Source organism: Cervus elaphus, chromosome 14, assembly GCF_910594005.1.
Source record: "Cervus elaphus chromosome 14, mCerEla1.1, whole genome shotgun sequence".
Taxonomy (NCBI): domain Eukaryota; kingdom Metazoa; phylum Chordata; class Mammalia; order Artiodactyla; family Cervidae; genus Cervus; species Cervus elaphus.
In genome coordinates this window covers 31,436,203-31,720,610 of record NC_057828.1, presented here as the reverse complement: position 1 = coordinate 31,720,610, position 284,408 = coordinate 31,436,203, and the positions used below count along the sequence as shown (strand labels likewise).

The window sequence follows — 284,408 nt, the reverse complement described above, 5'->3', positions numbered from 1 at the left end:
CCAAAATATGACAGAGATGCTTTAAGAAAAGAAGATTACAGATCAATATCCCTCATGAATATGGATACATAAATCTTTAACAAAATGTTAGCAAATTGAATCCAACAATGTATAAAAATAACAATACATCAAGTCAATGAGATTTATCCCATGAGTGCAATGTTGGTTTCATATTGGAAATCAATCAACACAAATCATTGTATCAACAGAATAAAGAAGAAAAACCATATGACCATCTAAGTAGATGTATAGAAAAAACATTTGAAAAAATGCAACACATTCATAATAAAAATCTCAGAAAGCTAGAAACACAAGGGAATGTCTTCATTCTAATAAAAGTCACCTATGAAAAACCTATAGCTAATATACATAATGATGTAATATTGATGAAATATTGAATGTTTTCTCCTAAGATGGAAAAAGGCAAGAATGTTCTCACTTTTATTCAACATTGTACCAGAGCCATAATGATTGCAACCATGCAAAGAAAAATAAAAGGCATAAAGATTGGGAAGGGAGAAGAAAAACTGTCTTTACAGCTGTGAAATAACCACTGGAACTAATAAGTGAGTTTAGTAGGGTCACAGACTACTAGGTCAATATACAAAAGTTAAATGTATTTCTATATATTCACAGCAAGCAATTAAAAATGGAAATTTTAAAATCTCTTTTTAATAGCATCCAAAAACAAAACAAAAAAATTAGGAAAAAAAAGTTCTCAAAATGCATGCAGAACTCTACCATGAAAACCACCTGGCAATCATGAAGAAATTTAAGAAAACCGATGGAGAAAGACATCATGTTTACATACTGGAAGATGTCAGTTCTCTCCAAATGTATCTATAAATTCACTGTTGTGCCAATTAAAGTCTCAAAGTCTTTTGGTAGAAAATGATAAGTTGATTAATAATTTTTAATGGAAATGAAAAGAACCTATAATAGCTTAAACAATCTTGAAATGGAACAGCTGGAGGATCCACAAAATCTGATTTCAATATTACAATGGTAATCAAGACAGAGTGGTATCAGCACAAAGGCAAATAGATCAGTGGAAGAGAATAGAGAGTCCACACATAGAAAATCAATTGATTTTTCACAAAGTTACCAACGTAATTCAATTAGAAAAAGAAAGTCTTTCCAACAAATGGTGCTGTAACTATTAGATAAATGTATAGAAAAAAATGAACCTTGTCCCCTATCATAGACCTAAATATAAATGCCAACACTATAAAACTTCCAGAAAAAATTTAGGTGATTATTTTCATGACTTCGGGATTGGGGATATTTCCTCAGAGCAGACACACAAAAATTGATAAATTAGACGTTTTGGAAATTGAAATTTTCTTCTTACTAACAGACACCATTAGTAAAACCAAAAGACAAGTCAGATTGTTGAAAAATTTTTGCAATACATATATTTGACAAAACACTTACATCAAGAATATATAAAGAACTGGAATAAATAAATGGCAAAAAGACAGACTACCCAATTAAAAATGAGCAAAAGTCTTGAACAGATACCTGACAAAAGAAGATAAACATGGTTTTAAAAGGAGTGAAAAGATGTTCAACATTATTAGTCACCAGGGAAATGCAAATTTAAACTCCAGTGACAGTTTAAACTCCCTGACAGTTTCTCCCTGACAATGCCAAATGTGGTGAGAACCAGTAAGCACCTGGCACTCTCACACCGTGGAAGTGTTAAATAATCCAGTCATCATGGAAAACTGTTACACATCCATCTACACTATGACCCAACTGTTCCATGCCTTTCCTAAGTGTTTATCCAAGAGAAATAAAACATAATGTCCAGAAAAAGCCTTGAATGAGAATATCCATAGCAGCTTTATTCATGTGTCAAAAACTGATGACAGCTCTAATATCAACGGAATAGATAAACAAATCATTGCATGTGTACACAACATGTAATATTCAGCAATATAAATATTCAGCAATAAAATATAATGCAAAAATGCAATATTGCAATAATACAATAGTGATAACATGCAACAACATGAATAAATCACAAAAAATATTATAGTAAAAGAAGCCAGCCATACACTAGTACATATGGTATGATTGCATTTGTAAAAAATTTAAGAATGGCCAAATTAATCTATAGGCTGGAAATCAGAACAGTGGTTTCCTGTAGCGGGTGAAGATTAACTGGGAGGTGGTATTAGGAACTTTCTGGGTGACAGAATTGTTCACCCAGATTTGTCCGAGTGGTGGTTATATGAGTATTTACACATATATCCAAACTCAATGAATTGTATATCTAATATAAATATAAAATTTATTGTATGTAAATTTCAATATATGCATTGTATAAAATGTATTTACTATATATTTATATTTGTTATGGGCATTCTAATATCTGAAAAATAAGTGCTACTTAAGGTGATGGTCAAAGGCAAAATAACATATATTTAACTGGGTTTTCCCCCTACTCTTTTCTTGTCTATTGTAAACATGTAATATTGTAAAATAAATAGCAAAGATTGAAAACATTTTTATTGTCTTCTAAAATACTTTCTTTTACCCAAAGCTTAAAGAGTCTTTGCTTAGATAGAAATTTGAAAACATTTTTCTTTTCTTTTCTTTTCTCTTTTTTCTGTAATTCTCTTTAATCTGCCTAGAATTTGGAGGGGAGAATGCCGGATTCCAGCGGTAGAGAGGAAAGGGCTTTCTTTTCACCTCTTAAGTTCATTTCCTGGACCTCTTTGCCTCCAGGTCCTGCTTCTTCTGGCCAAAGACAAGAGACGGTAGAAAAGCAGGAGGCAGATATTCAGCTGAGAGCCGAGGGTCACCCTCTCCTAGAAGGGGTCCTCGAAGGGTCCTTTTCCTGCACATGACTATCTTTGTCTAAACGGCCTCATTTTCTGATTAATACAGCTCAAAATTAGCCCATTTCCTTGAAATTAAAACAAAAGTACAGTCCCAGAAACGCTCAAAAGAGGACAAAACCTAAATAGTTATTTGAAAATTAGGAAGATGCTCTAAATGGAATATTATAACCATCCTGTGATACTCATAGAGTGTTGTACATCTGACAAATATGGACCTTTGGGGAAATGACGGTTCGATGACTGGCTCTGGTCTTTGGGCATCACACCTGGGGAGCTGGGGGCAGTTGGGAGTACATGAGGTAAGAGGTGCCTGAGTCTGACTTACAGAGTTATCCCAGTACCAGCCTTAGTGGCATCTACACTTTATTCTCAAAGAGCAGCTGGTCTTGGTACAAGTTGAAAAGAACATTGATCTCAGAGCCTTTTTCAAAGCTAGTCTACATGACAATCACTGTCAGCAACAGCAACATCTGCAGATACAAGAAGCAGCAGGAAATTAGTGTTGATCTTCCAGAGATATTCATAGAACTTTTTTGAGGGTGTTTAAAGCTGTGAGGGGCTTCCCAAGTGGCTCAGTGGTAGAGAATCAGCCTGCCAAGCAGGAGACGGGTTTCAGTCCCTGGGTTGGGAAGATCCCTTGGAGGAGGATATGGCAACTCGATCCAGTATTCTTGCCTAGAAAATTCCATGGACTGAGGAGCCTGGCAGGCTACAGTCCATGGGGTCGCCAAAGAGTTGGACACGACTTAACTATGGAACAGCAGAAGCAGCAGCAGCAGCAAAATCATGACACAAGAATTATCCGGGAATTGTGAATGCTGCAAAACATGATGATAGGATAAAGTTGTGTGTCTCCAGCTTACTTCGATAAGTAACTTTTATCCTCCCTAATCACTGTGGGAAGCACTGCACAGGTGCCTGGCTTAGAACATGCTTTAGATTTCTTCTGTTCAGACTGATGTAAGAATCAGCATATGATCCACAAGGGGGAAATCAGCTTGCTGTTCTTAATTCACATCAATTGGTTGTGAATAACCTGTGGCTGTTTCCAAAAGTTCAATCTGCCCCAGAAAGGACAAAGATTTACCAACAAAGTATTAAAGGAAATGTCTGGTCCAGTCTTTAGAAATGTTTACCATCGGAGTTCCCGATGGACACTGGGTGGTTGGTAGCATTCCCCACAGAGACGGCTCTGAAGGGTCTTCTCTCATTGATGACTTCAGTCCTGTTGGCTTGTCACCACCCTTCTCCTGCATGCCTTATTCCTTAAAGCCTGGACCTACCCAGCACTTACAAACCTCCCTTCTGCGCAAAGTGAAAAGCAAATGTTAACCCTGTTTCTAATATTTCTGCGTGTTTTTCCTCCTAATTTTCATCTCTCCTGCTCTCACTTGATGGTTTGGAGGATGAGCAGTGATGAAAGGTATCTCATGTGTCAGAATTCAATCCTTTTTAAGATAATGATATTCCATAGTAAGGATGCACCACATTGTATTTATCCATTCATTCATCAAAGGACACTTGAGTTGCTCCCATCTCTTGAGTATTATGAACAATGCTGCTATGAAATGTGTGGACAAATATCTCTTCGAGACACTGATTTCCATTCTTTTGGTATATACCCAGAAGTGGAATTGCTGGATCCATAAAATGGTAATTTTATGTTTTTTTTTTTTTTTTTGAGGAACCACCAAATTGTTTTCCACAATGTCTGCACCACTTTACATTCCCGTTAACATTGCACAAGAGTTCCATCCTCAGCAACACATTTTAATTTCTCTCTTTCTTTTGGTCTTTCTGTCTCTTTTTTAAAAATTTTCATAGTAGCTGTCCTAATGGCTGTGCGGTGGTATGCGCTTTTACTTTTTAAGCTTTTACAAAAAGCTTGGTGTCTTTTAGTCACAATCTGATTTCCTTCAAATCCAAAGTAGGCACTTTAGAACCTTCTTTGTATTGACATATAGTCAGTTGTTCATCTGTGCATTTTCTTTCTCAGAATGTATAGGAAGGAGTACCTTCTCTGATTCAAGTGTACCTGAGCTGATATCTTTAGACGAGAGGATAATTTAGCCAGCAGAGACACCTGCCCCCATGGAGAGTACCTGGAATGATTCAGCCAGGTTTCCTGGTCTGGATGCGTCCCCTTCCTCTTATGCCATCCCCTGGAGACCTCTCCTAAATCTCTGACCTCCCCGCGAGAGAATAGCCTTCCCAAAGACAGAGCTCTCTCTCTGGCAGTCTGAGGTGCTTGGATATATTTACAGATTATATGTTGTGTGTGGATTTAGTAGTAGTAGTCTGCTTTCCCGATGGCTCAGAGGGTAAAGAATCCACCTGCGATGCGGGAGATGCGGCTTCGATCCCTGGGTCGGGAAGATCCCCTGGAGGAGGGCATAGCAACCCACTCCAGTATTCTTGCCTGGGAAATCCCATGGACAGAAGAGCCTGGCGGGCTACAGTCCATGGGATCTCGAAGAGTTGGACATGATGGAATAACTAAGCACGGAGCCTTAACCTCCCTAAGAAATAATGACAAGAGCCTAAAATCCAGTGATAATGGAAGGCACTCATGAAAACAGTAGGCCTTATAGCAGTGCATTCTAAAATCACATGGCAGCAGGAAAACCCAGGGAGCACAACTTTTCCTCTTTCTACCCATAGTCAAGAATCTTCGGGAGGTGGTGTTTCCAGGGCCGCGTCACCCCTTTGGTTACTACCTGGCGGGCATCCAACCCTGTCGGTGCGTCTGCACCTCAACCGGGGCTGTGAAGCAGCTTGTTGCCACTAGAGGGCGCCAGGCTCCTTCGTTCAGCTCATTCTGTGTCAATCCAGGGAGGCCTCCAGCTCCTTTCTGTCTGACTGCACCTCCTGCCTCTATTTTTAAGTCCTCTGTGTTGGCCTTGGGTATTCAGGCCTGGAGACCCCACTGAGTCAGGAAACAGCATATTCTCTCAGAGACCTTGGCCGAGATCCCCTCTAGAAATCAAGTTCCTGCTTGATTCCAGAAAATGGGTTGTGAGGGTGGGGTAAGGCAGGTCACCTTTCACAGAGCACTCAAGGCCCGTGGAGGTTGCGGAGGAAGGTGGGGAAGCCATGCCTTTGTCTCTTCGCATTTTATGTTCTCAAAACCAAAGTAAAATTTTAAAACAAGAGAAAAGTTGCAGGATCCAAAGGAAGATGCATGTATCTACTTTGCCTTCCTCTGTGGTACTTCCTAATAAGTTGAGAAGCCATCCCCTCTGCTTCCCCACTGGGTTGTGTGACCTCCTGGTAGCATTTGGACCATGCTGGTTTTAAGAGTCACCAGATAAAAGAGCAGACACCCAAGCCCCACCCTGGGAGGTTCCAGCTCAGTAGACCCAGGGTGTGGCCCAATAATCTGCCTTTTTGGCAAACACCTTATTTTATTCTCAGGCAGTGTGCATTAGTCGCTCAGTCGTGTCTGACTCTTTGCAACCCCATGGACTCTTTGCAACCCCAGGCAAGCCCAGCAGGCTCCTCTGTTCATGGGATTCTCCAGGCAAGAACACTGAAGTGGGTTGCCATTTCCTTCTCCAGGGGATCTTCCCGACCCAGGGATTGAACCTGGGTCTCCCACATTGCAGGCAGACTCTACCATCTGAACCACCAAGGAAGCCCTGATTTCAAACTTATTCTCAGGCAGAGGATCCTCAAACCACACTTTGAGAAACTTTCCACTGGCCTGTGTCCTATTGTGCCATTCACCTCATGTGAGAGTTCTAAGATAAGTTTTATCTTCCATGCAGAAACGATCCATGCAGGAATTCCATGCATTTTACTGTTTCAGTTAGAGAGCACTTCTTTGAGCCGCCTGGGCAACCCCCATCTTAGAGTCTGAAGTATGGTGTCTCCCAGCAGCCCCCACCCCAGTTCTTTTTTTAATTTATTTTTGACCGCCTCGGGTCTTAGTTGCGGCATACCAGATCTTTCATTGTGACATGCAGGCTTAGTTGCCCCGCGGCATGTGGGATCTCAGTTCGCCGACCGGGCCTAAAACCTGTATCCCCTGCATAAGAAGGCAGATTCTTAACCACTGGACCAGCAGGGTCGTCCGCCCCCCACCCCAGTTCTAACCCCTGATGCCCATTCTGTCCTCAGCCTCCTGCTGCTGACGCTCTGTGACTCCCCTGGGCCAGGCGGCCTTCTAAAGCGCTTCCATTTATTTCACAGCTCTTGGGAGAAACCTCCTGGGGTAGAAGCACCCAAATGAGGGTCTGGCTGTGCCTTTCCCTCCCTGATGTAGGGGCTTCTGTCAACACCACCTCCAAACACACACACAACACACGGTATAGACCTAACAATTGCTACTGTTCTCTAAGGACAGCCCAGCAGCCAGACTGTAGCTAATTTTCAGCCTTTGTATGGTGTCCCCAGCTCTGATGGTGCTTGGAAAGAGTTGACGTCAACACGTTTGAGGATCAATCATTACCCTCCCCATGTCTGGGAGAGCCAGGATTAAGACTGTTAAAAAAGAAATCCACTTTGGAGAACCTGAAGCCCAAGCAACAGCTGGGAAGGGGGCTCCCGGCACCTCTTAGTCTGACACAAACGGTGTCTTTAAGACATAGAAGCACAAACTGCTGCATCTTTGAAACATGAGAATGAACACACACCCACAGAGGTTGCCTAATTTCCCATTCCCTGCCATTCCAGGCTCCCACCTTTCAGCACTTTCTTGCCTGATTCTCATACTAATTCCTAAGCCTCCGGGTAGCAGCTCTTGGCTATTTGCCCTGTGTCTGGTATTGAGATCTGAGGCTAAATCTGTCACCAGTTTGTAATTACCGGGTACTGAGCCCCCGCATGACTGCAACATCAGAGAAAGCCTCTTAGAAGACCGCTCCGGGCCTGTCTTCTGAAAGGCCGCCGTACCTGCTCTGATCCAGCACACACTCGTAGGCGCAGATGGCCGCCAACGACAGCAGCTGCCTGGCCCCCCACCCCGAGAGGTCCAGAGTTCCAGGGAAGGGGACTCACAAGTTAGGCTGGCCCTAAAGAAAGGGGGTCACAGCTCAGTGGTGCTAGGACCTAAGGAGGTTCACAAGAGACCAATGCCATCACTTACAATGAGAAATAAGATGCTCCAACTCAACAGACATGGGTGGGGAAGGGGCGGGGGAGGCTTTCTTTTGTGGCTGTTGTTCAGAGCAAGTATGGTAAGAAGTACAATTCCAGCGTAAAGGGTAGGGGTCTCTACTTGCATTCAGAGTGGATATTCAGCAGAATATATACTCCATGGCACCATAAAAGTTTTTTTTTTTTCTTAATTTATTTTCTGTCTGTGTTGGTTCTTAGCAGTAGCACTCAGGATCTTGCATTGCAGCACATGGGCTCAATAGTTGTGGTCTGTGGGAGTTGCATATGGGATCTTAGTTCCCTGACCAGGGATGGAACCCACATCCTCTGCATTGGAAGGTGGATTCTTAATCACTGGACAGCCAGGAAGTTCCTCCCAATGACTCCAAAAGTTATTAATGGCTGGATCTTGTCCTGACTGGTCAGCACCTCTGCCATATCGCTTAAATAGTTTGAACATCACCCTTAACAATAGGTGAGTGTAACGCCTGCTAAGAGAGTCAGAGTTTCTGGAAGCCTGACAGTTTTCTCTCCCCTGGACTACCTATAAACCCCGCATTAGACTTCACTAGGTTCTACTCCTTGGTTAATTTAGTATCTAGCACATAGTAGGTGCTCAATGGCACATCATGGGTGCTTATGATGTTGAGCTCAAGCAACCCATGGTGCCCGGCTGCTCTCTGCCACGTTTGCCCTGGGCTTCCCTTTTCTAGGCTTCCGTGGTTGACCACTCCCCCAGCTGTGACATGGTTTCTTCACATACACCAGGCTGTCCTGGAAGGCCCCTGTCTTTCAGGGGCCCTTGCTGTCTCAGCAACCAACACTTGACTGAGCACCTACTGCATGCCAGGTTTGGAGGATATGGCAGTGAATAAATAGTCATGGCTCCTGCCCTCCTAGAGTCAAGTCTGAAGAATGAATCGGGCATTGGACACGTAAGATGTGTGGTGTGGACAGAGAAGGGCCGAAGTTATGGGAGCACAAGGCAGAGGATTGGGTCCGCTCCTTGGAGGAAGTAATGTTACAGCTGAAATTTGGTAAGTTCATTGGGTGAAGGGAAAGAGCAGAGACATGTGGCTCAGTCAGTAAAGAATCCACCTGCCATGCGGGAGACCTGGGTTCAATCCCTGGGTCGGAAAGATCCCCTGGAGAAGGGACTGGCTACGCACTCTAGTGTTCTTGCCTGGAGAATCCCATGGACAGAGGAGTCTGGTGGGCTGCAGTCGTGGGGGTCTGAAAGAGTCGGACACGACTAAGTGACTAACACTACTTTTAGGCCAGAACTACATTTCCCAGGATGCTTTGTAGCTAGAACACAAACATGTGACCCAGTTTCCATCAATCAGGTGCACCTTTGTGAGAAAGCGCAAAGGAATTCTTAGGTGCTGAGGGGAGCACTCATTTGGATCTCAGGGCAGCAGGACAGCAGGGGCAGAGGTGGTGGTATCCTCTCTATCTCCGTATCTAAAGTGCCAGTCATAGTGGGAAGATGATTTGCATATTGTTCCAGGCTGTAGAGCATTCCATAAGCCATACAATATCCTTCAGTAAATCAGTTTGCTAGTTAACCTTGCAATGTGGATTTTGTTGTTGTTTTTTGCAGTTAAGGGCTCTGAATGATATACTACTTCACGGCATGATGGCAAGTAGTTGGTCAATTTTAGCAGCTGGAAGGTGAAGCCTTTTGTTTTTCTAGTGAGGCAGAATTGTGCTGGAGGATCAGGAGTGAATACCACAGGGCACATCAGTTCCCAATTACAGCCGCAGAGCCTCAGGGCGACTGCAGAACAGCTGGTCCCCTTTAAGCCCTGAGCAGCCGCGGAGAGAGACCTCGGTCCACATGAGTAAGGAAAGCTTCAAATGGGTTTTTGGTGGCTGCAGAAGGGCCAATCTGGAAGAGGCGAGGGATTATTCACATGGTTTCCTCAGGCACAGGAGAGGGAGCTGAGGGAAAACATCCTTCAGAGTCAGTTTCTCGCAGGGCTGGGTGGCCAGTCCCCATTTCCGGTTTGGGGAGACGTGCCTGAGGTGTTCCTGACCTTTCTGGGGCTGGGAGCTCTTGGGGAGGAGGCAGCCCGTTGTAAGCAGAGCGGTGACACGCATCCCGCTCCCAGGAGCCCGCGCTCAGCCTGGAACAGTGTCAGGGAGATGACAGATGCGCCTTCTTCGTTGGGCTGGCGTCAGATGCAGTCATCCTTTCCCTCTGGACTCTGTCAGGGTTAGTGCTTGGTCTTTCTGAGTCACTTGACAGTTTGTAAGCACGTGGGGAACCAGAGGTACTGTGCGTCTCTCTGTCTCTGTGCCTTTACTTCTAAGGGTGTCCTGGAAACCCTGCACCAAGAACGCTGACCCCTGAATTAAATGTCGTAGGGAGACTTGAGAATTTTAGAAGCGTAAAAGAAGGCAAAACCAAGTGTGATGGACATTCAGAAAGGCATAGGAATTTTAGCTACTATGAAATCACACCCACGTCTCTAGATGATCCACAACCCTCAGGGGATGCTGTTCGTATTTTCTGGGGTCTTACAAGGGGCAGGTAAGATCGAGTGGTGTGTTTTTTTTTTCCTCCTATTTTTTAAAGTCTTTATTGAATTTGTTATAGTATTGCTTTTGTTTCACGTTTTAGTTTTTTGGCCCCTAGGCATGTGGGTTCTTAGTTTCCTGACCAGGGATTGAACCCACACCCCCTGCATTGGAAGGCGAACTCTTAACCACTGGACCACCATGGAACTGCCCAGAGTGGTTTTATATATGGCTTCACTAGAAGAATGCTAATCCTAGGAAGATTTTTTTTCCTTACACGATATCGTTGAGGAGAGGTTTTCTGATCTCTCCATTGTATAATCTACCCTTAGACATTTTTATTCCTATGATTTAAGGAAGCTGTTGCTGCTAAGTCGCTTCACTCATGTTCGACTCTTTGCAACCCCACGAACTATAGCCCAACAGACTCCTCTGTCCATGGAATTCTCTAGTCAAGAATACTGCAGTGGGTTGCCATGCCCTCCTGCAGGGGATCTTCCTGACCCAGGGATCAAATCCATGTCTCCTGCAGTTCCTGCATAGCAGGCGGATTCTTTACCACTGAGCCACCAGGGAAGCCCCGATTTAAGGTTAAAACATCCTAATCCAAAGTCTCTAGAGGGGGAAATGTGAAGACCCTCCCGTTTCTTTGGTTTCTTTAATTTTGTCTGTGATGGATCTTTGTTGCTGCACACAGACTTTCTCTAGTTGCAGTGAGTAGGGGCTTCTCTCTAGTTGTGGTCTGCAGGCTTCTCATTGCGATGGCTTCTGTTGTTGCCCAGCATGGGCTCTAGGCCTGGCAGGCTCAGTAGTTGTGGCACATGGGCTTAGTTGCTCCACAGCATGTGGAATCTTTGTTCCCTGACCAGGGATTGAACCCATGTCCCCTGTATTGGCAGGTGGATTCCTAACCCCTGGATAACCAGAGAAGTCCTGATACAGGCTTTCTTGAGTAGCCTTTGTAACGCATAAGAAAATCTAAACATCCTCCCCTCTTCTGCTCATCCAAGACAGTCTGTTTCTCCAGGGCTGGATCTCGGCGCTGGGCAGTCCCCGGTGGTGTCACCATGTGTCCAGGGGGGATGTGTTTGGCAGATGAAACTCACTTAACACTCACATATACCGACCACACCCCCACATCCTCCAAGACAGCCCTTCCTGACCCTCAGAACCCAGCTTGACCCTCAGAACCCAAATAACGTGTAAGCTTTGCAGGATCTTGACTCATGAAGTTAGGAAGTCCCTATAGGTTCACCACTCAGCTTTTCCTAGAGCAGGTACCAGTTTAATTCTGAGATGGTGTAACACATTTTGTTGTTTGTTTCTGCTCTGAGGTGACCCCAGCTCTTCCCGCACCCCAGGAAGCAGGATGTAGTCACTCTTCAATAATCTATAAAATACCAAAAATCACCTACTCAACATTCTGAAAATGATAGCAAATGTTTTTAAGTATTACAGCAGGAGGACATGGTAACGTGTATCCTGCTTTGTAACTAACAAAACATCCCCTTGAAGCCCGTTGCTTCCTTTCCCTCCCCGAAGGAATTTGCTATTGTTTGTAAATATAATATACCCCGAACACCGGCTTTGTTTAACCACTTTTTCAAACTTAGTCTTTCTGATTATTCTTAGTAAGTCAGTTTTGATTTTTTTTTGAACCAACCCTATTGAGGTATCATTTACATGCAATCAAATGCACCTGTTCTAAGTGTGCAGCTGAATGAGTTATGACAAACTCATTGTGTACCCACCACAAATACTCAAGATAGAGAATATTTTCCATCACCCCCAGAAGTTTCCTCATGCCCTTTTGCTGTCAACCCCCGCCCCACCCCCCTGTTCCAGGCAACTCACTAGTGATCTGCTTTCTGTCTCTACAGGTTAGTTTTAAAGGCCTTTGATTTTAATGAGAATATACTATGGTCAATAACGTGGCATTCTACTTGATTCTGCTGGAAATCCTGCAAGGGGGCAACTTGAGACAATATTAACATTGAAAGTGAAAGTTGCTCAGTTGTGTCCCACTCTTTGAGACTCCATGGACTATACAGTCCATGGAATTCTCCAGGCCAGAATACTAAAGCGGGTAGCCGTTCCCTTCTCCAGGGGATCTTCCCAACCTAGGGATCAAACCCAGGTCTTCCACATTGCAGGCTGATTCTTTACCAGCTGAGCCACCAGGGGAGACCATTGACGTTGAATAAAATTGCAATGTGTGTGTTCTTTGAGCCATACAAAATCTATCCCTTTGTGGACTTCCTTTCTTTCTTTAGTGTGGCAAATTGTTTTCAGAGATGGCGCCAACAATTCCATCCTCCCTGTGAGGTCGTGCCGCTCCTCCCAACACAGTGCAAGTCCTCTCTCCTCCCCTTAAACAGAGATCATCGTTGGCAAAAGAATGTGGAGGAAGGGATGCTCGGTCAGTTCCAAGCTCAAGGACTTATAAGACCTGATAGGGTCTGCATTGGGCCTCTTGGGATTTGGCCACCATGGATAAGGTTAGGCCAGAGAACTGAAGGATGACAGTCTGCCTGGGGACGGAAAGACCCAGTCAGCTGCCTGCTCTTCCAGCCCCAGCTGAGGAGCCAGACATATGAGTGAAACCATCCTGGACGTTCCAGCTCCAGACAAGCTCTCAACTAAATGCGGCCACAAAAGTGACAGCTCACTGAATGCAGAGCAGAACTAAGTGCCCGGCCAACCAACAGGATCACAAAAAATAGTAAATTATTACTGTTTTAAGCCACTAAGTTTGGGGATAGTTTGTTGTCCTGAAGCAGATAGCTAATGCAGTCAGACACCTTGATGGAGGGCAACACCCTCATAGAAACACTTGAAACAACACTGGAGAAGGGAAAGACCCTCCCTACGGAAGGGAAAGGAGCCTCCATAATGCCCTAAAACAATCTGCTCCTCTGCAAATTCCCACATGTTCATAGAACTCACTCCTACCAGAGGAACCAGAACCCAGGGTGCAGTCCTGGACCAAGAGAGGCGTCATCAGAGAACACAGTTGAGGGTTGGTTCAAGGAAGAAAGGGGCCCCAGACCCTCTTACTTCCCTTTCTCCCTGTGACTTTTCAAATGGAAGGTCTCACACAGCAGAAAGGACTCAGCTGAAGAATTTGAGTCTCTAAGGAGACCTAAGACCCTGTAGGAGGTTAGGAGCTTCTGAGAGCTGAGTTTCCTCAGGAAGATCCAGATGAGAAACAATGCAAAAATTTCCACATTTGAGGTCTGGCATGGTCCATAGCATGCAACAGTTACTCACAGAAGTATTTGTTCAATCAGTCAGTTTCCATCTGAGTCACCTGAATAGTTCACAGGCCCATTAGGTTCAAGAAATCCAAGACCAGTGCTAAGGTATCCACCAGGCATGGACAAGCCACTGGAACAATTCCTGGGGCATCACATACCTTCTCCAGACCAGAAAGAGCCATAAGACATTTAATTTGGAGATGAACTATTGGCCTGTTGTAGACTTTACCTTCACCTACCATTGAACCACGTAGTGGAGTGAGCTTGGGACATCAACATAAGCCCATCACTTGCCTTTCTTTGCTTAAGATCCCCTCATCTTCAAGCAAATCTCCAGGTCATGGAAAAACGATCTCCTCTAGCAGTTACTCATTTGAATTGGGGAGAACTTCTAATGGAATGTATGTAAATTGTTGCTCTCAATGTTTGAATAAGCAGGTGGTAAAAGCAAGGGGACCAGCATTTCCTGATAAATATAGGCGGTCAGCTGCCAGTTGAGGTTGTTTTGAACTGGATACAGTGAGCAGTGAGAACAAAAAGACTTTGCTTCTATTTCACCTGAAGTATCCACTGGTCAGGAAGATCTCCTGGAGAAGGAAATGGTAACCCACTCCAGTATTCTTGCCTGGGAAATCCCATGGACAGAGGAGCCTGGCAGACCCCTGCGTCCACGGGGTCGCAAAGAGTCAGACATGACTGAGCATGCACGCACACATCCCCTGGTTGACAAGCCCCTGAGAAGGACAGGGGACAAAAGGAGTTTCCTATATTGGGACTCAAAGATGCTTCTCACCCCCGTGTTAACCTGTCAGTCTTTAGAATGGCCCCAGCACATTTTCTGGGTCTTCGTATTACCTGTGCATGCATTTTAGGTGGGTTTCCACAGAGTCACCTCCCAGAAAGCAGAGAAAGGGGAAAGAGGTAGAAATGCGGCCACCCCAGGAGTCTTTCTACAAGAAGGACCAGGAGCGAGTTGCAAAGACTCGGGAGGCCCGGGCACAGCCAGCAGTAAACCTAGAGCATCACGAAGGGGGCGTCAAATGCTCAAGAGTTTTCTCTTTCTAAATTGGCTTGTACCTTTTTGAGCAAAAGGCCGTGTCCCTCTGCTTAGGCGAGATCTCTCTGCGTGTTCAAGCTTTCTGAAATGCTTTGTGTTGCACGACCCACAGGTGGAGTGATTGCTGTTATTAGCTCTGCCTGTAACTGGGAGGCGGCCCCACCTACTGGCACCGACCGAGTAGGAAAAAGGCCTCAGGGTGTCCTGCAGTGGGGACACCAGGTGACCTTACAGAGTCCATGCCAGCCAGGAGATCCCAGTAGGGGCAGGGCTGATGGGAAATGCGCAAGCTTGGACGGTTTTCCTGTAGATGGAGCGTCCAGCTGAGTCACTCTTCCCTCTGCCCGGGGGAGTGAAGTCACAGGTTTTTGCTCTGTCTTGCCAGCCCTTCTCGTACCTCTCCTTGGCACCCTTCCCTTCTCTAGGACAGCAAACCAAACACAACTAGAAACACACACTAACTTTATAACACTTTCCCTCATGTACTTAATATCTAAGAAAATGTGTCACATGTCATCTCCCCAAATGAGAGCCAATTAATCAGTAAAAACCACGGTAATATTAAGGATTTTTCAAAGAAAACAAGGGATGAAGTACCATGTAGGGTCAAGGGCAAGTCCAGAGCAATCTCTACTCTTAATGCCTTTATAGGCTGAAAAATGAGATTGATACTCTTATATGATGACCTCAAGACAGAGATTCTTAGACATATTCAAAAACAATATTTTTGTATGCTATTCCATATCTTTTTTGGAATGAAACAAGGCAATAATATATTTTCATGGCTTTTTGCAAGTACTTCCACATACTTTATTTTCTTTGGTTTTTGGTCTTGCAACGGCCTATTGAACTGATAGAGTCACTTCCACATATTTTATTTTCTCTCGTTTTTGGTCTTAGAATGGCCTATTGCACTGATGGGGCCTTGAATGGGTCAGACAGCCTGGCTTTCAAGCTTTGTCTGAATCTGTAGCATAGTGTTGGGGTACCTACCACCATCAAGGTAGTGGCAGGGTGGGTATGTGTGGCTGGACATGAATGTCCTGAAGGCTTTCCTGTCCTTTGCTGACCCTGTTGGCAGGTAACTTTCTGACACCATGTTGGGGACAGCATTTTAATCTCCGTGACATGTAGAAATACAGCCTCACTGGCTGGGGATGTTCCTCAGGCCATTATAAAGGTGAAGTTTACCTTTGGATTCCTTTAGTCACAAGTTACAGAAATCTGTTTAAATTGACCCAAGTAAAAAGGGCACATTTGTAGCAGGATATACTGGTGTCTCAAGGAACCCAAGGGCAAGAAGGGCAAGTAGTCTCACGAGGGCCTGGAACCAGAATAAACATACGTTCCAAACAGACATCTCCTTTCTGAGTCTGCCAGCGGAGAATGTCGTGGAATCTTCCAACACTCAGGAGGTCTAATCCACTCCTTGAAACAGCACAGTCCCAGTTCAAGAGGGGACACGGAGACAGACTTGGCAACCAGGAAAAGTACCGTATTATATATAAAATTTGAATGTGTGATAAAGAAAGCATAATAAATGGTGCCAATAGCATTTAGAAGTTCATTTTACTTGATACACCTAAATAAGTCACAAACTAATTAAAGGGCACATGCTCAGTTGTGTCTGATTCTTTGTGACCCCATGAACTGTAGCCCAACCTGCTCCTCTCTCCAGGGGATTTCCTAGGCAAGAATACTGGAGTAGGTTGCCATTTCCTTCTCCAGTGGATTTTCCCAACCCAGGGATGAAACCCACATATCCTGCATTGGCCGGCAGGTTCTTTACCACTGAGATACCTGGGGATCCCAATTAAAGGGTAAGCATTTTAAAAGTGTTTTTAGAAAGTATACCATAACAACTAAAATAAAATATCATTTAATATTAATTGGGACTTTAATGGAAAGAAGAGAATAGCTTCTAAGCCCAGAAACCAGAGAGGAAAGTTCATGAAGAAATGTTGACATCCACTAAGTGCTTATTACAGTCAACCTCAATTTTTAAGCATTTTGTCCACCTTCCCTAGTGTATCTTTCAACCTTATGAAAATGGTATCATTATTCTCATTTTTAAAAACGAGTGAACTGTGGCAGTGACGTTAAGTAACTTGCTCAAGATCACACAGTAGGCGGCACAGTCCAGTTTTACCCTGAAACTTTCTATCCTGAAGGCCAATGCACTAATCCTCCATGTCCTAAGGTCTCCTTCGTATACATTTAAATGAGTTTATGAGGGTCAATTTCATTCACTCAATCATTCAACATGTGTTTATTGAGCTCCCACTAAAGGACGGGGCTTCCCAGGTGGCACAGTGGTAAAGAACCCTCCTGCCAATGCAGGAGACAGACCTGGGTCAGGAAGATCCCTTGGAGGAGGAGATGGCAACCGACTCCAGTATTTTTGCCTGGAAACTTCCATGGACAGAGGAGCCTGGTGGGTTACAGTCCATGGGGTTGCAAAGAGCAACTGAGCCTGCATGCACACCAAGGAATAAACACTGCTCCAGGCACTGGGCCTTCAGTGATGAATCAGGCAAGCAAGGTGCCTGACCTCAGGGAGCTTATATTCTAGACTCTAGAGTCTAGAGAAGATACACACTATTTAAAAAATGAATAAGTGAACAAGAGAATTTCCGATGTGGCAAGTGCCATAAAGAATGAAACCTAGTGCTCTGTGATGAATAGTGACTAGGGTAGCTTGATTGGTTGGGGAGGGCTGGAGGAGGGAGCCTGGCTGGTGGATGAGACCTGAGGCATCAGGGAACAGGAGGAATCCAGAAAGACTCAGGATGTGGGCTAGGGTGGATTGTCATGCCATTTACTAAGACGGGGAAGAGCCGAGAAGGTACAGCAGGTTTAGGGAGGAAAATTGAGGGTCCCATTTCAAGATATGTTAAATTTGAGTGGCCTACTAGACATCCAAGCTTGTGTTACAACTTCTAATGCGTGCATAGCAAATATCACAAAGAATTAGTATTGGCTACATTGACAAGAAAAACACACTTAATTTCCAGCAGATGTGTGGGCAAAGCTGGAAATTCAGCATGTTTTTCTTGTCAATGTAGCCAATACTAATGCTTTGTGATATTTGTTATGCAGGCATTAGAAGTTGTAAGGCATACTTGGATGTCTAGAACAATTTAGAAAAGGGAAAACATAGTAAATAAACATGGGAAAATATTGGATCTCACCAGTAATCCAAGAAATGAAACTTGAAACATTAATGAAGTAGTCTCTTTTTAAGTACTAAGTTAGAAAAAAGTTAAAAAAAAAAAAATAACACCCAGTGGAGCTAGGGTGAAATTGGTACTCTTCTTCATACACTGATGGTGACATAATAAAGTGGCACAATATTTTGGAAAGTAAGTTGAAAAGAGTTATAAAAATTCTTATATTCTTTGATGGAGCTTTTTTCACTTTGGGGATTCTCTCTTTAGGAAAAGATACTGTGTGCCCATGGTATTTACCACGGAATTATTAAGGGTGAAAATTCAAAAACAAGAACAAAGCAGTAGGAAACTGGTTGGGGCTTCCCAAGTGGTGCTAGTGGTAAAGAACCCACCTGCCAATGCAGGAGATGTGAGAGATGCAGGTTTGATCCCTGGGTCAGGAAGATTCCCTGGAGAGGGAAATGACAACCCACTCCAGTATTCTTGCCTAGAGAACCCCATGGACAGAGGAGCCTGGTGGGCTACAGTCCACAGGGTCTCAAAGAGTCGGAACCAACTGAAGTGACTTAGCTTGCAGAGAACTGGCTACAAAAATGATGGTAAGTCTGCTCCACTAGAGCCCTGGGACTGCCGGTTTACCTCAAGTAACCAGCGGGGAAAGTTCATCCCAGAGGTCAAGTTAATCCAACAGAAACAGAGGAGGCTGGGAGGCCATAGCCGGCATCAGGTGTCCCGAAGGGCCCAGAGCTGGCTGGAGGGGTGCTTCAGTCATGGTCCCCACAGCCTGGGCACCTGGGAGGATGGAGCTGCTCTGGCTCCTGGGCCTGGCTGGAGCCTCTGAGATGCCCCAAGGCAAGGAGGGAGGAACCCATGTGCTCCAAGTCCTATGCTCCAGACCCCAGGTGGTGGAACTTCTGACAACACCCATGTGGCTGCAGTGACCTTTCCCTGAGATGGACATAGAGTCGCTTGACCCCTGCTGCTTGGGGGAGGGTCTCCCGCCCCAAAGTTTCCCTCTCTCTGGGCTGTTTCTCTTCCTACCCTCCGCTTTGTGTGGGCTTTGTCCTGAAACACCGGGACTCACAACTGAAGTGGCTCAAGGTCATTGCCCCGCAGCCCCACAGTAAGCCCTTCAAATGCGTGGCCGGGAGTCACACCATCCAGCTGCCGCCTGGCTGGTTCCTAGGCATCCTAGGCAATTTCCCCCGGAGATTGCTAAAGCTGGCGTGGAATGCATTCTCCAGTCTCAGGGGGAGCTCTCCTAGGAGTCAGATGACCTCCCGGTGTTTCCATGTGTGTGAGAAGGAGGGAGCCAGGCCCTGCCTCCTGGAGAGCCTTTGTTAGTTCTGCCCCTCCAAGCAGCTTAGGCCAAGGGCACTCCAAAAGTGACCTTTTGAAAATGTGGCCCAGGGAAGGGAGGAGGCTCAGAGGAACAGCCCTACCATAGCCCAGAGAATCAGGAATCTGGGACCACGTCATACTCCTTCCCAGATCCCCTGGAAAGACGCCTGTGTCCTTGTCAGATAGCTCCCGAATCGGACCCAGGTGCGTGTTGGGGGCAGCAGTATCCCTGCCAGACCACCAGCCTGCGAGGGTAGCTGTCTGGAGCGGCCACAGCACACAGCGCCGCGGAGAAGCCCCAGCTGAGGACACCACATGCTTGCCACATCCCTGGCTAACCTACTCTGTCTCCAGCATTTTCTGGAATCAGCTGTGCCCACCTGAGGTTTCACCTCCTAAGAAAGCAATAAGCCTCCTGGATGCACAACCCTGTGGTCACACACCTCGTCCTCACGCAAAGCCTGATGTAGACACCCAGGATACATGCATACTCAGTCGTGTCCAACTCTTTGCGACCCCATGGACTGTAGCCTGCCAGGCTCCTCTGTCCATGGAGCTTCTCCAGGCAAGAGTACTGGGGTGGGTTGCCATCTCCTCCTCCAGGGGATCTTCCCCACCCAGGGATCGAACCTGTGTCTCCTGCATTGGCAGGCAGATTCTTTACCACTGAGCCACCTGGGAATCCCAAGGACACCAGGATCTCACCTCAAATACCTGGTAACAATTTCCCTAGTGGGAACTTTGAATACTTGGGGTATTGCTCTCCTCAGTCCCCACCTCGCTCAAACAGCCAGCACGGGGCAGGCTGCAGAGAATTCTCCAGAGGTGCCTGTCACTGCTTGTCACCCACCTCCCTTCACTGCCATCCCTGCTGAATGGATCCAGCCACACTCGTGATTTAGCTCTGGGCCCTGTCCCTGGCTACAGCAGTTTGGTCCAACTGGGGCATCTGAATATCTGGCCAGTGAACTGTGTGGCTGCAGGTCCAGTCCAAGGGTGGGGGGGTGGGGGCTGATCAGATTTCTCTCTGGATTCATCTTGCATCAGGAAACTGAAGGCTCCAGGAGCTCTGGGAAGACAGAAGACTGATAAAGGAAGAGTGCCAAAAGGACAAAGTGCCTCCGTAAGCAGTCGAAGGAAGCACCTGGATCCCTACCAGCGGCAGTCAGCCGGCAGGGAGAGAGATCTTCCTTACGAGTCCTTTGGAGTGATGGCTGTCCTAAATCCTTACCACAACAAGCCTTGTTCGGAGGCTCCCAACAAGGGGGCTCTCCAAATAGAGACTCCCCCATCACCCAGACACATGCAACCGATCGGCGCAGGGCTCCCGGGGCACAGGTAGCAGCAGGAGCATCCCTAGTGGGTGGGTCTGACCCACTTCCTCAGACACCAGAAGGAGGAAGCTGGTGCTTCCTGTTGTCTCACTCTTGTTCTCACTCAGCACTGACTGCCCACTGGGCTTTCAAGGCTGAAGGCCCCACGACCATCCTGACACCCTCGCTGAAGCCACAGCTGTGTCCTCAGCCTCGCTTTGTATGAGCCCGCACGATCTGCATGGCTTGATGGTCTATTTTTACCCAGTTTCTCTGGATTCCATACTGCACCAGAATCATTAGAGGAGAAAGGTTGCTTAGGGATAATGTAGACTCCCAGGTCTCACCTCAGACTCAGTGAATCAGAATCTCTGGACCTGGAGTCCTGAATCTGTATTTTTAATGCTCCCAGAGGAGGCTGACACACAACTGAGGGTGGGAACGCCTGAGCCACGCCAACTCCGTCTACTCCAGATGTGGAAACAGGCCCCAGGAAGGGGTGTGCCTTGCCTAGGTCACTCAGCTTTTACTGGGGGTGGTGGCTTGGGGCTTCCCTCTCTAAACAAGGTGAATTCCCAAACAAGACCCCTTTTGTGTAGTCTTATGGGTCTGATTTCTTTGATGTTCATGGGAAGCACAGGGAGAGGAGAGAAAAATGGACAGGTTGACACTTATTTCACACTCAGGACCTGAAACCTGGACACACTTCATTCATTCACACCCCTATGGAGACATACATATATGTGTATTAATGAAAAGCTTCTTAGTCATGCTAAAGGAGGACAGAAAGGACACCACCTAGACAGACTTCCTATTTCTGGTCAATTGAGCTATTTCTCATCACTGGATGTGATTTCCCTGCTCATCTCCCTAAGGCTCATAACAATAGAAAGTCAACACATATAAGCCTTGGGCATTGACGGCACCCTCTGAAAGGGAGTACTAATTTCTCCTATTCCCCAAGCCTCCAAGGAACCAGAAAAAAAGACATCTTGGAGAAACCATGATAAAGCCCCAAGGGCAGAGCCAGACCTGTTTTGCTCATCACCGGTGTGTCTTCAGTCTTGAGCACACTCTCAGACATACTGTGATGTTTACTAAAGACTTGTCAATGGAGGATTAAATAAAGAAGATGTGGTACATATATTCAATAGAATATTACTCAGCCATTAAAAGGAATGAAATAATGCCATTGCAGAAACAGGGATGGACCCCAGAGATTGTCATACTGAATGAGGTAAGTCAGAGAAGACATTCCTCATATTGGAATCTAAAAAGAAATGATACAAATGAGCTTACAAAGCAGAAAGAGACTCACAGACTTGGAGAACAAACTTATGGTTTCTGGGGGGAAGGATGAGTGGAAGGGATAGTTAGGGAGTTGGGGATGGACATGGACACACTGCTATGTTTTAAATGGTTAACCAACAAGTTAAGTTGGTTATGAATTAAGTTGCCATACGATTCCTTTTTCCTCGTGTCACCTTCTAAGCTTAGAAGGATCAGTCATCCTTGTATCAGTTAGCACACCACTCCGGTCTCTCGCCACTGCGTTTCTGACTCCTCCCAGGGAAGACAGCATGCACTGCTGTCTGCGGGTCCATGCTTCAGGTTTTACAGAGGCTGACATCTGCAACAAGAACCTACTGTATATAGCACAGGGAACTCTGCTCATGTTATGTGGCAGCCTGGATGGGAGAGGGGTTTGGGGGAGAATGTGAAAGTCACTCAGTTGTGTCCAACTCTTTGGGACCCCATGGACTATACAGTCCATGGAATTCTCCAGGCCAGAATACTGGAGTGGGTAGCCTTTCCCTTCTCCTGTGGATCTTCCCAACCCAGGAATCAAACTGGGGTCTCCTGCATTGCAGGCAGATTCTTTACCAGCTGAGTTATCAGGGAGGCCCGGATACTGGGCTGAGTCCCTTCACTGTTCACCTGAAGCTATCACAGCATTGTTAATCAGCTATCAGTTCAGTTCAGTTGCTCAGTCGTGTCCTACTCTTTGCGACCCCATGAATCGCAGCACACCAGGCCTCCCTGTCCATCACCAACTCCCGGAGTTTACTCAAACTCATGTCCATCGAGTCGGTGATGCCATCCAGCCATCTCATCCTCTGTCGCCCCCTTCTGCTCCTGCCCCCAATCCCTCCCAGCATCAGGGTCTTTTCCAATGAGTCAACTCTTCGCATGAGGTGGCCAAAGTACTGGAGTTTCAGCTTCAGCATCAGTCCTTCCAATGAACACCCAGGACTCATCTCCTTCAGGATGGACTGGTTGGATCTCCTTGCAGTCCAAGGGACTCTCAAGAGTCTTCTCCAACACCACAGTTCAAAAGCATCAATTTTTCAGTGCTCAGCTTTCTTCACAGTCCAACTCTCACATCCATACATGACCACTGGAAAAACCATAGCCTTGACCAGACGGAACTTTGTTGGCAAAGTAATGTCTCTGCTTTTTAATATGCTATCTAGGTTGGTCATAACTTTCCTTCCAAGGAGTAAGCATCTTTTAATTTCATGGCTGCAGTCACCATCCACTATACCCCAATACAAAATTAAAAGTTTAAAAAAAAAACCCTGTCAATCAAACTTTGAGCTTTTTATTGCCCCCCCATCCCAGTTTTATTGATCTATAGCATCAGCTACCCCCTGGCCTCTGGAATGAAGGGGCCATCCTGTATGGCATGAGTGAAACCCACTTCTGACACTGCAGAGGAGCTTCCCCTTTGCCCAGCCATGACAGATCTCTCCTCCTCCACATTGCTGCCTTCCCCCTCCTGAAAGGCCCCTCCCTCTCCAGTCAGGCCGCACTCGGATGCTAATCTCACCCACAGTACCCAATGGGATCTACCTCTTCAGCAAATCTCTCTCATCTTTCGTCCCCTCTGTGTGGACCTCAGAGCTTCCCTGGTGACTCAGGGGTAAAGAGTCCACCTGCCAATGCAGGAGACACTAGTTTGATCCCTGGGTGGGAAGATCCCCTCGAAGAGGAAATGGCAACCCACTCCCTTATTCTTGCCTGGAAAATCCCATGGACAGAGGATCCTGGCAGGCTGCAGTCCACGGGCTCACAAAAAGAGTCGGACATAGCGACTGGACAACAACAACTGTGGGCCTCAAGTCATTGGCTTGGCTCCTCCCAAACCATGTTGATGTTTGGCAGAACAGTATCGAAACATGTATATTATCAAGTGTGAAACACATCGCCAGTCCAGGTTGGATGCATGAGACGAGTGCTCGGGACTGGTGCCCTGGGATGACCCAGACGGATGGGATGGGGAGGGAGGTGGGAGGGGGGTTCAGGATGGGGAACACATGTAGATCCATGGCTGATTCATGTCAATGTATGGCAAAAACCACTACAATATTGTAAAGTAATTAGCCTCCAACTAATAAAAATAAATGGAAAAAAAAAAAAAAGAAACCAATGCAGTATTGTAAAGCAATTATCTTTCAATTAAAAGTAAATAAATTTGATTGTGAAAGAAAAAAATAGAGCTTGGGATTTGGACCCCAAGCACCAACTTATACTAAATTTTGAGTCTTAGGGAGTACAATAAATGAGAAGCTTGTTCTCCTCATCCGACTTCTGGACTAATTTAGAGATTAAAAAAAGGAGGAACAAGGCATATAGATATCAAATTGTCATCTTTGCTGTAGATAAAGCTGATATTGGAGAATGTGGCTTATCCTGGAAGCAAGTAGGATTTCCTCCCCTACAGTCAGCTGTGGACCCCAGGCAGTCTTCCGACTGGGAGACTGGCAGATGTCAGCTTCTGTAAAACCTGAAGCATGGACCAGCAGACAGCAGTGCATACTCTCTCCCCTGGGAGGAGTCAGAAATGCAGTGGTGAGAGACCAGAGTAGTGTACTAACTGATACAAGGATGACTGATCCTTCTAAGCTTAGAAGGCGACACAAGGAAAAAAGAATTCATATGACAACTTAAGAAAAGTGGTCTTTCCTCTTTCTTTCTCATCTTCTGTTTCCTGGATGTTTCCCTAGGAGATCTGTAGATAGGCAGGGTTGGGCTGGGGTAGGATCAGATCTCCCTGCATTCTCTATAAGGTTTGTCTATATCCCTGAAGGCTTTCCTGATGGCTCAGAGGTAAAGAATCCACCTTCAATGCAGGAGATGCAGATTCAATCCCTGGGGTCAGAAAGATCCCCTGGAGAAGAAATGGCAACCCACTCCAGTCTTCTTGCCTGGGAAATCCTGTGGACACAGGAGCCTTGAGGGCTACAGTCCATGGCATGGCAAAGAGTTGGACAACCTTCCAATATTATGGCATTGAATGTTAGGTTTCAGCCGATGGATTTTAGAGGGGCAGAAACATTGAGGCCATAGCAGCTCCTTATTAGTGTCTCTAAGCCAGTTCCCCCTTGAAATCCACCTCCCACTTGCACACAGAGTAATGTTTCCAGAAACACAGATCTGACCGTGTGACTCTGTTCCTAAAACCCTCAGCAGGCTCCTCCCCAGTTACAAAATGAAATTCTGATTAGCATCACCCTGTTGGGTAAGAGCCCAGACCTACCAGTGGAGGGGTCAGTGTGAGGGTAGGTGTCTGGTTGTCAGGGTTGACATTTCCTCAATCTGGGTTGCCTGAAAATGTAGCTCAGAAATTTTGTGGTAAAGTTCATCTAAGTCCACATGAAGAGTCAATTTTAGATTTCTTAGTTCAGCATCAGCCCAGAAACCCAAAGATCCAATACTTCCCTATCTGTAGTTATTTGTATCTGACATGACATAAACAGGATGTTCAGACATTGATGGATTTTCCCATTTCTCCTTACCTTTGGGTCTATAGCAGCAAACTCAGCCTAGAGTCTCTCATCTGGTCCTTCTTAGATGCAGGAAAAGGTCAAAATCTGATAACAAATGATTATCAACTTAGGCCCTCTGCTCTCTTGGTTCACAGACTAGAACTCATGGACTTTAAGATGAAAAAAAAAAAAAAGAAATCTCAGAGTATTCTGTGCTAGCTTCCACCCGACATGCTCCCTCACCTCCATGCCACAGATGATGCTTGCATCAACAATGGCAGAACTTTAATCGTGTTTTGAGCCAACTGAGTGGGGAAGCAAGAAGCAACACAGGGAGAAGATGCCTGTCTTATAACAGCGCATGTCCCATCCGATGTTTCTCAGCCCAGCTCTCTCCTGAGCCACCTCAGGGCTGATCATTTGCTCCACTCCCCCACCTCCCAGCCCCTTGCTGTGGGGCATGCAGAGGTCACTGCTGTCCTCTGTCCAGCTTTCTCTGAATGTGGAAATCAGCCTGAGAGGTATAAAGTAAACTGTTTTCTGATGACAGATGGTGTTGGGCTGGAAAATAAAAGAAAAACAAGAATAATGATGCTAGTTATTCCAACTTTTTTTTTTTCCTTTTGGGAAAATGTCATACATAAAACAGAAGGAAGCAAGATTTTGCCATAAAATATGTCTTCCCGGAATACTCCAGCAGTGACTCCCTTGAGTGGTCAGGCCTGACCTGGCTGAAATAATTCCTTACACACTCAAGAATGAGAATGAGAACCCAGTCCAGACCCCTGGAGGCCCCCACGGCTTCTGAGGGATGTCCTGGAGTGGGACTGCACTTCCCAGACAGAGAACAGAGACTGGCAGCAGCTCCTGTCAGCAGGAAGTGCCAGCTAGAAGGGTGAAGCCCATAGTGCTCACCTTTGATGGTCGTGAGACGGTCACTCAGTGCTCATCCTGGCACCCCTCCCCATGGCCACCAAGGTCAAAGACCTGTCTTTGGACTTCTGAGAAGATGAGCAGCTGGGTTCCCTCTTGAGGCAGTTGAGAACCTCGATCTGACAGATGCTACAGTGCTGACATAGGTGAGAAGGGAAGGTGGCCAGACAGCCCCACTACTGTCAGCAGACGGATAGACCAGGTTCCAATATCCTGTACCAGCTTGACCCTTCCTCTCTAGGAGGAGGAAATCGGTGTCTACCTGGGTATGTTTTGAAAGGACAAATGGGATTAGATACAAAAAATGACCAGCAGAGCGCCTGGAACATGGTAGATAGTAATTAACTGAGCAAGTGGGTTCACTGCCCTCTGCACAGCAGAAAGACCAAATCCTGAGGCAGTGATATTTTGCAGAAATTAAAAAGCTTTATTGCAGGGCAGCCAAGTAAGGAGACAGGAGGTACTGCTCATATCTGTATCCCTATCAGCTGTTGAGGGGATGTGGAGAAGGGAGTAAGACTGGGAGAAAGCTTGGAAATGATTGGTGGAAGCAGTTTGTGTTTCAGGAGTTCTTTGTGCAGACTTGCCTCCTCTTCCTGCCTCTTCTTGAGCCCTACATCTCTGTGGCAAGCTGAAGCCTGAGGCCTTCGGGTGTCTCAGGCCCCCAGTTCCGGGAGGTGGAAGGGAACAACAGGCCCATGATGGGAGGCCAGGGCGTTTCAGAGCCCATCTTGGAGGAAGAGGCAGGACAAGAGAGGTAGGCTGGGGGCTGACTCTTTAAGGTGATTCCATGCGGCCCTGCTTCTTGCAGGACAAATTGGTTCTTAAGTCCAAAGGGGACTGAAGGCCTTCAAACCCAGCCATTGTCTGTCTTCAAAGGGAAAGCTTGGTTGCTTCAGGGCACACCTTCCTTCTCAGCCAGAAGATATCACTAACTCTTGTTTTGTCATTTTTTTATAAATAAGGTTGTACACTTCTCCAGGGGATCTTCCTGACCCAGGGATCAAACCTGAGTCTCCCCCACTGCAGATTTTTTTTTACCATCTGAGCCACCAGGGAAGCCCTATCATATACAGGGTTGGTTAAAAATTTGTTCAGGTTTTCTGTAAGATGTTATAGAAAAACCCAAATGAACTTTTTTGGCCAACCCCATAATATTTAGAGTCCTGCTGGCTTCAGACACCCAGCTGGATTCTATGCCTGGGCAGGTGTCCTGAGGACAGGGGCGATGCAGCTCTCTTCCCCCCTCACCCCACTCCCCACTGTCCAGGATCTGATCTGTCAGTCAGCCTTCCAGATGCTGCTAGAGTTGCTGACGGTAGGGATCGGCAGAGGTGCAGGGATTGTCCGGGAAACAGAAGGCTGGGCCTTTAGAAGTCTGCTGGGGGTTGAGCACTGTGCTCCCAGTGCTCACGGTGGGAGAGGGCAGCTCCTCTGAGACTCACCTGAGAAGGGCCAACTTTTCCTTAGCTTCCACTTGGGCTTGCCACCCCTCTGCTGCATCACTCACTTTGTCTGGAGGAAGAAGGGGCTGGTTCCTTCAGCTCCACCCGGAGATGGGGGTACCAGTACCCCACACCTCACTGCCCAGGCAGAGGGTAGAAATCCAAGGCCCTCCTATCTCACCCTTGGCTTTGGCTCCCTGTGGCTTTCTCTACCTTATTTTCTCCTCCCAGATAATCACTATTTCTCACTGTAACCAATAGCTTTGTTCACGCCTCTGTCCCACATGTCCTAAAGAAGTCCTATTCTTATTGCCCTTTGGAGAAAACCAGAAACGAGTAAATACTGTAGCAATGAAATTAAAAGATGCTTGCTTCTTGGAAGAAATGCTATAACAAACCTAGACAGCATATTAAAAAGCAGAGACATTATTTTGACAACAAAGGTCCATCTGGTCAAAGCTATGGTTTTTCTAGTAGTCATGTATGGATGTGAGAGTTGGACTATAAAAAAGCTGAGCACCGAAGAATTGATGCTTTTGAACTGTGGTGTTGGAGAAGACTCTTGAGAGTCCCTTGGACTGCAAGGAGATCAAACCAGTCAATCCTAAAGGAAATCAATCTTGAATATTCATTGGGAGGACTGATGCTGAATCTGAAGCTTCAATACTTTGGCCACCTGATGCAAAGAGCTGACTCACTGGAAAGACCCTGATGCTAGGAAAAATTGAAGGCAAAAGGAGAAGGGGGCAGCAGAAGCTGAGATGTTTAGGTAGCATCACTGATTCAATGGACATGAGTTTGAGCAAACTCTGGGAGATCGTGAAGGACAGGGAAGACTGGCATGCTGCAGTCCATGGAGCCTCAAAGAGTTGGACATGACTTAATAACTGAACAATGAGAACTGGTTAGGAATGTGGGCTCCAATTTGGGGTTTCCTCAGCGTATCCATCCCCTGGGGCCACATGCCCCCAAGAGCAGGAAGCAACCTGTGACTACCCACGCTAATGGGGAAAAGCCAAAGGACAAAGGCCATTAACAACAACAAACTTGCTTTTGAGAATCAAAACTATTCAGATTCCACAATGCTTCAGCCAATGGAAATGCTTTAGGACTACTTCTTTACATACCTTACCTTTTCCAATTTTATCCATCATGGATAGAAATCCTTTTCAAATGCTTTATTCACTTTCTTGTCTTCCCAGAAGAGTAAGTTGAAATTTATTTGACCTACTTTTCATGACTCAGTTATCACTTTGAATATTGATAATGGTCTGTGATACTTGGAATCCCCTCATGAACTATTTAGAAAAAAACAAACAAACCGTTTTCACAATTGGCTGCCAGTCTACTGTGCTTTGTGAAGACTACATTTCTTAATCTTTCTTTATTATATATATATTCACATGGATAGAGTAAAAACATATTTCTTTTCTTCCAGTTTTTAGTCTGCAGCCGATATAGAACAAGATGATGACATCTGATGGACTGATTTGTAAATTAACTGTCAACATGGCTTGAGTGAGAGTCTAAGAGACTCCCCTATGAGTGGAGTTGAGGATTTATAGTAGAAATTTTGCAGCATTTAAATCGCCTGAGATCCTTTTCTCACATATTCAGTCACTCAACAAATAGCTTGTGAACACCCAGCAGCTGCCTGGCCTTTTCTGGGCGCCGTGCTACCGTAGCAAAGAGGAGAGCACGCTCTCGGCCCTCCCACACCCAGCTTGCTCACTAGCAGTTGGCTGTGGTCTGAAAGGTGAAATTGCTGAGTAACTAAGTTCCAGGTAGAAAGAATGTGGCTGCGTGTGTTGTTTTGTGTGTGGTTCAGAGACATACATTTAGTTCAGAAATGTGTTAGGACATGCAAGTAACTCTCAGACACCGCGCTCCCAAATCCCTCTCAATTCAGCTGAATCTCCTTCTGCCCCTGGTGCCAAAGGCTCAGCTGGGAGTAGACACACTTGACCATTGACAGAAAGTAGAATCCTGACTTGAATTGCCATCTGTAGACAGAAGGGCAAATAATTATGAGACACATTTCAGAAAGAAAACGTCATAATTCTCAGAGTGTCCTGTCTCCTTTCCTTCCTTCCTTTGCTTCTTCCTCCCTTCCTTTTATTCATTTAAGAACATTTATCGAGCACCTACTACATGCCAGGCCCTGAGTTAAGTACTGAGGATATGAAGTTAAAGAAGACTTACCTCTTATCCCTGAGGACCTGACAATGTAGTGAGAAGTGAGCTGATTGTCGTCATCTGCGATGATAAATACCAGGATGGAGATGTGGTGCTATACAAGGAGAGCTGGGGATGCATGGTGGGGGGCAGATTTAATCCAGAGTGGAAAGAGCAGGGGGAGGAGATTGAGCACCAAGGACGGCTTCCTGGAGGAAGAGGCAGTGAAACTTAGTTAGTTTTGAAAGATAAGTGAGAATGGGTCTACCTCATGCCTTTGACATCTAACCACTGAGTCAGATCCCATAGGTTGTAAATCCCACCTAGGCAAAGTGGGCAATAATAGAGTCATCTCAGGATATGGGGGGGGTGGGTGGGTAATGGGGGTTGTTAGAACCCTTTGGACTCCCAGTGTTCATGTCCGTCCTCACTAGCATCATTCTGAGCCAAGCCTTTTCAGGACTGGTAACCTTTGAGAAGGACTGTTGGGCCAGCAGACATTGACTTTGTCTATTTCTGATCTCAATGCCCCAGCAACCTGGTGGAGACTGGTGGGTCATCAGGTGACACTTTTGTTCTGCATTTACTATGTGCCAAGTCCAGTCCTAGGCAGTGGGATCCACCTGTGAGCAAACAAACCCTCAGCCCTCAGAGGCTGACAGCTTATTATGTGTAATTTAATGACCTCAAGCAAAACAAAGTCCCCCAAACATGCCCTCACTCACTTGAACCCACTCAAGTTTTCTTTTATTTTAACAAAAAGGCAGCTATTGACTTACCCTTTTTCTTCTTTTGCAAACATTTCTCCTCAAGAACTGAAATAAGTGTTTTGGCTTCCTTGCTTAAGTATGCAGTGTTTTAATGAACTGTTTTCTTCCTGAGCTGCTTTTGTTAAGGAAAATGAGAAGAGCACCCCTTTCCTTTCTCCTAATGACGCAGTAGAGAACATTTTCAACTCGATATGCCTGCCCCCCACCGGTTTCCTCTCCCCACCCCTTCCCAGACCAGTTTGGCATTTTTCCACTTTCCACCTTCAGGTTCAAAGTGAGTCGGTATGCTGGGAGAACCAGATCATGGCTGGAACTCACCTCTACCCTGAGTGTTTTGCTTTTTTCAGCAGTAATACCTGGGATTGGTGGGAAAAAAGGAATCAAGCAGATCTGAGCTCAAATCCCATCTCCTGCACTTACCATTGACACGAACTTGGGTGGGCACTCAATATCTCCGATCCTGTATCCTCTTCTGTAAAGTTGAGCTGAACCAGCAAGCCCAACTGTTGACTCTTCTGGGTTGGAAGGGACAGTGACAAATGTGGGGACAGGAGAGAGAGGATCAGCAAGAAAGTATACAGGGAATAGAGTCTCGAGAATTTGGCCCAGCATCCTGACAATTGGACTGCCAGTGGAATCACTTGTCAAACTGCCCATTGGCAGTCCTGGTTCCCCTGAAACTCAGTTAATGCTCCTTCTTGTCTTGTCCAGCTTCCCCAGAGAGGCCAAAGTCAGGGATGATCCAGATGACTTTGGTCTATCCCATGTGTTCTGAGACTGTCAGGACAGCCCTGATTTCCTGTCAAATGGTCTCTGCAGAAATCCTCATATAACATGAAAATTGTTGAGAAATCCAATGTATCTAATGGATACAGAGTATCTAATGACTCTTAGACTATCTCTCCTGTGAGAAGCTAGCCCAAGTGGGTCCTGTTCAAGCATAAGTCCCGTGATTTGTTTCCAAAATACTGTTCATATAGCTGTGAGGTCTCTACGGGGACAGACCAGGAGAATGAGGTTGGGTTCATGCAGCCTGTTTCAGTGAGCAGAGCTCACACCCTGGCTTCCATGTGGCCTCCTGAATTTTTCCGGCTCTACAGTCTAGTACTGTGTTCAGTTCCTTGGCAAAAACAGCCCCCCCCACGCCCCCACCGTCTGATCACCTGCTGTGCACGTGGGTCACTTGGAGGCTATTTTCTATGTATGATTTTGATCAATTTTCATAAGAATCCTTCAAAATAAGTCTTTATTTCTGCTTTTTTCAAATTGTAAGGGATATTTGTTTTTGTTGTTGTTGTCACTAAGTCGTGTCAGACTCTTTTGCGACCCCATGGACTGTAGCCCACCAGGCTCCTCTGTCCGTGGGATTTCCCAGGCAAGAATACTGAAGTAGGTTGCCATTTCCTTCTCCCTTTCTGACCCAGGGGCTGAACCGGAGTCTCCTGCCGAGCCATCAGGAAAGCCTTCAGGGAATACAGACAAATGTTATTTGCCCCTGGGCAGGGAGCGCTATTGGAAAGACAGATTGGAGGTAAAGAAACTCTGGGTGTCAAGACATCAGAGCCTCAAGGAGACCAGAGAGATTGTTCTGGATCTCACAGCAGTAGGTGCGGCCTCAGAAGAAGGCCCACCTGAGTGTCTGCCCAAGAGTGACTCAGCTTATCTGGATCTCTGTTGTATCTGCAGCTGCTTCTCTTGCCCCTACCCTCTCCACCTCTCTTCAAGCACCTTCTTTCTGCCTCAAGGTTTCTGCTGACTCATGGGTTTCCTCACTGTCCTTCCTGGCTGACACTCAGCCCCCCGAGTCTCCTCTGCGTGTCTCTCCACAGCCACCCTCCACTACAGCAGGTAGGGTCTTTCTGCAGGGCCCCGGGGCCTCTGTGCTCCCACAGGCTGCCTTAGAGGTTCCCAGATCCAATCAGCAGTGGGGTCACACATGCAGAACAGGGTTACCTGTGCTCATGAAACTGCCAAAGACTGCTGGCCTTAGTGAAGAGCCACAGCTGAGCAGCTGCTCAGCTTCACAGCCTGGTTGGGGATTAGCCCTTTCTTAGATGAGGAAATGGACCCCGAGGAAGATTCAATATTAGTGGGAGGCAGAGCAAGGACCAAACTCAGCTCTGGCATTTCCAAACCCGTCACAACCCTCTGCTTCCTGTTTCTGGCCACCCACGCAGGATCGGAGGGAAGAGGGGCTTCTCCTGGCTGCTACCTGCTTTCAGCCACTCTCCTGATATGACCTGAGTGTCCCTCATCCAAAGACCCACGAACCTCAAACACTCACCTTGCCTCTCAACAGCTGGCCAAGACTTGAAAGTCCCCCTACCAGAGTCCCTAATGAATCAGACAGGAGGGCCCTGGTCTCCCCGAGGCCCCTGTGAACCTGCCAGTGGCGTGATGGCCAGATGAGACCTGGGATGGTGGGCTGGAAGGCCCAGGCTTATGGCATTGAAGCTGTGCTAAGGAATTGGAGCACCATGATGAGAGGTGGTGCGGGAAGACTGGACCTCCAGTGGGTGAGGACGGACATGTCAGGAAGGCCTCTGCTTTCACTTCCATCTAGGAACCCCCCCAATCCATGGCCAGCCAGGTTTTTGGGTCCCAAACTGGAACACATGGTTCAACATATCATGGTTTAGACGGTGAGACGTGAGATTCAAAACTGGGACTTCCCTGGAAAATCCAGTCCGTCCTGTGGTGTTCAGGTGGGTGTGCGGTTGGGTTCAACTTCATGCGCGAGCTCCACTCAACCACAGGCGGCTGGGGCCCAGGAAGGAGGCGCCTCTTGAGAAGAGATAAGGACCGCCCTTGAGAGAGGCACTCTCCTCAGAGCAGGCAGCCTCAACTGCTTCTCAGTTCCTGTGGTAAAGGCTTGAGAAGATCAAGGGAGAAGGAGCCCGCCACCTCCTCCCATCTCCGTCCTGTGTCCCCTCAGCCCTGACGCGTCCTCTCTTTCCCACTCATTCATGCCTGAAGTGCGCAGTCAGTCATCCCACTTTGCAGAGGAGGTCTTCAGGACCTAAAGACACTTTCTAAGGTCAGAGAGCAGATCTGAGGCCAAACACAGGTTGGCCTGAAGGTTTGTATCGTTTAAGACACTGATCTCTCCCTGAGAAGGCCTTGCACGCGTGCCCAGTGCTGAGTTGGACCATGGGCATTAAAATACAAAAGATTAAAATTCCTACTCGAGAGGTATGTGGTCTACATGTGGAAGTAAAGCCAGAAAACAGAGTAGGGACTGAAATTCAGCCTGAGCTCTGCTCTCCAAGTTGTGTGCCCTGGTAGGGGATGAAAGAGCCCCCTTTTTAAAACTTGCACCTAGGACTTCCCTGGAGGTCCGGTGGTTAAAACTCTGTGCTTCTAATACAGAGGATGTGGGTTTGATTCCTGTTCAGGAAACTAAGATCTCACATTTGCACAACATGGCCCAAAAATAAAAAGTAAAACTTGAATCAGAAGTACCATCTGGGCCAGTGAGGACCTTGGGAGGTGAGATTCCTCAAGACTGGGCAAGCTAGACAGAGAGAGGTATTTAATGTCGAGACAGTAGGAGGTAATAGGGAGCCACTGTGTGTCCTGGAGTCACTGAGGACCGAGACAGGCTGGGGGAGCCAGCAGTGAGAGGGGCTGCCAGAAGGACTGGAGAGGGAGAGCGCAGGAGGAGGGGTGTCAGAGCCCACAGCCTTCGCAGTGATGATGGGAAGTCCTGAGCTGGAGGTGATGATGACAAGGTTACCTTCTCTCCCCGGCCTGAGCCATCACCCACCTTCACTGGGCCACATACAGCCCCTCCCCCACAGCACTTAGCCCACCGTGGTAACTTGACACCCACGAGTGGTTATTTGATGATGGTCTGTGGACCTCCCCTTCCCCCACCCCTGGACTGATGCTCATGGGGGCATCAGTACATTTTTCTTTTTTTTGGAGTACAATTGATTTGCAATGTTGTGTGAGTCTCGGGTATACAGCAAAGTGAATCTATTATACATACACGTATATCCACTCTTTTTTAGATTCTTTTCACGTGTTGGTCATAACAGAGTATTGAGTAGAATTCCCTGTGCTATACAGTAGATCCTTATTAGTTATCTATTTTATATATAGCAGTGTGTATATGTCAGTCCCTGTCTCCCAATTTATCCCTCCCCTATTTTTCTGTCTTGTATCTCCAGCACTTAGTAGCCACTCCACTAATGACCATTGAATGAATGAAAGAATGAATAAATGAAGGGAAAAGTGATCAGTGACCATAGGGGTAGATTTGATAAAGGAGTTTTAATATTTGCTTCCAGTTTTCCAATTTCCACTTTCTTGGTGGGTGAAATGATATGCTTTTCTCTTTCTCTCTGATCCCAAAGGTAGAGTGATTGCAACACTTTTAAAAAAAAGCTTGGTATTCCTCTGGGATCTGTTTTTTTTTTTTTTTCCAGCTTCTGACCATGAAAATAAATCATGGTCATTACAGGAATTTTTTAAGTAGAAAAAAGCATAAAGAAGCTGGAAAAAAATTACTCATGACCCCATCATGAAGACGCTTCGATCTGTTGACCTATTTCCTTCAGGACGGTGACGTCTCTTAGGGGCAGAATGAGATCTCAAAGGCCTTGGCCTCAGAGCTTGTTCTCAGGCCTCTTTCCCAGCTGCCTCACTCACAGTCATTTCTTCATTTCACCCAGGAACCATTCCCCACCCTTCTCCTCTTCTCTTCTTTTGGGGCTTTCCAAGGCCCTTGACCCTGATGCTGGGAAAGATTGAAGGCAGGAAAAGAAGGGGATGGCAGAGGATGAGGTGGTTGGCTGCATCACCGACTCAATGGGCATGAGTTTGAGCAAGCTCTGGGAGTTGGTGATGGACAGGGAAGCCTGCTGTGCTGCAGTCCATGGGGTTGCAAAGAGTTGGATATTACTGACGGACTGAATTAAACTGATGAGCTTGGGAGGGTTGCCGTCTACTTGATGATGGAAATGAAGATGCACCTTTGGTCTTGAGCTTTTCCCCTGCAGCTGGCAGCCAAGCTGTCCTGATGTCGGGTGTCTGGCATTATGTTAATCTCTTGCACCATAATTCCTTTCCAACTTTTCTGAGTTCCCTTCCAGACTAGCTGACATTTCAAACAGTTGACTCAGCCATCAGCATGTCACGGAAATGAGTCGTGAGGTTTCTCCCAAATTAGTTGCCTAAAATTTTTATAATTTCTGGGTTTTCAGGACGATGCTGGTTCCTTCTGAATCTCTGTTGGGAACAATGTTGGTACCTTTGAAGCTACAAAAGAAGTGCAGGCAGAGATGGAATGCGATTTCATCTGCAGGCTCAATCTGTATAGTTGGTAATTACAGATGCAGGAGCTCTGAGGAGGACTCTGAGGTTACATCCAAGTTCCTTGGGAAAAAGTAATGTGGTTGATTAGTCATGTCTGCTGTGGGAATGGACTGGGAATGGGAAATGGAGCTCTTTTGCCAACGAGATTATAAGAGGGTTAGGCCTTCAAGGAGTTTAATGATTCTGTGGGGAAAGCAAGTTAAATTCAAAGTCAAATAATATGTGCTAAAATGAGTGATATTATTGGAGCTCCCATGAGGGAGAAATTGAAGCAAGCTGGGAGGTCCTGAACGGAAGCCAGACAATGGCTGGGCAGGGAGGAAATGAGAAAACCCTCCAGACTAAGGGAAGAACTTGAAGAAAGTACCACTGTGACATGTTTCAAGGGGATGTGAAGAGACCAGCCTCCTCAAAGTCAACATAAAACTTTAGAATATGTGTAGCCAGAATTTATCGGATAAGTTAAAGCATACCTTGATCTTGTTCAGTCGCTCAGTCATGTCCTACTCTTTGCAATCCCATGGACTGCAGTATGCCAGGCTTCCCTGTCCTTCACCATCTCCTGGAGCTTGCTCAAATTCACGTCCATTGAGTTGGTGATGCCATCTAACCTAGTACAGAGCAAAAATGCATTTAAACTTTTTAAAGTGATGAATACCATTTTAAAACTTGTGAAATGTTTAAAAACACAGGGTCTGGGGAAAGAATGATATAATAAAATCTTATTCTTAATTGTTTATATATTGTCATATTTGTCCCATCTCTTTTTATTTATTTTTTAAAGAAGTTATTTTGTTGTATTTTTTGGCCATGTAGCACGTGGGATCTTAGTTCCTTGACCAGGGATCAAACCTGTGCCCCCTGCATTGGAAGGGCAGAGTCTTAACCATTGGACCACGAGGAAAGTCCCTCCTTTTCTTTTTAAAGAATACTGCACACAAAACTTTAATCCTTTTGACTGTTATACCATCCAGTTCCTCAGGAGCAACCACAGTCACCATTTGAAGTCTGTCTTTCTATACCACTTTTAAGTATTTTTATAGACTAACCTACATACATATGGAGAGTTTAGACTCTTTTTCTTCCCTTTAGTTTCAAGAACGAATAATAATTCTCTACTTCAAATGAGCTCAAACACAACCTCTCCTTGCCAACCACTCATTCGTAGCCATTTTCCTTAGACCCTCTTAGGACCTTCTGGGCACTCCCATCTCCTCGCCTCATATTGTTCAGTGGCCTCCAATTATTCATAGTACCATGCAGGCACTAATTCTAACTAGTTCCAAACTATTTCCAACACTCCCAAGCAATATCCCACACCCAGTTTCTCATCTCCCTTCTCCCTGCCCCCAGTCCCTGGCAACCACCAATCTGTGTCATGTGTCTATGGATTTATCTCTTCTGAATATTTTATGTAAAAGGATCAAATAATATGTGACCTTTTGTGTCTGGCTTCTTTCACTTAGCATAATGTTTCCAGATTCATCCACAGTGTAGCAAGTATTAGTTCTCCCTCGTTACGGATAAAAAATATCGCGTCCTATGTATATAACAGAATTTGCTTATTCATTCATCTGTTGATGGACCTTTACTTTTGGCAAGGTTCCTGTAAAAGGAAATATTTGCAGATCTGGAAATTTACAAACAGGGTCTCATAGGGAGGGCACAGAGGTTCACTTGGGATCACCACGTGAGCCCATATTACCCTCAGTTTGGGAGCGTCTAGTGCACTCAAGTGCCACTAGGGACTCAGAAAACCTCATATAATTCCACTCCACATTTGCTTCCATAACTTTCCACCCATGTGAGACAATCAGGACAGAAAAGCTTTTTCCCGTTTTATAGACGAAAAACTTGAATTCCAGAGACTAGAAGTCAGATGACCTGACTGGGAAATGTTCATTGTCAGGGCACACGCAGCCCTTGTGATCAAATCTATCTCTCATGTCCTTTAAACAGTTACCATTGACAATAATCACAGTGAAAGACAAAGACCTAGGTGGGAAGGAGATTTGCGTGTCAGGAATAAATCTGCTGGAGAATAAATGGAAGTGAATAATTGCAAGTCTGTAAGCTCAATTGTTACAGACAAATAACAGTTGGAACCACACTGCCACTGAGGCTGGAAAATGCCTTTTTCCATTCAACACCCCATCCTCGCTGTGCTCCATCTGCTGCCCACACATCAAAGCATTTGGGCTGGAATTTCCACTTCATCTCTGTGGATCCTGCTTCCTGAAGATCTCGGAAGATGGCATCCTGGACGTGGTGGGTGTGGGGTGGGCAGAGAATGTTCAAAATGGTGATAGGCAGCATTCTGTCTTCTTACACATAGAGGCACTTAGGCAAAGTTTGTGGGCAGATGAACGAATGGACAGATGAATATGGTTCAAGGCACTTTTGAAACTTTTGAAACTTTTTCTTCTAGGCAGCTTGTTCTTTTTGCATCAGAAACAAACAAAAATCTCTACATAATGGTGGCCTTCAACCATCCAGAGCCTGTACATCTCCCCTGCCTCTAGGAGAGGAATAAGAGCAGAGCTTTCTTCTGTGCATTCTAGATACTAGAGCAGAGACCCTAAGATGTCAACAGCTTAAAGAATAAATATCTGTAGAGAAAAAGGAAACCTCCTATACGGCTGGTGGGAATGTAAATCGGTGTAGCCACTGTGGAAAACGGCATAGGGTTTCTCAAAAAACTAAAAATAGAACCACCCTATGACCCAGCAATTCCACTCCTGTGAATGTATCTGAAAAACAGAAATACCAGTTTGAAAAGATACATGTACTCCAGTGTTCATAGCAGCATTACTTAAAATAGCTAAGATATGGAAGCAACCTAAGTGTATATCAACAGATGAATGGATTAAGAAGATGTGGTATGTATATACAATGGAATATTACTCGGCCAAAAAAAAGAACAAAATTTTGCCATTTGCAGCAATAAGAATGGATTTGGAAGCATTATGCTGACTGAAATAAGTCAGACAGAGAAAGAGAAACACTATGATATCACACATATGTGGAATCTAAAAAAAATACAACAAACTAGTGATTATAACAAGAAAAAAAAGGAGAGTCACAGATATAGAAAACAAATTTGTAGTTACCAGTGAAGCGGGGAGAGGCAGAATATGGGTGAGGGAGTAGAAGGTAAAACAAGAAATTTTCTAAAAAATTTTAAAAAATAAATACATTTAAATTTTTCTTCTGTATAGTTTCAGGTGGGCATTCTAGGCTGAAGGGCAGCTTTCTTCTGCCTGGTCATTCAAAGAAAAATGGTACAAATGAACTTATTTACAAAACAGAAGTAGAGACGCAGATGTAGAAAACAAGCTTATGGTTACCAAGAGGGGAAAGCAAAAGGGAGGGATAAATTGGGAAACTGAGACTGGTACATACACAGTACTGTGTGAAAAAAAGATAACAAATAAGAACCTACTGTGTAACACAGGGAACTCAATACTCTGCAATGACCTATGTGGGAAAAGAATCTAAAAAAGAGTGGCTCCATATATACGTACGGGGCTTCCCTGATGGCCCAGGGGATAAAGAATCCACCTGCAATGCGGGAGCTGCAGGAGACATGGGTTCAATCCTTGCATGAGGAAGATACCCTGGAGTTGGTAATGCAACCCGCTCCAGTATTGTTGCCTGAAAAAAATCCCATGGACAGAGGAGCCTGGTAGGCTACAGTCCAAAGTGTCGAAAAGGGCTGGACATGACTGAGCCACTGAACATGCACACATATGTACCTGTATAACTGATTCACTTTGCTTTTCAGCGGAAACTAACACCACATTGTAGAGCAACTGTACTCCAATAAAAATTAATTAAAAAAAAAAATAACCAGTCTCCTTCCTAGTCATTGCTGTGTCGTCACTGATACATTGCTGTAATCTGCATGTCAAAGCTTAGTTGCTAAAAGTTCTAACTATCCAGCTGGTGGAAAGAGTGAAAAAGCATGTAGAAGGTAAGCCTATTGTCTTAATGCCTGGCAGGAGTCACATACATTACTTCTGCTCAAATTCGACAAGAACTTCATCTCATGAGGATACTAACTGCAAGGGAAGCAGGAAATATATAGTTTAACTTTGTACCTTGGAAGAAAGCAAAAATGGATTTTGTATCTTCACCACCCCTATATACTTGCAGTTTGTTTCTAGAAGGTAGCATAGAAGGCTCACTTAAACTCTCAGACAGAAGGGCCTCTGTTCTTGGCTAGAATCTTATTCCTGACCTTTCCACTCTGACATAGAAGGGAGTCAACACTGAAGGATTCTGATGAGCAAGCACAACCTTGTCTTTGGGAGGAAGGAGCTCGCAACCTGGAAAGGTGAAGGCAGAGGGGAAAACCACTGAGAGTAAGGACGTCACACAAAACCCAGATACGATAAACATTTCATTCAAACAGGGTAGTTTCCTCTGACACCTGAAAAAAGTAAGTTTAAGACCAGATGCTCAGCTTCACACAGTGGACAACAAATGCTTGGAGTTTTCAGAAAAGTTTTTGACAACACAGGGACTCATATGAACTTTCAACTTGACTTCAAGGAGGATTCCGTGACCCCCAACACATACACACACAAACATACACACACAGTCTGACAATCACAACTCACATACATGCTCCCTAGCCTCGTGACCCCGCTCCAGACCGCCATGTTCCACTGGCCATCTACCTTGTGCATCTACCTTCTTCATCTGATTTTGCAGGTGAAGAAACTAAGGCTCAGAGAAGTTAAATGACTGTTCTGGGACACATGTAACTAAGCAGGACACTTTGGGGCCTTCCCAAGACAGGACTTCCCTCATCTTTTCTGCTTTAGCTCCTCTCTGAAATACCTAGATAACAGGGTTTGATGCACATTTCCTGAGTTGTTTTGCAGACATGAAGCCCCCCGCCCTCAACAAATGGAAGAATTACTTGATGACTATGAGCACAGAGCCCTGGGCCTCCTGGAGTCCAAGGACTAACACTGTTAACCACTGTAACACCATCCTGGTGCCTCACCATCTGTCAATCAGAGAATTGTGCCTACGCTGATCACATACCCTGTGACCCGCACCGCCCCCCACTTGCCCTTTAAAAATGCTTTGCCGAAATCCTTCAGGGAACTCGAGCTTTTCAGGGCATGAGACACCTCTCCTCCTTGCAAGCCTTGCAATAATCCTTTCTCTGCTCCAAACTCTGACATTTCAGTTTGTCTGGCCTCACACTGTGTTGGGCAGACAAACTTGCATGAGCCAATAGGTAAGGAGCCAAGAGTTGAACTCAAAGGTGTCTAACCACACGAGTCTCCCATTACCACCCTGCCTCTCTTGATGTAAGCAACATCTTAACTGGACAAATTATGAGGCTCCAAAGAAGCCTCAGGAAGAAGTTGTCACTGTGTCCACACGAGCAACAGTGCTGACAATACAAGGACAGATGTAGGACACATGTGCCTGAGAAATGGAACATTTCCTGCCATATCAGTAAACAAAGAATGTCACAGCCATCAGTGATTGCAGCCACCACAGATGTGAGCTGGTGAGCCCTGAGGAAGCTCAAGCTGTGAAAATACAGGATACTGGCCCCCAGATAGCTGAGGTGCATATCAAAGGAATGATTTCACTGAGCCCAGACTCTTGCATCTTCCCATATACTTCTTTATAACCTGGCTCCTCCCCTTGCCTCCTTGGAACAGTTCTCTCAGGGCTACTTGAGATGCTGTCTCTCTGGCCTGAAGTCCTGAAACCTCCCTCCGAATAAAACGTAACCCTCAATTTTTAGGTTGCATGTAGTTTTTCAGTCTACATGCACATCTCCTGCCTTTGCTTGAGGGAGGCTGTGGTCCCCTCATTCACAGCCCCCTCCTGTTCCAGGACAATGGGAAGGTTGTAAATCCCTAGGAAAAATCATCTTTCAAAGACCAAATAAGGGGCTGGACCTTCAAAACAGCAATAAACCCCAGAAAGTTTTGTGACTATCAGCAGTGTAATCCAGGGCGGGGAGGGGTTCCAGGGCCACAGGGAAAGCCTGTAGGACTCCCAAAGGAAAAGAAAGGCTGAGCCCAGCTGTCCACCTCTGTTTATTAGATACGTTGTTCCTCCAGCCCAAACTGCATCTCCATAATAGGGAAGAGGAGAGTGGCCCTTTCAGGGAGGTTTGACTCTTAGGGCTGGAAAGGAGTGAAAAATTCTTCTTTGGTCTGCAGAATGTCAGCCTCAGACTTTCAATTTCCCTCTCCTCTCCAAACCCCACCCCACCCCCCAGCCCTGGGGATTTTGGCCTTTTGCTCACACAAAAATTTATTTCACATCTTGACACTGTTGAGATAATCCATAGCACCTTCTTAGGGATGAGATGAATGGGAAGCTGCAGGAAATGTAATCAGAATTTCCACTGGCTGGACAGCTGAGGTTTTGGGCAATAAGATGGAGAAATCTAAATTTCGTCTTGGGATCACAAGGGGTCCGAGGGGCTCTGCCATCCAGGGCGGTCCTCAGAGACACTGGAGTCCTTATTACAGCTGGGTGTGAGGAGGCTGTCCTGGCTATTGAGCTTGGGGAAGGAGCCTGCTCCGTGGTATCTCTGCCAGAGGCAGGGAGGCAGGAGCTGGTTTTGTGCCCTGAGAAGCTTCAGACTATGAAGATGGCCTTCGCTGGGTCTCACTGCACTTGCCAGTCTTTTTTTCCCCCTAAGCTTCCTGGTGTTGCTATAAGTACCTAGGAAGGAGATCTTGTTTTTAAGAAACTGAGAGATTCTTGACCCCACTGGTTCCGACTTAGGGGTAAAGACAGCTGGGTGTTTTTTGCAGGCACTGTGGCGTGGATGGATGCCACTGATGAAGACCAGGGTTTCTCAGGCCAGCTTGCCCCTAAGCTGTCGGTGCTTGTTTAAGGCCCCTCACAGGCACCTAGACACAGGCTGGGTCAGCCTCCTCTTCATCTAATTTATTAATAGACTCCCTGCCCCCAGGAATGTGATGGATGGTGTGAGTGTGTGTGTGTGTTTGTGAGATAAAGTGTGCATGTATTAATGTGGATGTGAGTATACAGTAGGAGGCCTCCTGGTTTCACATTTAACTTGGCAAGTTCACCACAGGCCAGGTTCCATCATTCAGGCTGAGGGATCTAATGTCACTCTCAATGAGGGTGGCCATTTTTTCAAGGGCCATTTAACCCTAACCTGGCTCACAAGGACTGATGTATAGACCCAAGTGGCCTTGATTCAAAGTGAGGAATACAGTCACTGCGAGAACCAATCAGAGCATTCCCAGTTGATGAGTGAGTGATGTGGGAAGTGAAAATGTCACTTGGACTTTGCTTGGTAAACATGGCTGAGGACCAAGGGGAACTGATTATATCCATTAAACTAAATGGTGTATTTTCTGCTTACTCTTGTTCCCCACACCACAGTCACACCAAACACCTTGCATTTCCATAGATGTGCCATGTTCCCTATTGTGTATACATCCAGTATGCTTTCCCCTTCAAACAATGCTCAAAATTTTATCCAGGCATCAGCCACACACATCCCATGGGCTTTGGGAAGACTAACTCCATCCGAAGCTCCCAATCCAGACTGAACATGATTGGCCTCCCAAAACCCATTAAAAATTCCATACCCTAAATAAAGCATCAGTCAGAGCAGAAAAATGACTTCATCTGATCCATTCAGGGTGTATCTCAGGAACCTTGCAGGAAAGACGGGGGCAGAATGTTCTCACTTCTTCTGGCCTCTGTAGTAAGTGTATATGTTCCTGAAACATCCACAAGCAGCAAACTTGCTTCCAAAAGGAAGGCAAATTGATGATTAAGCTGGCACACAGAGAAAGGCAGAGCTGAGAAAATAGAGGAAAACGCTTCCAGAGTCCTGATCAAGTCGTACCTGGACCTCACATCCTCCAAACAAATAATTCTTAAATTTGTGGGGTAAGTGGATAGTACTACCCTTTTGGGCATTTTGGAAACGTATAAAATCCTTTCAGTTGTCTTAGAGGTTAAGGATTTTAGGTGTCACTGGCATTTAGTTTGTAGGTGCCAGTAATAGTAGATATCTGCAATGTATAGACTATTCCACACAGCAGAGAACAGTCTATAGTTTTGTAAGACTTGTGGATGTCTTATCTGACTTCAGTGTTGGTAAAAATCCTGTTCTTTGAATTGCCCCCAAAGCAGATCTTGAAGTGTAAGTTTATGTGTGGTTTATTTAGGAGGTGATTTAAGCAGAGAGAGTGTGATGATTAATTTTATGTGTCAAATTGGCTGGGCCATGAAGTTTCCAAATAGTTGGTTAAAAATTATTCTAAGTATGTCTGTGAGGGTGCTTCTGGATTAGATTAACATTTGAATTAACTGACTGAGTAAAACACACTGCCTTCCCTAACGTGGGTGGGCCTCATCTAAGCTGTTGATGGCTTGAAGGGAAGGCTGAGTTGTTTGAGTGCAGCTCTCTCCTTGCCTATCTTTGAGCTGGGACGTTGGTCTTCCATTCCTTTTGGAGTTGAATTCTAGCTGAAAAACACCTCCTGGCTCTAAGGCTTCAGAGTTGGATGAAACTATATCATTGACTTTCCTGGGTCTCCAGCTTCCTGACTGCAGACCTTGGAACTTCTCAGTGGCCATAAATTCCTTATAATAAATAATATATCTCTCTCTCATCTCTCTTTCTTTATCTCTGTCTCTCTCTATGCACATATTCAATATATGTTCTACTATATAATAATATTATATAATATAAATAATATATATTCTAGTATATATTATATAATTACATTATATATATATATATATATATGTATGTATATACAGTCTTCCATTGATTCTGTTTCTTTAGAGCAGTGGTCCCTGAACTTTTTGGCACCAGGGACTGGTTTTGTGGAAGACAAATTTTTCCACAGATGGGGGTTTGGGGGATGGTTTGGGGATAAGCACATTACATTTATTGTATATTTTATTCCTATTAATATTACATCAGCTCAACCTCAGATTATCAGGCATTAGATCCCAGATGTTGGGGACCCCTGCTCTAGAAGCTCTGACTAATACAGAGAGTGAAGCAAGGAAGGAGGAAAAACCAATAATAACCAGGGCTCAGTCCCAGGTGAAGAATGAGAGCTATCTCTTATGTTTCCTTGTTGGCCAGAAGTATCCCAAAGGCTACGGTCCCCTCCACTTCTTAGTCCTGCAGGTGCAGGTAAGTGCACCCCCCAGATACCCAGGGTGGGAGAAGCCTGGGGCAGGAGGCCAACACGCTTGGGGTGCACTTGAGGCAAGCCTCTCTCTCCCGGGGGTGGAAGTCTGCACGAGACCGCACACTGCAGCAAGAGCTGGAGTCAAGGTCTGGCAGGCAGAGTACTAACCCCCAGCTATGTCCATGTCCTAATCCCCAGAGCCTGTGAATGTTACCTCGCATCAAAAGGGAGTTTGCAGATGTGATTCAGTTAAGAATCTCAAGGCGGAAAGATTACCCTGGATTATCCAGTTGGGAGTGTAATCACAACACTGATTATAAGATGGACACGGGAGAAGTCAGAGGAAAAGGCCACGTGATGATGAAACAGAGGTTGGAGTGATGTGCTCTGAAGGTGGAGGAAGGGGCTGAAACAGGTGGCCAGAAGAAACTGGAAAAGGTAAAGATGTGGATTTTCTTTTCAGAGCTTAGAAGGAACCAGCCTTGGTAACATCTTGGCTTTATCACAGAAATTGGCTTTAGACTTCTGGCTTCTAGACTTGTAAGGAAATAAATTTGTGTTGTTTCAAAACACTAAGTTTGTAGCTTGTTATAGCAGCCATCCAAAACTAATACACAAAGTTGTGTCAGAGGGAACACGAGGCAGCCGAAACACCTGACTATAATTAATTGGGCCTAGAACCTAAGTCTGTTTTATGTGCAAGCCCAGAGTGATTTTTTTTCCCACGATTTTACCTTTTTATGATTTTTAATTATTTATTTACTTGGTTGCGTCAGGCAGCATGTGGGATCTAATTTCCTGACTAGAAACTGAACCCATGCCCCCTGCATTGTGAACACAGAGTCTTAACCACTGAACTACCAGGGAAGTACCCCTTTGCACAGTTTTAAAATATATCAGATTTTCCAGGGAAGACTGGGGGTTTACTAGTCAGAATTTCACCGAGAGTCATTCCTCACCTTAGGCAAAACTACCTGTGATGTGTGGCTCACCAAAATCAACAAGACCAGTATCAGCCTGTGTTCATCACAGTCACATTTATGGAGATTCTAAGTTCGGATGCCAATATCTCACTATGTCTTCCAGAGTAGCTGTGCCCCAAAGTTCACATATTGAAATGCATATTATTTTGTTATAAATATGTTCCTTTTTTCCTTCCTCAATGTGACCTCCATGACCTAGTTTGGGCCTGATAGTTTTTTTTTAAAAAAACAGATGTATGCATGTAGGTTATATTATGCATTAATTCCCTTCCAGGAGATATAAACTATTTGTTGGGGGAAAAGGGGGGCTTTGCAGGACTTCCCTGGTGGTCCAGTGGCTAAGACGCTAAGCTCCCAACTCTGGGGGCCTGGATTAGATCCCTGGTCTAGATCCCACAAGTCACACCTAAAAGATTCTGCAAGCCACCACAAAGATGGAAGGTCCCTTGTGCCACAACTAAGACCTGGTGCAGCCAAATAAACAAATGTTAAAGAAAGAAAAGAAGACTTCAGATTACATAGAGCTGATAATGACAACTCTCAAATTCTGCTGTTGTTGTTATGTACCTCCACTGTCTAAGAAATCTGAATCCTATGGTACCCACTCCCTCACCCGTAGGAAGCATATTACTCCAACACAGCATTCTTTTCCACTGAGAGTGATTCTGGCTAAAAATTCCACTCCATTCAGTGCGCTAAACAGTGCTTTGGCTGAAGTCAGTGGCTGTCCTTTCATCCAGACCCGGAATGCGCCTTGACCTGAAACGCCTTTTCCCTTCCTAAAGGCCACTGCAGGCCTTAGACAACCCCTTCTCAAGAGAATCCCACCCCACCCCACCCCCGGGCAGAACAGGAGTCTGCCTTTGGCTTTCCCACCGCTGCTGTCCTCTCCTCAGTCATCACACCCATCCCCCAGCTTGCAAAAGTTGATAATTTAGTCACTCAGTCGTGTCCAACTCTTTGCGACCCCATGGACTGTAGCCTACCAGGCTCCTCTATCCATGGGATTTTCCAGGCAAGAGTACTGGGGTAGGTTGCCGTTTCCTTCTCCACCAGCTTGCAAAGTGCCAGATTATTTCTCTCTCCCTGTCTAAATGCAAGCTCCTTGAGAACAGGAGCTATGACACATGCCTTATGCTTAACAGAGTGCCTGGTAGGCAGCAAGTGCTCAATAAATCTCTTTCAAAATCAGACACACCAATCAACACCACCCGCACTTGCCTTCCAATTTTCTATTTCATACTCTTGTGAGACTTACCAATTTCCTTCTGACTGATGATTTTTAATTTAGAGGTGCTAATAGATTCAATCAGTTTGCAGTAAAGCTGGGGGCCTGTGAGGAACACATGTCATTTTGGTCACCCACCTACCAAATAGCCCTCGGTTGGGAGAATTCCAGCCCTGGTGGGAGGGGAGGGCAGGCACGAGGCCTAGATGGGATCAGGTAGGTGCTCTTATGTAGCATTTAGACTCTTGATGGAGATGGAAGGACACTAAGACAGAGTCAGTCAGAGCCATCAGCACAGCTGTGGTGGACCCTACAGCCCAGAGCAGGGGTGGGGGGTCCCAGAGCAGGGTAAGGGGATGATTCCAGAGCTGCAGCATCTGCTGGGATGCTGGTGAGTGTCTAGGGTTTAGAGGAATAATAACACATGTACATGGTGATGAGGAAGCTTCCCTGGTGGCTCAGCAGTAAAGAATCCTCCCGCAACGCAGGAGACTCAGGAGATGTGGGTTCAATCCCTGGGTCAGGAAAATCCCCTGGAGAAGGAAACGGCAACCCACTCCAGTATTCTTGTCTGGGAAATCCCACGGTCAGAGGAGCCTAGTGGGCTACAGTCCTTGGGGTTGCAAGAGTCGGACACGACTGAACAACTGAGCCGGTGCACGATGGTGAGGAGGGCAGTGGTGGTCTAAACAGATGGCTCCTGGGAGGTCTTGACTAAGCCCTGTCTTATTTGGACCTGTCTGAGCCTGGTTCTCCAGCTCCCTGTCAATTATGTGAGTTCCCAGAGACCCTCTATTCTCACCCTTGTCCCAGATTCCTGCTCCTTTCCCCACAGCTTCTTTCTTCCTGTGTCTCCCACCAAATCTTCAACCCCACCCTCCAGCCTGCCCCACCCCTGGGTGGAATCCATCTGGCTCCCTGGGTGCTTCCCCATCCTGCCCCTAACACCTCAGATCTTGACCGCCTGTCCCTCCAAGCTCTGTGGCTGCACAGGGATGCCGCCCTCTCTCTCTAGGAGAGGACTGAGGCCAGAGGTCCGGCCCCAGGTGAGCAAGGATGTGGTGCTCCAGTTGGAATTTCTCAATTGGAATTCCCACATGTGAGAGGGGGAGCCAAAGTCTACAAAAGCTCCTTGATGGAAACTCATGTTCACTTTTTCATATGTTCGTATGGTTCATTCTCATTGTCTAACACCATATTTAAGACAAACTGTTTTCTTAGTTCAGAAGGTGCCCGACCAGCCCTCCTCATCAATGAAACTGCGTCACAAGGAGGAGGAACTTCGGTTTCTTCTTGCTCTACCCAGGGGCCTACCTGGGTCATAAATGAGCAACATTAATCTCTAATGACGCCTCACTTTGTTACCCTGGGAAAGGCTCCAAGTTCAATGAAATTTTTTTTGATGGAGGGGTGTGGAGGGATTAGTCAAATCCTCCTGTCACAATAAGAATGAAGACTGTGAAAGTGTCCTGATCAAGTATTCTGCTTGGCACAGCCCTCAACACGTGGCAGAAAGCATGTCACTCAGTGTGACAGCAATTCCACGCTTGTGGTGGGCACAAGCACTCGCACTCTGTCAGTTAGGAAATGAAAGCACAGAGGGACTGTGGCAGGCACGGAGGACCCCTTCCAGCCTCCTTGGGTAGGCTCCTGCCTAACTCTCAGAAATGAATTGTCTGCGAGACACACACGCCGACAAAGCAAAAGACTTTATTGGGAAGGGGTGCCCGGGCAGAGAGCTGCAGGTGAGGGAAGCCAGGAGCACTGCTTCGCCACGTGCCTCACAGTCTCGGGTTGTATGGTGATGGGGTTAGTTTCTGGGTTGTCTCTGGCCGATCATCTTGCTTGGCGCATATTTGGTCTGACTCAGGTCCCTCGTGGTGGCAGGCGCATCTCTTAGCCAAGATGGACTCCAGTGCAAAGGATTCTGGGAGGTTGGTAGGATATCCTTTTGGCCCCTCTCAGATTCTCCTGGTTAGCTTTTGTCGGCAGCACCACGTTCTTTATTGGGACCTCTTATTGTGAGACAACTCAGGCAAACAGTTCTCATGCCTGACCAAGGCAGGCAACTTTGATCAACTCTTCTCTAACAGGGCTTTCCTAAGGTCATACAGCTGGTGACGGGCAGTCTTAGATGCTAAGCCCTGAAGGACAGAAGGGAAAAGTAGAATGAAGAAAGAATGAGGGAAATGTTATAGAGTAGCAGAACAACACTTCCTGGAAATCCTGATCTTCTAGAATAATCTTGGGCAAATAACAAACACAAAGGGTTGTGTACCAACCTTTTGGTACAAAAGGCAAATTTTATTTTTAAAAAAATATGCTGGAGGGTCTTCCCTGGTAGTCCAGGGGTTAAGAATCCACCTTGCAATGCAGGGGATGCACGTTCGATCCCTGGTCAGGGAACTAATATCCTACAGACTATGGAACAATGAAGCCTATGAGCCACAACAAAAGACCCCGAATGACACAACAAAGATCTCATGTGCTGCAGCTAAGACCTGGTACAGCCAAATACATAAATAAATAAATCTTAAAAAAAAAAAAGCCGGAGTTTTAAATACGATGATTGAGTGACTGAAGAGAACTCTCTGTTTTCTCTTCCCCGAAAGAATAAAGAAAATTCCTCTTATGAAAGCAAAAAAGGATGACAATTTAACATAAATACATTATTCTGGAGCAATTCACATGCAACATTCCACTATCCTGTTTCTGCTTTATTGACTATGTCAAAGCCTTTGACTGTGTGGATCACAACAAACTGTGGAAAATTCTTCAAGAGACAGGAATACCAGACCACCTGACCTGCTTCCTGAGAAATCTATATGCGGGTCAAGAAGCAACCGTTAGAAGTGGACATGGAACAACAGACTGGTTCCAAATCGGGAAAGGAGTATGTCAAGGCTGTATATTGTCACCCTGCTTATTTAACTTACATGCAGAATACATCATGAGAAATGCTGGACTGGATGAAGCACAAGTTGAAATCAAGATTGCCGGGAGAAATATCATTAACCTCAGATATGCAAATGATACCACCCTTATGGCAGAAAGTGAAGAAGAACTAAAGAGCTCTTGATGAAAGTGAAAGAAGAGAGTGAAAAAGTTGGCTTAAAACTCAACATTCAGAAACTAAGATCATGGCATCTGATCCCATCACTTCATGGCAAACAGATGAGGAAACAATGGAAACAGTGAGAGACTTTATTATTTTGGTCTCCAAAATCACTGCAGATGGTGACTGCAGCCAGGAAATTAAAAGATGCTTGCTCCTTGGAAGAAAAAATATCACCAACCTAGACAGCATATTAAAAAGCAGAGATATTAAAAAATAATAATAATTAAAAAAAATAAAAAGCAAAGATATTATTTTTCTGACAAAGGTCCGTCTAGTCAAAGCTATGGTTTTTCCAGCAGTCATGTATGGATGCGAGAGTTGGACTATAAAGAAAGCTGAGTGCCAAAGAATTGATGTTTTTGAACCGTGGTATTGGAGAAGACTCTTGAGAGTCCCTTGGACTGCAAGGAGATCCAACCAGTCTATACTAAAGGAAATCATTCCTGAGTGTTCATTGAAAGAACTGATGCTGAAGCTGAAACTTCAATACTTTGGCCACCTGATGGAAGAACTGACTCATTTGAAAAGACCCTGATGCTGGGAATGACTGAAGGTGGAAGGAGAAGAGGACGACAGAGGATGAGATGGTTGTATGGCATCACTGACTCTATGGACATGAGTTTGAGTAAGCTCCGGGAGTTGGTGATGGATGGGGAAGCCTGGCATGCTGCAGTCTATGGAGTCACAAAGAGTCGGACACAACTTAGAGACTGAACTGAACTAATCCTACTAGAACTTTGGTGCTTATAGAGTTGGATTGTGATTTTTAAAAAAAAAATGTGGCTGAAGAGCTACATCCTTGCCGCGTTTGTATTTGGATGCCTCCAGGGCAAAACTCACGTTGCCTCTATAATCCTTCTACAAGTGCTTTGTCCTGCCCCGGGTCTGGGCTTTCAACACTCTGCATATCACACAGGAGCACCAGAAATAAACGTGTCAAATCACATACAGATGGCTTTGTCACTGGGATCTGGTGCTCAATGTGAGTACAGCGAGGTAAGTAACCCTAAACTCCCACTCTATGAACTAACACCATCAGGCCCCCCCCAAAAAATGCTTCTCTACATCTCTTGCCCCATATTTTCAAAACAGAAAGTGACTGCTTCTGAATGCAATGAGGTCTGTGGGTTGCCACTATTGGAGATGGACACTGTCTTTGGAGTGTGAAATGGTTGGAGCAGTGGAAGAATTTAGATAAAAGACAAATTAATTTACGAGTTTAAGTCCTCAGCGCAAATGCAATGGATTCTTGTGCAATGAATTTCTCAGTGGGGTCAAACACGTATTGTCTTACCTATCATTGGTTTCTCACTTGTGGTCCGGGAGGCCTTCAATAGTGCCGTGTCTGTTACAGTAGATGGGCCATCCTTGGAATACTTTGCAATATTAAACATCACTCTTAGATTTGGATATATATAGTCAATTCTTATTTGAAGTAATGTTCTATAAAATCATCACAAACACTGATTTAATGAATACTGAACCACTGTTCCTATGAGAAATATAGGATCAGGCTCCTGTGAATCTCTGGTCACAACATTTTTGTCAACTGATTTACACATAACCTTGCTTTATGTGTGTTTCTGTTTAAAGACACCTTACTTAAAAAATACTGTTGATTCATTCACACTGAACTTATAACCACCAGTGCTGTAACTCATGCCCAAACGAAACTTACATAACACGCGTATCTCCTTCATAGGCCCAGCACAGTTACTCGGATTTAGGACACTAGACAGCACTGTAGCACTATGCAGGGGGCCATTCTGAAAATCAAAGTCACCCCAAAGACCTACAAAAATTCAAAAAGTGTGGCTCCAAATAGACTGCAAAAACAAACACTTATTTACAGTATGAAACAAGAAGAAAGCGTGTAGCTTGTTCAACCTCAGCTGGAAACATGTATGTCACATGGCTCAAATTTTTCATCATAGTACCCAAATGATCTTAGAAGTCTTGGAAAGATTGATTTGAGGGTTATAAGTAAATTTTAGCAAGTAGGTGAATTCTTAAATACAGAATCCATGCATAAAGAGAGACAACTCTTATGTGATCTAGCTACAACCTATATGAATTAAGATACTAATTTTTTATATTATATTAGCTTGTTAGGCATGGAATGCCAAAATGCAGACACTGTTATTTTTATAAAAGGATATAAAAAGATTTAATGAAACCTTAAATAAATAAATTTAAATTTTCATCTTTATTTAAATAATTTTGATCAAAATATTCATATTCATTAATTATAATTTACAATTTGACTTTTACTTATAATAGATAAGCTAAAATATTTTTAAAGAAAGCCTCTAAGAAAGCATAACTTTAATTTATTGCATTTTTATTTTTTGTGAAAACATTTTGAAACATACTTTAAATATGATTGCTTTTATTAGTTAATTCTTTAGATGATTACTGTTAAAGGAAAGCAAATTATCCAAATATCTTTCTAACAATAACATAATTAACAGTGTTGCTAAAACAAAGATAAGAAAAAATAATGTTATGGAGCAAATAATATGATAATATGTGAATTCTGTATGTTTTTTATTTTGTTACTCATCAAGATATTGCCAGTCTGTCAACTGGAGACCACACATATCCTATCAATAAATTTACATTTATATATAATAATCAGTTCAGTCACTAAGTCATGTCTGACTCTTTGCAACCTCTTGGACTGCAGCATGCCAGACTTCCCTGTCCTTAACCATTTCCCAAAGTTTGCTCAAACTCATGTCCATAGAGTCAGTAATGCCATCCAACCATCTCATCCTCTGTCGTCCCCTTCTCCTTCCACCTTCAGTGATTTCCAGCATCAGGGTCTCTTCAAATGAGTCAGTTTTTCACATCAGGTGGCCAAAGTATTGGAGTTTCAGCTTCAGCACCAGTCCTTTCAATGAATAATCAGGACTGATTTTCTTTAGGATAGACTGGTTGGATCTCCTTGCAGTCCAAGGAACTCTCAAGAGTCTTCTCCAACACCACGGTTCAAAAGCATCAATTCATCGGCACTCAGCTTTCTTTATAGTCCAACTTTCACATTCATACATGACTACTGGAAAAACCATAGCTTTGACTAGAACCTTTGTCAGAAAAGTAATGTCTCTGCTTTTTAATATGCTGTCTAGGTTGGTGGTATTTTTTCTTTCAAGGAGCAAGCATCTTTTAATTTCCTGGCTGCAGTCACCATCTGCAGTGATTTTGGAGCCCAAAATAATAAAGTCTCTCACTGTTTCCATTGTTTCCTCATCTGTTTGCCATGAAATGATGGGACTGGATGCCATGATCTTAGTTTCTGAATGTTGAGTTTTAAGCCAACTTTTTTACTCTCCTCTTTCACTTTCATCAAGAGGCTCTTTAGTTTCTCTTCCCTTTCTGCCATAAGGGTGGTGCCATCTACATATCTGAGGTTATTGATATTTCTCCCGGCAATCTTGATTCCAGCTTGTGCTTCATCCAGCCCGGCATTTCACATGATGTACTCTGCATATATGTTAAATAAGCAGGGTGACAGTACACAGCCTTGATGCACTCCTTTCCTGATTTGGAACCAGTCTGTTGTTCCATGTCCAGTTCTAACTGCTGCTTCTTGATCTGCGTGCAGATTTCTCAGGAGGCAGGTGAGGTGGTCTGGTATTCCCATCTCTTGAAGAATTTTCCATAGTTTGTTGTGATCCGCACAGTCAAAGGCTTTGGCATAGTCAATAAAGCAGAAGTAAATGTTTTACTAGAACTCTTGTGCTTTTTCAATATACATTTATATTTATATAATAAAATTCAGATTTCTTTGATATTTTGTTGACTTGCAATCACATAAAAGTCATAACTTAACACATATTTTTAACTTTTGTTGTTAGAAAAGTTTTTCAAGGTAGGAGGAAGGAATATGTTTTAACAGTTTAGGGGTTTGCTTTGTCGCTTCTTACTATGTAGACAGTGTATGTGGAGATCCATACGCTTGCCCTGTGGCTTGTTCACACTAAGGTGGGCCTGTTTCTGTGGAGATTAATGGGGTGAGGGGTGTTTAGGAATCTGCATTCAAGAGGAGCAGCAGCTCTACCTAGCAGGTATATTGATGTTCTGATCAGGCTTCACTGGGAATATCAGAACAAGAGATAGCAACAGCAACAAATCAAGCTAGAAACTCCCTAATAATAGCGCTAAACATTGTCCCAGGGTTGAAAAAGTCCACCCTGGCAGCCTGGAAGCCGGAAGTGGAGGGGATCTGAAAATGCAGAGTCAAGATGGCCACAGCAGGACCCTCAGAGGGTTGTTAGTTCTGCTGATTGGAACAAGCAATCAGTGACGTCACTGTCTGGCCCTGGAAGGCTTCTCCAATGGGGCCAAGACCTGGTCCAGCCAGAGCATGGAAGGTTCCAGGCAACAGAATTGTGTGTTGGGGCTCCTACCTCAGATTAGCCCCAAACCAACACTACTTCAGAGCATGTTTACAAGATACTAAAGACAAAATGTCACCTGTCCAGGTTAAAAATATCACCTTCAAATGTTACAGTTGGGGCTGTAAATCGTCTGAGGGAAGGTTCAGCATATGCGAAACTTTAGGGGGACACAGAAAGTGACCTGGGCTCTGCTTCCAGTTTCTAGTTTCAATACTAAGTATCTGTGCGACCTTGGGCAATGTCTTGAACCTCAGCAGGCCTGTTTCCTCATCTTGAAAACAAAAGCACAGTCTTAGCTGATTTTTAAGGTTCCTCTTGCTTTGCCATGCCAGGATTTCTCTGACAGAGGGAGTCCTTCTGTGTGTCTTGGATGACGTCCAGTATCAGGATTACTTATTCCAAAAGGCAGTTGTTCTTTTGTTTGCTGTCCCCAGGGGGAACCCAGATATTTTATGACGTTATGGGGGAGCGAGGGTAGCGTGAGTGACTGGCGTGTTTCCCTATGCCGCAGGGCCCCGGTCATTGGCATTAGGCCCTGCCTCTTTGGTGGAGGTCATCCCACCCTGTTATGCAGTCAGACTGGCTACCTTCAGGGAAGTACCCACAAGACAACAGATCCCTTTGACAGCTCCATGTCCTTTCAATCCTGAGACACAGCCCTTGATGCTCTCTAACGGGGTTCAATTTGTAACTTCTTTACACCATAACTTATCTTTATTATCTTATTCAATGAACATTTATTTGGGGAGTAATAATATCTACCTCATACCGTTACTGCAAAGAGTAAACAAATTCATGCAGAATGTTGGACAGTGCCTAACACATAATACATTTCAGTAAACATTAGCTGTTGAGTATCTACTACGTGCCTGGCATGAACTAGGCGCTGGAATGCCAAGAGGAACGAGACCAGCTCCTGGAGGTGGGCACAGCGGAAATGGACATGCGCAGAACAAGAGCACATGGTGAGAAGTAACGCAACAGGAAGAAATGAAAGTTAAGGGAGTACAGACAGGGAGGACTCATTCCTTCTGGGGCAGAAAAGAAGAAAGGAAGGACGGCTTCTGTATACCCAGCATCGCATCCCTCCCTTCCTCAGATAGGAGAAACCTATCTCACTCATGGGGAATGCGTTCCATGTAGTCAGGTAGGACGATGAGGGCAGGTGACCCAAGACGGGCCAATCAGAATGTCAGTGTCCCTGATGACAGTCCTTGCTCAACGATGAGCGTGTGGCACACACGGGGACAACCCACTACTGAGGACTTTCACCAAACCTATTAGAAAACATTCATTCTCTCTTTGTCTGGGATCCTGTGCTTTAGGTATAATGCGTGCCTGCCTGGAGTTCTCAGTGACCATCTTTAACTTCAGATGGAGAGAAACTGAGGGGCTCAGTGGTAAAGAATCTGCGTGAAATGCAGGAGAGGTGGGTTCCATCCCTTGGTGGGGAAGATCCCGTGGAAAAGGGCATGGCAATCCACTCCAGTATTCTTGCCTGGAGAATCCCATGGACAGAGGAGCCTGGTGGGATACAGTCCATGGGGTCTCAAAGAGATGGACACGACTGAAGTGATGCAGCTTGCACACGTGGAGAGAAACTGAACTTAAGTCAGAGGGAAAACTCAGAGAGTGGGAGAGAGAGAGACAGAGAAAGAGAGCAATCATGGCATGTTGAACCTCTAGATCCAGTTGAGCCTGAAGCTACTCCATCACATGAGCTAGTAAAGTACCCTTTTGTCTAAGTGTATTGGATTTCTGATATTTAAAATCATCAGCCTGAGCTAGTACAGAAAGGTGTCTTTTCCTCCAGTTTAAAGAAGAGGGGATATATGAGCTGAATTTGAAGAACATGTAGGAGTTCATCAGGCAAAAAAAGTGATATCAGTTTTGGGGATTCAGTAATAAATCATAATTCCCAGGAATTCTTGAGATTTCCCCCCAAATTATAAATTATTCTATATTTTTATAACATTTTATGTAGTTCTTTTCAAATAATAATGGGTGACCACAGTAATAAACTATGAATCATATTTCTGCAGTAGGATTATAATAAGCATTTCAGAGGTTTTCCATTTTTAAAAAGGTATAATAGTAAATGCATAATTTGCTATTTTTATGAGGAAATATATAGTGCTTGTACATTGTTTAGTTCAGTAAACACAAATAATCTCTACCTGATATAGACATTTGAGAACAGAAAACATGAAAAATTATACCAAAATAATAGCAAAGTCATTAAAATTGAAAGATATTATCATAAATACTGAAAGTTATTGTTATTAAAATGAAATGTTTAAACACAAAGAGCATCAATTGCCCTGAACAATGGTCTTGATCTTTGTTTCATGACAAATATTCCAGATAGAAAAAGACCTTTCATTTTGTGTCCACACAGGTTGAATTGTTCAGAATGCATCCAAAACCATCTTCAAGTTGGGCGGGAGAGTCCATATTGCTTCATGTAAACTCATTTCCTGTGTAATGAGGAAAACATTTTATCTCTCCGTCTTGATTTTGATTTTGTCTTTAGAATAAGCATCTCTTTTGCTAGTGCAGACTTTAGGCTGTGCCTGAATTTGTGTCGGAGTGGGGCTCCATAACCCCATCATCTTCTCATGGCGTTTCTTCTTTTCTAGCTGGGTACCCCCAGCTACTCAGCAGGGCTCGTCCATTCTGGCTCTGGGGAAGGCCAGCTGCTGGTGGTACTGCTTGGCTTCTGGGCTCCAGGTAGTTTTCAGCCCTTTGTCCAGTCCTTGGCCAAGGACCACCACACTCAGAGCCCTGGGCTCCCTTCTCTCTGTTTAACCTCCCCACAAATGCCAGGGGCTTCAGCAAGATCACCTCTCTCTGCATCACCTTGCTGTTGTTCAGAGAATGCCCCCCGGAGCAGGAAGCTGGCTTGGCTGCGGGGCCGTCCGTGTGTATCTCAGTTCTGAAGGGTCACAGCCCTGAGTTGCTCACAGTCCAGTTCCTGGAAATAATTGTCTCTATTTTGCTCATTTTTCTAATCATTTTAGCAGGTGAGTATATCCAGTACCAGTTACTCCAATGTGGTCAGAAATGAAAGCTCATCCCTGATTTTCAATAGAAATTGTGACTATGCTTAAGATTATTATTACATCATCCAAGTTTATAGCATGTCTGTTCTGGTTTTGTGACCATAATTCCACTCCTTTCTTTTCTTTTTAGCTATAAAACTATATTTAAATAGATCCAATACTCTAAGTCCCTAGTGTAATTTTTATAATTCTCTTTTAATTCTTGAGCTTTTCATTTGATTCATTCCCTTAAAGGTTTGATTTTAAAACAAAATAGGTGTTTCGGTTTTTTTGCTCAAAAAAAAAAAAAAACTTATAGGCGTTACATTCCTGAGCTCTTTCAAGTTTGGGAATGTCTGCTTTTTGTCTTTATAATGAAATAACATCTTATCTGGGCATCATTTTCCCAGCCATGCTTTCTTTATAGTGCTACATATTTGTCTTTATAGTGCTCTATTTTCTTCCTTAATTATTTTCCTAGTGACTAAAAAGGTCTTTAAAAACGTCAAACAACAATAAGATATCATCCCACAACTGTGAGAGTGGCTACCATCAGGAAGCCTACAGATAACAAATGTTGGTGAGGATGCAGAAAAAAGGGAGCCCTTGAACATTGTTGATGGGAATGTAAATTGGTGTAGCTACTATGGAAATCAGTATGGAGGGTTCTCAAAAAAGCTAAAAATAGAGCTACCATATGATCCAGCAATCCTACTCCTGGGTATATAGCGGGAAAAAATTGAAAACACTGATTTTAAAAAGGTACATGCAGCCCAGTGTTCATAATAGCACTATTTATTAATATAATACCTAAAATGTGAAAGCAACCCAAGTGCCCATCAACAGAAGAATGGATAAAGATGTTGTGTATCTATCTATCTATCTATCTATATGTATGTATGTGCCAAACAGAAACAGATTCACAGATATAGAAAATAAGTTAATGGTTAACAAAGGGAAGATGGAGAGGGGGAGAGACAGATTAGGGGTAGAGAGTTAAGAGATACAAACTGCTATGTATAAAATGGATAAGCCAACAAGGATATATCAGACAGTGCAAGGAATTATCCATTATCTTGTTATAACCTTTAATGGATATAATATAAATTCATTATATTAATCAATATTAATTAATTAACATTAATTTTTGAATGTCTAGAATTTTGTTTCCTTTTTACTTATGAAATACTGATACCTACTGTGGTGGTGGTTTAGTCTCTAAGTCCTGTCAGACTCTTTCGACCCCATGGCTACTCTGTCCATGAACTTTTCCAGGCAAGAATACTGGAGTGGGCTGCCATTTTCTTCTCCAGGGGATTTTCCCAACCTAGGGATTGAGCCCAGGTCTCCTGCACTGCAGGTAGATTCTTTACTGGCTGAATTACCAGGAAAGCTCAATACCTACTAAAGAATGTTTATAACCCATATATTAGAAATCATCATCATAAAATGAACATGTGTGAATTCATCAGCTAACCTCTTAATGGGTACATTATTGCTACTGGAAAAGCTTCCTTTAGGCACCTCCCCACACTGAGCTCTCCTCACAATCCCTCAGTTCGGTTCAGTTGCTCAGTCATGTCCGACTCTTTGCGACCCCATGGACTGCAGTATGCCAGTCTTCCCTGTCCGTCACCAACTACCAGAGCTACCTCAAACTCATGTCCATAGAGTCGATGATGCCATCCAACCATCTCATCCTCTGTTGTCCCCTTCTCCTCCCACCTTCAGTTATTCCCAGCATCAGGGTCTTTTTAGATGAGTCACTTCTTCAAATCAGGTGGCCAAAGTATTGGAGTTTCAGCTTCAGCATCAGTCCTTCCAATGAAAATTCAGGACTGATGGCCTTTAGAATGGACTTGTTGAATCTCCTTGCTGTCCAAGGAACTCTCAAGAGTCTTTTCCAACACCACAGTTCAAAAGCATCAATTCTTCGGTGCTCAGCTTTCTTTATAGTCCAACTCTCACATTCATACATGACTACTGGAAAAACCATAGCTTTGGCTAGACGGACTTTGTTGGCAAAGTAATGTCTCTGCTTTTTAATATGCTGTCTAGGTTGGTGATATTTTTTCTTCCAAGGAGCAAGCATCTTCTAATTTCATGGCTGCAGTCAATATCTGCAGTGATTTTGGAGCCCCAAATATTAAAGTCTGTCACTGTTTCCATTGTTTTCCCATCTATTTGCCTTGAAGTGATGGGACCAGATGCCATGATCTTAGTTTTCTGAATGTTGAGCTTTAGCCACCTTTTTCACTTTCCTCTTTCACTTTCATCAGAGGCTCTTTAGTTCTTTTTCACTTTCTGCCATAAAGGTGGTGTCATTTGCATATCTGAGGTTATTGATATTTCTCCCGGCAATCTTGGTTCCAGCTTGTGCTTCCTCCAGCCCAGCATTTCTCATGATGTACTCTGCATATGAGTTAAATAAGCAGGGTGACAATATACAGCCTTGACGTACTCCTTTTCCTATTTGGAACCAGTCTGTTGTTCCATGTCCAGTTCTAACTGTTGCTTCCTGACCTGTATACAGGTTTCTCAAGAGGCAGGACAGGTGGTCTGGTATTCCCATCTCTTGAAGAATTTTCCACAGTTTGTTGTAATCCACACAGTCAAAGGCTTTGGCATAGTCAATAAAGCAGAAGTAGATGTTTTTCTGGAACTCTCTTGCTTTTTCGATGATCCAACAGATGATGGCAATTTGATCTCTGGTTCCTCTGCCTATTCTAAATCCAACTTGAACATCTGGTTGGACAACAACCCTCAGAGGAAGTCATGATCCTAGATTTTCTATAAAGCTTATCAGGAAATTTTCCTTAAGTAATATAGTTTAACATGAAATATGCAGTCTGTTTCTTTTTTTTATTGGGGCAGTAGTTCTTGGGGTTGCAAAAGAGTTGGATGCAACTTAGTGACTAAACCAAAAAGAAGTTGCTTTACAGTCTTAGTTTCTGCTCTACAACAAAGTCAGTCGCTAGTTGTATACATATGTCCCCTCTCTCTGGAGCTACCCCCCTGCCCCTACCCACCATCTCACCTCTCTAGGCCATCACAGAGGGCTGAGCTGAGCTCCCTGTGCTTATAGCAACTTCCCACTAGCAATCTGCTTAACACATGATATTGCTTATAAGTTAAAGATACTCTCACAAATTCATCCCACCTCCTCTCTCTCTCCTCCCTGTGTCCACACGCTTGTGCTCTACATCTGTGTCTCTATTTCTGTTCTGCAATAGGTTCATCTGTACCATTTTTCTAGATTCCACATATATGTTAATATATTTGTTTTTCTCTTTCAAACTTACTTCACTCTGGATAACAGACTCTAGGTTCATCCACAGCTCTGCAAGTGACCCATTCTCGTTCCTTTTTATGACAGAAGATCAAACCAGTCAATCCTAAAGGAAATCAACCCTGAATAGTCATTGGAAGGACTGATACTGAAGTCCTTCCAAATTCCAATACTTTGGCCACCTGATGCGAAGAACTGACTCGTTGGAGAAGACCCTGATGCTGGGAAAGATTGAAGGCCGGAGGAGAAGGGGATGACAGAGGATGAAATGGTTGGACGTCATCATTGACTGATGGACATGAGCTTGAGCAAGCTCTGGGAGTTGGTAATGGACAGGGAAGCCTGGCGTGCTTCAGTCCATAGGGTTGCAAAGAGTCGGACACGACTGTGTGACTGAAGTGAACTGAAAATTCTATTGTACGTATACACCACATCTTCTTTATCCATTCATTTGTGGATGGACACAGGTTGTTTCCAGGTCTTGGCTATTGTAAATAGTGTGCAGTATGTTTCTTAAGATTTGGTCACATTAACATGTGTAGCTTCAGCTTGTTTATTATCACTGCAGGAAAGTATTCAATTTTATGAATATACTACAAGGTGTCTATTCTCTTGTCAATTGACTGGTTGTTTCTAGCTTTTTTTTTTTTTTCTATTATGAGCAATACAGTTATGAACATTCTTGGGCTTGTCTCCTAGAATATTTACAGTAATTTTTGTAGGACATATGTTCAAGGGTGTAATGGGTAAGATTATAGATGTGCATTTTCAGTTTTACAATCTAATGCCAAATAGAACAGTTAGACAAACATCCATGCCCACTGTCGGGGGCTGGTGCTGTCCTTGCCTGGTGGTTTGTCTCCACTCTCTCCAGGCCTTGAATGTCACTTGTGAAGAGGACTGAATCTTGCTGGTTTTTGCTCCTCTAGAATGATTTGCTTTTTCTGTCAAGATGCCTGAAGAATTTTTTTCTTTATCATCAAAGTTCACTAGTTTAATTAGACTATATGTTGGTATGTAACACTCCACATCACGTTTTCTTGGAACATAGTGTATACTTCTTATTTATATGCTTCAGTCATGTTTGACTCTTTGAGACCCTATGGACTGTAGTCGGCCAGGCTCCTCTGTCCATGGAATTCTCCAGGCAGGAATACTAGAGTGGGTTGCCATGCCCTCCTCCAGGGAATCTTCTCCACCCAGGGATTGAACCCGAATCTCCTGCATCGGCAGGAGGATTCTTTATCACTGAGCCACCAGGGAAGATAGTTGGGCCCTCTACCTAAGGGCTTTGAGTAATCTTTATGTTCAGTCATTATTTTTCTCTATTCCACATCTATTTCTCAGTCTCTCTCTTCCATACCTATTTCTTTCTCATTTACATTCACATGACTATCTTAAGCTTTTCTCCTGCATCATAATTCAAATTTCAACAGTATCTATTGAGTTTCTTCTTATTTTGTTCTTATTTTTAATCTATATTTTCATTCTATAATAACATTGCCCTCTGTTTCCTTAAATCTGAAATCTTCCTTTTCTTCTCATTTCTGTTGTTTTACCATCTTCTTTGAGTTCTTTCACCAGATTCATGCTCTAATTAAACCATATAACGTGAAATTGGGAGGAATGTCCTTCTGTTGCTTGAGTTAAGATTTCGTCTCTTTCACAAGTTGCTTCTCCCCAACTCTCGCGCTGCAGTATGGTTTTATAGTTCTCATGCTTATGCTTTCATTTTGCTCCCACATAGGGAACTATGTCTGTTTGGTTTACTTGCTCTGATAGAGTGTGGGCGACTTGTGGACCCTCCCTGTTGTATCTGAGATCAGTTGATCTGAGATCACTGTTTCATTGTGAGGATGGAGACAATTGTGGGGTGGTGGCGCCATCAGGGAAGCTCAGTGGGCAGAGTGTTGGTGGTTGGAATTCCTGAGCTCTGCTCTTTTTGCTGTGATTTTGGAACAGCATCAGGATTTAATCCTCAGGGTTGGCGTTGGATAGTACACACCATTTCTTGAGAGAGGCAGAACCTCAGGATTTCACTGTTGCCCAAATTCGGTTTGCTGCCCTGAAGCCTTTACTGAGGTCAGAATCAGTCCCGTTTTTCACTCCCCCTATTTTACCCCTTTCTCCCCAAGAGCCGTTTCTACTACTTTTCAGTCAGTGGGGAAGTGGAAGTGGACACCTACATGCTTGACTTCTCTCGGCTTTGGGGATATTAGTGAGAATTCTCAGGACTTGGCAGATTCTCCACTGCAGCTCCCAGGACCCCAGGGACCAGGTTAGGAGTCAAGACCTGCTGGTTCTTCTCTATTCTACCCCAGCATCTTGTTTTCTTGGTTAATGGTTTTTGAAGATTATTGTACTGGGCGTGCCTCTTTCCTTATTTGTTTTCGGTGGATTTCTTCTGTTTATTTTCATATGGACCATTTTTAAAGTCTTTACTGAACTGCTGCAATATTACTTCTGTTTCTTTCTGTTTTTTTGACCACAAAGCATGTGGGCTCTTAGCTCCCCACCAGGAATCAAACCTGCACCCCCTGCATTGAAAGGTGAAGTCTTGATCACTGGACAGTCAGGAAAGTCCCTATTCTGTTTTTATTTCTTTATTCTTTTGGCTATTTTTGAGATATTGGCAGAACAAAGCTTTGAGAAAATTTCAATCTGCCATCTTAGTCTAGAAGTCCTTTATTTGTTGTATGTTATCCGGTGACCCCATTGGAATGTAAATTCCATAAAAACAGGGATCTTGTTAGGTTTATTCTTGTGTTCCCAAGTCCGAAACAGTGCTTGGCTTATAGTAGGGGATCAGTAAAAATTTATGTGCAGAATGGACAGACTAATGGAGGGATGGAGGGATGGAGGGATGGAGAAACAAATCAACCAGAAGGCTATCACCTTAGTTTCATGCAGGGGTGATGAGTGCCTGAGCAGTGGAGGCAGACATGGAGTGGAAGGGGTGGATTTGAGCCACAAGCTGGAGTAGAATTGATCATGAAGGTGTGATCACTCCCACTCATCTAGAGCTGGATATCCTGGAATGTAAAGTCAGGTGGGCCTTAGGAAGCATCACTATGAACAAAGCTAGTGGAGGTGATAGAATTTCAGTTGAGCTATTTCAAATTCCAAAAGATGATGCTGTGAAAGTGCTGCACTCAATATGTCAGCAAATTTGGAAAACTCAGCAGTCGCCACAGGACTGGAAAAGGTCAGTTTTCATTCCAATCCCAAGGAAAGGTAATGCCAAAGGATGCTCAAACTACCGCACAATTGCACTCATCTCACATGCTAGTAAAGTAATGCTCAAAATTCTCCAAGCCAAGCTTCAGCAATATGTGAACCGTGAACTTCCAGATGTTCAAGCTGGTTTTAGAAAAGGCAGAGGAACCAGAGATCAAATTGTCAACATCCACTGGATCATCGAAAAAGCAAGAGAGTTCCAGAAAAACATCTACTTCTGCTTTATTGACTATGCCAAAGCCTTTCACTGTGTGGATCACAACAAACTGTGGAAAATTCTTCAAGAGATGGGAATACCAGACCACCTGTCCTGCCTCTTGAGAAACCTGTATGCAGGTCAGGAAGCAACAGTTAGAACTGGACACGGAACAACAGACTGGTTCCAAATAGGAAAAAGAGTACGTCAAGGCTGTATATTGTCACCCTGCTTATTTAACTCATATGCAGAGTACATCATGAGAAATGCTGGGCTGGAGGAAGCACAAGCTGGAATCAAGACTGCTGGGACAAATATCAATAACCTCAAATATGTAGATGACACCACCCTTATGGCAGAAAGGGAAGAAGAACTAAAGAGCCTCTTGATGAAAGTGAAAGAGGAGAGTGAAAAAGTTGGTTTAAAGCTCAACATTCAGAAAACTAAGATCATGGCATCTGGTCCCATCACTTCATGGCAAATAGATGAGGAAACAGTGGAAACAGTGGCTGACTTTATTCTTCCGGGCTCCAAAATCACTGCGGATGGTGATTGCAGCCATGAAATTAAAAGACGCTTGCTCCTTGGAAGGAAAGTCATGACCAACCTAGACAGCATATTAAAAAGCAGAGACATTACTTTGTCAACAAAGGTCTGTCTAGTCAAGGCTATGGTTTTTCCAGTGGTCATGTATGAATGTGAGAGTTGGACTATAAAGAAAGCTGAGTGCAGAAGAATTGATGCTTTTGAACTGTGGTGTTGGAGAAGACTTTTGAGAGTCCCTCGGACTACAAGGAGATCCAACCAGTCCATCCTAAAGGAGATCAGTCCTGGGTGTTCATTGGAAGGACTGATGCTGAAGCTGAAACTCCAATACTTTAGCCACCTGATGCAAAGAGCTGAGTCATTTGAAAAGACCCTGATGCTGGGAAAGATTGAGGGCAGGAGGAGAAGAGGATGACAGAGGATGAGATGGTTGGATGGCATCACCGACACAATAGACATGGGTTTGGGTGGATTCCGGGAGTTGGTGATGGACAGGGAGGCCTGGCGTGCTGCGGTTCATGGGGTCGCAAGGAGTCGGACACAACTGAGCGACTGAACTGAACTGAACTCAGGTGGGATGAGGGGCAGTGGGTAAGAAGCCCTGTCAACCCCTTAAGGTAAACTGAAGACTCCAGGGTTTCTAGCTTGGATGGTGACATCATAGGTCCTTAACTGAGAGAGGAAGAACCAAAGGAGCAGAAGATACCGCTCACTGTGAGTTTGATTCCATCTGGCTTCCTTGGATACGAGGCTGATGTTGGGGAGAACACAGGGCTGAGCAGTCTGAGGTGTAATCAGCAGAGGTGGAGTTAGAGAAGGGAGCAGAGGAGAGAACAGCTTATCTGTATTTAAGGTGGGGGAGGGATGAGAGGCAAAGAAATCCAATTCATTAAGCTCCAGATCCTAGACAATGTTTCTAGAAATAGAAAAAATGATTATGCAGATGTATATCACATTTGTGCCCAATCTGACTTCCTCCAGGGTCTGCCTTCTCCCCCATTCTACCATCCTTCCGCCTCCATCAAGTGTTTCCAAAGTACCAAAAGAAGATGCAGATTTATATAATCTCAACAAGAGTGAAATCAGTGCATTTGGAACAGAAATGGTTTGCTTCTTTTTGCATTCACTAAAGAGCACAGTATGATGCATTTGAGATTCTGAAAATTCAGCAGAAACTGTGCATTTTAATAGTGTAATCAGTGGGGTGAAGGGGGATGGGGGTAGACAAACATCAGACAGGAGAGGCTGAAGGTCAGACCAGGGAAGATCCCAAGAAGGTTTACCTCTGGTGATGCCTCTGGGTCTGGAAACAATGACGTTAGCACAAATAGCAGTGCTGTGATAGCGCCAGCTTGCTTCTGGTTGGGTCGAGGACGCAGGGCTGGGGACACTTCCCATTGTCTCCTAGCCTACCTCGTCTCCCCTGTCCCTTCCCCCTTTATCCTACAGTGTATTTAGGGCTGGGGTGATGAGCCCAATCTCTGTGAGCTACGCCCAAAGCCATCCTGAGCAGTGTCATTCCTGACGCTCACAGAAATTGGACGCTGGGGATGTGGGTTGAAGTGGAGTCTCCCTGGCCTCCCAGAGCTTTAGTTACTGAATTGCCATGTGCAGATCTGAGCCAGAAGGCATTGCTCTGTCAGGTAGAGAGGAGTTCCTGTTTTGCAAGTTTTCATCTTTCTTCCATCAAGTAGCTGAGACTTCAGAGTAGGGTTTATTGCCAACTGTCACAAAAATAAAATTATAATCATTAGTAATATAATTGGCTAGTTATTGCTAAATTAATATAATTTCCTATAGCTAATAATTATTCTCATTTATTATGGACTTAAAATGCTAGACTAATTAACTTCTATACATAAGCTCATCTACACTTCCTAATGACTTCTGAAGTACACATTACCAATTCTGTTTTATTACCGAGGAAACACATTCATTTATTCGTTCAGCCAATGGTCAGGGATGCAATGTGAATGTAACAAATGCTATTGATGGCTCACCGAGATCCCTTCACTGGGCCAGTGGGCCAGTCCCCAGTAGCTGTGTCCATTGGCTGCTAACGCCTCTCAGAATTGCCGTTGACAAAAGGGAGACACTTCACCTGGGAAGGTCTGCTCTCTCCTCTGCAGCCCATAGCCAATGACCCACCGGCACCAGAGGAACAAAAAGTTGGTTGTCTTCTTGGCTCAATTACACTTGGCTCAAGTGTAATTCATGCTCTAGAGCTCCTGATGCAAGTAGGATAAGAAACTATACCTGTATATGTTAGCCACTCAGTCGTGTCCCACTCTTTGTGACTCCAAGGACTGTAGCCTGCCTGGCTCCTCTGGATCTCTCGGGCAAGAATACTGGAATGTGTTGCTATTTCCTTCTCCAAGGGGTCTTTCTGATAGAGGGATCAAAACTGTCTCCTGCATTGCAGGAGTGGTAAAGGTGAATTCTTTACCGCTGAGCCACCAGGGAAGTCCAAGGAATTGGAGAATGTGCTAATTAATTCTTAGCTGTTGTTCCTTGAACGCTCATATGTGCTCCTGCATCAAACCCTTTGCTCAACCTGACTTCTGCGTCAGTGATCCTCCCCCTCAGGGAGCCTCCTGACTCTCCCCCTTCCTCCCTTCAGCTCTTTGCTCAGACGTCACCTTAGCAGGGCAGTCTTCCCTGATCTGGAGTCTGAAATGGCAACCCACTCCAGTATTCTTGCCTGGAAAATCCTATGGACAGATGAACCTGGTAGGTTACAGCCCAAGGGGTCACAAAGAGTCAGATGTGACTGAGTACAAACACGCGCTTCTCTGATCAGTTCAGAAAGCAATATCTCTGACACTCTATGCCCCTCTTACCACTCTTGTTCTCCGAAGTACTTCGAAATACCACAAACACAGTCACGCACTCAATACATGCTTGTTACACTTGTTTCTGACAAAAGTGTCATCTTTCCAAGGTCAAGGATTGCATCTGTTCTATCCTCACAAGTCTAGAATCTGCCTGCTCAACAACATGGTTGGGAATAAATTTGTCTTCTCCCTTTTTTTACAGGTAACTGCTTTTTAAATTATTTAAAGAGAGAAGGTTTTATGAGACCTGAAATAAACCCTGGGACTCCAGTGGACACGGACTAATTTTAGCTGCCCAGCCTCTGAGCCCCACATTCCAGCCTCCCTGCAGTAGGCACAGATCTTGACCAGGCTCAGCCTATCAGACACACCCACCAGATTTGGACACAGAGAAGCAGGGGCATGGCAGGGCCACCTTGGTGGTGATGGGGAAGCTGTGGTGGCTGCACCCAGGAGAAACCCACTGCCCCACTAGCTGTGTGGACATGGCTGTGCCTGGCACTGGACTAGTTCTCGGGCTCAGCACCTCCCCCTTTCCTGCCCTACTTCCTAAGCCTGATTTTCCAGCATTCTTAGTGATTTTATGAGCTCCCTAATATCCTTTACTATAAATTTATCTTCTGCTTATAAAGGTTAAACTCAAATTTCTATTGCTTGCCATTAAGAACTCTGACTACTATGGGGCTCTGCCCTGTGATACTCCATACAAAATAAGCACCAGTACGAACAGAGGATGGGGACGTTCAGTGACCACAGAGAGCAGGGGACCACTGGAAAAGCAGTAGCCTTGTACAAGCTTTCCTAACCTCTCACAATCTACCTGCTCAAATGTGAGCAATTTAGTACTCTTTGCATCTCACAGTCCACCTCTATCCTTTTTCAGAGTGCCTGTGGCCTTTGCAACAGACGTCTATATTTGAAGTTCTTATGCATCTGGGCATTCTGGAGTCTTCATATGGATTTCCTGCACATGATGTGAGCTATCCAACTTGGTGGCAATTGCACCACATGGAGACGGAATTTGGATGGGAAGCTTTCAACCTGAACATTCACGCCCCAGGACTCCTCTGGGGAATATTCTTCTAGAGCCCCATTTCCAGGATATTTAATTACTGAAGCTGTGCTCAGGAGTCCTGATGGAGGACGAGGCTCCCAGCCTATCCCCAGCTCCACCTTCTGAGCTCTGCCTTAGTTGGGAGCCATCCCACCCCACCCTGTTTACCCCAGCTTTCCCTCTTTAATCATGTGTCTTAGTTGAGTTAGGTGCCTTCAGTCCAGTTCAGTTCAGTCGCTCAGTCATGTCCGACTCTTTGCGACCCCATGAATCGCAGCACGCCAGGCCTCCCTGTCCATCACCAAGTCCCGGAGTTTACTCAAACTCATGTCCATTGAGTCGGTGATGCCACCCAGCCATCTTATCCTCTGTCGTCCCCTTCTCCTCCTGCCCCCAATCCCTCCCAGCATCAGAGTCTTTCCCAATGAGTTAGGTGCCTTAGCTAGGCACATAATAAGTAAAACTGAGGGATGCATGGAAGTCAAGTTCAGTGTTGGAGGCTGTGGACTGTAGAACCTGGGATGGGGCAGTAGGCACTCATCAATCATTTTGGTTACGATTATTTTGGGAAAGAAAGATGTAATTACCTTGAGGAATTTCTGCTGTCTCTTAAGTCCACCATATTGGACTTGGCTTCACATCCCTTCTGTGCCTGGCAGTGCCATGCCATCGAATGAATGCTGGACCTTAAGGGTGGAAGGGACTTGCCCATTTTAGGCTGGCAGAGTATCTGGAGAGGACATGGCCCTGGAGCCCACATCCTAGAGGGCAGTCAGCAAGTATTGATCAGGCAGTTATCAAACGGATGGAGTGTTCCTACCACCAGATGCAAGGGCCTCCTACTTTTACCACCGAGGTGACCTTGATGTTGGGTGTGTCTGTGACAGTCTTGATCACAGCCCGCTCAGGAGAAGCCTGGAGCCCAGGCTCTCTCGTAGCTGAGACTTGCTTTGTGCATGACCTTGAACAGGCCAAATGTCCATCTGGTTCTGTGCTAGTGACCTTAGTTACTGGCTTAGCCTGGATGTGGCAGGGCCCGAGGTAGGTTCTTCTGTAGACGCCATCTCATTTAACCCCTCAAGAGCCTTGCAGGGTAAGCAACAGTATTCCTATTTTGTAAATTCGGAAGCTGATGCTCAGAGAAAATACCTAAGTTCCAGATTCACACAGCTCTAAATGTCAGAGCAGGAATCCCAAACTGTGACCATTACAGATTTTTAAAACAAAGAATAAGAATAGAACAACAGGAAAAGATCAGATATTTGACATCTTATAGGCCCACAGCATTGGCTTCCTAATCAAGCTTCTCAAGGAAGCATCACCAGAGGAGCCAGACTGGTCCAGATAACCTCCCTTTGGATGCACAATCCCCCCCCCCCCCCACCCAAGAATACTCCTACCTTATTTTCTCCTGAATATTCTGAAATAGCTTAAGGTCTGTCTCCCTCCCTAGGTAAACTCTAAAATGACCCCAAAGTATTTCTGCCTATCCGTGTTCATGCCCCTGTGTAATCCCCTCCCCTTGAGTGTAGGTGGGATCTGGAACTTGCCTCTAAGCAATAGAACATGGAGAAGATGATGAGCTGTGACTTCTGTGATATCTTAAGATCACCACTTCTGTCTTGCTAGCAGACTCGCTCTATTGTCTTCTCGGATCATGTGTTTTGATGAAGCCAGTGGCCATGCTGAGGGTGTCCACATGGCAAAGAATTGAGGGCTGCCACTGACCAAAGCCAGCAAGCAGCTGAATCCCACCATTGGCAACATAAGCTTGGAAGCAGGTCCTTCCTCAGTTGAGCCTCAGATCAAACCTCAGCCCCGACAAACACCTTAACCGTGGCCTGAAGCAGAGGACCCAGGTAAGCCACATTGCATCTCACACAAACTCTGGGATAATAAATACCTGTTACAATAACTGTAAAGCAACTATCCTTCAATTAAAAATAAATAAATTTCAAAAAATAAAATAAATAAAATGAAAAATATGTGTTGTTTTAAGGCACTATGTTTCTGGTAATATTTTTTTAAAATGTTTATTTGGCTGTGTCATGTCTTAACTGTGGCACACAGGATCTTCCTTGCATCATGAAGGATCTTTTGTTGTGGTGCATGGACTTTCTAGCTGTGGTAAGCAGGCTTAGTTGCTCCTTGGAATGTGGGATCTTCGTTCCCCACCCAGGGATTGAATCCATGTCCCCTGCATTGGAATGCTGATTCTTTACCACTGAACCACCAGGGAAGTCCCCATTTCTGGTAATATTTATGGCGATAGATAATTGGTATACGCCCTCACTTGCAAGCTCCTGAAAGTCAGGGATGTCATTCTATTCATCTTTGAAGTCCTAGCACCCAGCACAGGTGCTCTGAGAACGTGGCCCCACTGCACTGGCCTCTGCCTCCCCTCTAATATATCCTCCACATTGCCTCAAGGAGATGGTTCTAAAATGCTAATGTAACTGTGTCACTTTCTGCTTCAAACTCCTCAGAGCCCCTTATTATTTTTAATAGAAGTCCAAACTATTAGCATAGCAAACAGGGAACTTCACTGCATGTCCCCAAAATGCTGTTTCAGGCTCTTCTCCCCCACTATTGACCCTCTCCCACACTATGCTCCAGCCACACCCACTTACCACTCTTTCACCTGCTCCTCGACGGCCCAGAGCCCTTATATATGCTGGGTCTCTGCCTACAACACTCTTCTTTGCCCAGTGAGTTTCTGTGCTGTGCTTAGTTGCTCAGTCGTGTCTGACTCTTTGCGACCCCATGGACTATAGCCCACCAGGGTCCTCTGTCTGTGGGATTCTCCAGGCAAGAGTACTAGAGTGGGTTGCCATGCCCTTCTCCAGGGAATCTTCGCAACCCAGGGATTGAACCCCGGTCTCCTGCATTGCAGTTGGTTTCTTTACCAGCTGAGCCACCAGGGAAGCCCTCCATACTTAGTCTTCATGACCCAGTTCAAACAGTGCCCTTTTCTAGGGCCTTCCCACCTCCTCCCCCAGCCCAAGGGCAGCCTGCCACTGTGCTCTCCAGGTGCTTTGATTGCTGGGATTTTTGTTTTTGTTTTTGGCTGCACCATGCAACACATGGAATCTTACTTTCCTGACCATGGGATCGAACCTGAGCCTGCACTGGAAGAGCAGAGTCTTAACCGCTGGACCCCCAGGGAAGTCCCTGAATGCTGTTATAACACATATGGCAAGGAGTCATCATTGTTTTCAAGCTCGATTCCCCTTCTAGTCTGAGAGTTCTCTGAAGAATTTCCTAGACTTCTAGTCTTCTTCATATACCTCCTCTTGTCCTTCTCTCCCCGCCGCCCTGCCCCCCAACTCTGGCCTGGAAAACCTGAGAATGGTTTGATGAGTGAACAAATGGCTTTAATTTGAATAATAATACCCAAGGCTGAAACAAGGTGCCCTGAGTCAAACAAGAGCTAAACAGGCTGTGTTCATGGGTCTACAGGGGAAGCTCTAGACACCTACAGTGTTGATGGTTTGCAAGCACTAGAGATATGATCTCATGTTGCTAATACTGTTCCTTTATTGTGAGGGACAGGAGAAATGGGAGGCCTAAGAAACTTCCTCTTTTTGCTGGAGATAGATGTCTATTTTGTATTAGTACATTACACAGTGACCTTTTCTGAGACTCTGTCCTTAAAGACTCTGCGTGTAAACTTTACACTTCCTTCCTCTTCGTAAAATATTAGTTAAGGGGACAGGTTTGACTCAAAGGCCCTCTCTGGCCCTCTTGGGTTTGCCCGTTGAGATCACTCAAGCCCAAGGTAGACTATATCACAACTTCAAAGAAAATGTCTTATAAATGTCATATAACTTACATGTCCTCCAGGCTCTTTCTCATCACTTCTTTTTGTCCTGCGGGGTCCACAGATATCACACAAATCCAGTTATCTAGAGAAGTTGTCATGTAGATGCTAAGGCTGCTCCTCATTCTTTCACTTTTTAAACTTTACATTAAGAGCAGCCTCTTCAGTGACAAGCAGGCCCAGGGATGGGAGGGGATGCCTGGAGAGGGGGTGTTTGTGGTGCAGAACCATAGAACCAGTATCTTAAACTGATAACAAACAACTTGGTTGAAATTTGAGCAAAGTCTTGGCACTGCATTTCAACTTGAATGTTTAAGTTGGCTAAGTTCGCAATTAGGTACGAAAAGCAGGAGCCCATCTTTTCAATCCATCTCTTATGAGGTCATGGTTGCTTGCAGACAATGAAGAAAATGCATTTGTATATCTAAACCACTGACTCAGGTCATGGCAGATCCACGACTTTTGCATGTCTGTGCCTGAATCAGATCTGCAACACAGCCAATGCAACTGTGCAGAAATCTGCTTTTCACGTGGGCGAAAATTCTATTTGAAATGAGGTAAGTGTTCCCCATGTAAATAGGGTCTACCTTTGGATGCTTTGCTGCAGGAATAGATCCAACCAGCTTTGTTTTTCCCTTTCTAGCACCACCTCAAAATAGAAGGTCGAAAAATCCTTCTGTTTCTTGCCCATGCCTGGGGTGGAGATACTGATCATGCAACAAACATTGATCAAGAAACTTTTCTCCATCAGGTCCTGCAGGTGTTGATGGAATGAAGCATTACAATTTCTTGCCTCAAAGAGAAGGAGACAAAGGGAGCCGATTACAACGGGTGTGTAGTGAGGGGTGTTTGGTAAATGATTGATTAATGACTGGAAGGAATGAAGAGTAAGCTCTCATAACACAAGGAAGAACTGATGCTGAGGGCTGGACCCAGGAAGACAAGGGGCCTGGGGGGAGAGTCAAGAGGAAATTTTTCTTCTTTGTCTCAACCGAGAATCACAGTCTGCACAATTTGCATTTTTCTCCTCCAGATTCTATCACCTACTACTAATGGCAGAGGGCAGCAAGACTGTGTGTGTGTCTTTTTTTAGGCTAAGGAATTAATCATGAATAAATATTTATGTGTAAGGTAAGGTAGTAGGTGTCTGGAGGAGGGAGGGGTCATTCACAGAAATGCCACAGCTGATCACAAATCTAAGGGCAGACAGAATGTGCCAGCCTCTTGTCATGCTGCCAGCTGGTAAGCCAACTCCCTGCCTTTCTCTCTCCCTGGCTTTCATCAGGTGCTGTGGTTTCTCTTATCTCTGTACCTGTTCTGCACTCCCCACTCACCCAGGAACCCTTCCCTCATTCCTGGTTTCTCACCTACAGCTCTTGTATGTGCTACACTAGTCCCAAGTTTACCACATGAGCCTTCTGCTCGTTCCTGTAATAAGGATTCCTAAGTCCCGTGAGAGCAATCTGACTGACTGCTTCACATTTTCATGCCAGGTCATTAGGCAGCCTGTGGATTTGCTGTCTTTGGGAGCTTTGTCCATCTTGGTCTAATTAGCTGTGGGTCCAGTGTGGCCCTTTGATAACCCAGCATTTCTAAGCCGGATCAGGCAGCCAGATTCACTTAGAAGGGGATGTGGGCTGGGAACAGGCATCTCTCATGTAGTTTCATGTGCCTGAATGTGAGCATAGGCAGCTAGATGTCATTAGACCTCAGAATTTCTCAAAATAGAGCAAAGAGAAACTGCCCAAACCTCTCCACCCTTAGTGCTGTCACCAGGAGTATGACCAGAGTAGTTGATCATAGGAAGGAAGGGTCTCTGGGTACTGAAGAATCTTATACTAGAAACAACTATTTACTATTGAGTACCTGCCATATATAAGGCAGATTCTTAGATCCACTAAGTCTTGGATCTTTCAGGTGCGATGGGCTAAAGGATTGAGAGGTACTTTTTAAGAAGGCATATCTTTTGGAGTGTTTCTCTGTGCATTATCCAATAGATCTTTACAAGAACACCAAGGAGGAGGGTATTATAATGCTTTCAGTTTTATGGAGCTCAAAACTGAGGCTCAGAGAGTTTCAGTTACTTGCCTAAGGACACACAGCTATGGTAAATGAAGGAGCCTATAAGAACCTCAGATCTAACTGAGTTGTGTTTCCCTCCTACCCTCCTTGGCAGCAGCTGAAAGAAGCACACAGCCTGTTCTGGATGCCTTACTGGTCTCCCTCTAGACTCAGTGGCAGGGCTTATCTTCATCATCTTGTGTCTAGTAGCTGCTGCAGGCTTGATGCACAAGCTCCCACTCAGAGGTTCAATACCTGAAGGAAGGAGTGAGTTATCTACTGCCTTACCCAGATCAGGGAAGGTGAAGGAAACCAGTGAAGAAGGGACCAGAGGGTCCAGGGCAGAGGTGAAAGGCAACAGGAAACTGCTTCTTTGTGGCCTTGTTCTGTGCTGCGCAGGAGAGGAGCCTCAGCCATGCCTTGGGCTAATGGTGTTTTGGAAAATCTGTAACTAAGATTTCAAGGAAGGAGTGTAAGAGGAGGGAAAAACTGATGGAGACCTCCATCATCACCCCCTCTGTTGCCTGCTGGCAGCAGCCAAGTATGGCAGTGGGAAGTACTTCCTTCTGTCTGGGAAATAGGAGTGGGCAGCTTTCCTGATGTGCTGATTCCTTGGCCCTTTTGCATAGTGATATGATTGCTTAATTCCTCTATTTTTAAAAAAAATTTAAAAACATATAAGACTGGCACAACATTGCAAGTCAACTATACTCAATTTAAAAAAAAACATTAAAAATAAATAAATAAAAACGTAAAAATCCATTCTGTGTAGGGCTAAAACCTAAGGCTAGGAAAATAAATAAATCAGGGTCTTTTCCTTGAAGGGGCTTCCCTGGTGGCTCAGCTGGTAAAGAACCTGCCTGAAATGCAGGAGACCTGGGTTCGATCCCTGGGTTGGGAAGATCCCCTGGAGAAGGGAACAGTTACCCACTCCAGTATTCTGGCCTGGAGAATTCCATGGACTGTATAGTCCATAGGGTCACAAAGAGTCGAACACAGTCGAGTGACTTTCACTTCCTTAAAGAGCTCACTATCTGGTAGGGAACAAAGAAGGGAAGACTGAAGATTTTTACAGTGTAGCCAATAACTTAATAAGAGGTATATATGATGGGAGGAGGGGGCACAGAGTTATTCCATGAAGTTCCTGAGTGAATTACCAAATGAGTGATTTCATATTTTACCCGGAGATGATATTATGTGTCACGCACTGTGCCTGGTACTAGGATGGGGGCCCATAACAGCCTTGTCAAAAGCTGTATCTGTCCATAGCTATTAAAAAAATATATATTTATTAAGTTATAATTGATATACAGTCCACTAAAGTGTACATATGTAACATTTTATAATTTGATGTAAACATTTCCTTACAATCAAGACAGTGAAAGTATCCATTACCTTCAAAAATTACCTCATGACCCTTTGTCTTCCCTTTCTCCCATACCTCCCCACAGCTCCCCATTTTTAGGCAGCAACCAATCTGCTTTTTGTTATTATAGATTAAGTTGTGTTTCCTAGAATTTTATGGAAAAGGAATCGTACAGTAAATATTCTTTTTAGTCTAGCTTTTTTCACTCAGCATGATTACGCTGAGACTCATCCATGTTGTATGTATATCAAGAGTTCATTTTTTTTGTTGATGAATAGTGTTCAATTGTATAAACATATCACAATTTGTTCATTCATATGTTGATGAACATTTGGGTTGTTTGCTGTTTATGGCTAATTCAAATAATGCTGCTGTGAACACTAGTGTATATATATATTGTATAGACATATGCTTTCATTTCTCTAGGGTAAATACCTAGGAGTGAACTGCTTGGGTCATACGATTTGTATGTTTAACTTTTTAAGAAACTGTCAAACTCTTTTACAAAGTGGTTATATCATTTTACATTTCTACTAGCAGTGTATGAGAGCTTGGTTCCCCAACAATTTTATCAAGTAAGTTTTTATATTTGTAACCATTCTAATAGGTGTTTAATGGTATTTAATTTGGTTTAGTTTGCACTTCCCTACCGATGAATGATGTTGAACATCTTTTCATATACATATTTGTCACTCATACCTCCTTCAATGCCCGTTTTTTATTGAGTTGTTCTCTTATTATTGAAGTTTAAGAGCTCTTCATCTCTTCTAGATAAAAGTCCTTAATAAAATATACACTTTGCATGCATTTTCTTCTAGTCTGTAACTTGTCTTTTTATGGTTTTTCTGCATTTGTTTCTTATAAGAAACAAAGCCTACTAACACTTTGATCTCAGACTTCTTGCCTCCTGAATTATGAGCAGAAGTTTTACATTTTAATATCGTTCAATTTGTCAAAACTTTTGTGGATCATGCTTTCAGTACTGTATCTAAGAAATAGCTGCTTAACCAAAACCCCCAAAGATTTTCTCTTATGTTTTTGTATAAAAGTTTTATGGTTTTAGCTTCTACAATTAGACCTATTAGCCATAATGAGTTAGTTTTTTATATATGGTGTAAGATATGGGTTGAAATTCTTTTTTTTTATATGGATAGCCAATTGTTACAGGGCTATTTGTCAAAAACATTCCTTTCTCCACTTTTCTGCACCTGTATCAAAAATCAAATGTCCACATGTATATGATGGATCTATTCGTCTAACTTTATGCTAATACCACACATTCTTGATTATGATAGCTTTATGATAAAGATTTATCTTGAAATCAGATAGTGTCAGTCCTTTCACTTTGTTCTTTTTCAAAGCTGTTTTGGCTTTTCTAGATCTTTTGTAGTTTCGAGTGAATTTAGAATGAGCTTGTCAACTTCTATAAAAATGAAAACTTGCTTTGATATTGATTTTGATTACATTGGCTCTACAGATACATTTGGGGAGAATTGACATCATAACAATATTGAGTCCTCCAATTCATGAACATGGTATATCTCTCCATTTATTTAGATCTTCTTTAATTTTTCTTAGTAGTGTTTTGTAGTTTTTATTCTGATTGTGTACATATTTTGTTATGTTTATCCCTATGCATTTCATAGTTTTTGATGCTATTAAAATTTTCTGTACGACTCAGGGAACTCAAACCAAGGCTCTGTAACCACCTAGAGGGGTGGGGTCGGGAGGGTGGTGGGAGAGATGTTCAAGAAGGAGGGGGCATAGGTATACCTATGGCTGATTCATGCTGATGCCTGGCAGAGACAGACACAATACTGTAAAGCAATAATCTTTTGATTAAAAGTAAATAAACTTTTCAAATGTTATTTTTAAAGTTTTGATTTCTGACTATTCATTGCTAATATGTAGAAACTCAATTGATTATGGTATACTGGTATCCAGCAATCTTGTTGTTATGGCTGAATTGTGTACCCCAATATTTACATGTTGAAGTCTTAATTCCTAGTACCTCAGAATGACCATATTTTGAGATAGGGCCCTTAAAGAGATAATTTAGTTAAAATTAGGTGGGTCCTAATCCAATATGACTGATGTTTTTACAAGAGGAGGAAATTAGAACACAGATACACAGACAGAAGAACATGTGAAGGCATACGGGAAAATAGCCATCTAAAAGCCAAGGAGAGAGGCCTTATAAGAAACAAAACCTACTAACACTTTGATCTCAGACTTCTTGCCTCCTGAATTATGAGAAAATAAATTTCTATTGTCTAAGCCACTCAATCTATGGCACTTTGTTACAATAGTCCTAGCAACTAATACACTAAAAAGTTAAAATCACTTATTAGTTCTAGTAGCTTCTTTGTAGCCTCCATAGGATAGTCTGTCTACATAGGCAATCATATTGTCAGTCAACACAGTTTTACTCCTTTCTTTCAAATCTGGATGCCTTTTACTTCTTTTTCTCATCTAGTTGCACTGACTGGGACCTCTAGTACAATACTGAATAGATGTGGCAAATTGCTTACCACTTTGTGCTTTAATTTCTTCACATATAAAATGAGGATAATAATAGTATGTATCTCATAGGATTGTTATAAGGATTGAAATGTGTAAATATGTATAATGTACTTAAAACAGTGCCTGGATAATAATAAGTACTAAGTGCTATATAACTTTTTTTCTTTGTTCATGTAAAATCAAGGGAGGCTACTAGATTCTGCTTCAAGATGCAAGCCAACCACGCTGGCTTCCAGATACGGCTTTTGCTCCATCTTTCCCCTCATCTCTGTCACCCTTAGTGGCACAGTTAGAATTTTGGACTGGTAGAATGATCATTTAGTTCTACTGCCAGCCCAAGGCAGGAATTTCTTCAGCATGCCACACCTAACCAGTTGCTAGCTGCGTTTTAAGCAAGAACTCTTCAGGCTCATTGAACATTCAGGAAGCCTGGATTTCTCATTTCTAGGGAAGGTCAGTGATATCTGGTGTGTGAGGTGACAGTGAGAGTTCCCAGAGGCTGGAAAGCTAAGATTTTGTGTTCACTGAATGCATTGTTAGGTCCTCCAGCTGTTTCCACCATAACACCTGACTGACATGGGTGTTTGCATCTCCCATGATAGAAATAAACTCCATGGAATGGGTCTCCTGAGAACTGGAAGCTCCTGTTTCTTGCCACTAGGGAACTGAATTAGGGACAAGGGTAGGGCTGACTTCTATACCTTAGCAACTGCCCAAGTCCTGAGTCAACACCTGAATAAACTCTGGGATCTTTTTATTTAGCCCCATAGGGGATGTGGGCTTCCCTGCTGACTCAGATGGTAAAGCATCTGCCTGTAATGTGGGAGACCCAGGTTCAATCCCTGGGTTGGGAAGATCACCTGGAGAAGGAAATGGCAACCCACTCCAGTACTCTTGCCTGGTAAATTCCATGGACTGGGGAACCTGGTAGGCTACAGTCCATGGGGTTGCAAAGAGTCGGACACAACTGAGCAACTTCACTTCTTACTTCTATAAGGGATGGGACCTGGAAAAGGAAAAGGCTATCCACTATAGTATTCTGGCCTGGAGAATTCCATGGACTGTATAGTCCCTGGAGTCGCAAAGAGTCGGACTGGACTGAGTGACTTTCACTTCACCTCACTTCACACAGGGGATGAGAAAGGACTCAGGCTCTCAACACAGCAACAAGTGGACTCATATTTCCCTGGTGGTCTAGTGGTTAAGAATCTGCCTTCCAATGCACATGACACAAGTTCATTCCCCGGTCTGGGAAGATTTTACATGCCCCTGGGCAACTAAGCCATGCCACAATTACTGAAGCTCACTCGCCCTGGAGACCACACTCTGCAACAAGAGAAGTCACTGCAATGAGAAGCCTGCACACAGCAACTGGAGAAAGCCTGCTCACAGCCACTAAGACCCAGCACAGCAAAAAATCAATCAATCAATAAATTTAACCAAAAACAAGTAGGACTCAACATTGTCTCATTCCTGGGAATTCTTAGCTAGAAGATCTCTTGGTTTCAGATTTAAGATGAGTCCTTTCCTGATGGAGCAGCAGGCTGCTTTTGTAACAATCAAGAGACAGGTTTGCCACAAGCAAAGTCAAAATTTCTGTCTAAATTATAACTAATAGGAATATTAGGACTGATTCAGGCTTTAGTGTTTTACATTTCCTGAGTCTGGCAGCCTGGTTTTTCCTCTTTCCACTAAATGCTATAGTTTAGGATTTAGGGAATTATGCAAAACACCCTTGCAGCACCAGAGCTTAAATGGGTAATATCCCTGGTGGGTAGTATTTGATAATGGTGGGGGAAAATGTCTTTGGAAAGTGATCCAGTTGCAGGAGACTGAGCAAGGGGTCCCAGGCCTTCTTAGTTCCAGGACTATCCTTCTTCTTAAAATAAGCTTGAGAATGAAATGCAAAAAATATGCCTATGTCACATTTGCTGAGTGCATTTAATAACAGAAAAATGTGCAATGCAAAGGCATGTTTATACAACTAGCAATTGCACTGCAAAACCATCAACAGCTCACAGCCCAACCAGTCTTCCAAAATACAACTGTGATGCATTTAAAATCTGCAACTCTGCAAGGAGGTGCCCACAAAGTACCTTCTTCGAATTTGCATATTTGTGTACAAGAACACAAACCGTTTACGTGAGGCTTTAGCCCGTTTAAAATGCTTAAAAAGGTCCTCATGATTTGCTCTGCTTAAAATGCACACTCAAACTTTATTAAGAAGATTTTTCAAAAAAAAGTTTCATAAAGCTAGCCATCAGCGAGGCTCGATATAGGGGGTGGAAAATGGATCGTATATCTTTAACCCGCAGAAGTTAAAAGGTTTTTTTTTGTTGTTAGCTAACAATGGAAACTTTTTTTTTAAAGTGTTTCCCTCCCTCGGTCTTGCCAAGCAATAGAAAAAAAAAAAAAAAAAAGAAGAAAAGAAAAACTTGTTCCGCTGAGTTCAACCCCAGACAGGCTCACAACTTCCTTCCTGCTTTCCTCCCCCAAGCCCCCGCCTTTCTCCCTCCTCCCTCCTCCACCCCCAATCCCCCACCCCCCCGCCCCAACTTTTTTTTTTAATCGCACATTGAACAAACACTGAAGTAGCCGGGAGCAGACACTGACAGGGTAGTATCTCCACGGCCCAGAAGGGCGTGCAGGGCCGGCCGGCGTCGCCACTGCCCGGATCTCCCGCCCCTGCCGACCGGTTTCTCTTCTTTTCCCACTCCCCCTTTTTTTGTCTTCCAAACGAAGTGAGGAAATCGTTTCTGAGCTTTTTAAAAAAAAAACTTTTAAAGTCATCTTTCACCTACGAGGTCTGCGTCCCTGGGTCATGTAGTCTGCACAGGACCCGGGAATCTGAGAAACTGCAGGTAAGCTTGGCGACTTTTTAATGGCTCTCGCCTCCTGAACCCTCTTTCCCCTCACTGTCTGCTCTGGAGCGAATCTGAGGAATCTGGGATCCGAAAAAGCGCGGAGAGGTGGGCCGGGGAGATGGGCAAGGGGAGGGCGGCGTGCAGAGGAGGGGGAGGCGAGTTTTCGCCGTCTCTTCTGCTCTTCCGGACCGCTGGCTCTCCGCCGCCTCCCCCGGCGCGCTGCAGGCATCCGCGGGCTCGGGCCGCCGGGCGGCCGGCTTGGCGCCGGGCGAGGGTGCCCTGGATGCGGAGAAGCCCTGCTCTCGGCCGCGCGGCCTCGAGGCTTAGAGCGGGACCCCGGGAGGTTTGCAGAGCCGGGGCTCCAGCCCTGCTGCAGCAACGCACACCCATCGGTGTGGGCGCGAGTCCCGAAGCCCGCAGAGGCAGCCGCGTCCTCGGGCACGGGATGAGTGTGGAGCGCGGACTCGTTGTCCCCACGCGTGCGCGCGCGTACACACACACACGCCCCTCCACTGGGGAGACGGCGGGGTGGGGGTGGGGGGCGGCAGTATTGGTTCCGGTACAGGGGACGCGCAGCGCCTCGACACCGGGCGCGCGCAGACGCGCCCACACTCACAAAACACACTTGTTTGGGGACTGGCGACAAAGCCAGTGCTTAAAATGCCTCGGCTGCCGCCCTGCCGAGCGCCTAGGCCGTCGTAGGCCGAGGGACACAGCATCAAGGCCAGGGTCAGGAAGGTAAACGGCAGGCAAGCAGGGGTCGCCCCAGACCCGGGCACAAGCAGCGGCCGGGCAAAGCAGGTTCACATCAGCTTTCCTCCGAGTCGGTCCCTGATGGCCAGGAGAGGGTGGAGCGAGGACATCCTGAAGCCCAAGGTGGGGTGGGGGGGCGGGAGGGGGGGAGGGAGGAGGCGGAAAGCTGTCCCGTTATACCCGGTATAGCCAGTGTTTGCAAAGCCGAGGAGACCCCGAGACGGTGGAGAGGGTGTCCTCACTCTCAGAAAGCTCAGAATCTGCCGCGCCCCGCACATAGCATTCAAGTAGTTGTACATCGTTCCCCGCCCGTCCCGCGTGGCTCTGGAGACAACTCTTAGCGTTTGAAATTGGAAGGGACCTTCAAGCGTATCACACACAGCGCATCACATCACCGCCGCGCTGGCGACCGAGGGGGGCCCCCCCCAGGTTTGTGTCCTAGCCGTGGCGCACTGCCCCTGTAGATAAGACATCCAGTGGCACCGGATCCCCGACAGATTGGGGTTCCGCTGGCCGGGGACCGTCCTAATCCCCTAGCCGTCCCCCACACCCTCTTTCTGGGGTCCTGACTTGTTTCCTTGTATCTTCACAGCGGCGCTGTTGTTTATGGACCTCTGGGCGGGGGCTGAGCACGCTGTCTTGTCCCCCGCCCGCCGCCCAGGCCATGCCGCCCCATCTGCGCGCGGAGCAGCTGCCGCCGGGCCTCCGGGGCTGAGCCGGGAGCCTAGAGCCGCGGGAGGAGGAGACGCCGGCGGCAGAGCCGGAACGGGAGCGGCGGCGGCGGGCAGCGCGCAGGACCCAGTACTATGGCCATGTACTGCTATGCCCTCAACAGCCTGGTGATCATGAATAGCGCCAACCAGGTGAAGAGCGGCGGCGGCCCTCGGTCCAGCAGCAACGAGACGCCCCCGCCGCCAGGGAGGGCCGTGTTGAGCCCCGGCAGCGTTTTCAGCCCCGGGAGTGGCTCCTCTTTCCTCTTCCCCCCAGCTGAGTCGTTGTCACCGGAGGACCCCGGGAGCCCCCCGGGCTGGCGGAGTGGCCGGCGCAGGCTGAATAGCAGCAGCGGCAGCAGCGTGGGCAGTCCGGGCTGGGCCGGCCGTCTAAGAGGGGAAGGGCAGCAGGTGGTGACCGCCGGTACCCTCTCCCCGCCCGGGCCGGAGGAGGCCAAGAGGAAGCTTCGAATCCTGCAGCGTGAGCTGCAGAACGTGCAGGTGAACCAGAAAGTGGGCATGTTCGAGGCGCACATCCAGGCGCAAAGCTCCGCCACGCAGCCGCCCCGCAGCCCGCGTCTGGGCAGGGCTCGTTCACCCTCCCCGTGCCCCTTGCGCAGCGTCAGTCAGCCCCCAGGAAGGGTCATGGTTCAGAGTGAGGAGCGGAGGACCAAGTCCTGGGGGGAACAATGTCCGGAGACTTCCGAGCTCGAATCCGGGAGAAGAGGAGGCACGCCCAGCGTCCGCCTCTCCAAGGACATGGAGGGAGTAGTGGCACCTTTTCTCCGCCCTTCGGCGTCGTCAGGATCAGGGGCTCAGGGTCCCAGCGCTTCGGAGAGAATGGAGAAGGTGCTCCCTGCCAGACCCCACTGTGGCTCACCCACTGCCATGGAAGTTGATAAGAGGGGGTCTCCTCCGTTGGGAACTCAGAACTCCCAAGCTCCCTCGTTGGGACTGGTCAGAGTGAACTTAAGCGTGGACACAGATGTGGCAGCTCGAGCCACATCCACCGTTCCACAGCATCCACACGACCTTGCCCTCGTTGAGCCGTCTGAGAGGGCCCGTGAACTTGGGGGTGCTCACCCCCTGGAGGTCCTGGCCCAGAGTCAGGGGCAGTCTCTTGGCAGTGAGACAAGCCTCGCCCCAGAGAGGGGCGGACCCCGCCGCGGAGAGCCCCCTGGGAAGGTGGGGAGAGGAACGCTGTCCGGTGGCATGCCGGGCTCCGGGGCGCCTGCGGCGGACCTGAGGCCGGAGGAGAGGGCTGGGAACGTGCAGTGTCCGGCAGAGCTCTCTGAAGCTCCGACCTGGTTCAGGCAGGGTTCCAGAGGCTCTGAGGGGACACAGAGTGGGGCCCTAGTGGTCAGGGGGGCACCGCCGGCCTCTAACAGAGTGGATGAAGGGTCTGCGACGCTGGGCTTGCTTGGGGGCAGCAGCTCAGCACAACAAGGGACCCCGGAGGTGGAGGCTGGAGTTTCCTCTGGCGGAATGCTGGAGCCTTTGCCCCGCTGTGAAGCAGCAAAAGAACTGAAAGAACCCCAGTACTTTCCTGGGGACACGGTGGGCGTGCAGCCTGGGAGCTCCAGGGTTTGGCTGGGCCCCATGGAAGAAGCCTGTCTGGCCTGGACGTGTGGCACAGCGGTGCAATCCAAGGGGACTTGGGGAGGCCAGCCACAGGGCAGAGAAGCCCACCTCAGCCCAGAGCGGCTCTCCCCAGCACAGAAGGACAAGCCTTCCCTGGGAGAGGCCTGCGGCCGAAACAGCATCCCTGCCGTCATCATCACAGACATGGGTACAGACGCGGATGCCCAGGAGGACAGGGCCTTGGAGGAGGCGCAGGGAAGCCCTCGGGGCAGCCTGCCACTGAGGAAACTCTCCTCTTCCTCTGCCTCCTCCACTGGCTTCTCCTCCTCCTATGAGGACTCGGAGGAGGACATCTCCAGTGACCCTGAGCGCTGCCTGGACCCCAACTCTGCCTTCCTGCATACCCTGGACCAGCAGAAGCCCAGAGTGGTATGTCTTGCCTTGAGATTTTTCTAGAACTTGTGCTGCTTTCATGCCCGTGTGTCCCTTTTTCTTACTTTCTACTGAGTTGGGAAGACCCTGACCAGGGCCCTGGGGCACTCCCAACCTGTAATTCTCTCCAGGTGTATTTCCTGGGGAGGCGCCTAGGCCCTGGCCCTGCACTTTGTAGCTTGGACAGCAAATTGGAGTCACTTCTGTTATTATTTCCATATACATCTTAAAAGACATTTTTAAAGGTACCTCTGGTAGATCACCAGTCACTTCTTAGGGAGATCATATTTATGAGTGTTCCCAAAGGCTTCCTGATTAATCTCCAGAGATAGAGAACAGAGCTGTAGCTTTTGTCTGATCAGGTGAAACACTTTAATTCTGTGATTCATTTAGGCAGAAGGGAAACTGACAAGGACGTCAGAAATTAACTCAGCCTGTACTAATAGGCCAGGAAAATGAGTGATGTGATTCTGTGACAGGTCCCTGAAACCTGTAGATAATGGCTGTGTCTACTGGGTGAAGAACCACCTCATCTCAGTAAATTGTCAGGATGTTGCAATATTTGTGGGGCCAACAGAAGTAAGATACAGTTTGCTGTATGATTTAAAATGAAAACCATGCTTTGAGGTAAGTTTGTTTAATGACAGAACATTACAGTAGGTTGAATTGTCTGAGATAAGCACCTGGGTGATACCCCCTAGGGTATATACCTCTTCATGGACATGCTTATTGTCTGGTACAGGTACATTTCAAGTACAGTTCTAAGTGCATCTGTTGTGATTGAGCACACTGACATGTTCTGGCTATGGCGGTAGACAGGGGTTTATTTCTGTACACGGTTTATCTCAGTGCTAGGCTGTTTTCACTCTTAGGAGGATCAGAGCATCGTACGGAAGACGTAAGAGTTGAAGCTAGCGCTTCTGAAAAGGTCTGGACTTTCTCTAAGCTTTTCCAGAGTCTGGGGAATTTCCTAGTTCAGTGTGTGAGGGGGTTCTTGTGCTACCTTGGGGGAAAGTCTGCATTTTTATTTTAGTGGGTAGTCTTCCGACTTAATCTTGAATATCATGTACTATTCACTCAATATGTTAAGCCACAGCAGCTGAGAACTTTATATTTCTACGTTACATTCTTTTCTAAGGTATTTTGGACTCTGAAGCATATTTCTATCACACTCCCACTTCAGAAATCACAGTCTGAATCTTAGAAGACCAAGCGTTTCTTTTCATGAGACTCGGCTTTCTGCTGATGGTAGGGAGGCAAATGTATATGCAAAATGTGGTCCCCATCACCCTGGCATTTTGTGGCCAGCACAGGGCATCTGACATGGACACATTATTTAGAGGAGGGATGGTTCACCTGGAAGGGGATGGTGGTAAAGGGAAGGTGGAATATGCTTCTCATTGAAGGTATGGCCCAGATTTCTCTGCCCTCTTGCCCACAATTAAAGGCCCATGAGATGGTCCTCTGTTCTTCTCCTCTCTTTGGCTTTTTAAACCCTGAAGCATAGCCGGCGCAGCCAAGTTTTTTTTCACTTGTTCTCCAACTTTCCATTTGCCCTTTCTAGTGGTGGATTAGCAGCTCCTATTGGCTGGCTCTCAAAGTATTTTGTGTGTCTTGATGTTTGAAAAGGGCTCTTGTCTGGAAGCGAGTTAAAGGGGAGATAAATAATGACAGGTGATCATTTTCTTTATTTTTTTTTTCATTTGCCAGAGGGATGCCAGCTGAGAAACCAGAGGGTTGAGTGGTGTCAAGTTAGCGAACAGGTCCAGAGGTGGAAATGAGGCCTGCTGGCTGTCCAGCTTACCTCCCTCCTTTAAATAAGGTTTCAGACACCCACAGAATAGGGCCAGGGAAAAAAATCCCCCGCCAGCCTCCTTTTCTGAATCACATGAGGCTGAGGGTGAGTTGGGGGGGGGCGGTGGAGGGAGGGAAGGGTGGGTAGCCAGCTGGAAATTATGGGATCCTAGGGACTTTTGAGTTTTTGGTTGAGTGATAAACTCAGTTTTCTTTTTTTGTACAGATTGTTATGGTGGAGCCTTATCAGTGACACCGCAACATCTGTTCCTTGGGTCAAAAATCACTTGATTACCTGAGATGGATATTTTGTCTACAGAAGGCCAGACAACTTGATTGACTGGGCCTCTCGGCTGGGCTGTTCAGTGTTTTACAGACAAAACCTGAGCTGGTGCTGTTTGAGGTTCAGTCAACACTCAGTCCCCGTCTCTGGACTGTGCTGCTTCTGTCTACACTGCTGCCCTTCACTCAGGGGCACACACATGCCCACACACACACTCCCAACACCCGACTGGGACGCACAGGTGGGAAACTTGAGTGTTCAGCCTGGCGGTCACACAACCAACCCCTGACCCTCAGACCCATGCTGAGATCATCTTTTTTGTGCCACCCTGCCCTTCCACAGAGTTAAACCTTCTCATGCTTTTGTGGAGGGGTGACTGTGTGTGACGTTATATGTGAGGGGTGACTGTGTGTGATGTTGTGTGTGGGGGGGTGACTGTGTGTGATGTGTGTGGGGGTGACTGTGATGCGTGTGAGGGGTGACTGTGTGACATTGTGCATGAGGGGTGATTGTGTGTGACGTGTGTGAGGGTTGACTGACATTGTGCATGAGGGGTGACTGTGTGTGACGTGTGTGAGGGTTGACATTGTGCATGAGGGGTGACTGTGTGTGACATGTGTGAGGGTTGACTGACATTGTGCATGAGGGGTGACTGTGTGTGACGTGTGTGAGGGGTGACTGACATTGTGCGTGAGGGGTGACTGTGACGTGTGTGAGGGGTGACTGTGTGACGTGTGTGAGGGTTGACTGTGACATTGTGCGTGAGGGGTGACTGTGTGTGATGCGTGTGAGGGGTGACTGTGTGTGACGTGTGTGAGGGTTGACTGTGACATTGTGCGTGAGGGGTGACTGTGTGTGACGCGTGTGAGGGGTGACTGTGTGTGACATGTCTGCCGGTGGAGGTGACAGTCCCGCAAAGCCTGGAGCCTGCCTGCCAGGTTAGCTCTCCTGCTCTCTGGCTTCTCTGCCTTCTCCCTGCCTGTGAGAAGCCCGAGCTTTCGGTTCAGGGGGATTCGAAGACGTCCTTGTACTTAAAAACAAAGTGAAAAGCAAGTCGTTTGGAAACACACTCTGAAACTTCTTTAGCCATTTAGATGATGCAAATTAGCAGAGGCCTTTTTACTGAACGGGTGTGTGGTGAGAACCTTCTCTGCTCATTTGCTTCCCTGGGTAGGAGCTGTAAAGACACCCTCAGAAACATGCAAAGTGCTTGAGGCCTTTCCTGGGCTTCAGGCTTCAGAGGAGCCTGACAGATATGCTTGTCTCGGAAATAGAATGTTCCAAATTTTTGCACCTGTGTGTCTGTTTAGAAAGGATCAGACGCTTGAAATTTGCTCAGAAGTAGTTGTCGTACGTGCTTTGTGTTCAATGGCTTAAATTCAGGCATGTTCGCATTTACTGTTTTCTGAGATCAGAAGAGAAGTGAATTGCCCTGAGGAAGAATGGTGTTTTCGCTTGTTCTTTAAGGCAACTAGAAATTAATCAACAGTTCTTGACTTCCTTCTGTTAATCCATTTAAAAGTAAGTGGGCCATTGAAATGCCAGGTTTAAAGCACTAAATTAAGAAAGCATGCTTTTTACTTTAAAAAATAGTTTTTTATTGATTTATTCCAAAATCATACTATCAGTCATGTGCACAATAACGAAAACGAAATGTTGGTCTGATTATCTGGGGGGCATATAAAGCAGTATAATACAAAATCTTTGCCTTCTTGGTGCTTACTACTTTTTCAGGGCCTTTGAAATTTTGTTTCCTTTACTTTTTTTTGTGTTAACTAGTTTTGTTGTCTTTTTTTTTCAGGTTCAAAAAGCAAACTAATATACATGGTAAAAAATTTGAACATTTTAAAATGGTTTTTTTTTTTTTTGAACATTTTAAAATGGTTTTATGTGGTTTTTAAAAGTGTGAAATTTTTCCAATTAAAATTTAAAAGTCTTAGAGGGATCTTTGGGGGGAAAATGAATCTAGTGGTAAGTTCTTTAAAGTGGAAAATTCTGGAAGAGAATATTGAAGGCCCAGATTTATGGGGTAAAGAGTTCAGGTTACATATGTTGTTTTCCTAAGATGGGGCACCCTTCCACCTCAGGTATGTGGCAAGGGTCTTTCTGGAAAGGGTGAGGACCTTTCAGATCTGAGAGAACCCCAAGTCATTTATGTGAGGTTCTGACTGTTACCCTGATCTGTTTAGGGAGGAGACCAAGACTCAGAGAGGCAAAGGAACCTAAAGACTGCAGCTCTGGCTCAGATTCCTCCTTTTAAAATATGCACTCTGCTTGAGAATGATCTCACGGGGACCTGTGGAGTTTTAACTCTGTGTGACTATGTAATTTTAGAGATTGGATTCAAAACCTGCTGTTTATGAAATAGGTATCAGAGTGTCTGGAAAAGTGACAAGATTTCTGTGATGTGGACTTCAGGCAGTTGAGTCTGAAACAGACTGTGTGCTTTCCTTTCAGACCCATTCATTGATCTGTTTCTCTTGCTTCTCTTACCTGGAAGAGTGGTTCTTTATAATTTCACATTGAAAAAGCCTCATCAAAATAAATCCGCACTATACCCAAGATTCTTGTTAATGATTAGACTGATATTAGAGGCTGTGCTGGTAGGATGCCAGCATGCTAACCTGAAAAGTGAAAAATGCATCCTGTTATCTGAGGGCTTTGGCCTCCTCAGATATTTAAGTTTGGAAATTGAGGCTTTGCCTATGCAGAGCCAAAATATCACTTCAAAGAACTCATTTTATCAAAGATGAAAGTATAATTCATCCAGCTTAAAATCCTTCAAGTAAAGGTGGGACAGAGAGAAACAGAGATGGGTATTTAGGCATCACAGAAACACACCTCAAGATTTACCAGGCTTTTAGGTTTAACAACAACAACAAAAAACCTCCAACATTAAACTGGACAGTTTGTGCTTTTAGAGAAATGTATTTCAGGTGTTACATAAAGCATTTTCAGAATTTTTGTTTTTAGTGATGAGTTACTACTGAGTCCCTTTTCTGATTTTTGTTGGCACATACCAGGTAAATGTAGTTACAGATTAGATTAGTCCTCTGTAGTTTATTTATATTCCTAGGAGCATTGATAACATTGTTTAGGCTTATTTTATTTTGTGAGGTTTCAATTTAGTTATCTAAAGGTAGAATTTAAAGCAGTTAATGGAAATAATTTTATGTCTTGGTTGAACAAACTTTGTAGACTTCAGATAATCAGAGATTCGGGATTAACTCATGAACTCTTCTATGTTGTGCTGTGGGCACACCCTCAGCATGGAAGGGTCTATAGATTTTTTTTTTTAATCTTTATTCAATTTGTTACAATACTGCTTCTGTTTTATGTTTTGGTTTTTTGGCTGGAAGCCTTGTGGGATCTTAGCTTTTGGACTAGGGGTCGAACCTGCATCCCCTGCATTGGAAGGCAAAGTCTTAACCATGGGACTGTCAGAGAATTCCCATCTATGGGTTTTGTTAAGAGACGAAATACAGGCATGGTAGGTTATGTATGTCGTGTCCCCCTGTCCGTGACAAATGTGTCTTGTAATTATTTTTTCCTTACTAGGTGGAATTGACATTGTGAATGATTTATTTTTCATGAATCGGGGAGCTCATTGTTTACAAAATCACAGCAAACCCAACCGTGAACTTGTTGGTAACATGAAAAGCCATTTAGAGTGCCAGTGGCCATTGTCTCATTGGAATATTTGGGATTTTGTAAGTCCAGTTCTCCTGAGACTGTGTGTCATTCTGTGGTTGCATACTGTTAACTTAGTTAACTAAGGATTGTGGCGCTATAGGTGACCTCAACAACATAGAAACACTCAGCCTTATAGCATTCCCTCAAACCAATGGGTCCAGTCTGCTTGACTGTGGAGGCCACTGGGGGGGCTGGAAGAATCTACCAACCTGGTCCTATGACCCTGAAGTCAAACTCATCTTGCTGTAGTTGTGCCCTCAACTCTCTCATTGTGGTCCCACCAGATACCTGGGCATTCATTTTTCCAGAGGTGAATTATTATTTTAAAGACAATTCAGTTCTCCTGGGCTAAAAGACAATATATGTATAAATATGATCTCATTAGGAAGGTAGGCCTCTGTTCTTAGAATTTAAAAAAATAACAAAACTTTTTCTATGACCTGCATAATTATCATAATATAAATCTGACTCTGGGATAGGCTTTAGAGCTCCTTTCCTCCAATATCCACGTTTTACAGATGAGAAAGGTTAGGCCAGAGAGTATTCAATACAGTCAGGTTTACATTTTTCTTTTCACTTATGAAACTTCATTAGTGGATAGACTCCTTACTCACCTGGGAAGATCCACCTTGGCTTTAAACATAGGACATGTTTTTAAAATGTTGGTTAATGGGATGGATAAATGCATGAATGACAGACAGTGGCTCTTCTGCATTGTCTCCCTGAAGAAGAACTGTTGAGTCATCTGCAAGAGGAGGGACAAGGAAAGGGGGGAAAGAACAATGAAGGCAAGCTCATTGTTCATTCCCGAGACCTTTCTGCCGCAGGAGTAGGGGTGCCTGACTGAGGTTTCAGAGAACTGGGTGAAATCCAAGAACGCATGTGCCTGCAAACCCTCTGACAAATGGGGAGAGGAGGCCTGACCTTGCAGGGTAGGGGATGAGAATTCAGGGGTGCCGTGATTTGAAAGTGCCTTAGATGGTTCCCGGAATGTAGTAGAGGCTCAGGTAACGTTAGTGGGGGTGGAGTTAGGAGACATCTTGAGTAGTATTGTCTGGAAAATCCACTGGGCCTCTTGGAAGAAATGCTTGGTAGCAGCTTAAGATTTTGTTTAGGTACTACATTCACCCAGTACAATCCTAGAAAATGATTCTGCCTCACCCAATAAGGCTAGATTGAAATTGATTTCTCAAAACCCAGTGTTTACAGTCTACTTGTGAATTCACCAGACTTCCCTGGTGGCTCAGATGGTAAAGTGTCTGCAGGAGACAAGAGACCTGGGTTCGATCCCTAGGTTGGGAAGATTCCCTGAAGAAGGAAATGGCAACCCGCTCCAGTAATCTTGCCTGGAAAATTCCATGGACGGAGGAGCCTGGTAGGCTACAGTCCATGGGATGGCAAAGAGTCGGACACGACTGAGCAACTTCACACTCTCTGTGTGTATTCACATGCTACTGTGGGACCACAGCAGCTTCTTGAAGTGGAGTTCATAGAAGAGTGAGAAGGCTGGTCTTACCTTCTGCCTCTGTCTTCTAGTGTAGTTTCCTTTGATTCAGTGATGGGGTTGGGGATTAAAGACCAGCACAGGTCTCAGGGAACAAGATCTCCCGGAATGTCTGAGCAGGGAAGACCACTCTGATGAATCTCACTGGAAGGCAGGGCCCTCCAAGCTTTCTCTGATGAGGAATGACGTATGATCATCATTTCACTGGTAAGCCAACACGCAGGCTTTTGACTAACTTGTCTGGAGTGTTTCTAAAACAGTTTCATTAAGAATTCATTCTTGGAGATCTGATCTTTCCCCTCTGTTGGGTTTTACTTGGGCATTTTACTGACTTGATATTACTTAATAGAAACCCATTCAACAAAAGATATCTCTTCAGGCCACTAGCCAGTACTACATGTTTAATTTGCCAAAAATTTTTCTTCTGTTTTGCTCCAAACCAGCTGTTAAGTTTTATAAGTAACCAAAAAGGAGGAGGTACTGACAGTAAGCAAGCAGAATGAATCTTTGCAGTTCATATTTATGTAGGATTTAAAGGGGGAGGGGTGGAACATGGAGGGGGAGGATACATTTTTATTTTCCCATTGTAGAATAAGTAGAAAAAAAACTCATTTGATCTGGTGGTGACAAATATTGGACTGAAGAGATCCCACCCTCTTGAAAGTCACTATTATTCTGTTAGTCTAGCTTTTTACCTTTGTGGAAAGGTTCTGGGTGGAAAGGGAAAATAAAATGATGCAGCATGTCAAACAAAGGCATTGAGATCATTTCCATTGACCTGGTAACTAAGATTAGGGTTTGCCTAACCCAGAGATGGGGCTTCCCTGGTGGTTCAGTGGTAAAGAATCCGCCTGCCAATGCAGGAGACACGGGTTCCATCCCTGGAAAAGGAAGATCCCCTGGAGAAGGAAATGGCAACCCACCCTGGTATTCTTGACTGGGAAATGCCAACCATGGACACAGGTGCCTGGTGGCTGCAGTCCATGGTGTCGCAAAAGAGGCAGACACGACTTAGCAACTGAACAACAACAACCCAGAGATGATATAAGCATTATGATGCAGGGTAAGCCCTTTCCTTGGCCAGGCAGGACCTGGTCCGTTTGTGCGTGTTTATAAAACTGATCTTAATGAGTCCAGAAGGCAGGAACGAGGTACTTTTGCTTTGGGCTTTTGGAAATGTGACAGCAGTTTTCTTTCTTTACCCGTCTCAATGGGTCCTCTGCTTCCTACTCCCCCCACCATCCATTTAATCAGGATGAATAAACTGTACTGTTTCCCAAGAAGAAGCTGTAATACATTTTATATTAACAGCGCTTAATGTTTTCATTCACTATGGGGAGTCTTCAGCGTGCCTCAGAATGGAGGGATTTGGTTCCCCGGTGACCAGCCATCCACCAGCTCACCCCGCAATCTCTCTTGGTATGCTGTGAGTTTGTGGGACCCCAGCAGTTACTGGGGAGGTCCCTGCACCCCCAGGCAGTTCCCAGCGAGTGTTTTTCCAGTTTCGCTGACATTCTTTCCAGGCTCAGCTCAATTTGTTTTCTTCTTCTCTATGGCAATTGATGACTGAGTCGTAAAATGTATAATTCAGCAGGATCTCGTGTTAAGTGCTTCTTCCACAGTTGTGTAGCATCTGGTGATTGGCTAGTCCTCTGCCATGCATGGGTGTGTAAGGTTTTCTTTTTGCAAGTTAGCTATCTGAAGAGTAGGTTTAAGAAAATACACCTCAAAAAAAAAAAAAAAAGAAAACACACCTCATAACTTTGGGGAAAGGATACCGGCTGGGGTACAGAGAGGTACTCGGGGAGTATCACTTCTGTAATCCTTATCTAACCTGAATCTATTAGCAGGAAACTGAAAAGGCCTGTGTATGACAATGAGATAAACAGCTTAATCTGTTAACAATGTCAAGTGGAAAATCCAACCGCAGCCAGTAGCTTAAGAAATGGCTCTTAAGAAATGGCTAGGACGTTTTGTTGGGACGGCAGATCCTGAGACCCAGGTTGCTGACCCAAGCATAGGAAAATGGGTTGCTGTGTGTTCAAGCTGGGAGGTTGGGAAGACACTGGTTTGAGAGACTTCTGGAAAATCCTTACAGGTAGAAAAATGTGCTGACGTACGGGACATTTTGAATGTGTTGTAACTGGATATTTTAGTCTGTATGAGACCATCGAAACCTTTTCCTCCTCTTCACCGTTGTCATCATCTTTGTCACGGCATTAAGTACTCATTAGTATTCAGCATTTAGCTAATTCCAGTAATTTAGGACACACAAGACGTTCTCTAAGAACGTCTTGCTCCAGGAGTGCAGTGTTCTGGAAAGACTAGGACGCTCAGATTCAGTCCTTGGCTTCTTTGGGTTTGGTGACGTCATTTGTAAAATGGGTATATCGATCATCTTCCAATCTCATGTGGTCTTTGTGAGTCTCAAATGACATTGTGTTTGTAGAGTCATTTTGAGAGTGTATGCTTTCCCGCCTAAGTTTTTTATTATGAATACTATGATGTTGCTTTTCCCCCCAAGTTTTCTCCTTATTTCTCCAGTACTCATTTCTGTCATGCATACTCTTACGTATACTTGTTTTTTTCATAAACAATGATCTGTATTATTTTTTAAAGTTGACATATAGTTACCTTACAGTATCATATTACTTTCAGGTGTAGAAATGTGATGTTGTTTTTTAAATCTTTCCAAAAGTGGGTGGATGAGGGCAAGCACTGTACCAATGCAAGATACGCCCACATCTGTGTTGCTGGAGGAGAAATTGCTAAGGACTATGTCAGAGACAACCTTTATGTCGATAGCAAGAGCCAGTTCTGACATGGGCGTGACGGTGGGGCTGGGGAGCAGGGATGAGCAGACACTCGGAATTGCATCCTGGTTCCACTGCAGCTGCTCAGTAGAGCCTCTTCCTGCCTGAGTGGCCATCGCGGCCAGTGCACTTTATGCTTCTGTGGTTTGCTAATCCTGCTAATGTCATGGACACGAGGAACGGCTGGCGATAGAGCAGGGGTCTGATGTACCTGGAGCAGGGCTGTCAGCTCCTGAATAACTGAAAGCGGACCACAACTCCATCTGGAGTCCAGGGATGCTTAATGGGGGCATTGATTTTTCCAGTACCAAATGGTGGTTTTCTCTTGTGTCCTAGGAAGTGAAAGAGAAGAATTCAGCAAAATCTTGAGTCTTTAAAGCAGACATTTCATTCGGTAGTTAGATGCTGGGCACTTCTGAAGTATGGCTGGGCCCTGGCTAGATCCTGAAACCCGTGCCCAGAGCTGGACCTCCCTTCCGGTGACTGCCCATGTTGAGAGGCAGAGGTAGCACCCCCGTGGCTGCCCAAACAACAGGCATTGGTCTACCATCTTTGTCTGCAGTTACCTCTGCTGAGGAGAATGGCTCAATTGATGCGATCCCTGTCCTTGGGTATGTGCCCTCTAAAGCGAAGTGGATGCCAACAGACGTACTTGAGATTTGTGAAACGCAAGAACAAGTTGTCTAACCATTAAACAAGCACAGTCATTAAATATGAGTTAATAAATAATGAATTGGTGTTGGCATGGAAAATGCAGGAAGCTTCAGTGCATGTCATGGAACCAGAAATAGAGGAATTGAATCTGGGCAGCAGCCACTGAAGACAGTCAAGGCCTTGAAGGGTTTGCTATCTCTGTTAAAAGTGGGCAAGCAAAGACACTATTCTGGATCCAAAGGCTCTTGGAGGTTGGAGAGGATGGGGGCACCCATCTTAATGCAATACCTAAATGACTGTGCTGTAAATGTGTGCTTGTGAGGCTAAGATGGGGTCTTGGGGGGCCCCTCCATCCTCACCCCAGTGGACCAGAGGGAAATGGTCAGGAAAACTTGGGAGGGGCTCCTGCTTAGTATCTGTGCTGTACTTAGTCGCTCAGTCGTGTCTGACTTTTTGCGATCCCATGCACTGTAGCTCGACAGGCTTCTCTGTCCAGGGGGATTCTCCAGGCCAGAATACTGGAGTGAGTTGCCATGCCCTTCTCCAGGGGATCTTCCCAATCCAGGGATTGAACCCATGTCTCCTGCATTACAGGTAGATTCTTTACTGTTTGAGCTACCAGAGAAGCTTGAGTCTGAATCTTTGGAAGAGTTCTGGGGAGGCTGGCTGGGTTAGGGGCTTGTGTAGACCCTTCCAGGGAGAGAGCCCTGGTGTGGAGTCAGGACAGTCCTGGGTTTGAGTCTAAGCTCTGCCACCTCCTGACTGTGTGACCCGAGAGAAATGTCTTACTTTTCTTTTTCTGTTCCTCAGTTTCAACATCTGTGCAGTGGGGCTGATAATACCAGCCTTAAGGTTGTGAGCCTTAAATGAGGCCATGTGTGAAGTGCCTGGCACCGTGTCTAGACGTATGAAATGCTCAGCAGACAGCAAGCTGGGAGGGCTCAGAGGTAGCCATGCTCTCGTTCCTGAGCATATTAAGCTGAACTTCAGTGTCCACCATTCTCTTTGTTTAGGTGAAAGTGATGAGGGTACCCAAGGGAATATTGCCTGCTGGTGCCCTTCTTCCCCTAGAAGAAAAAATGGGGCCTGAGGTCTCTTGGATGCTGAGGTTAGTGGGAGGTGTAGGGAAGAAGTTAAGGGGGTCTGCTGGAGAAGAGGGCTCCGGCCAACCACAGGTGAAGTCACACCTTCACCCTGTCCCAGAACTTGGCAAGAACTTCACCTCTCTGAGCCTTGGTTTCCTCATCTGCCAAGTGAGGATGACCACCCATCCTCATGGGCTCTGGTGCTGATGAGCTGAGATTGTGTGTCTCAGGGGCCTGACACAGAACAGGCAGGGATAGAGGCAGCACATCTATGGCCCTTCGTCCCCAGCCAGGACACTAACTTGCCTTCACGGAGTGGTCCTGGCCACCTCACCCCAAAGTGCCGTTAGTTGTGAAGGATGGTGACAAAATAGGTGGCAGGATTTATTTTTCCAAGAAGGTTTCTCAGTTGTAGGAGAGGCCTCGCTTTGTCACCAGGGCTCAGAGCTTCAAGTGTAGAAAACAATCCATTAGATCCAGCTGCTGGGCAAGAGGTGTCAGGTTACTCACCTGGGACCTGCCTCTTTTCCTTCGGTTTGGGAGGTGGAAACTGACTGAGGTCACTCAGGCAGGGGAGGCCCAGCCTCCTGGGGGTGAGGAACTCTCCACCTCCTCTCTCCCCTCCCCTCACTCCTCGGCTTTCTTGCTGCATTTTTTTAGAGTCACCATCACACATAAGAGAAAGGATGGAGTGTGTGTGTGTGCCTGTGTGTATGTAAGAAACACCACCACTTTGTCAAGCTGTGGCTCTTCCCACCAGGGAGGTCTTTGAACTTGTGTGTGGTTTGACTGGCCTTCATTGCTTCCCTGTACCCTGTCTGCTGGTGGGCTGGGCACATGCTTATTAAGACAGGATCTTTCTTAGGGCTTCCCTGCCAGTCCAGTAGTGAAGACTTCGCCTTTCAATGCAGGGAGTGAAGGTTCCACCCCTGGGGGAGCTAAGATGCCTCACAGCCAAAAAACCGAAACATAAAACAGAAACAGTATTGTAACAAATTCAATAAAGACTTAAAAAAAAAAAAAAAAAGAAGACAGGATCTTTCTTAGGTGGCTCAGAGGGTAAAAATTTGCAATGCAGGGGACCCAGGTTCCATCCCAGGTTGGGAAGATCCCCTGGAGGAGGAAATGGCAACCTACTCCAGTATTCTTGCCTGGAGAATCCCATGGACGGAGGCTACAGTCCATGGTGTCGAAAAGAGCTGGACACAACTGAGAGACTAACACTTGCACTTTTTTCACTTTTTCTTAGATTCAAGAGATGCTTTCTTCCACTGCAGACCCAGTGGAGGCCTTGAGGCCCAGGCGGGGTCTCGGCAGCCCGCTTTGCACGCCCCAAAGGAGAGTGAGCACAGGAGAGCTTGCCCAGCATTTCCCAGCCCCACAGCTGCTTTTTGCCGTTGTCCTGGCTCGGCAGACCCTGGGCCTGCTGGGCTGCTCTTGGGGCCGGGACGGTGGAGGGTGGTGTGGTGGCAGAACACAGTCAGGTGGCCGGGCTGAGCTGGACCGCCCGGGGCACACCAGCACACTTTGGAGTTGCAGGAGGGCATGTAGGAGCCTGTGTAGACTCTCCCAGGAGCTGGGGCTGTGTGGGTCCCCTCCCCCAACCCACCGAGCAGCACAGACTGTTCTGGGGCCACACATCACCACCGTCTTGGGCACCCTGCTTGCCCAACACGGGCCTCTCCTCTGCTGTACTGCCAATGTGGAAATCCCCCTTTCCTTCTTGATTATAATATGGGATGACAGCTTATGGTATGATTTCTCGGGGTTCACATCTTTCCTGCCTGCCTCTGGTCCACACTCACCTTCTCACCCCCAGGTCGGCCACTCGCTCACCCCCAGGTCAGCCACTCGATGTCCGGGCAGAGTTTCTAGCCCCTGAACTCTTGAGTCCTTCCTGTAACGTTACTGGACCACATGCCCTTCCAGAGAGATGGGTCTCAGGGCTGGCCTGTGATAACATACCCCTGAGCCCCAGTCTCCTTCTGCTTTTTGCACGATGGAGGGGCTGACATCTGGGAGGAATGAAACCACGAAAAGAACTTGTTAGCATGTGGCAGCCTTGACCTCAGAGGCGGTCTGGATGGTGAGTGTGCTGGACAGTAGCTCCCTTATTGCTCCGACCTGGAAATGTACACAGGACGGTAATTAGTTTCCATCCCAGGCTAAGGCCATATGGAGCAGTGTCTGGGACGCTGTTTACCTTGCGGTATCACACTGTACATTAAGCATCAGCCCGCTCCCTCCAGGGAACCGCCTCCAGCCTCACTGTGGGCTGCTGGTTCACGCCGAGAAACTGAACCAACTCTTGCAGGTCAGAGGTTCTTCCTGGCATCCTTTCTTTGGCATTCTGGACTGGCCTAGATTTTCTGGTCTGTCACCATTGGCCTCAAATACCACATCCCCAGAGGAAGGCAGTGAGTCTCACCAGGAGGTGCAGAGGAAGGGAGCTGGCCCTAAAGGTCCGTGTGGGTTAGCTTGGTGGGAAGTGCCCTGAATGTCCCAGGTGGCACATTGCTGGGGATTATTAGTCTGGGGGCTTCTGACTGTGGCTTGCAGACATGTGACATGTGACCTTGGAAAGAAGATTTCAAGAACTTCAGAAAATAGTTCAGTATGACTTCATGACCAGGTATTGTAAAAGAGAATGTAAGGTCTTTGGTGGCTCGGGTAAGGTGGCAGGCCAAGAAAATCTGCCTGCCAATGCAGGAGACACTGGTTTGATCCTGGTCCGAGAAGATCCCCCGTGCACCATAACTATTGAGTCTGTGCCTTTGAGCCTAGGAACCACAACAGCTGAAACCCCCATGCCCTGGAGCCGGTGCTCTGCAACAAGAGAAGCCACCGCAATGAGAAGCCCACGTACCACAACTCGAGAGCAGCCCCCGCTCTCCAAACTAGAGAAAAGCCCACACACCGATGAAGACCCAGCACAGCCAAAAATAATGAATAAATAAAATTCTAAAAACAAAAGAATGTAAGTCCTGAATAGAAGTTTTACAAAGTCAACTGCACAAAGGATGGATGGCAGGGACCTGGCTCAGAAATTTTTCTTTTGATGTTCACCAGGAGTTATAATGTCAACAAATGTTCAGCACGTACTAGTTGGTGGCACATCTGTTACAAATGCAGTCAGGCTACACAGTAATGATGAAGTAACAGCAGCTGTGATTTCTGAAGTTTATGTTATGTACCAGGCATGTTCCATAAGTTACTTCATTTAATTTCTTCAAGGCGTCTGTTAGTTTTCTCCTTTTACAGCGAGCAGACTAGGGATCAGGCAGACAAGGTTGCCAGTTCCAAGGACACAGCTGGTCAGTGGCAGGGCTGGGATTTGAACCTATCAGTGTCTCCCAGGTCCCTGCTCCTTCCGTTGTATGTTACCTGGAGAAAAGACGAAGTGGGTGGAGCTCCATGCAGAGGGGTGCTGAACTTATTTCCAGGCCTCATGCTTTTGGAAGATGAGGGCTAACTGTACTGAATGCAGAGGAAGATGGGTTCCCCCATGGCTTAGTGGTAAAGAGTCAGCCTGCAATGCAGGAGACGCAAGTTCAATCCCTGGGTTGGGAAGATCCCCTGGAGAAGGAAGTGGCTACCCACTCCAGTATTCTTGTCTGGGAAATCCCATGGACAGAGCAGCCTGGTGGGCTATTGTCATGGGGTTACAAAGAGTCAGACCTAGCTACCAAACGTCAAAGCAGAGGAAGATGCTGGGCTGATGAGAGGTTTGAACCACAGGTGGAGGGAACTAGAGTTGCTTGCTGCCTTGGACTTATTCCACCTGGGGGGCAAGAGAGTTGTCTTCACACAGGCGCATTGGAGTAGCGCTTTAGTCTGTTTGAGATAAGTTTTCTGTTCACAGAGGTGGAACTAAGAGAGGAGTCTTTTCCTTCTAATGAATAGGCTTTTGTGCAGAAACAGATGGGTCGATGGAACTGTAGCAGAAGTGAGCTTCTGGAGCCGTCTGTCTGCCCCTGGCCTGAGGGAGGGGAAAAGTGAAGAACTCCTAACCCAAAAGGGCAATAAAAAGTGAAAAAACTGCTCACTGCTCAGCCGGTGAACCTCTGACCATGGCGGGAGGGGAGGGCATCAGGCCTTGGTTCTTGCAGCCTGGGATCTCTCCTGCCTCCTCCCATAGGGGAGAGAGGGCACTGCCGCCAGAGGGCAGGGGTCCTGCAGGTACAGAGCTCTGATCTCTAGTGTCCCGGTTCCTCAGGCCACCCAGCGCAGGTGTCACAGGCCTCTCCATTTCAATGGTTCCTGGATTGATTACACTGCACAGCCCCAGGCTTTCTGGCTCCTTTCAAACGGCGCAGGTAAAAGCCTGGCTGGGGTTTATATTTCAAACATAACATTAGCACCTAAACTAGAAGTGGGTGCATCAGGTTGCATCACCTGCCTACAGTCTTCAGTTAAATTAGGAGACACCGGATGAGCAGAGGGAAGAAGTTTATTCCAAAGGGGCAGGTGGCCAGGAGGCCCCAGCTTTCCACAGATGATTGCCTCGGGGTTGCTGACCTACAGGAAGGGACCTCTTTGTTGGTATAGCCTCAGTGGGCAGAGCTGAGACCAGAGGGCGTGAGCTCTGAGCGCCTTCTTGGAGAGGAGCCCAGCACTGTCACCAGTGAAGGTGGCACTGTATAAGGGGCCACGTGGGGCAGTGGGCGGCTGCCACGGGTCAAAGGCGAGGGGTGGAGCGAGCGCCACGCTGTCAGGGGTCCCTTAGCTTGGCAGTTGGAATTCTCACCCTCGATGTGGCTTCTGAGACATTGAAGGAACTCTCACTTTTAGGAGGGGACATCTGGGTGGTTTCCATCATTTGGCAATTTAGATAGAGCTGACGTGAACCTTCATGTGCAGGTTATTTTTGTGGCCTTAAGCTTTTATTTCTCTGCATTGAATGTCTAGGAATGCAGTCTCTGGGGCCTAGACTGTTGCTTGTTTATTAAGTTCTTTAAGAAACTGCCGAACTGTTTCCAGCATGCCCTCACTCTTGTGTGTTCCTACCAGCAGTGATCCAGTTTCTCTGCATCCTCGCCAGCACATGATGGTGTTACTCTTTTTTTCTAGCCACTCTGATAGGCAGGCAGGGCTGTCTCATGGTGGTTGTGTTTTTCCCTAATGGTGGGCTGCCCAGGTGGCGCAGTGGTTAAGAATCTAGTTGGCAATGGGGGTTCAATCCCTAGGTTGGGAAGATCCCCTGGAGAAGGAAATGGCAACCCACTCCAGTATTCTTGCCTGGGAAGTCCTGTGGACCGAGGAACCTGGCGAGCTGCAGTTCATGGGGGCGCAAAAGAGTCAGACACAACTTAGCGACCAAACAACAACAAATGGTGTTGAACATCTTTCCATGTGCTTAGCTGCCATCTGTATATCTTCTTTGCTGAAATGATCTGGCTTTGAAAGAAAATTCCACAGAGATGCTGTCAAACAAGAATCAAAAGCTCTGGGCACTGGTCCCGCACCCTGGTGTAAGCTTCCTCTCTTAGGACTTTGGTGGGGGGCGGGGGGTGGTGCTTGGTCATCTCTGAGGTCCCTTCCTGCCCCAGCCATCTCTTGATTCCAAAAAAAGCGTGGTGACCCGGAGCAGCCGCCTCCATGGCGGGACCGCGGTGTGCAGGAGACCCAGGGCGCCCCTACCCACACAGCTCTGTCTCCTTAGGATCCCACCCAGGCTGACTCAGCGGGTGCTATATTTAGGGAAAGGTGTTGTCGGGCCTGGAAAAACAAAGGAAGAACTGCCGAGTGTCTCCGCCGCCTCCCTGGCCTCTGTGGGCCTCCTGGAAGGCTGGGGCTCAGCAGGCCCCCCTCCCTGAGACGCTTCTTCATTCTTTGTCTCTTCGGTGGCGCCTGTTCTGCGTGGTTTAGTTTTGCACCACGGTCATCCTGAAGGTCCCAGATATGCTTCCCTTTTTATATTAATTAAACAAACAGAGAAAAGTGTGTGTATCATTTAAAACCGTTGAAGACAGTGGTGACCGCAGTCATTTTTCAGGGTGCCCTGAATGGCATCCTCTCACCCTCAGCTGCTTGGAAGTGTTGTTGATGTTTTGTCTTCTGCCTCCTGGGGGGCAGGGGTGGTGGCAGGAAGTGGTCCTGAGTGTTGATGGGATTGCTGCCAGTTTGAGGACCCGCAGGGGTGTTTGATCTCCCCTGGGAGGCAGGGTAGATGACTGAAGAATGCATTTATTTTTGTGTTTCTGCCTAATGATGTATACGGGACTTCACAGCACGTGAAATAAGCATCCTTAATCTTCACGTCAGTGAGTCATAAGAAATGAAAGGACATGGTTGTTTCGCCCTTGGTCTAATGAAGTATAATATTTGCAAAATCTCCTTTGGTGAATGTGCACAAACAATCTATCACAAAGAAGGAATTGTTTTCTACGTGGCCTTAGAGGAGTTTTGGAAAACGAACAGAGGATTTTTACACGTGTCCCTTGAGCCCAACCCAGGCAGTGAAGACAGTGGATGGTCACAGGCTTTCCACACAGTCACTGGGGCCCATTAGAATATTCCAGCACATTTCAGCGAGTCATTTGATTGGGCCTGAGATCAAAGATGGAGCTGAAACACATGATGGTTTGGTCCAAAATGTTTTTCTGATTTGGTACTTTTTGAAAGTCTAGGTTTATGTCTTGTTGAACTTGTTCAATAGAGTTAAGAAAGGGAAAAACCCCTCTTGTTACATTCCTGGTTCAAATTAAAAGTTGATATTTGCCCTTGGTTTGAGTTTGAATAAATAAAAAGTATTATGGCTGTTGGTGAGAAGTTCATTTTAATTCAAGTCACTTCTCCAGATAGCATCACTGTTATAAAACTCATATCCCATGAACTTGCATTCTTCCGGGATGGTGTGTGTGTTGATCTCATTTCTTAAATATTCTGGTTAATGAGAGCTACTATACTTGCAATAGTACTCTGCAGTGAACTAGAAGTAATAAAATACTTGGTATAAAAACCAGCAGCAGTTTTGCTAAATGCACAGACTTTGTCTTCTTGGGACCAGGTGAAGGGTTTTATCTACTATTTGCAACTTGCTAACTTTCAGGGAAGGGTGAACTCTTAATAACTCTTTATTCATACAGCCCACAGTATTTATTGTGTGCTGACTGCATCCAGGTTGTCCTGGCAGATATGGATCTGTGTATTAGTGAACCTTAGTTCCTTCCCTCTAGGAATTTTCAGTTCAATCAAGGATGCAAATGACAATATGTAACACCTATTATGCAATAATTTATTTTAGTCCTTTTTTTTTTCCCTCACACTCATGACTTGTGTGATCTTAGTTCTCTGACCAGGATCGAACCCACAGTCCCTGTAGTGGAGAAACAGAATCTTAACCACCGGACCGCCAGGGAAGTTCTTAACTATGCTTTTATTATGTGGTCAGCATTGAATGAGGAGTTAATCTGCCTAAAATCACAGTAATCGAAGAGTCAGAATATGAATATGAATCCAGCTCTAGAATAGGTTTTCTCAACTTTGACAGTATTGACATTTTGGGCCATAATATATATATTGTTTGGGGGGCTGTTCTGTGCACTGTAGGGGGTTTATCAGCATCCCTGACCAGTTGCACCTTCCCCAGATTATGACAACCAAAAATATGTTCAGGCGTTGCCAAATGTCTCCTGAGGGGCAGATCACCTCTGGTTGAGTCACCGCTCTAGAGCTTGTCCTAGTAACCATGGTGCCATACTGCCTACCCTGGTAATAGTGTTCAGCAAGTATCTGTGTGTTTAGAGTGATAAGTCCATTTGGAGTCCTGCTGGAAGCAGAGGACAGATGCCACTCCATCTGGGATTGTTGGGAAGAGAAATCTCCGAGATGGTGCTGTTTGAGTTAAATTTTGGAGGAATTCACTTAGGCAGAAAAAGGGGAAGGATATTTGGAGTAGAAGGACCCCTTGCACAAAAGCATGAAACGTGAGAAAACAAATCTGGCTTAAGGGATGACAGATAATTCCCTCTGGACCCTTCACTTCCCTCTCTGTTGCTGTTTTCTTGTCTTAGCAGCAAGCTTGGTTCACAGCAGCCATATAATTTTTACTTTCAATCAAAGGTGTTGTATTAGTCAGGATGAGCTAGGTTTTATTGCATAACAAATAGCCCCTAAAACAACAAAGGTGTGTGTCTTGCTCATGCTGCCTACCTGACCTGGGTCAGCTGTGGGCTCTGCTGTTTGTTGTGCTAACCCTGTGACCCAGGCCGGTGGTGCTACCACTGTCTGGAGCTCCGCTGGGCACCAGAACAGAGCGAATGAGAATGTGGCAGATCCTGTCCTGGCTTGTAAAGGTTCAGCCCAGAAGTAGCACCTGCCACTTGTGTTTATATTCAGTTGGCCAAGAAAGTCTCATGCCCTCACCTAACTTTAAGGGGACAGAGGACTTAAGGCCTACCACGTGCCCGGGAGAAGAACTGGAAATGTGCTGGAGACAGCACTCACACCTCCCACAGATGTCAGAGGCCCACACCTGGGATGTGTGAGCATGGACACCTCATCCTCTCCCCGAGGGCCTCCTACTTGGCTTTCAACGATGGCCTACTGCCACAACCACTGTGAAATCGCCGAGCAAAAAGAGAAAATTAGACAATCAAGAGTCCAAAAAGTTTTAATTCTCTGAGTAAGTCAGAGAGGTCTTTGTGGGTTAGGACCAAGTCACAGGCCCTCATTTTAGAGTTAGGATGTCGAGGGGTGAGATGGGGAGAAAGGATTCCAGTAAGTATGGCCTGGATGCAGTAGGTTGTTTTATGGAAGTGGGTGTAGGTGTTCAGGATGCACACAGGTAGTTGTCTCCAACATTCAGGATGCTGGCTGTCTCTATAGTAAGTAAGTAGAAGAGCTTTCAAGCCTGAGCTAAGTAGAAAGATGGTCTCCTTCATGGGCTGTTCTGAGATAGAAGGAAGCATTGAATGAGGGCAGGAGCCACCAAGAGCATTTGGGATGATTTTAGAAAGTCTCCGCCGGTGCCTTATAAATAACCCAGGAGAAATTTTCCTTGTTGGAAACTCACTCAGACCGCGCCTCTGTCCTGAGCCCTGGGGCGAGGAGATAGACACAGAGACAGGCTGCCATGGATCTAAAATGGGAAAAGAACGGAAATCTGCGGGGAGGATGCAGTCCTTGTCACCCCTAGGCAGAGGGGGCACAGAGGTCTTAGAAAAATAGAAATAAATATAGCAGTTGTTGGCCACTTCCCTCCCCAGTGAAGCGCTCTTTCCAAACCTGGTTTCCCCTCTGTTTCCGAGCTATTTCTCACCGTGGTGTGTGTAGGGAGCCAGGGCAAGAGGGGTGGAGAGAAATGGTAGGGGACGGCGGGGGCACTCACAGGCATCGACTCACGGGGAGACAGGATTAGTCACAGTCTGGGAACTTGGTGGAGGGGGCCTCCAGAGACCAGAAGAGTGGAGGATAGCCAGCTAGGCCCAGAGTCTCTTCACCTCTGGGGTCTTGGTGGAGCATCTCGCTGCATGGCTGTAGGCGTGCACGTGGGGGCCTGTGCCCGAGGGAGGGGTGCCACATCAGGTGTGCAATGGGGGAGCACTCCCGACAGGCCTGTGGTTTGCTGACAGCTGCCTATCCTGGGCTGTGTTAGCTTCCTCCCTCTGCTGTAGTCAGGTACCCCAGGGTGCTCCACGATGCACCAGGGCTCCCTCACATTTTTCAAAGCCCCAGCCTTTCCTGTTCTTCCTCCCTCGGGGAGCATCAAGGTCTGCGGTGCCCTTTAGCAGGTTAGGCAGGACCAGAGGGGGACAGACAGGTGGGCCTGCTGAGTGCAAGGCCAGGGCCCAGCCAGCCCTCTCTCCTCCCAGGCCCTGCTCCCCGCACCAGGACCACTGTCCCTTCAACACCTTTTTCTCAGCTGTAAAGCGGTCATGTGGCAGACAGCTGAGCAGTAACTGTGTGCAAGTGCATGGGCTCTAGGGATATGTTCAGGCAGAGGAGGCCGGTAGCCCAGCTGCCCCTCACCATCTTTCTCAATTGCCCACGTAGTGTGTGGAGTCTTGCTCACCCATCACTCGTCCTCAGACTGGCCCTGCGCCCACAGTGGCCAGGAGGGCAGGGGACCCAGGCTCTGTGCCCCTCCCAAGGGCCCGACCCTTCCCAGCAGGGCTCCGAGAAGGTAGGTCTCTGCTTCGCAGTGAGCCCTGCCCGCCCCTGGGGAGGCGCGAGGTGGTTAAACATGCCCTTCCCCGCTCTGAGGTCTCCGGAAGACACAGGTGCTATATATAAAACTGGGCGATTATCTCACGCTTGCTAAGTTTCCACCCTGGTGGCTCACTGCAGCCACCGCAGGGAGATTTCCTGAAGCCCTCCTCCCAGCCCTGGGCATCCGTGGGACCCTCCCCCATCCCTCCCAGGGCAGCCCTAGTAGGGCTTGCTTGGGAGGAGGAGGAGAGAGGAGGGCAATGAAGGGCATCTAGAAAAATGACCAGCCTCACACTCCGGCTCCTGCATGGTCCCAGCCTACAGTGAAACTCCTCTTTCTTCTCTTTCTTGCCTTTTAACGTGGGGCCTCGGGGCCAGGGATGGGCATGGTGGGTGAGCGGTGCTCAGCACTGGCAGACGCCCCAGCAGGTTCAGCGCAGAACTCGAGGGGACAACAGGCAGGACTCCAGAGGGATTTCTGTTGTCGCCTCCACAACAAAGGAGAGGAGGAGGCCCTGACGGGCAGGTTTCCACTGAAGCTTCGGTGGCTTGAAATTCCCCTGTGTGGTTTTTCTAAGTGGGTGTCACTGCTGTGCTGGGGGGACCTGTCTCATGGTTTGGGACTGCCCAGCACACTACCGGTCATCTAATACCTTCTGCCCTTTTGCCTGTAGTGATCCCCTTGTCCACTGTGCACCCCTCGTCCAGATATCCACTGGGCCCAGCCAGGTATTGCTGCTGGTTAGGAACCAGTGAAAGGAATCATTTACTTGGGCAGCATCTCAGGAGGATATCAAATGGAGCCAGAGGATTTTAGGGGTAGTGGGGAGGAGACAGGGGTAGGGAGGCTGAGAAGTGCCTTGTTACCTTGGGCCAGGTACGGGCCCAATTTTTTTTGAAGTGATCAAGTTTAATTTTTCATCCTGTTTATGAGCACTGGGCACCCTCCGTTAGCTGGAGGATCTTTTGTGTCTGTTTTCTTTTGTTTCATTGCATCCTCTCTTAATCTGCACTGTGACTTCAGGGCCGGCTTCCCGAGTGCACGACCAGTGCAATCACACAGGGCCCCCTCTCTCTCCCCCACCCTTGGGTTTAATGCTCTGCAGTCACCATCTTGAAATTCTTAATAATTCTGTCTTTGAGTTGTGTTTTGTAAGTGAAGTCCGGGGAGACTGGGTCCCCTGGACTGGGGCTCCATCTGCCCCCTCTCCCCACCCCAGCAACTGATGACGTCCCAGCGGGGGCCTGGGGGAGGGCTCAGGGAGGGCCAGGGTCTGTGCCACTGGTGGGGCGTGGCGGCCATCCCACCCCAGGCTGGCAGCGCCACAAAGCGATGACTCAGCGGGGTTGAGTCTCCCACTCACTCCCCATCCAGGTACCAAGTGTGTCCCACGGGGAGGTTCTGATCCTGTGGATGCTCCTCTCCTGGGGCGGGCCTGTGGGGGGAGGAGACCTCCCTGACCTGGTGGCTGATGGGAGGGGACCCAGCAGCCCCCTTGAGTGGCCAGAGTCACAGGGCGAGACCCCTGGGTCCCCTGAGAGTCTGCCCGAGCCTAGAGATGTTTAGACAGCAGAGATCGACACTGTTTCAGGTAGAGAAAGAGAGACTGTGAAAGAGAGGAAAAAAGTTTTCTATTTTACTGCCATTCCTGGCCCTATTCCCGCCTTTTGAATACAAGGTGCAGCTGTTTTCACTTTGCACTGGGCCTTGCAAATAATACAGCATTTTTACCTGCCATTTCTGTTTAGTTCTCCTTCCTGTTTCTGGGAAGAAAAAAGGGGTCACTATGAATGCAGGAGATTCCATTCGTTTTCTCTCTTCTGTCCTTCTGAAGTTCGTGGTCACCAGCCCCAAACTTTTCCGAAGATACCTTGTTGGCATAGTCCCTTCTACAAGAGGCAGCAAGCCTGGGACCAGGAGAGAGGGGCCGGGGAAGGGAAATCTGTTGCATCACTGAACCACGGTTGGAGTTTTTGGTCAGGTCTTCCTTAGTCTGTGAGATTTTTTTTTCACAGGCACTTACTGTGTGCCAGTTCTGGGCCAGTGCTGGCCTGGGCAGGACACTGGAGGGATACCAGACAGGAACCATAAAGCCAGGTTCCAGGAAATGAGGCTCTGCTCTCATGGGCCAGCTATATTAAAGGATAGTTTGTGAACAGGTGTAGACAGCGTCACACCAAGCAAATTACACACACCTTGTCCTCGGCCTGGGGGGTGGTGCCGTAAGACATGATCTGCTGGACGGAGACCATGCTGCCGTCATGACCACAGATGAGGTGAGTCTACAGACAGTGGACCAGAGTCAGGGGACTCACGTTCAGACAGAACAGGCTGGGGGAACCATCTCTTCTGCTTCATCAATGAAGTTCTTATGGAGGAAGTTGGAAGTCAGGAGCCACTGTGCTCCCCCAAGTCCTCCACCGCCTGCTGCCTAGCTGCCCACCTCCCAAGACCAGAGCGATGCCTGCCCCACCCCTGCCTTTTAAGCATCAGCCACTTCTTGTCTGTTCCTCTAACATGTGAACCAGACCTTCCTAGACTCATCGGAGACCTCGTGAGGCCAGACGCCGGCCATCCTCCTGCCTCTGGGCCAGACCCACTTAGGGATGCCCAGATGGTGAGCAGGGGGCAGGGAGGTCATCTCCGTGTCCAGTGTGCAGGCAGGGGCCTGTGTCCTGAGTCTGGCACTAGCAGAGAGGGGAGAGCTGGAGCAGAGGCATGGAAGCCTCACATGTGGGATATACTCAGAGCAAAAAGTTACTGTTCTTTATCTGACTCAGACTTAACTGGGTGTCCTGTGCATTTCCTGGCAGCCCTACTCCAGAGGGCAGTTTTGTCACAGGCTTTGTGAAACATGTGAATCCAGAAATGAACACTGGAGTCCAGGAGGCCTCTGCCGGTCCCTTCTTAAGGGACTAGACGTTGGGAGCTCGGCCGCCCAGTGCTGTCACCTGCTTGCTGCGCCATCTGGAGTTGTCCTTAGGCCAGGGTAGGATGTCCTTAGGCTGGGTAAAAGCCCAAGTTGTCCTTAGATCTTCTGTAGGATGGAGATAGAAGAGCCACTGCCTTTTCTCCTTCCACCCTGAGCGGTCTCCAGGATGGGCTCCAGCGAGGCCTCCTACAGAATCCACAGGGCGCAGGGCTTTGAGGGGCTGCCAGGCCGCCATCAGAAGGCTGCTCATGCTCCCTGCCCCATCAGTGAAGATGCTCTTGCTGCAAGTAACAGGAAACTGCAACTCTGCCGGCTTGAACATAAGGAAAATGTATTTTGTTGCTGTTGTGGTATACTCGTTAAGTCCTGTCCGACTCTTTTGTGACCCCGTGGTCTGTAGCCCACCAGGCTCCTCTGTCCATGGGATTTCCCAGGCAGGAATACTGGAGTGGGTTGCCATTTCCTTCTTCAGGAGATCTTCCAGACCCAGAGATTGAACCTGCATCTCCTGCATGGCAGGCAGATTCTTTACCACTGATCCACCTGGGAAGACCATGAGGAAAAGGTATTCTTTCACCTTAATTCACAGGCCCCAGCATAGGCAGCTGTGGCCTTGGGTAATTCCTTAGAGCAGCAGAGTCACTCCTGTCCGTTGCATCAGTCTGCCGTGTCCCCAGCGCATGGTGACGCCCCTCTTCTCTGGGATGACGGAACAGCTGCCGCAGGTCCAGGTGTCCCGCGTGGAGGGGAAAGGGGGTGATTCTTCTGTGTCTGAAGCACCTTTCTCAAAAGGCACCAGCAGATATCCCCAATGTCTCACTGACCAGAATGTGTCGCCCAAGTCCGCCTCTGTTGTGAGAGGAACTTAATTAGTACGAGGTTACTCCTGGGGATCTCCACCCAGCACACTTGCTGCTGGGTTCCCTGGCAGTGTAGACACCCAAACAGTACCAGGTGTCTATTTCTGTTACCTGCCTCATCCTGCAAAAGGTTTGAGGCAGTGTTGATTATTTTCTTTATTCTTTTCAATTTTTAACATAAACATTACAGAGAGAGTCTTAACAATAACAAGCAATTTAACTTTTTATTCTCAGTGGACTTTGATAAGCTGCATAACTTTGTTTTACATACTTATAATCCGATTGTAGCAGTTTTATCTTTTGACTTTATCATTTGAATGTCATCCCATGTTGTCAGGAACGGACATGGGGTCATCTGCGTGTCATTTTAAGTGAATTTTTAAAAGAAAAAAATTTTAATTTATTTATTTGACTGCACCAGGTCTTAGTTGCAGCTTGTGGGATCTTTAGTTATGGCATGTGGGATCTAGTTCCCTGACCAGGGATTGAACCCGGGCCCCTTGCATTGGGAACATGGAGTCTTAGCCACTGGACCACCAAGGAAGTCCTCTTTGTAAGTGAATATATAATAATAATAGCACCTAACTTTTATCAAGCACTTAACTGTAGAACAGGCACTGTTTTAAGTGTTTTCCATGGATTATTTTACTTAATCCTCAAAGCAGCCCATTTTCAGGTGAGGAAACGGAGGCACAGAGTATCTAGAAAGGGATTGCAGCCTCAATCTTGAGTCTCAGCTTTGAACCACTACATAATTTACGTGGTCATGCCTTTACTGTTGCTGTTGCTATACACGGCAATGAGCATTTTCTTAAAGATTACCTTTTCTCTACTCCTGTTAGTTACTAACTTGGGAAATGGTCTTCTTAGTGGCATTGTTGGTCAGAGCCCAAGAAGAACATATGACTGTGTCATTGTCCCACCTTACCCTCTGGAAAAACTGAACCAATTTAGGGTCATCTGCAAGGTCTAAATGCTCTGGCTTCCCTACCACCACTGGGTTTTCTTTCTAGTCTGGTATTGTCTAATTGTCCTTTAATTTTTTTTCCATTAAGAGTTTTAATTTGTAATTCTTTAAGTGGGACTCTACATGTTTCCTTGTGATGATGGCCTTTAATTACTTATGTGCAAACCGACTGTCTAGCCCCATTGAGCAACCATGTAATTAGACTGCAGTGTTCATGGCCCATGTTGATAGCACTTGAAGCTATTAGTTCCGTTATTACAAATATATTTCTATTCCATGATTTTCTCTGAAAAAAGAGAAAGTATTTCATTCTAATTTATTTTAATCAATCTCTATTTGCCCCCTTGTGAAATTGTTCTTAATTGTCTTGGCCTGGAAATAGGGACCACCTGGTACTTGAAGGCAGTGGTTTTTACTGATTTTGCTTATGCAACCAAGCTTTGTGATGGGTCCTTAGAGGACTGAACTGTGCCTCACCCTGTGAAAACTGGGTTTTTTGAAAACCCCCTTTTGAGCTTCCAGGAAGCAGTGTGATGTAAGCTGGTGCCTGGGTGCTAGCTAGCTGGCAACTGGCCACATCCAGCCACCCCCAGTCCCCTGGCCATCTGTACACCTTGGCAGCCAAGTGATGACCGACACACCCAGGCCCAGAAAGCCAGACAGAGTGGCGGCTGGAGACTTCATGGAATCCTTGTAATTAGAAAGGGAAAGAGCCTGTTAGTGCATGCGGTGTCCTCCCCTCCCACGGGCCCAGCCAGCTTTGGAAGGTGGCATGTAATCTGCTCTGTCACCTGGAGCACTCACTTGAGTTTCTTAGCCTTATCTCTGAAGCCCGAGAGTTGGACTAGATTGATGATTTTTAACCCTGTTTTGGACCTTGTGTTTTGGAAAGGGGTTGAAAGTAGCACGTCCTTTCCCTGGAAAAGTGCACATTTCACAAATCATTGTGTATGCTCTTTCAGGACATTTATAGCTAGAAGCCCATCTCCACTTCAGTCCACAGTCTGCAGGTGTAGAACCCAAAGACCTGTTGATCTCTGAGGTCCCTTTTTAACTCAGAAAGCCCAAGTCTAGAAAGTTTCTGGTCAAGGAACCTGGGATTGGAAGTGGGCAAAAAGGAGCCTCTTGTACTTACTTGGAGAAAGCAACTATCCAGCCCAGAGTTTTACTATCTGGGTTTTTGGTTGGTTGGTTTTGTGGTGTTTGTTATTTTCCAGGGTTGAGTTCAACTCTGTTATATTTCCCTGTATCTTATTCTTTGAAAATTTTGTACTGCCTCCGAAACCATTGAAATCTTTCAAGTGTATGCAGTGGAGATGGGTTCCAAATGCTTTTTGACATTCCTATCACAGGAATGGGGAGGGGAACATCTGCCCAGATGTCCCTGGCAACTCCCAGCAGCCCTTACCCTTGCCTGCTGACCCTTTGCCTTTAAAAGCCTGGGACATGAGAGAATGGGCTGGTTGCGTTGTTTTTGTGAACAGATGGGTCCTTGGGAGTTGGAAGAGAGGGAGGACAATTTCTTCTGGTTGATCAGAGTGCTTTCACAGCACCTCTGGGCTTACTTGGTTAAGAAGCTTTGCTCCAGTTCCCAGGGACTTTTCTAATTCCTCAAGTGACCTGCCTGAGAGGGAGCTGAAAGGAATGACTCGGGCCTCAAAATGTGTCGTCAGGAGAAAAGTCCCAGTATCATTTGGTATTAGCTGGAGGGAAGATGCCCATGGTCCCCAACTGGGCCTCCAGCTGTCCAGGCCAGCTCAGCCTCCTGCAATAGGGTGGAGACAGTCACAAATCCTTCTGGTGGGAGGTTAAAGGTATGTGTGCATATATGTGTGCACCGCTGCTTCTCAATACTTGGATACGACCCAGGAAGTCAACAGGAGTTGGGGCAGAAGGGAGAGAATCAGAATCTTCAACCCCGACTTTATGTTTCTGGGATCTCTTCTTTCCCTCTGGCCATTGGAACGTTTCTGTAAATTGGAGGGCAAGTGATAAAGGCATTAGCCCCTAAATATTAGGATGATTTCACTGTGTAGGACAGTGGCCTGAGTGTGGGGAACCTATGGATCTGGTTCAACCATACCGCTGATGCTGTTCTTGTTTCCTGCCTCTTGTAGAACTCATCTCTGAACATTTAGCACCTCTGACCAAGCAGGAGCAATGCAGTGATTCTTCTAAAAAGCACACCAACAATTCTGCCAGTAGTTCTCCCTCCCAGTTCTAAACTTGGAGAAGTTTTTTTCACAGTGTAAAGGAGCCTACAACTAAGAAAATTCAGTCCAGCTCAAGAATTCAAAAGTTGAAGTTGTGTTAAGTCACAGGTTTTCCTGTATCAGCTGCGGAGCCGAAAGCCTCTTATTCCTAGACTGGGCACTGCATTGTTGAACTTCTATTTCTTACTGTTTAAGTAGCCAGTGATCCCTGAAAAAAGCCTGGCTGTAAAGTTGCCAAAATGATGCACTGCTTTGTTTCAATCCACCGTAAACTCTTTCCCCACAGTCATTTTTATCTCCAGTGCTTTTGTCTAGGTCTTTCTATTTGTTTCCATAGAATGCGAAAACGTTGCATTCCCCAGAAAGACAGTTTTCAATGTGGTCTGCTCATTCAGTTCTTCATAATGACCCAGGAAAGAAACTAGATGGGTCTTTTTTTCCCCCTACAGTCTCATACATTTTCATCAGCACACACAAGCTTTATACAGGGAATTCTCACAACTTTGATCAGTTATATTTGTTTTGAAGGGGGGGGGTTGGCTAGCCTAGATTATACAGCAATTTTTAAAAAGATAAGTTGTTTTATTACTTTCTTAGTCATGTACAGTTACACTGGGGATCTAATTTAATAAGTTAATAATTTGTAACTGATATTTTAGAGCATGCTAAATACACTTTTCTTAAGTGCTTGTACTGTTAATGTTTATTCTACTCTAAATTCTGAGTTTAGCAGCCTCTGTTTTTCATACTCCAAAGTATATTGAATTCAGCCTAAGACTGAATTATTCAAAGTTCTCTGGGCTGTGAACAAATAGTATTAGGGCCTGATCCTCTCAGTGTTTGAGGTCTTGGGAAGCTTAAGTCTGCTGGGTTTGGATGCAGAACTTGTCAGTGTCCTTCACAAGGTGTCTGAGGAGTTGGGCACTGTTTTCTGAAGAAATGAAGGTTTTTGTTTACTTGTGGCATTTTTTTGAGTATCAGTCTTACACAAAGTTAACTAACAGACCAAAAGCTCCTGGGGGTAAGAGGGATGGGGGAAGACATAGTTACTCAGTCGTGTCTGCCTCTTTGTGACCCCATGGACCGTAGCCGACTGCAGTCAATGAAATTCTCCAGGGAAAAATACTGGAGTGGGGTTGCCATTTCCTTTTCCAGGGCATCTTCCTGACCCAGGGATTGAACCCAAGTCTCGCTGCATTGCAAGTAGACTCTTTACCAACTGAGCCACCAGGGAAGACATAAAAGCTGGTAATTTCCGGAATTCAGTCTAGGCTGAATTCAACATACTTGGCGATATGAAAAATGGAGGCTGCTCAACTAATGAGTGGTATAAATATTAACAGTACAAATACTCCAGAATAAACCCGTTTAGCGTGCCATAAAATATCAATCACAAGTTATTGCTAACTCAGTAAATTAGGTCAGCACACTTAGACTGTCCCTTTCGTTTCTTACAAAATCCCTACAAAAGAGCTATTGTACCCATTTTACAAATGCGGAAACTGAGACTTCTGTAAGTTCTCGAAAAGACCGCGGAGCTGGCAAAGAGCGGCGCAGGGATTCCTTCTGAAACCGTGCAGTGGAGGCCCGCAGGTCTTTACCACCGCCGAGGAAGCAAGCAAATGAGCAGAATAGCGTCTCCGGCTCGGTTCACCCCGCTGCGGCTGCCGCGTGCAGAAGCGCGGGCCCGCCCCTGCCGTCACGTGACCACCACGGGCGCGCGCCCCGCCGCCGAGCATGCCGGGAGGCGGCGACCCCTCCCCGGCGCGGGCTTCCGCGCGTGGGCGGCGGGCGGGGCGCCCGGGAGGAGTCCGCGCTGGGGGGTTGGGGCTGGGAGCCTGGAGGAACCGCGAAGCGGTGAGCCCCTCCGAGAGCCGGCCCTCCGCAGACCTCTCTGGTGGGGCGAACCCTAACGGAGGCCGGAAGGCCCGCCGCTCTGTCGGTTAATTGTAAACAACTCGAGTGGGAAATGAAGTCAGGCCGGGTCTCCTGGGTCCCCGGTGCAGGCTTCGTTGGTTTCATGCGAGGCTCAGCCCTAAACACCCGGGGGTACTGACCCTCGCTTTTTCTCGTGCTTAGGCGATGGAACTTTAGAGTGCAATCTCATTTTCCTAGCAATATCTGCACCTCTTTCCCCTTCACCTACTCAGACATTCCCATTTTTCTTCATAATCACTTTCTCCTACTTAAACATACACACTTAGCCCTTGGCAAGCGAAGTGGAATCTTGGGTCCTTCTCAGACCTCAATGTTTAAGCTGCTAAAACACAGGGCATATTTGGTTTAGATATTTTACGGTTGTGAAAATAAACCACCTCCTGCAGTTACACCAGCTCAGATTTTTTCCTCGATAGGGTCAGTGTAGATTATCTACTGGAGGAAAAAATGTTTAATTAGAAAGGAATGAAATTATTCTAACTCCTGGTTCCTTGATATTGCTGGGAGATGGGGCAAGGAACAGTTCTATAGATTAGTACAAAACATACTAGAGACTAAAGAAAACCCTTTGAAATGTTGGTTCCTGGTGATGACCCTCCTTTAAATTCTCTTTCTTGCTCTTAGCACACGAACGGAGGTTCCTTGATTCTGAGTTTCCTGGTTCTGACTCCACTCTAGACTGAAGACTTGAGTTCTAGACGGATGAAGTAGGAAGAGCCCTGTTAGTGAAATCGCGTTAACACCTGCCCAGTAAAGAAACAGTGAGGAGTTGTTCCATGGGTTTCTCAGGGCCAAATGATTTGACTTAAATCTACACTCTGACCCTGCAAGTGTAGTCGGCTCAGTTCATCTCTCTCTAGCCGTGGTGCCTACTGTGTCCTGCCGTTTTAACAGAGATACAGTGAGGCCCTAGGAAGAACATAGGCAGCCCAGCAGAAGATGAGTAATTCCTTCTTGGTGCTTCATTGTGCTGAGATCAAGGGGGCGTCTCAAGTTGATTTTTCTGTTGGGGAAACAGTTGCCCTTCTAGACAAATAGCTGGTAATTTTTTTTTTTTTTGGTCTCTTTCTGTTCTCTGATATTTTCTCCGGTCTTAGGCAAGCATTTCCTGCCTTTTCTGATCCTCTCAGTGTGTGTGTGCACACGGGTGTTAGAGGAGGAAGGAGGAGGAAGCTTTCTGATAAGGGAGCAATTGGTGAGCAGGAAATGGCTATTTGGTACTGGTTGTTCTGCAGAAGTAGGGATGTTTATGGTGCTGATGCTGTGTGAGGTCAGTGAGGAGCATTCAGTGCATAAGGAAGGAGGAGGCTTCCCGTCACAAGCAGCTGGGTTAGTGAGTGTCGCTAAAGTGTGCTCTTTTCAGGTCTGGGGAACAGTGGGAGGACTCACCACCTCTCTTACTCCCTGCCACGCTGACAGTTCACTGAGCAAGTCTTCATGTATCTGCAGCACTTAAGAGATGAGGTCTTTGGAGAAAATGGGGAAGGTCAGGTTTTTGAAGTACGACAATTGTTAGAAGATGTTAGAATCCTCAGAGCCTTACAGGAATTCTCCTTTGGGGATTGTACTCTCTGTTTTGTAGAAGTGGTACTTCTTCCAAAAGCAGGAAGTTCCTGGCTAGTATAGCAGGGAGCCTTGCCTGCAGCTCCCACCGATCCTGTGTGGCTGGCTTCTGATCAGAGTGCCAAGAGCATTTGAAGTTCTTGGGAGTGTGTTCACACGAAGACTCCAAGGTGCTGTGAGCAGCACCCTGTGCAGTCGGAATTCCAGAGTCAAAGGGAAAGCAGCAGATGATGACAAACTCAGGTCCAGAGAAGGACACGGGCTTTGACAAGATAGTGAATTTCTTCTGAAGTCTGCAGCATCTCTTTTTGTATTCTTGTGCTCTCTTATTTGACTGCTGTTTGGGCTCCTGCTGCTGTCTCGCTCTGTGCAGAGCAGGTGGTAGTCAGCAGTCAGGCAGTGTAGCCTGTGGCTCTGGGGTCAGAGGCTGAGTTTCAATCCCAGCTGGCCAATTACTAGTATCATCTTAGGCAAGATAGTTATCGTCTGTCAGAATACTTCCTGCATTGGGTTTATGTGGGGACTGAGTGATGTAAATCCCCATGATGCATACGTGGTAAATGGTACTGATTGTTTTGTTTCACACTGATGAGGCCATGCTGGGTGCTGTGGAGAATATCTGAGTAAGGACTGCTCTCAGAAAGTTGGCAGTAAAGATGCTGATAGTTAACTCTTGTGGAACAACACCAGGCGTTGTTCTTGGTGCTTTCAATATCCTGGCTTATTTAATCCTCATAATGGGCCTGTGAGGTCAGGCTGTTAATATATCTATTTTGGAGATGATGAAACTGAGACACAGGTTAAGTAACTTCTCAAGTGTCAGGGAAAGTTCTAGTGTGTGAACATAGGCAGCCTGGCTCTGGAGTCTGGGGTCAGAACTACTGTGTTCTCCCCGCCTCTCAGTGCAGACTGCAGACTGGGGAATCAGTGTTGTCAGCAGCTAGTGGGTGCCTGGTGGTGCTGAGACCCTCAGAGGTCATCCCCCAGGCGTCCTGCCCTTGCACCTTTCTTTCTCTGTTTCACAGCCGCTGTGACCAGAAGGCTGCCTATTCAGCCTTTCTATTGAGCCAGTGGCCCACTGAATACTCCCCTTTGGGCTGAGACCTTTCCCTCTCTCTTGGCCTGATAGGTCTTTATTATCAGTGTGTTAGAAAGTCAAGGCTGCTCTTTATGGGAGATGGCGGTGGGGCGGGGGGCGGAGTGGAGGCCACAGGGCCATGGAGAGTTCAAGGAACCCGAGGAAAACTTAAGGCATTGTTCCTTGCCCATCAGCTCCTCCCTGGGTCCTCCCCAGCAGTATGTTTGAGTTTCCACACGACCTTGGTTTGATACTGGTTTTCCAGCTATTTCTTGAGCTGCCAGGCTCAGCCTTCTTCAGTTTAAGCAAGTAAGTGCAGCAGTTTGGAGGGGGCACCAGCCTGCGCCATGACCGGAATAATAGAGCTGGTGCGGCCGGGTGCTCTTCCTGGAGCCCAGCGCCAGGCCTGTGAGTGCTGAGTCACCGGGACAGGAGGAGAGGCCAGGTGCAGAGCTGGGCTCTAGCTCCATGGCCTGATGAGGAGAGGGTTGCCCCATCGGGGTGCAGCCTTCCAGAACCTTCTGCAGATGATGCCTCTCCTTTTCCTGATGCCCTGATCTTGGCCAGGGGCTCCCTGGCTTTGGGATCAGCCACCTGCAGGAGGAGCGTGTCTTTTCCGTTTGTCTCCAGCTGCTGGAGTGACAGAGTCATGACCCATTCAAACGTGAGTGAACCGTACCTGTCCCCTGGCCTCTGTCTTTCCAGATGTGGTTTAGGTGGGCCCTGCTCTGCGTCTGGGAAGAAGCAAAATGAAATGTGAAGGCGCGCACTCTCCAGCCTTATGATTCTGAAAAGCTCTCCTCCTCTCATTAGCTCAGAGCATCCGTGTCTCGGTTAAGAGAGGTTTCTCATCACCCATGGGCTCAGCATTCCTAGCCCTGCCCCTCTGCCCTGAGGTCAGCCCTGTTCAGTCCAGAAATGAGCTGTAACTGCCACATTAGAGGCCTTAACAACTCAATGACCTTTCTCGTCTTGCACATCAACAGAGATTTCCTGAACATCTACCCTGTTTTCCAGGCACCATGCTAGGTGCTGCAGAAACACAAATTCAGCACAACTTCTGGCCTTAGGAAATGGTCCATTGTGGGTCCTCTTGGCCCTTGAGAGTCATACCCATGACATTTAGGGAACAGAAAATGAGATTTGATCTGGTTGGGCAGACAAACCCCAAGCTGCCTTTCAGCCTGTGGTACCATCCTGCCATGGGGCAGTGCCCCTGCCCCCCCATCTGTCTGGAGAGGGCAGCGTGACACATGTGTCTGGGTTTGGTGGCCGTGAGCAGTGCTGCCCCAGGAGTCCATTCATTCCTTTGTGGGGCCCTTTACTTGCAGATGTAAAGTCACCTGTGTGGCTGGCTGTTCTTGCTCGTTCTGACAGGACCGATCCCTGGAACGATCTCTGAGAAGATGGTTTAGCCTTCATGCACAAGGAAAGGCACTTCTCAGGCATAATGTGTAGCAGAGGACTGGACGCATCACCACAGTCTGCCATCCCTTTAGAGTTCAGTTTTGGCAATTATATTTTCCCCTTGAGGGCTTGGCTTGGGAAAGGCAGACTTGGGAGCTCGTCGCCCCTCAGGCCTGCACTCACCTTGGTGAGGTCTCCCTGGAGAAACCACCAACCCTAGTTAAGGGCCCTGGCCTGGGACCTGGCTGAGGCCCAGGGTGCCAGGAGAGGACAGAGAACCTTGCAGGGGCAGCCCTGTCGTGGAGAGCTCAGGGCTCTGTGCAGAGATGCTGAGAGCTCTGTCTCTCTCACTGCCCGGAGCGGGGTGCCAGTGTCTTCCCCTGTAGTCACCTGCCTCTAGCTCCCACAGTCATGTCAAGAAGTGAGTGAGTGCGGGGAACCGCATGCAGACCCTCCTCACGAGAGATACGCTGCATTTCAGCGCTTCTTCCTCAGTGTAGAAGCGGCGCGACATCATTTGCAGACAACCAGAGCGAAGGGAACCCCTACCCGAGGCCCATACAGTGATGGTGCCGAGAAGAGGAACCAGCGCCCTCACTGGCCCGTGCCAGGGCTCCATCTGCCGTGCTCACTTGTCTCTAAGTCAGGGATTCTATTCCTTATGTTCGCTGTACTGTGTGTTTGTGAACTTTTCCGATTTGCTTATTTGTGAAGAAAGGGGCAAGAAACTTAACCTCTGTTGAATATTTGCTAAACACCGCACGGGGCCCTTAAATGCGTCATGCCTTCATCATGCCCCATGATGATTATTTCTGCCATCTCTCAGTCAAGGAAACAGATGCAGAAAGGTTAACCACCTGGTGATGGGCGCATCTCTTTAATCAGTGGATCTCTTCCTGGACCTCCAGCTGGTAATTGACGCTTGCCTGTGTTTTCTGGTTTGGTGAACTGTGTGGCATTATTCTCAGATAATGACACCTCCAGATTCAAGTGAACCAGTTTGTTTAGTGGTTTCTGGTATGATTTATTCCCAAGAAGGCCAGGTGAATGAACGTCAGGGTGTGTCCTCTTTAATTAAGGACACTCTGTCTGTCCTTATGTAGGAAGTTGGTATCCCTAAGTGTGATCCGTGGTGCGTGTTTCCCGGGAGTGGGGACTGGTTGTGCTGAGCCCCCGGCAGCCCCTGGGAGGGTGGGAGGTACTCAAGCCTGCGGGGGAGTCTGGGACCATGTCACTTGTGCAGTGTCTCAGCTCTAAGGTTCTGTGACTTCAGTAAGTGTGATGAAGCACTTAGACACTACGCAGAGCCCTCACTGGATATCAAGGCATGGCGTGTTGTCTTTCTCATTGTTAATACCAACAGTGGCTTTTTTTGGAGAAAATCAGTCACCTCAGTGGGCACTTTGTCTCTGAAGGGACCCTGAGAAGTAGAAGCAGTTAATGCTCCAACAAGAAGACAATGTCCTCAGGAAACAGAGGAGAAAGTGCAGGGCCAGGCCCGCCCCTGTTTCATCTCTTAGCCGTGGCCTCGTCAGAGGTGGGAGCTGGCATTCGGGGCCGCGCAGAATAAGGTTACTCTCTGCCTGCCAGGGGTGTCCATTACATCTCATTCTAGCTACAGGGAGCACTTTCTGTGTGCCAGCTTAGTTCTCACTTAATCTCAGAGCAAAGCTATTATCCCCATTTCACAGATACGGAAACTAAGGCTTAGAGAGAGGCTAGTAATTGGTAAAGCCAGGATTTTAACCAAGTGTGTTGAATTCCAGAGACTCCCAGGTAGGGGCATTATGAGTGGGTAGTGGGTGAAGCTGGGTGTCTTGGGTGAGGGGCCAGGCAGAGGCTGGGGGACGAGGGAAAATGATGAAAGTGGGAATGACATTGGAGGGCTGAGGAGGAGGCCTAGGGGACACGCTCCACCTTACTCTCTTCTCTTCCTGGTCCTAGACTTGGGGCCCCCCCCAGCCCCTCCCTCCTCACCCTCCTGAGATGCCCCCGCCTCGGCGGTTCACTGTGGTGGTGCTGGCCTCGCCATGGTTTCTGCGTGTCCCACCTCCTCTTCTCCCAGCCCTTTCCTCTCTCTTCCTTCTTGCCATCTGTCTGCTGGTTTCACTGCATACCAGACTCCTCGGAAGGGCAGGGCGCGGATGGGGAGGCGGCAAGTTCAGGGGCGGTGTGCGCTCTGCGGTGTCTCGGGGTCCGCTGCCACGGGGGCGGGGGGGGAGAGAGGACCACAGGGCAGTGCTGGGGCCGTGGAGGGTGGGTGGGTGGGAGACACCTGCGTTGCTGTTCGACTACTTGGCCCCCCGCCCCCGGATCTGCCATAGATAACCGCTGTGAAACCAGCACCCACCTCACTATATAGGGAGTATCTTCAACACCAAAATGTAGAACCTCCATTTTCTTTTATTATTGGTTTTGACCTAGCATTTTGCTCAAGATAATTCTGACTCCTGATTTCTGAGTTTTATCATACTCACTGTCCATCCCAGCTCTTTGAGAAGGTAAGAAGGAGAACTACAGACACCGCTGTTGTGTGGGTGGAGGTCAGGGATGCCGCGCGACACCTGCAGTGCACAACAAAGCCAAGAATTACTCCATCTGAGCCGTGAACATGGCAGAGGTGGAGAAACCCTGGTGGATGAGTCTGAGCTTCTTCAACTGCAAAATTAACGTCATGATCCCAGGCTCCCTCACCGGGCGCGGGGGGCGGGAGTGTTCCAATGAGATATAATATGTGAAGGTACTTGATAAAACTTGTCCAGTACAATATTAGGTGTCCAGTTCATTCGTTTATTGATTATGATTGAGGCCACTCTAGACCAGTTAGTCCTGCTGTATTCACCAGTTAAAGAAGTCATTGATCAACCGGTTGCCTGGGACTTCCCTGGTGGTCCAGTCGTTAAGAACCTGCTGCCACTGCGGCGGACACGGGTTTGATACCTGGTCTGGGAGGATCCCACATGTCGCAGAGCAACTAAGCCCGTGTGCTGCAACTGCTGAGTCCAAGCACCTGGAGCCAGTGCTCTGCAATGAATCGTAGCCCCGGCTTGCTGCAACTGGAGAAAGTCGGTGTGCAGAACACCCAACACAGCCAAAAATAAATAATAAGTAAATAAATAAAAATAACGAAAAGAAAAGGTTGCCTAGGATTCGACTTAAGAAGGAACCCTCTGGGGCCTTAACAGAAGCGTTCCTTGAGGTTAAATTTCTGCTGTCAGTAGCCCCAGGATATAATTCAAACAGCTTCAGAATAATTACCCACTGTCTAGTACAGATTCTATTTCTCTGTTTTTTCATGCAACTTGAGATATAAACTCGTTCTGTGTAGCATTCTTCCATTCTAGCCTGCATCCACAGAAGAGATGAGAGTGGTTTGCTGAGATTTTTTTTTCTTGCTGAACCCATTAGCGTGGTAGTGATGTCTACTTTTCTCTGTAAATGCTTACAACTCACTTGTTCTATAAACCAGCCCTATGTTTGCCAGTTGGAAGCTTCCAGAATCCAGTTTGGCAGAACAGTAGGCAAATATTGACCCGTCTTTAGTCCTCTGACCCTTCTCCTATTCTCTGTGCTGTCTTAAAGGTTACTAGCAACGGTTCTGTGAACACGTAGTTGAGTTCTTTGGGGCTGTCCCTGAAGACAAGGATAGTCAGCAATGTGTGCTGGGATATCCCCTGTGACTGGGGCCTTTGGATAACTTGAATTTTCCTAAAAGCACCGGCATGAGGCTTTGTGGGGAAATTGGAGTTATCCAGGAAAGAGGAATAAGGTACAGATGAGCCCCCTGATGTAGACCTTCCATCTGACCCATGGTGTCGGAATGTGAGGCCGGCCTTCTGTGAACCACAGCGGTTTTAGAACTACAGAGCGTGACCTCGGTGGGGGTTGGCATAGATGGATGCAACCAACATGCTTTAATGAATAGAGTCGAATAGAGACGTCAGAAAAGCATCACACAAAGCAATGGTAAGTATGTTTTGTGAAACGTCAGTTTTCAGGTGTGTGTGTGTTTTGCGAAACGTCTGTTTTCTAGTTTGTGTGTGTGTGTATGTGAGGGATGCACTGGGGCATGCTGTAAATTTGATGGCCCCAAAAGGGTCACAATGAAAAGTTTGGCTAAGCAGCAGGCAGTGGTCTCTAGACCCACATAGGAAGTGGTGCTAGAGTCTAGAAATTAAATTCTAAAACCATGACTCTTGGACAAGGGTTTCCCTGATCTCTTTGTATAAAGAGATTCTCAGCATTGCTTGATGGTTGTTTGGTTTAGACCAGTGAGGAAGAGGCAGGAGAGGAGGAAGAGGGTGATGGACTCCATCACTCCATCACCCTGACTCCATCAAGAAGCCCAAGGCATTCCTAGCTCAATGTCTTCTGTGCTCTTCTGCTCTTGGGCTCCTGGGCCTCCCCGTCCCCAGTAGGAACTTGAGTTCAGCTTCTGGAAAAGTAAGGCTCTGCACTGTCTGCTCCTAGCAGTTGACTGGAGGATTTATTGGAACAGTTGCCTTGAAGGGCTCTTTGGTCTCCAGATTAAAGAAGCAGACTGGATCGAAATGCCTGCTTTGTACCGTGACCAGTGAGCTCTGTTCTACTCGGGTCTGAAGCAGTTCCAGGGTCAGGAGACTAAAGCCATGGACTTCGGGCCAGATATTGAGAGTGTGTTGTCTGCTGGTTGTTGGTACATGTGAGGAGAAGAAGAGAAGGAGAAATGAGAGACAGCAGTTGCATTGGCAGAAGTATTTCTACAGAGTAGTGTCACTTGGTGTGCTGGTCTTTTTCTTTCTTTCTTTCCATTTTTTAAGAAGTTGGCATCTTTCTCAAACCTGAGTATTTATATTCTGGGCATTAACAGTTTTGCAGGTGAAGGCTGTCTCTAGAATGCCACACGCCCTCCAGCTCTTTTTTTGGGAATAAGCTAGGTGCTGGTGTGATGTGTCTTTTCCTTATAGTGGTGGCTCAGAATTAGCCACCATGGCCCAGACCCCCAGGCTCTCTGGAGGCCAAGTTCAGCCTCTGGGGGCGGGTAGGGTGAAGATCAGCCCTGGGATTCCAGGGCTGCAGTAGGGAGGTACTTTCTTTAGAAACTTACCCCTTTAAAAATAATTTCCACTTTCCTATTTATTTAAAGAGGCTTTTGGACTTGTGTTTATAAAATCTCTTCCCGCCATTTCATGTGACTTGGGACACAGCAGCTGGGATGATGTTCTTTTTACCCAAATGGAAAGTTGGACTGGGTTGGGGCCTACAGAAAACTTGGGAAAGCAGAGCAGCCAGTCAAGTGAGATTTAAAAAAAATAAAATAAAAGTCATTCTGAAAGGCAGCCGAGCGTAATGGAAAGAGTGTAAACCCTGGAGTCAGATGACTTGGAATTGAGTTCTAGCTCTGCTCCTTGGGTGGACTGCAGAATTTCTTCCCTTTCATTAAACTGGACAATTACAGGGCTGTGATGGCTCATGAAAAATAAAGGCCTAGCCCCTTGCACATAGTAGGCTCTTGATAAATACTGATTCCCTCCCAGGACTTTTATCCTTCTTTTTCCAGACCAGTTATGTTTTACTGTGACCCGTCATAGGTCACCCATTTGGGCTCCAGCTGGTACCTGGGAACCCAGGACAAAGAGTGCCCGGTCTGGACTTGGGTGGGTCCTGGTTAGGGCTCCTGGGACCCACTGAAATCTGCCTTCAGGATTAGAGCTGATACAACCTAGTGCTGCTCCCAGAGCCCTTCCGTGTTTATTTTTCGTTTGGGGGTCATTTAAAATTGAACCCATCATGTGCAAAGACTCGATGGGGAGAGATGGAAGCAACACAGAAGGACCGTTTGGAAGCAGAGTGCATAGCTGCTGTGGTGACAGGGCAGGCTGCTGGGCATTACGGCATTATTATTTATTAGGGAAAGTTGAACTTGGTCAGAGAACAAAGTTTTCCTTAACACATCAGTCTTAATACCAGAAGTCTCTTTTCATTGTTCCTGTGTTGAAATTATTTGCTGTGCTTTCTACTGGGCCAAATATACAAGCCAAAGTACTGCTTTGCAAATTGGGAAGGGGTGTATGTCTGCTAATTTTAGGTCCTCCCTTTCCTCCTGTTGATTCAGGCTTGGGCTAAGGCATTTATATATATTTGGGGGATTTTTCTGGGGCTGATTTTAGAATGTCTGATGACTGTACAGTCACATTTGGCCACAACCAGTCTCATGCTGCTGTTACTGGAAGCCTTATGGCCTGAGGTTGGGAAGAGAATAGAAGAAACTGATCTTATGAACAGTTTATTACTGTATAAATAGCTATATAGTTATATACTATATATAGACACATATACACACATTATATATTCTTTTTATTATGGGTTATTATAAGAAATTGAATATAGTTCCCTGTACTATACAGTAGGTCCTTGTTGGTTTCTGGTCTATATATAATAGTTTGTATGTGTTAATCTCAGACTCCTAATTTATCCCTCCCCCACTGCCTTTCCCCTGTGGTAACCATAAATTTGTTTTCCATGTCTGTGAGTCTATTTCTGTTTTGTAAATAAGTCCACTTGTATCATGTTTTAGATTCCATGTTTAAGTGATATCATATATTTGTCTTTCTATAACTTCACTTATTATGATAATCTCTAGGTCCATCCATGTTGCTGCAAATGGCATTATTTCATTCTTTTTATGGCTGAGTAATAGTCCATTGTATATATGCACCACACCTTTATCCATTCATATGTCAATAGACATTTAGGTTTCTTCCATGCCTTGGCTGTTGTAAATAGTGCTGCGGTGAACATTGGTGTGCATGTATCTTTATGATTTAGAGTTTTCCCTGGATATAGGCCTAGGAGTGGGATTGCTAGATCATATGATAACTCTGTTTTTAGTTTTTTGAGGCACCTCCATACTGTTTCTCAGAGTGACTACATCAGTTTACATTCCCACCAAAAGTGTAGGAGGGTTCTCTTTTCTCCACGTCCTCTTCAGCATAAAATTTACCATCTTAACTGTTTTAAAGTATGCATTTCTGTGGCGTTAACTACATTCACATTGCTATGTAACCAGTACCAGAACCACCCATATTCAGAACTTTTTCATCTTCTCAAACTCAAATTCTGTACCCATTAAATACCAACTCCCCATCCTCCCTCCTAGCCCCTGGCAACCACCATTCTACTTTCTGTCTCTATGAATTGGACTGTTCTAGATCCCTCACATCAGTGGAGTCATTTAGTATTTGTCTTTTTGTGACCGGCTTATTTCACTTAGCATAATGTCTTCAAGGTTCTTCCATGTTTCAGAGTTCTCTTCCTGTTTAGGGCTGAATAATATTCCATTGTACATGTAGAATACATTTCATTCATGCATTCATCCATCGATGGACACTTGGATGGTTTCCACCTTTTGGCTATTGTAATATAATAGTTTTGATGTGTTGGGATGAAGGCCTGCTTTCCCTGCCTTCTTGTGAGGTTGACAAGTTGCATGGACGGTACTCTGTGTGAGTGAGACACGTCTGGATGTGTTTGGAAGTCTGTCTGTCTATGTTTACATAAATAGTTAGGAGATAAACCTCCTGGCTCAGTGGTAAAGAATCTGCCTGCAATGCAGGAGACTTGGGCTCCATCCCTGGGTCAGGAAGATCCCTTGGAAAAGGAAATGGCAACCCTCTCCAGTATTCTTGCCTGGGAAATCCCACCGACAGAGGAACCTGGTGGGCTACAGTCCACGGGGTCGCAGAGTCAGACGTGACTTAGCGACTAAACAACACCACGTCCTATTTTATATCTGGAAAAACTCTTCCTGCCCACCTGACTTGTCTAAGACCCTTTATGAAAGGGTAAACAGTAGACACGTGCGAGGCCAGCTCCTGATGCAAGAGGAGACAGACATGACAAGCTCCTCCCTCAGGTCCTGGGTGCCCAGATCAAGTTTCCCTGCTCTGAGCAGTCTCTGCCAACCTGCCCTATCCCACTTCGCCTCCTTTGCTTTCTAGTGCACACATGCTCAGTCATGTCCAACTCTGGCGACCCCGTGGACTGTAGCCCACAAGACTCCTCTGTCCGTGGAATTTTCCAGGCAAGGATACTGGAGCATGTTGTCATTTCTTAGTCTAGGGGATCGTCCTGATCCAGGGATTGAACCTGCCTCTCTTATGTCTACCTGCACTGGCAGAGTGGTTCTTTACCACTAGCGCCACCTGGGAAGCCTCGTGTACTAGGATGGCCCGTATACTGCCGGGTGCTGCAGGGGTGGGAAATCCTAGCTGGGAGCCTGACAGCCTGGGGCCAGCACCAGTCCTGCAGTTCCTGGGTTGTATGACATTGGCTAAATCACTGAACCTCGCTCAGCCTCAGTCTTTGCATTTAAGAAGACTTTTCTTTTTTTTCTGGTGTGCGTATTAAAGGCAATGTATCAGAAGCTGTTAGCATAGAACCTGGCTTATGGTATACAGTTTCCAAAAAATCTTTGTTCCCTTTCTCCTCCCTTTTCCACCAGGTGCACACCTGGCCAGGACAGGCCTTGTTTTACTTACCTGTTTGGCCTCGAAGCCTAAACAGTGCAGAGCTCACTGCAGTGGCTGCTAGTTCAGTGCTTACTAATAATATGCTGGACTGTATGCAAAACAAAGGCTCTGCTACAACCAGGCTTTCCAAAAGTGTTCTGAACAAACACAGCACCAGTGGAATGAGGGCAGGGCCTCCTAAGGAGGATACTTTGAAGAAATATTGTTTAGATGGGTAGATTCTGGCCGGATTAAAAACCAAAAACCTGATATTGGTCTTGTTGCTTTTTTGGTCGTCGCCTCCTTGGCTGTGTGTAGAGCACTTCTCAAAGATTATTAGTTGGGATTTTAAAAATAGGCCAGTTGTCAGATGTCTTGGCAAGAAAACATATCCCAATAGCTTTAGGTATTTTCATAAAGCTAAACATCTCTCCTTGGAGAGAGCTGTTTTGATGAAAAGTCACTAAATACTCTGAGGAGGTCAGAGAACAAATTCAACCCCTCCCCAGCTAGTGGCGTGGAATCTGAAGGTCAGTCAAGCTGGGAGGGCTTGTGTGTTGGGGGTGGGGATGGATGGATTGGTGATGGGGAACAGAAGGGGTTCCGATCATTTTTTCCAGACCACCACCCTCACCCCCACCCCCACTAAGGGCATCTGTCTTTGGTTTGACCAATGCATCGTACCAGCCTCTGTGGACAGTTTGCGGCTTGGGCAGAGAGGAGGATGCAAGGGTTGTTGGTGGGGTTCCAGGAGCCAGGTAGAAGGCAGAGGAGAAAGTTCTAGCATAAAAGCTCTGTCCTGCACTGGACAGGCTGCTCCCACTCATGGGAATGTTGTACTAGCTCTGAGATCCATCTGGTGGCTCTGAGCCTTCTGCTCATGGCGATGGTCCTCGTTAGCATCAGCAGCATCTCTGCCATCAGGGTTGCTTTGGTGACAAGACTTCCCTTCCTCCTTTCTCCTCGTGGCCTTCATGTAATGCCAGATGTAGCAGGATGGCATGGCTCTTCTCTATCTCTTACGGGAGACCCTAAACAGATGGGACCGTCCTGCAGTGCCGGGGGTTTGCATGCTGGGTCTCCAGGAGCAGCTGTGCACAGCATAGCATGTGTCCCCTATAGGACTGATTAAGGGGGCACTCTTCTTTTCTCTCCCTGGTAGCTCAGACGGTAAAGAATTTGTGTGCAATGCAGGAGACTCAGGTTCCATACCTGGGTCGGGAAGATCTCCTGGAGAAGGAAATGGCAACCCACTCCAGTATTCTTGCCTGGAGAATCCCATGGGCAGAAGTGCCTGGTGGGCTGCAGTCCATGGAGGTCACAGAGTCAGACGTCAGACACGACTGAGTGACTTAACGCACTAACCCTTCTTTTCTGAGGCCTCAGGGCTGTAAGGATCTTCTTTACAGTGATATCACTAGTCTGATTTGTCGTTTCAGAGGGACTCAGAATTGGTGCTACCATTTAATGGGTTAAACCCAGTTTGTTTGTTTTTTTCCTTGCTTTGGATTTGGGGCAGGTTAGTGTATGAGCTTCCACTTTTCTTTATCCTCAGGGAAATTTATGGAGATTGGTGTTTTCTCCTGTATCTTGTTTAGAAAAAAGGGTAGGGGAGGTGGTTGTTGCAGACTGGTCTGATTGCAGACCCTTGACTGGTCCTTGATTTTGGGAGCAGCTCTTTCCTCTCCCTAGATGCCCAGGGGAGCTGGTGAGGTCCTCAAAGAGGTGGAGGGATGGTGTCTTTTGAGCTCAGCCTCCGTTGCCTCGCTGAGGGCCATGTGTAAGGGGCCCTGGAAACTGAGGAGCGATCCCAGAGCTGCACAGGCCCCCACTGGCCTCTGCTTGCTGTGTCTACTCCAGGCCGAGCCACGGGAGGCACCGATCTCTGGGTGAGTGGAGCTGCCAGGGCAAGACTTCAGGGATCTCATTGGTTTCACTGGCTTCACATCGGCAAGTTCAGGAGCAGGCTTCGTGTCAGTGCTCGCTCACGTTCCTTTTCAGTCTGGGAAGCTGTTTCCTGGGCTGACCCCTGAACTGGAGAACAAAAACCAGGGAGCTGCGAGGGACACAGGCAATGGCAGGTGGCAGCTGAGACCCTCAAATGACCCCTTTTTAAGCCCACTTTTGGCAGCTCCGTGTGGGCAGTGGGTGAGGTTTTTGTTTCCATCCCAGGATGGGAGCTGTAGACTCTTGACTGCGAAAGAGCTCTCTTCGCAGATAATTTATGGTCCTGTAGCTCATGGTCTATTTGGCGGCATTCCTGTTTCCTGTTCCTCTGCTGTTTCTGCCTTCTCTTCTTGACCAGAATTTATGTTCTTCCACCCTGAACTTATTTCAGTCCACGTGTAAATTACACTATAGGAAGATTCCTTTTTAAGGTATTCCTTCTTGCTCACTGACTGTAGAACTGGAAATGCAAGGCAGCAGATGACTTGAGCCGCATCAGTGAGGCAGGAGTTGGTCCAGGGCCACAGTGCTCCTTGGGTGCATCCAGTCCGGCGAGCGCTCCGGGGGCGTTTGTTGTTACACAGTCAGATCCTGCTGACCAGCACCTTTCTTCTCCCCAAGTGTCCGTCTGCACCTCTGCTCCTCTTCAGCCCCTCCCATCACCATAAGCCAGCCACAAGCGGCCCCCTGGGTACAGTGGCCAGTTCATACTTGCCATACAGAACAACCTTTAGGAAGACTGGATATACAGCCAAACCCTTTGAGTGCCCTTTTCCAACATCGTACGTAGTTAATAGTATATTTCAGAAAGAAATTGTAGGTAGGCAGGAGGGACATTTAACACTGGGTTGGCCTGTATTGGGTGGAGGGTGCTCACAGCTCAGACTGGAGGAGACTGGGCTCTCTCAGAGGCTGAGGAAGGGCTGGGTGTAAGGAAACTTGAACGGGCTGATCTTTTTAAATTTCTCCCATTTTTCCCAAAGCCCGGGGCTTCTTTGGCTCAGATGGTAAAGAATCTGCCTGGAATGTAGGGGACCCGGATGGATTCAGTCTCTGGGTTGGGAAGATTCCCTGGAGAAGAAAATGGCTCCCCACTCCAGTATTCTTGCCATGGACTGAGGATCCTGGTGAGCTACAGTCCATGGGGTCGCGAAGAGTCGGAGAAGGCTGAGCAACTAACACTTTCACTCTTCACTTAGCAAAACACAAGGTGGATCCCCAGCTCTGGCCTGCAAAATGCTGGCGAGGACCTGAGTCCAGTAATGCTATCCCTGTGAAGCTGAGGGAATTTTTCCATGTCCATTAGTAACTAAACATGACCTCGTTTTCCATCAGTACCAAGCATGACCAGAGGTGAAATTAGATCCAGTGGGTGGCTAAAGAATTAGAGATATTCTCCAGCCACTGGAAACTCACTGCTCATCTAAGGGGCAGATGCTTCCGTGACCTGCCCCCCTGCTCACCTACCTCCACTGCCTCATTACAGCAGACAAAACCGGTTCAAAAGCCTGCTGGCCCACATGGCTTTCCCATGGGTTCTCCTAAAGTTCCCTGTGGGCATGGGCCTTATCTACCATGCTGGAGAAGCTCTTTGCTTTCTGGTGGCGGCTGGTCCTGTTCATCAGGGGTGGATATCTTTATCCTCCCCCAGCTTATCTTTGCCCAGCTGCCACAGAGTTGTCATCAGCTCCCATGTTGCTCTGCATTTACCTGCTCAGGGAAAGTCTCTGCCTAAAGACTGCCCGTCAGTCCCTTGCCCTTCTGGCACCCAGAAGAAGCCACTTCACTTCCCCAAGTCTAGAGCTTTGTAATCAAGAAAGGGGATTTTTTTTTCCCCCCTCTACAGTGCGTTTGGACTTTTCATTAGTTCATTTTATAAACACTGAACTAAACACCTGTTACATGCTAAACATTCCAGCTGAGTGAGGCCCTGGAGGAACTGGAGATGTAGCTGGTCTCAGGTCCAATCAGATCAGGAGCCTGGGAGTGGCAGGGCAGGGCCGTGGGGCATGCTGGGAAACCTCCAGCCCAGAGCCATCCCCGAAGGCTCCCTGGACGTGGTGACCGTGGAGCCGCGTCTTCAGTGGTGAGCTGGACATCAGTGCCTGGACAGGCGAGGAGAGTCGGATTCCATGTCGAACGATCCAACAGCCAAGAAAGCTGAGAGAATGTGGCAGGAGCGGGAAATGGTGAGTGAGTGAGTATCCCGGGACTGGGGGGCAGGGGTGGGGAACAGCTGGAGTGTCTGTGCTGCCGTGCCAGGGGTACTGAATACCAAGCTGCTGAGGAGCTGCGCTTTGGCAGGCTACACTCTCGGGAGATTAAGATACCCTGTGGGTGATGAGAGAACATGTCAAGTTTGGGGAATATCATCAATGTATCTGAGTGTAGAGAGGCCACCTGTGTTGTTCCTGTAGAAGACTGTTTCCTCATGGTACAGGGGAACCTCACCTTGGTTTCAATGGACCAGGAATCAGTCTGATCCTGAGTTCTGTATTCTCTTGCCCCGGGAATGCTGACCCATGGGCATGAGCGGCAGAGGGCAGGAGGCAGGTGCCAGGATGGAGGAGCAAGCTCATGGCCTCTGAACCCACCTGGGTGTCCTTCTGGACAAGTCGTTTCAGCCCCTGTGCCTTGGTTTTCTTCTCTGAGGATGTGAATGACTGCCTCCTTTCTGGATTCTCCCTGAACAGCAGATGATACCCTGGAACGTGTTCATTTGCAGCCCTGTAGTGGCCCTCCCAAGGGCTTACACCGGTTTCCTCCCTTGTGGAAAGAACATTCTGCCCCAGGAGAAGGGCTCTTAGAGACCCCAGCTCTAGGCCAAGTATGATTTCGGGTTTGCGTGGACTGTACCTATGGGTCTCCCTTTTTGGTTTAAGAAAAAAAAAATGCTACCTTTTTTCCACTCTTGCCCCCTCATTGACAGACTGTGTGAATACAAGTGTAGGCATTCCACACAGGGTTTCAAGAAAGATTGGCTCCCTGGCTGGTGTGGCTCTCCTGGAAGCCTCGTGCCAGGAGGGTGGGTTGGAGAGAAGCTGGTTGTAGACGAGCAGAAATTTCTCCTTCCCTGAGTTCTTTGGGGGCGAGTCTGCTGTTCTCCCTCGTTTCCTTCTGCTAATGCTTGTGCTGGTTCCATTTCTTCCCCTTGGTTTTGTTCCTAATAGCCCAGTATCCGTACTTAATGCTAAGGGTGAGAGTTCCATTGATGAGACTTGGGTGCTGCACAGGAGCTATTTTTCTACTAGTTTAAATTCATTTACTCTTTGTATTGGACATTTCCCTGAGACCGGGAAAGCCAGATGGTTTGTCAATACAGAGCACGCCTTGGGGAATTAGCAGGATATCTGTGCCTTCTGCAGCTGGAACTTAACATTTCCCGCTTTGGGCCAGCAACTAATAAAATCTCTTTGCAAAATACCTTGCACTATCCTCATTTCCTTAGTTTTTGTGTTCTTTTATTTTTTGACCGTGCCGCACGGCACGTGTGCTCTTAGTTTCCCAGCCACGGATTGACTCTGTGTCCCCTGCACTGGAAGTGCAGGAAGTCTTCACCACTGGACAGCTCGGGAAGTCCCTCATTTCCTTAATTTTTTAAAATGACGTTTGGTAAGATTAAAGCTCTGTTCTGGGGGGCATAGACCTTGTAAGGGGCTTGGAGGTTGGTTTTTTTTGGTCCTCCTTTAATCTGGCCTTGCATTGGTAGCCTTGCCATATCTCAGATGAGGACAGGAGAGAGGGAATGATGTGTTGCTTAAACTTACAATTTCGGAATTGAAAATCAAACCAGCTACCATTCCTCACCCTCCTCTTCCCACCATTTCACAATTGACTTATACTGCACAGCAAGTGGGAGGGCTTTTGAAATGGGTACGGGCAAGGGGACATAGCATGGTGGAGAGAAATGGGTTCTCAGTACACAGGCATGGATTCAAGTCCTGGTTCCACCCCCAATAAGTTCTGTGAACTTGAGCAAATCATGGGATCTGCTGAGCTTCTACTTTCTTATCGGTGAATGGGGGGTAATTTAGTCCCTGCATCTCCTGCCTCCCACGGCTGTTTTGAGCTTCACAGGATATAATATATGCAAAAAGCCCCATCAACTCTGCGGATGGGGAGGAGGGAGAGGAGAGGAAAGGAGAAACAATTATGTTGGAAGCAGGATCTTTTATGCTGGGCTGCTCAGAGCATGAATTGGCAACTGTTGTTCCAGAGTTGGGACTCCCCCTTGTCCCTGCCTTGGGACACCTGACACAGATGGCCAAGCTCTGCCTCCTCCACCCAGGTGTGCACACATTTGCACAGAACAGGGGCCAGGTTGCAGTGGTTTGGCTGCCCCCTGGGACCTGGCTTTCCTTAGAGCATCATGGCATCATAGCCTAAAGTAGGAGGGAGGGAGGAGGTGTGGGTCCTTGGGCGGACACACCTGTCTTGAGCAGAGCTGCCATGCGTGGGTGACATAACCGAGGGTGACGTAATCCAGTCTGATGGCCACCCACTTTGGGAGGTACAGCTGTAGCCAGATGCTTTTGGACTCTCTCCCTAAGTTGCCACCTCCCTTTAAGGCTGAACTTGGAAGTGAAAAGGGGACTGGACATGGGCAACCAAAGTGGGACGTGTCCTGGAGACTTGGAAGGTTGTCCTGCCTGTCTCCCACGCCACTTTCAGCTTCATGGGGCTCCTCCCCAAAGAAGTATGACTCTCACTCACTCAAGAGGGCCCCTCTTAAGGGTACTCTCTGCCCACCACATCTCTTCTCTTCATGCTAACTGCAAGTTAATCCCAGGTAGTTTGTTAACAGTCAGAGGCATCACCTACTGAGGACCTAGTACGTGCCACACAATGTCCTAGTACAGCTAGTTCTTAACATAGTCCTGTGAGGGAGGTATTATTATCACTCCCATTTTATAGACCAGGAAACTAAGGCTCAGAACCATGAAGTGGCTTGGCCTAGGTCACACAGTGGGCTAAATGCTGGAGTTAGGGTTCAGATTTCTGCTTGCTTGGCTCCAAAACCTACCCTCTACACCTCTTCACTGGCTGTCAGCAGAAGTCCTCAAGAACCCTGAATGGCTTGCTTCATGAATGTTACTTCCATTTTCCCGGCTCTTTGGGGCCACTATGACCAAACACTAGCCCCAACGTTCTTCCCTAGGCTGCACATTGGAAATGTGGGAGCATTAACCAATCCTGATGCCAAACCACAGTCCAAACCGAGTAAGTCAGCGTCTCTGGGCGGGGGACCCAGGCAACGATGGTTGTAAAGCTCCCAGGTGATCTTGTGCAGCCAAGGATAAAGAATGTTGCACTTGTCCACCAGGCCTCCAGCTGGTGGTGCTTCTTTGAGTAAATGAGGTGAAAGGTGACTGGGATCCTTCAGGAGGCTGAGAAATTCTTCAGCCCTTTAGGTGACCTACCTCGATGGCGGTACCACTCTTTCTAGATAGCTCTGCCACTGCCTTGTTATTTAATGGTGTCAATCAGCCTATAAACTTTCTAAGCAGCATCTGGAACTCCCAGCTTGGGCTTCTCAAGACAGATGTGGGAGTGCAGGTATTTGTTTTGAAGGGGGAGGTACAGTATTGTCCAGGAGAGCTGTGTCCTGCAGGGGAGCCAGAAGACCTGTATTCACTCCCTTTTTCAGCACTCAGGTTGAGGCATGTAAATGTCATTGCAGGTGGGACGGGGTAAGCACAGATCCAAATCTGTACAATGCAAAGATATGCAAATTGGGTTTTAAAATAAAAGACTAATTTTTAAATCAAATCTTCTGCCTTGATGTAGGTGTTCCAAGCAATTGAAGGAAGGCAAGCTGACATCTAGCAGACCTGGGTTAGATCTTGACTCTGGATTTATCAAAATTTCTGCACTTACCCACTCTGTGCCCTTGCCACAGTGGCTGATAGGACTGAGGGAATAGACACAGTCCCTCTCGCACAGGGCCAGGCAACAGTGCACACCCAACACATGAGTTCTTTCCCTTTCCTTCTCTGCCCAGTGGGGCAAGATGGGTAAAGATGAGGTTCACTAGTCTACAATAGTAAACCTGCTGGTCAACCCGATGGTAGGTGAAGTAAGACCCCTCAAGAGCAGAAGGGGCTGGTCTAGACAAGATCCACAGGCTGGGAAGAAAGGTGCCAACAGCCCACCACCTGGTGTTCGATCTTCTTTCAAGACCTCCAGGTCTGACTTGGTAAAAGGAGGCAGATGGTTAATTTTCTGACCAAGGTGCTCAGCTGAAAGGCCACCTGAAGTGGCACTAATAATTTTGCCATCCCTGGTGAATTTTAGTTTCAGAGGACAGTGCCTCTCAAAGGCACCCTCAGGCACAATGACGTCACCTCACAGGCTGACCATTTCCTATGCGGGGACTTTCTCTCAGCCTGTGAAGAAACACTGACACACACCTAGCTTATCCACAAGGTATGTGTGTGTGGTGGGATGGGGTATGGTCTTGCATTCACCCAGCATGAGGTGGAACATTCTTCCCTGTTTATCGCAGGGACAGGCTAGCTGTCTTGTGTCCACTGGGCTTCGAGGCAAGAGGGCAGCATAAAGCCCTGTGCTGAGAGAAGACACTTAAAAATATATCCCGGACAACAGGGCACTCCTGGCTTATTGCCCTTGCTCTGACTTTTCTTTAGTTTGAGTTGCATCCTAACTAAGCTGAAAAGCCTGGGTCCCCCTTTTTGCTTCCTCCGCAAATTGTGAGACTTGGCTTTCCTTTTCAATAAAAACCGTGGGTAACTTAATACAGTTGATCACGGTGAAGTCACCAGTCCAGGAACTCTCAGTCCACCCGCTGATCTTAGACAAGGACCCTGATACATTCAGCCTTATCCCCTTAGAGGACGAATTTCTGTTCCTCCTGTCTGGTACTCAGCTGCCCTCGGGATTTCCTGCCTTCCGCCTCGCGGCCAAAAGGGGTTGAGAACCTCGGTGCTGCCTTTCAAACCTCAAAGGAATGAGAATTAAAATTTGCAGCAGCCGGGGGCTCTTTCGGGGTCACGCTGTTTCGGGCGGCTAGTTGCACTCCGGCCCCGCCCTCTCCGCCCCGCCCCCCCTCTGCGCTCCGCCGGAGCCTCCGGTGCCGCGGCTCCAAAAGGTAGGGGCGGAGCCGCGCTCAAGTGGTTGTTCCGAGGCCTAGAGGCCCCGCCCTCTGACTTCTGTTAAATTTCAGCCCCTCTGCTGGATCTAGGGAGGCCAAGGAGTTGACCAGTACTCCTGAGATCTGTCTTAGGCATGGAGGTGGTCTCTGTAGGCAGGTTAGAAGCGCAGACATGGGGCCAGGGTGTCCCAAACAATAGGAAAATAGATTTTTGGGGACTTTTCGCATTTCCCTTTCTCCCACGCCTGGCATCACTTTAATTCTCCGGTTTCTGCCTTGTTGAGCGAGTGACAGCAGCTTACACTGGTAAAGAGGGGATTTCTTAAGTCGAATTCTTAACCCTGTCTCCGGCACTTAGTAACGTAAAACGTTATACGTCTATTGTAGACAATTGGATAAATCCAGGAAACTATAAAGAAATAAAAATCATCTATACTCATCGTGGTAGACACTTTAAGCGTTTTTTGAAAAATTGATTTCATACTGTCAAAATACAGTTTAAAGTATATGCTTCGAGTTACTCTTATAAGGTAGAAAATTTCCATATTCTTATCTGCTTTCTCCCTTAAAAACTACTTTAAAAGGGAAGCAGAATATTTTTTTTTTTTAAAAGGGAAGCAGAATATTAACGCAGATCAGTAACCACAATTCATCCTTTTTTGAGAGTATCCCAAGACCACGGAATTTCAGAGCCAGCTGTTATTTTTGAGTTTATGTGGTGAATTCTTCTGTTTTATGGACTGAGGCTCAGAAGTGACATGACTTGCTTGGGGTTGCCAAATTAGCTCCCCGGACTCTTAAGAGCACAGAATAGGGCAACTCATTTTCAGGTTGGAGATTTAAAAAAGAAAGGCTGAGAAGGGTAGAGGTGAGGTAGGCAGTCACATTAAAAAGGGACAGTTTTCTTTGGAATTTTGATGCATTCTTTTTTTTTTTTTTTAACAAATGGAGTTTAAGTGACATATTCGAAAATTCTAAATATTGATAGACATTATCCCTCCATGGAAGAAAACAAGGAGACAGATACATAGAGAGGCAGAGGGTGCTGTCTTAGAGAGGCACGCATTTCTTTGGGATACATGGACCAATCTATGAAGAATCTCCTCTAGCCTAAGACGTTTTTAAAAAAATTATTTTAATTGGAGGATAATTACTTTACAGTATTGTGATGGTTTTTTGCCATGTATCAGTATGAATCAACCATAGGTATACATGTGTCTCCTCCCTCCTGAACTCCCCTCCTACCTTCCTCCCCAACCCATCCCTCCAGGTTGTCACAGAGCACTGGCTGTGGGTGCCCTGCTGTTTTACATATGGTAATGTATGCATTTCAGTGCTGTTATCTCAGATCATCCCATCCTCTCCTCCTCCCACAGAGGAGTCTGTTCTGTAAGTCTTGACAATGCCTTCTGCTGGGCAGCTGCCATTCTTTCTTCCTCCATTTTTGGTACCTCCACTAGGACTGCTCCTCGGTAACTGCCCTGGGGCCTGCCCCCGTTTCTCCTGCTGGGAGTGTTAATTGACGACTCCTTGTCACTTCCTGGGAGGCCTGCTCTTCACACAGGAAACCTCTTTCCTGACAGCAGCCTAGAGTAAGCCTAATGTGAGTAGGGTTGTCAAGACCATGTGAAGACCTGACCAAAGCCCAAAGTTGCTTTTTTTGGAATAGATAACTCACTCTTTTTCTCCCAGACTGGGACTGTAATGATAATACAAGTGAACACCTAAGAGACAGGAAGGAAGGGGGCAAAGCACAAGGATTAAAAAAAATGACACAACCATTAAGAAGAACAGGATACCACAAAAACTGGTTAGAACCTCCTAGGCCCAAGATGGTGGAAGATTCACTTTCCAGTGGACCTTGAGCCTCATTATACGCTCAGTATAATATATTAGCATATACTAAATGACTCGCTAGAATATTCCTCCCACTCATGAGCCTGTGAAATTACCCAGCCCATAAAAACTTACCACCCCCACACATCAGGGCCTTTTAAGACAGACCAGACAGCATTCTGTCTATGGAATGTGTTTCTCCCAGTCCCTTTTGAGAGGCCTGGACCCACTATCATGGGGCTACAGCTCTTGCCTTCTGTGGTGGCCCATTCTCTCTGTATGGAGTGGGTATCTCACTAAATAAGACTGTTTTCCCTTTACTGTGGGTCACTCTTAAATTTTTTCCTGCACGAAGCCAAAGAGACTGCACTTGGAGTCCCATGCCGAGGACTCACATGAGACCTGGGACGTGACCATCGTCTCGTGCCTTGTTTTTTCCTACAACACCTAGAGAGCGTTTAATGCTGTCTCACCATGTCCCAAGCTCATTTCACAGATAAAGCAATGGATGAGGCACAGACAGGCTTACCTGAAGTCATAGAGCTAGTGAATGGCAGAGCCAGAGTTCACGCGGCTGGCTCCGGAGATGGTATTTCTAGCCACTAGACTAGGCGAATTGATTTCCTTTATGGGCTCAGCCCTTTCCCTAAGGGGCAGTATGCTAGAAGAGGTCTCAACCAGCTGCACAGGGATTTTCTTTTCTTCTTTCCTGAGCCGGACTCTGTGGTCTTTCGAACACTAAGTTAGAAGCCTTTGTTCCTATGCCCTGTCCTAAGTTTACATGGCAGCAGTTTTCATTTTGTGTCATTTTGTTTTCTTTTCCATAGGATGTTTATGCCATGTTTAAGAACTAATTAGTCACTGAGTAACTTTTGTAAAACTTTTCATACCAATAATGTTAGAAAAATAATCTTCGTTAGCTTCCATGTCCTAGTTTGGGTTTGGACAAGTGCAAATGTGTGACCAGAGAGTGTATTATGGGATTGGACAGATCTGTTTAAATATAAATCCTACCAGTGACCAGCAACACATCTTTTTAAAAAATTCCTTCGTTTGATGTTTTTCATACTGTTCAGGTAATGCTTATACAAGCTTGATATAGCTTGTGAAATAAGTGAAATACCCATACAGGTGGGATAATACAAGATGTAGAGAAGTGAAGTTGGTCATCTCCTGCTTCAGCTCTGTCCCTCTTAATCACTGTTAGATACTTTCTTCTACTGGGCAGTTTACTTGGCCTCTCCAAGCTTGTTTTCTTGTCAGTAACACAAGGATGATGCCCCATTTTGTAGAGGACTGAGCGTAATTTATGTAGAAGCTTCTCTTTAAATGGTAGTTGTTTGCGGAACCTAAAAGAATGATACAAAGGATCTTATTTACAAAACAGAAATAGACTCACAGACATAGAAAACAAATTTATGATTACCCCAGGGGAAAACAGGCTTCTCTGGTGTCACAGACAGTAAAGAATCTGCCTGCAATGAAGGAGACCTAGGTTTGATCCCTGGGTGGGGAAGATCCCCTGGAGAAGGAAATGGAAACCCACTCCAGTATTCTTACCTGGAGAATTCTATGGACAGAGGAGTCTGGTGGTCTGCAGTCCACAGGGTCGTGAACAGTTGGACACGACTGAGCGACTAATACACATTGAAAAGTGGGGTGAAAGTGGGGGTAAGGGGGATAAATTAGGAGTTTGGGATTAGCAGATACAATCTACTATATATAAAATAGATAGCAAGGACCTATTATATAGTTCAGGGAACTATAATCAATATCTTCTAATAACCTATAATGGAAAAGAGTGTGAAAAGGAAATTATATATATGTGTGTGTGTGTATAACTGAATCACTTTGTTGTGCACCTGAAACATTGTAAGTCAACTATACTTCAGTGACATAAGCAAATAAAATGGTAGTCATTATGTGTTGGGAACATACGTCTGTTCGGGCTGCAGTAAGTTGCATTTTTGCCATGGAAAGAAGGGTTCATCAACTTTCCTGCTCGCTCAGTTTCTCCAGTCTCCTCTGTCTTGCAGCCTGTGGTACAGCCCAGAGCTCGAGTGGGCAGCTGCTCCTGGGAACCCCCAGCCAGGCCCAGAAGGCAGGTGGAGCTCTCTTCCCCAACCATGAGCAGTAGTCAGAGTGAGTCTGGGTCTGAGTGCCAGGCCTTCTGATCCTGGGGCTGCGCTTGTGTGAGATTCAAATGAAGTTAGAGGACTGAAGAGGAAGGAGAGACTGCTGTAACCCCCCCTCCCTCCCCCTCAAACCTCAGACAGCTCCTTGTGCTTCCTCCTGCACATGCACCTCTTCCTGCCTTCTCCACCTGGATGCACAGGTCTCTCCCCAGCCAGGTGGCGTTTTGCCTGGGTGCTAATAATAGACAGGAGTAAGTCTGCCAGGCAGTGCATTCAGGAGACTGTCCCAGCTCTGCTCTTTCACCGTGATCCTGGCCAACGGGCAGGGCTGACTTGGTAAATAGCCCTTGTGAGCAGAATAAGCCTTTGTGTGTCCTAGAAACTTCTGCCATCCCTCCCTGAGGGCAGCACCCTCCTGGAAGGGTGATGGGGATGCCTTTGGCCTGGAAATCTTAGGGAAACCTGGTTTCCAACAGCCCTAGACTTCCAGGCCATCTGGGGGCTGGGAAGGGACACTGCAAGACGGCTGCTCTTCTTAGATCTACCTATAAGGCAACTCAATATGCTTATTCTTTTCGAGGCTCCAGAGCAGAAATCAGAGTGAAAGAAGAAAAGTAAAAGATCTACAGTTTTCCTATTAAAAAAAACAAGAATCCCCAAAGCCTACCTACCCACTGCAGTAGATAGTTCTTGTAACTTGCTTGTATAAACTTCTTTAGAAATTGTTTTCAGCACCCCTCTGGGCAACTACCTTAAATTCTTTTTAATTAAAATTTCAAGGTAGGATATCTGTCCATTAATGGAATAAATGAAACACTTCCAGACTTGGGGGGTTATTCTCCAGGCACTTTTGCTAGATACCTTGCACTTGGATGATGATTTGTGGTTTGCAAAGCACTTTCACATCTGTTTTCTCACTTAGCTGTCACAATAACCTTGGGAACCAGGCAGGGCATGTCTTGTTATTATCCTTGTTTCACAGATGAGGAAGCCATGGTTTTGGAAGGTTGAGTGGCCTGCTCAAGGTCACACGGGGGTGGAGAGGGCCCTAGAGCTCAGACTGCTCTTAATTGGCCTGCTTCCCACTGAGATGAAATAGCAGGATGGTTCCTGGGACCCAAGATCTGGGGTGTAGGGGGATGGAGTTAGGGGGAATGTTCTTAGATTAAGTTAATTCATAGTTCTTCTTTATGAGTGTGTGAACTCGCTGGTTGTGGCTACTTTTTTGCTTCATTAGAATTTGCAGGTAAGAATTTGCAAGATGGCTGACTTTGTGTCAGACCGTGCACAATGGCATGAATTAGCATGGGCGTGTCCATGATTCTCCTTTCTGCATTGCTTTACACATCAAAATTGCCCGGCAGGTAATCGTGAGTTAAAAGACGGTACACAAAAGGCATCAGGCAGCAGCCAGATGTTCATTTTAATAAATGGAAAATATGACTCAGAACTGGGGCCACTCTGACCCTCCAGGCAGGCAAATTAGCCCTTGAGGGTAAAGTCTTTGTCTTTGGATCGATTGTAGAGGATGTGGGAGCCAGGGGGCCCAGGGTCAGGTAGTTTTGTTTATTTCTCCCCACTTCTTGTGTTTGGTCTTGCTTAGATTCCTCTGGCCAGACTTTACAGAATATTCTACCAAAATCCTGCAGAACTGTGGGCAGTAATAATAAACAAGGCTCAGAAGGATGAGTTGGGGAAGTACTCAAGTGGAAATGTAGCTGAGGGGATAAACTGGAGCAGCCAGAGTTCAGGGCTCAAGGAAGCTTTGTGAGGACTTGATTTTTGTTGGTGGTAAAAGCCTGCATTTGCATGGCACTTTGGAGTGTCCTGAGAACCGTCACCTTTATGACTTATTCCGTATCACTCTCACAACCAAAGATGTGAGCAGAGCAGTTAATATTATCCCCGTTTTATAGGGGAAGTAGAAAGCGAGAAGCAGGAAGGTTGAGTAATTTGCCCAAAGTTCCACAGCTAGTAAATGGCAGAGCCGGGCCCAGAGCCCAGGTTGTCCGACCCTTGCTCCGTTGAGTATTTTTTCCAATCCACCACCCAGCCTTCTTCCCCCTCTTCCTCCCCTGAGCTGCTCAGGGGCTCCTGACCTGCTTAGGGGCTCCTGACCTGCTTAGAGGTAAGGGAAGCGATAGTGAGAAGTTTTCCAATGCTGAGGTGTTTCTGGAAAGGAGTGGACCTGTATCTGGATCCTGATCTGTGCTTTTTGGGGGTAGTGGGGCTGAGCTCTAGACACTCTTCTCCGGAGAGTGCTGTGCAAGCATTTCCAAGTGTGGCCGGGCTTCTTGCACACTGCTAGTGGAAAGTAGTAAGAGTTCCATTTTCCTGTTTCAAGCGAGCATTTCCCCCTTGGGGTTATAGTAACCACTTCCTTCTCAGCACCCAGTGGAACGTGGTAAACACCAGTTACAGCAGAGCATTCCCTTCTGAGAGCCGGGTTCCTTTTTTTCCCCTTGTCTTGAAATACACACAGGGTTTGAAGGATAGGTCTCCTTCCCCTCTGATACAGGGCTTGGGGAGTACAGAAAACCCACATGCAGGTCAACGGCAGGTCTCCCAAGGCGCTTTGTCATCCTGCTTCATTTTGGAGGAAACTGGGTTGGCATTCCACCTAGTAGGAATACGGAGCCGTTAATTATCAGGAGTTGGGGGGAGCACACTGCATCAGGTTGCTAGGAATGAAAAGGAACAGACTCTGCAGGGGTTTGTTTGAAGACTTTCAGGGGAGTAGAGCAGGACTTGGTGGTTAGGTAACGATGAAAAGGAAGCAAATAGGGATTCTAGAGAAATGAAAAGAGTGTGGGGGATATAAGGAAAGGATCAGTAAAGAATGAGTTAAGATGTTTGAAGAGGGGCTGTTGATTTTAGATATTTTAAAACTAATACTTAAAAATATATATTTATAATTGCTGGTTTGCCATACACTTGGTACAAGATCTTCTGAATCCACCCCAGTCCTTCGCAGAGCCTTGAAGACCATGGAATCCCACCCCCAGAAAATGCTGGTGATGTAGAGCTGATCACGCCGACTTCGGAGGGCGGCAGCTGAGGTGGAGTGGCATGTGGGTGAGCTTGAGGCATGTTTGAACCATAATACCTCCTGACTCTGTCCTCCAGTTATGCAGTGACTGAGCCAAAGAAGGGGAAAAAGTAAAACCACTCTTTGTGAACTTGTGCTTAATCTTTATGCATTATTAAACAGAACAATAAAAGAGCAGGTCTCTGAGCCTATCTGGAAGAGAGATCTCAGCAGAACAAGCGGGAGCTTCCTGCAACTCTGGAGGGTTTGCAGGACAGTCCAGATATAGAAACTTAAATTGCACACAGGCTTGTAATATTTCCCACTTTGTGCAGATAGATAAAAAAGCCGAAAGGCCAAGAAATAGAAATATATGACATACATCTCATGTATATGACGTGCATTATGTATCAGTCTATGCTGTGCTATATTCTGTACTCTATAGGCGCCAGAGATCTATCAAAATTTCCATACATCTTGAGAATTTAGAAGGATCCCTTGATAGGTAAGAGTGGAGACTCCAGCTGCAGGTTGGGAGTTGGCTGGAGTCACAGTTCCTGTGACTGTGTTTAGACGGCCGAGGTCTCTGTGTTGGTCTTCTTCATGTCATCCCTGCTCCTCAACAAGACTGAGGGTGTTTTCACAATTGCTCCAGTGCTTCCCTTTTTTAAAACAGGAATATCTAGAAAAACATTCTTGCCATACACTTGGCACAATTTAAAGCACGTTCTCCATGTTCTCCACTTGTCAGAAGCAGGTTTCTGGTGACCAAGGACCAGTGTCCTGAGGGTAGTGGGTATTTCTAATCAGTGGAATTGGGGGGCAGAAACCAAGTGCAAGCTCTGTCCCCCAGACCGTCTTCCTGTTTGTCTGCCCGAGTTCACACCTCTCATTAGGAGCTGCAGTCTGGAGCGAGATATCTACAAAGTGAAAGTGAAGTCGCTCAGTCGTGTCCGACTCTTGGCGACCCCATGGACTGTAGCCTACCAGGCTCCTCCGTCCATGGGATTTTCCAGGCAAGAATACTGGAGTGGGTTACCATTTCCTTCTCCAGGAGATCTTCCCGAGCTAGGGTTTGAACCTGGGTCTCCTGCATTGTAGACAGACGCTTTACCATCTGAGCCACCAGGAATATCTACTCCCCCTCATCAAACCTGAAATTCCTTTCACCTCCCTCAGAGGCACACCCAGGGCAGCACCCCTCATCAGCCCACAGACAGGTTCTTATCTCTGGTCCAGAATTCCTTCCAGTTTCTCTGTTATCAGGATCCCAAGGCCTTTGCAAGCACCTCCTGTGAACAGGGATCTTGCCTCCAGGCTGGAGTGGGCATGTGAAAGAGTCGTGCTCTCTTACCCAGAGATAAAACAGTCATGGTCCAAAGCAGAGAGCTGTTGGGTGTTTGTTTTTTAGTCCATCTTCCTCTCTTACCTGGACGATCACACAACCTCAAAACTGATCTCTCTTCTCTGCCCTGCTTTCTCTTCCCCAGGTCTACTCTTCACATAGGCTGAATGAGATCTTTAAAACCCAAAGCTGATCACAACGCTCCTCTCCCAGAACCCCCACTGCCTTCCCATATCTCTCAAGTAGAAGCCAAGATCCTCAAGGCAGGCTGAGGAGTGCTGCCCGAATGGACCTGGTTTCTTTTGCCATTCCCCCTTTGCTGGTTCCATTTGGCCACTTGTAGCTCTTGCTGACCTTCGATCCTGCCCAGCTCACTGTGTCTCAGGCCCCGGAACTCGGCTGCTCTCTTGACCTTGGCCAGGACCAGGCCGTATGCAGGGCTCAGCTCCTCACTTCCTGCAGGAAGGCCTTCCCTGAGCGCCTGGCCCAGATAGCAAACCCTCCCCCTGCCCTGAGCCACACCCTTTCCTCTGCCTCCCTTTATCTTTCTTCAAAACACTCACTGCCATCCGATGTACCCGGTATTTATTTATATGATGTACCCTTTATATATTTATGCCTTTTTCCACTGGGAAGGGAGGGGCTCTGCTGTGTTCACTGCTGTGGCCGCTGTGCCTCGGACACAGCATGTGGCAGATACTCTATAAATACTTGTCCAAAGACCAGCAGAGAAATGAACCCACCAGCAGCAGCATTTATTGAGCTCTTGATTGGGCACCGTGTTTGTAGCAAGGGGTACAAAGATGACTCTCATGGTCCCGCTGGCACCATCTTGATCTCTTCTCTGTGGGACACATAACTTTCCCTCACTACTGTTCCTACCAGCACTTTCTGAGTATAGGAAAGGCCACTCACCCTGTTATTCTAGCTGTTATCCTCCTCTAATGTTCCTGGGCTTCCAGAGTTCCATGGGGCCCCATTCAGGGAACAGTATCCAGTCTGGACCTTGAGGAGCCTACCCAGAGGGGAAGGAAGGCTGCTTCTCCCTCAGATGAAGGGGTATTTTGGAGGCGGCTGTGTTCTTGGATCAAATGCGAGGAGAAGCACTGAAGGTGCTGGAGGAGACAGAACAGCAGGGTATGCATGTCACCTGTTGGGTGTGTGTGTGTGATCTGGGCTTCCCAAGTGGTGCTAGTGGTAAAGAACCTGCCTGCCAATGCAGGAGACGTGAGACGCGGGTTTGATCCCTGGATTGGGAAGATCCCCTGGAGAAGGTGCATGGCAACCTACTCTAGTATTCTTGCCTGGAGAATCCTATGGACAGAGGAAGCCTGGCGGGCTGCAGTCCATGGGGTCGCAAAGAGTCAGATACGACTTAGCTTGCTTCTGATCTGTACATTTTTAAAATTGTAAAAGCCAACTAACAGTATCACAGACATTTAGAAATAAAGTAAAAGAACCTATCTATAACCCTGCTATCATCATAACCCTAAAATTTTAACTAAGTCTATTGATTTGTTGATTATTAATTAATTGATTAATTTGTATTCCATCTTCTTTTTTAAAAGCAATTTATTTAGCTGCATCAGGTCTTAGTTGGGGCTTACCTTTGGGGCAACTTAGCATGTGGACTTAGCTGCCCCAAGGTATATTGGATCTTAGTTCCCTGCCCAGGCCCCAAGGTATGTGGGATCTTAGTTCCCTGCCCAGGCTCCAGGGTATGTGGGATCTTAGTTCCCTGCCCAGGGATCAAGCCAGTGTCCCCTGCACGGCAAGGTGGATTCTTAACCACTGGACCAACAGGCAAATCCCTGTATTTCATCTTAATTCGAAGAGGTTTGAGGATGCTTACAAGCTTATATGTAGTACAATAAAATATAATAAATAACTAAGAAATCAGAACAAAGGCTTAAATAGGTTTATGGAAGTCAATATAAACAATATGCAGAAATGCCTATTAATGTAACTATTCGTGTACATTCATGTATTTCTTCCTGGCCTTTTAATTATGCACATTCTTCATAGACTCTTCTGCTTTCCCTCCTGCCACCACTTAACACTATACCAAATTTTCCATGTTTCCTTTTAACTGTTATTGTTCAACATGGAATGATGAATCCCAAGGACGTACCCCTAATTTATTTAATCATTCCTCTATTGTTAGATCTTGGGTTATTTTCAATGCTATTGTTAAATAAACAATGGCCTAATTAACATCTTTGTGCTTGTAAGTTTTTCCATATTTTAGCGTATTTCCTTAAGTAGATTTCCAGAAGTAAAATAACTAATGAAAGCTTCAGACGTTTTTATGGCTTCAAACATATTTGTGAACTGATTTCCCTCGAGATCCTACACACTTGGGATGTCTCCAGCAGCCTCCCACTGTGCACTGCTCCTCACAAGCACTTGTATTGATTATGTCTCTGTTTTTTGCTAACTTACTGGGGAAATCTTATATTGTTTTCTTCATTATGTGCTGGTTGAATTTATGTTGCCAAGTTATCTATTGGCATCTTAGAGGTTTTTTTTCACCTATTTTTGTGAGTTCTTTATGTACAAAATGTGTTAACCCTTTCATCATAATGTATTCTGTAAAATATTATTTCCATTTGACTTTTACTTAACATTTGGGGGTTGCTTTGCTCTTAATACTTGGAAGTCTTATATTTGGGATAGTCAAAGCTCTGTTAATTTCCTCTGTCATTTCTACCCATTTCCCTAGAGACTATAGTCCAAGTTCATTAGCCCAGCAGTCCAGGTCTTAGTGATCTTGGCTTGGTTTTCCTCTCCCAAAGCCTCACCTTCTCTTCTCCTCTTGAAACTGTCTTGTCAGAAAGCTGAACCAGTGGCATATCTAGCATAGTTGGCATCTGGCATGGATTTTTTTTTTAAACACTCTTCTGTATGACAAAGTTATTTTCAGTGATAATAAAGAAATAAATAATAAAAATGGCCAGGAAAGATTTGCAGACAATAAAACTTTTCTATTATTGAATTTTGTATATATGATCATGCCAGTCAATAAAAACTCTGTGTGGTGGTGGTGGTGGTGGTGGGTCGGAGGGTAGAGGCAGAGATGAGTAGTGGATTTAATACTTGTTAAAGACATTAATGCATCCTTTGGGGAAAAGGGAAAATTTGCACTTACATATTGGTCTGTAGCTGTAATGACTAATAACATTATAGCTTCTATTTCTGTTGCTGTTGTTGTTTAGTTGCTAAGTCGTATCTGACTCTTTTGCGACCTCATGGACTGTAGCCCGCCAGGTTCCTCTGTCTCTGGTATTCCCCAGGCAAGAATACCGGAGTGGGTTGCCTTTTGCTTCTTCAGGGGACCTTCCCGACCCAGGGATTGAACCCTCATCTCCTGCACTGGCGGGTGGATTTTTTATCTCTGAGCTACCGGAGAAGTCTTCTATTTCTGAGGCTTGTATAAATTTGTCAGACTTCATAAAAACTGACCTCCTTTGCATATTCATGTTAGGTAGACAGAGCCAGATTTCTTCATCTGTCTTCGCTTGTAGTTGGTTGTAGAGAACTTTATTCATTTAAATTTTGAAAGTTTTTTCAATTGAAATGTCAGGTATACAAAAATCTTAAACATAAAGATATGTTTGGCAGAAATTCACCAATTTCCCATTTCACAGTAAATCCAGAAACTCTAACACTGTCCTATCTTTGGGGTTGATTGTATGTCTCTGCTGTTGAAAAAATTTAAACATTAAAAAAAAAAAACAACCTCCACAGGTGGTCTTAACAGAATGACAGGATGCAGGTAGCCCAGGTTCTATTTCTTTGTCTCTTTTCTGTGCTACCATCATTGATTTCTGAGCTGCTCTTGGCGTTCAGGAACCTGTAGTTCCACAGGATTTGGGGACACAAACTGTGTCCCACATTGAGCTGGAATGATTCTGAATCCTGTGAACTTGCCCTTGGAATGTGTATTGAGGCTGACCATGTAACTATAAGTTCTCTGATTTAACTTCTGTGTGCGCTAGTTGCTCTGTTGTGCTCAACTCTTTGTTACTGTACGGACTGTAACCTGCCAGGCTCCTCTGTCCATGGGATTCTCCAGGCAAGAATACTGGAGTGGGTTGCCATTCCCTTCTCCAGGGGATCTTCCTGACCCAGGGATGGAACCTGGGTCTCCTGCACTGCAGGCAGATTCCTTACCATCTGAGTCACAAGGAAGCCAACTTCTGTGTAGAATACAATAAATTTGTTAAAGGATAAGTAATGGGCTTCCCTGGTGCCTCAGACAGTAAAGAATCTGCCTGCAGTGTGGAAGACCCAGGTTCGATCCCCTGGGTCAGGACGATCCCCTGGAGAAGGGAATGGCTACCTACTCCAGGATTCTTGGGGCTTGCTTGGTGGCTCAGAGGGTAAAGGATAAGTAATAAATCGGTGAATTTGAAGCTTACATATGTTATTAAAAATTAAACGGTCATGTGCTCAGTTGTTTAGAGTTAGATAAGAGGCTTGGAGGAATTAGACAAAATGTTAGGTTAGGAATATGTTCAATCAGAATTGCCAGCTTGTGGTGATAATACAAAGCTGATCAGTTTTATTATTGTTGTAAATTCCCAGCAGACTGTTAACGCTCCTGGGCTTGGTGCTGAGCTAAGCTGCTTGCTGTTCTGTATGTGCTTTTATTTCTCTGTTTTGCTTATGTTTTTCCCAGGGCTGAAATCTTACCTGAAACACACACACACCCTCTGCACCATCCTCATCTTTCAGGATGTAGCCTAAATGCCACCTTTCCTATAGAGCTTCCTTAATGTATTTCCCCTGATTCCCAACTAAGCTAACTTCCTATAGCCCATATCTGAACCTCTGTAAAATCACCAACATTTTCTACTCTCTAATGTAGTTTTTTATCCCCCATAAAGGACTCAGCACTGAACCTAGGACATACTATAAGGGTTGGTGTACCTTGCTGAATTGGAATGGGTACAAACTGTCCTGGGTGGTAGAGGGCAAAACGAGGAGGGATAGGCAGGGGAGATCACGGGATTTTGGATTTCACAAGCAGGGGAGGTGAGTGGAGGCTGTTTTTTGTCGGGACAGGGCCAAGGAGAGAGCAAAGCTGGACTGTTTGCTCTCAGTCAGGATAGAAGCTTCTGGAGAGGACAGCCGACAAAGGGAGGGGGCACTCTTGTCGAACCAGCTTTGGCCTGGGTTTGTAGAAACCTGGATTCTTCTCTGTTGAGCTTGGGATCTGGGCAGGTCCCTTCGCTCTGGGCATTCTCTGCAGTGAGGGGCCTGCACAGAGTGGCCTGAACTCTAGCTGCTTCTTGCGCCAGCATTCACAAGGTGAACTTTAGGTGTCTTTAGGGGCTCCTAAAGGGTTTAGGGTTCACACAAGGTGCCTTTAGGGGCTCCGCCTCCCTTTTGTGTCCAGGTCCCTGGCCAGCCGTGCTCTGGGTCTGTGGGAGGAAGCCAACCCTTTCTGGGAGTTGTGTGCAGTCTGGACCAGCCTCTGATGGGGAATGGGAGAGGCCAGGGAGCCCGCTCAAGGTGACCTGCCTGGGTCCTGGGTCTGGGGTTCTCCCTGAGGGGCTGGCCCTGGCGGCAGGACCTCATGAAGGCCTCAGAGGCTGCCACCTCTGGATCTTGACTTCTGGGTGTGTGTGAGGCTCCTCCTCCTGCTTCTGGAATCACAGCTTTCAGCTAGACTCCACAGTGAGGACTGGGGCTTCTGGAGGAGTCCCCCTCTTGCCTTCCCAAGCAGCCTCTGAGTCTCGGAGGGCACTAGCCCTTTAGTGTAATGGGCACTGATTGCTTCTTGACCCTGGGAAAAGTCATGAGCTAGGGCCTAGGCTTTCAGCCGTTCTCTGACCTCACGGATTGCTCGCTGTAGTTTGAGTGACACCCATGGTACAACCAGATAATTTGATTGTACTCTAAAGGGAGCCGCAAATGAATGTGCAGGGTGTGGAGGAGCAGTTCTCCAGGGAAGGAAGCAATGAGCTTCTTCATGTGTTGGGCAAGGGGACGTGGGGTCTGGGGAAGGGCAGAGAGGAGGTGATAAGTGAGCAGGGTTTGAGAGAATAGAGACCAGCTCTCTGGGCAAGTTAGGAGGGTGGCTCTCCAGCCAGAGGTAACAGCATGAAAGGCTCAGAAGCATGAAGCCACATGATGTGTCTTGGTGGAAAGGTCAGATTTTCTTCTTCAGCACAGGGGGTGAAGGGGCGTGGCCGGGCCAGAGCTCTCAAGAGCCCCTCTGAAGGAGTTTGGTCTCTGTTCTGAAGACTTTGGGGAAGCTGTTGGGGGTTTAAAGCAGGCAGGGGTCTGCTGAAATTGGCGAGATGAGCTTTACATTGTAGAAAGAGATGCAGAGGGGGAATTGGAGGAAGGCACACCTGGAGAAAGGGAAGGCCGTCTAATCCAGGTAAGATGGGAGGAGCACAGGGTGGTGCAGATAAGGATGGGAGAGCTGTTAGGGAGATAAAATCGGGGGCCTTGGACCATCTGCTGAATGTCCTGAAAACATCAGGCTAGAGTCTCCTTAGCTCCCCTGAGGGGAGATCCCCAGGTCTCCCACATAGTTTGTGATCCTCATTAGTTCCTGGCAGGCCTGCTGAACGGGTGTCAGGACAGGACTCTGCCCAAAGCCCCTTAAGTCCCCAGCCACCAGGAAACCAGTTAGGTATGTGGGCAAACAGTGGGACTCCTGTCTTCTTGATGCTCTCTGAAGGAGCTGGTTGTCTTGGAAGCAGTGAGCAATTGGGCTCTGGCTTCTGAGAGCCTCTGGCTTTGGGGGAGGCACCCTGATTGGGTGGCTTGGTCACCTCACATCCCCAGCCCCCAGCCATAGGTGCTCTGGCCACAGGATCCCACCCGGTGGTCCCTGCTCTTCTCGTTTCATAGCTGGTCTCTCACCAGCCTTCCCTGCAGATAGCCTGTGCTTTATGCATCGCCTTCGGGAGGACTGCAGGGTGGACATGAGACCAAGGCATTTATCACTCACACCTCTGCTTGTCCAGGAGAAGCCCCTTGGTGGCTGGCCCTCTACCATCCAGTTTATCATTTTATTCTCATTTTTACCAGGTTTAGGGGAAGAGAGAGAGGTTGGAGGACCTTTGGCTCTGGTGTGGGTCTACACCTAAAAGTTCAGCTGGCACTGCCCTGTGAAATACTCAGAGGCCATGGGACCCTCTGGTTTCTCCTAGCATTCTTTTTTTAAAAATTTAATTGGAGTATCTATGTGTGCATTAGTTCCTGAGTTGTGTCTGACTTTTTGTGACCCCATGGACTGTAGCCCGCCAGGCTCCTCTGTTGCTTGATTCTTCAGGCAAGAATACTGGAGTGGGTAGCCATTCCCTTCTCCAGAGGATCTTCCCAAACCAGGTACTGAACCCAGATCTCCTGCATTGCAGGTAGATTCTTTACCGTCTGAGCCACCAGGGATGCCCATACTTAATCGGAATATAGTTGCTTTCATTTCAGTTCAGTCGCTCAGTTGTGTCTGACTCTTTGTGACCCCACGGACTGCAGCATTCCAGGCTTCCCTGTCCATCACCAACTCCTAGAGCTTACTCAGACTCATGTCCATCGAGTCGGTGATGCCATCCAACCATCTCATCCTCTGTTGTCCCCTTCTCCTCCCACCTTCAATCTTTCCCAGCATCAGGGCCTTTTCCAGTGAGTCAGTTCTTCACATCAGGTGGCCAAAGTATTGAAGATTCAGCTTCAGCATCAGCCCTTCCAGTGAATATTTAGGACTGATTTCCTTTAGGATGGACTGGTTGGATTTCCTTGCAGTCCAAGGGACTCTCAAGAGTCTTCTCCAACACCACAGTTCAAAAGCTTTACAAAGTTGTGTTACTTGCTACTGTACAGCAAAGTGAATCAGCTATACATATATCCCCACTTTTTTGGATTCCCCTAGCATTTTGAGTGTTAAGTTTTGTGGCTAAGACATTAAGCTTCCTCCTGACCCACTGTGGTGATGCCATGGTGAACGTCTCCTCCCCAAGGCTGGGCCATAGCTGGCAATCCCAAGTGCTGGTCACCCCTAGTTCTAAATTCTGCTCTGATTTGAAGCCCATCAGAGCCTGTTCTTTTCAGCCATGACCCAGTGATGTCGCACCTCTCTGGTGAGGAGGCTGGGCCTGGTTGTGTGGCTCAGAAGTCTTGGGTTCTCCTTCAGCTTCCCTAAGTAACCACTGAGCCACCTCTTGCCTCCCTCTCCCCGGCTACTAAGCTAATCAGAGAGGGCACCTTTCTTTGAGTGTTTTATTTTATCCTTTAGACGTAAATGGCCATGTCTCACCTTGCCTGTGGGATGGGCAGGTGTTCAAAGCATTCCCCTCATTCTCCCACATCATCCTCCCTACAGTCTGAGAGGCAGGGTGGTGCTCTGCACTGTCTGCAGAAGGAGAAATAGACACTCAGGGGAGTAGGTGACTTGACCATGTTACATGGCAGTGAGTAGTTCTCTTACAACCAGTTAAGGTCCTAAGGCTCCTTGGAGCCTGATCCCCTTTGTCTGTCATCCAGAAACTCAGCTTGAATGCTGTCGGAGGCCAGGCAGGTAACGCAGGTGAACACCCAGTGACGGGTGACAGAAGGCCCATCTCAAGGTGTAAAGTTTAGCTCCTGCCCACAGATGGTCATCACCCCAAATTGGGGCGGAGGCTGGGGGCGCGGTGTGAAGCACAGTATTTCAAAGAAAGCTGGAAATCTGGATGTTTGTGTAAAATGTCCTGATTTTTAAATGTTGGCAGCTAGTTTCGAACAAAACAAATTGTTGGCAAAGAAAGCGAGTCTGCTGGCCACTGGCTGGAAGCTCGGTCCTGCGTCCTCCAGCTGCTCGTGGCTTTCCTCTGGGTCTGATTTGGGGCTGAGGGGGAACTCCGCCGCCTGACTTCCCCAGCCAAGGGTTTGGGAAGTTGGGGAAGAGGAAACCGTCCCAGGAGCTGCCGGTCCATCCGCGCCCTGCTGGCCAAGCACCCTGTAAATAGCTCATCCGCTTGCATTCCCAGGGCAAATACTTTCCATTTTCCTCTTGGGTCACCATGAATTCTGGGGTTCTCTGGCAGTTTATTGCCTCGCTTCCTTTTCCAAAGATTGAAATGACGGCGGCTTGAAAATATTTTCTCCAGTTGGGTTTTTCCTTGGTGACCTCACTCGGAGACAGATGTGCCCTAATAATAGCATCGAAAGTCAAGGGGGATAGATGAGCCAGCTGGTTCTGTTCCCTAGAAGTTATGTTACAGTTCCCAAATGTGGGCTGTCCCCAGGGACCTGGGGTGGAGGCAGAGCCTGTGACAGGGCCGGGGTAACCATTAAACTCTGGCGTGCCCCTCTCTCGGATGGAGTCCCTGCGACTGTGTTTACCCTGGAGGGAAGCTCTCACGCCTAGTCCAGGCACCCAGCTCAGCTGCTGGGCTCCCGGCACATGACAGGTGGACGGTGCAAAGGAGGTTTGCACTTGGCGTGGATTGGCAGACAAAGCGCTTTCTCAACTCCTGCCTTTTCCCTGTGCCCAGAGGCTTGGAACTTGGCGAGACCTAAGCCCAGTCTGTCTGGAGCAGCCAGTCTTCCAAGGGTCTCTCTGGTTGCTTTGGCTCAGGCCCGCTGGCTGGAAGGACCCTCGGTCATTAAGCCTGTTCCTCAGCTTCTGCCATCTGAGAATACGTTTTCCAGACAACCCACTTGCATCTCTCAATAACCTTTCACTTCCCCCGACTTAGTTGGAAGGGGCTGGAAACACGTCTAAGGGAATCAGAAGCATTCCGTAAGCCATGTGGGCAAGAGGGGGGTGTTTTGTAGGTCAGGCTTTGAGGCAGAGGGTGGGGTGTCCCTTATGTAGAAAACCCTTCACCATCCATATGCAGGTGCTGATGCTGGGTTGTGGGTTAGCTCCTCTATACATCTGAGGGAGAAGCTGGGAGAGACTGTGGCAGAAGTTGGCTTTCAGTTCAGTTCAGTCACTCAGTTGTGTCCGACCCTTTGGGACCCCATGGACTCCAGCACACCTGGTTTCCCTGTCCATCACCAACTGCCCATGTCTCAACACGGGAGATCCCCAAGGCGGTGTTAGGATCCGTTCCCTGAGTAACTTAATTATCCCAAGAGCTGCTGAAAATACTTCAGTGTGAGATAAACATTAATGCATTGTAGCCTAAAGCAGAAAAGTGAAGGAAATGGTCGTGGGGTGTGTGGGAGACCCCCCTGCAGTTGGGCATGTGGGCTGCCAGGGATGGGAGTTGGGACAGGAGCCCCAGGTCTGTCCCCTGATTGGGATCCAAGCCTGGCTGAACCCCTTGGCCCCTGGGGGCTGCTCAGGGAATGAGAGGTGCCCTGGGAGGCTCCTGCTATGCAGTAAAGTGCCAAGTAAGCACTCAGGGCCCCAGTTGACAGAGAGGCATGGGGACGGGCGATGAGTCAATCTGTTTATGAAAATCACACATACCGACAGACGTCAGGATGACCCGGGGGACAGCTGCACCTCTGATAATACTTGGGGGTTCACTGGTGTGTCTTTCTGGCAACCCATTTCCTGTGCCTCCAGCAGTCTGCACGTGAACAAATGCATGACTGCCTCACTGAGACAGGCCTCTACCCAGAACAGCCCTGGTCGGGAGAGGCAGGCTGGGTGACTCAGAGCTCTGCCTCAGCTCTGGTGGGCAGGGCCGCCGCAGTTGAGTTCCGAGCCTCTGCAAGCCTGCCTTCCTATTTGCTGAGCGCCGTTCAGCCACAGGCAAATCAGTGTCATCTGTCAGAAACATGAATTGCACCCGTGTGTCTTGCTTGGAAATATTTTCTAAATATAGCTAAATATTTGATACTGCACATGATTTGTTCTCATGTGGCATTCACGCTCTTCCTGAAAAGTTTCCTTGTTAGAAATGCCTTCGGTGGGAGTTCCCCCAAAATCTGCCTTTGGAGTCAGTCCAGAGTATCCTCTTTTTTACCAACACCCTTACAAGTGCTTTCTAGGGTCTCAGAAACTATTTAAACGGTAGTTTTTAATTTGTGAATGTTCTTCCCTAGAGAAGAAAACTTTATCAAGCCGAGGAGTGAGGAGTTCTTGTCTCTTCTATTAATACTATGTACACAGTAGGATCCTCGGGTTCTTAAGTTTATAACCAGAAGATTTCAGTCTCAGAGCATCTTTGAGAAAATACAGGGAAAATCTGAGCTGCTGACGCAGGAGAAGCTTGTTTCCATAAGCAGCGCTGTTGTGCTTGTGAGTTCTGGAGGGAGAGAAGAGGACATTCTCCATTCTTCCACATTTTGCAGAAAACTTCCTTTCAGATTCCTGGCCTTTTAAATGTCATCTTCTAGAAAGGAGAAGGGGCTTCCCAGGTGGCGCTAGTGGTAAAGAACCCGCCTGCCAATGCAGAAGACCTAAGAGACTCAGGTTCGATCCCTGGATTGGGAAGATCCCCTGGAGGAGGGCATGGCAATCCACTTCAGTGTTTTTGCCTGGAGAGATCCCATGGACAGAGGAGCCTGCTAGGCTACAGTCCACAGGGTCACACAGAGTTGGACATGACTGAAGTGACTTAACACGCAGAAAGGAGAAGGGGGCAACCGAGGATGAGATGGTTAGATGGCATCATTGACTCAATGGACATGAATCTGAGCAAACTCTGGGAGATACCGAAGAACAGGGGAGCCTGGTGTGCTTTAGTCCATGGGTTGCAAAGAGTCAAACATGACTTAGCAACGGAACAACAAAGCACGGGGTGAAGAAGTCTGTTTCCACATGGGCCACCTATCAGAGCTGCCTGGGGCCTGTTGTCTGGGAACAGGCAGAGTGACTTCTTTCACACCTTGGGTCCCTGGGGGAAGACTGGGGTGGTGGGAGGGGAGGGTCAGCAGTAAATAGAGGAACTGCTGGTGGTTGCTGGGCAAGGCTGCCTCTCATACCCGTCCTAGAAGGGCTCCTGGGAGTTCTGGACTTCCAGGAAGTCTCTGCTTAAGGAAAGAGTCGACCTGTTCCTGGGGACCCACTGCCTGATGTCTGTGGCCTTCACCCTCTGCACTTTCCTCTTGGAAAGGTGGCTTCCGAAGGCCAGGGCTGGGGTAGAGAAGGAGGTGATCAGACCCTGCTGAGCCAGTGCAGAACCCCCTTCCGTGTGCTTCACCCCATGGACGGGCTCCTGTCCTCAGGAGGCTTACAGGCCAGACTGGACACACGAGAGGTCTGCAGTACTTACCTCTGCCGAGGACTTCTTCTGTCGCAGGCACCGCATAGAGACTTTAATCCTGAAAATAACCCTGCCGGTAGGTGGTATTCCCATTTTACAAATGAGGAGGCAACTGAAACTCAGAGAGGTTTGATAACTGGCCTAATACCCCCACCAGGAATAACAGGATCTAAACCTGGGTTTATCTGGCCATAATGGTACATGTTACAGATGACCAATGAGGCAGCCTAGCAGAGGGGTGGACAGCTTGGACCCTGAAGCCAGACTGCCTGGGTTTCAAATTTTAGCTTTGCCAATTACCATTTGTAATTGGGCAAGTTGCAGTCTTGGGCGAGTTGCTTAATCTCTGTTTCTCAGTTTCCCCAACTGTAAAATGGGCTAATGAAATGACCTAGGTGACAGGTTGAGATAAACGTATTATGTATACACAATACTTACGAAGCACTTAGCAGTGTGTCTAGCTGTAGTAAACACTCATGCATGCATGCTCAGTCATATCCGACTCTTTGCGACTCCATGGACTGTAGCCCACCAGCCTCCTCTGTCCACGGGATTTTCTGGGGAAGAGTACTGGAGTGGGTTGCCATTTCCCCCTCCAGGGGATCTTCTCCACCCAGGGATCGAACTAGCATCTCCTGTGTCTCCCGCATTGGCAGGAGGATTCTTTTACCACTGAGCCACCTGGGAAGCCTAAACACTGGAGACATACCACGTATTTATGTGTGCTCTCGGCTCCACCCCACTGCCTGCCCAACCTTACATCCCAGAAGCTGAGAAGGAGGGACTGGGCTGAAGCAGGTGTGTTGGAGCTGGCGGTTGTCCTAACTGGTCCCTGTGAGGAAGTGGCTCTGAGGGTCGCTGGGGGTGCTCAGCCTTCACTGCCAATTGTCTGTTGACCAGTAAAGACCTCAGTAAATTTCCACCCTCTGCAACTTGTTTTTTGCATTTTAACCAAAGTAAAAATAAAAATCTCTGGGGAGGGGTGGACGAGGCGACGGGAGGGAAGGGACCTGGTGTGTGTTGAGGGGCGGCCCCCACCAGCTGGGCAGGGCCCCGGGTGCCCTTTCCCAGAGGAAAGGCTGAACCTTTCTGTCCTGTAAGCTTTGTCCATTAGGAAGTCAGCTGCTAGAAGCTGCTACCCCCACCCCCAGGGCTCTTCCCCTGCCCCCTGACCACTCCCTGTTTCCTGCAATTGTTGGCTCCCCCCCAGCCTCTGCTCCTGCGGCCCCAGCAGGCTCCTGGTGGGAGAGGTGGGCTAGGCCCTTGCGCACCAAAGCATTTCCTATGCTTTCAGCTGCTTCCCCCGTCTAGCCTCTTTCCTCTAGCGCTCCATTATTTTTAGTTCTTAAGAGGATGAAGTCCAGGAGGGAGGAGGAAGGAGGAGCCAAGCCCGTGACCTTCTCAATCAGAGATAGAGCATTTGCCGGGGCTGCCTGGTAGGGAGTGTTCGGAGCATTTCCATTTTGGTTGAAGGATACCTCCATTCCTGGATAACAAAAAAAAAAAAAAAAGCTGGTTTGGCAGGATTGTGAGCCCCTTGATTGCCAGCTCCTGTAAAGTTAGGAAGAGGGGAAGAGGGTGGATCTGGAAGAATTATTGGTAGAAGTTCTTCACGAACCAGAGTGAAAGAACAGCCTGCAGACCCTCAGGAGTGCATGTGAAAAGGCCCCTGGGGCCAGGTCTGCCTTGCTGGAGCCTAGCGGTGTGTGGTGAACCCCAGGCAGATTGGACAGGAAATCCCCACAAGTATGCCCCCTGGAGATGTCTCTGGAAAGATCCAAGCTCAAGCACGTGAGTGTAGAGAGGTAGGAGCTGGTTTAGGTCTGTTTCAGCTCCTATGGGACTTCCCCAGTCGTTCAGTGGTAAAGAATCTGCCTGCAGTGCAGGGGCCACAGGAGACGCAAATTCTGTCCCTGGGTCGGGAAGATCCCGTGGAGGAGGGCACCGCAACCCACTCCAGTATTCTTGCTGGGAGTATCCCATGGACAGAGGAGCGTGGCGGGCTACAGTCCATAGGGTTGCAAAGAATCGGACATGACTGAAGTGACTTAGCATGCATGCATGTAGTTTCTAGGAGGTAGGATGTAGCAGAGCCTCAGCCCTTGCCGTGTGGCTGGGTCTGTAAGCTTTTCTCATCAGTCACATGGTTGGTTGTATCGTACTCCACTCTGTCTAGCCTGGGGGCTGTCTAGCAGTGTGAGGACACACTCCCGGTTCTCCAGAAGCGTACCCTCTGATACCCTCTGTACACCCCACAAGAATCCCGAAGCTCTCAAAACCTGTCCTGCTAGGGAGAGGCTTCCTGGAATAGTATGTGGCTGGTCTGAGAAGCTTTATGGAGAAGATAAAGCCGGCTCACAGATTCTAGCACTGTCGGCTGGAGCCAGAGGTCAAATGTGGATCAAGGAAAGGAGGGCAGAGGGCTTTGCAGGCGGAGCACCTGCTTGAGCGAGGACCTGGGGGTGGAGCAGTCGTGGGACGAGAAGATGGCCCTGGGGAATCAGAGAGGGCGGCGAAGAGCGTGAGTGTGGGCGAGGAGGGCGCACAGGTGTCTGGGGCGGCCGCGTGTGCCTGTGGGGCCTGGATCCTGCCTGCAGGTGTTCAGGGAGCGCTCGGTGGGACTTGCCGTGGCCAGCTGGGCCTGGGCAGCCTCCTCGGGCAGGGACTCTGGGTGATGCTCGAGGAGGGAGAGTGGCTGTGAGGGAGGACCCCTGTGTGCCAGACCAGGTGCTACCCTCGTCCCCAGATCTGGGCTTCCAGTTGCAACAAGACAGAGGCCGTTGCTCAGGAGAGAACAGCTGGGCCGCTGCTCAGGGTTTTCCTGGCTTTGGCCAGAACGTGCTGCTAGGAGTTGACCGACGGAGGTGGACCTCCCTCAGGGAGGGCCAGGCTGAGCTGCACACTCCTGTCAGGAGCTCTGGGTTCTGAGCAGGTCCTGCCCTCCAGACCCGGAGCAGAGCAGCCCTCGAATCCGACCAGGAGTGGAGAGGACAGAGCACTCCCCCTGAGAACACGGAGCCAGAGCCCGCCTCTCGGGCTCGCCGGAGCCGAAGGGTCCGGGCCTGCTGGGGCTGGCGAGGGCCGGCTGTTCTCGTCCTCCGCCCTAGAGCAGCCTTTGGTTCTGGGGGAGGTACTCCACCCACCCCACCCCTCAGCGTGATTCTCACCCTCTGCCATGGCTTTTTGCAGGACAGGTGAGGAAACAGCGTGCCAGGCATAGACCCTGTGAAAGGTGTTCTGAACCACCCAGCTTGTAGGGGCAGGAGGAGGCAGTACAGCTTAAACTCAACACTACTCGGATCTTTCTCAAAGAGTGTTTTTGCACTTGGCTTTTAGGGGAGTTTTCTTGTTTGTTAAAGGAGGAAGACGGTGAGTCTTCAAATGCAGATCCTTATTTTTAGCCGGAGCTACCTGCCCTGCCAAGTTCTTGGGCTTCATTTTTCCGATCCTTGGTGTCTAGGTTTTGAAAGGCCTTCCCTCCTCCCCTCCAGGCTCCCAGCTCCCTTTGGCAGGGGTGGGTTTCGCTTTTGGCCCCAGTCAGGTTTCTAACCAGGGCTTCGGGACGGAGCTATTGAGCCAGGGGCCCCTACCTGCCTGGGCCTGCACCCAGCTGCCGTCACAGGCAGGCTCTGCCAGGCGAATACAATGAACAAAGTTGGCTGGCCTCAGCTCTGCCGCCTGGGAGAAGCACAGGCTTTTCCCCAGCGGAGGAAAGAATGATCACTAGGGAAACCCAAGCTGCTTTTTTAGAAAGACCAAAAGAAGAAAGAAGAAAAAAGCATTTTTTCCAAACATGGACAACTCAATGCCGTCCACTCAGACTTCTGCAAGAGCAGAACAAAGGCCCTGACACAGAATGCAGAACGAACCTCCCGGGGCAGGGGCGTCTTCACCCACTTTCAGCGCTTTGTCACTGTGCCTTCCCTCAGTGTGTGTCAGGGAGGCTGTGCTGGGAACAGCTTGGAAAGGAGGGCAAGGCAGGTCTTTATTCAGACCTCCTCCATCTGAAAGGTCACTCTTCTGACAAAGCACTTGCTGTTTATCCGAGACTGTTTTTTAACTGGAGGAGAGACGATGGGGGCCCAGTTATCCTGTTGGCTGAAACAAAACAAGATCCTTGGAGCACACCGGGAAGCTGTGTGACCTTGGGCAAGTTACTTAACCTCTCTGAACACGTTGCACCATTTGCAGAATGGAGATAACTAGATGCATGTAGTGAGTGAGGATTACATGAAATATGAGCATGGTACCTAATGACATCTTAGGCATTTATAGGTGATTTCTCTGCCTCTTTTCCTGGACAAGCCAGGTTATCCTCACTAACCAACACACATATGCACAGGCATACTTGCACGCACACGTGTGCAGCAAGGCAAAGGATTCTAGCAGTATTGCTTTGGAGAGTCATGGGGTACAGAGATAATTTCCCTTTTCTGATATTTTAGAGATTTCCCTTCATCTCTTTCACTCAGGGGAAAAAAAAGGATACTCTTTATAATTGTCTGAAAATAAAAATTAGCCAAGTGATCTACTTAAAAGGAAAGGGAAGTGCTGGAGGAAAGAGTAGACTATTGAGGGTACAACTCAGTTGGAAAAGGGGTTAAACAGAGTGTATAAACCCCAGTATAAAATGAAATCCGTTCAGCAGTCTCGCTGTTTATTATTTTCTCCACTGGAGCCTTGCAGAGTTACACATGTGTGAAGTGGGGTTCTTTGGGAAGCTCTTCTTTCTCTTTTTAGCAATGTTACTGACTTTCTGAACCAGAAACTGGTGTCAAGACACCTGGGCGCTGGCCGCCTCTGCTCCCCCTGAGTCATGGAGCTCAGAGGCCCCGGGAGCCGCCCTGCGGGTTCCCAGCTACCTCGAACAGCCAAAGGGAAGCGTTGTAAGCAATTAATCACACAGTTAGCTCGTCTTTTTGCCACTGGCAATGATTGACCCTCTAGAAGTGCCCAGTGGATTTTCTTCCAGTCTCTTATGCCTCAGAGGAGAAAACCATTCATTTTTTTTTTTTTAAAAGGAAAGAAAGAAAAAAGCTTGTACACAGAAGTACAAAGTGAATATCTAAGGTTCACCTGTTCGATGACAATATACAGAGCACCCATGTGTATGTGTTACCGCTTCATCAGTTCTCTCTCTAACCTGGTGGGGTGGCCAGTGGGAGGTTATCATGCCCAGTTTACAGATGAGAACACTGAGGCAGGGGAGGTTCAAAGACTTGCTCACAGCTGCAGCTGGGAAGCGGCAGAGCAAGGGATCATTCTAGCTCCAAAACCTAGGTCGTGTGCCTTTTGGAAACAAAATCCAATGCTGTGGCCTGCCTCAGAGGCAGAGAGGACTTAGGACAGACTCAAGGTGGAGGAGGGGAGTACAGAGAATCTGCGGGGCGGAAACAGCGGCAGGCGTAGCAGGGCCAACGGGAAGGGAAGCTGCAGGAAGGCCAGCTGCCGTGGATGAAGTGGGGTTGTGAGGAGCTGTCTTCAGGAGGCCTGCTTGTCTGAGACAGTTCAGGCTCCGCTGCGGCTATCAGGAGGGGAGCAGAGCGCTCAGCAGCCTGCAAATTCATCTTGCTTCAAGCGACTTTGACTGGGTTTCTGATGGGTGACGTTGGATGTGGTCGCCCTCCTCCTGAGCCATGGGGGACCTCTCGCAGCTGCAAGCCTAGCTAATGGTGGTGCCCTCTCCGGGGACCCGCTCAGCAAGCACTGGCTGAGTATCTGGTGGAGCTAGGTGCAGGGGCTCCTGGGTCTCTGGAGGGTTACACCCACCCAGAGGAAAAGTGGGGAGCGGGTGTGCCCAGGGCACCTTGGGAACACCCCACTCAGAGGAACGGCTTCTGGGGAAAGGGTCTCTGAGCTGCCTAGGTGTTAGCGGAATCCTTTGCTTCTGCACCCATGCTTGTGAAAAATCCCTGGTGGCTGAAAGTGTTGAGGGCAGGTGGGGAGGGATTTATGGAGCCAGGAGTTGCCTGCAGAATCTCACAGTCCTGAGAGAAGGTGTGTTTGTGTGTGTGTGTATGTTTAGTGACTCAGTCGTGTCTGACTCTTTGTGACCCTATGACTATAGCCCACCAGGCTCCTCTGTCTGGGATTTTCCAGGTAACTGGAGTGGGTTGCCATTCACCTCTCCAGGGGATCTTCCCAACCCAGGGATGGAATCCAGGTCTCCTGCATTGCAGATTATTTACCATCTGAGCAACCAGCAAAGCCCGAAGCTGTTTAGTGATCTGCAGATACCCTCCGTGTGTGAGTGGGGGAGGGGCACCAGGCCTGGAAACCTCCTGCTACGTGTGAGGCAGCCCTCTAGCAAAAGGGCATCTACTCCCCCAGGTCGCTACCCTGTTTTCCTCTACCCACCCCGACTTCTGTGGAGAGACACAGCCTTGGTTTGGAGGGGCAAGCGGTGGCTCGAAAGAAGACAGGAAGCAGGCCCCAGAGGGCAATGTGGGTCGAGCTGAGAAGATGGTGTTGACCCTGGGCAGCCCGCCCTCCTGTAGCAGGCGCTGGACTGGAACTCTGCTCCGACGCCACTGCCGGGCCCACTCCCCCCTCAGTGGACGAGAAAGAGGCCACGAGGAGGGAGAGAGCAAGGCCAGGCCCTGAGGAGTGTGCAGAGGGTGAATGAAGGGAGAGCTGAGGATATCATTCCCCTTCTGAGATTTTTGGGGTGTACTGCTGGGAGCCCCCCAAGGAGAACCTTAGGCACCTTTAATCTCCAGCCCTCCCCTCCCAGCAGTCTGTGATTATCGGCAGAGAGGAGCAGGTCAGGAGCTGGAAGGCCTTGTAAGCCCCAAGTCACCTGTTGCCGCCTAACAGCAGGGGTGTTTTCCACTCCAGGAGGCAGGGCCGGCTTCCCGGGAGGAGTGAGAGCGTGCAGTCCCCAAGGGCCTTCAAAGGGGCCCCACGCTTGCTACATGCTCTGCCTCCCCATCCTGATATTCTTAACAAGTTCTGGACCCAGGGCCCGAATTTTACTTTGCACTGAACCCTGTGTATCATACAGCTGATCTTGACAGCAGCTGTGGGTGGGGTGGCCAGAGGCCCCCTCATCCCCTAGCCTTGGCTCTGGGTCCCTGCTTTCCCGTTTTCATCTTCCTCCTCGTCTCCACCAGTCCTCTTTGCCTGTTTGATGGCCCGGCTTTGAGGTCATCCCGTTTAGCCCTTTTATTTGTCTTACGGCAATGTTCCATGCAGCACAAGGCGGATAACTGGCTGGGGGAACCAGCCGGAGGGCAGCGTTTGCCCAGGAGCCGTTAGCATCACTGGGAAGCTTGGAGTCTGGTTAAGATAAACACAGAATCAGAGACGCTGCCCAGGCTTCCTCCCTGGGGCCCCAGCAGCCCCACCAGCCAGTGGATCGTTTCCGCACTGGGCTTTCAAGGGCTCCGGGTGATTCGAGTCCAGGCCAGAGTGGGGGTGAGGAGCAGCTTTCCTGGCCAAGGCTGCCCCGGGTGCTCTGAGGCTCCGTGTGTTGGGTGGAGGGGTCACTGATAGGGAGTAAACTCACATCTGCCCTGAGGCCTGGAATCTTTGGGCAAAGATGCAGAGGGAAAAGTGAGACAGAATGTGTTAGGCCCCGAGCCTTCCAAAGGCACCTAGTGGCTGGAGAGGGCTTGGTGCGTGTCTGCCAGGTTCTGAAACTCTCTTTCCGGGTGACTTCTGACACCTCAAGCTTGAAGAGGGTTGGGGTTTTGTTGTTGTTGGGTTTTTTTCTCCCGCTGCAAATCCCTCTCCACATTCTCTGAATATTTGAGCTCCTGTCAAGTCAGGTATGAAGGGAGGGAACTGGCCAGAGCAGTGTCAGAGCACCACACATCTCTTGAGTCTTAAAGGACCAGTGTCTGCCCGCTGGGGCTGGCTGTTTCCCGATCCTTCTGGACTTCTCTGAGTGCATTAGGGTTCTGTGCCTTTTCCCGTGCAGCCAGAGTAGAGAACAAAACCCCACCTCTCACAGAGCGAGGTCAGGGCTGCAGCAAACATCAGCGGAAGGCCTTCCTGCCCTGCACACAGGTAAGAAAACAGAGCAAAACCCAGACCAGTGCTTATTTAGCCCAGGCATGCAGGCAGTCATCTAGGGATTTGTGGAGCCAGGTTGTCCAAGCCTACGAAAAACCTTACTTCCATTCTGCAGTTGACTTACATACAGCACAGAATCAAGGTGAGAGATGTGCACCTCTGCGCCCCCACCCCCACCCCCCTGCCACCCTGCTTGACAGGCCATCAGCTTTGTGGGGCTTAATTTCCCCTTGGAATGCCACCCAAGAACACCCCAAGTACAGAATCCTAGCCACAGTCTAGGAATGATTAGCCGGTCTGATCTGACTCATGGGTGAGCCCCGGGTCACCTGCTGGCTGAGCTTGAAGTGGCCGCTGCCCAGCTCCGGAATGAGACCTGTCCGGGGTTTTGGTGGCTGGTCGTGGAGCATCTCCCAAACACTCTGGGCCCCTCTGTTGAAGAAGCATCCTGAACAACCCTTCCCCCTGAGCAGCCTTGTGCCTTGGCCACCCATGGGAACCACCGTGTAGAAATCTTGTCCTTCCTGCCCAGTTTTCTATCCCTGTCACCTTGTCCAGCGTGCTCTGGGCTGGAAGGGGCCCTGCTTGTGGGTAGACACCACTGTTGTTAGCTTGGTGTGAGGTTCCCAGGGTGAACTGGCACCTGTGGGCTGGGAGGAAAATGGAATGACTGGGAAACAATTCAACTAGTAAGATTCTTCATCTTCCAGAGGAAAGACTCCTGTCCACCATGGGGTGGTTTGAAGATGAGAAATGAGGCCATAAAGTGCCCGGCCCAGCTCCTGTCACATAGTGAGAGCCCATAAGTGATGAGTCAGGAGTGCGCACACCAGGCCCAGTGCTGGGGGAGCTGGCGCCCATCCTGTTGCACGTCTAGGGAAATGAGCCCTCCTGGTGAGGTGACAGATGATGCCAGCTTGCAGGCAGTTTCTGAGAGCCGTCCCCTTTGCTCTGTCACGCTCAGCAGACTGGCGAGGAACACCCGGGCTTATCCGTTTAGTTAAGCCAGTTCCAGATCCGCTTGTGAGTAAGGAGTACATTAGAGCTGAGCTTGCCTGAGTCAGCTAGTGGACTCCTCAGATTGACATATGAGGACCCTGCCGCCCAGAGAGGTCAGGGGGCGTGTCAGGCAGGTGGAGCTTTGGGGGTGTTCCAGGGAGGGTCAGCAGAGGGTGTCCAGATAGTCCTGGTGACTGGGAGGTGATGGAGGACCGGGACCAGCAAGATGAGCAGGCAGCCAGCGCTGCCCTGGAGGAGGGACCAGGCACCCTTGGCCACACCACCTTCAAGGCCTGTGAGGGCTGCCTGTGTGTCTGACAAAGCTGGGCTCAAGAAACTCGAGACCTGGGGCTGTGGTCTGATTCCAGCGACGGATGCTCTTGAGGCTCTCCCCGGAGAGAAAAGGTGATCAACTCCTCGAGATGAAATTCTTCCAGATTGTCGGGCTGTTCTCCTGTCTTGCTGGCCTCCTGTCTTGGTTTGGGGGAGAGGCCTGGCATCCACTTCTGAGGACTGTGGCTTCCTCCAGCAAGGGGCTCGGAGGGAGACTGCTAGCCCCCCGCCTGCCTTCTGGAACTGGCTGCCTGGGACATGGCTTCTACCTGGAGCAGGTGGTTCCTGGATGGGTGCTGGGCTCTCTGGCATCATCGTAGGGGAACCGATTCTCTGCGACCTCCCACCTTTCTGTTCTCTCCGCTCCTATGGGCTGGGGGTGGGGGGGCGCCATGATCACCCTGCAGCCTCCTTTCCTGGGCCTGGACCGGGATCTGCTTTTCTGTTTAATGTTTGGCAGCGACCTTAGGCACGGCCTGGGTGCTGCTATTTAAAACCACAGGAAAATCCCCTGCGTGCTGCTGCCAGCGCAGTTGAGAAATCCCCTGGTGTGCACACCCGGCCCAGTGGAATATTCCACCTTGGAAGGGGCGGGCTCTCTGGCCTTGGCCACGTGGGGCCCATTTTCACGTTGAAGAATTGCTTCCTTGTGGAGGAGGTGTGGGAAAAGGGAAGCTGCCCAGAAAAACGCCCCGTTTACTCAGAGCTCAGTCATGCTGGGAGGCTCTTGGGTCCCATAAGCTGTCAGAGGACCCCTGCCCTGGAGCACCCTTCTCCTTTTTGGACCCCTGGACGTAGAGGATTCACAGCTCAGATGCCCCTGCTGGGCCAGAGCCTGGCTTTTCTCAGCCAGCATCAGTTCCCTCCTGTCTCCTGCGTCTCAGGCCCACTGCCCGGTGGGTCCCAGGGGGTCCCCAAAGAGCTGCCTCCCAACAGGGTGGGTCTGGCCCAGCCCCAGCTCCATGGCCTTTATTCTTTAGTAAACTTAGCTCCAGACTGACTATTCCTGGGGTGACTTCCAGGACACTCTTCCTTGAACTCAGACCGCTAAGACTCTTCCACAAACACCTCTGTGCCTGTGAACTCCTAATGGCTTTACCTCCTGGGATCAGAGGAAGCTATGTGTTATTCCCATTTTACAGGTGAGATAATAGGGCCTCAGGGAGGGTCCAGAACATGTCCCAGGTCAGTGAGGACTGGATGGAGCCAGGACTCAGGCCCAGGGCAGCCTGTCTCCCCCATACCACAGTCCCCTGAGTCCAACCATCTCAGCCCCTACTCATGCTTATCAACCACTGCTTCCAGCTCTCGTTCCCAGCACACATGGCCCAGTTGCTCTAAATCTTGATCCTGGGCCTCTGTTCCCATAGGCCCTGCTGCCTGCAGGAGTCTTCTGCCCCCTCGAGGCTGCCCCTAGACCGCCTCTAGGGGTCAGCCTCCATCACAGCCTTCCTTCCCAGCAGACCTCAGTCTTTGCATCACCCCACCTCCAGCCCCACCCTGGCAGCTGACAGTCCTCCCTGGGTCCTCTACTATCACCACATCTGCAAATCTAGTATGAGATGACACGCTGCAGTGGGGTGATCGGGGCCTCTCGTCTTCCTCTGAGGGGCCCTTGATCTTGGGATGTGAGTGGGGTCATTTTTCAGAGAATTACTAGAGTGTCCACAGGACCAAAGAGCATGGGGGACCAGTTGTCCATCTCTCCCTAGACAGATGAGAAAACTGAGGCCCCAAGAGGGTTTGTGAAGAAGGGCAATGTGGGGGGACTTCCCTGGTGGTCCAGTGGTTAAGAACCCAGCTCTCAGTATGAGAGATGCAGGTTCGATCCCTGGTCAGGGAACCAAGATCCCACATGCCATGGAGCAACTAAGCCCTCAAGGCCAAAAAAGAAAAAGGTCAGTGCGGGTTTAGTTGACCCCTTATGAGTGAGTGGTGTGGGATGGGGTCAGCTCAGCCCTGGATGGAGAACACTCTACCTTCCCCTGCCTCCGACCTGGCTCTGAACCTGTGGGACCCTCGTCCCCTCTGAGCTTTGTTGCAGGAGAGTGACCAGAGGATGGTGATCACTTGCACTTTTCTTTTGGACCCACCTAAATGTCTTCCCCCTGGGTCAAACAGGCCATCACTTGGTTGGTTGTCTCATGTAACTAGATTTTACCATTGCTGCCCTCATGCATTGCCTGCCCTGAGTACTTATGCAGCCTTCTGGGTGCTTAGATAAGAAACACTTAATTTCCTTAGCCTTCTTCGGTGATCTCCATCAAAAGGATCTAGGAAAAACACCCTTGTCAATGAGCCCAGCCCTCTGTCATGTGGCCTGGCAGAGCACTGCCCTCACTTAAGGATAGAGTAGGTCTTGACGGTAGAGCGATAGTTTCTGGGATGGGGCAAACATTGCCAGGTTCGCGTAGAGAAGAATTTTTCTCCTTAAACAGATTTCAACTTGAAAACTTGATGACAGAAGTAGCTGAGTCTCACCATGGAGGAAAAAAACAAAGGAGACCAATTTAACCTTGATTTAACCTTGGGGAGTCCGTTCAGCATCCTCTGGGCGGCTGCTGGCAGACGGTACAGGACGGGGAAGGAGGAGCTGCCTCTCCAGGGTACCCTGTCCAGGCAGGACCCCCTCTTCTGCAGAATTCCCAGCTTCCCCTTCCCAGCACAGAGTCTTGGGGGTTTACTCTCTGTGGTTTTGCTGGTTCAGGGATCCGCTTCTCAGGAACTTGAAATGTTTCTCATCACCCCCTTCAGGGGCTCGAGTCTGGGGACACTTGATCTTCAGGTCTACAACCCATTCTTATTAAAGTTCATTTAGAGATATTTTTATACAGGGAAATGTTTATTGATGGGGATAAAAATGATTTTTTAAAAAAAGTAGTCCTATATAGGTGAGGGTTTAAATGCTGCTGTGTTACTTACTTGTCTGAGGCTGGGGTTCTGCAAATCGAAATGACAATGATTACCATGCTTGCTGAGAAAATAAAATAAGGTGCTCAATAAAGGTTAGTTCTCTTTTCTGCCCAAGGAGCCCCTCCTATACACACACAGAGAGAGAGACACACACACAGTTTTCATTTAAGAAACGTCCTGAGAAGGAGAAGTACAGTGGAGAGGGAGTCTCACGGGCTTGCTCACCCCGGTGTGCACCAGAGCCTTGGTGGCACTGCAGTCCCGGGGAATTCCCTTTAAAGTCGCCTCATACTTCTCACAGGCGAGAGCTGCCTTTGCTGCCGCCGCCTGTGCCAGTGCGGAGTGAGATGGCATGCTGCCGCGGGGCAACCACAGCCTCACTGGTCTTCCCCTTATGAGCCCTTGCTGTTGGGATGAGAGAGGTCATTTTCCAGAGTCCTAGAGTATCCACTGATCCAAAGAGCCTGGGGAGCAACTAAACCCTCCCTCGACAGATGAAGAAACTGAAGCCCCGAGAGGGGCACAAAGAAGGGCAGTACTGGTTTAGTTGTCCCCTGATAGGAGACTGGCATGGGATGGGGTCAGCCCTGGATGGAGAATCTCTGCCCTCCCTGTCCTCTGTTCTCACAGTGCGTCAGAGCCTGTCCCCTTGATTCGGGGTATTTTGCTCATCCTGTTTGTACAAGGGGGCAAAGCCCCCTAGATATATGCCACGTAGATGTTGGAGGTGAGGTCCTCAGAGCTGCCTCTTTGGGGTATGGCACTCACCTCTCGTCCTGTGGCCAGAGCTTACCTGGCTTTGAATTCATCCTCACCAGAAAGTAGTAGTTCTGCTTCTAACATAGAGTTTTTTGTTTGCTTGTTTCTAGAGCAAATCATGGAGGAAAATAAAAAACATGGTGCACTGGTCTCCCTTTGTCATGTCCTTCAAGAAGAAGTACCCCTGGATCCAGCTGGCAGGACACGCAGGTAGCTGCAGCTCTCCCGGGACGTCTGGCTCCCTGGGGAGGCGACCAACACGTGTTGGGGGTGGCCCTGGATATTCCGGGAGTTCAAGGTTCCGAACAGAGATGCTCTCCAAGAGAAGGGCCCTAACACTGCCTTGAAAATGCACATGACAATCGCCCTCTCCATAGTCTGCATCACCCCTTCACAGATCACACATCTCTCCCTTCAGACTCTGTCTCTTTCAATCTCTTTCTCTCAATCTCGCTTTCATTTTAACTCAATAAAACAAAGTCATCCATCTTTTTAGCTCGCCTGCCATTTGTCACCCTGGGCAAAGAGACAAAGCTAAGTGCTTCCCTGAGTGCCTGTTGTATGCTCACCTCACCGTGCTCCTCGGGGTAACAGCGCGAATGCAGATACAGTGTCTGCCCCAGAGACTCGTAGCTGGTGGGAGAGACAGGCAGGTCACTCCACGAGTGTTAGGACGGTGTGGAGTGCTGGTTGCAGTGGCCAGGCCCTGGGCTAGCTGTGAGGTCTCCAGGTGGCCCTCAGTGACAGGGGAGGACATCTAGAGCTGTCTAGCCCACTAGCCGTGGCCCTTTGTCATGCATCGTCCTTTGTAATGATGATCCATCCATCATCAGGGGAGTTTTCAGCGGCTGCCTGTGGGCTTCAGAGCAGCGCAAGGTCTGACATTTTTTTTATATCCTCAACCACGTTGGCCTAGCTCAAGGCAGGCCAATGGACATCCTTCCTCAATATTTGCCTGAGGGTGTGGCTCAGAAATGTGGAGTCCCCAGGTTTTCTCCCTGTCCTGGCACTAAGTCCCATCCTATCAGGGCTTCTCCACTGAGAGTGGAGACACCTTCGTGGCTGGTAAGGGTTGATGGTGGGGTGGGGGGTAGAAATTGCATAGAGCGTGGTGCGTAGGTCCTGCCCAGAACCTCTGCTAGTCTTGCTCACCCTCCAGCTGTGAGCACTGCTCTGCTTCCAACTTCAGAGGAGGAGCCTCTGGGGTCTGGGAAGTCGGGGAACCAGCCCAGAGTTGCCGTCTGGGTGTGGGGGAGACTGGGACTTGCCCCCAGTCCCCTTAAAGGGCCCGTTCCGCCAGCGGGGACCTGGGCACACCCTGAGCCCTATGCTTAGCCAACCCCGCAGCATCCCCTGTGATGGAGGGGTGTGTGTGCCACAGGGGGAGGTCAGGGCGGGGAGGGCCCGGGCCAGAGACCCAGGGTCTCCTCCACCTCGCTCTGCAGGGAGCTTCAAGGCGGCTGCCAACGGCAGGATCCTGAAGAAGCACTGTGAGTCGGAGCAGCGCTGCCTGGACAGGCTGATGGGCGACGTGCTGAAGCCCTTCGTGCCTGCCTACCACGGGGACGTGGTCAAGGACGGGGAGCGCTACAACCAGATGGACGACCTGCTGGCTGACTTCGACTCGCCGTGTGTGATGGACTGCAAGATGGGCGTCAGGTGAGCCAGGCTTCTGGGACGGGGCCCGCCCGCTGCTCGGCACCCAGCTGGCCGGGCAGCAGATCCTGGGCACGGCGGCGCTCAGGGATCCCAGGAGGCGGAGGCTTTCTGGGTGGTCCCTGAGGCCTCATGTGTGTGAGGAGGGGCCAGGGGTCTGGGTGGACCCCAACCCCGGTCATCTTGCATATGTGCGGAGGGGACAGGGAGGCTGGCTCTGCCCAGGACGACCCCTTTCCTTCTCCAGTGAGCCAGGGGCCGAGGGGACCTGGAGGAGTGCGGAGCCTCCCCACAGAGAGGGCTGCCCGTTTGGTCAGGCGGGATTGCTGGGGCGAGCAGGGGGGCGGCTTCCTGTTACACGGGCTACAAGAGGGGCGACGGGAGGGAGGCTCTTCTTATCCCATTCTCCTGCCCCGCCCCCCGACAGCAGGCACCGGCTTGCTGCCTTCTGGACTGGGGCTGGTGGTGGCCCCAGCCTGGCAGCTGCGTGTTCCTGGGTCAGGGGCAGGACACATGGCCAGATGTGTATGTGGGCAGCCTGTGTGTGGAATTGGGGCCCCCCACCCCACCCCAGACTCTGCCCAGACAGGACCCAGGAGGGAAGGAGACAGGAGGAGTGGGCTGGAGGAGACAGGGTGGTGAGCAGAGCCCAGAGGGCCTGAGACCTGGCCGCCGTCCCCACTTTGCTGGTCGGGTTTTCTCATCTCTTGGACTCTGACCATCTCACCTCAGGAGTCACAGGGTAACTCCTTCTCCCCAGCAGGGCAGCGGGTGGGGAAGTCCCCGCAGGCCTCAGAGAGCCGCCCCACTGCAGGTGCCTAGAGGAGGCGGCCAGACGCCGGCTCCTCCATCCCACCCGCTGCCCGCTGGGGAGACCAGGCTCCCAGCCGCAGAGCTCACAGCTGGAGCCTGTGTTTGCTTTGGATGGTTTAAGCAGTTTTATTTCTTAAAAGAGGAGATTGAGAAAGAGGAGTGTGTGTGAGTGTGTGTGCATGCGTGCGTGTGTGCGTCCGTACAGGAGAGAAGCAGGCAAGCTGGTCAGTTTTCTTTCTCTCTTCATTCCTCCTGGGAGTTGTGTCATAAAATCAGACCCTGCAAGCTGGCCCGCTGTGTCCCCTTGGCATTGCCCCGGGGGCGGGGACGAAGGGGTGGCTAAGTATAGGTCCCAGTCTTTGCTCTGGCACTGTCCCCAGCCTTCTCCTCCCTCCATCCAGGGGTCTCACCATCTCCAGCCCACCAGGGAGGAGACAGAACGTCCCTCCAGCCACCACTTGGCCACTGCTCTTCCATCCCACCCGCTGTACAGTCAGACCACGGCCAAAAAAAAGTACACCCCGTGGGAAGAATGCCTGGCCAGTCAGTTCCGAAAGGCTGCCGGTGTGCCCGTCTTGTTCCCTGGCAGGCTGGGGGGACAGGAGCCTCCCCTCTCACCAAGGCTGCCCCTTCCCCCTGCCGCCTGGAGCCTCTGTCCCATTGTACCCAGGGCTCTCGGGAGCCCCCAGCAGGGCTGAGACACAGTTAGCTCAGTCCTGGGCAGAGCTTGGAGACTGAAAGTGTGGGCAAGTGAGGGCCTGAGTGGAGGGAAAGGGATAAGTCTCCCCCAAACAAGTCCCCCTCCAGCCCCACCTTCCCTGTCTCCTGGGTCCTGAGCGTGGAGGGCCCTTCTGTGCTCCGAGTTTTGGGGACTTCTTCCAGCCGTCCTGGCAGATGGGCCTCAGGCCAGTCTGGGGCAGGAGGCCTCGGCCACCAGTGGCTTAAGGGACTCACCAGGGCCACGCAGCCAGCCAGACACACCGCCCACCTCTGCAGCTGGCCTCTGACTGCCAGTCTAGCCTGGGCTGCAGCTTGGCCCTTCCCAGGGAATCTGTGGTTGTCAGAGGGAGGAGACCGGAGCCGGGGCCACCACAGACCCTGCATCCCAAGCAGGAGGGGTTCAGATTCGTCACAGACTCGTCACTGTGGTGGAAGGGCTGGTCAGCAGACTGAGCCTCAGCCACGGTGGGGCCTGAGGAGAGGGTGATGGAGGCACCTGTGGTGTCCTAACGAGGGGCATTCTTGGGACCCCGGTTCCACAAGGACATCAGCCCGCTTTGCTCTAGGGAGTTTTCTTCGATTTAACCTGTAACTCTGTGTCTGGAGAATCAGGAGTGTCTTCCTGACGTTCGGGCCAGGGGCTGGCAGGTAGAGACCGAGCTGCCTTAGCACCTCTGCCCTTGTGGAAGCAGGTTGGGGAGGGTGGTGAGCATGGGTGGCTTTGGTGTGTCACCTGTTGGCTCCCCATGAACCAGCTGCCTTCCTAAGAGGCGCCCTCCCTCTGTTTGATCTTGTGACTTTGCCCCTGGGCCTCTGCTCCTCCTCCACATGATATGGAGGCATGACCTTCCCACAGGGGTGGACGAGGTGGGCTGGGCAAGTGTCAGGACACCTCCCAGTGGACCCCTGACCCCACCATCCAGCTCGTGACCCTGTAGGCATCTGCCCAGCCCCTTTCCTCCCTGAAAGGTGAGCAACTCTGCCCAAACTGAGCTACGCGGGCCCCTTTTTGGAGAAAGCCCCATGTGGAGAGGGATTTGACATTGAGGCTTGCTTCCTGTTTAAGGAGCTACTGAGAAACCTTTGCAGAAGTGCATCCACCCACCCGCCCTGCAGGCCTCTGCAGTGCACTCAGGAGCATTGGGATGGCAGCCACTTCCACCACACACACAAATACGCACACGGGCCAGCGTGACGCAAGTCCACGCAGAAGCCGCCTGCCCACAGCCTCTGCCCTGAAGCTGTCATCATCACTGACCTGGCTCTGCACACGGTGGTGTTTGTGTACACGGGCGTACATATAGTGGTGTGTACATGCATGTGTATGTGTGTAGACAACACAACCGAGGCAGACCGCCTCCTTCTGGTCATCATTCCCTGTGCTGTGCTGCGCTTAGTCGCTCAGTCGTGTCCGACTTTCTGCGACCCCATGGACTGTAGCCCGCCAGGCTCCTCCATGCATGGGATTCTCCAGGCAAGAATTCTGGAGTGGATTGCCATGCTCTCCTCCAGGGGATCTTCCCACCCCAGGGATCAAACCCAGGTCTCCCACATTGCAGTGACTTCTTTACCATCTGAGCCACCTGGGAAGCCCAAGAATACTAGAGTGGGTAGCCCATCCCTTCTCCAGAGGAACTTCCTGACCCAAGAATCGAACCGGGCTCTCCTGCATTGCAGGCGGGTTCTTTACCAGCGGAGCTACCTAGGAAGCCCTCATCACGCCCTGGAAGGTCCTGAATGACCAGGCCCAAGTTCACACCCAAAGATTTGCTTTTTTCTTGTTAAGAGTTGGTCCAGTGGTTCTGGAAACTTTTTAATAGATGTAGATTTGACTAGTGTGTTCTGAGTCCCACACTGGCCGGTTGGAGGTGTGGTGGGTGTCAGTGGAGCAAAGCCCCTGGGGACAGATGGCAGGTGGAAGCCAGGCCGGTTGTCACAGGCCACTGTGTGGGCAATGCCCACCCACACCGGCCCGGGGAGAAAACTTCGTCTACTTAACTGACGCTGCAGATTTCTGTTTCAGGAAGGGTCACAGACAGCTGCTGAACTCATTGTCGGGGGTGATGGGGAGTTTGAAATAGTAGCAGGGAGGAGGGTGGGCGTCTGATATGCAGCAGGGGAGTTGACTCACCCCATTGGCCCTGGGGGTCAAGGAGGCAGCCTGGGGCCAGGAATTCAGTGCCAGGCTGCTCAGAGTCTGTACTGTCCCTGCTTCTGTAACGTCCGCTGATTTCTAGGGAACCCCTGCCAGTTGGGCCTGCAGGCTACCCCCCCGACCCCGCGCCGCCCCGCCCTCAACACCTGTGCAGAGGGCGCGGCGGCAAACAGTTTGCTTGACTGCATCTTCTCGAGGCCTGGTGTCCGAGAGGCAGGAAGAGCCCAGCATGTCTCTTCTGTAGCAAAAGGAGCCCCGAGGCTCCCCTCTCCTCCCCTCCATCATGCTTCTCCCTCCAGCACTGTGGCTCCTTCAGAGACCGCCTTCTGGCCTGGCCTTTTTACTCAAGAAGGTGTTCTCTCTTCAGAGAGAGCCCTCAGGAGCACCAGGGAGATGGGCAGGGTAGAGGGACAGAACATGCTCCCAGACCCACACAGGTGCTGGCTTCCGAAGCCCTCGCTTCTTGGGAGCATCCCAGGCAGCCATGGGGGGCGGGGAGGCTGGGCCCTGAATGGACCTGCCCTCAGCCCCCTCCCCATCCTCCCCGCAGCAGGACGAGCTCCCAAACTGCCCTGGCTCCTCCTCCCCTGCTGGTCCTGTGAGCCTCCCCGAGAAGGAAGAGCTCCTTGGGCTTTGTCAGGCCTTCCCAGTGGTCTCAGAATGAAGTTGCCCCCATTAGGCAAGGCTGCCCTGGTCTCTGTAAAGAGCCAGGCCCAGCCCAACCCAACGTGTGCCCGCCCTGGGTGAGCCTGGCTTGGCCAAGCTGACTGCAGGCCTCGGGCAAGGCGCCAGTGGGCCTCGGTCCAGCCAGTGGCCCTCATGAGGCCTCCCTTCCCTCGCAGGACCTATCTGGAGGAGGAGCTCACTAAGGCCCGGAAGAAGCCCAGCCTCCGGAAGGACATGTACCAGAAGATGATTGAGGTGGACCCAGAGGCCCCGACCGAGGAGGAGAAAGCCCAGCGGGCCGTGACCAAGCCGCGGTACATGCAGTGGAGGGAAACCATCAGCTCCACGGCCACCCTCGGGTTCAGGATCGAGGGCATCAAGGTGAGGACTGCCAGGTGGGGCCTGAAGCTGCCTGAGCCGCCCAGCTCCTGGATGGGAAAGGACTGGGTCCTTGGATTCCACCAACATTCACCCCAGGGGTCCTTCAGAGGCTGTAAGATTCCTCCCAGTATAGACCAGGGCATGGGCAGCCAGCCCCAGGGGCAGACGTTTGGGGAAATTGGCCTACTCCTTGATCTGAGTCCGGGTAGGATGGCCATGGAGGGGGCTGGGGCCTTGGAGCAGGGGTAGCTTCTAGCCCTGCCCAGCAGTAAGCTCTCTGCCAATGACCCTGCCTTCAGTCTAGACCATGCCCAGCACTGAGTACCCACCCAGGAGGGCCCTGCCTGGATGCCAGGGCTGAGAGCTGGCTCATTCTGCCCAGGGTCCCAAAAGGAGGACTTAGAGTGAGATGCCGGCAAGGGAGGGAGCCTGCTAGCTGCTTTGACATCCGAGTCGTCTGCCCAGGTGGGCAGGACTAGGCACTGCTCCATCCGAGTCACCAAACACCTCTGGGGAGCCTGCACCGAGGCCACCCCCCAACTTCCGAGCCACCTCATTCTCCTTTCTTTCCCCTTCACTAATCTGAGTAGGGCCTGAGAATGCTTTCCCCAGACCCCGGCTCCTAGACACTGCCCTTGCTGTTGGATCTGGCGGTCAGCTCAGACGTGCGTTTCGCCTCAAGCAGCATGGTGTGAGGTGCTGGCCCCTCGGTCTCAGGCAGCCATCCCTCTCAGTGGAGGACAGTCCCTGAGCGTTCTTGGGTATCTCCGCTCTGTCCATTCTTGGCTCATGTTGGCCAGCCCTTGCCCAGAGTAGGGCATGAATCCCGAGCAAGTGAAACCAGGGCAGCTTCCTTGCAGATGGCATTGGGTGGAAGTTTCTGCTGGGCAGTGGCCCCCGGGACAGCTGCTTTACGAGCTGAGAAAGCCCCTTGCCCCTCCCCTGTCTTCTGAAAGCAGCTTTTGCTGTGTTCTGCGTCCAGTGTTGTTATATGCACATCCTCTCCCTCCCAGCACTCCTTTTCCTTTCTGAATCTGTCTGAGGCAGTCTGCTTTCCCCTTCACCTCTCTCCATCTCAAGTTGGATCTTCTGGTCTCTGTTGTCCAGCTGTTTGGGAGCAGCCCACAGCCCGTCTTCTCGGGCTCTGAGAGAAGCCAGCTGCCTTCACCAGCTCTCCACCAGCCTCTCCCCTCCCTTAGTCCAGGAAAGGGCCCCCGCAGAGACCCTCTGTGGGGTGGGGAAGGCCCAGCCCACAGCTCTCTCACGCTGCCCAGGGTCCTGCCCGTTCTTGCAGAGGGAGCCACAGTGCCTTAAGCTCAGCTCCCGGGGTGCATAGACCCACGTCTGGGGGCTCCTGGGGGAGCCATCCTTGCTCACGCTTTGATCTTAAAGAACAGATTTCTTAATGGAGGTGCTAAATAAGCCCCACGTGTTGCCTGGTCTGCCTGGAACAGACTTAGCACCGGGCTCAGGAAATGGACCCATTTTGTGTGCTGGGCGGGGCTGGGAGCCGGGTGGGCTGTTAAACCTCAGCTCTCAGGGAACCTAAGTCAGATACCTGTAATTACAAAGGCAATCTGAACGTGGGGCAAGGGGCGCCTCTCTCCTGTGGTGAGCAAGGGCGTCCCTGGGCAGCAGGGACCTTCTGGCACCCCGGTTCTAGGATCCGGGCCTCTAGGGGCAGCAGAGACCCATGAGGCTCTCTCAGAACCCCGCTGCTCACACTCGGGATCCTCAGGACAGGCAGCTGTCATGGCCTTGCTCCCCCATCTTGGCCCAAGCTCCCCTCAGGCCTCCAGGCCTTCCTAATGCTCTTCCTCTGCCTGAGACGCTGGTGCCATCTGCTCCTTCTCCTCAGCCAGGGCCCAGGCCAGGCGCCCTCTGCTGTGCGTCCGATTAACCGCCCCGTGTCCGGTCAGTCCGGTGCCTGCCTCCTGGTGCTGCTTGCGGGCACCTCACTGCCTGGGGGTCAGTTTGGGGCTCCTGGCTCTGAAGCACGGGGTGGGGGAATGAGTGCAGTGCCCACCTGTGGGCTGTCTGCTGACCTGCCTCCCGGGTGGATGTCGTTCTCCTCAGAAAGAAGATGGCTCTGTGAACCGGGACTTCAAGAAGACCAAAACGAGGGAGCAGGTGATTGAGGCCTTCAGAGAATTCACTAAAGGAAACCCAAACATCCTGGTGAGTCAGGTGCCCCCCGCAAAGGGGCTGGGCCCTCTCTGGGGGTTCTTGCCCAGCCCAAGACTGAGCCGTGGTACCCATGCAGAAAACCCTGGCCTCAAACTTCTGCTTGGAAGGTGGAGAGGGAGGTGGTGTGGTTGTCAGCCTGTCGGCGGGTGAACATGTGCTCGTTTTTTCCCTTCACCAGAAACTCAGCTCCCCAAAACGTCTCCATCCCCTTCAGAGCAGTCCTTTCCAACGCTGTGTTCCTCTAGCCTCCCCGCCCCCCCCCCCCCCGCCCCCGCCCCGCCCCGCCCACTGCCTGCCAAGTATTACGCCAAGTGCTCACCAAACCCTCACAGCAGCCGCCTGCAGCGGCTCGGCATCCTTGTCCCCATTTTACAGATGAGGAGACTGAGTGGTCAAGGGCACGCAGCTAGGAAAGTGGGGGAGCTGGGGCTCACAGCCAGTGGGCCGGCAGCTGGCTGGTCCCTGCACTTCTAGGCCTGGCCAGCCCTCCACCAGGCTGAGACGGAGTGACGGAAGTGTGCGGGGGTTGGGGCTGAGATGTCACATCACCCTCCCCTGCAAGAACTGACGGGCTCTCTGCGCCTGGAGGTGTGGGTGGCAGAAGTTCGTGACAGATGACTTCATTTGCTGTAGGCAGGCTGGACAGATGCTCTGAGCACTGGGATCATGTGAGATAGGGTGTGTTGAGCCCCCACACCCCAATTACAGGGCACCCTGTGACCGTCAAGGACTTGACTACACCAGGGAGGTGGGCCCTGGATCCTGCTTGAGAGGTGCCTTCTCCTGCATGGGCTCCCCAGGACTGCTGAGCTAGAGGGCTGGACCCAGACAGCCCTTCTCCAAGGAGACTCAGCACCGGCTGGTACTGGGGAGTCTCCCTCCAGCCTTTTCCAGCTGAGAGACTTTGGCCCGTGGTAAGAGCTGAGGCTTCAGGCGTGGGACAGGTGCCCCAGCTCAGCAGAGCTGCTACAGAGTGCACAGTGCCCACGCCCGGACAAGAGGGGTTTATTGCTTGCGCTGAGCCCCAGGCTGGCGCTGCTCCACATGGGCGTCAAGGGGACCCTAAGTGCTTGTGTGCAACGGGCTTCCCTCCTTGCAGCCCCCCAGGAGGGTGGATACCCCAGGGCCAGCACAGCTCTGCGGAGAAGCCACTGGAAGAGGGATTTGTGGCTTTGGCTCTTTTATGCTGTTCTTTTCAAAAGTTCAGGGCACTTAAGTTTGTGTCAGGAAGTTCGCACCATGGCAACCGGGCTCTCTGGGTGCTGCCTCCACACTGCTGGCATTCCAGAATAGACTTAACCCCTGTGCGAGGGGCGTCTGGAGCTGACTCCCCTCCACCCCGGCACCTCCTGTCACGAGGCAGTGTGGAGTAGAGGGAGCATGGGATCAGGGCCCAGCTGCCTTGCCCTCATGGTGCCTCAGTTTCTTCATTTCTAGATGAGGAGGTTGAAATAATCAGAGTGTGAGGACCCTCTCATGCTGACATCAGCGACTCTTAACGGACTAAATGACACCTAGCCACCACACCCCCCACCCACCCCCCACCCCGATATATTTAAAAATCTGGGCATCTTTCTGTTCCCAGATTGCCTACCGGGACCGGCTGAAGGACATCCGGGCCACCCTGGAAATCTCTCCCTTCTTCAAGTGCCACGAGGTAGGTGTCAGGCGTTTGTCCTCAGGGGCGGAGACCTGTGCTCTGTGTGGTGGGCCATGACCTCGGGGTGCGCCTGCCTGAGTTGTGGGCCTGCCCCCCATGCCAGCAGACCTGCTCCCGAAGCCCGGGGGCCGTCCTTAGGCTGACTGCAGCCGGGTCAGGCCCCTCACTCCACGCAGGAACCACACCGCAGCCACATGCCAGGTTCCCCGGGACGGCCACAGGGACTGTGAGCTGTGGTCCCGTCGCCCTCTCCTCCCTCTCCCTCCCGGCCACGGGGGCTCCTCCGTTCTGAGTGGCTGTGGCAGACTTGTGTCTCCCACACCCGAGGCTCCCTGAGCCTCTGGAGTAGCTAAGTAGCCCTCCACCACCACCCCGAGATCTTCAGGAAAGGCAGGCAGGTCTCAGGGTACCACTCCGGAGCAGGGCAGAGGGCAGCACGCAAGGAGCCTGAGAGAGAGAGGATTTGGGGGTTGACAGCAGTACCCAGAGGGGCTCATAAGACCCTGACTTGCTGGGGAGCCCAGGCCCACGTGCGAACATGCACACACACGCACAGGGCCTGCCACCCTGGACATTCCTTCCTGGCTCTGTTCACACTGGGTGGTCGTGTTCTGGATCCCGTGTACTCTGCCCTGGGCATGGCCACCCTCCTGGGCTCCGCTGCCCAGGAGAGAATGGGGGAATGGAGCCGTGGGCTCTGGGCCTCACCTGAGTGCTGCTCTGCCCACCTCACACTGAGGTCTCCGGCTTTCCCTAGCCTGGTCTGCAGCAGGGGGAGGTCAGGGCGGGGCCTGGCCCTTCCCGGCCTCATCTCCCGGCTCCCCTCCAGGTCATTGGCAGCTCCCTCCTCTTCATCCACGACAAGAAGGAACAGGCCAAGGTGTGGATGATCGACTTCGGGAAGACCACGCCCCTGCCCGAGGGCCAGACCCTGCAGCACGACGTCCCGTGGCAGGAAGGGAACCGGGAGGACGGTTACCTCTCCGGCCTGAACAACCTCATCGACATCCTGACGGAAATGTGCCCCAGTGCCCCGCTCGCCTGAGGCCACCCTCCGCCCCGCCTCACCACCGCCCTGGCCTCTTTGCCCCCTTGCTTTCCTTCTCCTTCTGAATTTTCCCTTCACTCCCCCGCTGGGTGGAAGCCCCAGCACTCACCCTCCTGATCGATTGGCACTACAAGACACTTTGTAGAAGAGATGAGATTTTCTAGTTACTTCCTTATTGAAGGGCTTGGAGCTGGGATTTCCACTTTCTTTGTCAGTAGGGTCTCCTACTAGCAGAGAAATGCCCAAACCCAGGCTTGGCTGCCTGCTGGGAGGCCAGTAGGGTCTAGAGCTGGAGGGAGGCTCAGGCAGCCATGGGGTTCCTGGCTCCAGAGGGGACCCTAGCAGAAGAGCCCCCCAGCCTCTGGGCCCCGTTACCTGTGGGGGCCTGCTGCCCCCTGGTGGCTGGTGCCTGTGATGGCACTGTTAGGTGTAGCCCGCTTCTGCCTTACCCTTTTGGGGATGGGTCCACTGTTTCTCTGGACGTGGCGACCTGCTGCCAGGCTTTCTGGTATTTGGGGCACAAAACTACTGGGAACAGAATGTCGGCCGTGAATAAAAGATGCTCTGTTTATCAGCCGAGGGACTCCCAGAGATACCCTGGTGGCCTTTGTAGGTCTGCCAAAGCAGGGACCCCTCCCACTGGGTATTGAAACGCCCCAGCACTGGGATAGACCCAGGATCCAAAGGTCCCAGATCCCACTTGACTGTGCTCTCTGACATTGACCTTCCCGGGAGGGCGCAGGCAGGAGATTTGTTCTTCCTTCTGTGGTCTTGGCATGAATTCAGGGGGACACTCTGCAAACCTGAGCTTTCAGAGATGTCCCCTGACCCCCGGGGCCTTCCATCTGTGCCTCCCACCTGTGCCTCCCACTTCCCCCCTTACTTTGAGAGGTCCTGAGGGCTGGATGGCAGCGGGCCAGGGCCCAGGCAGCGTCAAGGGGAGAAAGAACCTGCAGAGGACACTCCTCTCCTGTCCTCTCACCTCCCCACTTCCTAGTGCCAGCTGGTCCCCCTGATGCACACCCGGGTCTCTCCTGAAACCCAGACTGCCCAGCAGTTAGGGGGCAGAGCCTCGGGCCAGTGCTGAGCAAGGAGGAAGCAGGACATTGGCTCACTGGCATCATTTTCCCCCTGAAATACTCTTAGTAGCCTGGAGGGCTTAGACCCATTTCCCAAATGTGGTGGGGGCAACTTCCAGAATATGTGGAAGGTGCCAGGCATCTCTTCCTGGGGTTTCTAGGTTGCTTGAAGATTTATAGGGTTAGGGTTAGGGCTGTAAGCCTTATTTTAGTTGTAAAGCAAGTAGGTATGTATTATTGAGAAGGATGTAGATCTCGCATGACTTTTAAAGAACAAAACTCCAGCTCTGTGGCCATTTGGTGCTGTGCCCCAGGTGCTCACCTGTGCTGCAGGAGGTTGGGCCCATTGCTCTGCAGGGAGAAGCTCCGGGGACATGTGGAGTGGATGTGTCCCCAGGTGTGTGTGCCTGGAGGACCAGTCCAGAGGGAGGGCTTCCTGGGCTGCCCCCTGTCACCCCAGGGTCTCTGGGGGAACTGTCAACTTGCCCGCATGACTTACATTTCCCTTTTCATCCTGGGTGAGTGACAGTTGGTGGGGGTGGAGGGTGGGACACACGAGGATGTGTAAGTACAGATTTTAAAAAAGGAAATCACTTTTCAACTTCCTGGCTCTTGTTCAAAACAGCAGTGAGCTCCAGTGTGGGCTGACTTGCTAAAGGTCACACCCCCGCCTGGCTGAGCACTGGAGAGCTCGTGACACCACGTGACCCTAGAAGGCAGAAGCGCCAAAGTCAGCTTGGGGTCTGGGAGCTGTGGTCAGCTGGGTCAGAAGGGACCCCGGGGGTCTGTGCTGCAACTGTCTGGGGCGGGGGGGCCTGGGACGTCATGAATTCAGATGTAAAGCGCCACTAGGGGCTGGCCGAGTTACCCTCATTCTATCTAAGAAAAAAAGTTTGCTAAAGCAAAATAATGCCATGAACAAAAATTACAGGGGACCAGCTTAGCCAATTGAAGAGAACAAACTTTCCGAGCACTTTAAGCAGACACCAGTTGTTTGCAAACAACGTGCTAATATACAAGTGATTTGTTCATTAAAGGTGCCCCAGAGGGCCTCCTCTTGGCAATTCTTTGCTTTGGGTTACAAGTATATATGTGAAAGGTAGAAAGTGGTATCTCTGTGGGGTTATTGTATTACTTAGGGGTTTGAGGGTTTTGTATTTCCCATGCTAGTTCTCCTGCACACCTCCTCTCTCGCACTCCATTCTCCCTGCTGTCCCCCACTCTTCCGTTGTCCAAGTGGGATGGATGGATCCTGGAATGGGATTCAGGCAGTCTGGAAACCTCCCCCAGCCAGCCCGGTCCAGGCGGGGACCCCCTGGGTCCTGGCCCTGCAGGCGTCAGGAGGGAGGGGTGAGGTGTGCACACCTGCACACAAGTGAGTGGGTGGCCCCGTGGGGCCCCGGGGCTCCTGGGGTTCACTGCTCAGCAGTGGAGGGGGGTTCTCAACTGCTTGTCCCAAATGTGCTTTTAGTGTCATGTAAGAGGTTTTTAAGTTATATTTATTTTGTGGGTTTTTCAATTGCACAAAACACTAAGTCTGAGAGGCTGGATGCTACTTCTCCTTAAAGCTCTGCCTTCTTTCTGAGCGCCTTTTCCCACCCAGTGGAAAGAGCCTGGGTGTAGCCGTGGCCACCGTCCCCCTCCCCTCCCCACTCCCCATGGACTCTTTCCACCGTTAGCTGTATTTAGCTTTGAGTTTCTCTGCGTCTGGTCAACCCCCGTGTGTATATAACCCAGGCCCTTGCTTGGGAAGAGGCGAGGTGCTCACCCCCTGCCAGTGCCTTTTTCTGGAGAAGACGACTCCCCCGGGTGTTCTCCTTCCCTCTGCACCCCTCTCCTCGCCACGCCTTTGGAGAAAAGTGAGCTGTTACAGACCCCCGCACCGTGCCTGTCACACAGACTTCACACGCTCTGTACCTTCCTGAATAAAGGCCCTGGAGACCATGGTGCTGGGTGTTGTGTGTGCTGTCCTTCCCTCCCCACGTCCTTGAGGGGTGTCTGGGGGCGGGGGCAAGGGCAGCTCTGTAAGTTGGAGGATCCAGTGGGGCTTCATTCTGACGAAGAAGCAGAAAGCACACCTCCTCCTCAGGCTTTGCTCCCCGGGGAACCTCAGCAGAGATGCCACCCTTTAGCTCTTGGCTCCCATGTTAACTCCTCGGAAAAGTCTCTGAACCCCTGGCTAAAGCAAGCGTACCCCAGCCACACTCATCTCCCGCACGCTGCGCAGTGCTCCAGACCGTCTACAGGACTTGGGGTCTGTCTCCTCCATTACGAGAGCGGAGACTTGACCTTTTAATGACGTTTTGCAGGGCCAGACACACGGTAGGTGCTCAGGCAATGTTGATGGGGTCCCTGAGCACCCCCAGTGACCATGGCTGTCGGGCACACAGATGCCCCTCCTTGGGCAGGAGAAGAGCTGCTCCCAACTGGCATGGATTACCTGGCCTCCACCCTCTCCTGCCTTCTTGTCTGTGCCTCTTTCAGCCATCCGTTCTCAGTGTCTTTCTCTAGATTTTGCCGTTGCCAGTAATTGCCCAGTAGAGGAACTCATGGAGAATACTCCAGTATTCTTGCCTGGGAAGTCCCATGGACAGAGAGGAGCCTGGCTGGCTCTAGTCCATGGGGTTGCAAAGAGTCGGACACGACTGAGTGACTAAAGAACAACGAAGGCCCTCAACAAGCACTTTCTGAGACGGATGAGTGTCACTCCCTCTCCTCACCATCATCACCCCTCCCCCCACCAGGCTTTGTGATCACTCCCAACCCATGTGCAGCTCCTGTGGCCGTGAAACCCTGGCCTTTTGTGTCCACCTGGTCTCCCTACTCAGCCTCCTGTGTCTCCTGCATAGACTGATGGAGACATCGCTACAACCCACCAGAGGTGCTATCTCTACCCTTTGCCTGGGACCTGGGCCACCCACTCAACCAGGGCTCCTCTCCAGCTCTGCAGTCAGGGGACCAGGACCATCCAGGCCTTCTCAGCTTCTGCACTCCTCATCCTGCTGACTTGGAGTGGACCCTGCATGTCCCCTAGAGGCTTGGGCCACAGAGAAAGGACCAGACCCCAGGCCGTGGGGACACTCTTAGACGAGCATGGGTACCACCAGGGTACATGTGCCCCTGGATGGGGAATAGCCATCCTCTGACTCAGTTAATGGGATCTTGGGTCTTTCTGCCTGCTTCAGACAAACTTCAGTGGCCAAGGTGGCCCGTCAAACCCTGCCTGCCCTGGGGAAGGAGAGTCAGCACGTGAACCAGTGGAGCTCAGGGACCTTGCTGCCTACAGGCCATACACTTCATAGGTGGAGACAAGATGAGGCGTCAGGGGGGTGGCGGGGATCACTCCAGTGCCTCAGGAGGGTTTGACCTTGGCACAGCGGGTAAGTGTGGACCCTTCCAGAACTAAGTCAGCTCACGTACCTCGGCCAGTCACAGGGGCCTGCCCCTGCTCACCTTCCACCTGCACTCCACTGGAACAAAGTGGGAGAGCCCTGGGCACAGACATGGCCTGGTGGGCAGCTGATATCACCACCCCACCCTGAGGTTCTGCTTCCTAAGGGGGACCAGCTGTCGGGGACCTGTGTGGTGGGGAACTGGAAGGTCAGTCACCCTGCCGCTTCCAAGAACCACTTGTGATACCAGCTGCCTTGGCTGGCTTCCCTGAAACACAGACGCCAAGGTAAAGGCTGATGTGCTAACACTTCATTGGGAAGAGTAGTCCCTGAGGGCAAAGGTGGGGGTGGAGTAATTGAGGCAGGAATGAGGGCAACGTGAACAGGAGGGAAGCTTACAGAGGCCTTCATGTTAGGGTCAGGGGTCGGTCCTAGGAGGCAGGGAGGAATGGACATTCCCACTGGTTATCCGTGTGCATCTCTGGAGTGACACTCCAGCTCCTTCAATAACCTGAGCACAGGTGCCCGTGCTGGGTCAACGCTGGGTAGGAGTGGGGGCCAGGGGGCGTTGTGGCTCCTGGACTGTGGGGGGCAACACAGGACTTGCTGGGTTGCTCCAGTTTCTGGGGTGCTGTGGGAACTAAGTCTGGTGAGGAGCTTTTCTTCCATAAACACCAGCAGGGCAGCTCCCGTCTGATAGTCTTTTCTTCTTTCTCTTGCATTTCCCTGGCTGAGGGACTTACCCCCACACCCAGCTGGGCAGGAAGCTGGACACGTCAAACTGCCCTGCAGGTGTTCTAGGTCTGGGGAGGCGAGAGAGGTTGAAAAGAACAGAGCTCTCTGAGAGTCTACAGAGGACCGGCTGGAGAGTTTTCAGCTGTCTGGACAACATGGAAGCTGTCTCTGCCCCAGGGGCCAGCAGGACACCTCCTTGAGATGAGGCCCAGCGGTTAGGGGAAGTCCTTGGTGGGTGTGGGCAGAAGGTACAGGGAACGCCCTACCTGCCCCCTAAGCAGATGTGGCCTGCTTAGCCAAGGGACCTCTCTTCCCACATCTGACATGGCCCTGGGGTCTCCCCAAGAATGCCACTGAAATCAGGGGACTCATGTGGCTTAACACAGTGGCTTTTCACCTTTTGAGGATCATGGATGCCTGAGATAATCTAGAGCAGTGGACTCTTAACGTTTTTAGCACCAGGGACCAGTTTTTGTGGGAGACAATTTTTCCAGGGACTTGGGGTGCGGTTGGACTTTAGGGGTGGTGTTTCAGGATGATTCAAGTGCGTTGCGTTTATTGTGCACTTTAATCTAATGCCGACATTGATCTAACAGGAGGTAAGGGTCTATGGCCCAGAGGTTAGGGACTCCTGATCTAGAGGGAGCTATGGACCCTTTTCTCAGAAAAATGTCCATAAGCAAACGCACAGACAAATTTATATATGAATGCAGGGACTTCTAGACACTCCACAAAGCCCCTTGAAAAATTCCCAGATAGTATGTGGGCCCTGGCTTAAGAACTCTTGCATTGTAATTGCCCTTCCCAACAATACATCATGGACATGTATCCCACCCCTCCCCTCACTGCAAGGACGTCTCTGCATGGGAGACTTGCCCGGCCTCTGTATCCCCTCCATCCTCTCATTTAACCAGGCGACCTTCTAAACAGGCGTCATCTTAGAACTGCAGCCCATCTGTCTCTAAGCAGAGCTTTATGGGAAACAGCCATGCCCATTTCTTCATGTACTGCATATGGCTGCTTTCGTACCAAACAGCAGAGTTGAGTAGTTGCCAGAGACTGAACAGCTGCAAAACCTAAAATATTTACTATCTGGCCCTTCACCAAAATGTCCTCCAACACTTGTGGTGAAAAATTGCTACCTGTCAGGCACCATATCAGGTGACTTAAGGCTACATAAAAACTTATAAAAACTTCACAAAATGGGCTTTGTTAACCCCATTTTGTACACAAGAGGCACAGAGAGGGTGGATAACTTACCTACGGTCATGCAGTTGAATCAGCCTTTGAACCAAAGCTCTAGATCTTTCCATGACCCTACATGACTGAGCCTCCCAAGCAGCCACGTTTGTCCCCACACTGGCTGCATCACAGGATTGCTGGGATGGCTTGTTGTCAAGCCGTGAGTCCTGGTTTCGGTGACTATAAACCTGACCAGGCCCTGAGGATGTTCATCCCAAGCATGGCTTCTCCTAGGGGGTGGGTGCTGAGCTGCAGAGCCCCCAAGACCAAGAGGCTGCACCTGGTCTCCAGCCAGCCTTGAGGGGTTGGCGGGGGGACCCTGGATCAGGAGCTGTCTGATGAAGCACTGTTTGTTCTAGACTCGAAGTGACCCTTCAGGGAAGTGCAGCCTACGCAGCACCATGACATCACTGCTCGGCCCACCCCACCCCAGCAGCCTGTGCAGGGCCAAGGGCATGTGCTGGCTCACAGGGGGTCTTTCCGCAGAAAAACAGAAAATGCATCCTAACTTTTGAAAACACCAGGACACCGCTCATGTGTCATTTTTTTCTCTTTACTGTGATGGCTTTGGCCCGCTCCTGGCTTCAGCGTGACACACGGAGGCCTGAGATGATATATTCAGCCGAGAAATCAGGGAGGGAGTGGAAAGTGCTGAGTGAGAAGAGGGCTTTCACACTTTAGCAAAAGGTGAGGGCTTGAGGTTATCTTTTTCTAATGAGAAAATAACTAGCTTGATATAATACCAACAACAATGATAACATAAGAAAGGGAAGGGCTTCCCTGCATAGGTGCCTGTCTCAAAACATAACCCAAAGCCATACACTGGGCAGCTTCAACAACAGGAGTTTATCCAAGTTCTGGAAGTCCTGGATGAAGGTCTGGCAGGGACTGGTTTCTGGGGTGAGCTCTCTTCCTGGCTTGCAGACAGCTGCCTTCTCTCTGTGTCCCCACCCGAGCAGCGGGTGGGGAGGAGTCAGCTCTTGTGTCTCTTTCTCGTCTTCTAAAGGCACCAACCCTATCTGATGAGGTCCCCACCATTATGACCTCACATAACCTTTATCAGGTCCTCACAGGCCCCATTTCCAAATACAGTCACAGTGGGGGTTAGGGCTTCAGCATATAAATGGGGTGGGGTAGGGGTGCTGTCAGAGGGGGTGTGGGGGGTGGGAACACACAAACATTCAATCCATAACAGAGCCCCTGTGCTACCTAACATCTGGGGCTATTTCCAACTCCACCTTCCAGTCCCGAACCTTCCAAACTCGTGAATGAATAAAGCAGTTTGAGGGGTAGTGACTGGGCATGCAATGCTAATTTCTGTGGTTTGCAATGTGGCAACATGTATTTGGGTTATTTTAAAAATAGTTTCTGCAAATCATGGACAGGCAGTATCTTACTGAGACAATTTGCTGTTGACAGCAGCCCTGTTTTATTTCAATGGGTGAAAATGCCCAAGTTTAGTCATGCTTTAGAGAACACGTGCTGGAGTGAAATCAAGACTGCAGCCTACAGAGTCTCCTGAAGTAGAGAGCAGTCAGGGGAGGGTGCCCCCTTCTGGAAAGATATGTGCATTACAATGTACAGGAAGAAATGGAGATGATGGGAGTTCACTTAACCTACAGGTCTGGGAGCCCAGCTGCTCAGCGAGCCTCCTTCCTCTCCTGTCCTCCAGGAATGCCCTGGAGAAGAGAAAGTTCCCTTCCTTTCATGGCTTCTTCCAGCCTTAGTTCAGTTCAGTTGCTCAGTCATGCTGAGCTCTTTGTGACCCCATGGACTGCAGCGCGCCAGGCTTCCCCATCCATTATCAACTCCTGGAGCTTGCTCAAACTCATGTCCATTGAGTCAGTGATGCCATACAACCATCTCATCCTCTGTTGTCCCCTTCGCCTCCTGCTTTCAATCTTTCCCAGCATCAGAGTCTTTTCCAATGAGTCAGCTCTTCGCATCAGGTGGCCAAAGTATTGGAGTTTCAGCTTCAACATCAGTCCTTCCAATGAACACCCAGGACTGACCTCCTTTAGGATGGACTGGTTGGATCTCCTTGCAGTCCAAGGGCCTCTCAAGAGTCTCCTCCAACACCACAGTTCAAAAGCATCAATTCTTCGGCGCTCAGCTTTCTTTATGGTCCAACTCTCATATCCATGCATGACTACTGGAAAAACCATAGCTTTGCCTAGATGGACTTTTTTTTTTAATATATATTTTTTTTATATTGGGGGGAGGGAGTAGAAAACAAAGTAGCCCCTGTACTGGGCCCTATTCATAGTCTGAGGCAAGATGGAGGGTGTGAGGGGCATTCACACTTCACTTCATCCCTTCTACCCATCACAACATACAAAGCAACTACACCTGGATTTTTCCAAACAACTTTGATTTCCTCAAAGTCTTCCTTAACCCTATGGAACAAGAAGCTGCCACTGAATAGATGGACTTTTGTTGGCAAAGTAATGTCTCTGCTTTTTAATACGCTGTCTAGGTTGGTCATAGCTTTTCTTCCAAGGAGCAAGCATTTTTTAATTTCGTGGTTGCAGTCACCATCTGCAGTGATTTTGGAGCCCAAGAAAATAAAGTCTCTCACTGTTTTCATTATTCTTCCAGCCTAGTTATGTCTTCAACTAACGCGGACACAGTGGCCATGGCAGTGATGAAGGAATCACCAGTGGCCATTACAGAGGGTTTGCTGGGGCCGGTTGGGGGGCATGATGGTGAGCACGGTATATACATTACCTCACTTAATCCTTGCAACACCCAGCTGAGGGAGGTACTATTAGTATTATTGCCCATGTTGTCTAAGTTAGAAAACTGAGGCTTAAGAGAAACTAGATAATTTGACCAAGATTATACAGCAAGAAAATACCAGAGCCAGGTGTAAAGCGAGGTATGGAGGTGGGCAGGTGAGCAGGCACATGCAATGCAGTGTGAAGAGGGCCATGCAGGGGAGCACATGGGGCTCTGCAGGCACACAGAGAGGGTACCTGCTCCAGGAGAGTGGCAAGAAGGCCGCAGGACAGAGGTTTGCAGAGGAGGTGCCACCCAAGGTCAGTTGACAGACCTAGTAGGAATTATCCGGAAGGCTTGGGGGCAGATAGAGGGAATAGAACCTGCAGAGCCACGAGGCACACAGGAGGACACGGGTCAGCTGTCACTCCAGGCGGCGGGAGCAGAGGGTCTGTGTGGAGCCGGGGGTGGGGGTGGGGGGCACACGAGGGGAACACGAGAAGGGCAGGGCCCAGGCACACCTCTGGTGCGGTGTGTGGGCTTTCTCCCACCGACCAGAGGCTTTTATGCCAGGACGTGATGAGATCACACTTGTAGTGGTAGATGGCTCTGGCTGCCTGTGCCTTGGGGGTGAGTGGAGGGGACAGACGAGGTGAGGGAACTCAATAGGAGGTTAGGATAAGCCAGAGGGTCCTGAAAAGAGGTGGAGACCATGGACTGAAGAAATGTGAGAGGCGTAGTTTGGGTGCCCCTCACACCTGGCTGCGGGAGGGCTGGGCCTGGGTGCCCAAGGGTGACCAGCTGGTAGACTGGGGCAGGGGAAAGGCCTCAGGGGAAAGGCAGGAGGAGAAGCAGGATGGGGGTGGGTGAGGAGGGGAGATGGTGAGTTTAGTTTGGATGACTTGAGGCAGAGGTAACTGGGCGACGTATGCAGGTGGAGCCGTTGGCCGGCAGCTGGGCCCACGGGCCTGGAGTTCAAGAGCAGGCCTGGGTGAGGAACGGGCTTCTGGAGTCATGAGAATAGACTGTGGGCTTCCCCAGGGAGGCTGGAGCGGGGAGAACGTTCACAATATCGTGTTAAGTGACAAAAGCAGAATTCAGAATTGTATATGCTATTTGACCAGAGTTTTAGAGTTAAAAGGAAAACCTCAGATTACTCACAGTGCTTTTTATGAGTGATGGGATCGTGAGTGTTTTGTATTTCCTTCCTTACAGTTTTCAGTTTAATCAAAAATTTCCCAGCAGACATAATTTGCTTTCATAATCAGAAATAGGTACATGTGTATGTATTTTGGGGTCGCAAAGAATTGGACACAACTTAACGAATGAACGACAATGTGTTTTGTTTTTAGTCACTACCTCTGAAACCAAAGTGTCCACAACCCTCCCGGCAGGGGTGGGTGCCCCCTTCCGAGCCCCCGAGCCCTGCTCTTTGGGCGCTTATCACACACTGTTGTATTTGTTCACTTGTGGGAGAGCCTGAGTCCTTGTTATCCTGGGGTCCTCAGCTCCAGCCCAGAGCCTGGCACATAGAGGCAGAATGAGAAATCTTGCATGAATAGAAAAAGGAAACTTAGAAAGCCTACCACAAAGCATGTACCCAGACGGCCAGACAAGACCAGGGGCCCCCAGGAGCCCTGAAAGTGCCTGCAGGATCTTAGGCTAGGCAGGGGACAGGAACTTGCTAGTCATGGAGCTCTCAATCCTTGGCAAAATCTATTTATAAAGAAAAAAATCTAACTATTTGTAAATGCTCATGAAATGCTAATATTAATTATAAGGATGAGCAATGAATAATATATTAGTTCATAAATGAGCTCATAAAAAGCAAGACTACTTTTATAGAGGACAATTTGGCAGTAAACAGTCTCAACTTTTTAAAGCACATATCCGCTGACTGAGCAAAACTGTCCAGATATTTATTTACAGATGCCATAGCCCATATGTCCGATCACACTGGCACAGGAAAATTCAATCCAGGACAGCCAAAGACTGCAAATGCCTTCCATGTCATTGTGGGGCCAGGCTAAATGAACCCTTCCCAATGCATATGACGCAAATGAACCTATCTATGAAACAGAAACAGACTCACAGACATATAGAACAGGGTTGTGGTTGCCACGGGGATGGGGGTGGGTGTGAGGGAAATGAACTGGGAATTTGAGATTAGTAGATGCAAACTATCAAGTTTAAAATGGATAAACAACAAGATCCTACTGTACAGCACAGGAAACTATATTTAATAGCCTCTGGTAAACCAGAATGTAAAAGCATTTTAAAGAGTGTACATATATATACACACTCACCTCAGTCGTGTCGGACTCTTTGCATCCCTATGGACTGCAGCCCACCAGGCTCCTCTGTCCATGGGATACTCCAGGCAAGAATACTGGAGTGGGTTGCCAGGCCCTCCTCCAGGGGATCTTCTCGACTTAGGGATAGAACCTGCATCTCTTATGTCTCCTGCATTGACCGGCAGGTTCTTTACTACTAGCACCACCTGGGAAGCTGTATATATATATATATATATGTATATATCTATGTATGTATATATGAATGTATAGCAGAAATTAACACAACATTGTAAATCAACTATACTTCAATTAAAAACAGACAAAAAGGAATTGACACAACGCAATAGGACACGAGTTCAGAAAGAGATCTATACACATGTCACGAATTCTTTTTCAACAAAAAATGCAAAAGTAATTCCATGAAGAAGGGACAGTGTTTTAAACAAAAGGTGCTGGAACAATTGGAAATCCATGTACAAAATAAACTAAACTTTGACTCAAATTTTGCATCACATACAAAAATTAACTCATGTAAACTGAACTCAAGTAAAACCTAAAGTTATAAAACTTCCAGAAGAAAATACGGGATAATATCTTTGTGATTTAAGGTTAGGCAGAGATTTTCTTGGATATGTCACCATAAAAGAAAAATACGATAAATTGGACTTCACTAAAATGTAAAGCTTCTGCTATTTTAACAACTTGGTTAAGAAAATGAAAAAACAAGCCACAAGTTGAGAAAAAATATTTGCAAAACACATATCTGACAAAGGATGCAACCACTATATCCAAACATGTTTTTTCAATTGTGGTAAAAAAGCCACATAACATGAAATCTACCCTCTTAATGAAATTTTAAATGTTACATTTTACTGTTGTTAACTCTATGCACATTGTTGTACAACAAACTCTAGAAGTTTTTCATCTTGCGTGACTGAACCTCTATATTCACCAAACAATTCCCATTTCCTTCTCCATACAGCCCTTTGTAACCACCGTTCTGTGCTCTGCTTCTGTGAGTCTGACTACTTAAGATACCACGTGTAAGTGGAATCTTGCAGTATTTGTCAGTCTGTGACTGGCTTATTTTACTTAGCAAAATGTACTCAAGTTTCATTCATGTTATAGCACATGACAGGATTTCCTACTTTTTCAGACTGAATACTATTCCACTGCATGTATATTCCATGTTTTCTTTGTCCATTTATCCATTGATAAATATCAGAAACTCTTGAAACTCACCAGTAAGAAAACAACCTTCCACTAAATGGGCAAAACATCTGAACAGACATCTCACAAAATAAGACAGGGAATAAGCACATAAAAGATACTCAACATCATTAGTCATAAGGAAAATGCAAATTAAAACCACAGTGAGCTGCTACTACTAATGTATTAGAATGATAGGCTTAAAAAAAAAAAAACTATGATAGCAAGTGCTGGTGAGGATACAGAGCAAGGGGGACTCCGACTCACTGCTGAAGAGAATAACATGGTAACTCTAGAAAACAGTAAAGTTGAAGACAACTTCATATGAAATTAAACATATGCAAAAAAAAAAAGAAATTAAACATATGCTTATTTTTTTTTAAACATATGCTTATGGTACAATCCAACAATTCCACAATCCTAGGTATCTACCCACAAGAAATGAACATCTTATATTCACATAAAAACATTCTCAAATGTGTATAACAGCTTTATTCATTATCATGAAAACCTGAAAACTGTGCAAATCTCCTTCAATTTGTGAATACGTGAAAAATGTGGTTATCCTTACAGTGGGATACTACTCAGCAGTGAAGAGGAACAAAGTACTGGTGCAGGCAACAACGTGGATAAAGCAGAAATGCATCGTGCTGGGATTTCCCTGGCAGTCTAGGGGCTAAGGCTTTGCTTTGCAATGCAGGGGGTGTGGATTTGATCTCTTGTTGGGGAGCTAAGATCTTCCATGCCTCAGGATGAAAAAGCCAAAATATTTAAAAAAAAAAAAAAAAAAAAAAACACACCAGAAGCAATATTGTAACAGATTCAATACTTTAAAAAAAAAAGAAATGCATTATGCTAAGTGAAAGCAACCATGATTCTAGTTATAATTATATATGAACTTCCCAAGTTGCTCTAATGGTAAAGAACACATCTGCCAATGCAGGAGACATAAAAGATGTGGGTTCAATCCCTGGTTTGGGAAGATCCCCTAGAGGAGCACATGGCAACCCACTCCAGTATTCTTGCCCGGAGAATCCCCATGGAGAGAGGAGCCTGGTGACTACAGCCCTTGGGGTCACAAAGAGTCGGACACGACAAGGAATGTAGCAGGCACACGTGACTCTCGTGATATAACATCCTGGAAATGTAAAAACTGTACAACTGTATGTGTTTGACAAACTGTACATAGGCTTGTATATAGAATTATTTGCTATAAAGGGTGAATTATGTAAGTTACTTCTCAAAAAACCTGAATGAAAAATTAATTGATCTCCCTTATGAATAAAAAACACCTGAAACATAAATAAATCATCCAGTGTCACTGTTAGTGTCTTGCACTAACTCCTTCTACATTCTTTTTTGTGCCTGCTCTATATCAGCTCTGTTCTAGGTATTGTGCACATGTTATTTCATTTATCCTTAAACATGGTTATTAATTACAGAAACCATATTCTGTGAGTCCACCTCATGTTTCTGTGAAGGTATTTTATAGATGTGTTTAAAGTCCATCATCAGTTAACTTTAGGGTAAGTAAGACTATCCTCGATAACCTGGGTGTGTGCCAAGTTGCCTCAGTCGTATCTGACCCTGTCACCCCGTGGACTGTAGCCCGCCAGTCTCTTCTGTGCCCGGGGATTCTCCAGGCAAGAATACTGGAGTGGGTTGCCATGTGCTTCTCCAGGGATAACCTGGGAGGGCCAGTTTCAATCAGTTGACAGGCCGAAGAAGCAGATCTGAGACTCCAGGAAAGAAACGTCACCTGTGCCTGGGAGTTTCTGCTCATGCCCAAGAGTTCTAGCCTGTCCTTCCTGGTAGCCTGCCCCGAAATTATGGGATTTGCCACAATTGCCTGAACCAATTCCTTGCTACCTATGTGTCCCACTGGTTCTGCTTCTCTGGGTGGTACGCCTAAAAGACACACCAATACTCAGAGACGTCACAGACAGGCATCGGCTTACCCAGCGAGTTAGTAGCTCATGGGTCCTGCTCTTTCCCACTGCGTTACCCCAATCAGAGACAGGAGAGAAGAACATTTGGGGGTTTTGTTTGTTTTGTATATGCCTCCTTCTTTTATTTATTTAAATGAATTACGTTTAAATTGTTAAAATACTACACAATTCTGTAGTTGAGAATTGGGCCTATCTGTCTGCGATGAATGCCTGAATACATCAATTTTCCCCCCTCAAGCTCCTTTTCTAGATTTGACATCAGAATTATCTTGGAGCCGGTAAGGAGGTAGTAGCATTTCTCTCCTGTGAAGCGGAGATAATCTAATTCAGGGAGTTTAGTCCCAGATTTCTCACCTCACTCACACCTCAACCTGTCTTCTCTTTCAGATTATTAGAAAGGAACATTTTTACTTGCTTCTCAGTTTAAAAAAAAAAAAGGAATAGGATCCTGGACATTCCCTCCCTCCCTCCTACCCTATTTCCTCTGCAAAATCCCTGGCTGTGAATTCTCTCTCTGGGGCCCCTTCTTTCTTTTAAACTTCTTCCTCCCTTCTCCCCACCCAGTGTCTGGCTCCCCCTGCACTAGATTGACTAGAGCCCCTTCTCTGGTGAAACAGCCGAGGGCTTTCCCGCAGCAGGGCCTTCCAGAGACAACCTGGAGTCCTCCCGACTGTCATCCCCCTCCTCCACCATGGCTCTTTTCTCACCCGCCTCTGGCAGGCGACAGTGGCTGTGGAAGAGGCTCCTTCTCTTGACCAGTTCACCCAGGAGAGAACAAAGTGAAGATTCCAGAAGTGGCAGGGCTGAAAGTTCTAGCATCTGCAGACTCAGGCTCCTCAGAGCTGGGGGTGTTGGGGCGTGTGTCGGGTCTTAGACCTGCACCTGCTTTGCACTGGGGCTGCGATCACTCAGGAAGGGAGGCCAAGGTGGGTGCCAGGGACTCATTATTTTGTGGGTGAATCTAAACCTGTGTTGGGCAGTGAGGTGAGTTGTAAGGACAGAGCTGCAGGTACCCAATCCGTACACCGCCCCGCCCCACCCCCCCACATGCTCATCAACAATCAAAACACATTTAAAAGAAATAAGTTTATTTATTTGGTTCTGGGGGTCTGTGCAGGATCTTCATTGCTTCTTGGGCGTTTCACTAGTTGCAGCGAGCGGGGGTACCCTCTAGCTTCAGTGAGCAAAATTCTCACTGCAGTGACTTCTGTTGTGGAGCCCAGGCCCTAGGACATGCAGGTTTCAGTAGTTATGACACATGAGCTCAGAAGTTGCGGCTCCTGGGCTCCAGAGCACAGGCTCAATAGTTGTGGCCCACAGACTTTTTTGCTCCGAGGTATGTGGGATCTTCTTGGGTCAGGGATCAAAATCCTGAATCCTGCATTGGCAGGAGAATTCTTTACCACTGAGCCACCAGGGAAGCCCAAAACACATTTTTTGAGGAACTAGAATTTCTTATCTAAAACATGGGCATGTCCAGAAATCCAGGTCATATGGGTGATGGTTGAAAGGACCTAAGGCATACACTCTACAGAAGAGAAGAGAAGGGGAGATAGAGACAAGAGAGACACCCTGAGATGACTGAGGGGCTGCCTGTCTCGTTGAAGAGGGAGAGGACCTCCTGCATCCCATCTCATCCTCATTCTTTAGTTCTGGAGGGACCACTGGGACTGATGGGGAGAAGTTACAGGGAAATAGGTTACGACTCAAACAACTCTTTCCATCCCACAGAGGAACAAGCTAGTGAGTCCCTGGTCATTAGAGGAATGTACATAAAAGTCCCTTGACCAATCATCTGGCAGACGGGAGGCAGGAATTCTTAGAAGAGGTAGGGAATTGGGTACCATGACCTCCAAGCTCCTTCCCAACTCTAAGATTTTATGAAGAGCCACTTGACATTCATGGTTTTCAACTAACAAATATGCTTTTATGTTACCTACCTTATACTGAAAAAGATACATTTAAAGGTTCAAGTTTTCTACATCCTGCAAAAGCAACTGGGCTGCCTGGGTTCTGAGGAGGATGTGATAATGGAGTGACTGACAGGAAGTCAATCTGGAAAGCAATCTGGGGAGGTGGATTTTGAATAGGATGGTCTTTTTAAAAAATTTCATTTATTTGATTTTTGGTTGTGCTGAGCCTTAGTTACTTTCATCGGGCTTTCTCCAGTTGTAGTGAGCAGGGGATACTCTTCATGGCAGTGTGCAGGCTTCTCACTGGGGTGTCTTCTCTTGTTATGGAGCACAGGCTCTAGGCGAGTGAGCTTCAGTAATTGCAGCACGCAGGCTAAGTAGTTGTGGCTCATGGGCTTAGCTGCTCCAAGGCATGTGGAATCTTCCTGGACCAGGGATCAAACCCGTGTCCCTTGCATTGGCAGGCACATTTTTATCTACTGTGCCACCAGGGAATACTGAATGGGATGGTCTTGACTTTCACCACTCAAACCACACTATTGTCAGCAGAGAATTAGATCATTCCAACTGGGTGCTCGGGGCAGGCCAGACCCATTCCCAGGCTGAGACCTCGAGGCCAAGGCAGCAGGCGAGGCCAATGAGCTTCTTTTTTGGTCCTTGGCACACACAGCGCTCCCTACATGTACAAAGTGTGACTCCCTTAGAAGTTCCCAGGTTCACCTCCAAGTGACTTGGGGCCTCATGACTCAGGGCTGCCGTATGGCCACAGCAAACAATGCCTCTTGGGTCTCACGACAAAGAGAGAACAGAGCTTGTAGGTTACTACTTTCTCTGAAGTCAGGCCACCACCGCTTCCTGATGCTTGGCTGTTGACCTTCTTCCATGTGTTCGCTGTCTTTCTGTCTCGATTCTTTCCTGTCCAAATGAAATTCTTTGAGCCCCTAGGCCTATTGGTTTGTTCTTATTTTCATGGCTAGTATCCAGCACTTCAGATGGGCAGGAAGCCAATGGACACAAACTTTGCTTCTGTACTGGGTTCTGACAGGATCTTTGGCACAGAATATTTCCCTTTTTAGGTAGAAGGTGGGAGGTGGGAAGAGGGGGCCAATATGCAGGTGTGCCTCATGTCAATTAGCAACTTGCTGCTTCTAATTCCACCTTCCCCATGCAAAGAAATTTCCCTGGAACAGGGCCAGAGATGGCATGCGGGAAATAAAACTATTATTGGAGCTGGTGCTATTTTTGGGGGAGAGTGTCATGTCTGAGAAACCTAGTTCCCTCTGTGAAGTGACTTGGGCCACTGGCTTTGCTTTGTGGAGAGTTTAGTGGGGCTGGATGGCATGATACTAGCTGAGGGTCTGCAATTGCAGAGAATTCCCAGGGACTTTGGAAAACTAACCTCTGTGCTCAGTTTTCAGAAGGGCTAATAAGGAGGAAATTAGACCTAAGTCCTGAGCCTTCAGCCTTAGTTTCTTATTCCTTAACTGGCCTCTTGCTAGCCAGATAGCAACTCCCAGCATGCTTTTGGTGCCTCGTCACATCCTCAAAGGCCCTGCACCCACCCAGAGGGGCCACACTTACAATCTTTTCTAGGTGGGAAGAGAAAGGGGTTTTCTGCATGTATGTTAACCTTTTCTGGAACTTTTAATTTTTGTTTGTTGACTGATTGATTTGGCAGCACCTCAATTTTTGCAGGATCTTAGCTCCCTGACCAGGGCTTGAACATGAATCCTAGTAGTGAAATTTCCAATCCCTAACCATTGGGCCACCAGGGAATTCCCTGGAACTTTTTATTGACACGAAAAAGTTTTCATTAAAATCATGTGCATATATACACCTACATTTTTTTCTTCTAAAGACCGTTCTCTGTCACTGTTGAGATAAGGCAGGGTCAGGGGCTGGGAGGACGGGGCTGGGAGAGATGAAAACCTGAAACATGAAAGAGCTAGACACACCATTTGTCACAAGTAGGAAGCAACCACACGTGTGCTCAGGCCTGGTGTGGGCTCACGTGTGTGTGTGTGAACGTGTGACATACATAAGGATTTTGTCTGTGTGTGACACGTTGTAGAAGCTCGGTAGATGGTGGCTCTTCATGGGTGGGAAGATCAGTGAGGACAGGATGAGTCACACGAGGCTTTGGGAACAAATATTTACTTAGGGTTTTTTTCTTGTTAGAGAACTTCAACTTGAACCAGTTTATGGAAAGGAAGAAAGGAAAAAAATGCAAGGAGTCGGGGAGGGGGAGGGGGAGGATCTCACACTCCTCATCTGTGAGGAGCTCACAGATGGCTCAGGCAATTAAACTGTACTGTGGGCAGGGCTGCTGCTGCCTGGGGGTGATGGAGGTGACACCCTCCCTCCCTCTCTCATCTCTGCTCTTCCCCTTGTTGCTGATGTCTTGCTTCATCCTCATGACTCCATGTTGGGGGACGGGGTGGGGGGCCTTGGCCATCGGTTGCTTTGGGCTGATGAACCACCGCCTGAAGACCAGAGTGGGAAAAAAGCTTTCCCATACTCTAGTTAGGAAGATCTCAGGGGGATTCCCCAGAGGTCCAGTGGTTAGAACTCCGCACTTTCACTGTCGAGGGCCCCAGGCAGGAAGGACCCAGATCTCTGTGGATTAGTCCACCACAGCCTGTCCCTAACCCGCAGGACAGGCCTGTCTGGGGTGGGGTGGATTTTGTGAGTGAACATCTTTCCCAGAATCCCATGGGCCACAGGGGAGGAGCTGGCCCCTGGGAAGAGCGGGTGGACAGCAGAGCAAACAAGATCCCAGTCTTGCATCCTCACCACGATGGATGCGGTGCCTGCGCTGGGCCCTGAGAGTCAGGGAGGATTTGAACGGAGAGGGGAGGAGGGCTGCTCTCCGCTCAAGGAGAGGGAGCAGGCTGCAGACTCTAGGGGCACCGCCATGCCCAAAACCACAGCACTGATCTCTTCACAATAAAATCTATATATCACCACCTCAGCTCCTTCCAAAGATTCTGGACATGTGTCAAGTTGCCCCAGAAACTTGAAACCCACAGCAGAAGCGAATGCTCTTTCCCCTGACTGCTGGGTTCCCCTCCTGGCCTGGAACCTCAGGAGATGGAGACAGCTTCTAAGTGTTTGGAAAGAGCTTATTTTCTCCACTGACAACATTCCTAGTTTTAAAAGTTTCTTTGCTTTCTAGAGTCTTTTTTTTTTTTTTTAACGTAGCTATTTTTGACGAAAGTATAAATATCCACCAGGCTGACTGGAGAGACAGCTGCCGGCTCCGGCTCTTAGCACAGCCCCCACCCCCATTACCCTCCACAGAGCCAGCCAGAACCCATCAGGGGGCCTGGACTCAGGCTTGTGGCTGGAGGCAGCACTACTCAAGGGCCATTCAGGTTTCCAGGCTTTCCACAAGGACCTCAGAGCCACAAGGCCACAGGAGCGCCTGCACCGCTGTGCCCTGGAGGAACCAGGAAGTGGGTGGACACCAGAAGTGCCCAAGGTGTCCTGAGCCCAGGACAAGGGGCTACCCTGAAAGAGTACCCCACTCACATGGCCAGACATCGCTCTGTCTCCTTTTTTGGAGGGAAGGTCCTGCTTCTCCTCCTCCTACCAGCCAAGTGACCATTTCAGTAATTCCCAGTTTATGTCTCTGTGTGAGAAGGTCTCAGTGACCCAGCTGGCAGCCGTCCTCCAGCACCTCAGGCCACTGGCCAGCTGGTGGTGACTGAGAGGAGCTGTGCATTTAGGACACATCTTCCTACTCAAGGAGCTGCCCAGGCCTGCTGCTTTCCACCCTCCCTCCCTCCACTCCACTCTTCTTTCCCATAAACTGATTTAAGTGGAGTCCCTCTTACCGGTAATAACAAATCTTAGCCAAGTCCTTGTTCCCAGGACACTCTGCCCTAGGTTTCTGCTCCCTTCTGGCTCTGTAGGCCACGCATCTTCAGAATAGATCCGAAACCCAGTCTACAAACCCAGCCATGGCCCTCCCACCCCACCAGTCCCCAGCGCATCTTCCCACATCCCCTGCTGGGACTGACCGCAGCAAACACAAACCTGTCTCAGAGCCTGTGGTCTGCGAGTGCGGAGATTTCTGGGGAGCGGTTGCCTCTGTGTTTGTCACAGCCCCTTCCCTCTGGGTCTGAGGAGGACTGTCTCTGTGGGGGATCCCTTTCCTCACCCTCCAGGAGAAGCCCTGGAGGCTTCAACCAGCTCACCCCTCCTGAACATGAACAGATGGGGGCTGGGAGGGGAGAGATCTCATTGCCCCTGAGGGTTCTTTCCTGTGATGATGCAGCAGGGCTGGAGGGTGCTGCTAGCTTCATCTCCACTGTACCTTCCCGACAGCCCATCTGAAGCCGGAACCCTCTGCAGGAAGAAGTCTCTGGCCAAGAACATTCCTGGCATAAGCTGAGCATAGTAAGTACTGGAAGATGCACATGGTCAAGAAATGCTCCCTGGGCGGGGTCTGGGTGACCATGATGTATCTTGGGTCATTATATTGCCTCAGGCTTTGCATCCTGGTTTTAGCAGTGAGTAAAGTCAACCCTTGGACTTCCCAGGTGGCTCAGTGGTAAAGAATCTGCCTGCCAATGCAGAAGACATGGGTTCAATCCCTGGGTCAAGAAGATTCCCCTGGAGAAGGAAATAATAACCTGCTCCAGTACTCTTGCCTGAGAAATCCCATGGACAGAGGAACCTGGTGGGCTACAGTCTAGGGGGTTGCAAAGACATGACTTAGCGACTAAACAATAAACGAAAATTTAAAAAAAGATAAACAAAAGTCAACCCTTAGACTCAGATGCCATTTCTGGGGCCTTGAAGGGTCCCTGAGTTTGAGCCTGCTGTCTCCTTGCAAAGTTGTATTTTGCAGCAGATTCACTCTTTGGGGCAACAGCAGCACCAAGGCCCTGAAATGGCAGCATCTCTCGGTGGACACACAAGAACAGCTGCAGCCAGTGGACCAGGACCAGATTGGCAACCCCTAGGGTCCTGGAGTGATGTGAGGAAAGAGTGAGAGGCAAGGCCTTGCCCTTGGGTGTGAGTACGGGGGTGACATCTGGGGACTCGCCTCCCATGGCCTCTGAGACTGAATGCAGCACTACAGATGCAGGCTCTCTCTGGACCCCAGCCTGCTGCTCCTAAGGCATATGAAATCAGACCGTCTGTTCCATCATCCACACTCAGTGCTCCTGAATGTCACGCCACCTGTCGTATGCCTCCCTGAGCACCAGGGAGAGTCTGGAGCTTTCTTAATTCCAAGCACGACTTCTTCATTTAACGTTATTAGATTTCATCTTGTTATATGGCCTCTGCCTGCCAAGAGCTTTTTGAATTCTGATTTGTCTAATAGATTTAGTTCCCTTCATCCACAAATTTGATAAGCTCTCCAGGTCTTCATCCAATTATTAAAAAGAACATAGGCAGGGCCACCGGCCATGCCCTTAAATTCCCTCCAAGGTAAGTAACATCAGTTCAACCAGTCCCTTGCTACAGCTCAACAGTGAGTTGTAAGTTCTCCTAACCACCCCTACTCTGCTTCTCATTTACATAGAAGACTTGGACGAATGAGTATGCCACACACACGTCCTTCATCAACCGGTCTCCAATCAAGGAAAGGAAATGAGTTTCATCTGTGCCCTTATTCTTGGTGAACCCGGTCTGGGCCCCAGGCTCAATTTAACTCGCCAACTTGCGGTTGCAAAGCGATCAGATTACCAAACATGTGGGCCTTTGAGAACTAACTTGCCCAAGCCTCCCAGGAGAAGGCGTTGAGGAAGAAGTCTGAAGGAAGGCAAGACCCACCTTGGAGAAAGGCAACCTTCACAGCAGGAAGGACGCCAGCAGCAAACACCGCCGAGGGAATGGGAGGGAGGCACTCGAGGGCCAGAGATCTGTCCAGTTCTGAGCTCGAGAGGACACAGGCAGGTGAGAAGCCATCAGAAAGGTCACATGAATGTTTATTACATAGAAAAGAAGGGAAGGAAGAAAAGGTTTCCAAAGCCATAATTCTGGGATTTAAAAAAAAAACAACACAAACTAAGAATGTCAAAGAGATGCCATGCTTTCTATATTTATAATAGGAATATATAAATATGTACATGGAGATATGTACACAAGTTTTTATTGTCATACATGATATTTTTCAATACATGTACAGTAATGGTGCTTGAAGGACGCATTTCAAGTCAGGAGAAGGCTGGAGAAATTGGAACCCTCCTCAGTGAACGCCTAGAGGGCGCTGTGGAGACTCAGCCGGTCAGGCAGGTCCGCCAAGGTGGGCGTGGGGGAGGGGGGCAGGGTTATGAGGATATGGGGGAGCTAAGCTGCAGGCAGGGCTGGGCCCCAGGCTGCAAGGTTTGGGCCAAGGTAAGTCTGGAAACTTCCCTAGGTCTGTGACATTAAAGCTTTCTTCCTCTCTCAGAAGGGAGGAAGGCTGCAGTCATTGCAGTGGGCTGGAAAATATAGGAGCACTGGATCCCAGGGGAAGTCTGTGGTGGTGGGGTGGGCTCCCAGTGATCTGGGCAGAAGTGAGACAAGAAAGCCCTGGGAGATCAGAGAGTGGGTCTTGCTGGAGAACAATAGAAATGTATGGTGATTCATCTAACATAAAGAAGAGAGACCCAAACAAAGCCAGTCTTGGTATCAGAAATTACAAATCAAATACAACACTTATTCATATATGAATTCTGCCGAGACACACACAACCAGTCTTTTTTCTATGTATGTTGCTTTTTTTTAAAGATGGTATCATGTACAGCAATATGGAGCCTAGCCTGTAGGGGGGCAGTCACGTGCTCCCACAGGGTGTCCAGGCCACTTACAACCACCAACACCCTCTGCCCACTTGGAGCAGGGGTCAAGTGCTAACCCAGAAAGTGGGGGCAGATGTGACCTCTGTCCCCCTTCGCTTCTTACTGGTTCCTGTACCCGGGCTGCTGGCGGGGGGGAGGTGGGAACAGAAAAGGACCTTAAATGAGAGGGTTGTATGCAGCCCTACAAGAGCCGGGAAAGAGACCATTGTCTCCTCCTCTCTGAGCAGACCCTCCCCGCCCCACCCCACCCCCCGCAGGAGGCCAAACTGAGTGTGGGGGTGAGCACAGCTGGGTTTGGTAAGGTGGGGATGCTGAGCCCGTGGGCCCTGGGAGGAAAAGACCCAAGACCAGGGGTCCTGGAGAGAGAAGAAATAGCGTGGGTATCTGGGCATGGGACGGGGGTGATGAGGACAAATGTGCCATTGGCCAGAGCCCACGCTGGAGGGAGACGGCTCCCGGATGGGGCACCGGGCTCCTCTGGAGACATTAATTCCCAACCCTGAGTCTCCAGACAGACCCTGGCCTGCCTCCTCCCAGCCTGAAGGGAGCTGTGTGTGCACGTGTGTGCTGTGTGTGGGTGTGAGTGTGTGCACAGGCGGGGGTGTGCGTGTGTGGGTGCGTCTGCTCGCTCCAGGGTGAAAGTGCAGATGCGGAGGCAGATCGTGGAGTCTGGACCAGCCTGGGTGGTTGGCATTTCAACAAATCCAGGAAGGGAGGAAGACAGGTGGGAAATGGAGATTTCACAGCTAGATCCAAGGCGAGAGACAACTTGTACCAGAAGTCAGGACGCACGAGTGGGACCCTGTCGTCAACCTCCCCCCTCCCTGCCCTGGACAGGATCAGGAAGGGACAGTGGAATTGGAGGGGGGGCACTATTTTGGTTTTACTAGGAAGAGTCCATGGGGCCTGCTGCTCCCTCTCCCTGTCCCTCACCTGGCAAGGCTCATCCTCCAAGCCCTTTGCTCTGAAAGAAACGGGAAGAACGACAGCTGCCCAGCCCCTCCTTGTACCCAAGCTACAGATGGTTAAACTGAGGCACAAGGCAGTAGGAGAGACAGAGTGCTGAGGGTGGAACTCACCCTCTCCAAGCTTGCGGGGCATTTGGGGTCACCTTGGTTTGGGGTTTTCCCCACCCATCACCAGAGGGGCTCATCCTCTCTCCACATGGGATTTGGGGTGGATCCATGAAAATCTGAGCATAATCCTTCACGCTCTGTGAGTTTAAGAACTTTCTGAAGCTCTAAGAATCTGAAGGGAACAAAAGTGATGAAAAATACAGGCCCCCAAGCATCACCACCTACTCAGGCTGACCTCAGCCTCCCTTCTGCTGACAGCCTGGCTTCCTATCTCCTCTAGTACACACCAAACTCTCTGGGGGCTCAGCCCTAGGCCTTGGAGAACCTGGTCTGGGTTCTTCTAGGCCTCCCCTCTCTGACCTCCACTCACCTCGCCATCCCGCCTGGGATGCTGCTCACCAGGAAGACAGCACCTTTGATCAGCTTCTCCAAAGCCACGCTCAGGACCTACTTGGTCCATTTGGTGCCCACTGAGGGCTTGCTGATGCACAAAAGCAAAACAGGGAGCCCCCACACATAGGACTGCAGGAAGCTGGCACAGGGAGCCTGTGGAGACAAAGGCTGGGTTCCATGGAGGAGCGTGTGTCAGCAAATGGTCAGCAACTGCTTCAAATTGCCCATCCCAGAGACGAGGTCATGGTCTATGGGGAGCGGGGACTGGTCCTTTAAAAGTGCTCTGCCACCTTGGGATGGGGAGGGCGGTGGGAGAAGGTTCAAGAGGGAGGGGACATAGGTATACCTATGGCTGATTCATGTTGATGTTTGGCAGAAACCAACACAATATTGTAAAGCAATTATCCTTCAATTAAAAATAAATAAATTTTAAAAAAACATAGCAAAAAAGGGCTCAGCCACCTCCAGCCTGCCTGTTGAAAATCCTCTAAACCAACCAGCAACAGGGAGGAATAACAACAGTGAACAGCTCCTGCAGACACCAACTGGAGAATTTACATCTAAATTCTATATCCCCAAGCAGTTTACACAGTGCAAGAGGCTTTCTTTGCCAATATCACTAACACGATAAAAACAGCTGGTGTCATTAAATCCCGAGGTGGGCCTGCAGCCCACGGCCTGCTCTCCTCCCAGGAGGGGATCCGCCCCAGCTCAGGCCCAGGGACTCAGACAAGCTGAACAGCGACAAAACTGAAGTGGTCCTGAATGTTAGGACCAGGCAGCCCCTCATATCAGGTCCGCCATTCTCTTACACTGCCATATGGGGCGCCCTTCGGGCCTGCCTTCAACGAGGAGCATGGGTCTGAGGGCCAGCTGGGATGCTGACAGCAGGCTGGCGCCCTGTTACTGCTGAGTGGGCCAGGCACCACCCACCCCCTGCCGAGGACTCCCTCTTGGCCACTGAAGTCAGCTCCATGCCATGAGTGTGTGATGGGGGACCCATGGCCTCCTCTCTTGGTGCCTCAGTTCTGACATTTGAAAACCCAGCACACAGTGCCTGGCAAGGGCCCAGTGTCTGGAGGCTGTCCTTGCCAAGGGGGCAGACATGTGGGTCCAGGGCAGCAGGGGAGGGCCCTGTGTCCCTTCCTCCCCTCCCTTCACATGCAGCCAAGAGGCTGGCTTCGAGGCCACAGCGGGGTAGCTCCTGCCTGTTACCCAAGCACCACAGAAGGCAGGAGGGGTGCTGGATCGGCGCCAGGAGCCATCTGTCCCTGTGGCTCCCACAGGGACCCCACCCTTCCCGAAGTCTTGTCTGGGACTCAGATCTTAAGATCCAGGTGGACTGTCTCCACTGTCCACAGGACACTCCCAGGCTGCCAGATGGCTCATGCTGGCTGTAGGATCCTGCTCTGGCCCGAGGGAATTGCCACTGTGATCCAAGTTTCTCATTCACTATTAGGTTCTCTGTGTGCCTGTGATCCCTGTCCCGAGCACCCATGGCCTAGGAATGTCCTACGGAATTCTGATGGATTGACGGCTGGACCTGAAACACACCCTGGGGTTTTTGGACCATCATCCTTGAGACAAGACCCAACCAGAGTGTTGGGTGTCAACCAAGCACTTGCTCATACAAGGTTCCTGCTTTTCAGCTGGCCAGTGCTTCATAGATTAACTCCAGCCATCTAACAGTCGGTGGACATGACTTTGAGCAAACTCGGGAAGATGGTGAAGGACAGGGAAGCCTGGCGTGTTGCAGTCCACAAGGTTGCAAAGAGTCAGACATGACTTGGCGACTGGACAAGCTAACAACCTGAGCGGCCAGCTCAGAGGACTAGGAGTACACTGGCCACTGTTCCTTATCTAATGACAACATGATGCTGAGACTGTGGTCTCACTTAGAAGCTATTTTGCGCTGACCCGCCTGCCAGGCGGTCTTCACAGACTCATTGTTCAGAAGATGGGCGGAGGTCTACCTGGAAAGGGCCTGCCTCCTGAGGTTGGTGGGTTCTCAAGTTGGGAGAAGCAGCTACAGGTGAGGGAAGGATCTGGGATGGAAGATGTCCTTCCAGGCACACACACCCCTGCATGAAGCCAGCCCACACTGGGACTCGTGGTGACACCTGTCACTCAAGAAAACGCCCCCCCCCCGCCCCGTGTCTGAATTGTGTCACTAAACATGAGACATAAATTGCTAGCTCTTCTCTACCCCCCTCAGCAGCCACCCCCAGCCATGCCAGGAAAATAAGACCCACCTCTCCCTGTGGGTGCTGCCCCCACCTGATATCTGTCATTGCAAACTCAGGGGAGCTGTCTGGGGGTGACGGGCTGTGGGCTGGCCTCCCTTCCCTCCGCTGGAGCTGTTTTTATCCGACTCCAGGGGAGGCTCCACACGCCGATGCCGCTTCCTCGAGAGCAACCAGCCACCAGCCTGCTCTCCTCTTGGCCCGGAGATGCTGTCTTTTCACAGCGGAAGGTTCTGACTTTCTGGATAAAGCCAAATCTGAGCCCACGCCTTGACAACACAGAGGCTTTCAAACATGAAAGAAGCTGCAAAGGCTTGGGTTGGGGCCAGGAAGAAAGGACGGGTAAGAGACAGACACTGCCAGGCGTCCAGGACATGTAACCTGGCCCCAGGCAGCTCATCAGAACCAAGGGATGGATGGGGAGGTGGGAGGCGGGTAGGATCAGGCTGAGGAGCGGAGAGCCCACCTCTGAGTCGGGGCCTGGGGTGGAGGTGGGGGGCAGCAAGTGGCTGAGGGAATTCCATTTCTTCAAGGATGCCGGTTTGCTGTCCAGGCCACAGGGAGCCTGAGACCTACCTCTCAGCAGGACTATAACTAGAAAGTTCGGTGGATGGGGTGGGTGGGCCACTGCCCCAGGTGGAGAGTCCAGGAACAGAGACTAAGCATGCAGTGGCCCCCAGAGGGGCTCACGGTGGGGCGAGGGGCCTGCCCAGCTGCCGGTTCCCCAAGCCTTCCCATCCATTAAGGGGAAAACGACCAGAAAAGGCCGCTCTTCTGTGCTCCTTTGCTTCAGTCATGTCCGAATCTCTGTGGCCCTATGGACCATAGCCCCCAGGCTCCTCTGTCCATGGGATTCTCCAGGCAAGAATACTGGAGTCGGTTGCTGTGTCCTCCTCCAGGGGATTCTCCCAACTCAGGGATCGAAACTGCGTCTCTGTCTCTTGCATTGGCAGGTGGATTCTTTACCACTAGTGCCACAGGCCACTCTTCCATCCCTGGCCAAATTCTGACTGAGTCCCTGATAGATAGGAAAAGCCCCTTGCAGAGAAACACACCCAATGGCACAAAGTCCAGTGAGGCTAGAAACTTGGCTTTGGGCCAGTCCCACATTTTAACAACCCCTACGTTAGAATGAAAATGACAAGAAAGCAGGCATGTGAATGTCTACCTTGTCACCGTCATTTAGATCTCCTTTCTCTTAATTGCTGATTGATCTTGAATCAGACATCTTCTGGTGGTTGTGGCTCTGTAACAATCTCTTAGGTGTCACAAAGGGCCCGATCATCCCTTTGCAACAGGAGGAATCCCCGTGTAACACCAGCGAGGTCGCCTGAATGCCTGTTTGCAGGATTTTTGCCGAAGAAGGATTTTCAGAGAGGGATCCACCACCCCCTGCAATTATTATTTTTTTTTTTGCAATTCTAAAACCCCTAAAGCTCGCAAATGGTGAGTTTTCTCCCCTTACGTATTTAGTGGCAAAATCTGACCTGTACTGAGGCGAAGCTATTTACAGTTTTATTGATCCTAGTAAGTCTGATTATTCACATGCTCCTCTGCAGAAATGGTCCCATGTTTCACGGTGTGAGCAGGTCTAGACTCCGCTGGGCTGTCACGAATGGATGGCAAACGTTTCTTCTTCTCTTCCTCAGATCTAAAACGTGTGAAGTCAGAGACCTGTCGGCCCTAAGGATTTCAGAGAAAGGAGTGCGGGCCCCAGACAGTGTTGAGTATGATGGGGAAGGCTGCCCACGCAGACCTGGGTTGGTGAATGTGTACATGAACATTTGGCAATTCCAGCAGTTTTGCCCCAGGAATGGGGCCACTGCCTTCCTTCCCAGGGAAACAAAAGTCAGATCCGCCCAGACCTGGAGACTTCAGTGGTGAGGAGATGGGGGCGGCCATGGGGCCAGCAGACACCCGTAGGGACCCGTCCCCGCGTACAGCTGAGGGCACAGCAGGCTTTTCCACACCGGGCAGGAATCTGTCTATCCTTACTCACACCCCGGTGTTGCCCCCAGGAGACCACTCCCACAGGGGCCTGGAGGAGGTGTCCCCCGCAGTCCTGCCCCTTGACGAGCCCTGCTCGCCTGGACGGGGTCACTGCTGCCTGGCCTGGCCACCCCGCACGTCCGCACGGTGGGCAGCGGACGAGGCAAGGCGGCCCGAGCCTGGGGTGCTCCAGCTTCTTGCATCAGCATTCCCACCTCCACCCGACTCCCCACCCAGCCCAGATGCCCTCTGGGCGTCTGCGCTACAAGACTCTCTGGAGCAGCAGGAGGAGCTGGCAGCTCTCAGAGCCTGCTGAGAAAAGCAGGTGCGTTTTCAAAATAAATAGTATTCTCAAATCCCCTTCTTTCCACTCCAAACCCAGGAAGCGGCAGAAGAGAACACGTGAAGACCCCGGGCCGGCCGCTGCCTGACGTGGCCCTCCTGGGCACCGGGCTTCTCAGCGGCTCGCCCGGGCTCACAGCTGCTGTGGGATGCCCTGCTCCTTATAGCCTGTGAGGGAGAAGCAGAGGAGAGATGGTCAGACACCCAGTTCCCTCACCATTTCTCCAGGCGGTGCCCGCGGACTCGAATATGCTAGAACTTATTCACACAGATGTGTAAATGACTACTACAGCCGTGGTCCAGCTTTTCCCAAGGGCATTGGCTTCTTAATGTGGAACAAGGGGATGAGTGGAGAGAGTGGATTTCGGGGTTTAGTTGGGGAGACATGAGAGGAGGGTTTCTGTTACAGACCTGCTGGGGGTTGAAAGGTTATCAACGTGCTCCTGAATCCACACCCCTGAAGCCCCTGCAAAAACATGGCCCCGGCTAACTGGCCTGCTGCCATTTCCTAACGCGGTGCCTTGGGAGAAGGTGCCAGGAAGACTTCCCCAAGTGATGGGCATCTGGTACGTGTGGACGGAAAGGAGGAAGGAAGAGAAAAGGAAGACAGCATAGAGAAGGGAGGAGCCAAGCCGGTGTGCTCCATCAGTTGGACATCGGTGACACAGGCCAAGGTGACTGCTGGCTTCGAGCCTTTTAAAGCCTTGGTGGTGACTATGAGGACATGAGAAAAACTTGATCACTGTTGATATTAAGGAACTGATGCTAGTTTATTTGAGCATGAAAAGGTACTGTGGTTCCTTTCTTTTTTTTAAAGACATCTACTGGGATATTTAAGGGTGAAATTTTCATCTGGGTTTGCTGAGTAGTTACCCCTATTAGCTGGTAACTCAGCCCACAGAGGAGCATCAGTGGACTTGTTTTTTTTTCTCTCTCTCTTTATTTACCAGGTTACTAATTAAGTTAAGGTGTTGGGGTGGAGGCAGATGCAGGCAGTAATAGATGAAAACAGAGTGGCCATGAATGGATGATGGTCGAAGCTGGTATAGGCATTTAGAGACTCACTATACCAGGCCTTCTATTCGTGTCTATGATTAAACATTTTCCAAAATAAAAAACTAAAAATGGAAGCTTGTTGACCAACTGGGAGAGGGGGTGTTTGTGTGCGGGGAGTGGGGGGTAGGCAGGGGACGGGGAGGGTAGCAGTGTGAGGTGGGGGAAGGGCAGTGAAGGGGAGGGTCCAGGCAGCCCAGGCATGAGACCTGTGCATACCCCAATAGACTCACCTTGGGAAACTTCAGAGAAACACAGGAATATGAGGCAGCATGAGGAAGAGGAGAAAAAGAGAAAGAGAAAACAGTCTAAAAAAAGAGGCCAGACGTGAGACAAGCTGGGACCTGGCACCTGGGACCCTTTGCTGCAGTGCTGGCACCTGGACAAACTCTCTCTGAGCAACAAAATGCAAAGACACTATGAGGGATCAAAAATAACTGTAGGCATGTGCGTGAGCAGTAGGGGCAAATTATGGACAAGAAGATACAAAAAGACCAAAAGAACCAACTGTCACTTCTGAAGAGCCTGGAGCAAAAGCAGGGTATCATGCATGTCCCCTGCACACACACCACCCAAGCCACCCCTCCAGCCAGGCCCTGGACCTGCCCCTACCTTCATCCCGCGTAAGGAATCAGTTCACCTTTTTGCTCAGGGGGTGACCAAGGGAACCTGTTATTTGTTCTCACTCCCCTCTGCTGCAACAGGGGCCCCCAGTAAAACCTTGCCTGATTTCTCATCTGGCTTCTTATCAGTTTCTACTGATTAAGGAGGCCAAGAACCCTGGTCGGTAACAGAGGGATGGCCTGAAATTTAAAAAGGGAGAGGCTGCATGGTGGGGATTGGGAGATGGAAGAGGGCTGCAGTCTGCATCCACAGTGATCAGCCACTGTGGCCAGTGGGCAGCCCCCGAGGGTGTGTGGGCAGGAGTGCAGAGTGACCATTCTCCCCTCCCTGGGGGTCACACTCTGTGAGACACCACCAAGGAGCTCTCTCCTCTTCCCTCCGAATCTCAGCCAAGGTCGCTCTTCTGCTCACCTCCTTCCCCTTACTCTTCTTCTGCCCCCAACCCATGTTTGCTGTGAGATGAATTCTGGATGGCTCCAAGGAGGGACAGCTCCAGGACAGGTTTGACTGTGACAACCTGCTGTTGAAGTGACCCATCCTGGCCCCTGTCTAAGCCATGGGGTTCACCTTTTATGTGGACAGGAGTCACATATATAAAACCTAATGCTTTGGGAAAGACTCAGGCAGGGAATGGCAGACAGACTTTTATCTTGTAGACATCTTGGATCCTTTAGTAGTGACTGCCTGAAGCCCTGTGTTGAAAACAGGTAAGACTTTTCAGCAGAAAGTGTCACGATAGATTACCAATATCTGCCATGGGTATCGGAGAAGGCAATGGCACCCCACTCCAGTACTCTTGCCTGGAAAACCCCACGGATGGAGGAGCCTGGTAGGCTGCAGTCCATGGGGTTGCTAAGAGTCGGACATGACTGAGCGACTTCACTTTCACTTCTCACTTTCACACATTGGAGAAGGAAATGGCAACCCTCTCCGTGTTCTTGCCTGGAGAATCCCAGGGACGGGGGAGCCTAGTGGGTTGCCGTCTATGGGATCACAGAGTCGGACACAACTGAAGTGACTTAGCAGCAGCAGCCATGGGTATGGCAGATGAAAAAGGCTCCTGTATTTATTGACTCACAACCAATACAGGCTACTGTTAACTGTTATTGATTATTTTTATTAATATAAACAGAGCAATAGCCTTGCAAGTTCCTAATTTTAACTGCTACTTTGATTTAGAGTTCTCTGATTTCCCCAGGAGGTTTTTCTTGATGGTGTGTTTCTTTTGTTGTTATTGTTTTAATTAATTAATAAATTCTTTATAGTAGGTCCTTGTTGGTAATCTATTTTAAATTTAGTAGTATGTACATGTCAGTTCCAAACTCCCAATCTATCCTTTCCCATGGTATGTTTCTTGGGGACACTCACGCAATGCTAGGTAAAAAAAATTACCCTGTGTTGTGACAATTGAAAAGTCTCCTTCATTTTTACAGGAAGAAGTTGGAGTAACACGAGAAATAACAGCCACTTATCTAACTATCTACTAGGGCAGACATTGTGCCAGGACAGTCCATTGTGACTATTCTCTTCAATGTAGTATTCCTGAGACGTGCACACTCCACTGTTGCTTGGGGTGATCTCAGCCCACAGCACCATATCAACAGTGGCAATTACTGATCCTTTGCAGGTGGGTTAACTTTCTGGAAAAAGGGGCAGAGGCAACTGTTGCTGAGATGGGTTAGCGAGTCTGGTGCCTAGGTGGAATAAGTGGGTAGCAGTGAGGGGTGGTGGGTTTTCTGGTGCAGCCCTCAAGTCCATCCCCCAAACAGTGTTCTAAAAAGTCTGACACAAAGACAGCATTCCTGGAACAAAGGAGGTGACCCACCGTGAAGGCGTGGGCTGGGAGGAAGGGGGCAGGAAGGGAGTGGTGGTGGGTTCCAGCACTTGAGTAGCCTGCAGCCCAGCTATGGCCCCCACACCAGCCATGAGAGAGGGGGTGATGCTGAGTCAACAGCTAGGGTGGTAGAAGGTGAGGAAGCGACAGGTTCCCATCTGCCCTTCTCGGGTCTCTGCTTCCTCCTCTAGGAGGTGATAAAGGGGAGTTCTTGAAGCTATCTCTAAGATCCAGACCCTGTGGGGTCTAGTATCAAGCGTGACCCAAAAAGAGAATGCCAGAAAGCTCTAGGCACCAGGTTAGGCATCAATACAATTATTGTGACATAGCTTTGTGCCACTGTAACAGAAAGTCTCCTCACTAACATGCCCAGGTGCCTGGCCCAACAGCTGAGTGATGAGATGACTCAGTAAGAGGGGTCCGGGGCTCATACTGGGCGGAGACGGGGCAGCCTTCCCAGGCTTTCCATCAGCCACTGAGGAAGCCTCTGAGAGCAGAGGGCCCCTTCCAGGTTACAGATGGGAACAGGCATCTCAGGGAAGCACCAAACGCCTTCTGGGAAATGGTCAGACTTGGCTTCTCTGGACTCACAGGATGATTGGCAGCATGCCTGTCTTATCAGCGATGCTCTTCCCCACTCCCCACAAATGGAAGTGGTCCATGGACCTGCCCCCAGGGCGGGGCTCCCCGAGGGAGCTGGATGCGCCTGCCTCGGTCTCTGCCTGCTCTGCAGGCTCACCAACCCCCTTGCTGATGGGCAGCCCCTGCCCTGGGAGCAGCTCTCCCCAGGAGGGATTGGACATCTTCCAACTGTTCCTCAGCTTCCCCCGGTGTTCCGCCTGCCCAGTGTTCATCTCCCCGTTCTCTGGCCGCCCCTGTCTCCCAGCTCTAATTCTGAGATGCCCTGGCAGTCCAGCACCCCAGGGGGGAAAGGGGCTGCTTCCACCAGCCTGTCTAACCAATCCACCGGCTCTGCTGGGCTTGCCCAGGCTCAGGGACCTGCCTTTTCTCTGGCCTGGTGGTTTGCCCCCGCTGTTCTTCCCTGACACAGCTCACCTCTGGCACAGGCACTCCACCTGCAAATGCTCTTGTCAGGTGTGGGGCACAGGAGGAGCGTGGGGTGTGGGGAGAAGGGCCAAGGGCCTGCAAGGACGTGCTCCGTGTGAGTGAGGAGCTTCGGCCTAATGAGGTAGACAGAACGTGTGACAACACAGGGACCCGCACGGGGGCCCGGGGTGACGAGCGCGGCTGCTTAAAATACGTGTGTCTGTCTTCAGATCTCGCTGGGTTATTTTTAAAATGTTAATCAAGACTTCTTCGGCAGTTTTGTGTCGGGATCAAGTTTGTGTTAAGTGACTGGTGAAGGTCCACTGAATACAAATCAGGAAGAGGAAGGCTTTGGCATCAAGGAACAAAGAGCTTACTTTAAAAGAAGTTGAAATTATGCTGTTCTGGCTGTTAAGTAAAAAGCAGTTACAGGGTTTCCTGAGCACAAGCAGGCCCGGTGGCCTGTTCCTTCTTTCTGGAAATGGCATGATGGAGGCACAAGGGACTGAGCTCACATGGGCCACACCCTTGCTACCCCAGTGCTGTCAAGCGGGCTGTTTCCTTGACAAACGTGATGCCTGGTGTGTCTGAGCTGAACAGGCACTCTCTCCCTCCCTTATTCACGCCCTCTGGCCCAGGTCTCTGCCTGGTGGTCTCATGATACCCTGCAGGCCCCAGGGCTGGGCATGCGGGGAGAGTCCCCTAGGCCAGGCGGCCACCGACACCAGTGAGCCCTTGGGGGAGGAGCAGGCCCAGCCATGCAGATCTCCCTGCGAAGCCCCCACCTGCCCCCCAACAGGATCACAAACAAACGACCAGCCCCCGCCCCTCCTCCAGCCCTGCTCCCCGCATCCCGGCCCAGCCCCAGCCCCCCAGGGAGGTGGGGCGCCAGCAGCTACTCACTGGCGAGGATGACCATGTCCATGCCCCAGAAGATGCTCATGATCCAGCCCACCATGACGATGGCCGTGAGGATCTGGATGAGGGCCGCGGCGATGTTCAGCCAGAAGACACAGCACACGTGCCTGTCCGGGAGGTCCGTGCGGGCGCCACACAGCACGGTGAAGGCCGAGACGAACGTCCCTGTGAGAGGCCAGAGGGGACAGCCTTTGGAGGGCACTGGGAGACACAGCGGCACATGTGCCCATCATGAGCTGGGGCCCCAGCGGCTCGCCCTCTGGGAGCTCCGAGAGGAACAGCTCGTGTCCAGCACTTTGCTAGAGATGCCCACGCTAGAGATGCCAATGTACCAGCCTGGAGGAAGCATGGCCCTGGGTGGCCAAGGACCCAGCATAGTCCTGAGGCCTCAGGGGAACACAGATGTCACCTAACAATCCATCCCTGCCATTAAGGAGCCACAGTGCAGCCCCTTGAAAGGACAACAGGCAACAGGTGGAAAGGACACCAACCTCGTGTGGCAAAGATCCTTAGGGCCTCAGAGTCCAGAGGTAGGAGCTGGAGTCATTGAGGGGACAGGGAAGCCACCCACAGGGTAAATTCAGGAAATGACCCCCAGCACACACACTGACCACGGTGCTTGCAGAGGGGAGTAAGCTCAGGCCAAGGTGCATCTCCCAGAACCCTTCCTGTTGAGCCTCTTTTTTGGGGGGCTGGGGCCAGTGGTGGTCGGGGTGGGGGAAGAACCCTTCCTTCAAGGGGCTCTCCCAGACACCCCAGACCTGTAAGAGGAGGGACAGAGAGCCCGAGATTTTCTGAGCAGCCACAAGGTACAAAGCAATGTGGTGGCTGTGTCCATGGTCCTTACCTCATCCCACATTTCCCAGAGCCCTGCAGGTATTAATAATATCACTACATTTTTATTGACACTTCTCTCAAGCCAGGCTCTTTTCTACAGGGGCTCTGAGCCTCGTAATAACCCTGCAAGTTAGTTGGCCTTCCTCCTATCTGTGTGAGTTCCTGAAGGCTGCTGTAACAAGTTAATGCAAACTTAGTGGCTTAAAGCAATACAGTGCTGGAGATCAGAAGTCTGAAATGGGTCCTCAGGGCTGGGTCCTTTCTGGAGGCTCTGGGGGACAGTGGTTTCCTTGCCTTTTCCATTTTCTCAAGGTTGCCCGCATTCCTTGGCTCATGGCCCCTTCCTTCGTCATCAAAGCCAGGAGCTGTACATCTCTCCTCTCAGACCTCAGCTTCCATCCTTACATCTTCTCCCTCTGACTATGATCCTCCTGTCTCCCTCTTGTAGGGACCCTTCTGACTATCCTGGGCCCACTGGATAATCCAGGGTAAGCCCCATATTTTTAAGATCCTTAAATTAGTCACATCTGAAAAGTCCTTCCTTTTTATGTAAGGTAGCATCTTTGCGGGTTCTGGGATCAGGATATGGATATCTCTGGGGGTGGGCATCATTCTGTCTATCACACTATCTTACATGTTGCATCAACCTGGAGTTTCTGATGCTTTGGTATCTGGAGACTTGCTGACTCTGTAGGGATCCCCCTCCCAGGGCTAGCCAATTCCTAGGGATAGCAAATGACTTTCTTATGCAAGACAAACAATTGAGAATGCACACCCAGACTGCTCTTTTATAGACTCTCACCCTCTGGGTCACTCTTCTCTGTCCTAATCACTCAGAGCCAGGCACCAGACAGCTCAGGGTGTCCCTACACCCTGGGGGAACACCAGCCCATCGTAAGCCTGCTTGACCTGTCTTGACATTCCTTCCCATGGAAATCACAGCAAAGTTTCCTGCCCAAGTCTCCCCCTAACTTCCTCTGCCTCCTAATGGTCCCTGGTCCTTCCACATGTGTACCTCCAAAGTGTGGTATGCCCTCTCCTCTTAGGAACTGTGAGTAACAAACTATATTTCCAATGACTGTCATTTCCTGATCTGTTGGCCTCACCATACCTCACTATTAATAATAACAAAACCTACATTTTAAAGTGCGCACACACACTCAGAGTCAAGAATTAAGTATCTCAGGCTTCCCTGGTGGTCCAGTGGTTAAGAATCCTCCAGCCGATGCAGAAGCAGGTTTGCTTCCTGGTCTGGGAAGATCCCACATGCCTTGGAGCAACAAAGCCGGGGCCCCACAATTACTGAGCCTGAGCTCCACAGCCTGAGTGCTCCACAACAAGAGAAGCCACCACAATGAGAAGCCTGTGCACCACAACTAAAGAGTAGCTCCCACTCGCCATAACTAGTGAAAGAGTCTGCACAGCAACAAAGACCCAGCACAGCCAAAAATAAATAAATTAATTAATTTTAAAAAGAGGATTAAGTATCTCGTTCAAGGTCTCATGCATGGGTAGGCATTGACCCCACCACTGTCTGATGAGAAAGACAAACTTGGAGAAAAGAGAACTGAAAAGTGATGGGGACATGAATTCAGGGCTTAGTAGTGGACATGGAAGGAAATAGGATGTAGGGACCATTAGAATGTATATGTCACCATCCATTGCCTCTGCTTATGTATCATGCTGTGAGACATGAGATAAACACTAGATGACACCATTAAAAAAATACAGCCAAAGCGGCAAGATGGTAGAAGGTGAACAGGAGCATGTGGGGGAAATACTAAGTAAAATTAACACAGGTGTCATTTAATGCATCCCTATAGGGCATTACAACATACTACCACCCTCTCCGACCCACACTACCTCTAATTCTTATGACAGTTCCTGATGGTTATTATTATCCACACTTTACAGATGGGGAAACCAAAGATCAAAGAGGCTAAATGACTTGTCCACAGAGTAGAACCCAGATTTAAACCCAGATTTGTCCACAGTGGAAGCCTGAGCTCTTTTCAGTCTAGGGTGTTCCAGCCTTACATTAAAAATTAAGGAAAGTTATGGAAAACAGTATGGCCCTTCCTCCATAAAATTAAAAATAGAGTTGCCATATAACCCAGGAATTCCACTTCTGGGTATATACCCAAAAGAATTGAAAGTAAGGTCTCAAAGAGATATTAGTATGCCTGTGTTCATTGCAGTATTATTCACAATAGCTGAAACATGGGGGCAACCCAAGTGTCTATAGATGGATGAATGGACAAGCAAAACATGATCTATGCATATCACGGAATAGTATACATCCTTAAAAAGGGAGGAAATTCTGACACGTGTACAACATAGATGAGCCCTGATGACATTACACTAAAGTGAAATAAGCCAGTTACAAAAAGAAAAATGTATTATTTCACTTATATGAGTTACCTAGAGTAGTCAGAATCATAGGAATAGGAAATAGGATGCTGGTTGCCAAGGTCTGGGGGAGGAGGTTATGAGGAGCTACTGTTTAATGTGTACAGAGTCTCAGTATTGTAAGATAAAAGAGTTCTGGAGACAGACGGTGGTGACGGGTGCACAGCAATTTGAATGTGCTTAATGCCCCTGAATTGTGCACTTAAGAATGGATAAGATGGCAAATTTCACATTCTGTGTAGTTTATTACAATAAAAAGAATTGGAGGGGAAAAGGAAAGAAACTTCATCCTCAATGATTTTCGAAATATTCTTGAACCTCTCCACATGCCCCCACCCCTGCCCCGGCCAATGTCCTTCATGGAAGCAGACAGTGCCCTGACTCTGGCCAACAGTGTCCTAACTCAGTGGGATCTGGCTGAGGTTCGGTGACCCCCTGTCTCTTTGTAGCTGTGGCCTCGCCATGGTCGTCCTGCCTAGGAAATGGGAACAAGTTTTTGCTAGACTGAACCATAAGAAATCACCATCTTTGTAGGTCAGAGTAGCTGAATAACAGAAATTTCATATGGCTCAGCCTAACATGTATCTGATATGAAAAATTTGAGCATAAGGAAACCCCTGAACTCAGAGATTCTTAGTTAAAAGGTCATCTAATCCATCCTCTGCCAAAAAATGGAATCTCACCAGAATTACCAAACTGATTAGAGGCCAGTGAGCCTCTTCATGCATCTAGTTGCTTGCCATGGAGGCAGGGAGGCCTAGCCAGCCTGCTGCCCTGGAGACAAGCAACATCAGCAAAAAGGAAGGCTTATCTGCTGGGGAAGCTGGGCTGACCCACATTTTATTTAAAAGACAACATGGGTGTGGTGTGGGAGGGACTTTCAGGCACTATTCTTTTACCCACATTGACAAACTAAGACATGCATAAAAATAAAAGCACATTATTCACATACCAACTTGTACAATATGTACATATATTACCTGCAGTTGCATCAATCTGGATAAATTATTAATTATCCAAATTATTAATTTGGATAAATAATTTCATTTACTAGGAAACAATGGTGACAGGTCCCTTTAGCCATTTGTTGTTTTTGTTCAGTCACTCAGTCACGTCCAACACTTTGTGACCCCCTGGACTGCCAGCACACCAGGCTGCCCTGTCCTTCACCATCTCCTGGAGTTTGCTCAGACTCATGTCCATTGAGTTTGTGATGTCACCCTTTTTGCCATATAAGGTAATATACGCCATAGAAGGGCTTCTCAGGTGGCACTAGTAGTAAAGAATCCACCTGCCAATGTAGGAGACAAGAGATGTGGGTTGGATCCCTGGGTTGGGAAGATGCCCCAGAGGAGGGCATGACAACCCACTCCAGTATTCTTGCCTGGAGAATCCCATGGACAGAGGAGCCTGGTGGGTTACAGTCCGTAGTGCTGCAGAGTTGGACATGACTGAAGCGACTTAGCACACACGCATGCACGTGCCATAGGAGGTCAGCATTAAGCAAATGGATTTTCAACATACAAACATCGTTTTAATCTACTCAACAGGAAATTAAAAGAATGATTTTAGCACAGTTGCATATGAAGAGTTATTATTTAAATGAGTCTTACTTGCTAAAGAAAGAGCCCCCCACTCCCAACAGCAACCAGTTAGTTCCAGTTTATTCCATGAGCACCAACCCCGAGCCAGTGCCAGGCCCTGGAACAGAGAGTGCAGGCTGGTGGTGGAGGCTGGCTGGGTCCCTTGCGGGGAACTCACGCTCTGGTGGGGACACTGGGTTCCAGAAAGAACAGTGACGAATCAAGTTTGGTTTACCAGGAAAGACGTCACAGAAGAAAACGTGATGAGGGGAAAGGTCTAGAAAGCCAACGGGAAAGAGTCAAGGGGAGGAGGGGAAGAATACCCCAGAGACAACCTAGCATGTCCGTCCAGAAGCCCAGAGGGTGGCAGGGGACTTGAGGGTACAGGGCGCTGAGCACAGGGTGCCGCGTGCCGGGCAGGGATGACAAACGGGGCTGGAGGTGGGCAGCTGTCGGACTGGAGGGGGCTCTGAGGGCCTTGCTATGGGGCCTGGCTTCCTCTTCCAGGCAACCAGGCAGCCCCTGGGAAGGCTGGTTCCAGTGGGGAATCACAGGTCAGGGTTGAGACCTCCAAGGGGAGGACGGGGCAGAAGGGATAAGGCAGAGTCTGGGAGGTGAAGTGAGATGAGGTGGGCAGGGAGGCACGGTAGTGGGTGCAGGCAAGAGAAGGACCCCCAGGAGGAGGAGGGGGTGCCCTGGGGATTGAGGGGCCTGTTCATTTCAGAGAAGGGAAAAGGGGGCACAGTCGGGTCTGGAGGTCTGGTTTCCCACACTATGTGGTGAGTGTGGAGCCATAAACCAGGGGGGGAGGCCAGTGAGGGCGGTACCCATGGGCTGAGCAGAGCCGAGCTGGAGACAGACTCAGGAGGGTCGCCTGCAGGTAGCGGAAGTCATCAAAATGAATAGGGTCACCCAGGAGGGGGTGGAATTCAAGGAAAGCCCCAGGGGACATCAAGACCACCAAGGGGACAGAGGGGGGCCGATCAGAGAGAGGTGAGAGTGTGTGTCCCAGACACAGAGGAGTCTCAGGGAAGAGGAGCTGGTGGACAGGGTCACCTGCTGCAGAGAGGGAGTGGGGACAGGCGGGTCCCGGGTCGAATTAAGTCACCAGTGGCCTCAGGGAGAGTCTGAGAAGCTGAGGGGCTGAGAGCAGAGAGCAGGATATCAGAGTTTCAGGGAGAAAAAGAGGTGAGGATTCGAGAACATGGGAGAGGACCCCTCTCTCCAAAGTCCTTGGGAGAAACTCAAGTTTGTATGGCTGCTGAGGAGAAGCTGGCGGGGAGGGAGAGGATGAGGATATAACCAGACCAGAGAAGCAGGTAGCAAGGTTTTTGACCAGGTGAAAAGGTGAGGGGTGGGGGGATCTATTGCAGATTTTCCAAACTAGTTCACACGTTAGAGTTCTCCAACTGAGGTTTATTTATTTCCAAATGGAAATTTATTTCCCAATTAGGAAAGGAGTATGTCAAGGCTGTATATTGTCACCCTGCTTATTTAACTTCTATGCAGAGTACAACATGCGAAATGCTGGGCTGGATGAAGCACAAGCTGGAATCAAGATTGCTGGGAGAAATATCAATAACCTCAGATATGCAGATGACACCATCCTTACGGCAGAAAGCAAAGAAGAACTAAAGAGCTTCTTAATGAAAGTGAAAAAGGAGAGTGGAAAAGTTGGCTTAAAACTCAACATTCAGAAAACTAAGATCATGGCATCCCTTCCCATCACTTCATGGCAAATAGATGGGGAACAGTGGAAACAGTGGGAGACTTTATTTTTTTGGGCTCCAAAACCACTGCAGATGGTGACTGCAGCCATGAAATTAAAAGATGCTTGCTCCTTGGAAGAAAAGCTATGATCAACCTAGACAGAATATTAAAAAACAGAGACATTACTTTGCTGAAAAAGGTCCATCTAGTCAAAGCTATGGTTTTTCCAGTAGTCATGTGTGGATGTGAGAGTTGTACTATAAAGAAAGCTGAGCGCCAAAGAACTGTTGCTTTTGAACTGTGGGGTTGGAGAAGACTCTTGAGAGTCCCTTGGACTGCAAGGAGATCCAGCCAGTCCATCCTAAAGGAAATCAGTCCTGAATATTCATTGGAAGGACTGAGGCTGAAGCTCAAACTCCAATACTTTGGCCACATGATGTGAAGAACTGACTCATTGGAAAAGACCTTGATGCTGGGAAAGACTGAAGGCAGGAGGAGAAGGGGGTGACAGAGGATGAGATGGTTGGATGGCATCACCAACTCAATGGACATGAGTTTGAGAAAGCTCTGGGAGTTGGTGATGGACAGGTAAGCCAGGCATGCTGCAGTCCATGGGATCACAAAGATTCGGACACGACTGAGTGACTGAACTGAACTGAACTGAAGGTTTATACAAACGCAGGTTGCAGGGTGCCTGCAGGGTGCCTCCAGGCCACCAGAGGCACAGGGATGGGTCCAGGGACTGCTTGTTTGAGATCAGAAAAGAAGCATTCCCCCAGCTGATTCCAACACACAATCAGGCTTGAGAATCCTTCCCTGATAGGTGGAGAGATTGCCCTCCCAGATAGAGAACCAGAGAACCACACAACCTGGTAGGAAATTAGCCCACAATTCTGGCCTTTAACTCTGTCCCAAAGCATCCCCCACAAGACTCAGATCTCAGTCAGGGAAGCTGTCCTCCACAGCAGAGGCAGGGGCCTGGACATAATGTTTCTGGCAGGGGCCCAGGTCCAATCAGGGCTTCCCTGGGGGCTCAATGGTAAAGAACTCACGTGTAATGTAGGTGATGCAGTTTCAATCCATGGGTTGGGAAGATTCCCAGGAGAAGGAAATGGCAACCGACTCTAGTATTCCCTTGCCTAGAGAATCGCATAGAACAGAGGAGCCTGGCTGGCTACAGTCCATGACGTCACAAAGAGTTGGACATGACTGATTGATTAAACAGCAACAAGGTCCAGCCAAACACTGACTGGCACAAAGGAAAATGATGGTAATGAACTGAACTGTCAACTACAATAATCAGTTTGCTGAAAGACACCTGGAAGCTAGGTGCAGACATATGCATTCTGTGTCCTACATGGAGACAGATGGGTGGAGAAGCCTGAGGAGGACCCTGCCCCCAGCCCATAGAGACTTACAGCAAAGATGCCAGAGGGCTTTGCAGCCAGAGGGCTTTGCAGCCACAGTCCTCTCTGGCCATCAGGGCTCTGCTGAGATCACTGGCTTCCCCAAGGAGCTCGGGCTGAGGCTCCAGGAGTGGGCAGTGGGAGGGGAAGGGTTCTTTCACTTCCATCCTGAATGTCCCAAAGGGTCCTGGTGGTGGGGACAGGAGGAGGAGAAGCAAGGCAAAGCGAGCTGGCAGTCTCCCATCAGGATGGAGCCTGGGAGCCGAAATTATCCTTCAAGAGTCCCATCAGGCTCAGGTTTTCTCATGACTCACAAGGGGGTGGTGGAAGGTTCTGAGCTTAAAGCAGGTGGATGGGGGAATGGGGAGGGTCACAACGGGGAGAAGGGTAAAGATTTCCTCTGAAGCAGCTGCTCCCAAGAAAATGTGCTCCCCTGGGACGGAGGCCAGGAAGTCCAGTTGGATTCCAGGCATCACCTGCAGCTGGCTCTGTGGTCATTAAAATGTGCCGCTCACCAGTGGCTGAGACTTACACCTGGATGCCCTCCATCACTCCTCCAGGGAGGGTTGGTTGAGCACAGCTCTCTCTCGGCAAAACTTTGAATGTGAGCCTCAAGAAAGAAATGTAAGGGAAGCCTTGGTCTGGACTTCACAGCCTAATGAAAGGACAAGCCACACCCTACAGAACACAGCCCACTGCTGACTGTGTCCAACTCAGAGCCAGAATGAGATAAATGGGAGATCACGTTCAGGGTCAAACCCAGTTCTATAAGATTCCATTTCTCAAACCTGGTGGGGGGGATGCAGCATAAGAAGCAATGGAAATTGTGCTAAAAATACATCTTCCTGGGTCAAACAACACTGAGATTCTAATTCAGCTGGTCTGGTCATCAAGTTTTCATCATTATGTAATCGTTTCAACTGGAAATGGAAAAGCAGAGGAAAAAGAAGTGACCAGAAGTTCATAAACGATTCTGGACAAAAGCCCTAGGAAGACAGAATCAAGATAGTTTCAAAGTGCCCGTGGCCTAAGTAGGGCTTCCCTGGTGGCTCAGTGATAAAGAATCCACCTGCCAATGCAGGAGATGTGGGTTCGATCCCTGGGTCAGGAGATGGCAACCCACTTTAGTATTCTTATCTGGGAAATTTCTGGACAGACTGAATTCGAAAGAAGATATACAGATGGCCAACAGGCACACGGAAAGATGTTCAACATCACTAGCCATCAGGGAAATGCAAATCAAAACCACAATGAGATATCACCTCACACCTGTCAGAATGGCTATCATCAGAAAAAAAAAAAGTGCTGGTGAGGATGTGGAGAAAAGGAAACGCTCATGAACTCTTCTTTGGGAGAATGCAAGTTGGTGCAGCCACTGTGAAAGACAGTATGGAAGATCCTCAACAAACTAAAAATAGAACTACCATATGAGCTAGCATTTCCACTTATGAGTATTTATCTGAAGAAAATGAAAACACTAATTAGAAAAGATATAGTCTATGTTCATTGCAGCATTATTTACAATAGCCAAGGTAAAGAAGCAACCTAGGTGTCCACCAATAGATGAATGGATAAGGAATGGATAAATTGAATTCTACTCAGCCATAAAAAGAGAATGAAATCTTTCCATTTGCAACAATATGAATAAACCTAGAGGGTATTAATGCTAAGTGAAATAAGTCAGAGAAAGCCAAATACTGTGTGATTTCGCTTATATGTAGAATCTAAAAAAAACAAAACAAATGAACAAACATAACAAAACAGAAACAGAGTCAAAAACACAGAGAACAAACTGGTGGTTGCCAGAGAGGGAGGAGAGAAATGGGTGAGGGAAATTAAGAGGTACAAACTTCCAGTTGCAAAATAAATGAGTCATTGGTATGAAATGTACATTGTGGGTAATAAAATCAATAATTATAAAATATCTTTATATGGCAACAGATGATAACTAGACTTATCACGATCATTTTGAAATGTAAGAAATATCAAATTACTATGTTGTGTAACAGGAACTAATATAGTGTTATAGGTCAATTATACTTCAAAAACAAACACATTCACAGAAAAAGAGATGGGATTTGTGGTTACCAGAGACAGAGTGGGAGAAGGTGGAACTGGATGAAGGTAGTCAAAAGGTACCAAATTCCAGTCAGTTATAAGATAAATAAGTATTAGGGATGCAATGTACAATGTGATAAATACAATTAACCCTGACTTATGTTATATATGGGGCTTCCCAGGTGGCTCAGTGGTATCCACCTGCCAACACAGGAGATGCAGGAGAAGGAGGCTTCATCTTCAGGTCAGAAATATCCCCTAGAGAAGGAAATGGCAACCCACTCCAGTATTCTTGCCTGGAAAACCCCATGGACAGAGGAGCCTGGTGGGCTACAATCCATGGGATTGTAGAGTTGGACACAAGTTAGCAACTAAACAACAATAACATGTTACATATGAAAGTTGTTGAGAGAATAAATCCTAAGAGTTCTTATCACAAAGGATTTTTTTTCTATTTCTTTAATTTTCTTTCTTTATGAGAGGATGGACATTCATTTCATGATGTGTGTAAGTCAAATCATTATACAATACTGTATGTCAGTTATATCTCAATACAACTGAAATAAAAATACATTAAAAAAAAATCTGCCAGTGTCTTTGCCCCATCGATCCTGGACTTGTGGCAAAAGGCTTTGTGAACTGTTCTCACCATTCCACCCCTAATGAGGTGGCAGCAGTTCATCAGAAGGTGGCTTATAAGTTGGAAACTAATTATTTCAGTGCAGTAATGGGGTGTTTGCTCCTGTTGTCAGCAGCTCTGAGCAGACATTCTATCTATCTCTGACCAATTAGAGATGGGAAAATGAGTTTATTACAACCTTTCTGAGCATCAGTTTCAAGGAAGAAAAATAATGAAGGGTGAACAGGTGAGCTTTCAGTGCCCCCAGTAAAGAGAAGGTGTGAGGTACCCAGGACCACTTTGCCCTTAGCCCCAGCTGCTACCCCACACCTGGTGCCCCCTCCTCTCCCCTCTCCCTAGTCAGAAAGGACTAGGACACCCACTCTGTATTCCTCCCTGGGCCTCAGGCAAATGCTGAGGAGTCACTGGGGAACTTGAGGATTGAGGAACTCGGGGAAAGGCAGCCAGGAAGAAGGCTTCGGGTGGATAAGGGGGTTTACAAGTGAGACCTCCGCAGGTAACAGTCCTGGTTCGAGACTACAGCCACTATGGGGCCTTAGATTTTCCAATGAAAGAGGCTCCATGGTTTAAAGGAAGGAGGACAGGGAGCCCCCACGTCTACCACTAATAAATCTGTCATCCTTCCTTTGAGGACAGAGAAAATGAGACCAGCTCCCTCCTCTGTCCCTCTTACTGCCGCCACCGTGACATCAAGCTGACGGGAGTGAGGGGGCAGGTTGACTGCAACTGATAATTAATTTTAATGGCACTGGGCACTGCACCAGCCTCCCTGTGCTTGTTAGCAAATCTCCTCTGCCCTCAGCCTCCCCTGCCAGATCCCTGACGTGCTCCAAGACACACTCCCAGCCCTGGACAAGCTGCAGGACTGAACTGGACCCCTTGGACTCTCGGGGGCCCCAGGTTTTCCCTAAGATCTTCAGCCTGAGCAGAAACATAACCATGTGCAATTTCTCAGTTCCTCAGTTTTGAACCCTGTCACAACAGATTCTGACTTAAATGGCAGAGGATAAACCAAGGAAGTGGGGATGGGACCAGGAGGGCAGCAGTGTACTGACCAGGGCAAGGAGCCCGGGCTGGCACGGAGGCCCCAGGGGACCGAGCTTCATCCCTCCTGCCTTCCAGCAGGACCAGCGTTCTGGGTGGTCCGTCAGGTGGACGGATGGGCAAGGGCAGCAGCAGTGACATTTGCTGGAGGAGACAACACAGCTTCCATCTCTTCAGAATTTGCAACCTGACAAGATGCAATTTCCATGGATGGGTAGACACTGAGGTTAGAAACAGAGAGGGGCTCTGCCCAGGGTCACAGCTGCTGGGGAGCCCTTCTGAGATCACCGCGGTGAGAACCTGCAATGAGGTGAAACCCGAGGCGCTGCTCCGGGGACACTGCTGCAGCAACAGACTCGGGAACTCGAGCCCGGCATCCACCCCTGAACTCAATGGGCATCTCATCCAAATGGGCAAGGCCTCTGGGCTCACGGCTGACCCTCATTCGATCACCCAAATGACAAATAACATCTTTGTGGCGGCTGCCATCTGCTTGCATTGAGATTGTTGAATTGGAGTCACTCTCTCCTCATTGAGTCAAGTGAGGGGACAAGGCTGTCCTGGGCCTGTGGCACCCAAGTGAGCAGGAAGCCAGGTGTGCCAGCACCCGAGGGCGCTCATCACTGGGATGCTGGGGGAGCTGACCCAGGTGCCTCAAGCGGTGGCCCCCCAGACGGGGCGGGAGGGAGGACAGCTCGGCCTGGCGTCCTGCCTGAAGCCCTCGGCAGCAGAGGCCTCGGGGACCCCTGACCTGTGCACCACAGAGGGTGGTGGAACTCCCCCCATCAGGACACCCAGGCCTGGAGGCACGCATTCCCAGGTGCAAAGTCGCCCCTTCCTTAAAATCATACCGATTCATTTCATCCACTCATTTCCTCCATGGATTCAGGCAGCATTTATGAAGCACCTGCTGGGTGCCAAGAGCTGGGCTAAAACCACGTGCACCAAACAGGAGTGTCCCAGCCCTGACGAATCTCACAAGGTGGTGAGAGACAGAAGTCATGGACACAATCCGTGAGGTCAGTCCTGGGGGACAGGGCAGAGGGAGGGGAACCCCACATTATAAAAGGGACTCTGGAGCCAGAATGGCTGCACCCCCACCCCTGCAGAAGCCATGAGATCCTGACAAGTGACTGAACCTCTTTAGGCTTCAGTTTCCCCATCTGAAGTTAAGTAATGATAGTAGCCTGCCTCATAGGGATGTGAGGACTGAATTCGAGCATGTAAAGTACATGGAACAAGGAGCAAGGGGAGAACCCTCACCCCAAGCAGGGTGAAGACCCAGAGAATCTTCCCCAGGAGGTGATGCCAGAGCAGAATCCTGATGAACAAAGAGTTATTCTTGAACATGAGTGAAGCTGAAAATCTCAAAGAATCCTGCCCTCCTAGTGGCTTGTAGCCAATGGTACTACTCCTCATTCCACCTTAAAACACGATTTATTATAACTGCTGAGTTCCCGATGTCAGCCTCATGGAGACGGAGGCTCCGTATGCATCCATATGTCACAGTACTATGCGGCCAGTAAAATTACAATCATGATGACTCTGCAGCAAGCCAGACAAGTGCTTTACGTGAAACTACAAAAATAGTATGTATACTGTACAGTGGTCTATTTTAAAATATTTACATCTGTGGGCAAGGATTGAAGCGTATTAAGCAGATGGAAATTGTTTTGCCATGGCAGAACTGCGCTTAGTCGCTCAGTCGTGTCCGACTCTTTGAGACCCCATGGACTGTAGCCCACTAGGCTCCTCTGACCATGGGGATTTTCCAGGCAAGACTACTGGAGTGGGTTGCCATGCCCTCCTCCAGGGGATCTTCTCAACCCAGAGATTGAACCCAGGTCTCCCGCATTGCAGGTGGATTCTTTACCGTCTGAGCCACCAAGAAAGCACATGGAAGAATTTGAGGTAACTTTTTCTCTATTTTCAAAAACAAATTCTCTTGGGACTTCCCTGGTGGCTCAGTGAATAAGAAGCTGCCTGCCAATGCAGAGGACCCAGGTTGGATTCCTGGTACAGGAAGATTCCACAACTCCTGAGCCCACGTGCTGTAGCTACTGAAGCCCGCACGCCTAGAGTCTGTGCTTTGAAACAAAAGAGAAGTCACACAATGAGAAGTCGGAGCACCTCAATGAAGAATAGCCTCTGGTTGCTGTAACTGGAGAAGAGCCCACACAGAGCAATGAAAATCTAGCACAGACAAAATAAATAAATAAAAACAAATCCTTTTTTCAGTTAGAAAAAGTTTCAGGCACCTGTTAAGATCGGACTCTGTTGCCCACCAAACAGCGTCTTACTGAAACGGAGCAGGACCCTATGGTCCCTGCACCCCCTCCATGTCCTCTGCCTGCCTTTTGTCTGTGGAACACTTAAGTCAAAGAATAAGTTTAACCAGAGAAGTGAGGAATACGGAACAAAGAAAACACTCAAAGGAGACTAGATAATAATAATGCAGTCATTAAGCACAGTCAAGGACCTTCAGTTCTCAAGGGCTATAGCTAATATTCTGAGCCATATCCTATGAGCTGTCTTACAGACACTAAAACACCAGGAGGAGAAGTGAACTGCATGATGACCAGACTGTACTCAGGACATAAGCTGTCACAATTCTGAGAACCGGCCTCAGAGAAATAGGAACAAATGGACCCTGGGACTGAAGACTAACTGTATCTAAAACAAACAAGATGACACTGGTCAGACCACTGATGACCAATTTGAAGATGATGGTCAGAGATGACTGTATTGTTTCTGCGTGTAGTCTCCCCTCCTACTTCTGTCTACAAAAGCTCTTGCCCTGCTGGTTGCTGTGGCAGATGGCGGGAGGGTGGTGTGCAGGGAGAATCGGCCTTTGGACAGATGTCCACCATCCTCTACCCACTACTCAGTTGCTGGCATCTGAAGTAAGGCAAACTTTCCTTTCCACCAACCTGGCCTATTTCTTGGCTTTTGCGCTGCAAGCAGCCAGATTTCACATATTCCTTTTGGTAACATGATTGGTGACGGGGAAAATCATGTTGCAGTCAATTAAACCAGAGGACAGATGGCATGCAGACATCTAACACAGAAAAGAAATGATGCTGTGTGACCACACCTGGGCTGCGACAAAAGCCCCTGAACATCCAGAAACATCTCTGGCATGCAGCCCCCAGTCCTAGAGCATCTTTCCCAGTGAAGCTGGCAACGCCGGGCTCTTAGATGGGAGGGTCAGGCTCACCTGTTGGAGGTGGGAGGAGAAGGAGGAAGCTGAGGGCTCCTGTTTGGAAGCCAGGAAAGGACTCCAGTCCCAAGAGACCTGGAGAAGCCACAGTGGATTCAGCAGTCACACGACAGTAACAGTAGAAAAGCTGAGCTGGTGCCCCAGCCTCCCAGAGGGCCAGGGAGGAGGAGGGAGGGCAGCAGGAGGCCTGTTTGGGGTTGGTGCTCAGGTGCCCCCTGTCTGGCTGGGGCCTCCCTATAGCCCCGGCAGTCAGACACACCTGCCCCTTCCTGGAGCCGGCCTTGCGGAGTGGCCCCAATGCGTGCCTCATGCCAGGGACAGCTTCCTGCTGGAGCTCCTGGGGCTGGGCTCAGGTCAGCTCTCCCCACGCAGGGCTGACGTTGCAGCTCATGTCATGGGAGCATGCCACGCCTGCAGAGAGGGGGTGTCTGCTGCGGTTCTTCATTTTGGAAGTAAGCAACTCAGTAGGCTCAAATGATAAAGGGAGTCATTGGCTTACATAATTGGAGAAGTTCAGAAAGGCAGTGTGAGCAGTGGTTAGAAAAAGTGCGCTTGAGGGTCAGACCGCTGAGTGTGATTCCTGATTATTGTTTACTGGCTGTGGGGACGTGGGCAAATTACTCTGCCTCCAGAGGCCTATCTCCTAATCAAAAATTTGTTGACCTATTTCTTCATCTGTAAGGTAGGAGTTATAATAATACCCTTATCCAGGCTCTTGGTAATGCTTAATAGAAATTATGCATTTAAAGTGCCTGGAACACACTAAGTCCTTAACCACTGTTCACTGTATTATTATTAATAAGAATTCAGGATTAGTTTGATTCCATGACTCAGTGATTCAACGCAGACCCAATGTCTTCCACCTCTCTGTCTTCCATGGCATCAACTTTATCGCAAGACCAACTTCTCTCATGGTGACAAAATGATTGTAGCAGTGCCAGTTTTCACATCCACATACCACTTGCCCAGAGAAGACAGAACATTTCCGTCCTAGTATTCCAATCAAGAGTCCTGAAATTTACCCAGAATGGACTGTCACATGCCCGCCTTTGAACCAACGATTTGGCAGAAGATGGAAGGTACTTACTGTCTTAAGCAATTGGGCTCACCCCTGGAGCCAGAAGTAGGGTCAGCTTTCTTTATAATGCCCAGACTGCATTGGGGTGTGAATTCCTGAGTGAAAATCTTAGTTAGGGGGCGGGGAGTGAAAAGAGGGTAATATGAGGCTGGTAAATTGCCCATGATGTTCACTAACAGAGGAGAAATGTGTTACAAAATCTAGCAGAGAAATGACAAATTGGACCACCTTTTTAAAAATGAAGGTGTGATTTCAAAAGGTAGCCCCAAATTATTTGACACTCTTCCATCAAGGGGTGTAGGTCTACATTCCTTCATCTTAAACTGTGCTCTGTGGCTGGCCAACAGAACATGTTATTATCAAAGCATAGAGCTGCCAGCCACGTGTGGTATCACCTTTGACCCACACAACTGGAGGCAGCAGCCTAGGACGAGAAAGGCTCATTGGCCCTGTAGCAGGGCCATCTGACTTCTGTGCCTCTGGACACAGAACTAATGTCTCTTGCCCCACCTCCCACTGAGGGATGACAGGCTGAGTCAGAGACAGAGAGCAAGACTATGGTGACCACAAGGCCATGGGAAAGACAGATGAAGGGGCCAGTGAGGAGGGTCTCCCTGATACCACTCCAAGTGGACAGGGACAGACTAATAAGCACTGGGGAGGAAGAAGAGAGAAATGCCTCTACTTTCCTTTTGGCCAGACATGTGTACTTGATGTCTAAAGACAGATCCCTTCCCAATCCTCCAACACTCATTACTAACAGCTCTGATGATGGATCTATAATGTATCAAGCATGCATTAGAGATTAACATTTTACTGTATTACCTCACCCGATTCCCACAACAATCCACATCTTTATCCTCATTTAGCAGACAGGACCTAGAGTAAAGTTGCGTTGACCAACTGTAGTCGGGCTTCCCTGGTGGCTCAGATAGTAAAGAATCCGTCTGCAATGCAGGTGACCTAGGTTTGATCCCTGGGTTGGGAAGATCCCCTGGCAAAGGGAATGGCAACTCATTCCAGCATTCTTGCCTGGAGAATTCCTTGGACAGAGGAGCCCGGTGGGCTATAGTCCATGGAGTCGCAAAGAATCAGACACGACTGAGCAACTAACACACACAACCAACTGTAGTCAACTGCAGAAGGCAGGAGCCAGGGGGTTGGAAATGGAAATGAGATTTCAGTGGAATCTCAGATAAACCTCAGCAGCTGTGGAGGGGCCCCAGTTCTCTCTGAACCCATGTTCTTTGCAATGTACTTTGCAACTCCTCCCATGAAAAGAACCTGTCTCCCCACCCTTTGAATCCAGCCTGGCCTTGTGACTTTCACGGGCTGATACATGTGCTAGAAGTGGCATCATACCAGTTGCGAGCCAAGGGCAAGACCCACAGGCGCCTGCACTTGCTCTCATACAGCTCTGTCCAGGCACCACATGAACAGGCCCAGCCCATCCACTGGGGGATGCGACCACATGGAGGAGGCCCCAGCCGTGCAGCCCTCCTGAACCCAGCCCACATCGCAACCCACAGCCTGCTGTTTTAAGCTGCTACATCTAGAGGAGGTTTATTATACAGCAAAAGCTAGTTAAACACCAACTGGGCCTGTTTTCAGAAACCCAGTGGCCACCAGGAAAGGGGAATGAGAGGCTGGAGGACTGGAGACTCTCTACTCCATAAAGAGAACAGGAGGGAGGGGATGGACCCGGGTTTTGGCTTCAAACCCTCTCCTAGGACCTGAGAAAGCCTTTCCAGAAAACAGGAGCCAGACAGAATTGGTCTGGCTCCCCATGGATCGTTCTCTAGAGAGACCACCTCTGGGGCTGCACTTTGCACCACTTGCTAGTTTCTTAAAGGGGCAAAGGGCACAGTGGATTTAATAAATCTAGTTAATTCAGGAAAGGGCCAAGAATTTAAACCAGCTGACCTAATGGAGGCCTTCTTGTAGGCATGGGAGGCTTGGACCTGACCCCTACAGTACAGGGGGTCACACAATCGTTCCAGCTGCAGCCTTGGTATCAGTGGGGTTGCAATGGCACCCCTGGGACCAGAGCTTCCAAGAGAAGGCTGGGAACGTCTACGGTGACTGTAGGCTGACTCAGCCGAGGGGGCCACGGGGAAGGGACGCGGAAGCTGTGATGCTCAATGGGGCAGACACATGAGTGGGGAGGGAGGGAAAGGCAGGAAAGGCTAGGGGGTTGAAAATGGAAATGAGATTTCAGTGGAATCTCAGAGAAACCTCAGCTGTGGAGGGGACGTCTGTGTTACCAACCAGGAGACTGGCCATGATCAGTCCAGAGAAGGCTCTGCCCAAGCCACTGTGACCGGAGGGGGCCAGGCCAGGCTCAGGAGGGAACTCACTAATGGGTGGCAAGCCCTGCAGCACTGGCCCCTCCCCACATGCTGTGCTTCCTACCCACTGGCCACCTCTTCTCACCTGATTTTGCTGGTTTCCTATTCTTCGCCCGCCCACTAGCTCGCTGTCCCTCCTCCCCCACCGTCTTCTCTGCTTACACTCCCTCTTGCTGTATAACCTCGCCAAGCACTCCAGCTCGGAGCCCAGGGGTGCCAGCCCATGCTCCACTGGGGCCCCCACAGGCCTCTGATCGCCACTATGTACCACTTGCATGTAGCTCTCTCACCACAGTGGAAGGCCTTCAGGGGCCCCAGCCTTGTCTGGTCCACCTTCGAGGTCTCTACATTGCCTAGAAGCATAATTGGCTCATAGAAGGCACTCAAGTATCTGATGAATCTGAATGGAGGACAATTCCTGGGTGGAGAGTGGTCCTAAGAAGGTACACTCTCCCCCTGCAGAAGCTACGAGCATTTTGAAGGGTGTAGCCAAAAGGTAAGAAAGCTGACTCTGAACACAGCCTCCCTGGGTCTGAGCCATGGTTCTGCCCCTTACCACCTGTGTGACCTTGGACAATCTCTCAACCTCTCTGGGCCTCAGTTTCTTCATCTGAGAATGAGAGCAATAATCTCTACCTCTCCTGTGTTGTCATCAACTTTACAGGAAGCGTTTGGTGCTTAGAACAGTGCAGGGCACCCACTCATTGTTGTCGTTCAGTCATTTAGTCATGTGTGACTCTTTGAGACACCATGAACTGCAGCACGCCAGGCTTTCTTATCCTTTACTATTTCCCAGAGTTTGCTCAAACCCATGTCCATTGAGTCAGTGATGCCATCCAACCATCTCATCCTCTGTCTCCCCCTTCTCCTGCCTTCAATCTTTCTCAGCATCAGGATCTTTTCCAATGAGCCAGTTCTTCGCATCAGGTGGCCAAAGTACTGGCATTTCAGCTTCAGCATCAGTCCCTCCAATGAATATTCAGGGTTGATTTCCTTTAGGACTGACTGGTTGGATCTCCTTGCTGTCCAAGGGGCTCTCAAGAGTCTTCTCCAACACCACAGTTTGAAAGCATCAATTCTTTGGTGCTCCCAGTAAGTGCTATGAAAGTGCTGTAACTATCAGTATACTAGAAATAGGGTTTGCATTTTTCTCCCCTGTATCTTCCAGGCACGAGTACAATGCCTGGCACGTGGCAGGCCTTTAGTAAGAGTTTATTACATAAATAGATCTCCACAGAGGCATCAGCTAAGGCCCAAAGATGTGTGTCTATAGAACTGGGCAAGGTGTGTTTGTGGGTTTCTGCTGTTTCTGCTGCCCTCCTGTCTTTTCTCAGGGATCACGTCGTTGACCTTGAATGGACCATGAGCTGCTTGAGGGCAAGCCTGGGTGGTTAGCTTACAGGTAAGTCCATCTCCACTGGGCTCCATCCCACGCCCTGACCCACTTCTGCAGTCTGTACACAGCTCACATTAAAGCAGAGCCCTCGCGGGACCGCCTTAGCTGAGAAGCTGATGGTTATACAAGTTGAGGAGACAGATCTGCTTTTCACAGCCCCATGGATAAGAGACAGGCTGAGGACCTGGGAAGACAAAGCAGCTGCCTACATATGCTCCAAACTCCTTAGGAAAGGCCGAGTGGTAAAGGAGAGCAGAGTCACACTGTGGCCTTCTGGCCTGGCTTGGACACTTAGCACTCACTGCGGGACCTTGGCCAGCACTTCCCTTCTCTGAACACCCTTCCACTCTCGGGGTGGTTATTATTATTGATGTTCTTGTCTTTGGCACCTGCAGGATTCAGTCCCCAGGATACTTAATCACTTTGCCTTCTGAAATGGAAACGACCCAGCTTCTTGGCAGGGGGATGCGCAGTTCACGAAGTATCTTCCCATTCTTCCTGCAGACCCATCAGGGTCTGAGAACAGGACAGGGAAAGGACAGAAGCCCTTGGGGGACAGCCTGACAACAAGAGACCAAAGTCCTGTTGAGAAGGAGCTACGTGAACTGCATAAGGACTTTGTGTCCCAGAGCACCCCACACCCCCAAAGTGAACACAAGCAGACCCAAGCACACATCAGGGAAAATGTCCTTAAAGGGTTTAGGGGACCACAGCCCCCTCCCTGCAATGAAATGCCAGGAACATTTCAAGATATGTAACAACCAATCCACACAGACAGTAGCCCCAAAGTACATGCTTCTTTCCCTGCAAGGCTGTGACTCTTGCACCCACACTGTCAGGGCACGAACTCTGCAGCAGCAGCCCCCCAGAACCCACATCAGGATTCAGACTCATGGGTTCTGGTCACAGTTTACCCTGACAGAAGTCAGAATACTCGGCTCCATCATCCACTTTATTCACTTCTTCACTTGGCTGCAAATTGGCTCTTTCCAGAAATGAATTTCACCCTCTTTGAGTGTGCTTTCTGGGAGTGATTTGAAATTAAATAATAATAATAATGTGCTGCTGACCTTAAGAGAAGATCCCTGGGGATGAGCTTGTTCTGAGCAGCAGCCACCCCTCAGAGACCGATGACATGGAGGACAAGAGACTCACCCATAAACAGAGGAGAACTTATTTCATTTCCCAGCCACCCCCTCACAGGCAATGGTGTCCCAAAGCAGAGCACAAAGTGTTGGTTAAAAATGCAGTCTTGTTCCCTTATTGTCCCTTTCCTGTGCTTCATCAGTGGAGATAAGTGCCTGGACATTTGGATACTGAAGGGCAGTTGCCAACTTCAGCATCACCAACCTCATCTCTAGAGATGAGATCAGCACAGAGTCAGGTTTATCCTGCACTCCGAGACCCAGGACATTACCTGTTGCAGTGATCCAGCCCACCTCTGCAGGACTAGAAGAAGCAGATGCAAATGGAGAGAAGCCCGCCAGGCTCCTCTGTATGGAATTCTCCAGGTAAGAATACTGGAGGTGGGAGGGGGGATCGGGATGGGGAATACGAGTAAATTTATGGCTGATTCATATCAATGTGTGACAAAAAAAATAAATAAATAAATAAATTTTAAAAAAAAACCAAAAAACATTTTTAGCAAAAAAAGCTCCAAATTAGGAGCAAAGAAAATAAAGTAAAAAAAAAAAAAAAAAAAAGAATACTGGAGTAGGTAGCCATCCCCTTCTCCAGGGGATCTTCTTGACCCAGGGAATGAACCCAGGCTGACAGAATGGCAGACACATCAGCCAAGGTCCTGGGGATATCACAATGGGTGGACAGTGCAACAGGCTGAGGTACCAACCACAAGTGGTTATTTGTTACAGTATATCTATGCCTACAGTTAATAGCAGGCTCATGTCATTCTTGAGGCTTATAAATTTCCCTGTATGCTTTGTTTCCAAAGATAACCAGTTGGAAAGTCTAGTTGGGGAACATCTCACATACCAGAGACGGTACCTCTTGATTTTCTCTGGGCTGAATGTGACACAAAGCCAACTCAAACTAGCCTGAGTGACATCACCACAAATGATAAGAAGTCCAAAGCAGTTCAGTTGTGTCCCCAAGGCTCTTCCCATCTCTGCATGGCCACACTTCAACCCAAGGCCATACCCAGACGGCTGCAGCAGTTCCAGGAATCTCAATCCAGACATGACAATGTCTGCAAGAATAAAGAGAGCCTCTTCCTGTAGCCCTGTTTCAGGCATGAGGAAACATTTCCCTGATTAATGATCATTGAGTCACCTGTCAATTTCTGAACCAGTCACCCATAAGAGGTTGGAGTCACAAAATTGGCTTGAATGAATCATCTTGGTGGAAAGGATGCTGGGGGTCAACCTCCCTGCCCATCACACAAGGCCTTTACCTGGGAGCAGTGGGCCTCTCTCCTCTTCACCTCTGGGCACACCTCCTCCCAGGCAGCCAGATGCGCCAAATCAACCCCAGAGACCACCGGGGTGCAATGTCACAGCCAGACGTCTACAGAGTCCCTCAGAACCACCACTGCATTTCAAACATGTCCTGCCCAAGTGTCCATCACTGATGAAGGGAGGCACAAAATGTGGAATATTTACAGTGGAATGTTATTCAATCTTAAAAAGGAAGGAAATGCTGATACGTGATATGACATGGATAAACCTCGACGACATTATGCTAAGTTGAGTAAGTGTTCAATGCTCAATGGTGTCCAACTCTTGGTGACCCCCGTGGACTACAGCCCGCCAGGCCCTCTGTCCATGGGATTCTCCAGGCAAGAACAATGGAGTGGGTAGCCATTCCCTTCTCCAGGGGACCTTCCTGACCCAGGGATCGAACCCGGGTCTTCTGCATTACAGGCAGATTCTTTACCGTCTGAGCCACCAAGGAAGCCCAGTCGCAAAAGGACAAATATGGTATGATTTCACACAGAGACAGAGAGTAGAACAGAGGTTACCAGGGGGTAAGGGAGCGGGAATGGGGAGGAGCTGTTGAAAGGAGACTGAGTTTCGCTTTCAGATGATAAAGTTCTAAAGATGGAGAGCGGTGAAGGTTGCACGGCATCATGAATATACTTACCACCTCAGGGTTGTACATGTAAAAACAGTTAATATGGTCAATCTTATGTTATGGATTTTTTACCAGAACAAGAAAAGTGCCCTCTGGATGTCTACTAGTTGACTAGTCGCTGGCAGCCTTAGTGAGAATTGAGTCTTTACCAGGGATGTTCACACCCCACAGAGCAACCACTTGGGATCCTCTGTAATCTCGCCACAGTTTAACTTCATCACGCCTTTGGGCATACAGGAAGAAGCCCTTTTTCTTCTCTGATTTGAATGCCATGCTGATTAACGAGGCCCAACCCACAGGGAGGCAGCATGTGAATGCCAAAATGAGGGCCCCTAGATAGGGGCACTCACAGCTTGGGGACCCCAGAAGACATGGCCTGCCCCCTGCCCCCTAGTATAGCTCAGCCCCTCTAACTCTTCCCCTGCAGTCACCCTACTCAGAGGCTCCAGGAGATGGTATGTCATTCCCTTTAATGAGGTGCTTCTGAGACCTGGAACAAGAAGAGACCATCAATCTACCTGCCAGAGGCAGCTGGGAGAGGAGTCATGTTCTTTTCTGGTGATCCCCGTCTGACTACCGAGCCAAGGAGAAAAGCACGGGGTCAGACAGAATTGCTTCTGCGGCTCATGGATTTCTGGGAGCAGAAGTCATCATGTGGAGGGAGTCTTATCTGGGGCTTTGCATCCTCAGCAGGAGGTTCTCTTTCCCAGTCTAAACAAGCAGAAGAATGATGGAGTGGGCAGCCCAGGAGCTGAGGGGCGGGACTCGGCCCCAGGCCAGCTCCCAGGCAGGCTCTGGGGACAGCTCACCACCAGACATTGCCTATTAGGGCAAGAAGGCTCTGCAGATGTGAAAAGCCGAATCTGTGGTCACTATGCAGTTGCCTCTGATATTTTGGAAGTTCAAACTAGCCACTGTAGGTCCCAGTCACCTAAAAGGGGACTGGAACACGGGTGAGTGGGTAAGGCATACAGTTCTGTAGAAACAGCTGGTTGCTTTTTTCCTTTGGAACTAGCACTTTGGGAAACCTTGTATGTGATGGACTCCCAGGAATCCCCATTCCGTTCTCCCCAGCAGGGGTGGTGTAGGCGGAGGCTGGCCCAAGGCCGCTGCCCCAAACTTCCCTGTTGCCTCTTAGCCATCCCCTACTTTGCTACCCAAGGACCAGCCAGACCTGGCTGCTGAGTTCAAGGGCCTGGCTTTCTTCTGTCCTGCCTCTCTCTCATGCTACCCACCCTGGGTGCTCTGCTGGGGTGGGGACTGGAGAGCAGCCTGTGAGAGACCCAGGCCAGGCCAATCTGTCTCTCTGAGAACCCTCAGCTCCCAGCTGGGGTGTTTGCTAACTTCCTGCTCCCCTTCCTGCATCTCCCCATCCTGTGTGCAATGGGATAGGGCACAGTGCTCACCTTCACCTGGGGCTCACCTGTGTCAGGCCTGGCACTCTCTCCACTTGGCTCATAACATGGGATGTGGGGGGTGACGGTCCATACCTGTTCTGTGAGCTTGTCCCCTGTGAGTGCCCGGCAGGCCTTCCCCTGGAGGGTGATGCGGTCTGCAGCCCCAGGGTCCCGTGATACCCAGCCTGGTGCCCCCTTCCGTTTCTCTGATTCATTCACTGTCAGAGTCTGACTCCTACCCGCTCTGGGCTTCAGGAGTCCTCTCACAGCCCCAGCTCAGGTGCAGCCCTGGGGATGTTTAGTCTTCAGACTCCGTAACAGATTTCTGAAGCACACCTCACCGGCTGCCTGCCCCATAGCTCCTCCAGAAAGGTGCTTCCTGTCACACAGGGCACAGACTGGTAGACAGGAACTGCACTTATGGACCCAAATCTACTAACCAACATGAGTAAATCCCCAAGGAAACCCCTTGACCTTGCCTCGGGTTTACATCAGGGGCAATTTCTCTAATACTTTGTCCTTTGGCTTGGCCTGCAAGTCGGTTGCAGCCCCCATGGCCCCTTCCTCCACTTAGCTCTCTTCATTCTGAGTGTTTCAAGTGGTAACGTCCCCACTCTCACACCCTAGATGAACATGTTTCTGCGAGGTCACCACATCCCTCACCTGTCTGCTCATCTGTAATTTTTACCTGCTTCATATCAGTTCCTCTTCTGGAAACAGTGCCTGTTGCTTCCTCTGAGACGTTCCTCTCTCCCACACTCAGGCCTTGAAGTTAGGATGGGACTAACCTTGACTACCCCTCCCAACTCCCAAGGCAGAAGCGTGATACAGACCTGGACCATCCAGACATTCTACTCCCTGGGCCACAGAGATGGGCACATGAGTCAAACCAGGTCTATGAGATTCAGTTCCAGGAGATTACTACCAACTTGGAGGAAACAGATCCTCTTTTGACTGGACTTGCTAGTGTAAAAGACATCAACGTGGAACACCTGGGAGCTACCGTGTAGAAAGAACCCACCTAAAAATCAAACATAGAGGAATGGAATTAGGGCCAAGAGTGGGGAAGAGAAACTGAGTCCTGAGAACATATTTGAGCACCTGGATCCAACAAGGCCTGAAATCCACTGTATCACAAGATTCCACAGTTCTACAAGGCAATACATTTTCTCTTCTTCTTAAGCCCGTTGAATTGGCTTTTTGATATTTCTGATTGAAAGATAGTAACCCACCACCATATGTTCCAAGAGCTCTATGTGTATTAACTCACGTATGACACTAAGCCTATGAAGGAGGCAGTAGTAACATCAAGTTGTTTGAACTGAGGCACAAAGAACTTAAGTGACCTGCATGAGGTTAAGAAGAGCAGAGGCAGGAGTGGGGGGCTGAAGCACCACTTGGGAGAACCTCAGTCTGCAATAAGTAACCAAGGGGGCAATCCAGATCATCTTATCAGAACAGTCCATGTAACACTGTTACAGGTGCTGAACTGACTTTCAGATAATTGTATTAAAACAGCAAGCTGAACTTTATAACCTGCAACAGGTGCAGGACTCAGGCATGACCTCCATCCTGCATCCCTGTGGGGCGAGAGAAGGAAGGTGTGGTCACACCTCACTGCTCAGGGCTCGCGGTCAGGGGACTTGGGCTCTCCCCCTGCCTCCTGCCACTGCCCCACAGCCTGGAAGAGTCCCTTTCACCTCTGAGCCTTGGTGTCTGAGTCTGTAAATTGAGATGCTTGGACGGCATGTTCCTTAAGAGCCCTTTCAGGTCTAACTTTTGGTGGCCCTGGTCCTGTGAAACTGAAGAAAGCCATTCTGGCAGAACTGACACCATGGGGCCCACAACTTTCCTGCTCAGCGATGCGGCAGAACCACTGGGATGGGGAGGGGTGCTTTTGCACATTTGCTCAGATGTTGGTGGGGTCACCTACACGTGGGTTTTCCCTGTGGCTGGCAGAGAGTGCCTGGGCCCCAGGAACTCTGCCCAGTGACTGACTCAGGGACACTGGGAACACGGAGAAGTCTCCCTGCCCGCCTAATCCGCCTGCAGGCCTCTGCACTGGGCGCGGCTCAAGAAAGAGCATCTCCCCCTCTGACCCCCAGGTCTCGGGGGCTCCGCCGTGGGGGAATCTGCTCCTGGTGCCTCCCGACTGGCTCTGTTCTCCATCTCCTGGTGGCACCTGGCCGCACAGCGCTGTCAACCTCCCCACCTTGATTTTCCTGTTTTCCACTGCAACCCAGAGGCCTCCCCAAAGGCTCAGCTGGTGAAGAACCCACTGCCAATGCAAGAGACACAGGTTTGATCCCTGAGTCAGGAGGATTCACTGGAGAAGAAGATCCCCTGGAGAACTGAAACCCAGCTTCACGAGACCAGCACTGCAGACCCAGGATTTATTTGAGTGACTAAATTTTTGGCACTTCATACACACATATTCAAAACTGTTAAATGCATATAGTAAATATTAGAGAAAACTGAAAAAGCCCCATACCTGTCCCTCAAGAATCTCATAGTCAAAAGCTCTCCTCTTTCCAAGGTCAAATTACATCTCAATGACCTTGACCCAGGACAACTGTGTTGTAAATGCCCCTCGGTAGAGGAAAGTGGGGGTGCCAGCCTCCTTGATGACACAGGTCACAGGTTCTCACAGCAGCCCTAACACCGCCATGACATCAACACTTACTTATTGACGATGTTTGTTCAACAGTGTCTTGCTGCTTGTACACAGAAGTGCAAAGGAGGAAGATTAGAAAGGGAAGAGGTTCTCAAGGGTGAACTGGGGGCTACAAACCCTCTGGGGACCCATGAACTAGGACTGGAAAAACTTACTTCTTTATTTTCACTAACCTTCAACTTAACTTTAGCATTTCCCTTCATTATAAATGTAGATGACAGCTACAATAATATTAGCAGAACCTGGTCTTCATCATCAATCGAAATCACGAATATTTCCATACCACACTGAGGCTGAGACGTAGATTTCTCAAACTATCACTGACAGTTATTACTATTTCAAAGTTATAGCCCTTATTAGACTCACTGCTGGATCTTCTTATTTAGTGTATTAATACAGAAGCATGCTGTTTCTCTACACAGATTTGTTTTTAATATTTTGATAACTGTTTTTTAATATCATTGTTTTCTTTATAAGTCTGTGTACTAAAAGTGTATTACAATCATCTTGAGAAAGAATTGAAGGTTTTACCAGACTGCTAAAGGGTCCAACGGCTTCAGAACCCCTGGATCTGGGTCTAATATCCCCCTCCAGGGACAAATCTGACACTCTCCGATTACAAACTATAGAAGGCCATTTGATTGGACGCTGGGTCTCCAGGTGGCGGGGAAGGAGGGAGGTGTGAGGAGGGGAGAGCCTTCCAGGTGGTTTGATTCACTGCTCGGAATGAAGCCGCCTGGAGGAAGGTGGCTTGGTGTCCCTGGGTAGGAACTTTTTTCCTCGGAGCTCTCCAATGGAAACCAAGAGCTGCTGCATCTGTTCTGGGCTGCTTCTCTGCCCACTAGAGGCGCTACGCTCAGACTTTCCTTGCGTACTCTACAGATTTTTATTGTGTTTTCTACGGTGCTTGTGGGCATCGTTGGATGTTCCGACACTGCCAGCATGTTCTGGATGAGCCCTGTTGCTAAGAAACAAACCCCAGAGGTATCTTTAAACACACGGCCCTGTAAAAGCACATTCCTCCTCACTCGATTCCAGGGTGTCTCTTCTCGGGGCCGCTTAGGTTCAACTAGCAGCTGTTTTCCAAAGGCCTCATTTTGAGCCTCAAGGATAACCCTTTGAACTGTTCCAATGACCCAAACAGGGGAGCTGCTTTCAGTGCTCCGGGTGGTGGCCCTGGGCGGAAAGGAGGGCACCACCCTGCCTGCAGACTCTGAGCTGGTGGCTGGTGAAGGAAGGTCTCCTTGGAGGGACCAGCACAGGTTGAGGGGATGAACAGGGCCCTGACGTGCAGAAACGCCTTGAGGGACCCATATACCCACCTACATCCTGGGGGCTCCTTTTAGGATTTCTAGAAACCCCTGACCTCACCATTTCCTGTAGAGCGGTCCCAAGTCAAACAGGCTTTAGACAGAGTTCAACCACAACCTCTCTCCCTGGAAGGCTCCAGTCTTCCCCGGTGTGTCCACCAGCCAGCGCAGAGCAAGGGCTCCACACAGGGACGACACCACCTCCCCCTCCCAGCCCCAAAGGCAGGAGGTCCTGCAGGCAGGCCCTGCTGGTAGTGGTCGCCCCAGTTCCCTTCTTCTCCCCCAGGCCTGGCTCCAGGGACACCACGGATTGAGGCTGCCCAGGAGTTTATCAAATGGGGTTCTGTTTTAAAAATGCAACTTCTCCAGCCCCACTCGACTCCTACTAATACTAACACAAACTCTCTGGGGACAAGAGTTGGGATGTGACAGCTCACAAGCTTTCCAGGGTTTCTGATACACCCTGAGGTTGAAGAACCACCGTGTAAGACCATGCACCAGCCATGTCGCCAGCTGGCTGTTCTGATATTAAATTACTGAGGACCTGCTGGGAGCCGGGCATTATACCAGCCCCAGAGGGCAGAGCTGAGTGAAGACGGGTCCTGTGTTCAGTAGGCGCACAGTCTAGAGGCCTGCTGGCTCACACAGCATCGGTCCTCTCAGAGCTGGAATGGGAGGATTGGCTTCATCCCAGTACAAATTCCAAGGACAATAATATTTATTTTGTTAAGCAATTTAAAAATAGGCAAAAAAAAAAAAAAAAAAAACCCTAGAGATTTCTCCAAAGAAGACAAACAAATGGCCAGCAGGTACAGCAAAAAGTGCTGAATATCCCTAATTATCAGGAAAATGCAAATCAATGAGATATCATCTCACACCTGTCAGAATGTCTGTTATCAAGAAGACAAGAGATAACAAGTGTTGGAGAGGGTGTGAAGAAAAGGGAACCCTTGATCACTCTTGGTGAGAATACAAATTGGTGCAGTCACTATGGATAACAGTATGAAGGTTCCTCAAAAAATTAAAAATAGAACTACCATATGATCCAGCAATTCCACTTCAGTGTTTTTATCTGAAGGAAACAAAATCAGTATCTCAAAGAGATAGCTGCATTCTCATATTCATCACAGTATTATAGTCAAGATATGAAAATAGCCTAAATGTCTGTCAATGAGTGAATAGATGAGAAAATGTCATATATATATTCATATACATATGAATGTTATTGAGCCTTTAAAAAAGAAGGAAATCCTGCCATTTGTGACAACATGAATGGAACATGAAGGCACTGTGCTGAGTGAAATAAGCCAGACACAGGAAAGCAAATATTGTGTGGTCTCACTTATGCACAGAATCATAAAAAAACTAAAAACTAAATTCCTAGTAAGAGAGGAGAATGGTAGTTACCAATGGCTGGGACATAGGAGAAAAGGAGAGGTAAAAAACATTAATCTCTTTATAGCTTGGGGGAAAATGTAATCCTCACTGTGTTCCAAGCACAGTTCTAAGACTTTATGTGTAATAGCTCATTTCATCTTCTACGAAGTAGGTACTATTATTATCCCCACTTTGCAGATGAAGAAACTGAGGCACAAGCCGTTAAGTAACTTGCTCAATGTCACACAGCTATCACATGATAGAGTGGAATCTTGGCCCTCAGCAAAATAAAGAAGCAATACCCTGAAAAGGATCACCAGGATTCGGGAAAGCACACACAAAAAATTGGGGATCCCCAACTCCCCATCATCAAATGCCCTTCTTGCTCCCCAACCCAAAGGGGCCTCTCCCTCCCACAACCCCATTTCTGGGCAGTGTAGCAGATGATTCTGCTTCTAATTTATTTTTCGCACCCTGAGAGTGAAATCTCCCTATTCCTGGCAGGGAGAGTAAGGGCCAGCCTGGCCTTCCTGCACCCTGAGCATCTCAGATGGCAATGCCCCAGGGCAAAGCTCCCCACTGCAGTGTGCACCTGGGCCTCCGCCCCACAGCAGGGCAGCGGCTGCTAGAGGGGGCCAGGGGCAGAAAGGCTCCGGTCCCGCGGCTGCTGCGTTCTTGGCTCAGCAGGCTCCTACCCTCTCCAAGCCGCCCACCAGCCCCTGCCATGCTGCCTGCTACTGATGCATTGTTAAAAGAAAAGAGGGGGGGAAAAAACCCTCTAAATTAAATATGTGCTAGGGGAAGAGGCTGGAACAGTGCTCCGGGCACCGTCCTGGTTCTGATTCCTACTCTGGACGGGGCAGTGAGCCACTTTCCAGCAGCTCTCCAAACCAAATTCCTCTGGGCTATTTCAGGGCAAATAAGAATGCCTGGGAAGCCCTCTGGGCAGTCCTGGAAGGCATCACTGCAGGATGGTCCCCTGGTCCTAAACAAGTCACTCCACCCACGGTTGATGGCTAGGCACATCCCAGGCACCCGACAGGGAAGTCCCAGCCACAAAAGTGCCAGCTCTCCGCCTGGCATCCACAAGGGGACCCAGCCCAAGTCACCCCCCAGAACGAGCCTTGCCCCAAGCCTCGCTTACTCTAGAAGCACCAAAGGGCGCTTCACATCTCTCCTTCACACTCTTTTTCAATAAACACCCTTAACAAGGGAGCAGCAGTTGCTGTCCCCAGTCTGCACACAGACAGCCCGCTGGGTGAGGGGGAGACGATGGGTGGCGTGGCTGGGGCCCTGCACCTTCCCAACCTGTGCAAACTGAACGTGCCCTTGTCCTCTGCACACTGGGGGCACGCCGTGCAGGCTCATGTGTGCACACACCGGATGTGCAGACACAGCCCGCTCCGGGCATCACAGCTCGACTTTCAAGGAATGGAGATCAGCACTCTGCCAGACAGGGAGTCTGGCACGTCCCCTGGGTGGCCCTGTTCGTATTTCCGGCGCTACACAAATAATAACAGTCAACACAATGGCTTTCTAGTAATTCATAATTCCTTGTGATTCATAATTCTGTGTGATTCAAACCCCTCGGCTGTGTCCAGGTGCTCGATTAGGCTCAGTGGAATTCATCTCACGCTGACACACTTCCACTTTTAACTCCTCTCACTGGTCATTTCTCTTCCAAAATATTTTTAGTTTCTAGAAAATCCTCTCTTATTCATTCTGCTTCTCCCTTGATGGCTTTGTTTATTTCATTTTCTGGGAGATGAAGTTTCACTGAGAAGCCCCTCCATTTGTGAGCTGAACAAATATCTAGCATTACTGGTAAAAAGTTGGGTGCCACTGGGACCCTCTACCTCTTCTTCTAATTAAATCTGCTTTTCCTTAACTGCTAGTGTTCAAGATGACTATAAAACTATTTCTGGTTCAATACGTTCTTCTTTTGTTTAACAGGAATATTGCTTTGTTTTGGCTTTCTGTTATTTTCCATTACAGACTTCAGCATTTTAACAGTATTGTGCATTAAATGGGATTTTTTATTTTTAACAAATCTGATTTTATAAAAGGAATAAAAGAGCCCTCAGGCTCTTCACCATTCTTTAGGCAACTCCAGAGTGTCCAGTTCTTAAAGGTTTCATGAAATCCACATTTAGAGAAACTGCAGGTCAGCACGCCCCGGACAGAACCATTAACCAGTGGAGACCATGACCACAGTCCAGCGCTGCACTGGTTTCATCTGGAGAGCAGACTGGCCTGCTTTTCCTCTAACCACGTCCACTTCCCAGAAGCCTCTCAAGTCAATTGCATTGTTTAGAGACCCAGGTCTCTGCCATCACATGGATTCTTGGAATCAGATTTGTAGCATTTGAGGGAGCAGCCACGGGTGGCTGCCAAATTCACCTCCTACTTTCCCCCAGCCATATCAACCTCAGCCTTCAATGTGCAAAAATCTCCACAAAAATCATGTTTATGGAAATTATATCGCCATGGCAACTGTAAAGGTCTCACAAGTATTTTTAAAATAGCAAATTAACAAAACCCACTCATAAAAATCTAAAATCTGTTCCTTTATGGGCATTAGTGAACACACAGATTCTAACAAATACCAACTGTGTTTTGTGACATGATGGCCGAATGTCTGTAAAAAGTGCTCCTGATCTTGGATTAACTGAGGACAGAGGGTTGGATCTGTGAGAGCTAAGTTTGATTTTTCTAATAAGAGGTTGCACCTTGGATATATTCTAGAAAATAACACCAAGATCTTCTGGTGCAGAAAAATATGGGAAACAGATCTGAATTGCTGAAATACTAATTTCTTACTTTCTATTTTCACATCACTGATATTATTACCTTCCCCACTCTGCAAGACTATTCCATTTTTAACTCATAGGTTTTTAACAGTTGCATAAGCTTCTGCTGCTGTGATTTAGCCTGGCTGAATCTCTATTATAAAACCTGCTTCTCAAAAGTCTGCACACAAATCACAGAGGAGGAGGGAAAAAAAAAAAACCAGATTCAGAGGTATCCAACCAAAACCTTTTTTCTTTTTAAAAATGTAATTGGTATGGCTATCAAAGGGGATCCTTTTAAGTAGATGATGCATTAATTTTTGGTGACTTTTGTAAAGACTTAAAACGCAATAGGCGTATTTTGATGACTCTTCTCATAACAAGGAATCGTTGAGGGTTTTAACAACTCAAACAGTGGAGGTTCTTTTTGAGAGTGGAGGAAGAACAATCAAACCATGTACCTGACAACTTCTTTCTTTAGCTGGTCTCATCCTCCAAAGTGTGGTGGAGGGGAGCAGGGATAGACAAATGAAATTGTGAGTGGGGGGCGGTGCAAAAAGCAAAATGATGGGTCCTCCAGAGCAGAACACACACTGGATTCAAGTGATGATTTGCTCTCCGTGTCTTCCACTTATAGCCAGAAGCGAAAGGTGGAGAAGGGAACCGATACCCGCTCCAGTATTCTGGCCTGGAGAATTCCACGGACAGAGGAACCTGTTGGGCTACCCGTCCATGAGGTCACACGACTGAGCAACTCTCACAGGACACAGGACAGTAAGGTAGAATAGCTGTTCCAACAGCCTGGCCTGACGCTGCATCTTCCAAAGAGATCATAAAAACGGAGAAACAGCAAAAAGTTGCTTGTGAATGGGGAGCTAGTTCTTAAAAGGCGGACAGTATTCAGACTCACATCAGGGAAAGAGGGAGAGAGAGAGAGTGGGCTGAGTGGCCAACAGGCTCCAGGGTGAAGGAGGGTGGTGGTTCCCAAGGCAGCGATGATGCTTCCAGCAATCAGAGTCTGCGGAGGGGACCAAGGGCGGGGAGGGGTGGGAGGTAGGGGTGAGGGCAAGGTAGAACCGTGGCTTCTGCTGCTGGGGAAGGCGGGGCAGCCCAGAGATCTCTGAGCCAGGGTCCGCGACTGTCCAGGGAGGAACTGAGACTGGTGTCTGTTGATGAAAACCCATAAAGGAAAACACGGAAGGCAGATTCCTGGCCCCGGGGTGGGGGGTGGGGGTGCCACTCAGCACCGTGTCAACACCCCCTCCCTGGCCCACCCCGTCCCCCGACACTCTCAGGAATGTGGCATCTCACGAGCACCAGAGCCATTTGGAAGCTGGACGCCCACGCTTTTCTGGCTTCGTGTACTGGCTGTTCCAGAGCTTCCAGGAGGAAGACTGTGTCAGGAACCAACTTCTTAGCAAAACTGGGCTGTGGGGGGAGCAGGGTGTGGACAGAGGCGGTAGTGGTGCCAAGCTGGTGGCTCAGGTTCCCACGGCCCAGGTGGGGGTCTCTGCCAGTCGGGGTCAGGACCCATTGACAGAGGTCTGGGCAGGACCAGGAGGACCAACAGGGAGAGTGAAATGCTGCTGTTCTGCAACAGAAGGAGCAGAAGCGGGGTGTTCTCTGAGTCTGGAGAGGGCTGGGTACAGGCAGAGGGAGTGCTGGACTGAAGCTGCGGTCACAGCCAAGCCAGAAGGCGCTGGAAGGGCCAACACCCAACCGCTCTCTTCCCCTGACCCCTGCCAGTGCCTCCCATTGGCCGACACACCTGAGCAGGTGAGGTCACATGGAGGTCAGCCTCCAGGCCAGGGATGGGTGGAGAATGGGTGGCGGGTGGGGGAAGAGGAGGGGGCAGCCTCCTCTCCTGCCCACCTCGGCAAGGGCAAGCCTCACTCAGGCCCCCCGAGCATGAAAGCAGGAGATGAGCCAGGTGGCAGGAGTGAGATGAGCCAGACAGGCTTCTGGAACAGAGCCCCCATTCACTTCCTGACTGACAGGGACATGGTCGTGGGAGCTTGATCTTATTTCATTAACTATCTCGGCACAAACAAGGAGGCAAAAACAATAATCACTTTCCTTTGGATGAGTACAAAGTGGGGCCCATGGTGGTGGGGGTGGAGGGAACACCACTGGGCCAAGGGTGCTGTTACACAGATCTGGAACCAGAAGCCAGGATTTGGGATCGCAGCCTGGCAGGGGCCATGCTCCTTCCCAGCTCATTATCAGCCAGCAGGTGTGGCTGGGATCCTGCTCCATGCTGTGCGCTGGGCCACACTCCAGGGGACACAAGAGAGGAGTAGATGAGGAGACAAGACTAAGCCATATGATAGGTTTGTTGGTGTTCAACTGCTAAGTCATGTCTGACTCTGTGACCCCATGGACTGCAGCATACCAGGCTCCTCTGTCTTCTACTATCTCTCAGAGTTTGCTCAAATTCATGTCCATTGAGTCAGTGATGCCATCTAACCATCTCGTCCTTTGCCTCCCCCTTCTCCTTTTGCCTTCAATCTCTCCCAGCATCAGGGTCTTTTCCAATGAGTCGGTTCTTCGCATCAGGTGGCCAAATATTGGAGCTTCAGCTTCAGCATCAGTCCTTCCAATGAATATTCAGGGTTGACGTTCTTTAGGATTGACTGATTGGATGTCCTTGCAGTCCAAGGGACTCTCAAGAGTCTTCTCCAATACCACAGTTTGAAAGCATCAATTCTTCAGCACTGTCTTCTTTACGATCCAACTCTTACATCTATACATGACTATTGGAAAAACCACAGCTTTGACTATGTCGGCATGTGATAGATTAAAAAACCCAAAGTTTGAGTGATGGGTAGGCCAGCTAGTCCAAAAGAGTAAATAAATTCTCAATTTTAATGCATATTCTACCCGTCAACCCTATCCTCCCCCTCCAGTCTGTGTTCACCATCTTCAGACTTACACTAAGAACCAAGTGCATCTCCCCCATGGTTGGTGGTAGTGCCAATGCCCTGACACCTAGGGGTGGTGGGTGACGGACTCCATGCAGAATATGAAACGATGGGATGCAAACAGCCCTGGGGAGATGTAACTGCTCACTCCTTCCTTCCTGGGTCTTCCTTTAAGGAATGAGTGAGTCTACCTCCAAGTCCTTACATCCTGGCACAGGGCAGACCAGCTCTTAGTCCTCAGGGCAACCCACGCAGGAACACTGATGGTACCTTGTGGGAGGTTCTGCATTAAGCTCAGAGGAGAAGCCGGCAGGGAAAATAAAACACACAGCCATCCCACCCAAGTGTGGGCCCAAGCAATCAGGCATCTTGCCAAGGTCATGGCTTTTCTTTGCTTTTCTTTACCCCAAACCGATTCCCAAGCCCCAGGGTGAGGCACCTCTCCTCGGAATGGACTCAAGAGTCCAGAGACCACAGGCACTGAGGCCCCAGACCTTGGGAACCTGACCACGCCCAACCTGGGAATTTTCGTACATCAGCCACTGTCCCCCTTTCTGCCTTGAACCACAGAACCCCAGCTGTAGGGCCTAAGATGGTTATGTTTATTTTTCTCCTCCTGAGTCAGGCCACAGCGTGATCCCTGGAAAGATTCCACTTCTACGTTCAATCCATATGACCTCTCAGAGCAGCCCAGGCTGAAGGGCGAAGGGCGGCTCTCCCATGCCCTCCTAGCGTGGTGCAATCATTGATTGTTGGCTTGAGGCTGGTTTCTTTGAGGTCCACAAGTGATTCTTGGACTTCACACTGAGATGTCAAAAAGAGGAATTACCAATACCAGAAAGACTTCTCCAAAATAGCTCTGCAGCATTGGGACCTACTCCAGCTCCGGCTGAAGCACTCAGATGCCTGACGGGCCCCCAGGGAAGGCTGGGAAGGCAGCCGGTCAGTCTCAACCAGCCACTGCAGGGCGGGCCAGTTATGCCTGCCCACCGGCCCCAGCCTCCCCAGAAACTCGCTTCATTATAACCAAGCCTGTATTTCCTGATTGATGTGCTGACAGAGCAGAGGAATGACTCACACTTCCAAATGGCTGCAGTAAGCTTCTGCACCACCTTGGGGTTTTAATGTTTGGCATTCCTGAGAAAATCCCTCTTGGGGGTCTGGGGCCTGCAAGCCAACGCCACCTCGTACCATGACTTTTTTCCCATGGCCCCAGGTGGTCCCTGACTGAGGCAGAGCTGGCAGACCTCAAGTGAAGGAAAGCACTCACATTGGGTGTAGCCACCTGGCTTTAGGTGCAGCTGCTATACCCAAACTATATGAGTTCAGAATGTTCGACTTTGAACCGTATAATTTTTAACTTCTTATTTTAAAATACTTTCAAACCTAACAGAAAAGTTTCAAGAATAATACAGAAAAATCTTGTCTCCCCTTTACCCAGATTACCAGTTTTTTAACACTGGACTAGATTTGTTTTGTCCTTCTCTCTCTTTATCTTTACATATTATTATCTTTTTTTCTGAACCATTTGTAAACAGGCTGCATACATCATGGTTTTTTATTCCTTAATACTTTAGTGTGTTTCCAAAGACAAAGTATTCTCTTAGGTTTCCACAGCACTGTTACCAATTTTAGGAAACATAATATAGATACAATGTTTTTTTCTAATCTACAGTCCATATTCCAATTTTGTCAATTGTCCCAGTAATGTCCTTATTGGTATTCTTTTTCCCTCCAGTACAGAATCCAATACCCTTAAAATTATACCTTATATTTAATGATCATGCTTTTTTGTATCCTTTAAACTTTCACAGTGATGATATTGTGAAATACCACATGACAGGTATTTTGTAGAATGTCCCTCAATTTGGGGCTTATCTGATATTTCCTCATGAATAGATTTAGTATTATGCACCCCTGGTTAGAATGCCACAAAAGTAATGTTGTGTCCCTCTCAGGATATCACGTCCAGAGGCATGCAATGTCTGTCTGTCCATCCTTGATGATGCTAGTTTTTTAAACAGTTTTATGGAGATATAAGTCACATGCCGTGGCATTCACCCATTTAATCATGCAATGGCTTTCAGCATATTCAGGTGGTGTCACCACCACCACTGATCAATTTTAGAACGTTTTTGTCACTCCCAAAAGAAACCCTATACTCATTACCAATTATTGCCCCTGACCTCCCAACCACATCACTCCTCCCCCACAACTATTTCCTGTCTCTACGGATTGGCCTATTCTGGACATATCATACAAATGGAATCACATAGTGTACGGTCCTTTGTGACTGGCTTCTTTCATCTAGCAGGTTTTCAAGGTCCAGGTAATGTTATTTTGTTCACCCAGCCAAGAGGCTGTCTGGTTTCTCCACTGTATGATTCTTCCTCTTGCAATTAAGAAGCACTCTGTGGAGAAACACTCTAAGATCATGCAGATATCCTGCTTCTCATCAAAATATCCCCCTAGATTTAATTTGATGGCTATTGCCCAAACAAATCTTTATTAAAATGGTTTACTAAGATTAATTGCCTTCCCTGCTCCCCCCTCCCTCCCCACCTACACGTAGCCATCCTTGGCTGCTGACCCGGCTCATCCCAGTCCCATGGTGGCTGTCCTCAATGAATCTGCCAGAGCAAGCCCTCTGGCCCAGTGACGGGGAGGCCAGCATCCTGCCTCTGCCCCACATCCCTCTCCTAAGTAGCTGGAACACCTAGGACCCTCAAGAGACACCCTTGCTGTGGCACAGCCCTCCTCTAGTCCCGTCTCAGACCTGGGAACTGAATCCCTTCCTTCTGAGCCAGGAAGGCTAAGAACTGACATGAACGCCCGTGTCCCTTGGGTAAGGGACACATTTACCTGGTTAAGGGAGTGAGGATGTGCTCTCGACCCCACCTCACACCCAGAAGTCAGCCGCACACACATCTCCCCTCCGACAAGTGCCTACAGGACCCTGCCAGGTGCTGTGGGAGGTGGAAGGCGATACAGCATGGCCCCATCCTTCAGGGAGATGATTCAGGTACAAAGGTTAAGACAACAGAAGAACAGAATTTAAGGAAAGCAAGAGAAATGCCCTAAATGGCCTGACAGTCCCAGGAAGGAGGAGCACCCCACATGGGAATGGTCAAGAAGGGCTTGGAAGAGCAGGGCATTGGAGATGGGCCTGGGAGGCGGGCAGGATTTAGATGTGATGGTGTGGGAGGATGCTCCAGGCAGGGGTACAGAGGGGCACCATAAAACCATGTGGTTCAGTTTGACTAAATTAAAGGGAGGGAAAGAAGAAGTGAAGTTTGTTGAATCCTGGTGGGTCCAAGGTGGAATGTGAATTTAGTCCGTGGACAATAGAGAGCTATTGCAGGTTTCAGAGAAGCAGAAGGAAATGGGCAGAGCTGAGCTATGGGCAGAGATGGGCTTAATCTGCTAACATAGAAATTCTATTAAAACCATAGGCGCACTGGGCTGTAGCCCAGGAAGACCCACATCCATCTGAGGTGCTATGGGCGTGCCTTTCTGCCGCCTGGCCGAAGGGTGACTCTTCTCAGGCCCGTGCAACATCCACGACCAGGGCCAGAGCCCATGTGTCCCCAGGGAGAGGGGACATTTCCACCTCAGAAACGGCCCACGTTTCAACTTCTACCACCGGTGCGGTGTTTTTGTGTTTTCACTTAGAAAGTTTTCCTTCTTGGTGAGATGTTTCTTTTTAAAACAAAACAGAAAATAAAACATGACAACCTCCCAAACAATGTTTGTTCCGGAAGCCTCCAGGTGGCTCGTGTCTCGCCCATCTGGGCCTCGCCTTCTGAGACGCGGATCCCTGACTAGCAGAACGTGGAGGCAGTCATGACCAAAAGGTGCCTCAACAATCTCCCTTCCTCAGAAGCACCTGCCTGAAGGTGTTCCTGTCACAGGAAGCTTCCGAGGTTCTAAACAGAAAGTGGCCAAATGGTGAGACTGGAAGGCAGGACAGGGAAAGGAGCAAGAGGCTCTGAATTTGCTAAAAAAGCACTGAGCTGCCCATGCTGAAAGTGATATTTACAGTATGTAGCTATATCTCAGTAAAGCTTATGAGGGGGAAAGGCTGGGGCAGTGAGAAGAAGGGACTCCTGGTGATGGGACTGGATGTGGTCACTGACGAGTCATGTGTTGTCCCTTGCAGCCCTCATCAGTCTTTATAATACCTGCACACTCATTTAATTTGACAAATAAGTAATTAACCCTCTAGTATAGGGCTTCCCAGGTGGTACAGTGGTAAAGAATTTGTTTGCTGATGCAGGAGACTCTGGAGACGTGTGTTCGATCCCTGGGTTGAGATCTCCTGGAGAAGGAAATGACAACCCACTCTAGTATTCTTGCCTGGAAAATTCCATAGACAAAGGAGTCTAGCAGGTTATAGTCCATGGGGTTGCAAAGAGTTGGACACAACTGAGCACACACGTGAGCTCACACACAAACACACACACACATACACATATACACACACACACACACACACGCGCCAGGCACCAAGGTGGGCAGGAAGGCCTGGGGCTGGGTAAAGTGATGTGAGATTGTGGGTAAAAGCCTTGGGTCCTGGAGGAGGCCTGTCCTCTGTAAACTGAAGTGGTCAGATGGCCCTAAAGCTTCCTGACCCTGGGAAAGGTGGACCATTTTCTTTACTGAAGTTTCAGGACAAGTGACAGGCTCTTCTCCGCAAACACCAAATCATTCTCGGCTTCAGGGTTAAACTCATTCAGTAAAGATCAAAGCCTACAGAAGGCCTGGCCATGGACCCTACACATTCCAGGTTCTAGAACAGCCCTAGTCTCATGTCATTTTATTCTTTTCAAGAAAAATGACTATTCAATGAACTTAAGACCTTTCATAAAATAAACGCACATAAGTATCCATCAACAGACAAATGGATGAAGATGTGGTATATATATATATGATGGAATATTACTCAGACATAAGAAAAGAATGAAATATGCCATTTGCAGCAACATGGGTGGACCTAGAGATTATCATACTAAGCGAAGTAGGTAAAAAAGAGAAAAACAAATACCGTGTGATATCACTAATATGTGGAATCTAAAATACAACACAAATGAATATATCTATCAAACATATCCACCAGACAGAGAACAGACTTGTGGTTTCATTGGGGGTGTGCAGAGACTTGGGAGTTTGGGATTAGCAGATACAAACTATTAAATATAGGATGGATAAACAGCAAGGTCCTACTGTATAGCACAGAGAACTATATTCAGTATCTTCTGATAAACCACAATGGAAAAGAATGGGAATCATTTTTATGTACAGCAGAAATTCACACAACATTGTAAATCAATTATACTTCAATAAAGTTAATTTTAAAAATGAAATTCTGTCATTTTCAACAGTGTGGATTGACCTGAAGGTTACTATGCTTAGTGAAATGTCAAAGATAAATACTGTAACATTATCACTTATATGTGAAATCTAAAAAAAGAAATGAACATAACAAAACAGAAACACGGAACAAACTAGTGGTTATCAGTGGAGAGAGGGAAAGGCAGAGGGACAAGACAGGGGTAGGGGATTAAGAGATACAAACTACTATGTATAAAATAAGCTACAAGGATGTATTGTACAGCACAGGGAATACAGCCAACACTTTGCAATAACTTTAAATGGAGTATAATCTATAAATATGCTGAATCACTATTTTGCATACCTGAAACTAATATAATATTATAAATCTACTATACTTCAATAAAAATACACTCTCCCAAGGCCAAGCCTACCTCTTGCCCAGGTGATGGGGTTTCAAGGCTACAAACCACCAATGTGGCCTCCAAGATGAATGAATGGTTTCCTTGGACTCATGAACTGGGAAGTTTAAGCACAAACCTAAGAACTGCCCAACTTTCATCGTAAGATAATCAGGTAAAACTTATGGGGTATTTGTGTGTGTGCCTGTGTGTGTGCGCACACTTGCATGCACACTCACATACCAACCTGATGCTCCCACAGCCTCTTAGCAAATGGTAAAGTTGTCCTCAGAGACATGTGCCTCGCAGAAGCCCAGGATTTGGGGGTTATAATGCAGAACCTTCTCATAAATAGTAAACCAAGCCCTAGAGGCCAGGCACTGTTCCTCCCTCGCCTCCAGCATGTCAAGTGTGTGAGATCGGCAGGGCCCAGCAGGAGGTCCCAGGTCTTGGCTCTGAGCTACATGGGACCAGAGGTTGATAAAGCCTGCCCTGCTTAGGGCTCGGCTGCCCGCCCTAATGACACTGAGAGGAAAACTCCAGGACTGATCTTGGAAACAAAGGAAATTTTGTTCATGTTAACTGGTAGTGATAACCCCCTTTCTGACCATGGAATGCTTCGTGGTTAAACAGCACACGATAGCCTTGTGAGATGGTTGAGTAGGGATTATTTCCACTTCACAGATGGGGAAACAGGCTCAGACAGGAAGGGGCTCAGAACTACACACACATGAAGAACCAGATCTAGCTCTGGGGCCTCCTAACTCCCTGGGGCTTTGTGAATCTGACGCACTAGAGATGTGACTTAGTCCAGTGCCCTCCAGGTCACCCGCTGTATTTACCCTTCCCCTTGACCTGTACATTGCAGGACCACTTACAAGCCAATGTATAAAAGTCACTGTGCCAAGTGACACCTGTTCAGCAAGTCTCCCGTGGGACATATCCCTTCGTGGGTGGGGTCACAGCCTGGGCAGTGACACTTTGAGGAGTGACCAGGTCAGGTTCAACAACATGAATTGCATCCACGTTTCTTCTGAGATGTTGCAAGAATTGGAGGTGCTGTGGGGAGCAGACATGGTCAGTCAGCAGGTGATCCAGAGGAAGTTTGTGTTAGACTCAAGTGTAGACCCAGGAGCATGCCGAGCAGAGGAGAACTGACTCGGTGCCTTCTACAGCATGCCCCTCCTGCTGTTGGCAGGTCTGTGCTCCAGCTGAGATGTTTGATAGAGACAGTGCTCTTAAGGAACACAAACTCGCCAAACAAAGGAAGTCTGGGGATGACAGAGAAAGCCACACTCTTAAGATCATCTGGAAGGTGTTATGGGCTAAACTGTGTCCCCTCTGAAGTCCTAACTCCCAGTACCTCTGAACGTGACTGTGTTTGGAGATGTCTTTAAAGAGGTAAATAACTGAAATTGAGGTTTTTAGGATGGGCTCTAACTCAATATGACTGGTATCCTTGTAAGAAGAGAGATGTGGACACAAAGACACACAAAAGGAAGATCCTGTGAAGACACACAGAAAAAGTGGTCACCTACAAGCCACGGAGAGAGAACTCAGGAGAAACCAATGCTGCTAACACCTTGATCTTTGACAGTTTCTCTTCTTTGAGCCACCCGGTCCATGGTATGTGTCATGGCAGCCCGAACAAACCAATACAGGCCTCAGTGAGCTGGTGACATTTGAGCAAAGATAGAGGATATGAACAAGGAATCCACATAGATGTCTATAGAACAAGTACTCCAACAAATGCAAAAGCCTTGAGGTGAGAAGATGCTTCCGACGTAGTCGGGAAATAATGAAGAGGCCAGTGGGCTGAAGTACAGTAAGCAAGAAGGAGAGGAGATGAAATCAGAAGGACAGTGGGAGAGATGCTGTCCCCCACACCACAATGGTGCTGTGTTATCCAATATGACGGCCACCGTGGCTAGTAGGCACTTGAATGGGGTTAGTCCAAACTGAGATTCAATGCCAGTGTAAAATTCACAACAGATTTTTGAGAACCTAGTACACAAAAAAAAGAAGCATAAAATATCTTGTCAATAATTTTTATATTGATATGCATTGAAGGATAAAATTTTGGAAACAGTTAAGTACAGTATACTAATAATCTCACCTTTTTCTTTTTTATAACGTAGGTACTAGAAAATTTTAGATTATACTTGTCCTAGGGTCTGATGGCTCATGACGAGGACATGAGCTTTTACTTGAATGATATGAGAGCCACTGGAGGGTTTCCAAGTGACAGGATCTGATTCACTTGGATTTTTAAAGGATCGCTCTTACTGCTGTATTGAGGACAGACTATGAACAAGGTCAGTAAAGGCAAGCAGCCCATTAAGAGGCCATTGCATTCCAGAGAAGATGGAGGACTGGCCCAGCAAGGCAGCCACAAGGTAGGCAGAAATGATCAGATACTGACTATATTTTGAAAGCAGAGCCAAGTATTTCTTGACAGACTGGGCGTGGGGTATGAGAAAAAGAGGAGTCAAGGATGAATCCCAGACTCTGGCCTGAGCTACTGGAAGGATGCCATTGCTGAGACGGGGAAAGATGAGGGAGAAGCAGATTTGGGGAAGAAAATCAGAAGGCTGGTTTTGGATCAGTTAAGTCTATGATGCCCTTTGGTTTCCAAGGAGAGATGTTGAGAAGAAGTCAGGTGGATATAAGAGTCTGGAGGTCAGGGGAGAGTCTGAGCTGGAGATCTGGATCTGGGAGTTATCATCATGAGGATTTAATTTAAAGCCAGGAGACTGAGCGAGAACATCAGAGGGGAGAGTGGGGGCGGAAAAGAGAACAAGATCAAAGAGAAAATCAAGATCAAGAAGATCGAGTGCCTGGGGATCTCCCAAGTTTAAAAGCTGATGAGATGAGCAAAGGAAATGGAGACAGATTCACAAGGTATAAAGAAAACTAGGGAGTGTTGTGTTCCAGAAGCCAAGTAAAGACAGTGTTTTCAAGGAGGGAGTGAGCAATTGTGTCCTATGCAACTGCAAAGTGTGGGAAGATGAAGACAGAAATGACCACTGGATTCAGCAAATTTGGAGGAGACTGGTGATCCTGATAAGCACAGTTTAGGCAAGTGATGGAGGTAAAAACATGCTTAGAGTGGGTTGAAGGGGGATTGATGACAACAAATTTAGACAACCTTCCAGGGAACTGCACCATAAAGGGGAACGGAGAGGTGGGCAATGGGCAGAGGTAAGGGTAGGATCAAGAGAGCCTATTTTTAAAAGATGAGAGACAATTTCAGTATGTATATGTGCTAAGAATGAGTCATTCAACAAAAGAAGATTGATGATATCAGAAAGAGTGGCAACGCTTATGGTGTTTTCCTAATCTCCAAAGCATGCTTGTATTGCATTTTCTGTCTTATCAACTATAGATGTCATTTATTGACTTTCTGCTATGATGCGTGAGAGCTAGCTTACTTTTATCATTCCTTATTCCTTTCCATTCTTATCCCAACATGACCCCATTGTCCTGATACATTACTATTTCAGTGCATCTGCTGATTTCCTTGGTAGCCTTTATTTCTTGGTCTATCAACTTCAGACAGCATGTCTTGATCACTTACTTCCTATGAGAGTATTCATACCTCTACCCTACCCTCTACACATTAGTCAGTTGTGGTAGGTTGTGTTGGGAAATAACAACACTAACACAACAGCAGAAAAATCTCAGTGACTCAGGTTTATTTCTCACTCATGTGACAGGTCATGCCCTGCTTCTGTTGTCTTCTTTATTCTGAGAACCAGGTAGAAGAGCACATCTGAGACCTGCCATTTTCATGAGAGAAAGAAAAGAACAATGGCAGAACCTCACAATGCCTCTGAAAATGTCTGTTCAGGCCCAGCATATGTCACTTCCACTCACTCAGTTGGCCAAAGTGAGTCACATGGCCAGGCCTGATAACACTGGGCAGGGAAGGAAATAGTCTCCTCCCACAGGAATCATGGCATTAAGTGGGTATGTGACATCATCTTTCAGTTCAGTCGCTCAGTTTTGTCCAACTCTTTGCGACCCCATGGACTGCAGCATAGCAGGCTTCCTTCTCCATCACCAGTTCCCAGAGCCTACTCGAATTCACGTCCGTTGAGTCGGTGATGCTGTCCAACCATCTCATCCTCTGTTATCCCCTTCTCCTCCCACCTTCAATCTTTCCCAGCATCAAAGTCTTTTCCAATGAGTCAGTTCTTCATATCAGGTGGTCAAAGCACTGGAGTTTCAGCTTCAGCATCAGTCCTTCCATTGAATATTTAGGACCAATTTCCTTTAGGATTGAGTGGTTGGATCTCCTTGCAGTCCAAGGGACTCTCAACAGTCTTCTCCAACACCACAGTTCTAAAGCATTAATTTTTCAGCGCTCAGCTTTCTATATAGTCCAACTCTCACATCCATACATGACTAATGGAAAAACCATAGATTTGACTAGATGGACCTTTGTTGGTAAAGTAATGTCTATGCTTTTTAATACGCTGTCTAGGTTGGTTATAGCTTATCTATAAAGTCACAGCTTATCTTTCAGTGGATAAATGGAAATAACAATTTATTCTATCACAGTTTACCTGTCAATTTCTATAAGCTGTTTTTTTTTTAATTTTATATTGCCAAGGGAAAAAATCTTACATCCACCTTTATAGCTATTATTAAGTAGCCTTCAGGGCTTTGCCTGTGGTTGGTTTTAGAAGTTAAAAACCACTGAGATGCATTTATATCATTATGACTAAGCAAATACTCTTCACTACAGAATCAAAGAGACCCATATTGGGCACCACTGTTCACAGACAGACTCTATGCACTTAAAAGAGCCTTTCTTATATTCCACCACTTGCCTAAAACCAGGTCACAGTTTGATTTGCTTCCTATTTAAGCTATACCTTTAATACAGTGTTTTTTTGTTTTTCCCAAAGTTGTTATTTTTTCTTTTTTTTAAATTGTTGATAGAAGAAACATCTGCCTTCTACATCATATCCCTAATATCCTCAAACTCTTTCTCATTTCGTGTTTGGAATCTTCTGTTCTTTTTGAAGCCTACTGACTTCCTGATGTAATTGGGTAGGTTGCTTCACTTGGAGATCTTAATACTTTTACATAGCTTTTTGTCTTTCCTGCAGTTACTAATTGCCTTCTGTTTTTCTTGCTTTCTGTTTTGTATCACCACTTTAATCTCTGACAGTGTACCAATGATACACTCTACTCTGTGGAATGTCCCCTTCTCCCATCTTCCTCAGAAACCTCATTCCTGGAGCCTTCTGCTCTCCTACAGCAATGAAGATGGACTGCCCTCCAGGCTTGCTGAACAGTTTTATCCTGGGTTGCTTTTCACGGCTGCTCTCAGTTGGATACACTGTTCCCTGGATCTCATACCTTGTTTTTTGGTTTACTCTCTTGTTTTGCTGAGATACATCCTCAAATGATTTCCTTAAAAAGATTGACTAGGATGTAAACTTCCTTGGTTCTTTCACTCTTGGGACTGCCTCACTTCTATATAAAATAAAGGCCTTGGACCAGACGATCTCTAATGCCTATTCAAGGAATATAATTCTGGTTGGTCAGTGTGCATTCTATAAATAGTATACTATATCAAGGAGAGACTTTAAATGGTTCTTGCTCTAAGGAACTTACAATCTACTTGGATAGACAAAGAATAAACTCTTGTAACAGTAATAAAAAGGTAACAATACAAAAGATGCCACAAGGCAGGGCATGATTCATCATCAGGCTCAGACTTAAAGGAAAGAGAGAGAAGCTGAGCCAGCCTGTGACGTGCTGACCAGGAAAAGGAGATCTTAGCTGAGTACCAAAGAGCAGGCAATATATTAGGGGGGGATTAATTATTTATGAATATTCAACAGTAGATTAATAGCCAACATTAACCTGATGGAATAGTTAACAGACAGTGAAAATTCTCCTCTGTCCCACTTTCCCTGCCACAGAGTTATCAACATTTTCATTTCACCAAGTCAATCAAGATAGAAACAATTTTCAAATATGAAAGTATAGTTTTTCTCATAAACAAATAGATAAACCCTTTGGCCACTGTGGGGCATAACAGTGAACTTCCACTACATGTATGAGCAATTGTGTATACTTATAAATGCCATACCTGTTGGACTATGAAAGTATCAGCCATGGTCTTTGTTAGTTAGAGTTTCACTGAACAGGAAACTACCATCATCCACTTTTCAAATTCATTTTGTATTGTTCCAATGAGGATCCAGAATGACCATAAATCACTTCCCCTTCCCATTGACTCCCCAAGAGAGGAAACATCCCTCTGATGGTATGTTACCCCAACAGCCCTTCTGCTTGGACCAAGGCAGTGCCAGGAAATTCTAAGGACTGGGCTTCTCCATGGTGGGTCCTGTAGACTGGATGAACCTGAAATGCTGTCAGAGAAAAGTGGTGCCTTCATTCAGCCCAGCACTGGCACACCCATCCCATCTGCGAATGAGGAGAACACTTGCAGTCAAGGAAGTTTCCAGAAAAAAGAAGAGCTCTTCGGACCCGTGCTGCTACCAGTTTCCAGAGAGCAGGAGTGATGTGAGGATGGCAAGTGCTTGGAGCCACATGATGGAAACTCTTAGCAGGGTCTAACCTAATACTACTCCTTCTGGGAGGCATCCTCTGAACCCCCATCCCAGCCCTGGAAGAATCAATTACTGCTCAAATACTGTTCCTGCTGCCATTATAGCAATAACAAATTTAAACAACGTTTGCATCAGTTTTCCTCAACAATCTATGACATCTTGACTGATTTATTCATCATCACATCCCCAGTGCCAGGCACGCAGTGGGTGCTCTGTGTTTGTCGAATGAAAGAGTGAACAGATTAAAAGAAGCTTCATTTCCTCAAAGGGCAGGGCCAGACATGAATATTCAGTTTTCACAAGAGCATCAGATAAGCTGGAGGACCTGGAGAAGTGGATCTGAGCCAAGGGAAATTTTTCTAAGTGCTGGGGACATTCAAACCCCAACAGGGTCAGTTGGAGGGAGATTTTGCCTGTGCTGTTTTGTTGTCCAGGATTCCACTGCAGGCCAAGGGAAGCAGAGAGGTCAATAAATACTCAGAAGAAAGGTCCCAGAGGGCACCCCCCCCCCCATACACCAGAGATGGGACCAGTGCTCAGCTCTGCAGAGGGTCAAAGAGCAAGAGGGACCCACGGTCTCCAGAACACTCTCTAATGGCCAGCCCCCAAGCTTTATGTAATCTCATTTTATCCTCCCAGCATCCCAGAGGGACAGGCATCCCTGACTGACAGATGAGAAATACCAGCAAAGATCAAGAACTCCCTTCAGTGTGGGGTGGGGGTGGGGGGCAGGGGCCCATGCACCCAGTCAGTTGTACAATGACAGCCAATACAAAACAATAAAATGCCTGGATTTTCAGTCACTGAAAATTCAGAAGTCTGTGTACCCATGGCTCACCTCAGCCTGTTTTATTACTTTTGTAGTTTGCTTTTTCTCTCTCTCTCTGTTTTATTCTGGCTTCTTAGAAAGGTTTCTTACAAAAATCCCATAGGATTCTGATCTAACAATAACAGCAATAAAATGTTATCAAGGGCACGGGCATGCATGCTCAGTCATGTCTGACTCTTTGTGACCCTCTGGACCGTAGCCGGCCAGGGTCCTCTGTCCATGGGATTCTCTAGTCAAGAATACTGGAGTGGGTTGCCATTTCCTCCTCCAGGGTATCTTTCCAACCCAGGGATGGAACCTCATCTACTGTGCCTCCTGCATTGGTAGGTAAGATTTTTTTATCACCCAGCCACCTATGTAAAGAGAGAAAAACTGGGGGAAAGGGGGGAGGAGTTGGCAGGAGGGCAGGGGGTGTGGCAGCGGGCCTAAGGGTGAGAAGGGGACCTAGTCAGGCAGACCCAGGAGGTGCCCAGATGAACAGGGCTGTGGCCTGACCCAGCAGAGACTCGATGTAGCTCTGCCCACCTGGCACCAATGGGCTTCTTTCCTCAAAGACCATAAGATGGCATTTACCTCACCACTTAAAGAAAAGGAGAATCAAGACACATCCCTGCCAGTGATCTTCACATCCCCAGAGAGATGGACTGGCAGTGTGTTTTTCACTCCAGCAGGTGGGAATTTCTGACACAGCTAAATTAGCCTCGGCTTCCCTTCTCACAGGGTCTGCACGTGCACAGAGAGCCGGCCTGATGCCACCAACCAGGCTGCTGAAGGCAGCGACAAGCGGACTCCCAACTGAAGGCCACCTAGCCGTCTGCTCAGACACATACACTTCTCCAGCAGCATCCCCCCCACCTCCCCCTCGGGGGCAGAAAGATGAGCAGGAAGGGGAAAGTGAACCCGACCTGCGTGGGTGGGTGTGATCTTGGCTATCAGCACCCCAGAAACCCCTGCAAAGCTGGTTAAGAGCGGGCCGTGAGAAAGGCCAAAGCAAAACAGAAAGCCACTTCTAGCTGACCTCTGTTCTTGGGAACTTGGAGCCTTGCAGCGGCAAGCTTTTCTCCTGGGCACAGAGGTGCCTGCCTCCCCAGTCCCGCGCGGAATTGGAGGGTGGGGTGCTCTTAGCTCGGAAGAACAGCCGGTGCCAAGTTGGCAAGCTGGGAGTGAGCGGGGAGGGGATGCAGACAGATTTGGGTGTGGGGTTAGGAGAGGGAGGGTCAAGAAAACTTCGCATTTCCTCCCTTTATGCCCCCACTGGGCACTCCTATCTCTGTGATGGGCCTCTGTTTTAAAATCTGGGACACTGGTGCCATCAGAGACCGTCCAGGCCGCCAAAGTCCGACACCCGCGGGCGCTCCACGTTCTCAGGAACGGAAGCGATGGGGGGAGTTATGGGGTCAGCTCTGGCCAAGTGCGGTTCAAAGCCACAGGCATCTAAACTAATAAAATCGTCCCTCTTCGCCTCTGTGTCCTGCGGGGGTGCTGTTGGAATCGCCCGGACGCCGGAAGGCGGTGGAGGAGACTGGCTAAAGAGCTCTCGCCCCCACACGCCCCTCACCGCGCGAAGGCAGGCGGGGCTGAGGGGTGTCTTCTGTCCCAACTCATCTCCCTTTTTTCCCCAGCTCGACCAGACTTCTCCAATGCCCAGGAGCTTGGTCATCCCCACCCGCGGCCCCAACGCTGGTCTTGCTGGGGCCCCGCGCCCCTCGGAGGATGGAGCTCGTGGGAGGGCACGCGCGGCGGAGAGAAGAGGCAGGATTAGCCGGGGCCGAGAGAGCCGCCTGGGCGGCTTGCGGGCAGACTCCAACATTCCCGTCAAAGTTTCCGGCTCCTCGAGGCCGGATCACCTGGCTCCCAGGTCGGAGAAGGTGAAAGGCGTGTCAGGGAGCCCTGCTCCTCCCTCCGGGCGCCCCCTCCACGCGCTTCTGCCACCTGCCAGAGGGCGCTAGGAGCGCCGGCGCGGCACTTGCAGCCCGTGGGCGCGGCCCGAGGGTCCCTCCCTAACCCCTCCGCTGCCGCCCTCAGCTCCCGGGGCCCGGGGCGCAAGGGGTCGCGGCCGTCGCTTCTTACCCAGTCCCGGCACGAAAGTGTTGAGGAAGAGGCAGATGACGGCCACCGGGAAGGGCATGTAGGGGATGGCGGCGCGCAGGGGGCCCTTCTTCTCGCGGACTTGCACCACCACCCCGCTGGACGAGGACGCCCCCCGCTCCGCCGCCGCCACGGCCGCCGCCGCCGCTGCCGTCTCGGCGTCCTTGTGCGAAGGCTCCATGGCCGGGCGCGCTCCCCTCCCCGGGAGCCGGGCTGCCGCGGCCGGGGCTGCCGCCCAATGCACAGGGGGCGGGTGGCGGGCGGCTTTCCGGGCACTGGGATCCGCGCCGAGCTCAGGCGGCCAGCGCGCTCCGGGTGCGGCGCGGCTCGCCCGGAACCCCGCACGCCCGCGTCCCCACGCGCCCGGCCCTCTGCCGCGCGCTCGGCTGCGCTCCCACACCCCCGGCGGAGGGGCGGGGAGGGCGGCGTGACACCCGGTGACAGCGCTCCGACGCCCCTCCCCGCGAGGCCCCTTCCCCGCCCTCCCTTCCGCTCCCCCACATCCCCCCGCCCCCCAAATACCACTTACAAACCTGGGCGGAGGGAAGCCAGTAGAAGAGGACCGCGGAGGGAGCTGGCTGTCCAGATACTGGGAGGCACGGACACACCTCTCACGCCCCAGACAGGTGAACCGGGCGGGGACCTCCGCCGGGGACAGTGAATTGGGCGCGTGCGTTTGGCTCGCACCGAGGGGAAAGGCTTCGAGACTGAGTCTTCTAATCTGGAGGTTGCGTTTTAACGCTAGGGAGATGGAGGCAAGGAACGCGCCGCGACAGCTGCCTCCTGTGCTTTAAATTCATTCTGATTTGAATGGATTTCAAGTCAGTGAAAAAGCGATTTTAGGATCGATCGGGCTGAAAGCAGGAGACCCAGCTATTCAAACAGGTCTCCATGAAGCTAGTTAAAATGGAACCCTTCCTTACACACACACACACACACACACACACACACACACAGACGCGAAAACTAAAAGAAATGAGCCTGTTGCTCGGAAGGGGGGCTGTTGGGAACTGTCCCCGAGCAGTACTGGGGAAAACCTGGGGTTTTTGTGAGCTGGCCTGGTGAAGAAGCCAACGAAGACACAGCGCCCTCTGCTGTTGATGATGCCGCAGTTGGTAGAAGCAGAAGGATTTGGCCAGCCGAGTGCAAGCGGTCAACAGGAGGTCCCGTATTTAATCAGATTTTCTGAATAACGCCGCCTTCACCTCCACACTTGGAGAAAGTGAAGGGATGAAAGCAACCGCTACTTACGTTAGGGAGGGATTCAAGGCATCAGAATTATCCTGATATTCAGCAAATCGTCTGAATAATGGGAAGGATGCAAACCCACTTCCTTCCCAACAACCCTCTTTCTCCAGGAAAAATGGTGATTGAATAATCCCCAAACAGCCCAGAGACTCTGGGGAAGAATACTAAAAAACCGTGTATTATTTTGGGGGTATCTGAATTAAATTATTTTATTTTATTTTTAAAAAATATTTATTTGGTTGGGGCTGGTCTTAGTTGCAGTGGGGCGTGGATGAGGGGGCGAGTGGGGGTTGGGAGGGGTGGTGGGGAGGGCTGGTGGAGCGGATCTTAAGTTGTGGGATGTGGACTCTAGTTCTCTGACCAGGGAGGGAACCCGGGCCCCCTGCATTGGGAAGGAGGAGTGTTGGCCACTGGACCACCACCAGGGAAGTCCCTGAATAGAATAATTTTAAAAGTAGATGGTCAGCAGGGGATAGTGGTGATACTAGTGAGCACATACTAGTAACTAGTTAGGCCTGGCAGTCATAAGTAAACAAAACTGAAATACTTACCTCTGACTAGTAACTACCTGTATGACTCAAAAGAACTCATCAAGCCTTTTATGGGCTTGAGTTACTGTGATTCAAATCAATATTCAGTTTAATATGCATTTATCAGAGGTCTAATATGACTTGGATTCTGGAGAGAGGTAAAACCCAGCCCCTGACTTCAAGGGTCTAATAGATGAACTGACAGATACTAACAACTACAAGGACAGAATTATAGATGGTGATGAGTGCTGTGGCTGCGGTAAGCAGAAAGTGCTGAGAGAACATGGACCCATCTGTGAAACCAGCTAGAGAGGGGAGGCGTCAGAAGGTCTCCCAAAGAAGGTGATAGTGAATGAGACTTGCAAAATGACTGCAGTGAATTGCTTGCAGGACATTTATTTTATTTTAAATAAACACAATTTATCCAAGCACTGTGCCAGCCACTAAGCACTTTACACATTTTAGCTCATTTAAGCCTTACCACACTCTATCCTATATTATTCATTACCCCATTTTACCAGTGGGGCCATGGGTACACAGAGAGGTTAAGTAAGCATTCTCTGAACATTCTTTCACGGAGTACCTAAATGGTTTTAGGGCGACTGAAAGGATTTCAGGGAGAGAAATGGATTTACATCTTCCAATTTTCTAAATGATGTGCTTAATATCTGGATATCAGAAAGATATCCAGATAGATAGAGCAACAGCATGTACAAAGGCATGGAAACCTAGACTTGTAGGACCAGTCCAGAAATAGAAGTATGGCAGGACTAGGACTGATGTGGGCTGGGGCTGGAGATGGTGGTGGTGGGATGGGCAAGAACTAAGTAATGATCTGGGAACAATTTGGATTGTATGGAATCAGTGCAACATTCTAAGCAGGCATGTGGCATGACCTGAGTGTTACAGTTACTATGTAACAAACTACCTCCAGACATAGCTATTAAGATGACAGATTCTTTGGGTCAGATTAGACAGAACACAGCTGAGACAGGTCTTCATTGCTTTAAAATATGTCTGGAGCTGAGAGGACTCAAACAGGGACAGCTGGAATAGCTGTGGCTAAAGGATCCACTTCCAAAGGGATCCTCAACTCTGATATCTTGACTGGGATAACTTGACAGCTGGCTCCGCTGGGACTGTTCTGGAGAGCCCCTACACAGGGCCTTTCTGCATGACTTGGACTTTTCACAATGTGCAGGCTGGTTTCTGAGAGGAAACTTCCCCAGAGAGGCCATGGCAGGACCAGAGGAAGCGGCATGAACCTTCTGCCCTAACATCAGAAGTCATACAGCGTCAGTTCTGTGGGCTCTATTAGTCGAGGCTGTCACAAACTTGCTTAGATTCAAATGGAGGACACCCCACCTCTCAACGGAGTAACGTCAAGAATTTGAGCCCTGATTTTAAAACCATCCTAATGAGATATGCTGACGAAGGTCTGTCTAGTCAAAGCTATGGTTTTTCCAGTAGTCATGTATGGATGTGAGAGTTGGACTATAAAGAAGGCTGAGTGCCAAAGAATTGATGCTTTAGAACTGTGGTGCTGGAGAAGACTCTTGAGAGTCCCTTGGACAGCAAGGAGATCAGAACAGTCCATCCTAAAGGAAATCAACCCTGAATATTCATTAGAAGGACTGTTGCTGAAGCTGAAGCTCCAATACTTTGGCCACCTAATACGAAGAGCTGACTCATTGGAAAAAACTCCGATGCTGGGAAAGATTGAGGGTAGAAGGAAAAGGGAGCAGCAGAGGGTAAAATGGTTATATAGCATCACTGACTCAGTGGAGATGAGTTTGAATAAACTCCAGGAGATAGTGAAGGATAGGAAAGCCTGGCGTGCTACAGACCAAAGAGTCGGACACGACTTAGCAACTAAACAACAATAGTAACAAATGAGATATGGTTTGTTGGAAGGACTGCTCAGTCAACAGTGTGGAGGATGGATTCTAGGAGGTTGTGGACAAAAAAAAAATGTTGCCTGCCATTTCAGTCAACAACAAACTCTGATCTCCATCAAGTGGTCAGCTACTGCAGCCACCTGATGGTGCGCCCTGAGGGTTCAGGATCAAGAAAAAGCGAGATACTGGCCCTGGGTAGTTAAGATGCATAACAAGGGAATAATTTCAACGAGCCCAGACTCTTGCATCTTCCATACATAGATAAGCACTAAAATTACCAACTCCATTATTAACTCCAGATGCCTGTTTTTGTGATTTGCCATAATCTTTTGATATTCAACTACACTTATTTATTTAGCAAAAAATCCTATATATCATTGCTCCTTCCTTACCTCTTTGGAACAGTTCTTCAGAGTTATCTGAGAGGCTATTTCCTAGGCTTTGGTCCTCAGGAAAGTCCCCTAATACAACGTAACTCAACTTTCAGGTTGTGAAGTTTTTTTATTTTGTTTGTTGTTGTTGTTGTTGTTTGGTTGGTTGAGGTTCTTTTTTTTTCACTTGACTGTGTAAAATTAGGTCTCATGAGAGCGGAACCTCTTCCTGACCTCCCACTATGGGGAACAAGGCAGGGATAGTTTTCATTAACAGACCAAAAGGAAAAGTTGAGTGTGAAGGACTGAGGGCAGCCAAGGGGTGGTGGGCACCTGCTGATTAAATAACCAGCTGTCTTGACTGTCAGTCATTGTGAGGCTCAGTAAAGCAATTTGGGCTGCAGCTTTGGGAGCTATCAGCGTATGAATAACAGTTAAAGCCCTGTGGAGTAAAACAGACATGGAGTAAAACAGTGGAGGGCCTAGGAGAGCCATCAGAAGTTACTGAAATTAAGCAGAAAGGAAGGAGGAAGGAGGAGGTTTTAAAGAAGAAACACTAGGAATGTTTCATGGAAGTCAAAGAGGAAGATTTTTAAGGAGGAGTGGTCAGCAGTGTCAAATGCCATGGAAGGACCAAGGAAGGCCTCAAAATTACCTATGGGGTTTGGCAGTTAGGAGGTTCAGCTCCCTGGAATCCCAACCCAAACATCTCACCCACTGTGTCTGTTTTCAAGGAATTTGTCCATTTCATCTAAACTGTTGAATTTGCTAGGATAAAATTATTCATAATATCCTTTTATTGTCTTTTTAATGTCTGTGAAATCTGTGATGATGTCTCCTCTTTCAGTCCTGATATTTGTGCTTTCTCTTTCTTCTTAATCCCTCTTGCAAGGGATTTTTCTGCTTGACATTGTGACCACAACTGGTATTTGAAGCAGAGTTTAAGATCTAAGTTATTTCACATAGGAAGAGGTCTCCCGTTAAAACCTTAAAAAATTATCTCCCCCCAAAATCAGACACAAATATAACAACAGAAAAAAATCAAATCAGTTGATTGCATCAGCCAAATATATCTGGGCCAGGCATTGGGTCATAAAGATAAAATCTGTGGTTTGGCCTTGTTCTGTCATCAGCTGAATAAAGTACTTCAGCTTTGGACCTCTTTTTAGCCAAAAACTTTTTTTTTTTGCTTAAGTCAGCTTCCAAACTGTACAAGGAATTCATATATCAACCAGGATGGCTCCTTTTGGCAAAGATTATATTGTAGCTTTGGCAGTAGAAAAACACCTTATTTGGAGCTCTGTGTCTGAATGATTTCTTAACCTCTCTGAGCCTCAGTCTCCAGAATTGTAAATAATGCTTATCTCATTGGTGTACGTGTCAGGATTAAGGGAGAAAATATGTGCAAGCTACTCAATAAATGGCCACTGAGTCAGGAGCCTTTCATTCCAAGGAGTAATCTGGTGGCTCAACAGTGGAGAATCTGCCTGCCAAGCTGACAAGGGTTCAATCCCTGGATTGGGAAGATCCCCTAGAGAAGGAAAGGGTAACTCATTCCAGTATTCTTGCCTGGGAAATCCCATGGACACAGGAGCCTGGCAGGCTACAGCCCATGGGGTCACAAAGTGTCAGACATGCCTTAGCCACTAAACAGCAAAAATAGAAGATCCTAACTCAAATTTAGCTTACAGTGAAGACAAGGAATTTATAGGTGTGATGACTTTTTGATATATGAATTTGGCAGAGCTGAATTTCAGCTTCCAGAATTCTTTCTAATTTGTTTCCATTTAGAGTGGACTAAAGGTGATGATCTCTCTCAAGAATTGAAGGACAGCAGCAGTCAGTGGCCACTTTATACCGTACACACACCTTCTCTGGAGTATTTCATCAAATGTTAATCTAGGTGTTGTGATAAAGGAATCCTGCATATGTGATTAAAGTCCCTAATCAGTCAACCTTAAGTTAATCTATGAGAGAGTATCCTGGGTGGGCCTGACCATCAATTTCAAGTGCTTTAAGGCCTTGTCTGAAGGAGAAACTCACAGTGACTGTTAGGTCAGCAATTGTGCTCCTTTCTTTCTAGATCTTCCTCTGTGATTGAAACCTGTGAACATCAAGGTTCAGCTCTTGCTTGTGATCTTCTCACCCTGTCTGCCTGGACTTTAGATTTGCTTGTGTGTGTGCTCAGTCATGTCCCACTCTTTGCAACTGTATGGACTGTAGCCTGCCTGTCTCCTCTGCCCAAGGGATTTCCCAGGCAAAAATACTGGAGTGGGTTGCCATTTCTTCCGCGAGGGGATCTTTCCGACCCAGGAGTTGAACCTGCAACTACCAGATTTGCTTAGCCAGTCCCTACAGCTGTGCAAGCCAATTCCTTGTAATAAATCCATATTTACATCCTTAATCTATCAATCATCTATGCTTCTGCTGGTTCTACTTCTCTGGTTGAACCCCAATTGATACAATGGGATTGTGAGTCTGGGAAGTCCAGGGAAGGGCTCAAACTATAACAATGAGTCATCAAATCAATTTCCCACCCTGCTCCATCTCTCAGCTCTGCTTCCCTCTGTGTGTGGTGGCTTCATTCTGTAGGCTGGTGCTTCCCATGTGGTGAGGAAGATGGCCTCTGAACACTTTAGATTCACATCTTCCCAATCAAGCCAAGCAGAAAGAGACTTCTTTCTTTCCCACAGAGAAGGGGTTCTGATTGGCCCATCTCTTGAATTAGTCACTGTTGCCAGGATACTGTGTTAAATTTGACCTGGCTTGTGAGAGGTAGGATTCTGTGATTGACAGCTCCCAGCAAGCCTTAAAGAGTGGGTAGAAGCACCTCCCCCTAAAAGAGGCGCTACTGTAACCAGAACAGGTGTCTGGGGATGCCTATTAGACAAACATAGCTGTAGTGACCACAGTCTACCACAAAGACGGTTAGTGGAATTCTTGGTGATGAGCCTTCTAAATCACTGATCTTGATCTACACGAGTCATATGTTTGAACTTCCATCCACACGCGGACTTCCACTGACACTTCTTGTTGCTTTTCCCAGGCACAATACACTCCTGTGAAGTGTGGTCTTAAAGACAGGGCCCAGCCTGGCTTCTCTCATAACTGCACTTCTAGCCAACTGTGCTGTCAATCAGAGCAAGTCATCTCTCTGTGCCTCCATTTACCCATTTATTGAATAGGAATTTTCTATTCTAAAAGACCAGGCATGTGACCCTAAATCATACATTAGAACAGCAGTATTATTTCAAATCTTGGGATCAGGTGGATCACTTCCCTGCTTCCTCTGTATATGGAACTTCTCATCCTCCTTCCTAAAGTGACATTTGCCCTCCCTATTCCTCCCCTGAAGCCCCATAATGGTATAATGTTTGCAGAGGAACATAATGAGAGAAAAGGAATGTTTATAATGCCAAGGTCAAACAGAGAAGTGGAGGTAGGGGCTTCCCCACTCTCCCATCTTGCCATGCTGGAAGCAATGTTCTCTGCTGGACTCCAGTGAGGGTTCTTGTTCTAGTGGAGGGGTCCTCTCTGTCACGGGTATTCTTTTTTATTTAATAGGGTAACGGTAGCAAGTTTGACCATGGAGGGATAACCAGACCAGGCTATTTAGATTTGAGACTGTTTACAGAATTTGGAAACTAGTGCTCTTAGGAAGTCACCCTCTCACAGAGAAGGATAAAGCATGGCAGAAGCTACCTATCCCCCAAGTAGGAAGGTGAGCTTGGGTACAGCATCTCCAAGTAGGGAAAGAAGGTCCTGGAAGTCAGAATTACTGTTAAACAATCTTGCTCCTTGCCCTACACAGTCTTTAAGGATCAAGGGAAGAATTATTATCATATTGAATTTAGAGTCTCGATGATCTGAAAAAACAAACAAACAAACATGTTAAGATGAACTCAAGCAAGACTTGGGGAGGGGACAGACTGCTATCTCTCTTAAAAAAAAAAAAAAAGATTTGGCCACACTACACAGCATGTTGGATCTTATTTCCCCCACCAGGGTTCAAACCTATACTCTTTGCATTGGAAGCGTGGAGTTCCAACTATTGTGCCACCAAGGAAGTCCTAAGGAGACTGCTATATCTCTTTAAGAGTCCTCAGCAGACACTTGTAGCTAGAGCTTTACCTTGGCAAGTCCTACTTCTTGTGCAAACATTTTTACAGTTTTCTAAAGTTGGTCAGGCTGTACTGCAGGCCAGGTTACTAAGAAAAATGCAGAATGCTGTTAAGAGAAACAAGAAGAGCTAGCAAAGGCCTTCCTGATCTAAAAGTAGGCAGATCTACACCCTCTTAATAACCAAGCACTCCTAGATTCCTGCACACTGAAGAATGGACCAAATTCTGAACCACAAGAGGCGGAGAGAACCCTACCCCAGGGACCTCTTCTATACATGGGGAAGTACTTGTAAAGGTAAAAAGGGTTTCTCCAGAGAGGACTGAGCAACTTGGAGCCCACCTCAGACACGAAAAAGCTAACATCCTGCTCAAATAGGAGCTGTAGCTACCTGTGGCTACTTAAAGCTAGTTAAAATTCAGCAAAACTTCAACTTCAGTTTCTCAGCTGCACTAGTCTCCTTTCAGGTGCCCAATGGCCACCTGGATGATGTGGCTAGAGAACATTTTCCTCACCCCAGAAAGTTTGGACAGCATTGAGTTAGAATAGGATTGAGCTGCATGTTTAAAAGATGCAACACGCAGTGGCTTAACCAAGATATTAGTTTACTTCCCTCTTTTATAAAATTCTATGTCAGTAAAGTAGCTCAGTTACCCAGAGTCATCAAGACTGGTTATGCTCACGTGGTGTCCACAGAGTCAGGGGTCCAGGATCCTTCCATCTTGATGTTCTGCTGCAGCAGGGTGTTTCCTGGTCCACAGGCTTGAGGCTGGTGCCCCAGCCAGGGAAGAGGAGTCGGGGTGAGCATTCCTGCTCCTTCCAAAGGCATCACCTCGGCCAGCATCTATCACTTCCACTTAATCCATTGGCCCCATTTTTCCTCATGGCCTCACCTAACTACAAGGGAAGCTGGGAAATTTTATTCTGGTCAAAAATTAGAAGTTTATTCTTATGGGAGAAGGAGTGTATGGATGTTGGGGGGCATGTAGCCATCTCTTCCATGGCAGTTATGTAGCCCTGAAATCCATTTCTTCCAGTTTTCTCTTTCTTGTAACCCTTCTCTCTGTTCTCCATCCTTCTACTTTCCTGTTTCCTCCCTCTTCCTTCTACCCCACTCCCTGTGCACCCCCTTCTATGCAGCAGGCCCCATATGCCCCAATTTCACATACACAATCTCATTTTACCATCACAGCCGCCTTGTGAGGGAGGTATTAATTGTACCTATATGACAGATGAAGACATTGTGACTCAAGAAAGTTGAATAATGAGCTGGACTAGATTGGTCCTGAAAGCTTTCTCCCCATAGTCACTAAATTTCACCTGCTTCTTCCTCTCCCCACCACACCCTCAGCCCAAGTCCCTCCTTCTCCTCAGATTCTCTTCTCTGCCTCTCTCTCTCTCTTCCCAGCCTAACCCATCTTCCCTCCCTCGGATTTTAGGCTGTTATTCTTTTCTGTCTCCCAGTGTAACAGCCTGGCTTCACTCAGCTCCTAATAAATCTGTTAAGTTGTAATCAATCTATATATCAGCTCTCCTGAGGAAACCTGGTGGGGATTAGGTTTGCGTTTCTCTGTAATTTTAGCTGAAGACCTGAGCAATGAATCAAATTGACTGACAGAAAAAATGGGGTTACCTCAAAACACCTTGCATCTCCTCTCCTGTGGTCTGTCCGGCCAGGCCCCAACCACAGATGACCTGCCTCATTGCTGTGCCCCTCCCTGCCATCCCCAAGGCTGAGGGTGTGAGGGCCAGACCAGACTCTGACCTTGGGCTGGAGGTCAAGATCCTGAAGGTCACAGAAAAAAAAGGGTCTCCAAGATGGGCAAGAATCTTCCAGAGCTCTCATCTTACTACTCATCCTCTCTCCTCCTGTGGGTCTGGTTGATTTCTCCCTCCTTTAGTTTCCTGGGGTTTCTCTCCCTCCATTTGGGTAAAGAAGTGGGAGAGAGGGGGTCTTTTTGAGAAGTGTCAATCCCCTAACTCGTCTGGAAACTCTACACTTGATTTTGGCTATTTTTGACAGAATCAGAAGGAGATGGTAGGCAGCAAGGCGCGTGACAGTGGAGACCAAAGATGGGGGAGGGGTGCTAGGATGACAGGTGGTGGAGATGCCTTGGAAACTGAAAATCCATCTGCCTCTCCTTTCTTTCCAGGGGCCCAAGTGGGGTTGGTGCAAGAGCACTTGGTCCAGGCAGGGATGCTGACCTTTCTTCTCACCCTCCTGTGAGGTTCCTCACCATCAAACTTAGACTTCTGTAGCCTTCACCTCCCCCGCCCCGCTCCCCAACCCGCAACTCCTCTTCCTTGCAATACCCTCCCACACCCATACACAGAGGCTGGAGCATCCTGGGTGTTCAATCAATGTGAATTGAATCGCCTACTCATTCAGGCACTGATCAACTCATATATCCACATGCAGTTTTTATTATTCAGCTGTCCCAGACATCCCCCAATTCACTGATGTCTTTTCGGAAGCAGTGGGAGTCCTAGGACTGATGACTCGCTACAGGATGAGAAACCAGGAGGAATCAAAAGAGAAAAAGGGAAGAAGAGAGAGAAAGAAAGAGAGAGGAGGGTTTGGGAGAGGAAAGGTGAGACAGAGATGGAGAGATATTGCCTTTCACCTAAAAGGTGAGCTGAGCCAGGGCAAAGGGTGAATCGTGTGCCCTTATACTCACAACTAAGAGAGTAACAGACTAGAAAACAAAATAGAGGAACACAACCCCAAAGTCCAGCCAACCTAGCAGGCAGGCACTATCAGCCCTGGACACCCTCAAACCATGCACACTAGATACCAGGCAGAGACGTGTGTCTTCTACTGAGCTGCTTCCATGCCCGTCAACTGAATTCCTTCAGCCCTAAAGCGGGGAGGACAAGCCCAGCAGCCCCTCACCGGCAGCCCAGCTGGCTGGCTCCTGCTCCCCACTTCCCGCTTTTCCCTTTTGAGGGGCCCCTCCCCGGGCCCAGGCTGCTTCGCACAGTTGCCTGGTCTCACGCTTCCTGTGATGACACATGGGGACAAGAGGCTGCTGTCCTGGCAGGCACCACAGGCTGGTCTCCCTCTGCACTTAGTTCCAGGGCGTAGGTTGCTTTGCTTTTCCCTAAACCACCCAGCACTGATGGCGGTGCCTCCGAGGCTTCAGAGGGCTGTAGGGGCTATCATGCTACAAAGAGCACCCCCAGGAGGCCCTCAGGCCTGGGCCCCATTCCCCACCCCACCCTCCCAGGGTCCCCGGGGAGCCTTGGAGAGCCCCAGGGGAGGCTCACACACACACCAGATACCAGGAGGGGACATGCTAGGGTCCCTGAGAGGCACTGTCGCATGGGCTCTGGAGTTGGACATTCCAGGGAAGGCCAGCCCTACCTCTGTCACCTACCAACTCTGCAACTCGCAGCAAGACACACACTCTCAGAGACTCTGTTTCTGCAGCTATAAAACGGAGCCAATAATAGTATTCACCTCATAAGGTTGCCCCGAGGGCTGCAGAAAGAAGGCTTAGCACAACGCCTGCACATAGCAAGTGCTCCATAAATTGTATTCATCACTATTATCATTACTGACACTTTCTAGAAGGGACAGATACCAATTAGTGTTAGTCATCCTATTTCCAAAATACAAGCTCACAAGTTCTGGTGATTTATCATGCCCGTTGTCCTCTTGAGAGGTGGGAGGAGGGAGACATGACCCTAGAACCCTATAAGAGATAACCCTATAAAGTAGCAAAGTAGGTGGTGACCTAGGCAATATAATTAAGAGTGACCTTCCTGGCATCTCAATAAACTATCTTTATCACTCACCAGTCATGGGTCCCTAAAATGTCCATCACAGGTCACTTTTTAGGGGTAAGGCAGATCCCTGGACAAAGAAAAGGCCTTGAGTCATCTTTGGGGGCCTTTCATCTTTAATCTGATCATTGATGCCTGATCGGGCAGCAGGGAGAAAAGTTGTGCTGGACTAAGATGAGGGTTGAGTCTTTGATTACCAGCTGAGAAGAGCAGATCTGGAGTTGGGCATGGTGGCGGGCGGAGGGGGGGAAGGGTTGGGGGGTGGGGAGAGTATGGGTCCCAGCAAGCTAAGTCATGGAGCCTGGGGTTTCCAAAAGAGGGTGTAGGGGACACACTCCAGGGTGGCCGCCATGATTCCTGCCCCCTGCTGTTGACACTCTCTGAGCCTGGATGAGAACTGTGACTTATTCTAGCTCAAGGTATAAGCAAAGGTGAAGGGATTTTGTAGATGGAACTAAGGTACCAAATCAGTTGATTTTGAGTAAAAGGAAGATTGTCCTGGGAGAACCTGACTTCATCAGGTGGAAACCCTTAAAGGGGGACTGGGCCCTGCCCGAGGTGAGACGCTCTCCCTGCAGCCTGGGGGTAAAGTCAGTGACCATGTTGACGAGGCCGCCATGGCAGGAGCTGACCTTCTAGGGCCTGCAGGCTGCAAAGTCAGCAAAAAGCAGGAAGCCTCGATCATATCACTGCAAGGAAATAAACCTTGCCAACAGCTCAAGTGAACTTGGAAGTGGGTTCTTCCCCAGTTGATCCTCTACAGGAGACTGAAGCCAGCCAACACCTGGGTTGCAGCCCAATGGGCCCCTGAGCAAAGAACCCAGAAAGGCCACACGCAGACTCCTGAGCCATGAACATTGTGATAGAATAGTGTGTGTTGTTCATCTTGTTAAACTTGTGTGATCTGTGATGGTTAACAGAAAACTAATATCACGGAGGGAAATGTCTTGGAGCTGAAGACAGCATTCAACTGTAAGACTCCAAGAAGTGCCTGCTTGGGCCAAATTATTCAACCCTGATCACCTTCCTGACCCCACTCTATTTTTGACTTGAGGTGAAAAGGGACCGTGTCTGTGTGGCCTGCCCCCCTAAGGACCCTTTCCTGAATCTGCTATGAGGAGATTGGCCCCTGGAGTCACACTGCCAATACCTCTTGCCCTGAGGGAAAGCCAAATGCTCTGAGGTAGAATGCCCGCACTGCCAGGCTAACCCAGTGAGGGAGGTGCTGGAGCTCAGGGGGAGCTACAGATTCTCCAAGTCAGACCTGGTCCCAGGCCAGTGGGCCTCTCTCTGTGTCCATGCTCCCAGGAAGTGGTCATTCTGGCATTGCTGGCCTGGGGCTCTGTCACCTGAGATCTCACACCACATTTAGGTAGACACGAGGCCACCCCTGGGTAAGCAGCCAAGCACTTGGTTCTGGAGCTGACACTGGACCCTGCTCACCTCAGCTGTCTGCCTCCCTCCTTCCATGGCAAAGACCTGTGCAGCCTGCTTCCCATGCCGGACCCTGTATATGACACCACCCCATCCTGTGTCCCCACAGGCAACATTGCCCTTGACCTGACTTCATATTTCTTATGGATGAAATCTCTCTGAGTGATTTTTAAGCTTTTATTTTCTTAGCCTTAGAATCCTTTCTTCACACACATACACAAAATCATACAAGAAAACTCAATCTGCAGGGACACAAAAGTGGAGCAAGTCTGGTTAAGTGAAGGGAGGTGAGTGGGTAGAGGCCATGCACAGTCCTGTCCCCTCCCTAACTTCAGCTGAAGTGCTTCTTGGAAGGTTGTTTAGACCCTTCTGCCCAGGACCCAGTCAGGACTTCCTGTTTGTTTTCTGCAGGGCTGGCCAGGACAGGAAGTTCCACCCTCTCATCCCCAGCACAACTGTCAATCAATAAACACAAAGAATGTTCCCAGTCCATAAAGACTGAGCCCCTAAATAAACAGCCACTAAGATATTTTCCACCTGGTGGGAATGTAAGTTGGTACAGCCACTGTGGAAAGTACTCTGGAGGTTCCTCAGAAAACTAAAAATAGAATTACCATATGAGCCAGCAATCCGACTTCTGGGCATATACCTGGACAAAACTATAATTCAAAAAAAATACATGCACCCTATGTTCATAACACCACTATTCACGACAGTCAGAACATAGAAACAGCCTAAATGTCCATCAGCAAATGGATGGAAAAGAAGAGGTAGTATACATATACAAGGGGATACTACTCAACCTAAAAAAGAACAAAATAATGCCATTTGCAGCAACATGGATGCAACTAGAGATTATCATATTAAGTGAAGTAAGTCAGGAAGAGAAAGACAAATACCATGTAATATCACTTACATGTAAAATCTAAAATATGGCAGAAATGAACATATCTACAAAACAGAAACAGACTCACAAACATAGAGAATAGACTTGTGAGTGTCAAGGGGGAGTAGGGAGGGAGAAGGAAGAACTGGGAGTTTGAGGTTAGCAGATGCAAGATATTACATTTAGAATGGATAAACACAAGATCCTACTGTGTAGCACAGGGAACTATATCCAGTCTCCTGGGATAAACCATAATAGAAAAGAATATGAAAAAAGAATGTACACATACACACACATATATAAGTGAATCACTTTGCCTTACAGCAGAAATTAACACAACACTGTAAATGAACTATACTTCAATTTTTAAAAAAGATATTTTTCATGTGGAAGATTATGATCCCTGTCCCCTCACCTGCCTCACAGGTGGCCTGACACCTGAACTTGTTACCTATGAGACAAATGTTCTTCCTGACCTCCCAAGGACAGTTTTAAATAAAGGAAGCATATGATTACTTAATCGAGCTCCCAACTCAGGAAAGAATTCACTATACGTCCCCGCCAGACTCTCTTTGGACACCTCCCATGAAGGGAAGCTCACTATTCTCACAAAGCAGGCATCTCCCTGTTGGGCAGCCCCTATTAAAACTCCAGTTGGTCTCTCTGTACCACTCCCCCAATGGCCCTGCATCTGGAGCTCAAAGAATAAGTTATGTAACCTTTACTAAAAGGAACATAGCTCACTCAGGCCAGTCTGTTCCTCTCCTACACCACTCTCTTCAGAGACTTCTGTATAGACTGGTACATTGGTGTCCCAAGGAACCATGTCTCCCGGTATCTGTGGCCTGTATATCTTGTCTCACTGACTCTCGGATTAGCCATGTGACTTGCTTTGGCCAATTGAGATATTAGCCACTTGAGGCTTGATTAGTGCTTGCAAATTGGGGCTTGCCTTCTTACAAAGTTCCTTCTCAGAAGCCAACTATCACGCTGACGGAAGCACAAGATAGGTTGTTGAATGATGCGAGGCTGTGAGGAGAGAAGTTCTGGAGGACAGGACACCATTTTGGATGTTCCAGCCGTAGGTGGGCGTCCAGCTAAAGTGCCACCACACAAGTGACCTAAACAATACACATGGAGCAGCATTACCCAGCTGAGCTTAGCCAACCCACAGAACCGTGAGAAATAATAACTCATTCCTTTAAGCCACTGCTTTTTGGAGCGGTCGTTACGCAGTGAGAGGTAACTGAAAACCACCAACGGGCTTTTTCTGGGAGTAAGTTTCTGAGATAGAATAGCCATGAGTCTTCATCCCAGGTCAGACATTTACAAAGAACAGAGACCAGCTGGCTCAGCTAGGAGATAACAAGCGTCTTCACTGGGAACACTGGGAGTCCTGCCACTTGGAATTAAATTAGAAGGAACCGGTCAGAGAAGGGGAGGAATTAGGAGCCTTTGGTTTGAGCAAGTCAGAGAGCCCTGGCTGGATGACAAATTATGCAGAACAGCTTGGCTTTCTGCACAAAATGGAATTATGTTTCGGCTCAAATTCTTTGCCATTTATAAATTGCTTTTCATTTTATTACCCTCCAAACTGCCATCCAGCCCGGCTTGAATGTTGTTTTGGATACGCCAGTTTCTTTCCAAAGCTGTGAAGGTGCAAATCATGTGCCATCCCCAGTGGTTTGGGAAGAAATGCCTTCTCTTTCAAAAAAAGCAATTTGGGTACATGTTGTGGTAATGACTTAGAAGTGGAAAAAACAGCAAGATCAATTGGGGATTATAACAGCATTTTGAATAGGGAAAATCAGTGTAAAATGTTCTAGAATGAACACTTCCTTAACCTCCATGCATTCACTCCATAAGTGTTATTTGAGCATCTATAGTCCCTGCCTTCCCAGAGCTTTCTGTTCGAGGGGAAAGACTGACAGGTGAACCAGCAGTTGCATTGTGATGTGGTAACAGGTTGGGGTTAGGGAAGCACCTAGATGAAGCCTGACTCCTAAAGAAGCTCTATCTAAGCTGAGAACAAAGGGTCAATAGAATAGCTGAACAAAGAGAAAGACTACTGGTGGAAAAGATTACTAGTTCCTGTCCAATATCCATCCGTCACGTCCTTATGATTAGACTATCACCTTGTCATGGTGGGCAACGTGTCCAGCTAAAACACTCCTTTGTCACCAGTAATGAATAATGAGATATAAATGGAAGTTTATACAGATT

General features: G+C 48.4%; 2 protein-coding genes and 1 long non-coding RNA gene across 6 annotated transcripts; 1 reads left to right on the top strand and 2 right to left on the bottom strand.

Annotated features, from left to right (window-relative positions):
- Nucleotides 1-29,454: 29,454 nt before the first annotated feature.
- LOC122707505 lies at nucleotides 29,455-30,801 on the bottom strand. Its single transcript, XR_006344829.1, has 3 exons — nucleotides 30,709-30,801; nucleotides 29,957-30,138; nucleotides 29,455-29,757 (listed from the first exon to the last, which is right to left on the bottom strand). It is a non-coding gene; the product is annotated as an uncharacterized LOC122707505 (long non-coding RNA).
- Nucleotides 30,802-81,460: 50,659 nt separating this feature from the next.
- On the top strand, nucleotides 81,461-185,562 carry ITPKB (inositol-trisphosphate 3-kinase B). 3 transcript variants are annotated; one of them, XM_043922756.1, is made up of 8 exons: nucleotides 81,466-81,760; nucleotides 83,109-85,236; nucleotides 171,362-171,461; nucleotides 172,697-172,910; nucleotides 177,438-177,642; nucleotides 179,719-179,820; nucleotides 181,415-181,486; nucleotides 182,319-185,562. In XM_043922756.1, exons 2-8 carry the CDS (start codon nucleotides 83,323-83,325, stop codon nucleotides 182,532-182,534), a joined length of 2,823 nt encoding a protein of 940 aa, XP_043778691.1. In that variant the 5' UTR covers nucleotides 81,466-81,760; nucleotides 83,109-83,322; the 3' UTR covers nucleotides 182,535-185,562. The 3 variants fall into 3 exon arrangements, with proteins under 3 accessions (XP_043778693.1, XP_043778691.1, XP_043778692.1); XM_043922757.1 differs by lacking the exon at nucleotides 81,466-81,760 and adding an exon at nucleotides 82,410-82,639; XM_043922758.1 differs by lacking the exons at nucleotides 171,362-171,461; nucleotides 172,697-172,910; nucleotides 177,438-177,642; ... (1 more) ...; nucleotides 181,415-181,486; nucleotides 182,319-185,562 and adding an exon at nucleotides 87,260-87,778 and having other exon boundaries at nucleotides 81,461-81,760.
- Nucleotides 185,563-204,985: 19,423 nt separating this feature from the next.
- STUM (stum, mechanosensory transduction mediator homolog) lies at nucleotides 204,986-268,346 on the bottom strand. 2 transcript variants are annotated; one of them, XM_043923913.1, is made up of 4 exons: nucleotides 267,896-268,346; nucleotides 217,370-217,549; nucleotides 213,195-213,203; nucleotides 204,986-212,076 (listed from the first exon to the last, which is right to left on the bottom strand). In XM_043923913.1, exons 1-4 carry the CDS (start codon nucleotides 268,092-268,094, stop codon nucleotides 212,042-212,044), a joined length of 423 nt encoding a protein of 140 aa, XP_043779848.1. In that variant the 5' UTR covers nucleotides 268,095-268,346; the 3' UTR covers nucleotides 204,986-212,041. The 2 variants fall into 2 exon arrangements, with proteins under 2 accessions (XP_043779848.1, XP_043779849.1); XM_043923914.1 differs by lacking the exon at nucleotides 213,195-213,203 and having other exon boundaries at nucleotides 267,896-268,343.
- Between the last annotated feature and the right edge of the window lie 16,062 nt (nucleotides 268,347-284,408).

Excerpts from the sequence above, each read along its gene's own strand:
- ITPKB (XM_043922756.1), top strand. The coding sequence starts at position 83,323 with ATGGCCATGTACTGCTATGCCCTCAACAGCCTGGTGATCATGAATAGC. Across the intron at positions 179,821-181,414 it reads AAGGAAACCCAAACATCCTG|ATTGCCTACCGGGACCGGCT; the intron begins GTGAGTCAGGTG and ends TTCTGTTCCCAG. Across the intron at positions 181,487-182,318 it reads CCTTCTTCAAGTGCCACGAG|GTCATTGGCAGCTCCCTCCT; the intron begins GTAGGTGTCAGG and ends GCTCCCCTCCAG.
- STUM (XM_043923913.1), bottom strand. The coding sequence starts at position 268,094 with ATGGAGCCTTCGCACAAGGACGCCGAGACGGCAGCGGCGGCGGCGGCC. Across the intron at positions 217,550-267,895 it reads CACTTTCGTGCCGGGACTGG|GGACGTTCGTCTCGGCCTTC; the intron begins GTAAGAAGCGAC and ends GGCCTCTCACAG.